The following is a 268,263-nucleotide window of genomic DNA, read 5'->3' as shown; positions in this document are numbered from 1 at the left end:
AGCATGAATTGACATGTTGTTCACCCAATCAAAGAATCAGAGAATTAATCTAGTACTGAAAGCATAATCTAGCTAGCTAGAACTGCAGTGCATATAATGTGGTGAGTAGTTGACTCAAAATGAGAGAAAGACAATAGTTGAACAGTTTTGAAAAACAAATATTTACCCTATTCAAACACCCGGCTCAAACAGAGAGGGATGCTATGTTAGCTAGCTGGCTATAGTTATCCAACACTGGAACTCTTCCAAGTCAAGATACGGTTTTGATTTTTATTCATTTATTGCCACTGGAGCCCACTGGTGTAGCTGCTAAACTGCTTTATGACTGTACACTGTACTGCATGATTGTAGTTGGATACTTCTAGTATGTTGACTATGAAGTGACAACGATGTGGGCTGTGTGTAGTGGTTAGCGGTCATGATATGAAGGTTTGGCTCTGAAAGGTTTTTGCGCCTGGTCACAGAACGCTGATGTGTTTTGCACTGAAATAAATCCACAAGGGAAGGGAATAGGTGAAAGGACGAAACCAGCATAGACATACCTGAATTTGTCCAATAGAAACTCTCATTTGCAACTGTTGGACTAATGATTACACCTAGATCAGCTAGATGCAGGCAAGAGTGTGCAAGGCGGTATTGAATGTGTCACTGTCTGTTACCTTGATTACTCAAAATTCTTTCATTCATAGGCTAGGTTGTAGCAATCGCATGATTTGAGTATGATGTAAATGCCTAAACCTATCGATGTTCCATTGAGCTGGGTGAATGGAATATGAATGACAGTCATCCAATATTCTGTAATAGAAATAAGGCCATGCTCCCTCAAAAAAATAATCCTCCCTCAACGGCACCGAGCACCACTGTCTCCAAATACTCATTGATTAGGCTCCTTAGTTTTGGAGAATAACTCTCAATGGAATTCAAGTGTAATCCATCAGAACACTTGAATGCTACCTGGTAACCTGGGAGTAAAATAAATGGAACTAGTGTACCTTGGATTGGGACTAGGTGGCATACTCAGTCTAAGTGTACACATGATTTCCTCTTTCACACATTACATAGCTGATCTCCACTGGCTTTGATACGGCACGTTTCACAGTACCTTTGGGTTCACTAAATTACAGGTTTGAGCTGGTCAGACAATAATCAGAAAAGAGTAATACCTTCTGTAACCATGACCCCAAAGGGGTACTACTCAGGTAGTTCACCCTTTGACCCAAGTTCTATTGTTGAAAATGTAGGGAAAGATAAATAAAAAACCCAGATATAGCTAGTTAGAGCTGTAAATTTCATAAAAATGGCCTTATACAAATGGCAGACTGTCACAAACCGGCTCAAAGCCCGTAACTAAAGGGAGACAACGTGGAGATAAGGAGTAACAAAACATATATTTATTAAATAAAGCAAACTAAGTACAATATACAATGGTGTGTGTGTAATCAGTAATCAGTAGTGTAAGTGAGTGTTTTGCATGCATGACTGTGATAATGCAGGGTGTTGAAAGGTGCCAAAGCAAACAACCAAAAACCATCAAGATACACAACAAAATCTATAAAGGTGTCTGCATGGAGAGAGTCTCCTTCATGAATGGGGAAGTGGTGTATTTAGCTGACGACCCTCCCAACTCCACCCCCCGGCATCCTAATAAGGAAACAAGAACAAAGAGAGAATACGGCAGACAGAGTGGGAGGGTTGTCACACTGACGAAATGCAAAATGTTTTGAAACCTCAAGCATTCTTTGGCCTATTACTTTCAATGGAGAGGAGGGAGGGATACCTTTTGAAGGCAGTAAATTAAAGGTAGGAAGATAAATGATGTTAAAGGAGGGAGATGAAAGTGAGGGAATGGACCTGCTGGGGACCTTTATGACCTTGATTCTATCTTACAATGTGTTTTTGATCATTTTAGTTGAGTTTTGCCATGGAGGAGATCAGGCATACCGGATGACATACCGGATCAGCAGTTAGGTTCCTTCTCAGTCTCTTTGTTTCTCTTTTTGCTGAGCACACATCCAATCCCTCAGTGAGTGAGTGGGATTTAGCTTCCGTTCAGCTCTCACAGAAGAACTCAGACCCAGCTGTTGATTAGACTTTTTACTCATACGTTCTGGTCCCAGTTGTTGTTTTGAATGTACAGTTTGGTTTGAAAATTCAGACAGGTCACCCGTTATAAAACTCTGTATTTGACGTCCATCCGTGTCTGAGGACACCGAGAGATTACATGGAAATCCGCCAGTAGGGGCAGCAGTGAGCTCTGTTACCTTCAAGAAGGTAAGCATTTGCCTTTGATTCCAAAGGATGCAAGTTCGAATCCAGCGATAGAAAGCTTTTCATATTTTTGTTTTAAGCCTATCCCAAACCTTAAAAATGCTGAGTTAATCCATAAACCTTAAACACTTTGAAATTTGACATTTGGAACAACTTTGAAATGTGATGTTTGAGAAACATGGATGAAACTCTGACGCGAGACTGTGAGAGCTGGTTGCGAAAATGACCACACCAGGAGTTTCAGGCGTAACATGAACCACAGACATCCTGTTGTAGGGAGGATAAACAATTTTAGTAACCCACTCTTGTGCAGGCAGTACTGCACTGAAGATGTTCATATCTGAGTTACAGAAGAGAGGTCAAAGCTGGGGTTATTATAGACAAGCTGTAAGTTATTACTGTCAGCATCTCATAGAATACTGAAAACAATGGGTGGTAATCTGCCCTAACTCAAAAAAGAAAGAAATATATAACACCAAAACAATGTAAGAGAGACTAGACTACTTAACAAACGGCATCAACCCATGTTGTTTCAGCTTGAGCATTTTAATGAGCTGGGATGCCACCTGATAAACATTTATGAATGCCTGCTGCCTGTGGCTGACTGATTCTGTTATTGCTGTCACAGAGCAGCGATAAGAGATCCAGTGCACAGCCATTGTTTTTATATACCTGTGTCTCTCTCTCTCTCTCAGTGTGAGGTCACACTCTCTGAGTACTACTAAACATCCTCGATCTTGGGGGACATTTGTTGTGCCTTAATTTGACTGATGTAGCTCTGTGGGTAGGAACCATATGAATAGCATTAGTAGACTAATTAATCAAAATGCAATATGAAGCAGCCAGACAGGAATGTTGGACCAAAACCATGAGGGAGATGAGGTTTTATGGGAACACACAGCCACCTTGGCTTAGTATTTGACAAAGCAGATGGAGGGATTGGAAAATGTATGATCCTCTTGCCACATGCATACAAACCTAGATACACCGTACCTAGACACAGACATAGACACACGTACTGGTGCACAAAAACATACATCACTGCTTTTGGCCCTTGCCTACTCTCTCTTTGTTTGCTTCATGTCAATTGATGCATACCCAAAGAGGTACATAATTCATTATTAATGCTCAGCTGAATATATTGAAATTAATCATGTATGTGTTTGTCCATGAGAAACCTAGCGGGATTTAGTTCTACACAACATTCATAACATTTTGTATTCAAGAGACCTCTTTCAAGTGCACATATAGTATTTTTTTACCCAGAAACACAGTTTGGCTTCAATTGTTGAAGCTGCAGATAATGTCTACTGTATGAAATTACTGTATATTGAAGCTTAATATCTAAAGACGCATGTTATGAATTCATGTAAGCTATATAGGGCTTGTTAAAAGCTTTGATGTTGTCTTTGGCACAAGGCTTAGCAGTTATGAAAGCACATCATACTGTACATCAACTTCGTTGGAATGCAAAATAAATCTGCTGAAAATGTTTTGCAGTAATTGATGTGCATTTTAATAAAACACTACAAGCATTTTCAGCAACTCCTCAACTCCCTTTGGGACTTTATTTGAATTATTTACCACAACACCTACTATACAGTCCAAGGACAGCTTAAGAAGTTAAACAGTGAGCACAATAGCATACTCTGTAAGACAATATATTGAGTCACTTACATTAAGAAGACACACACCTTAAAATATAAATAATGAGTGTGTTTATTTGTTTTGTATAGCGGATGTGTGTACATCTGTGTGAGTATATCTAATGTTTTCTCAGTACTGTATATAGAACATGTCATTGGCTATGGAATAACCAACCTGGCTACCAAGCTGAAATGCACAAGTTTTCATATGTGTTTACTCTTCCCTGTGTATGTATATGCTAACATAGCGAATACATTTTCAAATGATATATTATCTGAAGAGTGTCTTTGAATTCTTTCAAAGATCAAAATGGTTAAACAAGCTCTTGTTGAAGATTTGATGTTCAGAGTTTTTTCTGGTCACGTCTTTGAAGTTACCGTGTGACCCATCAAGCCATTGCATATGTAACAACATTTCTTGGAATTGCATGTCTAACCTTTTCCAACCCTATACCCTTCGTGACAACATGTGAATGTATTTCCTCTTAGGGAGGAAACATCTTTGCAAATTATATTCCATTTGAGTTGTGTGAATGAGAATAGCACTGCAGTGTGTTTGGCCCGGTAAGAGGAACAATCTAATCCTTTACTATTTCCTATTGAAAACTAAATATGCATATTTAAAAATTATCATAGAAATGATCTACCATCACTAGTAGGTTTGAATCTGCTATGGTGTATTCCCTCATGTTTTGACAAGGGACAGTAATAGCTTGACACATTATTTGCCCTTTAGGTTTCACCATTAAGTGCCACAAATGATCTTAAGTTATACCACTGCTGTTGCCTCAGGTCAGGGCTAACCTATCTGTTTCTTCTTTTCTCTCAAATGACCTGAAGGGATTAGCTGCACTCTCTTAATCAGTTTGACAATACACTTACTAAAGTAAGCTCCAAGCCACGAGTATGTGAAAGAAAAATATGCATTTTTCCATGTAAAAAAAAGAAGATCCAACCTGTCTTTGCACAAAGAACAAGTAAAGTGTAGTACGACACTTACATTATGAAGTCAGTTCATTCCAACCCTCTCACCTGACTAATTTATGGGTTAATTGGGATGCCTTATTGGATTAATATTTCATGGAAGCCTGTTTATATTAATTTCCTCCTCGATGTAAAATAATAATGTATTTCAAATAGAATAGTTTTTAATGTACAGCTTGTTGAATATATATGTAATGGAAGGTTTATTGAATAGCTTTAGGATAATTTTCTATAATGAAATCATCTGAATGAGCATTTGTAATACTGTCAGTCCTCCATAATATAGGGACCAAACCTTTCAGACAGAGCAGGTAGGCCACTTTTGGGGACTAGGAGTGAACAGCTAATATTGTTCTGTATTGATATTGCATCAAGTGTCATCAATGTTTCAGCCTCAGAAAACCCGTTGCACTTAATATATCTGAGTACTGGTACTTAAAATGAATTTGTTGTCATTACTCAAACCGATGGAGTCACTGTGACCCTGTAGGCGGTCCAGCTTTGAATTGTATCAGCTTTAAAGTTTTGAGTAATGCCCCCACTAAGCCACACCTCCAAATATCATTTCCCAGTGTGCCTAGCCTTTGAGTGAATTGTAGCGTTACCACCCATGACTGTATTTGTTGGTGATGGAGACATTGACCAATGAGTTCCTTGGTGATTATTATCATTATAATATCATTTTAAGCTCTTTATGACAATACATTACATATCTCATGAGGCATGATCATTTTGCAACCCTTCCTGAAAGTCATTATGCTGGCTTGCAAAGTGATATGTAATTCCTATTGGAATCCAGACAGAGTGAGGAGATCCAACAGTTTGAATGTTTTATTCACCTGTAACCTGTATTCATAATGACTGCCAGGGTTAGGAACAGTGTGAGGTGACTACCTAAGCCATTTAAACTGAAACAACCATTTCAGTAACAGGTGCATAAAATCTAACAAAATTATTGGATTTGTTTAGAAAAATGTATGTTATTTATCTTTGTGTAGCATAATATTAAATAATCAATCAATCAATCATTTTACATGCAAAAACAGAGATATTAAAAACAACTTTAATTTGTTTTAACCTGCAGTAGAGCATGCTGGGTAAAAAGTTAATTTGTTATCATAACTTAAATTGTTTTAGTTGATGTGACTTCTAATTTAGTTTTGAGTTGGTACCACAAACATGTGAAGTAATAGGGACTTTTCATTGACTTTGAGTTCAACTTACTATATTTTTTTGAGTTAGAAATGCCTTGGGGTTTACGTTTAGGCTAGTCAAGGTAACTTGCATTTCTTTAATTGTGTTTGTTTAGCATGCAACAGTCACTTTCAAACATCCCTTAAGGTCCCCATAAACACTGGGAAAGCTGATAAAAGTCACAATACCTCACTTTATCATACCTCACTCTATCCACAGCAATGGTCACTAGCGAGATGCCGTGAGCTGATCCCCAGAGTAGCAGCTTGTCCCCTGTGTTTAAATAAAAAGTCTATTTATCTGTCCAAAAGACAAATCAGCAGGAATTCAGCAAAAAATGCAATCAATTTAGGAAATCTGTTCCCAATTATTCCCACAAATAAAAGGGTGATCGTGTCTCAAGGTACAGTATGAAATTATTGTTATTTTCAAATACAATTTTTGAACTTTTTTAGTTGTGGTGAATGTACAAATTATTATAATTTTTTCCACCCCCGCAAACATTCGCTCCAACAAAAATTGGCCCATGGCTGAATCTAGTTGCTTTTCCCTGCTATAGATGTTCTGTACACCACATGATGAGAGACCACTTTGGCTGGAGTAGCTGCCATGAAGCATAAGCAGGTCTGTCTGTAACATGTACCTGCCAAAATGCATACACATCCCATCTTCAAGATGGGACGTGGTGGCAGGTAGCCTAGTGGTTAGAGCGTTGGACTGGTAACCGAAAGGTTGCAAGATCAAATCCCTGACCTGACAAGGTAAAAATCTGTTGTTCTGCCCCTGAACAAGGCAGTTAATCCACTGTTCCTAGGCTGTCATTGAAAATAAGAATTTGTTCTTAACTGATTTGCCTAGTTAAAAAAAGAGGTCATAACTGCTTACTGCCACAAATGTGTGCAATGCATGGCAAATTTTACACCATGACATTAAGTTATGACTTTGCATGGAGAGATAGATGCAAAGCAGAATGTCACAGGACATCTATCAAGCATCTTGGAGGTGGATATGACCGGTGAAGCGCCCTTCTCAAGGAAATTGCCTTTTCCTGGTGTTCTTGTAGCTCTGCTTTTGAAGTTTTCAGGGGTTTGTCAATACCACTGAATCAGCAAAATCATAGAGGTTCATAAAAGGATGCAATCATCTAATAACCTTTATCTAATGCTTGTGTGATCACAACTTTTTGTAGTTAGTGTCAAATGTAACTGCTTGCAGTAACTGATGTCAAACTGCTGTGATGATATCAGTGAGAGTAGGTTATCCGCTTTTGGCCTCTGTTAACCTCACATAGACAGTAGAAAATCAAGGTTTCAATCACGAAGCCTCTGGCTCAAACAGCAGAGATTACATGGGTTTGTATGGGAGGGAGGAGAGGATGTACTCAGGCACCTGATGACAAGGGAATGAGGGGGCTGAGGCTCACTCTACTTTTCTCACTAGATTTCCCCATGGACCCCCTCACCTGTTTTTTATTTTTATATTCAGGCATCAGGCCATTTCTTCTTCTTCTCCTTCTTCTTCTTCTTCTTCTTCTTCACACTGCTTTTGTTTCCACACCAGCGAAAGGACAGTTGGAAAATGGAAGCACCACATTAGTAAACTTGAACATTTGATCATTTTAGCCTGCAGCACACACCTGGACTTAATTTACATTTTGCTGCATTAGGAATGACTTTGCAGCAGGGCTAATTAATTGTATTAGCGATAAATACTTTTTAGATTGTGTGCCACAGACAAAACATCGACCTCCAACGAACACATGCAGAGAATCTAGGCACTTAAAAATTAGGCCACCAACTTAGCCAGAGATGGATTTAAAGTTTTTTACTTTTTTGTGGAACCACTAACCTTTGATGACGATGTCTTAATGTACATGTTCACCAAGCAGCACCAACCCCTAAAAGAGAGACTTAAAATAAATTGCAGCACGACAGGGTCATATTTCATATACCTTTTGAAAGCTGCTAAACTGCACTGTTTTATTGATTTATTTATGGGCATTAATGACTCCCCAAAGGCGAGTCCTCCACGCCAGGATATCTGGATACTGGATAGTGTTTGCTACAGTATAATGTGTACCTTTTAGTAATATTTCTTAGTAGTAAGGCAGGGCAGAGGACAGAATTTAGCCTGTAAATAAGACTGCTTTAGAGTCCAGGGGACACATTAACCATTTATCAACAGGCACAGAGGTCACAATGACAGCTGAAGCATAACCTTTGATGTGTTTGGATTGCATCCAATTACACCTCATCGCCACTGGCTTGTCATCCAGCCACATCTGAGTGCTAATGTGATTCATCACAGCAGACCGCCAGTGAGTGTTTTTCTTAGCGACAACGCCAACCCTTGAATGAATTATGGGAAAACCCTGTTGATGATGTTCAGATGAACGGGAGGAGAGAGAGACCAATAATGGGCTTGTGTCAGGATCTTCATCTCATCTGCATGCAAATGTATTCAAGTTGAGCTTCTAATTTATTCATCCAAATGCAACTTCATCTATTTAACCCTCATCTTTTCCTATCAATATAATTCTCAGACGAGGTTGGAGTAACACAAAGGAATGTCCACTTTACCAAGATGATAAGTTTGTGTTGAGGTTCTTCCCCAGAAGAGGAAAACAAGGAAACAACAAGGGGATCTCTCTTTTTTTTTTTTTGCAATGTGAGGATAAGTAGCAGTGTGGTTGAGTATAGGGCTGTGTAATTGCTTCATATTTAATATGATGAACATGAGGCAGGGTTGGTGAGAGCCTCCCACAGATGAGTGGTGCGGATGCATTCCACGTGCTGCTTACTACTCCTGCTTTTATCTTCATTGGGCTGTCTCTGGTATGCACTTCTCCTGTTTTCTGCACTGGTGCATAAAACGAGTTACCAAATGAGTGTGGCCAAGCACTCTCTGCAAACGTACATGAACTAGGCCAAATACAGCACCCCGGAAACAATCCCTGTCACATTTGTGGTCGCCAGGGGGCAAAACCGATGCATGTAAGATTGATCCTACATATTGTCAACTGGGCCAAAAGTTCTCTCAATGTCAATTGAAGTAGTGAAAGTGTTATAACCTTAAAATAAGCAAAAATGTTGAGCTATTTTTGTCTGTTTTATGTTCCTGCCTCATACAGTATTTTGTGTATTCAGTATGTTGTTGGCAGGATTTATGCCTCAAAGTGAAATATTGATTTTGGGTTGTTCTTATCAAGGGGATGCTGGATGGAGCCAGTGATTTGATCAGTGTGTGTGGTCAGTTTTTTGGGGAGCCTAATTTGGTTGGCCAGATAAATGGTAAGTGGTCTCTAAAAGGCTGTCAGTGTTAATTAAAAGATGCGCTCTGAAAAGGTCACCCCCCCCCCCCCCCCCCCTTTCCCCTCCCCACCGCCTCCAGCAACACATGGGGACAGAGGCTGCCTTCCAAATGGCACCATATTCACTATATAGTGTACTACTTTTGACCAGGGCCAATAGGGCTTTGGTCAAAAGAAGTGCACTAAATAGGAAATCTGGTGCCATTTGATATGTATACAGAGACATAGTGAGAGAGAAAACATGGGGGCCAATGCCACCCACTGCAGTAAACCTACTCCGCTATCATGCCATGCACTGACATTTCAAATAATGTTGTGTCTGTAGATGAGATGGACACCCTGCCCTTACAGTACCAGCACTCATGAGAAGAGGAACTTTGTTCAAGTGCTGGTTATTCTTACTGCACAGCACAATGTGGGTATACAGTATCTATTGCATTCTATCAGATTTTATGAAGTGTAATTTAAAAGAGGTAACCTTGTTAATCCAGTGTGTGTTAGCTGCCATAAATTAATCTAGCATTGTGGTGATTTCTCTATAACGTATCAACAAGAATCTTATTATTTTTTTGAGGTCACATTCTAATCAGAGTGAGTCATTCAACTTTTGTTTTCTGATGTGCTTATACTACCTTGTTTTTCTCTCTAGATCCTAGCTGATCGTGCAGTAAACCAAAGCCACAGCCAGAGTCAGAAAATCGGGGAGGTAAGAGACCTGGTATTAAGGTCATGCAATGGGTGCAATTAAAGACAATACATTTTCCATGCGCACAAGGAGAGACAATACATTAGGGTTTTATCCTGGGAAGGTGTCAAATTCTAGGATCCAATTAATGGAATAAATTATCTGCTCCAATTTTGTGAGGAGAGTCAACAGGCTCATTAAAGTGAGTAACTCAGAGGCCTTATTTCATGGTGCTAAAGTCTTGCACCAGCAGGCAGAGTCATGAAGAGGAGGCATTACACAGTCATGCACAGTCACAAACTCTGTACAGAATTGGTCAGGTGGACACAATCAATATTGATGACAGTTATTGTCTGAACAATATTAGACCTTGAATCATTCGATCCATAACACTTCTCACAGTTCATTAATTTTTTTTTTTTTTTTCACTTATTCATGCATGTTGGCGTTCAGAGCCTAAGATTTTCACTGTACGCCGCAATAACATCTGCAACCCTGTACATTTGACTATTAAACACTTTGAATCTCTGATTATATTGGTTTTTATTTTATGTTCTTTTGTTTTTACCCTGTAGCTTCAAGGCAGAACTTTGTATTACCATAGCAAAGTATCCATTGAGCAAGGCACTCCTGTAATTCGCTCTGGATAAGAGCATCTGGTAAATGACTAAAATGTAAATGGTAGTCTTTGATACTGGAGTGGCTAATTACCATGTTGACAGAGCTCTATCTAAATTGCCTGACCTTTACATTGAGTGTACAAAACATTAAGAACACCTTCCTAATATTGTGTTTCACCACACCTTTTTTGCCCTCAGAACAGCCTCAATTCTTCAGGCCTTGGACTCAACAAGGTATCAAGTGTTCCACAGGGATGCTGGCCCATGTTGACTCCAATGCTTCCTACAGTTGTATCAAGTTGCCTGGATGTCCTTTGGGTGGTGGACCATTCTTGATACACACGGGAAACTGTTGAGGGTGGAAAAACTCAGCAGTGTTGCAGTTCTTGACACAAACCTGTGCGCCTGGCACCTACAACCATACCACGTTCAAAGGCACTTAATTATTTTGTCTTGCCCATTCACCCTCTGAATGCCATGTCGTCATGCTAATTAGCCAGTCCAGTCTCTTAAGATGGCGAAGAAGGCTGACGTTTTACGTGTTCCTATCCAATTGAGTTTTTTTGTTTGTTTCTTTGCGTTGTTTGTAACTTGTTTTTTTATGTATTTTATACATAATGTTGGTGCTACCGTCTCTTATGACCGGAAATAACTTCTGGACATCAGAACTGTGATCACTTACCATGAACTGGTGGAATCCCTTTTTTCCTTTAACGAGTCCAATGAGCCTGACGTGAATGATGTACTGCTTTCCCGGGAACAGACTCAGATCCCCATCATTTGCGTGAAGAGAAGAAGGAGAAAAAAGGGCCCGGAGGGTGGACTGCCTTCTGAGAATTCGTAGGCAATCTAATAAACTCCCACTGCTTTCCATTCTGCTAGCAAACGTGCAATCTTTGAGAAATAAATCGATCACCTACACGGAAGATTAAACTACCAACAGGACATTCAAAACTGTAATATCTTATGCTTCATGGAGATGTGGCCGAATGACAACATGATCAACATTCAGCTGGCTGGATATACGCTGTATCGGCAGGATAGAACAGCGGTGTCTGGTAAGACAAGGGGCGGCGGACTATGTATACTTGTAAAAAAAAGCTGGTGCACGATATCTAAGGAAGTTTCAAGGTTTTGCTCGTCTGAGGTAGAGTATCTCATGACAAGCTGTAGACCACACAATCTACCTAGTGAGCTTTCATCTGTATTTTTCGTAGCTGTCTACATACCTCCATAGACTGATGCTGGCACTAAGACCGCACTCAATGAGCTCTATTCTGCCATAAGCAAACAGGAAAACGCTCATCCAGAGGCGGCGCTCCTAGTGGCTGGGGACTTTAATGCAGGGAAACTTAAATCGGTCTTACAAAATTTCTATCAGCCTGTTAAATATACAACCAGAGGGAAACAACTCTGGACCACCTTTACTCCACACACAGAGATGCATAGAAATCTCTCCATCGCATCAATGAGCGGGACTCTAACCTGGACGCTTATAAGAAATCCCGCTATGCCCTCTGATGAAACAGGCAAAGCATCAATACAGGACTAAGATCGAATCGAACTACACCGGCTCTGATGCTCGTCGGACGTGGCAGGGCTTGCAAACCATTACCGACTACAAAGGGAAGCACAGCCGAGAGCTGCCCAGTGACAGAAGCCTACCAGACGAGCTAAACTACATCTATGCTCGCTTCGAGGCAAATAACACTGAAACATGCACGAGAGCACCAGCTGTTCCGGAATACTGTGTGATCACGTTCTCCGCAGCAGATGTGAGCAAGACCTTTAAACAGGTCAACATTCACAAGGCCGCAGGGCCAGACAGATTACCAGGATGTATACTGCGAGCATGCGCTGACCAGCTGGCAAGTGTCTTCACTGACATTTTCAACCTCTCCCTGTCCGAGTCTGTAATAACAACATGATTTAAACAGACCGCCATAGCAGACCGCCATAGTCCCTGTGCCCAAGAACACAAAGGTAACCTGCCTAAATTACTACCGACCCGTAGCACTTTGAAAAACTGGCTCACATCAACACCATTATCCCAGAAGGCCGCAAGGCACTACAGAGGGTAGTGTGTACGGCCCAGTACATCACTGGGGCAAAGCTTCCTGGCATCCAGGACTTCCATACCAGGCGGTGTCAGAGGAAGGCCTTAAAAATAGTCAAAGACTTTAGCCACCCTAGTCATAGACTGTTCTCTCTCCTACCACACGGCAAGCGGTACCGGATCGCCAAGTCTAGGTCCAAGAGGCTTCTTAACAGCTTGTACCCCCAAGCCATAAGACTCCTGAACATCTAATCAAATGGCTACCCAGACTGTTTGCATTGCCTCCCCCCTTATTTTATTCCACTGCTACTCTCTGTTGTTATCATCTATGCATAGTCACTTTAATAACTCTACCTACATGTACATATTACCTCAATTACCTTACTGGTGCCCCCGCACATTGACTCTGTACCTCCCTTTAATTACTTGTTACTTTTATTTGTTATTCTTATTTTAATTATTTTTTTCAATTTAAACTGCATTGTTGGTTAGGGGCTCGTAAGTAAGCATTTCACTGTAAGGTCTACACCTGTTGTATTCGGCGCATGTGTCTAATACAATTTGATTTGATTTGAATGGCACACATACATAATCCATGTCTCAATTATCTCAAGGCTTAAAAATTATTCTTTAACCTGTCTCCTCCCCTTCATCTCTACACTGATTGAAGTGGATTTAACAAGTGACATCAATAAGGGATCATAGCTTTCATCTAGAATCACCTGGTCAGGCTGTCATGGAAAGTGTTCTTAATGTTTTGTACACTGTGTATTCCCTGATTTTCTGTGGGCTGTGACTTCTGGGTAAGTCTCCGGTTCTAAGAATAGTGCCCATGTTGACCCACTTTCTCCCAAGACACAGACTGTACAATCAAACCACTCCAGACAGACAGGCTTGTTAGTTTGGGAATGCACTTCCTTGCAGGGAGAGTATCAGAAATGGAAGTACCTTAGCACGCAATGGGAGATGGAAAACATGGGTTCCCTTTCAGTTGGTCACTCTGTATAACATATTATGGGGAGTCAAGGACCAATCATATTCACCTGAAGAAAACTGAAATTCGCACAACGGGCCAATGGATGCCGAGCCCGCCCCCCGAAGCCCTGCTTTCTGGCTATAATACCATGGCTCACATTCATTTCCTAAATTCTTTGCTCTTCAGCTCGCCTGAAGGAAGAACTTGTCACACAATTTCAAACTTAAGTGTTTGTTAGTGGGGAGAGAGTACTCGTCCCCCTAGATGTCATGAGTTTTGGGTCTTGGTATCAGTTTTTGTGTTTGCTAAAAGGTTTTGCTCTGCTTGTGTAGCTAATGCATACTTGGCCAGTGGTAAGAGTAAGTTCAAAAAGGCTAACCAGCCGAGTTTGAACCTACGACCGTGCCCTATGGCATGTGGTTTCACAATGAAAATTGATGATAATCACAAGTGCTGCCCTGTTTGCCTGGAGTGGAATCACGTTCAGGAGGCTTCGGCTCAGACAAAGTCGTGTGACCATTGTCTCCAGCTGGGTTCAACTTCCATTGGGCGTCGGGTTGACTTTGAGAGAAAGACTGGGTCCGCTGAAGAAGGATCTTCTGGTGAAGCAACCTCGGGAATGGGATTGTCTGAATGGGGTTGTCTGAGGCAGGGAGAGAGCAGCAGCGGTGGTCGGAATTGATAGGGGTGTCATGGCAGCTGAGTGTGGCTCTTTCTGGTTTCTCAGGAAGTGTTCAGAGTCCATATTCTTGGGATGATATACTATTTCTGGTTAGCTCTGGAAGGGTTTCAAAGTGTCAATCGGCTTTGGATTCAGGAGGGGAAGAATGAACAATTGGTGGTCAGTGCGCCTTTGATGGAGCTGTGTCTTAGGGCGGCAGATAACCTGGGAGTGGATTGGCCGTCTTCTCCCCCACAGCGGAGTTACTCCAGGTTTGGGGGAAGGTATTTACCTCCTGTTCCTGCAGCGGTGAAGCATCACATACCCCTGTTTAAGATTGAGCTGATGAGCAGATGAGCTAAAGGCGACATGGGATTCCCCTCATTCAGCCAGGCTGGGGCTAACAGGTTACGGCGAGTTTATGAATGTAGAGGGTATGGAAGAGGCGGGGCTCATTTGCACACCGCCGATGGATGGAAAGCTGGTGAATTACTTAGCTCCCCTTACAATCCCTTACAATCCTAGCACGGTGCTTCCGAATAAACAGTTCTGGTACTCAGCGGATCAGCTGGACATTGAATGTGTTCACAATGCTGCAGATGTGTGTCATATTGATTTGCTGATTTTGTGCTATGTCTGTTCCACTGTAGTATCCTGGCTGTGGGGAAAGGTATGGGGGCGACGGTGGTGGCTCAGTGCCACATCTGGTTGAACCAGTTTCACCAACAAGGTTGTTTGTCTCGGCTATGGAGTCCTTACAGGCCCGTTTCAAAGAGAAACAAAAAAAGGACGTAGCTCTACGGGTCCCACTAAAATCCTTCCGCCGGTGGCGGCTCGGCAGTTCCCCATGGGTGAAAGAAAGGGTCCAGGACAGAGGTGAGTTTCCTTGGGCCAGGGTTTCGGCTTCGAGGTCAGTTTCTGACCATCTTGGTTTTTCTGGGCAGCGGCAGACGTCTTGGCACGGTCGCTGTGCTGGGTCAAAGGAGAGGTGAAGCAGAATCTTCCACGGAGCTGAGGAAGAAGCAGATCTCGCGACCCTAGCTGAAGGCTGGATGAGGGGTGTGTTCTCGGGGCCCTCCTTCCCAAGCATTTACTGTGGCAACAGTGTTCACAAGTTGCTCAGTCAATTGGGGCAAGTTACTGGTTGCCAAAGTCCCTAAACCCGGTATGGGCCGGGTATCAGAATGATGGTATAAAGAAAGCTCATTGTTTCAACCCAAGGTTCCTTGGTGTTCAGGGATATCGAAAGTGCGGTATCGTCCAGGTGTGTAATAAACACAGTTTCTTCCCTACATACAGACACACGGTTGTCAAGTGGGGTGGATTTGAAAACAAGCATAACAAACAAAACAAAAATGACAGTTGGTGCATCCTAGCGAGTGGTTCACATCCATAGATCTGAAGGATGAGTATTTTCATGTGGCTATACATCCTCCCCAAAGAAAGTTTCTGAAGTATAATTTCATGGTGTGGCCTGTACATTTCTGGTCCCGCCTTTTGGGCTTTCCCTATTGCCCCGCACCTTTTCTATGGTGGTGGAGGCGACTTTGGCACCGGTGCGGTGCCAGGGGTTCAGAGTATTGGCCTGTCTGGACGATTGCCTGGTCGTTTTGGAGTCGAGGGAACAGGTGAAACTCCACACTGCCACGCTGGTTTCCTATATTTAGTCTCTGGGGTTCATAGTGAATCACGATAAAAGTTGTTTGACTCCGGCTCAGCGCATTCAATTTCTGAGTCTCATTCTGGACTCGGTTCTAAAACGTTTTTGCCTCAACAGAGGAAACCGTGCCTGTCTGGCACAGTTCCAGCTAGGGCTATCGGTGCCTTGTCGCTTGTGTCTGCTGCTATTGGGTCTAATATCCTCTATGGTAGCTGTGGTGAATGGGACTGCTGTTGATGCGTCTGTTTCAACACTGGGTGATTGCTAGACGTCTGGATGCATTTCGCCACTGCCATCGGTTGCTCAGTGTATCCCCATCATGACTAAGGGTGTTGACTCCTAGAAGGGACAGGCAATTGCTGTTGCAGGAGATTCTGATGTTCCGGGTAGTGTCCCGTAGAGTTATCACGAAAGACGCATCCTAACTCAGCCTGGTCTCATAGACTAGACGTAACATAGTACATGTAAATCCGGGAAACTCAAATTAGTATGATATGTTACGTTGGTAGGGTTACATACATAAGCTAGCTAATATTAGCCACCTAGCTAGAATTAGTTACATAGCACATGTTTTGCAGATTCATAACATATAATACAAATTGTAATTTGTAACATATACAAAATGGGTGATGGACAACCACAAATTAATACATACCATACGAAAGGTAACATATTATACTAAATGGAGTCACCTACAGAAAAATACAAAATGCTCTGAGACCAGGTTGCCTTACTAGGATGGCGAGTGCTGTGTGTGGGCTTTGGTCAACAGTGTGGTGCTGCATATCAATTACCTAGAGCTACTTACTGTTTTGCTAGCACTGAGGCATTTCCTTCCGATGTTGGATGGCCAGTATTTGTTGGTAAGGTCTGACAACAGGGGGTGGTCTCTCTCCTAAACCTGCTCGGTTATCTGCTCAAATGGAGCAGTGCACATTTTCTGTCACTCAGGGCGAAGTATCTTCCCGGATACCCAATGTGGGTGCAGATCTACTTTCCAGTGGGGGTCCTATCTCTATGGAGTGGAGACTGCATCCCTAGGTGGTTGCCCAGATATGGGACTGGTTCGGCAAGACCGGCGTAGATCTCTAGGCAATATGCGGATGACACACAGCTGTAATTGCCCTTGCTAGAAGCATGTGTTTCAGACATAAGGAAGTGGATGGCTGCAAACTTTCTACTTTTAAACTCGGACAAAACAGAGATGCTTGTTCTAGGTCCCAAGAAACAAAGAGATCTTCTGTTGAATCTGACAATTAATCTTAATGGTTGTACAGTCGTCTCAAATAAAACTGTGAAGGACCTCGGCGTTACTCTGGACCCTGATCTCTCTTTTGAAGAACATATCAAGACCATTTCAAGGACAGCTTTTTTCCATCTACGTAACATTGCAAAAATCAGAAACTTTCTGTCCAAAAATGATGCAGAAAAATTCATCCATGCTTTTGGCACTTCTAGATTAGACTACTGCAATGCTCTACTTTCCGGCTACCCGGATAAAGCACTAAATAAACTTCAGTTGGTGCTAAATACGGCTGCTAGAATCCTGACTAGAACCAAACAATTTGATCATATTACTCCAGTGCTAGCCTCTCTACACTGGCTTCCTGTCAAAGCAAGGGCTGATTTCAAGGTTTTACTGCTAACCTACAAAGCATTACATGGGCTTGCTCCTACCTATCTCTCTGATTTGGTCCTGCCGTACATACCTACACGTACGCTACGGTCACAAGACGCAGGCCTCCTAATTGTCCCTAGAATTTCTAAGCAAACAGCTGGAGGCAGGGCTTTCTCCTATAAAGCTCCATTTTTATGGAACGGTCTGCCTACCCATGTCAGAGACGCAAACTTGGTCTCAACCTTTAAGTCTTTACTGAAGACTCATCTCTTCAGTGGGTCATATGATTGAGTGTAGAAAGGCTCTGGAGCAACGAACCGCCCTTGCTGTCTCTGCCTGGCCGGTTCCCCTCTTTCCACTGGGATTCTCTGCCTCTAACCCTATTACAGGGGCTGAGTCACTGGCTTACTGGGGCTCTCTCATGCCGTCCCTGGAAGGGGTGCGTCACCTGAGTGGGTTGATTCACTGATGTGGTCATCCTGTCTGGGTTGGCGCCCCCCCCTTGGGTTGTGCCATGGCGGAGATCTTTGTGGGCTATACTCGGCCCTGTCTCAGGCTGGTAAGTTGGTGGTTGAAGATCTCCCTCTAGTGGTGTGGGGGCTGTGCTTTGGCAAAGTGGGTGGGGTTATATCCTTCCTGTTTGGCCCTGTCCGGGGGTGTCCTCGGATGGGTCCACAGTGTCTCCTGACCCCTCCTGTCTCAGCCTCCAGTATTTATGCTGCAGTAGTTTGTGTCGAGGGGCTAGGGTCAGTTTGTTATATCTGGAGTACTTCTCCTGTCCTATTCGGTGTCCTGTGTGAATTTAAGTGTGCGTTCTCTAATTCTCTCCTTCTCTCTTTCTTTCTCTCTCTCGGAGGACCTGAGCCCTAGGACCATGCCCCAGGATTACCTGACATGATGACTCCTTGCTGTCCCCAGTCCACCTGGCCGTGCTGCTGCTCCAGTTTCAACTGTTCTGCCTTATTATTATACGACCATGCTGGTCATTTATGAACATTTGAACATCTTGGCCATGTTCTGTTATAATCTCCACCCGGCACAGCCAGAAGAGGACTGGCCACCCCACATAGCCTGGTTCCTCTCTAGGTATCTTCCTAGGTTTTGGCCTTTCTAGGGAGTTTTTCCTAGCCACCGTGCTTCTACACCTGCATTGCTTGCTGTTTGGGGTTTTAGGCTGGGTTTCTGTACAGCACTTTGAGATATCAGCTGATGTACGAAGGGCTATATAAATAAATTTGATTTGATTTGAATTGCGAGAAAATGCACATTGTAGTCTGTTCTTCCCAATGAGGTATCTGGGCACTCTGTTGGGAACGGATGCTTTGACGTATCAATGCTCTGCTCTATGTGTTTCCTCCGGTGGACCTTATTCAAGCCAATTCTGGTGGCCCCCCTTTGGCCAAGACAACCCTGGTTTCCAGCGATCATCTGCCTGTTGGGGGGGGTTTGCTCCCAAGGTTATGCCATTCTCTTACAGGTCCCTGGCTTTTGAGCTGTTCCCTTTCTCACCTCCTCCATTTGCTTCCAGTGAACAATGGAGGTTGCATGGCCTGTGTCCGGTGCGTGCTTTACGCACGTATATGGATAGGATCAAGGATATCTGTTTTTGTGACCAGCTTTTGCCTGTTTTGTTAATCCAGCTTGGGGTAGGACGCTTTCTAAGCAGCGTCTTTGTCATTGGATTGTGGAGGCATATCTCCCTGACACATGGGGGCATGGCGGCTACTTGGGCATTGTTCAGGCACCTGGCATCTGATATCTGTGCTGCAGGGAGTTGTGAGATTTGTGAGATCTTATCGCTTGGACATAACTGCTCCATGTGTGGCTCATAGTGTTCTTATGGCTGGGTCCGGGAGTGGGTGTTAGGCAGCGCGCAGGTTGCATATTTATCCAGGTTACCACAATCCCTGTGAGATGTAGCCTTGGGCTGCGGCAGCATGTAAAGTGCACACTATCAGGGTAACCACAATTTCCTTTGGGTTTGAGCCTTGGGCTGTCATGGCAGCGCCTGAGTACCCAGTTTCCAGGTTGCTGCAGGTTTCATGTGGGTTTGAGCCTCGGACTGCAATGGATCATCTCTGGTCGATGTTATTCAGTGCGGTTCCTTGTACGAATTCTGATATTTTTAGGCTCGAAAGGTAAGTATAGTTCTTGGAACCGAGGCGTGGCAGCATGGCAGTGCGCATAGCCAAGTTCCATCAGGTTCAGGTTCCCTATATGGGTCTCTGACAGTTCAGGCCTCATGAGGCTCTGACAGTTTGGGCTTATACCGAGTGACAAACTGAAAGGGAACGTACTGTTTTGAAAATAACTACTGTTCCCTGAAGGAGGGAACGAGGTATAACATATTTTGGTCCCACACCATCACGGGGTTTGGGCTCGCTGAAGAGCGGTACTGAACTGAGGAAATCAATGCAGGCCCTGGTATTATAACCAGGATGGTGGGGTTTCAGAGGGCGGGCTCGGCATCCATTGACCTTGTTGGACGTGATTTCCGTTTTCTCCAGGTGAATAGGATTTGTTGTTGACTCCCCATAGTATGTAATACCTCATTCGCTCCTCCAGGGAACAGTAATTATATTCATAACTGTACGTTTTCCCCACATTGATCTATAGCACATAACTAGTCTCAATACTGAAGTTCAAAATGTGAAATGCTGTTGATAGTGAACATATAGTTTGCAGCATTGTACAATTGTCTGAAAGGAATATAAGTCTCTTAATGTTGAAATAACGTTTGGATAGTGTGAACTGACCTTATTTATAGGCTGACATGTATTTAGATTATTATTATTAGTTATTGGTTATTGTTGTCAGTCAATAAAAAATGTAAACATGTATTACCCTACCATTTGGCATGGTATAACCCTCCCTCACTTTTACTGGTCCTCATAACTACCTATCCATTTAATTTTGTTAGAAAGATCTGCTATTACCTTCAAATCAAATGTTATTGGTCACATACATGTATTTAGCAGATACATGTATGTGTATCTGCTGTGTAGCGAAATGCTTGTGTCAGCAACTGACACATGTTTTGGAGCTTCCATAACACTAGTTTCCAGTGAGAGGGAATAGGGATGGGTGAATACAGTAACAATGATTTATTAATTACACCCTAATTTGATATGGTTTGGTTTGGTATGCTTGATATCACAAATGTGATGTGAAATGTTTGCAAACTTCAAAACCTGAAACGAAAGCTGCTCCAAAACGGACAAAATGGAATGTTCAATGATTCAGCAGTGTTTTATATGCTGTTGAAAACATTGCTAGATAGCTGTGTGTGTGTGTGTGTGTGTGTGTGTGTGTGTACTGCTCTACAGTCATGAAGAGACATATAAGCTATACATTACAGGCGGGAATAGTACAAATGTCCGTTGTGAACACAGTCATTATAGTACACTGATTACATTCTGAATGTTATTCTAAATTTCACACAAATCAGGATGAATCAAAAGGTAAGTGGATAAATTAAGTCATTCATAACAATCCCATCTAAACCCCAAAGCAAAGAGCCAACAGCAGAGGGCAGTGTGCCACACAACACAGCATGCTAACCAACCTCTTTTAGCTCATCTTTCTCTAAAGTATCATCCGTCCGTGGGTTTAGTTGGATCGTTTTGCTCATCCTACCTTTGAAAACAGACTGGTCTGTGGGGCTGTGAAATCATTCTGGCGGCTCAAAGAGAGACATATCGACTGTTCTTTGGCACTCATCCTCCTCTCGCAATGTCTGTTCTGTCAGCATCCCCAACTCCATCCCACATAGCACCCTAAATTATTTGCTACAGTAAAAACAGATTGCCCCCCACCCCCCCACCCCCGCCACGACAGGGGCTGACAGCTGTATAGCCCTGCTGTGCCAGAACCCCCCCACCACGACAGGGGCTGACAGCTGTATAGCCCTGCTGTGACAGAATCCCCCCCCACCACGACAGGGGCTGACAGCTGTATAGCCCTGCTGTGACAGAATCCCCCCCCACCACGACATGGGCTGATAGCTGTATAGCCCTACTGTGACAGGATCCCCCCACCCCCCACCACGATAGGGGCTGACAGCTGTATAGCCCTACTGTGACAGAATCCACCCACCACGACAGGGGCTTACAGCTGTATAGCCCTACTGTGACAGAATCCAACTGTGTTGACAGTGACCCCATTATGACATGGCCCTCAGCCAAACGCCCGGCCTGAGTCGCTGTGGCAACATCTTAATTAACAAGGTTCATTAAGACTTGTGATCCACTCTGAGTGGTGATGACCGATGTTACGGGTCATGATGCTCACTGACCGAGAGTAACTTCTGCTCTCTCCAGTGAACTGTTGACCAGCTGAGGGGAATGACCTTTACTCTCTCACACAATCTCCTCGGGGGAGCACACACACACACACACACACACACACACTACACATTATAATTTAATGGTTTGGTGCAGTTCTTGTTTACATATGTACACAGAGAAGACTGCTTGTAAGCAAGACACTGGACAGGCTGAAGTAGACCTTGTTGATGGCTAGATTTATTTTAACATTCACTGCAATTATGCTTGACAGCAGTTGTGTCTGTGTCCATAACATGCTTCACTGATGGAAATAAAAGCTCCTACTGTATGTCTGTACTGTACATTCAGCAGCTCAAAGACTAATATGCTACCTCAGCGCTCAGTAACACATATTGCAGGCTGATTGATTAAGTGAATTGGAGTGTTTTAGCCTTTGAGGACCACAGTGTCTGCAGCTTTTTCACTGTACCTCAGGTCTACTACTCCTAATTATTTGGCCAGAAAGTCACCTCCTCCCCTCTTCCCAGTGTAAATCAGCCACTGTACTAATCGACTATTAACTGAGAGGTAAGCTTTAAACCTGCAGACCTCATGCATGCAGTTAACAACCATTGATTTACCTGGGAATAAACTCAAACTTACTCTTGCTGAATGTAAAATGTCTTAACAATTACAGTATGCCCTTATTTTCCATGAACAGAATGCGGAGGCTCAATACTGTATTAACCAACCAACATCCTGTCACATTTTCCTGAAATGCAGTCACCTCATTTATTGATGAGTTTGTCCTAGTTTTGTCAGTGTTTGTTTTGTGGGCTGAACTTCAGGGAGAGGCAACAGTGACAGATAGAGTCGAAGCAGTATCAAGGTACAGTCTGAGACAGCACAGCACAGATGTCCCTCATTAAAAAACAACTTGCTGAGATCTGTCCTTTTAATCGCTGTCGTCAGTGTCCTCCAAAACAGTACAAAAAGGCAGTTTGCTGTCTGAATATACAGCTGAAGTCGGAGGTTTACATACACTTAGGTTGGAGTCATTAAAACTTGTTTATCAAGCACTCCACACCTTTCTTGTTATCAAACTATAGTTTTGGCAAGTCGGTTAGGACATCTACTTTCTGCATGACACAAGTCATTGTTTACAGACTTATTTCACTTGTAATTCACTGTATCACAATTCCAGTGGGTCAGAAGTTTACCTACACTAAGTTGATTGTGCTTTTAAACAGCTTTGGAAATTCCAGAAAATGATGTTATGGCTTTAGAAGCTTCTGATAGGCTAATTGACATAATTTGAGTCAATTGGAGGTGTACCTGTGGATGTATTTCAAGGCCTACCTTCAAACTCAGTGCCTCTTTGCTTGACATCATGGGAAAATTAAAAGAAAATCAGCCAAGACCTCAGAAAAAAAATTGTGGCCCTCCACAAGTCTGGTTACAGTTCGTCCTTGGGAGCAATTTCCAAACGCCTGAAGGTAACATGTTCATCTGTACAAACAATAGTACGCAAGTATAAACACCATGGGACCACGCAGCCTTCATACCGCTCAGGAAGGAGACGCGTTCTGTCTCCTAGAGATGTACTTTGGTGCGAAAAGTGCAAATCAATCCCAGAACAGCAGCAAAGGACCTTGTGAAGATGCTGGAGGAAACAGGTACAAAAGTATCTATATCCAGAGTAAAACAAGTCCTATATCGACATAACCTGAAAGGCCGCTCAGTAAGGAAGAAGCCACTGCTCTAAAACTGCCATAAAAAGTCAGACTACAGTTTGCAACTGCACATGGGGACAAAGATCATACTTTTTGGAGAAATGTCCTCTGGTCTGATGAAACACAAATAGAACTGTTTGGCCATAATGGCCATCGTTATATTTGGAGGAAAAAGGGGGAGGCTTGCAAGCCGAAGAACACCATCCCAACAGTGAAGCACGGGGGTGGCAGCATCATGTTGTGGGGGGATGCTTTGCTGCAGGAGGGACTGGTGCACTTCACAAAATAGATGTTATTATGAGTAAGAACAATTATGTGGATATATTGAAGTAACATCTCAAGACATCAGTCAAGAAGTTAAAGCTTGGTCGCAAATGGGTCTTCCAAATGGACAATGACCCCAAGCACACTTCCAAAGTTGTGACAAAATGGCTTAAGGACAACAAAGTCAAGGCATTGGAGTTGCCATCAAAAAGACCTGATCTCAATCCTATAGAAAATGTGTGGGCAGAACTGAAAAAGCGTGTGTGAGCAAGGAGGCCTACAAACCTGACTCGGTTACACCAGCTCTGTCAGGAGGAATGGGCCCAAATTCCACTAACTCATTGTGGGAAGCTTGTGGAAGGCTACTCGAAACGGAATGCGATGAAAGAATTTTAAGCTGAAATAAATAATTCTCTCTACTATTATTCTGACATTCTTAAAATAAAGATGTGATCCTAACTGGCCTAAGACAGGGAAGTAATACTAGGATTCTTTTTCAGGAATTGTGGAAAAACTGAGTTTAAATGTATTTGGCTAAGGTGTATGTAAACTTCCGACTTCAACTGTAAATATAAAGTAAAAAATACCTTTAAAAAATGACAGGTAAATGGCAGATAAATCAATAAAGGACTACACCATAGAGACGTAACTTTGATCCATTCAAGAATATACTTAACGTACAGTGGAGATATGCTGAGATAAAACAATGAAGACATGATGCAAGCAGGCATGGTTGTACTGCAAGCACATGTAGGTGGAGGGCAATGCAGGATCACTCCAAACAAGCGATAGCTGAGGGATTGCTATTTATTCCATGCCGACAAGTAGCCCAAGTGAAAATCTTTCAACTTAAAAAGTTCCACTTGGCAAACACAGCATTTGGGAAGATCTGCTGGGATTAAAGGCAAAACTAGGCTGAAGGATGACAAGAAGGCTATTTAATCATGCTGTTCTGTACCACCAGGCTCTAAGTAAACATTAGTACAATTAGTCATAGTCAGGACATCACTCATGTTAAAAGAGCCTTCCTGAAACTATACAAACAGTTTTCATACAGTGCTTTCAAAATCCTCTTTCAGCCTTATTGCAGGTACAGGATGTCATTTCGTCAAGGTAATGTCTCCTCGTTTTAGCATATACTTCCTGCAGTGGACAAGAAGGCACCACCTTGATGTATCTTGCCAGTTTAGCTGTTCTTAGTTGAATGTCATAACCTGCATTTCTAAAGCATTTTCTTTTTCCAGCTTTACAACAACAATGTGTTTTTTAAGGACGTTCTCTGGCAGCCTTTTATTTGCCTGACGAGTGTTTATGCAGTAAAGCGAAATGTTAACTTCTAAACTTCTGAAATACCAAAATAGGGAGTCAAATGATTATTTATATAATTTACAATTGGTTGAATGACTTTAGAACAAAATACACAAATACCGCTTCTATAAGGGTTTCGCTAAAAACATGCATGTAACTTATAGTGATGACGTACGTTGAACTAAAGATGACCACAAAATGTGTTTGTTCCCTTAACCTCTTAAATGTAAAGTTCCCATATTTAGGGATCCCATTTGATTTTCTTTATTAAATTCAGTCTGGTATGAGAATGGCACCTATCTGCAAAAGCAGGGTGTCTGCGGAAAGCTGAGTATCTTGGCTATTGATCGGTGCCTTCATATCTTTGGTGTGACTTACTACCATATATGGCATACAAATTTATAAGGGCAGGCTGAGCCGATGACCTAATTTGTGCCCACATTCTGGTTAGCATTGTGAAGCATAAACAAAATAAACATGGAATATGTTGATACACACTGAAAGGCAGGACTCCACAGATCATGAGGATATCTTATTTGTTTGCCTGTGATCTACCGTTATTTATCACCAGCCCCGAGAGTCAAAATGTTTATTTTACACTATGTTTTCACCAAACAGCAAACATCTTACAAGGTAAGCTTCGATTCGGTCTGTGTCTGAGCAAGAGCTACAGATCTAGCCTGTTACCAATGTAATCAGATGATGTATGACTTAATGGTAACAGTGAATGTCCATTGGTTGAAAAAACACTTAGAAATCCCCTGTATGTCCCCCGACACCACCACAATGTTTGAGAGAGTTTGGTGTTGTAAAAATGTTGTTTTTATAGTGAACAATAACTTTTAGTTACATCCAGTGTGCAAAAAAAGAAAACAGTGCAATTGACAGATTTGGACACTTTGGAGAGGTTTAAAGGACACTTGGATGTACCCTGGATACTCCATAACACCACCATAATGTTTGAGTGAGGTTGATATGGTAGAAATTGTGTTTTTATACTGAACAAATAGTGTTTAAGGATTGCAAATATGTAATATCACTGGAATTATCTAATTTCTAGACATATGCCACTTTGGAGAGGTTTGGGGACACTTGGAAACGTCCTGTGACCACACCTGACACCCCTTACGAAAACATCTGCCCATTTCTAGTTATTAGGTCTATCAATCACATTTTACTGATATTGTTTGCATGTGTGCAATCCATTTGATATGTGTCCAGCTCTAGCCATCAATAATTCACATAGCTGAAAGATGACTTTCAAAATAAAAAAATATGGTTATTTTGTGTGTGCTTGATCTTGTGGATTCTGAACTATGTAACTCCTATCTATTTTCCTCATAATCTCCCAGATGTCTTCTTTCCAAATATACCAGGTTTTTGCATGTTAGAATCATGTGATTACACATGAACAGCATTTACTTTTGGGTATGTCTATTCAGGCGGAAATCTACATTTCTCCATTACATCTAAAGATGACCACAAAGCATGTTTGTTCCCTTAAGTCAATGGTTTCAAACATACGGCCTGTGGGCCAGATCCGGACAGCGAGGTGATCCAATCCGGCTCATGGGTGGTTTGAGTAAAAAAAAAGAAGAAAAATAATATAATTTATAAAAAATATAATAAAGAAAAATGTATGGGGGGGACTAACAAAATACTTTAAAATGACAAAAAACAAATCTGAACAGTGTTTTTTGTGAAACAAATTTAGCAAATTTGACGGCGAGGAAATAACACACTTTCAGTGCAGCCCTCCAGACCTTGTTGACCGAATGGGGCCCCCAGGGGATTAATGAGATTGACACCCCTGCCTTAAGTTAACATCTTTGGCTTGTATCCTAAACGTGGGACAAGCACTTTGAAGCATCTTTTACTTTTAATGACTTTCTTTCCCTCTTGTCCCGTCTCATGTTAATAAAGGCTGGTGGATATCTTGAGACCGATTTTAATGTCGACATAGTTCAGTCTTAACTCAGCAGGGTGCCTGTGATGAAAAGTCCTCATTACTTTCTCTCTGGTCAACATTTTATGTGTTGAAACTGAAATACCATCACTATTACTGCCGTACTAGAATGGATTGTAGGATTGTATGGCAAATGTTATGATATTTGCTTGTTTGGAAATTATACTTTATCATGTTTACCTGCCTGTACAGGATTTTTTTTACAAAGATGTATGTATTATTTATGTATGTATTTCCTCCTCTTGATCAATTTATTTGAATCACTGGGTTTTCACTTTACAAAGATCAATCTGTAATCTGACACCTTTTTAACTAAACCTGACACATGGACTTTTGCTTCTTGAGTTTTACATTTGTACCAGGATTTGTCATGGCTTTCAGCCTTGCTCCTGTTCTGAAGAAGGGATTTATTTCAATACATGAATAAACGTTAGAGAAGCAGAAGATGGGCTGGTGGCTGGATAGGCTATGTGCACCCTGTGTGACAGCAGATCTACAGACACATCTATTGGGGAAATCCCCTCACATCAATCATTAATTGTGGGATACAGCAAAGCGAGGCTCTAGGGAAGCTCTGTGTGGTGACTCCTAGGTGAACTCTGACCTTGTTGTTACACAATGGGGCCATGATTGTTGATGGCATACAGTATGTATGAGATGGCTCTATCCTCAATGTCAGCAAGACAAAGGAGCTGATCGTGGACTACAGGAAACGGAGGGCCGAGCACGCTCCCATTCACATCAAAGGGGTGTGGTAGAGCGGGTCGAGAGCTTCAAGTTCCTCCTTTCCACATCAGTAAGGATCTATCATGATCCACACACACCAACACAGTCGTGAAGAGGACACAACAACACCTCTTCACCCTCAGGAACCTGAAAAGATTTGGCACGGGCACCTCAGATCCTCAAAAAGTTATACAGCTGCACCATCGAGAATATCTTGACTGGCTGCATCACCGCTTGGTATGGGAACTGCTTGGTATCCAACTACAAGGCACTACAGAGGGTAGTGCGTACGACCCAGTACATCAATGGGGCCAAGCTCCCTGCCATCTAGGACCTCTATACCAGGCGGTGTCAGAGAAATGCCCTAAAAATTGTCAAAGGCTCCAGCCACCCAAGTCATAGACTGTTCTCTCTGCTACCGCACAGCAAGTGGTACCGATGCACCAAGTTTGGAACCAACAGGACCCTGAACAGCTTCTTCCCTGAAGCCATAAGACAGCTAAATAGTTAATTAAATAGTTAAATAGTTAATTAAATAGCTACCCAGACTATCTGCCTTGACCATTTTTGCACTAACTGTTTTTGACCCGTCACATTTGCTGCTGCTTCTGTTTATTATCTGTTTATTATTATTATCTGTTTATTACCCTTTTTTTGTTCCAGGTAGAACCCTTTCAGGTCCATGTAGAATCTTTTCCACAGAGGTTTCTACATGGAAACTGAAAGAGTTCTAACTGGAACCAAAAAGGGTTATCCTTTGGGGATGGCCAAATAACCCTTTTGGATCCCTTTCTTCTAAGAGTGTACAGTCCCTGTGTGTTTGCATACTCAGAATGAGAGAGTCTTGAATACCTGCGACAGCCTGCTTCAGGGAACAAGCCTTCAGAATGAGAGCAGAAGGTGAACTCTGAAGCTGAATCAAGCAAAATGATCTGGGCTGGATTTACCACCCCTTCTTACCTCTGAGATTATGCAACTCAACTCGTTATAGCCTGTCATAATATGGCACGGAATGCAAATGACTTTGAATATGCTCACCATTTGACTTGGAAACATCTGAGCTTGATTTGACAAGGGTATGTGCTTCATAAAAACATGGCAGTATTACTGTATCCTCTTTTCTGTCACCTAAACAGGTGGAATAACGTGATAAATGTGGATCCCAAACAGTGTTTAATGCTGTTGCTGTCTTTGCATTGTTTTTATTGAGGTTCATTGGGGCCGTGCCTTGGGCAGATGACACATTTGACCCTATTTCTTGTTGAGAATAATCATTTGAGAGACAGAGTATATGCTGAAGCTGTCTCAGTGTGATATGTCTTGTTGAAGTATGGATACTGAATTTTTATATGCCTGCATTGTTATGTAGTGTTTACAATTTGGCAGAGAATAACTCAAAATAGTTGACCCCAGCTCACTGTAATTGGAATAATTCATTTTGTAAAGCAGCTCTAAAGTTTGGGTTGAACCTCTAGTGAAAAAGAGATGGTAATAGAATGCATTAATAAATATACTGTAGCTGCTGTACATCGTAATATTAGTTCTGTGCAAATTGACTGTACCTGCATTTTCTTATATAGCTTGTTCTCCAACTTCTTTTTAAATAGGGAACCAATTTGTTTTCAGCACTTTTATTTCCATGACTGATCAAAACTCGCTTTCTCATGGCTCTCTCTTGTCCCTCTACAGCAGACATGTGGTGAGCAACATGTTTGGAACATCGAATCACAATAAAGTCACAGTATCGAATCGCAATACATATACTGTACATAGTGAGAATGGCAATGCATGCAGTATCTTATCGGCACTAAGTATGGTGATAATATTGTATAGTGAGTTCCCTGGCAATTCCCAGCCCTACTCTGCATACAGTATCTTGTTGTTGGTATGTTTGTTTGTATGTTTGTTTGTTGAATATGTTATCCAACCTAACATTTGAACACCCAGATTATAGCATTAAAAAAAAATATTCAGTGCATCCTTTATATAGAGCCTGTATGCTTTCATGGACAATGACCTTGATTGAATCATTTCTCTCTTGTACATTGCAGTCTTCCACCCATTCTTCAGTAAGCATCTCTTGGCTTCAAAGGGAAATAATCTGAGGGTGTGTTGGCTGCTGTATCCAGGTGAAACAATAGCTTAAAGCAGGCTCCTGGGCTTGGTTGAATTTAAGCAGCTGTGCATCTTCAAACAACACTGTTTACTTGGTTCGTTGCTTAATCCAATATATATAATAAATGTGGATTTAAGCAGTCTTTTTTCCGAGTCTGTTTGGAGTTCCAGTGGATTCCAGGGAAATTATTTCAACATATCTATGGTCGTTCAAACAACGAGGAGACGGAATAAAAATAAACTTTTCTGTCTTTCACTTTGATTTGGAATTTGACGGAGAAGAAACACTGTTAACTCCAAATGAAATGTTTCTCCCTCGCTTGAAAGCAGTGTATTTATCTCTGTCTGACTGTCAGTGTAAAACAAGTTATTTCTTCAAAGCTCTCTGTTGAGAGTGATTGTGAGTGCCTTTTCATATTCCGGTGTAAATTATTTCCCAAATTCCCCATCACTAAACTTCGAACAATGTCGGAAACTCATACGACTTATGAGAGTTACTAAATATAAGTTTGACTTAAGACATTTAAGGCAACACTGTGTGTAATTTCATAATATATTTTTGAATAGGTTTTATTTAATTATTTTTTAACAAAACAGCAAGCTTAAAAACTATCTTAGACATGGAAAAAAAATTATAGGAAGATAAGATTTAAGTATTTTTCTTTTTACTTCTAGTATTACCCATCAAACTATGTATAATAGGCTTTGTGGGCCAGTTTCCCAGACCCAGATTAAGACTAATCCTGGACAAAGAAGCACTACATTTGTCATTGAGCTTTTTAGTCCAGGAGTCTGGAAAACTGGCTCTGAGAATTCAAAGATAAGCGTACAACTACATAAAAATAGAATTATCTGATAAAAGCTTAAATCTGGGATTTTATAATATCAGGTCAAAGGTTAATAAAACTATGCTCATGGTTACTGAGACCCATGCAATGCTATGAAACTGCATTTAATAAGATATGGTTTCACTAGGCATTTAAATTACACAAGAATATAAATAGAAACAGAAAGGCAAGGACTTACAATTCAATTACAAATCTGAAATACATTCTCAACACTGTCCATGTACTTACTACACTACTGTACCTCCTCCAAATATCTGCTATGTCTGGAGGAATAGGAACAGGAACCAGTCACTTTTGGGAGTAATTCCGAACCTTTTGAAATGGCTCCTTACAGGGAAATCAAGAGTAGACAAAGTTGGAGGATATCATAATACAACGAGCTAGGATCATCTGTAATTAGTTACCAGTGTTCTGGAGATGTTTTAGATAGCCATTAGATCCAGGTTAATTAGCCAAGCACTTTGGCAGATTCTGTTCTGTGTGGTTTGTCTTGCCACTGGATCCCCTTGCATATTATCTTCTTCTGCTTTGAGATCTGAACGATGGGATTGAGATACTGAACTTGAACTCAGGCACTTTTTTTGAAATCATAAGAGGTTGTAGGCTTCAGCGTATACATTTTTACACACATTTGCCCATTCATTCATACTTACTGTGAATAGTAATTTCCAAATTGTGCTTTTAAATTCACTATACATCTCATCTCAAGGCATTGCAGTTAATATGCAGAAGTTTACATTAGATGACTTTCTTGGCACAGTCCTGAAGGAGAGGGCAACACCAAAAGGGATCTAATTCAGTCAAAGCTCTAAAGCTCAGTAAATGCAATATACATTTCGATAAAGTTTAGAACAATGATATTTTCTCCCATATTACCATTTTAAATGCGTTTTTTAATACTATATCATGACGCATGCAGATCACACATTTGTGATCATATTTGATGCTACCCCCTACTTCACCAAATACCCACCTCCAGAAAACAAAACGAAACATAACTTAAGTTACTTGGATTCTTGATACTCCTGAAAAGATTTCTCTCAGCAACACTAACAAGAAGTCTTAGATTTCCCATTTTGCTAGTGCCAAAAAGCAGATAGACAAAAACCGGTTGCCTCCTTTTCTATCACTGTACGAACAATCAAATAATGATGTAAAGTAACAGGGTCCAAAATACATTTACCTGAAAATAGAAATCAGAACACAACAATAAATAGTATAGAACCATCATAAACTTAGGTTGACTTACACATTGCTACCACCTACCCACTAAACACACTCAGTTCAAAGTATTTTTCTGTAAACATAATTTTTAACAATATGATAGTGCTCGTGTAAATAGAGTTATCATCTATCAACTATCAATTTGATCATAATGTACATGACTTCTCCAGTCTACAGTTTCAATGTAATCTGTCCATTCTGAGGGTATGATTATCATGCTTTTCCATTTTCAATATCAAAATGTTTATCAGGCCTTTTTTTTAAGACTTTCTCCTTGTCTTTGCACCTGTGTAAGAAAGCTGGATCTCGAGAGCTGACTTACCAAGTGGCTCGCGCTAGCCTCATGCATATTTACAGGTTAAAAGGTCAAAGTAGTATCAGAGACTTGGGATGATACTGACGGCCCGGGACAAAGGCCCCATAGGAATGGTCCAGTCTCCCATAGACATAGTCTCAACACCTCTCGGTGACGCTGCCGTAGGTTACAAGCGTCGCGGTAATCACACAGTCTTAGATGCCTTTGAACGTTGGGAATGTCGATCGACAACATGGCACCGCCTCGGCACAGATCCAACTCCCAGCCAAATAACATGGCTGCAGCCGGTAGGCCTGCTGTGCTGTTCAATGCAAACGATAGGAATGTATTTTTATCACAGTCACAGCGTGGTGTAGATGTAGACAAAGATGATGACTACCAGGTTGAGAATGGTGCCGATGATCCCAAGCATGGCCAGAATGGACTCCTCTGTACCTTCCTTGTCTTGCATTCCAGTTTCTTCATCACATATGGCAGTGTTTACCATTTTCCCAGGAAAGGTCTGCAGTTTCCCTCTCAGACCAGTCTGGAAAATAATAGAAACACAAAACCATTAAATACATAAACAATGAGGTCAAATAGGGTATTCTTATATTTGTCCTGTTTCAAAGATGTTTAAGTGTGTAACCTGTACAAGTGTGTGGTGTGAAATGGAAATGCATTTTTTGAATATCCCACTCCCTCTGAGACACCCTCAGAGAGTGGGGTCACAGCCAGGGATTCATCTGTTATACATTGGCAGCTGAGACATAGTAGTAGCAAGCTATAAGGAACATGCACACACAGATCAACTGACTTTTGGAAATTATTTGGAGCAGAGAAACTAATATGTTATTAGAAATCTTTAATAGGCAAGACTTGAAAATAAACTAATTGCTTTATGGGCTTTACAAAAAAAGAAGCCTATCTCAGCGGATTGCCCAAGATGATTGAACTGACACACTGGCTGCCCTATGACATAGTGGAAAACATTGTCAAGGAGCAGCTGAGAGACCATCGTGATTGACACACTGGTCATCGTGCGAATGGCTCACTGGATGAAATTACTCGCCACACTTGCATTTATGTCTCTATATGGCTTATGGGTTATGAAGCGTACATTAAGGGAAAGGGGGATACCTCGTTAGTTGTACAACTGAATGCTTTCAACTGAAATGTTGTCAGCCCACAGTAGGAGCAGCCAGGTTGGCTTCCGGACACGACCCAGAGGACCAAAGCTTGATCCTCTAACGGTTCCGTGGTTTTAAAAGCATCAAAACTCATGTACAGTAGAAATATAAAGACCACCAGCTATAAGTCGTGGTTGGTGTGGCGATTATTATTATCTTTTTGACAACTTCAAAAGTATGATTCAAATGAAATGTTTTGAGCATTTATGCCCCTGCTTTATGTCCCTGCTTGAGCCTAGTTTTCAATTGATCTGTATTATGGTATACTATATATACAACAGTATGTGGACACCCCTTCAAATTAGTGGATTCTAATATTTCAGCCACACCTGTTGCTGACGGGTGTATAAAATTGAGCACAAAGCCATGCAATCTCCATAGGTAAACATTGGCAGTAGAATGCCATTACTAAAGAGCCCAGTGACTTTCAGTGGCACCGTCATAGGATGCCACCTTTCCAACAAGTCAGTTCGTCAAATTTCTGCCCTGCTAGAGCTGCCCCGGTCAACTGTAAGTACTGTTATTGTGAAGTGGTTCACAGAACGGGACCACCGAGTGCTGAAGCGTGTAGGGCAAAACAAATAGCTGTCATTGGTTGCAACACACTCTACTGAGTTCCAAACTTCCTCTGGAAGCAACGTCAGCACAATAACTGTTAGTCGGGAGCTTCATGAAATGGGTTTCCATGGACAAGCAGCTGCTCACAAGCCTACGATTACCATGCGCAATGCCAAGCGTCGGCTGGAGTGGTGGAAAGTTTGCCTCCTTTGGACTCTGGAATAGTGGAAACACGTTCTCTGTAGTGATGAATCACGCTTCACCATCTGGCAGTCCGACGGACGAATCTGGGTTTGGAGGATGCCAGGAGAACACTACCTGCCCCAATGCATAGTGCCAACTGCAAAGTTTGGTGAAGGAGGTCTAGGGCTGATGTTCATGGATTGGGCTAGGCCCCTTAGTTCCAGTGAAGGGAAACTTTAATGCTACAGCATACAATGGAATTCTAGACTATTCTGTGTTTCTAACTTTGTGGCAACAGTTTTGGTAAGGCCCTTTCCTGTTTCAGCATGACAATGCCCCTGTGCCCCATAAGAGGTCTACCTCTAATTGAGATAGGTGCAAAATAACTTGACTGGCTTGCGCAGAGCCCTGACCTCAACCACATCGAACACTTTTGAGATTAATTGGAACGCCGACTGCGAGCCAGGCCTAATCGCCCAACATCAGTGACCGACCTCAATAATGCTTTTGTGGCTGAATGGAAGCAAGTCCCCGCAGCAATGTTCCAACATCCAGTGGAAAGCCTTCCCAGAAGAGTGGAGGTTGTTATAGCAGCAAAGGGGGGGGGACCAACTCCATATTAATGCCCATGATTATGGAATGAGATGTTTGACGAGCAGGTGCCCACATACTTTTAGTCATGTAGTGGATGTCCCATGGAGAGGAGCTAGCATAACCCACTGTCAGTTGGAATCCATTTGTTGGCCATATCATTGCTTCTCTGGCTCACCTCATCAATAATTAAAACAAAATCAAATGGATTGAAGGATAGGTTATTGACAGGACAAACACATTCTCCTTTCAGTTCCCTGGGAGACAATTTCCCAGTGGGGCTTTGAGCAAACGCACCACAGTCTGAGTTGAATCCATATGAGGGCAAACCCCCGTAAGTAAGAGTTTAACATTCAGCTGGTGTCTGCAACCCATCCATCACAATGTCTACAACACAGAAAACAGTTCATCTGCTGTGGCTGATGATGAATCCAATTTCGCACGATTGTTTGCTATAATTAACATCTGCGACATCCAGATTATTAAGGCTCATTTGCAAATCCTCCATTGGTGTAATTGAAATTTGTGTAACCTTTGGAACAGGTCTGCATGAGGAGAGATTTTGTTATGTCCTCGCTCGGCTCCCAGGCCCCTCTATATTTTTCCCTTTACGTTATCTTGCTTCAGTTCTTCCTCAAACAGTTTGGCAGGGAAAATGTCCTGTCAGAATCATGACATTTATTACTCTATTATACAGTCTGGCGAGAGTCTGTGAAGTGAGTAGGGTAAGAGGTGAGTGTGAGAGATTTGACCAGGTATTATAAGGGCACCAACATGAGGAAAAGGGAGCTCCTGAGCCTCTGGTTAATGGACAGTTCAACTTGAAGTGGAACAAGCTATACTGTATGTCAAGTATGGTAATATATTGTGGCATCTGTGATCGATTGGGAAAAGCAAGAGGTACTGTTATGACGATTCACCATTTTCGATTCAAACAATGTAAACCTATTAACCAATCAATACTTCATCAATTACTCATTTCGGAAGCATGTTTTATCCAGCAAATGTCACTTGCGTAAGCATAGGCAAATTAAATTAAGTGATGGACAACAGAAGAAATCCAACTTGAAAGTGTCAGATATGAACATAATTTCTTCTCTTAATGTTTTGTATTCATGCATATTCCTGGAAAGAGCAAGCCAAACGATTCCTTCTAGTGGGCTGAGTGCTTTCTTTACCTGAGATCTCTAACAATGGGCTGTGATTGTTCGCCTCGGGGAGTGCTATAAACAGGGTTTCCCTCAAACTGAATGGCACTCATTGTGTAGTATGCTGCTGGATGGGCCCTCATGCATGAAGACGCCTGCTCGCTGCTGATATAAACTGCACTTGGGAGAGAGAGATATGGAGTCCCTGCCAAAACTGGGAGCAGAGAAACAGCTTTACCACAGGGAGCAGCTGTTCGTCTCTCAAACAAATGCTCTAGAGTACTTCCATACAAACCTCCACTGTGCTAGCTGGCCGGTCCAAACCTCACGCTTTACAACAGGAAAGGTGTGTGGCAAGCTGTGACATTTGGCCTATACAATGCACCCTACTCAATGGCCACATGGGTACCGTATGTCATCTTTACTTTCTTTTACACCTGAGCTCATCACTAAGGTACTTCTCCCTAGGTTTTGTCTTCGTCCTGGGTGTATCCTGATTGTTTGAGTACCAAGTACATAATGGCTCTTGCGTTTGGAATTGGAAGATAAGACACCAGCTCAAAGTGATTTTCAAACAATTAAGGTTCGATTTTTTTTGGTGGTGTACTTTGTGTACTTCAGTAGTCACATTTTTACGCTTATAGTAAGAAAACGACACCAAATTACAGATTTCTGGTTGCACTAAGCACAGTTAATATCTGAAGACTTCCAAAGTAAAATACTTGTGACTAGAGGATAAAAAAAACCATGCAGTCCATTATAGTTAATTATCATTATGCAAAAAAATGATCCAGTTGCAGTCCAAATACTGTATGATATTTCCCAGGAAATATGTGATTTCTAAAGTAGAGACTTTTGTTCAAGCAAGTGTTTGCATTTAAGGTCATATACTTGTTTAAATAGTAATGATTCACACCTGGTTCCTGGATTTCAGAGCAAAAGCCAGAAGCGTGGCCGAGATAAATGGAGCATCGCCATGGAAAGAAGGAAACGTTCATACGGTACCTGGAACAACACATCCAGGCTCTCCAGCTACACCTAATCAAGTTTAGCGTCTGCAGATCAGTGAAGAGTGAAACCTTTTGCCTCTTGAATAATTCTGAGCATATCAAACATTCCCAGATGCTAACTGGGTCTGACAGGCAGAGTTGCTTTTGGCATTGTTTTAAATGTGGAATTAAAGCAAACAACAACCCCCCACTCATTCACACACATACACAAGCACAGCGGCATCATGCCCATAGGGGACAGAGGGACACATGCACCCTCAGATTTGTCCTAAAGAATATAGAAATTTTTCTTAACATTTTGTTGTTGTTATTTCTCTTTAATTCTACTAGCCACCTAGCAATTTTATGAAGTTGGCTTTAGCTAGCTCAGGTAGGTTTCCAATCTCCCAACCTCATAACTATACTGAACAAAAATATAAATGCGACGTAAAGTGTTGGTCCCATGTTTCATGAGCTGAAATAAAATATCCCAAAATGTTCCATACACACAAAAAGCTAATTTCTCTCAAATGTTGTGCACAAATTTGTTTACATCCCTGTTGGTGAGCATTTCTCATTTGCCATGATAATCTATCCACTTGACAGGTGTGGCATATCAAGAAGCTGATTAAACAGCATGATCATTACACAGGTATACCTTGCTCTGGGGACAATAAAAGGACAATCTAAAATGTGAAGTTTTTTCACATGACACAATGCCACAGATGTCTCAAGTTTTGAGCGAGTGTACAATTGGCATGCTGACTGCAGAAATGTCCCCCAGAGCTGTTGCCAAATAATTTAATGTTAATTTCTCTACCATAACCCACCTTCAACATAATTTTTGAGAATTTGGCACTACATCCAACCGACCTCACAACTACGCTCCTGAATGTATTTGAATTGAATGATTTCCTTATATGAACTGTAACTCAGTAAAAAAAAATATATATATTGCATGTTGCGTTTATATTTTGTTCAGTAGTTTCACGCTATCAATTTAGAAGCCATTTCACGCTATCAATCAAGTTAGAGTAGCTAGCTTACCTATCTTAGCTGGCACGCCTGCTGGCATGGTTGGTAGACTTTAGAAAAGCAAGCAAAAACAAAATGTACTGGATAAGATTGACATTCCTTTAGTTATTTACCTAGATTTTAGCAGAGATGCAGAGAAGCATATATATTTAGTTTCTTTAAAAAAAGAACCACCAGTCAGGAGGATACATACAGCATATCTAAGAGGTATGCTTAGATATGCAGAAAAATTTACATATTTTTTACATAGAATTATTAAGCATAATGATTATGGCTATAGATTGCAGTAAACAGTTTTTTCAGATGTTTGAAAAATGCAAAATTCTCCTACCTCCGGATCACCCTCCAGCCACCCTGACGTACTTTGTGACCCCTCAGATTTTTGGACCCACACATACACACACATGCATACAGTACATAAAACTACACAATGTACACGCATTTACGGTCTGCCCAACGCACTACCGGGGGCAAAGTACCCGCCCTCCAGGACATCTACACCACCCGATGTCAAAGGAAGGCCAAAAAGATCATCAAAGACATTAACCACCCGAGCCACGGCCTGTTCACCCCGCTATAATCCAGAAGGTGAGGTCAGTACAGGTGCATCAAAGCTGGGACCGAGAGACTGAAAAACAGCTTCTATCTCAAGGCCATCCGACTGTTAAACAACCATCACTAACACATTAGAGGCTGCTGCCTATAGGCATAGACTAGAAATCACTGGCCACTTTAAGGAATGGAACACTAGTCATTTTAATAATGTTTACATATCTGGCATTACTCATCTCATATGTATATACTGTATTCTATACTTCTATGGTATCTTAGTCACTTAGTCATATGTATATACTGTATTCTATACTATTCTACTGTAACCTAAGTCCGTTCCGCTCTGACATCACTATGTCAATATGTATATAGTCTTTATTCATTCCTACTTAGATTTATGTGTATGGGATATATGTTGTTGTGTAATTTGTTTGTCGGAGCTAGAAGCACAAGCATTTCGCTACACCCGCAATAACATCTGCTAATCACGTGTATGTGACCAATAAAATTTGATTTGATTTGACAACTCCGCACACACACGATCACTATATGAAGCACATTGAATCTTTTTTTAATGAGATTTTCTTGATTGAACCTTTACTCTTTACGATTGACCACCCAGTTATTAAGACTGCTATTACCTTTTTATTTTACAAAAGAAACACCACAGATATCGATCTTGACCAAATTATATAGTATCTGTGCTAATGTAAAACTAGCAACAAAGAAAGATAAAGAGTTTGTGATACATTATCTTCTAATGTATCATGTACAGTACAGTACATCTAGCACTTCATTTCAATAATTAGACAATTCCGTATGGTGAAAGAACAATATCCCAATATCCTCAAGAGGAATAGTTTAAGTATTTCATACTCTAAAGAAGAGGTGCAATTATCATAAAACACTATTGAAAGGGGGGATTCATTCTTTTATGAATCTCAAATCTCAGCTTTGTTCTTTACCTCCAGACATGAATAAGTAGCACCTTGCCTGGTGAAAAAAAAGATTCAAACCCTATTATTTCCATGACATGACTATACTTTTCAACATTTTCCTCTAGTCCAAAAAATTATAACTAATCAATTGCATAGTTAAAATGCTAAATGACAAAACAACCCATGATGATAAATCTAGGCTACTGATAAGTTTCTATAACACTGTATAAAATAGGAAAATCTGTTGCTGTCAACAAGCAGATATATACACCTGTCCCGACTGTCACCTGGACCTATGGTCACCCCAGTTGACTGCATACGATTAAGGGTGAGCATTTTGCAGAGAACTTACCTTGCAGAGCATCAGGAGGAACATAGCATTGGACATGCTGGAGGGGTTGTTTGCCTTTCCGTAGTGCACAGATATCCCTGGCAACTAAGGGAAAAGTCGGCACCTCTCATCCTTTGGCAGTGGAGAGGCACGGGATCCGAGGGAGAGGGCTGTCTCGTCTTCCAGGCTGTCCAATTCAAAGGCTTCTTTTGTCGGATGTCGTACCCCGCGGCAGTTGAGCGTTTCCTCCCCAAGTTGCATCTCAGTAGTGACCAAGTTCGCTTTGTGGTCAGTTTCTCCTCCTCAGCCTTGATGAGCTGGAGCTGGAGCAGTTGTGCTCTCCTCTTCTCCTCTCCACTCCTTTTCTGATGGGGAGATGATGTCAGGTTGAAGTAGGGAGTCAGATGATGAGCAGGTGAGGAGGGAAGCGGTTTCATGTATGTAATTCCATCTCACTTCTTTTTGCTTTGCAAACCCCAGTTGATTCCACCAAAGACTTCAGTCCTCGTTCTCACTTCAGAGTACTGTACACATCAACCTGCAACTTGACTCTCCTTTTTAAAGATTCATTCACACTGTCAAACTTTGGCTCATGCAATTTAGCAATTTAAAACACTTTCAGCTTATGTCCTATCCTGTATTTTCAATTTTAAGGGAAGAAAATAATGAAATCAAGCAACAACTTCTGATTTCAGAAAGTTGATTCCACCCTGGAAATTATTAGCAACCTAACCAGGCTTTTCCTGTTCCTCAGCTCCAGTTGCTGAGTGTTTCCCTTGCTGTCTACTGAACAGTGTGTGTTTGAGCTGGACGGCTATAAGAGCAGCCGCTGTGAGCGAGGGACTCAGTCTCATACTCACGCCGATGTGGTCGGAGCAGTTGCCATGCTCTAGAGGCAAGAGGCTTCCCCTGGTCCTTCTTCCGCTCATACAGTATTAACGCAGCCGGGGTTGCCTGGCAACCAGCTCTGGGGAACCACAGAACACCTGGTGACAAAAAGCGTTCGTGACAGACGGGCTGAGATGAGAGGGTCTCCTCCACACAGTCTTCCCTATTGTTTGGAGGGAGTGAGTGTGTGCGTACGTACATGCATGTATGTGTTTGTGTGCATAATTTACATACTCTGGGATCAGCTGTAAGTCTGACCAAGGCAGGAGCGTGTGTGTGTATGTGTGTGTGTATGTGTATGTGTATGTGTATGTGTATGTGTATGTATGTGTGTGTGTGTGTGTGTGTGTGTGTGTGTGTGTGTGTGTGTGTGTGTGTGTGTGTGTGTGTGTGTGTGTGTGTGTGTGTGTGTGTGTGTGTGTGTGTGTGTGTGTGTGTGTGTGTGTGTGTGTGTGTGCGTGTGTGTGCGTGCGCGCGTGCGCGCGTGTGTGTGTGTGTGCGCCTGCATGTGTGTGTATGTCACAACTACGGCTGCGTCGACAGACAGGAGCATGGTCCCCTCACAGCCTCAGAGACATCACAGTAGAGTACTGAGCCCTCCTGTCCATTCCCCACAACAGGCTCCTCTGTAAAAGACCAGAGCCAGTAATAGATATGCTGATTAAACATGAAATCCATCAGGATGTAATGTTCCAAAACCAACACCAGGACAACCCCAACAACCCCTCCTAAAGTCCACCATCCCCTCCCCTACACTCCCATTGCTCCAGTCGTCCCACTTCGTCTCTAGTTGGAGACAGATACACGTGAGCTCATAATGGGAGCACAGGACCAAGGAGTCTTCGGTCTCCATATCTTATACATAGTGACACTAAATGTGAATCAGCTAGACAGCATCCCCCTTTCCCATAAAATCAGAGGCAGATTCACGCTGTCAATGTATCTGCTCGTTAACTCGTTTATATTACAGTCCCTTCAGTGATGAATATTCAGTGTATCTGTGTTTACAGTTTATGGGAAAAGTAAAGCCTTTGGTTTTGGATGTTCAAGGTCAATCTCTCATGTTTTTGATCACCAGTAAAACATGTCAAATGTATTAACAAATAACATTTATGTTATTTCAACTCTTATTGTACATGTATGAGCAATAAGGAGTGTATGGAGGGTGAGTACCAGAGGGAATTGAAAGTCCCAGCCATCATTCATCACTATACTGTGAAAAACCTGTGCTACACATTCTCACACCTCAACACACAAACAGTACAGGTGGACACTAGAAAATAGGACCAAACCCCCAAACTGCTCAGATCAAAACCCCAAAAGGATGAAGCAGATATATAGCCTACATAAATCTGTCCTCAGGTGAACTTCTTGCAAGCTTTTTTCCCAACCTTGGTAGAGCTTTTCCTGTTGACTGGTATTTTTTTTACGGTAGTGAAATGCTAATACCGTATTTCAAGGTAAATTGACATTTTTGATTAATGTTGTCTCTACATCACTGATCAAACTCTTCTTTCTGCTCCATAAAGTTGATACAAATTAGATAACTTCATAGTCCATGTTTAGTGATCCCTGGCATGATTAGATTTATATTGCGCAAACTGTACATCCACATTTTTTACATGGACAATATTTCATTATGTGGGGGGTGATGGTAATGGAAATGTTTGGAAGGGAAACAAATTGGTTTAAGCTTGATGTTGATTTGTGCATGAAATGGCCTGGAATGGACAGCAATAAAAATGGAAATGTAAAGGAAACATTCCCTTCGACTGAAATCGTTGGTGTGCAAAATGTTATTGCTTACTTTCAATCCCTTCCTGTCTTCGATTAACTTACTTAGAGTATCCCTATCGGAAGGGACATTTATAATGATTAATCAGACAGTACATGTACTTTATTTCTCTCATCTGATCACAGAAGACAGCCTGATAAGACAATAATACCCCCATACTAGATTTATTTGCTCATTCCTCAATGGCATCAAACACATACTGTGCTACATATGGTATCAAATCAAATCAAAGTTTATTTGTCACGTGCGCCGAATACAACATGAGCAGTGAAATGCTTACTTACAGGCCCTAACCAACAGTGCAATTTTTAAGTAAAAATTAGGTATTAGATGAACAATAGATAAGTAAAAGACAGTGAAAATAACAGTAGGGAGGCAATATACAGTAGCGAGGCTATAACAATAGGGAGGCTATATACAGGCACCAGTTTGAGGCAATATGTACTATGTAATATGTAGGTATAGTTAAAGTTACTATGCATATATGATAAACAGAGAGAAGCAGCAGCGTAAAAGAAGGGTTGGCGGGGGGGGGGGACGATGACACACAATGCAAATAGTCCAGGTAGAAGCTGTTGAGAAGCCTTTTGGTCCTAGACTTGGCGCTCCGGTACCGCTTGCCATGCGATAGCAGAGAGAACAGTCTATGACTGGGGTGGCTGGGGTCTTGGATGATTTTTAGTGACTTCCTCTGACACCGCCTGGTGTAGAGGTCCTGGATGGCAGGCAGCTTAGCCGAAGTGATGTACTGGGCCGTACGCACTACCTTCTAGTGCCTTGCGGTCAGAGACCGAGCAGTTGCCGTACCAGGCAGTGATGCAACCAGTCAGGATGCTCTTGATGATGCAGCTGTAGAACCTTTTGGGGATCTGAGGACACATGCCAAATCCTTTTAGTTTCCTGAGGGGGTATAGGCTTTGTTGTGCCCTCTTCACGACTGTCTTGGTGTGTTTGGACCCTTCTAGTTTGTTAGTGATGTGGACACCAATGAACTTGAAGCTCTCAACCTGCTCCACTACAGACCCATCAATGAGAATGAAGGCATGCTCAGTCCTCCTTTTCCCGTAGTCCACAATCATCTCCTTTGTCTTGATTACACTGAGGGAGAGGTTGTTATTCTGGCACCACCAGGCCAGGTCTCTGACCTCCTCTCTATAGGCTGTCTCATCATTGTCGGTGATCAGGCCTACCACTGTTGTGTCGTTTGCAAACTTAATGATGGTGTTGGTGTTGTGCCTGGTCAAGCAGTCATGGGTGAACAGGGAGTACAGGAATGGACTGAGCATGCACCCCTGAGGGGCTCCAGTGTTGAGGATAAGCGTGGCAGATGTGTTTATCAGGCCACAAGGCGAGACCCAGATGCAGACACACAAGGCAGATGGTTGGAGTCTTAGATGTTTATTGATCCAAAAAGGGGTAGGCAAGAGAATGGTCGTGGACAGGCAAAAGGTCAAAACCATTTCAGAGTCCAGGAGGTACAGAGTGAAAGGCAGGCTCGGGATCAAGGCAGACAGAATGGTCAGGCAGGCGGGTACAGAGTCCAGAAACAGGCAAGGGTCAACACAGGGAGGACTAGCAAAAAGAGAATAGAGAAGGCAGGAGCACAGGAAAACACGCTGGTTGACTTGGACATACAAGACGAACTGGCACAGAGAGACAGGAAACACAGGGATAAATACACTGGACAGCAGTGGAACTAAGGACTCTAGAGATGGGGAAAGGACCAATGAAATGGGGGGACAGTTTAAGGGACTCCACCCAAAGGGGCAGGTCCCGAGTGGAAAGCCATATCCTCTGCCCAATGCGGTAGTGGGGAGCTGGGGTCCGACGACGGTCCGCTTGTCGACAATACCTGGAGTTGGTCTTGAGAACATCAGGGCCGAGGGTACGCTGACCTCCTGCTCTTGTTCCGGGAAGAGTGGAGGTTGATACCCCAAAGAGCACTCAAAAGGAGAGATTCCTGTGGCCGAACAGGGAAGGGTGTTCCGGGAATACTCCAACCAGACCAATAGTTGGCTCCAGGTAGTGGTGTTGGTTGACACCAGGCATCTCAGGGTGGTTTCTAGGGTCCTGGTTGGCTCGCTCCGACTGGCCGTTGGGGATGAAATCCGGAGGACAGGCTGTCTGACGACCCAATAATGGTGCAGAACGCGTTCCAGAACTTGACCTATTGGTCAAATCACAGATATCCTGTCCTTTAGTCAGTAATCCTGCCTTCCAAAAACTGCCATTGGGGGCTCTCCAGCTCTTCAGCCAAGATGGATGATCATTGATCTTCAACACAAATCACCAGGGCAGCAGACCACTGTTCTGTTCTGTTTGGTTCTGTTCTGTTCTGTTCAGCACCATCTGTTTTCTCATGGTCGTCACGAACATGAAAAAGCTCATTAGACACGTTCACAATCTTTGCCATCCCCCTTCCTCTCCTCCCCTCCTTTCTCCCTCTACAACCATATACTATGGCCAAGGACAGAAGTGTCTTAGCTAGTTTTGAATGTCTCTGTGCATGCATGGGGGACAGTAGCCATTAAGCCAGTGTAACAGCATAGATGCACTCTAAATTGATATGTTCACCTTGCAGCCCAAATACCAAGTTACCAATTGTTTAAACATTTCTGCCTAAAGAACTCATGCTCTGTAACTAACATGTTTTAAATATTATAAAAATAAAGACAGGATATTCATGTATTGACTCAAATATGAATGCCCATTTTCCCCATAATTTATTCAAACAAAGGGAATAAAATGATATAGAGTATGCTGATTCCACCTGCCAATATCAGGTCTATCTTGTGTACCAGTAACACCTGTAGTGTGAAGGCTACAGTCCTATGTAAATATACAGTAACTGTATCACCTCATTAAGAGATCAAACAGAGAGCCAGCATAATCTTGTTAGGAACATTTCTACAGTCTTCTGTGCTTACTGTATGACCTCCACTGATCAGAAGAGAATTTCAAAACAGAGGGCCATGGGGTCACACCCGATCCGAGGCCAAAATAGCAAATGTTCCTTCTGCCCGAATATTCCTCATGTTAAATCAGATCTTTTCTCTCTTTTCAATTTGTGAATACTGCTAACTATCTGACTTCTGCCCATACACTCTCTTTGATGTTGGTAAAGGCTGGAAATAATCATGATTACCGTTTAAAGGCAGAATCTTTTAATTCTGCCAAAACTGAAGGAAGGTTTTTGTAAGACATTTTCCCACATAAATGATGTGGCCTTATAAAGTGGTCTGATAGAAGATATTGGACAGCTGCATAGCAAATCAATGGTTTGACAAATAGACAGCTTAATGTGCTTTAATGGTGATTCATATATTATGTCCTTATAAGCCACAGATGATTAAGACATCTCAGTGACTTGCTGGGATCAATACCACCAAAGACGTTTGATGTAACCAAGACTGGAAAAGCAGGAAATAAATCTGTAGTTAAATGATCATGATGGGAGCTTGTTAGTCTATTGCTTGTTAATGTCTTTGATCTGTTCACCCACAGTTACAAGAGTTACAAGAGTCTGACTATGATCAAAAGGAAGAACATTTAAATATAATAAAAATACAGAATGGAAAACTAATTTGAATCCATTTGTATGACATGACTAAAAACTGTACAAGAAGAGTAATTACATTACACATATACATGTCAAATAAAGACGTTTCCAAATGTCTTAATTCTACAAAAATCACAACAATGTTGATGAAATACTGGACATAGCATCATGAACTAAGAACATACTAATTGAAAATGAAAATTAGTTTAAACATTTCCACACCATAAAGTGTAACCCTGTGCTGGTGACATCCCTGATCTGGAACCAGTTATACGTTACCCACAATGCCAGAGGAGAGTGCCACATTAGCACCCATCTAATTAAGAAGCCAAACAAGGAAATGCTCTGATGGACAGTAAAGATCAATTGGACTTTAATCAACGAATAACATCTGCTCACAATATACATAGTCAGGAAGAGATATGGGCCATATGCATTCTACTGAGAAAAAAAAACCTGGCCTACTGTTAATGGGAGGATTGTTGAAATACATGTATGTTGCCTAAGTATACCTATTCCCTAGACGTTGGACTTCCTCTGTATATGAATAGTACTGTACATCCTTGATATTACGTTTACATGAACAAGACATCGCTAATCAGACTCATCTTTGCTGCAATGAACATATGGCTTACCTGAACTAAAAGATATGGCTGCCCAATCATCAAGACTATTGAATGCACCGCTACTTACTTATAAAGTGAATACCAATCTGCTTTAGCATAAGGATACCGTGTGTTCCTGTGTGGGGTTCACCTTGTACATATGGGATACAATAATAGACAGGTGCTGTATGAGGATCTTTTTGAATTTCTCTTGAACAACACAACTCTGGCCTTTGATTTTCCAAGCAAGCATTACTCTGAGAAAAATGAGTAAGGTCATATGAAAGAAATCCAATATTTTAATGGACAATTGTTTTTAAATTGTAATGTTTTACTTGAACCCAAGGGAATCACAGAGGTGCGGAAAAGAGAAGTCGTCAGCACATCTTTAAAAGTGTTATGTGTAATATAAATAAGCTGAGTGTAAGGTAAGTTCTTTAACTGGACAATTTTCTGTACCTCTGGGATCTCTCACATCAATTCAATTTATTTCAGTAAATGGACCAATTCATCAGGGAAATGTGGTGAGTCGTCTGTGTTTTTCATCAAGCGACACTTTGCCCTGCTTTCTCATGACCACAAATGGATGGAACACTTGTTAAATTGATGAATTGACGTTGATAAATCCTATGTACAAGAGAGGAAATGGTCAAATAAAAACGACAGATGGACAAGAAACAGACACGTTGTCAAGGCAGCCTCCAATCTAACTAGATTGACTTTCTATTGTCTTATTTCCAAGGGAAGTATGTATATTTTACATAATAGTAATGTAATGTACCGACAAGTTGTGAACTTGTGACACCAATGTGCCACTGATAGATTAATCAGCCACATGATTACCTACGGCAGTTATGGACCTCTGGCCAGACGGGTATCTACAGTATACTGATTTCTATAGATTCTCAGCTGCTCAGCTCATTCTGTAGAAATGAATCACTACGCAGGTTGGCATTTGCCTAAAAAACTAATCATAAAGCTAATAGAAGAGTCATAGAAAAGAAGAGTCATAGAAATAAACTCTAAACAGAAGAAAAATACAGTTGAGACTCTGTGCTTTTGAAAGGCAGCTAGCGGATGGTTTCTTCCAGATGTCTGTGTGTGATATGCACTTCCCTCCCGCCACCCCGCGTTGATGAGCCTGTGTCATCCCGTGACATTTTCAGAGCCATTACATTTCATCAGGACAGTAATTAATCATAGCAGAAACAATGTGGTGGCCTGGAACAGTCAGGCTGCCATACAGTAGCACTGAGGTACACAGAACCCTCCCAGGGACCTCCATGGCAATGACACCCACTGGGGTGCGACAGGAAGTGTTTCCATAGCGATCGCAAGTGTCAATGACATCAGGCCCAATCCCACGTTGACACCTGTCCTTGTGTCTTTATTCAACCTGATGTACAATACCAAAACAACACTAAACATACCTATACAGAATACGCCAACCCAAAATGTGATGCAGTATCTCTTCATACAGTATTATATATCTATCACTATTTATACAACATGTGCGTCTAATCCTGAATGATGATTGGTTAAAACTGCATTCCAGCCGGTGTCTATTCCCCCATTTACCACAGGCTAAATCTATGATGTTAAAATTGATTTATACTCTGTTCCATCTGACTGCGCAATCCACTGTCTCATCAGCCCATCCAATTTGTAAACTTGATCTCCACTATAAAAAGCATCTACTGTAGACATTATCTCACATTTCTTTTAGAACAACATTTAGTTTTCAACAGCGGAGATTTGTATAAACCTTGCTTTCTGTCTCTCCGACATTTGCAACATTGTTTCACTATTCAAATTCCATCTCCAGCTGTCATATAGTAATGAACGTGTCAGGAGTCGGGACGAGAAGGACAGACAGCCATCGTTTCTCAGCCCAGCGAAATCATGAATCAGTTGGCATAGTTTTTATGGATATATGCAAACAAATGTCAATTGAAAAAAGGTCAAATGAAACGAAGTGCAGCTAGTTTGCAGTCTTTCAAGCTTCAGTGTGAAGTGATTGTGTTAGCTGTGTTCTGGGCTAGCTCCTCTGAACAACCGTTTCCTGACGAGTGAGCACACTTTCTCTGCCAGGCGAAATTGCGCCCCATTAGCTCATTGTTATGGATGTGTACAAATAAATGTCACTAGAAAACAGCTTAAACCAATGCAAATGCAGCTACTTTGCTGGTATTTGACGTGACTGTAAGTTAGCCGTAGTTAGCTAGCTAGGAAGCAAGGGATAAGAATGTTGCCAGCCAGTACGGCAATGCAACATTTAGAATGAACGACTGGGTCGCGTCCATAGATACAGAACAAAAAGAATGAACGACCGGGTTGAGTCTCTGACGATAGAACGAATGACCAGCCGGCTTGCGTAGCAACCCTAGATTTGTGTCGAGACTTTATCTTGTGGAAGGATGAAATAGTATGAATAAATTCATAAAAATAAAGTTTTTAAAGAAAATATGTCAATCATTATTTGAATATGTTGGCAACCCGTTGTATAAAAGTGATAATGCTCTCTAAGCCGGCGTTTGGAGGATATATTGGCACGGTGCCAATATATCATCCAAACACTGGTTTCTTTGGCATTATCACTTAAATAATATATGTCCACAATCTGGCCACTGATCTGATAGATATTCCTTATATGATAGAATCACAATTTACCATGGGCTTTTAAGAGAACGTGAACAGCACATTCTCACTCCAAACAAACAGTAGTAAAATGTAATTGCTATATTGACTGGGGTTCATTTCAATACTTCAGCATAACGTGTCCTACAGGTTTCCTCATGGTTCTGATTAAAGTTATGTTCTTAAATTGTTCAGAGAACGTTAATAAACAACATTCTTCAGTGGGAATTTCAGTACTTCAGCATAACATTTCCTACAGGATTCCTCATGGTTCTATTTAATGTCATGTTCTCAAATTGTTCGTAGAATTTAAGAAAACTTTCCAAAACAACACAAGAAAACTTTAATAACATGAATCACACTGATGCCCTTTCACAATAAAAAAATACATGTGTTTGCAATGCATTACTAATACCTAAGAAAATGTATTTCCATGTGTCCTATTTGTGCTTGGAGTTACATAAAAGGTAACTCAAAATAAGATAGCAGTGTTATTCAAAGTAATTTTTAAACATTCAGTGAAAGTTTTAAAGAAATTATTCATTTTTTGTTCTCAGAGCGTTAATAAAACCTCTCAGGAAAACTTTCAAGGAACCAGAGTAAAATGTTCTCAGAACCTCCCTGCAACCTAAAAATAAACATTCCCTGAACGTTAAACGTTGTTTTACCGGTCAGGAAATGTATGGCTTCATTCCTACCAACAATGTGAAACCATAAACATACCCACAATACAAGGAACGAAATATGCTAGCTGGGAATGGACTCCTAGGTTATAGGTAGGTTATATTCTCGTCAACCGAGTTACATAATCCCATTCACATCTTTGTATGTTAAACCATCCTCTCAGCTGGCCAAGAGAGCTGAAACACAAAGCAGAGGTGTGATGAAGTGGCACAACCTTCAGCTACAGGCTGCTCTTAGCTGGGTTACATAAAACACAGATGTGCCAAGGAGTTTCAGGGTACAATACGTGTGTAAAAGATTAGAAAACACATAGGCTCTCCAGCTGTAAAAAATGTTTAAAAATTCTGAAGAACAAAATAAGTTCTAAAGAAGTTTTGAGAGAGAAATATATCAGGACATAACAATCATTACATCATTTCTACGTAGGAGAGGCCATTGAAATGGGTTTGGCTTCAGTTTAATGAAGGTTTGAGGCATGAGAGACGAAAGTGAGAGACTTGAGAGCCAACAGAGATTTCTCTTGACATAATTTAATTTGTTGAATAGGCAAGTACAAGTACATCTGAGTGAAAGCATGTAGTGTTCAACTGGAGGTTCTGGTGAATGGATAATTCCATATAATTCAAAATAAATATAATGGGTAATGTGACCTGGAGGATTACGTTTAAACACTTATACATTGTCTCAAAATATCCATTGTTAGCACACTGACACATTTTCAACGTGATGTTTTTTTGTGTTGTTCTAACGTTGTTGTGAGCAGGGTGGTCTTCATCGGAGGGCATAAGGAATGGAGAGTGCCATCTCATGTCAAGCCAGGCTGCTATTACTGTCAGCTCTTTCTGTTAGCCTGTACTTTTTTTAACCGACCAGGCAAGTCAGGCTAAACCCAGACGACGATGGGCCAATTGTGTGCCGCCCTATGGGACTCCCAATCACGTCCAGTTGTGATACAGCCTGAATTCAAACCAGGGTGTCTGTAGTGACGCCTCTAGCACTGAGATGCAGTGCCTTGGACCGCTGCTCCATGCAGGAGCCCCTATATTGATTAGTGGGAGAAGATGGCTTCAATCCAGGATGTAGCTGGCTCATCGAATGGACACAGTGTGATAAGAAAATACATTCGATGTTAAGATAATTCTTGATGTACTGAGAAAATAACATGCAAAGCTTTTGACTTAAAAAAAAAATGGCCAACGCTTTTTTTTCCAGTGTGAATTTTCAGATGATTGAAAAAGGACTTAAAAAGATGTTTAGTGGTACTTGTATCCTTTGCACATAGTGTAGGCCGACCTGACTGGATATGTGAGGATGATATCTTTCACATGTTAGAGGTAGGTGTGAAAGTTGGGATTTCTGAGTATTCCAGCTGACCAAACCCGATGAGGTCAGATGATTATCAAAGCTGCTGAATCAGAGAGTTGCTACATTGGCGTTTGAAAGGGAAGACACTGACAGTCCAAGGCCTCCGCATCTGCAAGAAAAGTAAGGTGGACGCTATAGAAATGCAGCTGTAAGCACTGGAATTATTAACATTTAGGTGTGCTTACAAGACAGTATTAAATCAAAGTAAGCAAAAAATGAAAAAGGCTGCAGTACTGTGGATGAAAGAAGCCCACACCCTCACTTTTATTCTCTCATTTATTATTCATGTCATAACCCGCCCTCCCTGACCCAATCCCCCTTTTTGTACAGAGACACAAAAAAAAGGCTCCAGGCCATCACTGACCTCTACATGCATCTACATATGTGGTTCATAAGGGGGTTCAACTTTGAGTTTTCAATCATTTGAACTTTCATATGAGTTCACAGCATTTTAGTGGTCATGGTCTTTCAAAACATGGCAAAACCTATATCCTTGGTTGGGATACTCACAGTCATACAGGACAGTAAACCAATATCTTAGTCAATAACGATAATGGAGGACAATATGAAATCTCTATAATGCCTTATTTGGTGTGATGCTGGGAAATCCCCTAATGTTTTCATGCTTCCTTTTGTTTTGGATAAATGTGATATGTGGTTGTCTCACCTAGATACTTTAAGATGGATGTATTAACTGTGAGTCACTGGTTAAGAGCGCCTGCTAAAATGAATCAAATGTTCATGTGATTGAAGTGATTTCAAAATCACTAGCAATGCTTATCATGTTTGATAATGTTTACATTCATATGATGCTTAATTAGTTACAACCTCTTTAGAAGGCTGGCAAACATAGCATCTTAATATTCAGTAAACACACATTTTTGAAGGTCTTTTAGTTTGTCTATCATTAAAACAATCTGGAAAGCTTAAATCTAACACACCAGTTGCATTCTATTGACTGCAGCTTCCCTCTGGCTCCTAGATCTGTCTTGTCCCTACAGGTAACGTTTACTCCCAACATGATATCATAGGAAAAGTTCTCAATACATTGCAGTCAATGGGAAAGGATGAGTGTCACGGGGTTGATGTTTTTCTCTACATTGCAGTCAATGGGAAAAGATTAGTGTCACGGGGATGATGTTTTTTCTCTCTCTCTCTCTTCCTCCTTCACCCCTCAATCTCTTATCTCTCCCTCGCCATTCTTGCACCCCTTCCACCCTCAAGTCAATAACAAAAAGACCAATATCCTCTTCAGAATTCATTCAAGAATTCATAACAAGTCTCTTAGTTTATAGAACTGCAAGACCATTGTGTCAAATGGAGGTAAAAAAATGCTTTTGGGTCGATTTACTTCAAAATGTTATATACTGGGTTCCCCACTAACAAATAGATCAAATTTGGGAATATAAAATATTTTTAACCCTTCGAAAAGTAATGTACGGCCTCCTGGGGTGCCCTTTAACGATGCTCTGAGTTTCAAGTCTTTACGTTAAGAATGTACCATTCTACAGATGATGGAAGACAGTGTTTTGGTGTTACTGCAGGGAGAGAACGAAGGACCGTGTTGAGGATGAATTAAGATTTTCTTTTGCCACAGGAAGCTGAACCTCAACACAGGGCATCCCTATAAGGTCATGATTGGTTGTGTGCAAGGAGGGTTAGCCAGATCGAACACAGTCAACGGGGGCGTCATGGTTATGTGAGGGCTGTACGTAATGAAAGAAAGACCTTGTTCTCTGTGGGACCAAGTTTTCACTGTGAAGAGTGAATTTCACATGGTCAGATGTACAGTAGGCTTGTGTTCATCAGGAGCATCAATCCCATGCATGAATTTTGTTTCTAGCCTCAACCATCCGGTCGATGTCACTCAAAGCACATTAAAGGGATACTTTGCGATTTTGGCAAGGAGGTCCTTCATCTACTTCCCCTAACATTAACCCTCACTTCATCTCCACCTCCTGGTTGAACCGTTCTGCAGATGTCACTCAAAAGCACATTAACTCTAGGTCAGTCTTCAAGTGAGGCCTACCTTACTGCCATGTATTGGGGGCAGGGGCCAATTATGTAGTGGGGGCAATTGTTAATTGTATTAAGGTTAGGGTTATGCCTAGCCAAGATGTGGAGGGCTAGGGTTGAGAGCAGGGATGTGGACATGAAGCTAGGGTTAAGTTTAGGGGTTGAGTTTAAAGGTTGTCTGCCTGCCTGCCTGTCTGCCTCTCTGTCTGTGAGTGGATATGTCTGTCTGTTTGTCTGTCTGAGTCTTTCACCAATTTACCCATTGCAGCTCTATCACCAACTGTTTTGCCTTGAATGCGATGTATTGACTTGAGCGCCAATACCCTTAATGCATAGTTCTGCTTCAACATCTTCTCTGTGGAGGTGGGAAAGTGGAGAGAGAGGTGGAGGTGGGAGAGAGAGAAGAGGGAGAGAAATAAGATTAGATTGAGGGGAGGAGGGAGAGAGAGAGATAGAGAGAGAAAGGGCGAGAGGGAGAGAGAGAATAAAGGAGAGAGGGGGGAAATATATAAAAGAGAGAGAGAGAAAGAGAGGGAGCGAGAGAGAGAGGATTGTGTCATGTTTGTGATGCATCCATATTGTGATGTTAACCTTCTTTTTGGTCATAATTTACTATGCCCATGTTGAGTCTTTAATGTGGATGTAAAGAGAAGCAGTGGATTTTGAAGAACAAAGTACGTGCATGCACCACCTGACACTTGATCTGCTTTAGTTACTCTGATAGACCTATAGGAGCACTGGTTTACAGTACAAACAGTTGTACCTTTATTTGGGGTAACACTAGCCTATTGTTGGTCCACCTATGACAGCCAATGTTAAACTCATTTGACATTTTGACATACTGTACTGACATGTAACTCATGCAGGAGATATTAACATACTAGACGAGAAACTGAGTACACATTTTTGATTATTCCATTGAGAGCAGTAAGAGTCTCATTAACCAAGGAGAAAGTGGTTGAAAATAGATAAACACTCCTAATGGGGTTCCATAAAATTATAAGAGCAGGATATGACAGTCAATGTGACCCAATGACCTTAATGAATTCTTTAAATCTGCTGATGAAAACACTTTTAGTAGATAGAGCGGTGAGTTTCAAGACTCTCAAAAGCTCTGTCTGAGAGGGAGAGAGAGAAGACGTGGAGAGAATTTAAACTCCCCCATTTCTAACGCCGCAGGAGATGTTTTAAAACTTTCAGGACATATTAGAGATTCATTATATAATGATGGTGAATAAAGATATTTGCTCATCAATTAGCTCTGCATTGACATTGTCCTGGGGCAAAACTAACTGTCCAGACAAAAAGTTTAGAATTTTAATGCGGTGAAATTGTGCTCTCAAACTCAACACTGTTTGGGTAGGTACTGGTAAGAATTACAATGAAAAAGTAGTTAAATACCACTATTTAACTGCTATAAGCTATCACAACTTTGACAACTTGTTAAATATAGTCAACAATGCACGTTACAATGAATCTAATATTCAGCATTTTTCATGGTTTTATAACAGTTTATTAACATGTCATTAACATGTTATTAACGTTATCATCAACATGAGCATTGTATTATCTGTTATACCTATCAATCTACCTACCCTATATTACAAAGATAACCTATTAGGAACATATGACAATGATGGTGATATTTTATTGCTGCATTCATCATTTTCAATTGAGGATAATAGCCGACACACTCTTACAGTGTAAGATACCTAGATATGGAAGCCATAGAAGGAGACATTGGTGGGGACAGATTGTGGAAGGCAAGAACAGGTACAGTATCACAGCAAGGAGAGAACCAGGAGCCCCGTACATTTCCAGCTATGAAATATGCAAGCGCTGCACATGATTATGAAATAAGACCTGAAATGTAGCCCTTCAACTTTTGCTACATGCACAGTCAGCACTAGGGGATGCCTGGTAGATTAACATGGAGAACCCCTCTGCTTATTGCGTTAGAGCAGCTCCAACGGGCTATTTTAATCATGCATATTCACTCATGCATATATTCTCAGCACTGTGTCAAGTACAGGGGATTTAAAAAGTTTATCATTTCAAAACTGGCATAACAGGCTTTTTTATTAGCATCCAATAAATGTTGATTCCTTTTTTGCCTTTCATAGAGCACCTAATGACAGTGTTGAAAAAACACATTTACCAGCCATCAGGGAGATGCTGTATTTCATGCCCATACTAATATTCTCAGATCTCAAAAAATGGATTCTGAAGTTAGTGTCTATTAAAATAAAAATGATAATGTATGAGTTCTAAAATGGTTTTATATCAGTGAGGTTTTATTTCATGTCCACTGTTGAACTTTTTTAAAGAACTTGTTGCATTTCAGTGGCTGTGAACTGTAAAGGCAGTCTTTGCTCAATGGTGTCTCAATGCTTTTCTTCACCATGTTTGGAGGTCTGTTTGCCATGATTCCATCTCCCATGAAGCCTCAAACTTTCCAAATATCCCCCGGCTAAACACAGACAGCGAGTCTCTGGTGCTAGAGTCGATACAGAACCTACTTGAGGTATTGATGGGATGGATATCTGGAGAATAGGCTTGAGATCTTGCCAAACCCATGGTCTCTAATCCCTGGGTGAGAAATACAAAAAGAGAGAAAGAAAAGAGAAGAATAGAGAATGTGAAGTACAGTACCATTGTTAAACCACCTAAATCATCTGCCATAAGTGGACCGGAGCAGTCCTCGAACAGACTCTGAAATGTCTTATTTCATTTTTAATACTCCTGGAGCTCCTGAGCAGTCTAGGATTGTGTTGCTGTAATCCCACTGCTAGATGTTTCCTATGCTCAATATGTTAATATCTTCCACCACATGGATCATTTGTCAGGGACTTGGCAGATGGGGTTTGCATCCGTTTGCATCCAAGACAGATGTACCAACATGTTTGTTCCCCTTCTCTGTGTGCATTTCAATGGTTGACTCACCATGCTTTTCCTATGGAAACAATACCTGCCTTTGTTCAATGATAAAACGTGAATAGGTAAATCCAATGAACATACAGGGGAAAGAGATCAACAGACCTGAGGGTTAGCAGCCTGTAACTAAGTAGAGTGTGTAGAGGCAGATGGTGAAATGTGCATTGTTATTACTCAATAGACCAAATATGGAAAAAGGCATGTGTTCCACATCATCTCTAGCTGAATCAATTCTACAATTATCTTTCAAGCCCCCTTCAAAAAACGACGCTATAACCAGTGTCTGACCAAAATCAAATACCTACTTTTTATGGCTTTATTTGGTTTATTTATGCACTGAGTGTTTTTCTCAATTTATCCAGTGCTTGATCTCCATATTAAGTACCAAAAGCTCTTTGATGGTATAGTTTGTATCATAATAATCATCGTAACACTGTACTGCCCTTAATGGTTAGTGCTAGCACATATGTTTCCGTAATCATAAACTGTTTGAAGTGCATCACATTAATCTGTTGAATTTAAATTCAGTCAAGGCAACACTTTGCTGTTGTTGACTACTGTATAACGAAGCATCATCAACAACACAATCATGGAACCAACCTAATTTCAAGGGGAAGGTGGAGTCAAGCATTGAGAAAAATTACACAAAACAACGCCATCCGGTTATCTAGCAGCACTATTGAAAGGGACTTAATCGGATGCTGTCATGCTGACATATAACACTGTAAATATTTTCTAAGTTATGCAATACTGTACTACTTATACATTTGCCCTTCCTACTCTCAGGCAATACGACTCGTTGGTGCTGCCATCCATGCATCCGAAAAAACAAACAAACGGACCAGAACCCATTTCAGCATGCAAGCTATGTTATTAACATCAGTTTTTTCTATTGTTGTTTAGGAATGTATACTGTAAATTTTTAGATGGTACTGAGACTCATGAATGTAATGAGGCATTACTTCCCACGCCATCCATTGAAGGTGGAGAGGTTGTTGTTGTTGTTGTGGTTGATGTGTACAGTAGGGGAACAATTTCAATTATACATGCTTGGGCTTGTAACTATACCACAGGCAATGGAGACAACTTCCTCAACACTCTTTGAAAGTTGGCTACCGCTTGAAGTGCATGACCATCAAAGTTCCATTGCCCAATTCGTTTTATTCCAAGTCTCATCTGATTGATGACGTTGGAGATGAAGTATTGTTTACACCACAGCCGCCCGTCATTATACAGTGTATGCTGCTCACAGTAGAAACCTGCAGTGAGGAGAATACATTTGAATGGATTTCCATGAGATTAAAACATTTTAAGTGTATGTGCTGACCCGAGGACTTTCAGATGGGCCCTGCCCTATTTTTCCCTTAAATGTTTCCAGGATAAAAATGAATGCTGTTGTGAACGTTGCAGTCGGCTGGCGAGGGGGTCTCGGCAAACAGTCTTTCATGTGCTCAGCCTGACAGGCGTTTGAAGTAAGTGGTAGCCTGAGATTAGGCTGGGAGGGTATCAGGTCAGGTCAGCTTTTATAGAGAGACAATCGTTGATGATGATAGGCATCCTCCAACTTTAAGACATCTTCAGAGACAATATCCTGTTTTAGATCTACTGTATACCTGAGTTAACAAATAAAATGGAAAAAAAGCTTCACTCCAGCATCTATTAACATGTGAGATGTTGCATAAATACAGTATATGCTGATGTAAAACACTGTTCACTCAGAGTGGCTTCTGGGCATCATTAGTATCCTTAACAGGTTTCCCCTTTAGTGTTTTAGTTTCTTTAATATGGGGGGAGTATTTCTATTTCTGCTTCGAGTTGGGTTTGATGTTTTGATGTTTTGCCAAAAGGTAGGAGGAGAGCTAGAGCTTGGACACCTCAAAAGATTCACTCCAGGGACAAGCACACTCTAGTGGGTCAAACTAAACATGTCTCTACTTCTCTTCATGTGCATCCAGGCAAAGACCACATTAAAGTGTCACTACACATCTTCATCAATATTTCCAGTCGAAAGATTTTAAAATTCCATAGCACCCACAAAGTGGCTAATGGTAGATACCTAGAACATTCTGATAAGGATTGCAGGATTGAAGTATCATTAGTAACAGAATAAATACAGTAATTCTGACATAATTGTACAGACTTTAAGTATTGCCCTTAACTTTCGAACACAGTTTACGCATAAATTACCAGTGAGCAAGGCCTACAACCACAGATAGAATATCTCTCCAGATTAATTTAAATCTCAGCACTGAAGAGATTAAATACATTGCAAGTACATTAGAATATAGAACAGTATAGAACCCCTGACATTAGATCTGTAGAGTATTGGGCTGATTGAGAAATTGATTGAATTATGCCTGCACTCTGCCACAAACATATACAGTGCATTCGGAAAGTATTCAGACCCCTTGACTTTTTCCACATTTTGTTACGCTACAGCCTTATTCTAAAATTGAGTATTTAAAAAAAAAAAGTGGTCTTAAAACCTGTTTTCGCTTTGTCATTATGGGGTATTGTGTGTAGATTGATGAGGAAAACATTTGTTTTGATCAATTTTAGAATAAGGCTGTAACCAGTGTCGACCCGTCATTCAGGGCAGGTGGGGCAGAGCTAAGGATTGGGAGGAGGGGTTGCCATGGTTACTGTGAGCCGCCAGGGAGGTTTCACAGAGGGGCACAAGTTTCAGTCCAAATGACCTAGTGTTCGGACATTGTGTTCGTGGGCTTCTAGCAGTGCTCCAAGATGACTGGAAGTCTCCTAAGCCACCTCAGTCCTTGTTATTTTATGTGTGTGATTTCGGGCGATGCCTGTACGTCGCTGGTGATCTTCACAGAGGAGGATGAAAGGAATATTTGATCGGTGACCTGAGCCTCGTCACTTTAGTCCAGGTGACCAGGTTCTTGCTCTGCTGCCAATTGTTAATTCTCCTTTTCAATCCATGTTTCAAAGTGCATTTATGGCAAAACTATCTTAGTTGCCACTTCAAGTAACAGACACATCTCAACATCAACTGTTCAGAGGAGACTGCATGAATCAGGCCTTCAAGGTAGAATTGCTGAGAAACCACTACTAAAGGACACAAAGAAGAAGAAGAAACTTGCTTGGGCCAAAAAACACGAGCAATGGACATTAGACAGGTGGAAATCTGTCCTTTGGTCTGAAGCATGGAGGAAGAGGTGTGATGGTGTAGGAGTGCTTTGCTGGTGACACTGTCAGTGATTTATTTATAATTCAAGGCACACTTAACAAGCATGGCTACCACAGTATTCTGCAGCGATACGCCATCCCATATGGTTTGCCCTTAGTAAGACTATCATTTGTTTTTCAACAGGACAATGACCCAACACACTTCCAGGCTGTGTAAGGGCTATTTTAACAAGAAAGAGAGTGATGGAGTACTGCATCAGATGACCTGGCCTCCACAAAAACCTGACCTCAACCCAATTGAGATGGTTTGGATGAGTTGGACTGCAGAGAGAAGGAAAAGCAGCCAACAAGTGCCCAGCATATGTGGGAACTCCTTCAAGACTGTTGGAAAAGCATTCCTGGTGAAGCTGGTTGAGAGAATGCCAAGAGTGTACACAGTTGTCATCAAGGCAAAGGGTGGTTACTATAGGTTAAACAGTGTGTTTTTATGTTTTGCTGGTCACATTATTTTATACTGTGTGTCGCGTGTTTTGTCAATGCCTGTTCTGTCTCTGTGGTTTTCGGCAGCCCAAAGCGCAGCTAAATGCCTGTTTGATTCAGTCATATTGTCATCAAAAAGCATTGCTCCTCCTTCACTAGAAGTAGAATGGTTCGACTACAGAATATATAATTCTGGGCACATTGGTGCTGTTATTTTGATACAATGATTTTTGGTATCTCTGAAGGCTTAGGTCCTATAGTCACGGTTCACCACTGCTGTGATCATAACCCATCCATCTTTCAAGGGGAAAATGCTTGGAATTTCAAATCTTCCTTTTCGTTGCCTTGGCATCTTAATTAGCGACAGGAGCATGCGACTGAGAGCAGCCAGCTGGGCTGGGTCTCTGGAAGGAAGGCTCCTCTCCAGCTTAGGGACACACATATGGTCCTGTCATGTTCCTCCCTAATGAGGATTAATGGCAGCCATGACAGTCTTTTCTTCCAGAGCTAGAGACAACCACACTTAAAGCCCACTTAACTTTGAACTCCATCTGAACTAGATGCCAAGGTTTCTTTTTCGCAATGTGAAAGTTCTGAGGCCTCCTTTTAGACCCATGCTTTTGCTGTTCACTTTCAGGTACTGTATGTCACAAAGATGTCTTATCTCTGGTGTATTTTTCAGTTTTCACATGTGACTCCGCAGGAATTGAGCAAAGGGTTTGTGTTTGAAGTCAGTAAAGCAGATGGTGTGTTAGAGTTTCTAGTGAGTAAGGTCCTGTCATTTCAATATAGATGAGTATGCGTTGCTGAGATGATCGTCTACACTACGTCTATGTTCTCTGAATGATGCATCAGAAGGCAAAAAGTTGGGTCTTAACACAAGTACTGAAAGAAACCAAATGAAAAGGCGACTCATTAGTCCTCCTACCAATGTATTTATAAGTATTTATAAAATGTTTTACTGTTTCTGAAAATGTCATTTGTTTTCTAGCATCTCATGGTGAACACCTAGCATATTCAATATAGCTGTCACATATCTTAACGACAAGGCCATAATGTATTACACTCAGCACAATTAAAAACTAGTGCAGTCATTGTAACACTGTAGCCTCTCCCCATTCAAAGCTGACTGCAATGCCCTTTTCCGCTAAAATGCTCAATGAAGGGAAATACGTACTCACAGCTTTTCAGGCTATTGCAAGGTCCCGTTGTTCTGCAGACACATGCAACTGCTTTGTGTTCTACAGTTCACACAAGGGACAGACAGGTGAGTGAGTCTCAGTGGAAAAGCACAGTAGTGGAAAAAGTACTACATTCTCATACTTGAGTACAAGTAAAGATACCTTAACAGAAAATGACTCAAGTAAAAGTGAGCCAGAAAACATTACTTGAGTAAAAGTCTAAAAGTATTTGGTTTTAAATATACATGAGGATCGAAAGTAAATGTAATTTCTAAAATATACCAATTAAAAATACAAGAATATATCATTTCATGCTTTATCTTGGCCAGGTCGCATTTGTAAATGAGATCTTGTTCTCAACTGGCCTACTTGGTTAAATAAAGGTGAAATTAAAATGTAATTAAAATAAATGTCAAATGTCTTAGATTAAGCAAACCATATAGCACCATTTTCTTGTTTTTTAAAAATTTACCGATAGCCAGGGGCACACTCCAACACCCGGCCATCATTTACAAAGCATATGTGTTTAGCGAGTCCGCCAGATCAGGGCAGTATGGATGACCAGGGATGTTGTCTTGATAAGTGAGTGAATTGGACCATTTTCCTGTCCTGATAAGCATTCAAAATGTAACGAGTACTTTTGGGTGTCAGGGAAAATATATGGAGTAAAAATACATTATTTCTTTAGGAATGTACAGTAGTGAAGTAAAAGTTGTCAGAAATATAAATAGTCAACTACAGATACCCCCCAAAACTGCTTAAGTAGTACTTTAAAGTATTTTTACTTAAGTACTTCACACCACTGGGAAAGTATTGATTACCTACTCACACTATGTGGAAAAACACTGTAAATGTAATGGTCAACATACCGTACAGTGGCTTACATTGCTGGAATAAAATGTTTCTGGCCAGCATACCGGCAGAAATGGAGCCAGTAGAAATGGCAGCAGTTTTACGGGCGCCAAACCAATTGTGCTATTATGTGGGGGGGTTTCGCATTATTTGTAACTTATTTTGTACATAATGTTTCTGTCACCATATCTTATGGCAAAAAAAGAGCTTCTAGAAATCAGGACAGCGATCACTCACCTCGGATTAGACTAGAAGATTAGAAGATTTTTTATTTAACAATAAAAGGCCAAAATTCACATAATTGGCAAGAGAAAGAGATGCAGGTATAGAGGACACAGAGCGTGGGTGCCTCGTAAGGATCCGCGAACGGCGAGTGGGAAATATGCCTTTACCGTCAGTTTTACTTGGCAACGTACAACCATAGGGCAATAAATTAGATAAGGTACGATCACGAATATCCTACCAACAGGACATCAAAAACTGTAACATCTTATGTTTCACAGAATCATGGCTGAATGAAGACATGGATATTCAGCTTGAGGGATATACGCTGCATCGGCTAGATAGCACACTCTGGTAAGGGGGGGGGGGGGGGGGTCTGTGCATATTTGTAAATAACAGCTGGTGCACGAAATCTAAGGAAGTCTCTAGATTTTGTAGATTTTGCTCGCCTGACGTAGAGTATCTCACGATAAGCTGTTGACCACACTATTTGCCAAGGAAGTTTTCATCTATATTTTTCATGGCTGTTTGTTTACCACCACAGATGGATGTTGGCACTACGACCACACTCAGTCAGCTGTGTAAGGAAAGTAGCAAATGGGAAACCGCTCACCTAGAAGCGGCGCTCCAATTGGCCGGGGTCTTTAATGCAGGGAAACTAATTTCTATCAGCATGTTAAATGTGCAAACACAGGAAAATAAATTCTAGATCACCTGTACTCCACACACAGAGACGCATACAAAGCTCTCCCTCATCCTCCATTCGGCAAATCGGATCACAATGCTATCCTTCTGATTCCTGCTTACAAGCTAAAATGAAAGCAGGAAGCCCCAGTGACTCGGTCTTTAAAAAAGTGGTCAGATGAAGCAGATGCTAAGCTACAGGACTGTTTTGCTTCATCAATAAGTGAATCGATGACATCGCCTCTACAGTGACCGCAGTCTACATACCCAAAGCAGAAGCCATGGATTACAGGCAACATTCACACTGAGCTTGTAATGGGGTGCGTAACTGGTGGCAGTGAAGTCAGATGCAGGAGAGCAGAACTAGGTAATAGCCGGAGCAGTTTAATTTCAAAACCAATGGCATTAAGAAAATACCAACATGGGTACAAAACACGACGTGCACCAGTAACCATGTGCACAAGCACTTACAACAAACAAATCCACACAAAGACATGGGGGGAACAGAGGGTTAAATACACAACACTTAATGAGGGAAATGAGAACCAGGTGTGTAGGAAAACAAGACAAAACAAATGAAAATGAAAAGTAGATCGACGATGGCTAGAAGACCGATGATGCCGACCACCGAACGCCGCCCGAACAAGGAGAGGAACCGAATTCAGTGGAAGTCGTGACAGCGCTAAATGGTAGAGCCGCCACCTTCAAGGGGCAGGACTCTAACCCGGAAGCTTATAAGAAATCCTGCTATGCCCTCCGACAAACCATAAAACAGGCAAATAGCCAATACAGGACTAAGATTGAATCGTATTACACCGGCTCCAATGTCCGTCTTATGTGGCAGGGCCTGCAAACTATTACAGACTACAAAGGGAAACACAGCCGCGAGCTGCACAGTGACATGAGCCTACCAGATGAGCTAAATCACTTCTATGCTCGCTTTGAGGCAAGCAACACTGAGGCATGCATGAAGTGATTTGAAAGGCTGGTAATGGCTCATATTAACACCATTATCCCAGAAACCCTAGACCCACTCCAATTTGTATACTGCCCAAACAGATCCACAGATTAAGCAAATTCTATTCGACTCCACACTGCCCTTTCCCACCTGGACAAAAGGAACACCTACATGATAATTCTATTCATTGACTACAGCTCAGCATTCAACACCAGGATCCTGGGAATAAACACCTCCCTTTGCAACTGGATCCTGGACTTCCTGATGGCCGCCCACAGGTGGTGAGGGTAGGTAGCAAAACTGTCACGCCCTGATCTGTTTCACCTGTCCTTGTGATTGTCTCCACCCTCTCTAGGTGTTGCTTGTTTCCCCAGTGTATTTATCCCGTCTTGTATGTCCAAGTCAACCAGTGTGTTTTTCCCGTGCTCCTGCCTTCTCTATTTTCTTTTTGCTTGTCCTCCCTGTTTTGACCCTTGCCTGTTTCTGGACTCTGTACCCACCTGCCTGACCATTCTGCCTGCCTGCCTTGACCTCGAACCTGCCTTCCACTCTGTACCTCCTGGATTTTGAACTGGTTTTGACCTTTTGCCTTTCCACAACCATTCTCTTGTCTACCCCTTTTTGGATCAATAAACATCTAAGACTCCAACCTTCTGCCTCTTGTGTCTGCATCTGGGTCTCGCCTTGTGCCCTGATAGTACGAACTGGACATGACAGACCCCGCAGACTTGGATCAACTCCGTCACGCTGTCTCCCTGCAGGGAGCCATTATTGGGAGGCATGAGGAGCTTCTACAGGACCTGTTGGAAGGGCTTCGTTCCCTGACGGAATGCCACGAACAAGGGTTTAAGGCTACCATGGAGCTAATTCAGGAGTTAACTCATAGGCTGTCTGCCATCCCTGAGAAACCCCAATCTCCCAGTACTTTTTTTCCTTTTAGTGGTGAGTTGGTACAGCCTATACTGGTTCCCCGAGAACCCCACTTACCTCCTCTGGAGAGATATTCTGGGAATCCTGGTACCTGTTGGGATATTCTTTCTCAGTGCTCTCTTATTTTTGAGCTACACCCATCTTCATTCCCTTCGGACTGATGTCGGGAAGGGTGCTCTCCTGGGCCACGGCTGTTTGGAAGAAACAATCCACCCTTTATTGTCATCTGGAGGAATTCATGGCAGAGGTGAGGAAGGTATTTCATTCTCCGGTATCCGAAAGAGAGGTGGCCAGTAAACTTCTTGAATTACGTCAAAACTTGGCCGCCGTGAGTGCCTGGAACTCTGAGTCTCTTTTTGATACCTTTCTTCATGGACTATCTGAGGTGGTTAGAGATGAGATAACTTCTCAGGAATTACCGGTGGACCTCGACTCCCTCATCGCTCTCACCATTAGAATTGATGGACGTCTAAGAGAACGCTGGAGTGAGAAGAGGTCTGGCCTTGGGCACACTTGTTTATTCGATAGGGCTGGCTCACCTTCTAAAGAATTCGGAAGTTTCCGAAGGCAGTTTATCCGAGAGGATCCGAAGCCACCCGAGCCCACTCGTGAATCATCTACGACGGGTGAGTTGGGATACTCCTGAGCCAATGCAACTGGGAAGAGCTCGGTTATTGGTTAGGGAACGCTCACGAAGGTTGAGTTCTAACTGTTGTCTGTACTGTGGTGAGGCATGACATTATATAGCTAACTGCCCTATCTGCTAAATTCCCAGTCTGTTTAGCAATTGTTTGTGAAGGCCGAGAAATGTGTTTCACCGCTCAACAGTCTCCTTTCTGGTATATGTCATTGCTGATGGAAATGTCCAAATGGATCAGGAAAAAGTGAAAGCGGTGGTGGAGTGACATCAGCCTACGTCCAGGGTGCAGTTGCAACGTTTCCTGGGGTTCGCAAATTTCTACCTCCGTTTCATTCAGGGCTACAGCACTCCCCCTCTCAGCAATCACCTCTCCCAAAGTACTTTTCACATGGTCTCCAGCGGTTGACAAAGCCTTTGTGGACCTGAAACATCAGTTCACCACAGCACCCATCCTCGTCCATCCAGATCCATCCCATCAATTTGTGGTAGAGGTTGATGCTTCTGATGTTGGAGTGGGGGCCATCCTGTCCCAGCAATCTACACAGGACCAGAAGCTCCATCCTTGTGCCTTTCTGTCTCATTGTCTCAGTCCGGCAGAGAGGAACTATGACGTTGGTAACAGAGAACTCCTGGCTGTCAAGTTGGCGCGCCCTGGCCTTAGTTATCTTTGTTTTCTTTATTCTTTTGCTTACGTCAGGGTGTGACATGGGGGATTTATGTGCTTTGCCCTGTCTAGGGGGTTTTGTTTGTTTATGGGGCTGTTTCCTTTCTAGATAGTTTTGTATGTTTATGGGGCTGGTTCCTTTCTAGGTAGTTTTGTATGTTTATGGGGCTGTTACCTGTCTAGGTAAATTGTATGTCTATGGTTGCCTAGATTGGTTCTCAATTAGAGGCAGCTGTCTATCGTTGTCTCTGATTGGGGACCATATTTATGCAGCCATATTCTTTGGGTATTTTGTGGGTGGTTGTCTCCTGTGTCAGTGTTTGTGCCACACGGGACTGTTTTCGTTTTTTCCACGTTTATTGTTTTGTACTGTGTTCATGTTCAGTGTTTTCCTTATTAAAAACCATGGACACCTACCACGCTGCATTTTGGTCCTATCCTTCCCAGGAAGAAAGCCGTTACAGGAGGCATTGGCTGGAGGGAGCAGAACATCCCTTTGTGGTCTGGAGTGACCATAAAAATGTAGAATATCTCCATACAGCCAAGTGCCTTAACTCCAGGCAGGCCTGGTGGGATTTATTGTTCACCAGATTCAACTTCACCATTTCCTACCGTCCAGTGTCCAAAAATGTGAAGCCAGAATGCCCTCTCCCGCATATACAGTTCCTCTGCCACATCCTCAGTCTCCGAAACTATTCTCCCTACCTCATGCCTTGCTGCTTCAGTGGATTGGGGTATTGAAACCCTGGTTCGCAAGGTGCAACATACCCAGCATGATCCTGAAGGGGTTTTAACCGGTGATTTGTTCCAAACTCAGTCCGGTCCCAGGCCAAGGAATGGGCTCAATCCTCAAAGCTGACCTGTCATCCAGATTCCCGTCATACCCTATCCTTCATCCGATAACGTTTCTGGTGGCCCACAATGGTTCCTGACGTCTTTGCCTTTGTCACCACGTGCACAGTGTGTGCTCAGAACAAGACTCCATGGCAAGCTCCTTCTGGCCTCCTTCAGCCTCTACTTGTCCCTCATCGTTCCTGGTCCCATATCTCTCTGGACTTTGTCACTGGGCTCCCTCCGTCTGATGGCAACACCGTCATTCTGACAGTAGTGGACCGATTCTCCAAGGCTGCCCATTTCATCCCTATCCCCAAACTACCCTCTGCCAAGGAGACCTCCCAGTTTATGGTGCAGTACGTCTTCTGGATCCATGGACTCCCGGTGGACATGGTCTCCGACCGGGGTCCTCAGTTTTCGACTGGCCGTTGGGGATGAAATCCGGAGGACAGGCTGTCTGATGACCCAATAATGGTGCAGAACGCGTTCCAGAACTGAGGGGCTCTGTGTTTGGGCACCACAGCACTTATTTCCTCTGATTTTGTCTGGATCAGTATGGTATGGCATGAGACTGAGTGTTTGGATACCAGGACTCAACACACACTTGTAACAACTGCAGACAGACAGTCACCATTGTTCTCAATACCTTTTGTTGCTCATCTCAATACCTCAAACCTCATCTCCTTGCCGGAAACATGACACTGGAGCTGAGATAGTGAACCTATCATACTGTCTTCCTCATTTATAAAATGTCTGAGAAACATGAATGCAGAAGTGTATAGAGTCTGTAAAAGTGAGTTTGTAGGGTCACACTACTCTTTCCCTCTCTCCAAGAGAGCTTGAATAAGTTATGTAAATGTCAGACAATATGCAGCAGTTAGCATCCTCCACGAGGCCTCAGTGCCTTGTATTTCAGACAGAGTGTATAACTGTTACCCAGAGTGAGCCACAAACAGGCTCAGGTCTGCTTGACTGGATACAAGGGCACTTAGCAACATGATACTAATTGGGGGCGGCGTTGGGCTATAAAATATACAAACGCATTTAACACAGGAAGCATCACAGACCTAATAGGGCAAAGCAGTAACTCCTCACTTACCCATTTAAACTCACTGCTGAAGAGTAGATTCTAGGGCTATGATTCCAGATGACAGTTTCTTTACATTCAGTTGCAGTAAATCTGTGGTTCTCAGTCCTCTCCTCCACCCTTTCATCCGATATGCTGAAAGATAGAAATAGAAGCAGAAGAAGATATACCATTTGGTAACTATTACAGCCACTATATGTCATCTGTTTTTTTCGAAATCTATAAAAAGAAAGACAGGGAAGGTAATACATCACTTTAATTAGCTTTGGCTTTTTTCCTTCCTCCAAAAAAGAACAGTTATTGTGACGAGGGTGTGAGGGTCCTCTTATGTGTATTTTTTTTTTACCAATGTCAATCAATCCTGAGCAGGTTGTACTTAAATACCCCTTTTCATTTTATTTTGATGCTCAGGCAGATGGTGTGCCATGCTCCAGAACAATGCTGACTTTATTGAAAATTGCTTTATAAAAAGCTGTGTGGAACTCACTAGCTTAATATCCCTGTGGCAAACATGTGAAAGGGAAACAGCTTTGATGTTTAGGGAGAAAAAAGACAGGTGCTTATTATGGAGTCAGCATTTAATAGCATACCCGCTTAAAGCTAAAATCCTTAATTGAAACAATATCAAAGTGTATAGCCCGTCTTTGTTTTGGTAAAAAGCTGAGGGATGGGCCTGGAGAAATGTAACCACTCTCAAATCATAGACAGAGTTATGGATGCAACGATTGACCATACATTATCTCAAAATTATAGTTTTAAATATGTTCTGAGGCTAAACAGTGTTTGTTTACATTTACATTGTTCACAAACATTGTAGTAAAACAAACTTATATTTTGGGTACGACAGTTGAACTAAGCTCATGAGGCATTTATCAGTCATTTACTTCAAGAATCAATGGATATACTGTATATCATTAATTTATAAATCCAACAATGTATGTAGCAATTCAGGATTCTAGCTTTAAGTGTAAAAAATATATGTTTGATTTTCATTGTTGGAAAATGTCAACTCGTGATATACCAAGATGATACCAGTATTAGTCATGATTTTACTCTGGATCACCATTTCCAGAGCCAAATCAATGAATCAGTGTCATGTGTCTTAGACGAATCTGAGCACTTTTTCTAACAGATTGAGAGGCAATCAAATCACCACATGGCTCCACCTAGTGTCCTAAAGGTCTTCACTATATGAGTCGTGCTGTCTCGCCATCAGCATCGACTCAATTTGACGTTCTGCCTGCTACACAGAGCGTGTTGTTTTGAGAGCGGGCAGTAGCAGCAGGGAAGAGGTCTTTATTCTATTTCCCCCTGCTGTACTGTACCATATTCATCGATTATTTGTAAGTACAACAGGCTTTGGTCCAGATTTTCAATAGTACTCATTAAATTGTTGTTAGTGGATGTACTAAATTATCCTCTAATTACACAAGTCGCTTTTGTTTACATTGTGAACATAGTCCATAGTACATACTGTAGCTTCTTGACTTCATAAATCACCTTTGGTGCACAGTCGAGACCAAATGCAACCAAAATCAAATGTATTTCTCATTAGTTTAATTTGCAAGATAGAATGAACGTACTCGTTAGCCATCGAAAATTTAACCTCAGTCATTCTTGAGCTTGAACATGACGCAACGCAGGCGCAACATCAGTATAGCTGCTCGCATTGATTTCAAAGGAAATATTCCCTCAATGGCTGATGGCAATGCTGGACGCCCAATGGCTGTAGCGTAGCAGGGCCTTAACTATACTGAAACAGTTCACCCGTAAGTAACTTTTCCTTTCCTTATGTCTTTGTTTTAATGTTCAATTGATTCATGCAACTGGTCTCAGCTCAGACTGTGTAGAGAAGTTTCGTTGTGTATGATGAAACAAACGCCAGTTCCCTGGTGTGTTCCAGAGTGGTCCTCGGATTCAGGAAGAGAGAGGCGATATTACACTATTTCAATTAGGGGCCCAAACCCTCAGTGGCCCACTTATTTCAGACCTCTAGGAGCAGAAATAATGACACAGAAATTAAACTTTTGTCTAAGACTATAAACTGAGAATATGTAAACAAGATGTTGTTATTGAGTGACGAACATAGCCGTTCCCCATGGCAGCGAGCGGCAGTCCTTAAATATTTATTAGTTCTCTGACACTCACAGGCAGACATGGCTGCAAAAGGCCCAGATCTTTTATTTATCAGGAATGATCCTCTTGGTAACTAAGATGAATACTAGTTAACTACTACGCTATAAGCTACTTATGCTCTTGATAGTTTTGGCATGGGTGAAAGAAGATAACTGTCCTTAGTCATATGGACATCCTCAGCTGGGCTACCTCACTCCTCATTCCATACCATGTGTGTCCATCCATATGTCCCATGTACTGTGGGCCAATGTGAGTGAAAGTTAGACCCAAACTCCAAGGTCAGACCGAGGCCAGCTCAGCCCAGGGAATCACTGTGGTCCTCATCTGGTCCATGCTCTGGATGTAAGGAGGAACCCAGCTGAACCAGCAGGGTGCCAACATCATAATAAGAGTTGCATAAGCTCCATACAACAGGAATGCCCTATACCAACTCCTGTTAATAAAGAAGGAAGTGTTATGGGGAAAGAGACTATGTGTGCGTACTGTGCATGGACAAAGATCGCCAAGCAGATCAGTACATCTGGTCCCACTGGCACAGTCTTAGTGTCTTAGCGGCTGTTTAAGTTTACAGCATAGGGTAAAAGAGAAACTGTTCGCAAATTATTCACGAACGGATCACTTATCTGCATCCTCTCATCCTGGAGGTTGTACGTATGATGACTCAAGTGTTCGCGAAAGAGGTGTGACTCCTATTAAGTTTTTAGGGGACCATTCCTTATGCTAATGCTTGTGTAATACTGCAGGCTTCAGCCCGCTATCTGACAGCCTGTAATTAGGCTGACACAGGCCACCAGTAACGCCCCGCCACAGGAATTCACTGTGACAGTACACTGAGGAATTTAGGCAGAAAAATTAAACTTATTTAGCCGAATTCTAATGAGGAGTAATGGTCCCTTTTAACAGGTAAAACATGTGCTTCATCTTTAGATACAGTACGTGTTAGAACTACTATAAAGTTAGGTAAAAGTTGGAAGAACATGTATCTCTACGATGACTTTCATTACAGTCTGTCATCTACTTTGATAAACTGTTTAGTGCAATATTACAGCATTTTCGTAGGATCAACAGTTCCAAATTAAAAGGTAGACCTACTTAGTTTCTTCAAAACAAGGTAAAATGATGGCTATCAGATCACAAGCTTTGTTACTGGTGTGTACCGGAGGCGAAGTCAGGTGCAGGAGAGCAGATTGTAGTTAACAGGCGCACTTTTTATTCCGGTCCAAACGAAAGCACATAAGTACATAAACGTGCCCAAAACAAGAAACATAGACAAAAGTCTGGCACGTGACAATACCCACATAACATAAAACTATTTCACACAAAGACATGGAGGAGAACAGAGGACTAAATACATTCAGTGTGATTAGGGAATGAAAACCAGGTGTGTATGGAACAAGACAAAACAAATGGAAATAGGAAAAATGGAGCGGCGATGGCTAGAAAGCCGGTGACGTCGATCGCCAAACGCCACCCGAACAAGGAGAGGAGCCGACTTCGGCAGAAGTCGTGACAAGCTTGTGTCTTTTTCTGAGTAGATTGTTAAATATTAGAGAACTTCATAAGAAGGAGGAAAAAGTAAGTAGGTAAAGTAAGTCAAACTTTTCTTTCACCTGCTCTGAAGATGAAAGCACCTGTCTTTTTGTTCGATGCAAGGAAGAGACTCTGACAGACAGTATTTTTTTGTTGTATTGATAACTACAGGCAAGATATAAAAGATTAATGAGAGGTCTCTGTCGAGAATGAAATCAGATACTCTTGCTCTCTCTCCTCTCTCTCTTTCTCTTTCTCTCTATCATTATTACATGTTTATGTGCAGTGTGAGGCACCGACAGAGATGGCTGCCTTGCTTTGCGTTCCTAGGAAACTATGCAGTATTTTGTTTTTTTACATATTATTTCTTACATTGGTACCCCAGGTAATCTTAGGTTTCAATACATACAGTCGGGAGGAACTACTGAATATAAGAGCAATGTCAACTCACCATCATTACGACCAGGAACACAACTTTCCAGAAACGGATCCTGTGTTTTGCCCACCACCCAGGACAATGGATCGGATCCCAGCCGGCGAACCTAAACAACATCGCCTTAAAAGGGGCAGACGAAGCGGTCTTCTGGTCAGGCTCCGGAGACGGGCACTTCGCGCACCACTCCCTAGCATACTATTTGCCAAAGTCCAGTCTCTTGACAACAAGGTTTATGAAATCCGAGCAAGGGTAGCAATCCAGAGAGACATCAGAGACTGTAACGTTCTTCACGGAAACATGGCTCACTCGAGACACGCTATCGGAGTCGGTACAGCCAGCTGCTTTCTTCACGCATCGCGCTGACAGAAAGAAGCATCTTTCTGGTAAGAAAGAGCATATCAATTGTGCAACCAGGGCTGGTAAAACCCTGGATCATTGTTATTCTAACTTCAACGACGCATATAAAGCCCTCCCCCGCCCTCCTTTCGGAAAAGCTGACCACGACTCCATTTTGTTGCTCCCAGCCTATAGACAAAGACTAAAACAGGAAGCTCCCGCGCTCAGGTCTGTTCAACGCTGGTCCGACCAATCTGATTCCACGCTTCAAGACTGCTTCGATCACGTGGATTGGGATATGTTCCGCATTGCGTCCAACAACAACATTGATGAATACGCTGATTCGGTGAGCGAGTTCATTAGAAAGTGCATCGGCGATGTCGTACCCACAGCAACTATTAAAACATTCCCAAACCAGAAACTGTGGATTGATGGCAGCATTCGAGCGAAACTGAAAGTGCGAACCACTGCTTTTAACCAGGGCAAGGTGACCGGAAACATGACCGAATACAAACAGTGTAGCTATTCCCTCCGCAAGACAATCAAACAAGCTAAGCGTCGGTATAGAGACAAAGTAGAGTCGCAATTCAACGGCTCAGACACACAAGGTATGTGGCAGGGTCTACAGTCAATCACGGATTACAAAAAGAAAACCAGCCCCGTCGGGGACCAGGATGTCTTGCTCCCAGACAGACCAAATAACTTCTTTGCTCGCTTTGAGGACAATACAGTGCCACTAACATGGCCCGCTACCAAAACCTGCGGACTCTCCTTCAGTGCAGCCGACGTGACTAAAACATTTAAACGTGTTAACCCTCGCAAAGCTGCAGGCCCAGACGGCATCCCCAGCCATGTCCTCAGAGCATGCGCAGACCAGCTGGCTGGTGTGTTTACGGACATATTCAATAAATCCTTATCCCAGTCTGCTGTCCCCAGATGCTTCAAGAGGGCCACCATTGTTCCTGTTCCCAAGAAAGCTAAGGTAACTGAGCTAAACGACTACCGCACCGTAGCACTCACCTCCGTCATCATGAAGTGCTTTGAGAGACTAGTCAAGGACCATATCACCTCCACCCTACCTGACACCCTAAACCCACTACAATTTGCTTACCGCCGCAATAGGTCCAGAGACGACACAATCGCAACCACACTGCACACTGCCAAATCCCATCTGGACAAGAGGAATACAGCTCAGCATTTAACTACAGCTCAGCATTTAACACCATAGTACCCTCCAAATTCGTCATGAAGCTCGAGACCCTGGGTCTCGACCCCGCCCTGTGCAACTGGGTACTGGACTTCCTGACGGGCCACCCCCAGGTGGTGAGGGTAGGTAACAACATCTCCACCCTGCTGGTCCTCAACACTGGGGCACCACAAGGGTGCATTCTGAGCCCTCTCCTGTACTCCCTGTTCACCCACGACTGCGTGGCCATGCACGCTCCCAACTCAATCATCAAGTTTGCAGACGACACAACATTGGTAGGCTTGATTACCAACAACGACGAGACGGTCTACAGGGAAGAGGTGAGGGCCCTCGGAGTGTGGTGTCAGGAAAATAACCTCACACTCAACGTCAACAAAACAAAGGAGATGTTCCAGCACCATCTACAAAGCACAGCGCAGTGAGATATTATACTCCCTGGACTGACTCCTTTCCCTGCTCCCCTGAGTGCTCTCAACTTCTGGAGCCACCGCAATCTGTATCTCCCATTCCGAACTAGATTCTACACAAGCCCTGGAAAAGAGGAAGTCGTGGCGGGGTAAGAGCTAGGCTAAGGAGGCGTCCACACAGACCACCTCTAACCTCAATAATCTTCTTAAATATGTAATCACTGTGGAATAAGATGGATGAACTTTAAGCAAAAGGACTGTATTCAGGGAAGCCTGTGTTATCGCTCTCTGTGAAACCTGGCTGGATGAGCAGTTCTCCAACCAGGCCATACACCTTACATGGCCCCACATGTCCCTCTAGGGGTACCCTCCCCCACTGCTCAACTGACACAATGGCGCACAGAATGCAAAAATATTCTTAGAAATATTTAACCTCCACACATTAACAAGTCCAATAGCTCAAATGAAAGATAAACACCTTGTTCATCTAGCCACCAAGTCAGATTTCTAAAATGTTTTACGGCGAAAACATAGCACATATTTATGTCAAACCACCACCGAATACACACCGAAGACACAGCTAATTTCCATAGCCAAATTGAACAAAATATGCAATCACCAAACGCAGGATTAAAAGAAAATAATTTCACTAACCTTTTGAAATCTTCATCAGATGACAGTAATAGAACATGTTACACAGTACATTTATGTTTTTTTCAATAATATGCCATAAATATCCATAAATCTCTGTTTACAATGACGCATTGTTAAAAGAATGCTACTCAAATGTCCGGAGAAATGACGATGGCTTCTGCACACGCCGTCAGCTAACATGGAATACACAACATAAACTTTGACTAAATATGCATGTTCTACATATATATAGAAAGATACACTTCTTCTAAATGCAATCGCTGTGTTACATTTATTTTTAACTTTACAGATTTCGTTCACTAGGCTATAATGTGAGTCGGCGCTCAGGAATTAGCATTTTGGCTCCTCTATCTCGGAGTCCACAGAAACCCAAATTTAACACATAAATGTTCCCTTACCTTTGCTGTTCTTCCATCAGAAGACCTGGAAGGGTTTATACTTACCAAAAACAGCTTTAGTTTTGAAGTCTGTGTCTTTCGGTTATCAAACACGACATATTTCGGTTGAAATGCAGCCAAAAAGTAAAGTTAGTTCGCATCAAAACGTCGAAATTACATATTATATGTCGACTAAACTTGTCAAACTTGGTTCAGAACACAGCGTTAGCATGTTATATAGCTTCACAGCAATTCTCAGGACAAAGAGAAACACACTCATCGTTTAATCAATCTTGGAAGAAAGACACCACAGGAGCAGAATGCGCATGAGAGTAACCTGTTTTCTCGCGCGACCGAAAGGTTTCGGCCCGTCATTACTCTCGTGAGCGAGCGATTCACACAATGAGAAGCCCCATTGAAAGTGGACACCGCGCTGAAGGCATAGGAACTGTTCCCAGGACTGTAGGTGCTTGGGAAGGGTGGGGGCGATGACGTCAAAGTTGGGCCAACTTTTTGGATGACAAGAGAGAGTTTGGGAGAATGAGTGCCCTGAGAGTTCTGCTTTACTTACAGACATAATTTAAACGGTTTTAGAAGCTTTAGAGTGTTTTCTATTCAATAATAATTTTTAATTGCTTATATTATCAATTTTTGATAGATTTTTTTTCTGTTTACCATGGGCACGCAATCACCCCAAAGGGGGCAGCAATCAGCCCTATCCCCATTTAATGGCTTCAATGTGTTTCAAGCAGACAGAACTAAGGAGTCAGGAAAAGGGAGAATAGGTGGTGTATGTATGTACATTAATACCCGGTGGTGTAATAACATTACATTCCATGAGCCCAACATCGAGCTGCTCACTCTGTGCACCCATTCTATCTCCTATGCGAGTTTCCAGCTATTTTGTTCATGTGTAAAAGTCCCACCTAGGGGCAATGACAATACAGCTGCAGAGACCATAGCCAATATAACTCACTCCATGATTCCCCTGCTCCAATCTTCAGTCAGGAGGAGGTGTATGGGATCAATATCATTCCAAATGTATTGTGAACACACAGCATGCATTTTGGTAACGTGTATCATGATCTGTACAAATAAGTACCAATCCAAAAATGTAAATCACATTCCACAAATGTGACCCTATTCAGGAAACTAGGCGTATGTCGCAAGTCACGATTTAATAGTAGAGCCGTTTAAACGTAAAAAATATTTTCTTATCAAAATGTATGCCTTAATATCAAACTTGTATGCCATCTGTAAATACAAATACAAATTTAAGGAGCTGGTCAGTATGTTTAGGTAATCGTATTGAACGCGGCTTTAAAAAAAATGTATTGCGTAGTAAAACTGCAGAAACATAATGTCAAGTTAAAGTGTATTGTTAACTAGCTAACGTTAGCTGGTTGGCTCGCTAGCTAACATTATGTGTATGCACTCCACTTTCTGGTGGACCGATTTTTGAAATCAGTGGAATTCGAGTACAATAGCTAAGTAGATGGAGAAAACACCACATCTTCATAAAGGCAACCATGCATGGCATCAGACAGGAGACGCGTCCAACCATGATGTATACGGACGGGTAAGATAGTCTAGCTAGCTACATTTTCAGATATTACACACTTCTAATTTGACATAAATCTGTTTCATTTTAAGAGTAATGTTAGCTGTTTAACGTTAGCTGCCTAGGTCGCTAGCTAATGTTATATGATATAATTCTTTGTATCTCAGATGTATTTGCTTGACTAGTTACAGCCATAGAACATGGTTGGTTAGCTACCTGCAGATTAATGCAGGGTGGTAACGTCATGAGTTGTGATTATGGTCCATTGTTTAGCTAGCTAGCTACATGTCTAACAAAAGACTCCACTATGCATTTCAATAGAAGGTCACTGCAACTGTTGATAGACGAACTCGCTGGTAAATTTGCTCTGGCTATATACTACAATTTCAGACCACAGGTAAGATGGCTAGTTACATTTTCAGATATTACTTATTTCTAATTTTGATAAAGTATTTTCATTTCAAGTTAAAGTGTACTGTTATCTAGCTAGCTAACCTTAACTGTCTGACTTTGTTAACTAATGTTACATCATGCGTTGGGATTAATTGTTTACCTAGCTAGCTATCTAGCTACATGTATTAACAAAAGACTCTCATCTTAGTGTGCCAGAACGCAGAATAACTGATACATTTTTGAACACTCAACATCCGTTGGGTATGTCCGGTGTCAGTAAACGTTGGCAACAAAGCATAATTCAATTGTTGCCAGCAGCACAGTTAGTCACCAACGCTCTGGATAACATGAACACAGCCTAACCATCTCTGCTAGGGTGAGTAAAATGGTCAGAGTGGGGTGTTCTCTCATTATGTGTCTGGAAGTAGCTAGCCAATGTTAGCCAGTTAGCTTGGGTGCTTGACTGCCGTTGAGAGGTCAGAGCTTTCAGATCAACCCTACTTATTGGCCAGAGCATTCAGTGTGCGCTCTGAACGTGAAACGCTCTAAATTTACAAATGGACAATCTTACAGCACAGTTGCAGTCACCAACGCTATGGTTAACTTAACAGCCTAACCAGTTCTGCTAGGGCGGGTAATGTTCAGTGATCTGTTCTCTCTCTTAGATGTTTGGAAGTAGTTGGCAAGTTAGTACAGAATGCTCGGATCAACCCTTAAAGAGATGGGTAGGGCTAAGGCTTAAGAGGGTGTGAACAATGCTAAATGGGTGTAGACAAAGAATGGCTCTCCAATAGTAGTACCAAAACATTGAAAGACGGTTTTCTCAAAAGTGAGTTTACAAGTTGATTAACTTGCAAGGCAGAATTACTTCCCCATTGTTTCCTCAAATGCAGTGCATGATATACCATTTTGTAGCTCTGAGTCTCAACTTTTATCCAGTATAAAAATACAGAAATTAAAAGTTTGCTACATAAGACTAAAACCAGGTTGTGAGTCACAAATGTAAATCACTATCCACAAACAAAACCTTTTGATTTGTATCTGTAAATCGATATATTGTGTTAGAATTTCCATGGGCCTTAAGTAAAATGACTGCCATAAAGATTCTCACATAAGGAGAGATATGCGCAAACATGAAAGATATGGCAAACCTGCAACTCCATATTTGGAACGTTTAGGTCACCTGACTTTTGGTAGGGATTTTGAAAAAAAAAATACAAAAAGTTCTCACACGCGCAGAAAGTGATTTGTATTCATAGAAAAAAGGTTTGTACCCGTAGAAAGCGATTTCTTTAAATCTAAATCTTAAATTTACATTTAAAAAACGGCCTCTCGTTCGGCCATGTTGATGCCTGCCTTTCAAGGCTGCAGAATAGAGTATTCTAATATAGAGTAATCTTGGGCTATGGTTTCGATTGGACATACTATGGTTAAACGTATGGCATGTATGCCATTAGTATGGCCTCTTGGACCTAGACTTGGGGCTCTGGTACCACTTGCCGTGTGGTAGCAGAGAGAACAGTCTATGACTACGGTGGCTGGAGCCTTTGACATTTTTTAGGGCCTTCCTCTGACACCACCTGGTATAGAGTTCCTGGATGGCAGAAAGCTTGGCCCCAGTGATGTACTGGGCCGTACGCACAACCCTCTATAGTGCATTGCGGTCAGAGGCAGAGCAGTTGCAATACCAGGCAGTGATGCAACCAGTCAAAATGCTCTTGATGGTGCTGCCTGCTCCACTACAGCCCCATTGATGAGAGTGGGGGCATGCTCGGTCCTCCTTTTCCTGTAGTCCACAATCACCTCCTTAGGTCAGGGTCACATACAATTGTTATTGTTCTCTGGCCACTAAACCCTATAGGGGTCACTTACTTGGAACAGACACCGTCACAAGATTGATCTCATTCTTTTTGTGTTGTTCACTATTGTAGTAAAAAATATTAGCGGATCACCCTGACAATCTTAACTAATCATATAGTCCTAAATATGGGGCCAGTTTACTGGACCAAGATTAAGCCTCCTGCTGGACTAAAAAGCATGCTCAATTGAGAATCTAGGCATAATCAGGGTCCTGGAAACTGGCCAATGATGTTTATAATGGGATTCAAATGGTATATAAAGGCCCTCATCGTAAACAAAGTGTCTCCATGTAATCCTTTCCATTTACAAATCAAAGGCTGTTTCTGTGGAGGAATAAAACGACAGCGAGGGGAGGCCTGCTCTATTGCCGCTGACACCCAGGGTAATTGCATTACCCCACAGCTGAAATGTCACACATCCTTTTATCCCAGGTGGGTCATCCCATCAGCTAATAAATGTTATTCCCCAGTCTCCCCCTCTTTCTCAGCTCCAAACACTATTAGGTTATACAACAGCTAAAATAAAACTCTTAACTACTGTGTAAGATAATAAAATGTGAGGGGATCAACTGTAGGCTAAACATGGAAGGCTGTTTATATGTTCATTAGCTCTTGTAATAAAACCATATTTTATGTTATGTAAGGACTGACAAGACTGTTAACTTCAACCTTTAGGAGCAAATCTATATTATTATATCACTGTTGCAAAACTGTGGCGGGATCTCCTACAATTTTACGCCGGTCTCCTTCATTTTCATCCTGTTACAAGCCACTCGCCCTTCATATTCCCCAGTATTTTCAGATTTTTTTTCCCCGGTAATTTTCCCAGTACTTTCCCCAGATTTTTTTTTTTTTCAAAAGAAAGCAATAGCCATTATCCCAACATCTGGCAGTTTTTTTACTCTGGGGGTTGAGAATGATAGCGGCATATCCAGATTCCCAAAAGTTAAACAGATACATTTCCTAGGAGGGGGAATTGCATTGAATCAAATTAGTAATTCGATTACTGACTTGATTTATCGCCCTCAAGGGCGAGGTGCTGCTAGTAACTTTATATGTCCATGATGTACATATATTTCAATAGGACATTTATTTGTAATAAAGATACTGTACAGTATTATAAAAATATGGCAACTAATGCCAGTTTTAAAACACCTCATGTGACCTATAGTATAGGCAAGTTGTTTATTATATGTGTATATTCTATTTCATTAGTAGCTCCTTGTCAAGCTGGAAAGCTTAATGTAACAATCCTCAGGGATCTAAAACCTGCTAAACACAAGGGCACAAAGGAATCTTATCCGAGAAAATTCAAGACACCGGCGTCTCTTTCCTGAGGGACAACTTTCTCCAATGCATGGCTATTTGGCTTTAATTTGCACCAGCAATTACAGAAGCCCTTATCTCATTTATATGGTAATAATGCCACTGATATCAGCTCAACTGGTGCAGATCGCAAGCTAATCAGGGTTGGCCTTTTGTGGCAAGGGCTTGCTCATTCTCTTGCCTGAATGCCCCTGACTATGAGGCAGTCAACCTCTGTTCAGTTTAACAGATGAGGGGATATCACTGTCTGTCGATGGCTTGAGATACAATGAAGAGCTGAGGTAAAGTTAAAAACAAGCCTTAACACAACAAAGGTTAGCTAGCTGACAAACCAATTAGCACAGGTAATATACATTTTAGTAATTTAGAAGAAGCTTTTATCCAGAGCGACTTACAGTTAGTGCCTCCATCTTAAGGTAGCTTGGTAAGAAGACCACATATCACAGTTATGGAACGTACAATTTGTCTACAATAAAGCAGCTATCAACAAAGTCAGTGCTAGTAAAATTGAAGACAAGTGCAAGTGTTAGTGCAAGAAAAGCAAGAGTTAATTTTAAAACTATTTTTTATTTTATACAATGTTCCATGACCTCAGTCAGATTGGGTTATGTGACCTTACAGAATTCAACAGACAACAACTAAATTGCTCTGAGAAACAAGCAATTGAAAACACATGGTAAAGGTAAGTATGAACAGTCCTCAAGACATCAAAGCAAACTGATCCTCTGGGTAACAATTACATACCTTACTGTGATTGTTTTCAATCAAAATGGTCAAAAATAAACCAAAATAGCTTCATAGCAAGGGCAATTTCTCAAGCAAGAATTTGGCTAGTAATGTCTGGGAGTGGTCTGCGTGGGGAGGGGAAAACTGAAAACTAGATGTTATTGGTTTGGAAAACTTATTATTCACAGGAAGAAAAAAAGAAAAATATATATACAGTTGAAGTCTGAAATGTACATACACCTTAGCCAAATACATTTAAACTTTCTGACATTTAATCCTAGTAAAAAAAGTATCTGTCTTAGGTCAGTTAGGATCACCACTTTATTTTAAGAATGTGAAATGTCAGAATAATAGTAGAGAGAATGATTTATTCAGCTTTTATTTCTTTCATCACCTTCCCAGTGGGTCAGAAGTTTACATACAGTCAATTAGTATTTGGTAGCAGAGCCTTTAAATTGTTTAACTTGGGTCAAACAATTCAGGGAGCCTTCCACAAGCTTCCCACAATAAATTGGGTAATGGCCACTCCAATACCTTGACTTTGTTGTCCTTAAGCCATTTTTCCACAACTTTGGAAGTATGCTTGGGGTCATTGTCCATTTGGAAGACCCATTTGCGACCAGGCTTTAACTTCCTGACTCATGTCTTGAGATGTTGCTTCAATATATCTACATAATTTTCCTACCTATTTTGTGAAGTGCACCAGTCCTTCCTGCAGCAACGCACCCTAAAAACATGATGCTGCCACACCCATGCTTCACGGTTGGGATGGTGTTCTTCGGCTTGCAAGCCTCCTCAGTTTTCCTCCAAACATAACTCCAGACAGAACTGTTTGATCATTATGGCCAAACAGTTCTATTTTTGTTTCATCAGAACAGAGGACAATTCTCCAAAAAGTACGATTTTGTCCCCATGTGCAGTTGCAAACCGTAGCCTGGCTTTTTTATGGCGGTTTTGGAGCAGTGGCTTCTTCCTTGCTGAGCGGTCTTTCATGTTATGTCGATATAGGACTAGTTTTACTGTGGATATGGATACTTTGGTACCTGTTTCCTCCAGCATCTTCACATGGTCCTTTGCTGTTGTTCTGGCATTGATTTGCACTTTTTGCACCAAAGTACGTTCGTCTCCTTCCTGAGCAGTATGACAGCTGTGTGGTCCCATGGTGTTATAGTTGCGTACTATTGTTTGTACACATGAACGTGGTACCTTCAGGCATTTGGAAATTGCTCCCAAGGATGACCCAGACTTGTGGAGGTCTACAATTTTTTCCTGATGTGTTGGCTGATTTATTTGGAATTTCCCATGATGTCAAGCAAAGAGGCACTGAGTTTGAAGGTAGGCCTTGAAATACATCCACAGCTACACCTCCAATTGACTCAAATTATGTCAATTAGCTTATCAAAAGCTTCTAAAGCCATGACATCATTTTCTGGAATTTTCTAAGCTGTTTACAAGCACAGTCAACTTAGTGTATGTAAACTTCTGACACACTGGAATTGCGATACAGTGAATTATAAGTGAAATAATCTGTATGTAAACATTGTTGGAAAAATTACTTGTGTCATGCACAAAGTAGATGTCCTAACCGACTTGCCAAAACTATAGTTTGTTAACAAGAAATTTGTGGAGTGTTTGAAAAACTAGTTTTAATGACCTAAGTGTATGTAAATATCTGACTTCAACTGTATATAAAACCACAGGAAAATCAGGTTTTTGACCGCACTGGTCCAAATATCTTTGTTGCATAATGTGTTCTTTTTATCACTCAAATCAATTTATAGAGAGACTTGCCAAGGTATACATCGCAAAGCTGAGACGACCTCTTTGGGCTAGATGTGCCCTGAAACGACCCACCTCGACAACATCCGGTGAAATTGCAGAGCGCCAAATTCAAATGACAGAAATCGTAATATTAAACATTCACTAAATACAAGTGTCATACATGATTTAAAAGCCAAAACAAGCAAATGCAGACACACACACACACACACAACCTGGACTAACCCTCCAAGATCCCTCCCACAGTTCCCCAATAGCTGTCCCTCAACCATTCGAGACCCCTCCCACAGTCCCCCCCCCCCCCCCCCCGGAAGAAAAAAAAAAAAAGATACAATTAATTCCATTCCCCACCACCAAGAACCCCCCAATGCACCAACAACCAAGAGAATGAACTAAAGAGAAAAAAGGAAAATACACAAGAAAACAGCAAACAACAATGCACTTTTTTTTTTATAATACATTTAAAACAAAGGACATCAGCTGAAATCATAACAGCATTGCCTAATTTATATGTTTGTGTGTGCATGTCTGGCACTATTACATGTATGTATGTGTTCTTGTATTTCTTGTATTTGAATGAGAGTGTGTGTATATGCATGTGTACAAACACCTTCACGGCATCAGCCTCAGGCAAACCGGCATTAGCTGTAAAAACACTGCCACTTAGTGTCATTCACATGTACTTTCATTATGTTTTATTTTGACTTTTTTCCTTTATCTTTTGACCATCATTCTCTCACACAGCAACTCCACTCCCACTTGTCTCCAATTCCACATACCAACCCTCAGCTTCCCTCAGCCCATCCCATCTATCTCTGCTGGCCACCCACTTCGTTTTTCACATATATTTAACACATATATTTCAACTATGCTATTATGTTTAACGTACAATTTCAATCTATCTAATCGAATAGAATCTACAGATTGCGTGTTGAAGATAAAGACTTTTACTAAGAGTATTAGCATATTAGTAATTGACTGACCCGGTCTCTCCAGATCTCCTAACAGTACTTCTCCTAACAGTATTTCTAGGGTCAATTTTAGATCAATACTATGCATTTTCAGTTATTCCTGAACCTGAGACCAGAAACAGGCTACCTGAGGGCAATACCAAAATAACTGGTCTACTGATTCTGTATCCTCACAACAAAATCTGCAGAGCTTCGATAATTTTATGCCCCAAATATTCAACATTTTGTTGGTGGCAAGAATTCTATATAGTAATTTTAGCTGAAAAGCACGAAGTCTTGAATCTTGCGTTGTTTTATATATCAACTCATACACCCTGTACCATGAAATCAGTACATCAAAAATCTCTTCCCAGCTATTTCGCAATCTGTACGGCACAGTTGTCAACATCCTGGTCCTCAAATGAAACTGGTATACTTTCCTATTTATGCTATTTTTATTCCTCCGCCAGTTTTTATCCTTTATATTGGGCAGACAGACCAGTTCCCTTACCTCCTCCCGCTGCCACCCACCTCCTCCATTTTTGTGGCAATGCTGTAATCAATTGGTTGTACTCTCGTATTGAGCAGACCTTCCCGTACAATTCTGATAACTCCATGAAGGACATAACTCTACCATTACAATTTACAATATAATCTATGAACAAAATAAAATTTTCAAACATCTTTACCATAAATCAGGTATTTTATCAACCAGCACATTTGAGTTCAGCCATAATATTTGTTCTATCTTTTCAGGGGGATGAAATTGAAATTGTAGCCAGCTCTGCAATGCTTGTTTGAAAAAGACAGATACTTTGAAAAAAAGTATAATTTTCAATTAATCGAAAATGAGACATGGCAATCTGGACAAAGGCAAAAGGCAATTTTTAAACAATGGATGAGCTTTTCTTATTAATCTACATGAGAACCATTTAGGGTTCAAATAAAACTTTTGAATGAGTGAAGGTTTTATAGAGATGTTTAGTGCTTTTATATTTAATCATCTCAACCCACCCAATTCATATTCATTCGTTTTTATTTTTTCTGCTTTAGCATCCCAGATAAAGCTAAATATTTTTTGCTCATATGATTTGAAAAACAAATCATCAGGAGTAGGCAGCGCCATAAGTAAGTGAGTAAACGGAGATATGACTAAGGAGTTAATCAGGGCAATTTTTCCATAAATAGACAGGTATTTACCTCTCCATGGTTGCCTCTCCAAGTTTTCTATTGAAATTCATTTATATATTTGTATATATATTTATATATTTGTGGTATGAATACCGAGTATGTCTACTTCACCATCAGCCCATTTTTATAGGTAAGCTGCAAGGTAATGTAAAAGTTGTATTTTTAAGGATCCAATATGTAATATTTTACACTTATCATAAATAGGTTTTAGTCCAGAGAGTACAGAAAAGTTATCTAAATCTTTAATGAGACATTGCAGGGATCTAGCTTGTGGACTTAACATATACCTTGAGTCATCGGCATACATGGACACCTTTGTTTTTAAGTCTTGGATTTCTAATCCTCTGTTGTTATTGGATCTGATTTTAATAGCTAGCATTTCGATGGCCATAACAAATAGATATGGTGACAGCGGACACCCTTGTTTAACTCCTCTTGAAAATTCAAAACTCTGAGAAGTAGCCATTATTTACTATTTTACACTTGGGGTTGCTATACATTATTAAGTCCTTCTTTATATCCCCAAAAAGTATGTTGATTTGGCGCGCTTCATTCAATAATCCACCTGTTTCCTCTCATTCAAAATGTATACGAAATTAATCCCAAACGTTACCAATAAACTTGGTCCAAACATGTCAAACAACGTTCCTAATCAATCCTCAGGTATCCTAATATGTAAATAAAGGAAAAGTCTGTTTATTTGGCGCATTTGATTCAGAAATACACCTGTTCCAACTCACCCAACATGCCTACAAAGGAATGCAAAAAGTAACCTGTAAACCTGGTCCAAACATTTCAAACAACATTTATAATCCAACCTCGGGTACCCTAATATGTAAATAATCAATCAAATTTAAGACGGAATAAACTACTTTCAATACCGGAGAAAAACAACGAGGAGCACGTAGTCATTCACGTGCACCAAAATACTAGAGTCCTTCTGAGTGATACTTAGAAAGAATAAGAATACTTCTTCATAAAAAATATTATAAAACATCAAACAATTTCTAAAGACTGTTGACATCTAGTGGAAGCCATAGGAACAGCAATCTGGGTCCTAATAATTAGGCTTTCCCATAGAAAAGCATTGGAAAGTCGAATGACCTCAAAAAATTATTCCTGGATGGATTGTCCTTGGGGTTTCGCCTGCCAAATCAGTTATGTTATACTCACAGACATTATTTTAACAGTTTTAGAAACTGTAGAGTGTTTTCCATCCAACAGTACCATGCATATGCATATCCTAGCTTCTGGGCCTGAGACACAGGCAGTTTACTTTGGGCCCCTCAGTCATCCAAACTTCCGAAAACTGCCCCCTATCCCTAAAAAGTTAATACAGAGGACTGAAAATGACCTTGTTCTTTTTTAAACCTCCCGTTTTGGACTCAATGTATAGTCACATGCATTATAAACCATAGTTATCTTCTAACATATAAAGCCACAAACTCCTAACATTCAATTCTTAGAAGATTTAGTGTTCCTTCATTTAGAGGTGTGTGCTCTGCTTGGAAACAGCAACAAATATAACCAAAAGCAGACACAAGCCTATGCAACAACCAGCTAAATGAGAGTGAGATTAAATCAAATACAAACATTTTTATGAATGCATCAGAAAATAGAAGCATTACTGTAAGGGATTTCCTCCTCTTCATCCGAAGGTGAGAGGCGAGAAGGATCGGAGGACCAATATGCGGCGTGGTAAGTGTCCATGGTTCTTTTAATAAGAAATACTACACATGAACAACTGAATACAAACAACAATAAACGTGGAACGAACTAAACCCAAAACAGTACCGTGTGGTGAACAACAGAGACACGGAAACAAACACCCACAAACAAACAGTGAAACCCAGGCTACCTAAGTATGATTCTCAATCAGAGACAACTAATGACACCTGCCTCTGATTGAGAACCATACTAGGCCGAAACATACAAATCCCCAAATCATAGAAAAACAAACATAGACTGCCCACCCCAACTCACGCCCTGACCATACTAAATAAATACAAAACAAAGGAAATAAAGGTCAGAACGTGACAATTACAAATTGACAGATATAATATCTACAAGACCTCATTACTTGGTTAGTTTCATTTCTCTCTTTCAATGCATTTCACTGATAGTAATGAAAGAGTAATGAAAATACTTCTGGTGCTGGCAAAAAAATAAACAATCTTTGTCTACAGATGGAATTTCAGCTGAAAATAAATTACTAGATCAACCAGATCAAAACCATCTTGGTCACAATTGTATTTCTTAGCTACGTATCTAAGCTATCTTGTTGAATTTGGAGACTATATTTCACATTACTTTCAAAATACTTTCATAGAAACCCTGTTAGCCACACACACACAACTTTTTATTGTGTGAATGTATTCTACAGCAGCAAACTTTTTTCACCCACTTATACCTAACTGTAATGTTTTTTTTACTCCTTTTTGTCTTGATAAACTCAGGTATTCCAATTATGAAATTATTTTTAGAATGTTTGTGGTCAGAAGTTCTCTGGTGGTTGTGGCATCTAACCTAATAAAATAATACATTTGAATAAATTATTATTATTATTAGGCTATACTGTATGTGTCATCCTATGAAATTAAGATTTTATTTTATTTTGTCATAGTCTGATCCGAACATGCAACAAAGTGTGGTAGCCCAGACAATCAGTAGCCTACAACCGAACATGATGGACAATGTTGATGGGCAAGTGGAATCATGTCCAATGAGATTGCAAGGTTAACATGGGAGGCGGAATCAAGTCGGCCCAGTATTGTCCAATGAGGTAACGGGGTGGTCCCAAGCACATGAACACTGCATGCACACCAGAGTTTTTTTTTACTCTCTTTGTGCACACTGGCTCGTGGACAACAACACGATACACATATGTGACTTTCAAAACTACTAGTGTAAAAGTATACAAAATGTCTTTAGCATCTCTTTAATGCCAGAGTTGTTACCTGCAAGTTGGGTGTCATGAATAGGTCAAAAGAGGCTGATAGACAAAAAAATATGATAATAATGAGGCAAGAGGAAAGCTCTGTGCTCTGGCCTCGACTTGTCAAGTCTGACAACTTTTGGGTGGGAGGATTTCCACCATCTGTAATGGCAATTGCTAGCTTAGCAGGGTCAAAGAACTGGTGGTTGTCCGTCTGTCTGTGAGTGAGTGAGTGAGTGAGTGAGTGAGTGAGTGAGTGAGTGAGTGAGTGAGTGGACACAGCCAGTTAACTATGGAGTCCATTCTCCAGCTAATTCCTAAACGGACATTGACCTTTCACAGGAACCATATCATTCTATGTCATCATCATTACGCAAAATAAGAGGGCTCATATTATTCTCTCTGATGATTTATGTATGCTTTCACCCATGTTTTGAATTAGCAAGTTATCTGACAAAATGTATCGCTCTACTATAGTACAATTACACAAAACATGAATATGTTTTTAGTTCCACAGTTTTTTTAAAAACAATTTCCGTTTCTGTCATGTTGAGAAAACCCTTTCTGTATCTTTTCTGTGAGTCGCCTGTCATCAACACACAGGTATGAGTACATTAATGAGAGGGACAGTATCGATTTCCAATGAAACACAGGTATGAATGACCTGCCATTGCTTTGTTGCATTTCCTTAACCGTGACTACTTTTTCTTCTCAAGGTTGCCGGTGTAACCGAAAAGAAATGGTTAGCTAGTTAGTGGTGTGCACTACAACGTTTCATCTAAGATGTCACGCGCTCTGAGACCTTGAAGTAGTAGTCTAGGAGGATCACGGACAGCTCAGTAGTAAGAAGTAGAGCTCATGGCTGAGATGAACTGGTGTTCTGTTTAACAAGGTGGAACGCTTCTCCTCTCCTCTCGCCATGGAGGCTGTATAAACAAACACACCTTCCAAAGGGGAAGACACGGAGCCTGGTTTGATATCTGGAGATCTGCCACAATGACAGTAAGTAGTAAGTCTGTTTGTGCTTTTGAAACAGTCAGTAGCCAAGCAGGGCAAGATTAAGTTTATTACAGCACCGCAAGAATAATAAACATTAAAACTACCATTGAACATGTGCCAAACCTGTAGTTGATTAATGTGATAATGTGATAGATGCATGATCTTACTGTTTTTCAAAGGATATTAATTACGTTTTAACCTCTGCTATCGCAGCCAGAGGTCTGAACAAGGCTAGAGTGTTGCAGCAGTAGCCCCGCCTCTCTGGCTGTGAACTGGGCCCATGTAGAGGAGAGATGCTGCTGGCAACCTGAATAATTCAAATGCTCCACTGAGCTCTGGCTGACAAGTATAACAACAGGGGTGCAGAACCTGCTGTAAGACGGTAAGAGAAGAGTGAAAATCACTCCACAGTAGCAGAGAGGATGATATCATGGATGGATAGAAAGGGTATTTTTTGTTTCTGAAATTCAGTGATAGCATGAAAAAAGAGAGCATTAACACACTGCTCATAGGTGACAGTCAGGATTGTTCATTTTGGATTTAACTACTGGCTCAGTGTCCACAATGTTGTTGATCATACACTACTTCTCATACCACAAAGTTTGTAATACAAACACAATCTACAGTTTTACCCATTGTTTACTGTTTTACCCATTGTTTACTGTTTTACCCATTATTTACTGTTTTACCCATTGTTTACTGTTTTACCCATTATTTACTGTTTTACCCATTGTTTACTGTTTTACCCATTTTTTACTGTTTTACCCATTGTTTACTCTCTTACCCATTGTTTTTTGTTTTACCCTTTTTTTACTGTTTTACCCATTGTTTACTGTTTTACCCATTTTTTACTGTTTTAACCATTGTTTACTGTCTTACCCATTGTTTACTGTTTTACCCTTTTTTTACTGTTTTACCGATTGTTTACTGTTTTACCCATTGTTTACTGTTTTAACAATTTTTTACTGTTTTACCCATTTTTTACTGTTTTACCCATTGTTTACTGTTTTACCCATTGTTTACTGTTTTACCCGACCCGCTTTCCGTGTACAGTGTCTTCAGAAAGTATTTACTTTCCCCACATTTTATTGTGTTACAAGGTGGTATTCAAATTGATTTACTTGTCATTGTTTTGCCAACGATCTACACAAAATACTCTGTAATGTCAAAGTGAAAGAAATGTTCTATCATTTTTCAAATGAAAATGTGAAAGATTAAGCACTAATATATCTTGATTACATAAGCATTCAACCCCGAGTCAATACATGTTAGAATCCCCTTTGGCAGTGATTTCAGCTGTGAGTCTGTCTGGGTAAGTCTCTGTGAGCTTTGCACACCTGGATTGTAAAATATTTGCACATTATTATTATTTTTTTAACATTCAAGCTCTGTCAAATTGGTTGTTGACAATAGCTAGACAGTCATTTTCAAGTCTTGCAATTTCCAAGCCAATTTAATAAAAACTGTAACTAGGCCACTCAGAAACAATCAATGTTGTCTTGGTAAGCACCTCCAGTGTATATTTGGCCTTGTGTTTTAGGTTATCGTTATTGTGAATTTGTCTCACAGTGACTGTTGGAAAGAAGACTGAACCAGATTTTCCTCTAGGATTTTGCCTGTGTTTAGCTCTATTCCATTTCTTTTCATCAAAAAAATGCTTGCCGATGACAAGCATACCCACAAAATGATGCAGCTTGTAAATATGATGGTACTCAGTGATGTGTTGTGTTGGATTTGACCCAAACGTAACACTTTGTATTCAGAACATAAAATTAATAGGTCAAATCAAATCAAATTGTATTGGTCAAATACACATATTTAGAAGATGTTATGCGGTTGTAGCAAAATGCTTGTGTTCCTAGTTCCTACAGTGCAGTGATATCTAACAATTCACAACAATACACACAAATCTAAAGTAAAATAATGGAGTTAAGAAATACAGTTGAAGTCGGAAGTTTACATACAATTAGGTTTAAGTCATTAAAACTAGTTTTTCAACCACTCCACAAATTTCTTGTTAACAAACTATAGATTTGGCAAGTCGGTTAGGACATCTACTTTGTGCATGACACAAGTAATTTTTCCAACAATTGTTTACAGACAGATTATTTCACTTATAATTCACTGTATCACAATTCCAGTGAGTCCAAGTCATGTAACTCGAGTCCACACCTCTGGCTTCTAGCGTCATAGCCAAGAAGACTCAAGGCTGTAATCGCTGCCAAAGGTGCTTCAACAAAGTACTGAGTATAGGGTCTGAAAAGTTATGTAAATGTGATAATTCCATTTTTAATTTTGATCAAATTTGTATAACTTTAAAAAAACAGTTTTTCCTTTGTTATTATGGGGTATTGTGTGTAGATTGATGAGGGGGAAAAATATTTGATCAATTTTAGAATAAGGCTGTAACCTAACAAAATGTGGAAAAAGAATTACACAGGGATGCTGGCCCATGTTGACTCCAATTCTTCCCACAGTTGTGTCAAGTTGGCTATTATAATTCACATAATAATTCAAATGTCCTGTTTCTGCAGGGTTATTTTCCTGCTGTAGCAAACTGACTAAAATTAAGATGCTACACCTGTACATCCTCTACATTTTTTCAGAGATAATATTGTAAAATGTATTCATGATTAGGAATTAGCAATTCAATTATAAACAAAAACCTATTGAAAATGCATGCTTGCATTTTGCTTATCGCAAAAAAATACCACCTTACATATCACCTGAACAATGTCATAAAGTCACGTAAAGAAAATGCTGAAGTTACATAACCCGTAACATATGTTAGATTACCATGTAACACATATGCTACAGATATGTAGTCACACACAGGTTATTGACTTTTACAATCGTTCTGAACGACAGGAGAAGTGCACACATCCTCACAATTTTGACGGGGGGGGGGGGGGTGTCTATTGAGGGTTTCTTTCTGTCGTGGACTTTCTGCCTTGTCTGCCAGATCCAGCCAAATTAGGTATGTGTGCAGACGTGCACATAAATCTCACAAACACTGTGCTAACACATTTTCAAGTTGCTTACCTTGTGTGGTTTGTCAGAAAAGTCACAGTTACATAGGGTTCTCTTTCTTCACACCCGTCCTCCAAGGATAAAGCTCAAGTTTATGTGTCATTATGTAATACATACATTCCTAATCTTACTTACTTTGGGGCTCATCTTGGCTGACGGATGCCCTCAGGATTAGCGTTATGTGCTGCTAATTTTAAATGGCTGCATTTAAACTGTCGGTAAGCACTTCATTATTAAAAACAGCAAGTGTGAGTGTGAGGTAATCAAATAAGCATCACACTTGACACACCTCTGTCCACATGGCCCATTATCTAGCCATGCATATGGTGGAAAACATTTGATTCGTCCCTGATGACTTTGGTTCAGGGGTGATTCGGAATCGGTCATTAGTTCCCCTGTTGGCTGCTGGGAAAGCGTAGTACACTTCCTTGTAAAGGGATCAACAAGGTTCAAATGTACAGTACCATTTAGGGCTTTTTCTGAAACAGAGAAATGCATGCACACACGCACACACACGCACACACACACACGCACACACACCAACACACACACACACACACACACACACACACACACACACACACACACACACACACACACACACACACACACACACACACACACACACACACACACACACACACACACACACACACACACACACACACACACACACACACACACACAGCTGGGTGCCGCTGCCAAGCTCTCATTAGGATGCTGGAACAGTGACAGAAACATTGACCAGGAAAAGCCTTATGGAAGTGACACATTTAAACTGAGTTCTAGGAGTAGACTGTAACTGCATGTTAATAAAGGAAAACATTTAGTCAATATCACTGCTGTAATTACAGTGGAGTTGATTTAGTCTCTGGAGCATCAGCAGTATAACCACACCACAGAACAAAACAGCATGTTGATTGCTAACTAATTACCTGAACACAGAGACGATGCAATTACCTATAAGAGTCATTAGAGGATATTGAAGAATGTGGTTTGAAGAAATGTAACATATTGCTTTTCATACCGTGTAGCAAGAACAGGTGAGACTCGAGTGTAACAAACTTGCATAAACCACAAACTTGCCAGATATAAAAGACTTGGGAACTAGCATGCATACACCCACAGTCACTTCTCTTGTTTCTCAGAGCAGAGAAACAGCTAGTGATCCAATACCCTGTCCTTTCGTCAGTTACATAAATGCCACATTCTGTTGGAGTTTTCAAACTGTATTTTTAGACTGGCAGGAACAGATAAGGATGCTTGCCAATTACTGCTCCATTACATAACAGGGGGCAATGTATGGCATAATCCCCTATGCTTCAATGAGGTAAAGTATCCCTTTAGTGTTCTCCTCTCTCTTCCACATTCTCAGAAACATCACAGAGAGAGAGAGAGGGTTGCCTTACTAGCACACAAATGTTACATTTGATTAGGATTACTTAGGGTTCTCCACAAGGTCCTTGGTAAACTGATGTGTATACTACTACAGTACTGTGCTCATAGCGTTATCTTAGTCAAATGTTTTTATGACCTCTCTGCCTTTAGCCAACTGACTGAAAAGAAAAGCAATTTTTAAAAAAATCTTTATTTAACTAGGCAAGTCAGTTAAGAACAAATTCTTATTTTCAATGACGGCCTAGGAACAGTGGGTTAACTGCCTGTTCAGGGGCAGAACGACAGATTTGTACCTTGTCAGCTCAGGGACTTGAACTTGAAACCTTCCGGTTACTAACCCAACGCTCTAACCACTGCGGCTACCCTGCCGCACCCAATGCTGTTGGGTTCCTGGTACTCTATCAGACAAGATTCCTCACACAAAGTGAAAGAGCAAAACATTTCTAAACCCACTTCATTTAATGGTCCATAATAGAGGTTGACCGATTATGATTTTTTTTTAAACCGATACCGATTATTTGGAGGACTTAAAAAAAAGCCGATATCAATTAATCGGCCGATTTAAAAAATTAACAAAAGAATTTGCAATAACGAGAAGAAAAACAATACTGAATGAACACTTATTTTATTTTATGTTCAATTTGGTTTAAATAATGCAAAAGCAAAGTGTTGGAAAAGAAACTAAAAGTGCAATATGTGCCATGTAAAAAAGCTAACGTTTAAGTTCCTTGCTCAGAACATGAAAGCATAGGAAAGCTGGTGGTTCCTTTTAACATGAGTCTTCAAAATTCCCAGGTAAGAAGTTTTAGGTTGTAGTTATTATAGGAATTACAGGACTATTTCTCTCTATAGGATTTGTGTTTCATATACCTTTGACTATTGGATGATCTTATAGGCACATTAGTATTGCCAGTGTAACAGTATAGCTTCCGTCCCTCTCCTCGCCGCTACCTGGGCTCAAACCAGGAACACATCGACAACAGTCACCCTCGAAGCAGCGTTACCCATCGCGCCACAAAAAAAACACGGGGAACAACTACTCCAAGTCTCAGAGCGAGTGACGTTTGAAACGCTATTAGCGTGCACCCCACTAACTAGCTAGCAATTTCACATTGGTTACACCAGCCTAATCTCGGGAGTTGATAGGCTTGAAGTCATAAACAGCGCAATGCTTGAAGCATTGCGAAGAGCTGCTGGCAAAACGCACTAAAGTGCTGTTTGAATGAATGCTTACGAGCCTGCTGGTGCCTACCTTCGCTCAGTCAGACTGCTCTATCAAATCATAGACTTAATTATAACATAATAACACACAGAAATACGAGCCTTAGGTCATTAATATGGTCGAATCCGGAAACTATCAGCTCGAAAACAAGACGTTTATTCTTTCAGTGAAATACGGAAGCGTTCCGTATTTTATCTAACGGAAGGCATCCCTAAGTCTAAATATTGCTGTTACATTGCACAACCTTCATGTTATGTCATAATTATGTAAAATTCTGGAAAATTAGTTCGCAATGAGCCAGGCGGCCCAAACTGTTGCATATACCCTGACTCTACATGCAATGAACGCAAGAGAAGTGACACAATTTCACCTGGTTAATATTGCCTGCTAACCTGGATTTCTTTTAGCTAAATATGCAGGTTTAAAAATATAGTTCTGTGTATTAATTTTAAGAAAGTCATTGATGTTTATGGCTAGGTACACATTGGAGCAACGACAGTCCTTTTTCGCAAATGCGCACCACATCGATTATATGCAAGGCAGGACACGCTAGATAAACTAGTAATATCATCAACCATGTGTAGTTATAACTAGTGATTATGATTGATTGATTGTTTTTAATAAGATAAGTTTAATGCTAGCTAGCAACTTACCTTGGCTTCTTACTGCATTCGCGTAACAGGCAGGCTCCTCGTGAGGCAGGTGGTTAGAGCGTTGGACTAGTTAACCGAAAGGTTGCAAGATTGAATCCCTGAGCTGGCAAGGTAAAAATCTGTCGTTCTGCTCCTGAACAAGGCAATTAACCCACCGTTCCTAGGCTGTCATTGAAAATAAGAATGTGTTCTTTAACTGACTTGCCTAGTTAAATAAAGGTGTTAAAAAAAAAATTGGCTTCCAAAAATACCGAATTCCGATTGTTATGAAAACTTGAAATCGGCCCTAATTAATCGGCCATTCCGATTAATTGGTCGACCTCTAGTCCATAATACTGTATGTACACTGCTCAAAAAAATAAAGGGAACAATAAAATAACACATCCTAGATCTGAATGAATGAAATATTCTTATTAAATACTTTATTCTTTACATAGTTCAATGTGCTGACAACAAAACCACACAAAAATGATCAATGGAAATCAAATTTATCAACCCATGGAGGTCTGGATTTGGAGTCACACTCAAAATTAAAGTGGAAAACCACACTACAGGCTGATCCAACTTTGATGTAATGTAATTAAAACAAGTCAAAATGAGGCTCAGTAGTGTGTGTGGCCTCCACGTGCCTGTATGACCTCCCTACAACGCCTGGGCATGCTCCTGATGAGGTGGTGGATGGTCTCCTGAGGGATCTCCTCCCAGACCTGGACTAAAGCATCTGCCAACTCCTGGACAGTCTGTGGTGCAACGTGGCGTTGGTGGATGGAGCGAGACATGATGTCCCAGATGTGCTCAATTGGATTCAGGTCTGGGGAACGGGCGGGCCAGTCCATAGCATCAATGCCTTCCTCTTGCAGGAACTGCTGACACACTCCAGCCACATGAGGTCTAGCATTGTCTTGCATTAGGAGGAACCCAGGGCCAACCGCACCAGCTTATGGTCTCACAAGGGGTCTGAGGATCTCATCTCGGTACCTAATGGCAGTCAGGCTACCTCTGGCGAGCACATGGAGGGCTGTGCGGCCCCCCAAAGAAATGCCATCCCACACCATGACTGACCCACCGCCAAACCAGTCATGCTGGAGGATGTTGCAGGCAGCAGAACGTTCTCCACGGCGTCTCCAGACTCTTTCACGTCTGTCACATGTGCTCAGTGTGAACCTGCTTTCATCTGTGAAGAGCACAGGGCACCAGTGGCGAATTGGCCAATCTTGGTGTTCTCTGGCAAATGCCAAACGTCCTGCACGGTGTTGGGCTGTAAGCACAACCCCCACCTGTGGACGTCGGGCCCTCATACCACCCTCATGGAGTCTGTTTCTGACCGTTTGAGCAGACACATGCACATTTGTGGCCTGCTGGAGGTCATTTTGCAGGGCTCTGGCAGTGCTCCTCCTGCTCCTCCTTGCACAAAGGCAGAGGTAGCGGTCCTGCTGCTGGGTTGTTGCCCTCCTACGGCCTCCTCCACGTCTCCTGATGTACTTGCCTGTCTCCTGGTAGCGCCTCCATGCTCTGGACACTACGCTGACAGACACACCAAACCTTCTTGCCACAGCTCGCATTGATGTGCCATCCTGGATGAGCTGCACTACCTGAGCCACTTGTGTGGGTTGTAGACTCCGTCTCATGCTACCACTAGAATGAAAGCACCGCCAGCATTCAAAAGTGACCAAAACATCAGCCAGGAAGCATAGGAACTGAGAAGTGGTCTGTGGCTACCACGTGCAGAACCACTCCTTTATTGGGGGTGTCTTGCTAATTGCCTATAATTTCCACCTGTTGTCTATTCCACTTGCACAACAGCATGTGAAATTTATTTTCAATCAGTGTTGCTTCCTAAGTGGACAGTTTGATTTCACAGAAGTGTGATTGACTTGGAGTTACATTGTGTTGTTTAAGTGTTCCCTTTATTTTTTTGAGCCGTGTATTTACAGCCTCAAAAGTTTGTTTTTGTAAAATATTTGTGATTCTGCATTACTAATTGGGACAGAAAAGGCAGTTTACACCTTCTGTTACCAGCTTTTGAAAAGAAAGTTAGCTGCACACAATACGGTCAAGATCGACTCATATAAAGTGGACAACAATATCAAACTCTTCTTTCATCCTTGTTCTTTGAGAGGCTATATTCTCTCTGCATGCTAGCCCCACCTGCTGGTTGTGAATATCAAAGGCATGTCTGTCTAACTGGGTGAGTTGTGTGAAATAAATATAGATCTTGAAGTAATGCTTTGTTTTTGCCTCAGAAGGACACTATTTGAATGTTGAGGGGTTTAAGCAGCACAGCAATTTCACAAAATGTAGAGTCTTAAAAAGGTCTGTATGTCTGCAATAAACATCATCCCAGGTCAAGATCAAGATGAAAAACATGGACAACAATGTCAAACTCTTCTTTCCTCCTTGTTCTTTGAGAGGCTATAGTCTGTCTGCATGTTAGCTCCATCTGGTGGTTGTGAATATCAAAGGGCTTTTCAGCAGCACAGCTGTTTCACAAAAAGTGGAGTCTGCAATAAAAATTAACCCAACATCATATATACTTTTTGTGTTCAGTTTCCCTCACAAGGACAGCAAAGCCAACTTCCTCTTGGGACCCCTGTAGAGCCCTTAATGTCCCAATGACATGAGTACCAACATTAGAATGACATCAATCGGGCCTCCTGAGTGGCGCAGCTGTCTAAGGCACTAAGGCACTGCATCACAGTGCTTGAGGCATCACTACAGACCCGGGTTCGATTCCAGGCTGTGACCGGGAGACCCATGAGTCGGTGCACAGCATTGTCCGGGTTAGGGGAGGGTTTGCCGCCCATGATGTCCTTGTTCCATCGCGCTCTAGCGACTCCTTGTGGCGGGCCGGGTGCCTGCCAGTTGTACTGTGTTACCTCTGACACATGTTGCGGCTGGCTTCAGGAATAAGCGAGGCTCTTGACCTTCGCCTCTCCCGAGTCTGTACGGGAGTTGTATTACCAATTGTGGTTAAAAATGGGTGAAAGTACTACAATAAAAATGTATTATGTCAATCGCCCTCTAATTCACATAGCTGTAATGTAGGAAACTGGGGGAAAGGCCAGTGATGAATAGGCTGACACTGTCTCTCTTTCACCAACGCTGCACTCTTCAACAGTGAAAGGGTTACCATAGCAACCTTACATCATATGTCAAGGGGATACAATATGTTTGCGCTGCTCATCCATTCAGCCGATTATGTGGTAAATCTATTGGAGGACATTCTCTTTCACTGGAACTAAAACATTTTTTCCCAACATACTGTCCAAGCCATCAAGTTTGGCAGTGATGGTGAGACAGTGTCCTACTTTTGTGTGCGCCATGAAGGGATTACAGATACAGTGCCTTCAGAGAGTATTCATACCCCTTGACTTATTCCACATTTTGTTATGTTACATTATGAATACAAAATTGATTAAATAGATGCTTTTCCTCACCCATCTACACACAATACCCCATAATGACAAAGTGAAAACTTGTTTTAGAAATTATTGCAAATTTATTGAGGTGTGAATACTTTCTGAAGGCACTGTATGTCTGTTATATAGGGTAGATCAACAGAACACGGAACACACAGCAAAATTACAAACAAGAATACTGTAATTGATTATCAATGAACAACAGATCACATAGCTAGCAAATCTGATCACAGTAAACAGATCGCTAACAGGCTGTTACCCAGTATCAACAGCATGGCAGGTCTGCAGGCTGTTGCAGTTTCTTGTTTATCCTTCCTGTGTAATGAACTGTGAAGGGATGGCATTCACACATAAACATACCAAGGGAGAGACGTATGGAGACTACAGTTCAGGCAGGATGGGATAGAGATGCCATGGGTAACATTGAATGGGTTTGTGTACCTGAGGAGCTTATGGTGAGCGAACAGGCCCTGTCACAGTTTTGATGGAATGCCTATCAGTGGGCAGCTGCCTTGTTAAAAATGGCCTCAGCAGTTTTGGTTCCATGTGTGAAACAGAAAGCATAAATCATTTCTAGATCCATCACAATTCCATTGTAATAACATCCTTGTTTGAGGATGATATACCACAAAAATGGAAAGTAAACATTTGTTTCAACATTTGAGGACAATAATTCTCATTTTGGGGGACTCTTATTCATATGAACTTGGAGGAGGAATGGGATACAGCATCAAACAAACCATAGAAGGGGCCTCCGAGTGGCGCATTGCAGGCACAAAATTGGTGAGAAAAAGGGGTACAACAAAATGATAATAAAAAACTAAAGGTAGAAGAAAACGAGTAGTTATTCAGAGTTGATTTAAAAAACTGCTTGTCTGCTCCAACCCCTAATACCCCTATAGCTAGTGTCTTCATGTAAGGGTTTATTTCTAGTATGGCCATAGTGGAGTAGAGTAGGGAAAAACACATTCTGTAGCTGGTCTGTTTGTTCTGTGGACTCCACAGCTGCAGCAGTGCCTCTCTCTCTCTCTTGTCTGGAAGCTGTTGAGCTGAGATTCAGATGTTCTCAACCCTTCTGGGACACATAAATGTAACAGTCAATAGCAGAGAGGGGTCTGCTCAAGAACACAAACACGGCTAGAACAGAACATTTAAGGATATAGGAGGAATGTAAAAAAATCCCAATATGTAAAACATTTCCACTCAACATTCAATGGGCTTTTCATCCATATGAATCCTCTCTGAAAATGTTGGGCCAGGTGAAGGTCTGAAAAGGATACTGTTTTGTCTCTCTTGTGATAATGCATCAATGTTATTTAACTTTCTCATGTAAAAAAAAGTGGGGAAAAGGCCAACACATTTTCTTTGTTTTTATTCCAAGCAGATGAGAAGCCAGCAAAAAAGCCTCTAGGCCAGGTGTCTTTGACTTGGTAACTCTCCAGCAAGCTGCGGACCAAACAAAGGCTTATTGGGGAATCTCCGGGAAGCCTGTGTTGTTGGAATGGAATGCCCCTCTATTGTATAGGTCAGCACTGGACATTGAATCACTCACCATAGGATCTCTGAGTCTGTTATTCACACTACTGCTCTGTGACAGGGTCTCACATCCTTCTTGTACTGTCCTCACTTGCCTCAATAGAATCTGTTAGTGGAACACAGACATGACAATGACCCGGCCATTGTTGCTGTCTTGACATGGCCAAGATATATCAAACTAATTGCTTAATTCTTTTTTGTCACTAATCATCCTCATGTTCGAGTCAGGAAAAGAGTCAGGCCAACTGGTGGGTACAGTAGCATGATCTGTTTGCACAGTAAAATAAGTTGTGTACATTTAACTCGGAAAGTTTTAAATGTACACTATTTTCAGTGAACATATACAGCCCACTGAACTGGTATTAAAATAACACTTTTAAAAGTGTTAAAGATTTAACTCTGTGGCAGTGTTTACCATTCAATTCTTACAGTGTTCAAGTTAACTTGATTGTGGTGTTTGCATAGCTCTACTGTAGAGTAATAGGCAACACCTACAGGGTAAAACATAACACTTGATTTAGAGTTAATTGAACAGTGGCTGATGCTGCTACACTTTCTCAGTGTACGGAATGAACACCTGTAGTGTTACAGTAAATCGTTTTGGGGTTTTGTTTTAACACTGTATGGTGTAAAGCCGCATTTGCATTTTCCCAGGGAGCCTTTTCTTGTTGAGTGAATTGTAGGGTTACCACCAATGACTGTTTGTTAGTGACAGAGGCATGGTTATTGAATTCTTTCATTTAAAAGCCGATGGCTTTCACAAAGTGAGTACCTAGGTGAATGCTATCATAAAAAATTTACTCCATGAAAATACAATACTTATATCATTAGGCCTTACTTTGATGGCTTAGTTTTTAAACTCATGGTTTAAAGGCCACATCAGCCTGCAAGTAACAATTACTGAAATTACATAACAATAACAAGGCTATTTACGGGGCACCGGTACCAAGTCAATGTGCGGAGGTACAGCTTAGTCGAGGTACAGCTTGACTTTGGTGACGGGAGTCCTTGACAATTTTTTGGGACTTCCTCTGACACCGCCTGGTATAGATCTCCTGGATGGCAGGAAGATTGGCAACAGTGATGCACTGGGCCGTATGCACTACCCTCTGTAGTGCCTTGTGGTCAGAGGCCAAGCAGCTGCCATACCAGGCGATGATGTAACCAGTGATGGTGCAGCTGTATTACTTTTTGAGGATCTGAGGACTGCCAAATCTTTTCAGCCTCCTGTCTTGGTGTTTTTGTTCCATGATAGTTTGTTGGTGATGTGGACACCAAGGAACTTGAAGCTTTCAATCTGCTCCACTACAGCCCTGTCGATGAGAAAGGTCTCCTCCTTTTCCTGTAGTCCACAATCATCTCCTTTGTCTTGATCACTTTGAGGGAGAGGTTGTTATCCTGGCACCACATTGACAGGTCTCTGACCTCATCCCTATAGGCTGTCTCATCGTTGTCGGTGATCAGGCCTACCACTGTTGTGTCGTCAGCAAACTTCATGATGGTGTTGGAGTCGTGCCTGGCCGTGCAGTCATGGGTGAACAGGGAGTACATGAGGGTACTGAGCACGCAACCCTGAGGGGCCCTCATGTTGAGGATCAGCATGGCAGATGTGTTATTACCTACACTTACCACCTGGGGATGGCCCGTCAGGAAGTCCAGGATCCAGTTGCAGAGGGAGATGTTTAGTCCCAGGGTCCTTAGCTTAGTGATGAGCTTTGAGGGCACTATGGTGTTGAACGCTGAGCTGTAGTCAATGAACAGCATTCTCACGTAGGTGTTCCTTTGTCCAGCTGGGCAAGGGCAGTGTGGAGTGCAATAGAGATTGCATCATCTGCGGATCTGTTGGGGTGGTATGCAAATTGGATTGGGTCTAGGGTTTCTGGGATAATGGTGTTGATGTGAGCCATGACCAGCCTTTCAAAGCACTTCATGGCTACAGATGTGAGTGCTGCGGGTCTGTAGTCATTTAGACAGGTTACCTTGATGTTTTTGGGCACAGGGACTATGGTGGTCTGCTTGAAACATTTTGGTATTACAGACTCGGTCAGAGACAGGTTGAAAATGTCAGTGAAGACACTTGCCAGTTGGACAGTGCATGCTCCTGGTTATCCATCTGGCCCCATGGCCTTGTGAATGATGACCTGTTTAAAGGTCTTATTCACATCTGTTATGGAGAGTGTGATCACACAGTCGTCCTGAATAGATAATGCTCTCACGCATGCTTTAGTGTTGCTTGCCTCGAAGCAAGTGTTGAAGTTATTTAGCTCGTCTGGTAGGCTCGTGTCACTGGGTAGCTTGCGGCTGTTCTTCTCTTTGTAGTCCGTCATAGTTTGCAAGCCCTGCCACATCTGACGAGCATCGGAGCCAGTGTAGTATGATTCAATCTTAGTCCTATATTGACGCTTTGCCTGTTTGATGGTTTGTCGGAAGGCAGCTGCAGGATTTCTTATATGAGTCCAGGTTAGAGTCTCGCTCCTTGAAAGCGGCAGCTCTACTCTTTAGCTCAGTGCGGATGTTGCCTGTAATCCATGGCTTCTGGTTTGGGTATGTACATACGGTCACTGTGGGGACTATGTCATCGATCCACTTATTGATGAAGCCAGTGACTGATGTGGTGTACTACTCAATGCCGTCGGAATAATACTGGAACATATTCCAGTCTGTGCGAGCAAAACAGTCCTGTAGTTTATCATCTGCGTCATCTGACCACTTCCCAGGAATCAGGAGGATAGAGTTATGGTCAGATTTGCCAAATGGTGAGTGATGTAGAGCATTGTATGCATCTCTGTGTGTGGAGTAAAGGTGGTCCATAGTTATTTTTTCTCTGGTTGCACATTTAACATGCTGGTAGAAATGAGGTAAAACAGATTTAATTTTCCCTGCATTAAAGTCCCCGGCCACTAGGAGCGCCGTCTCTGGATGAGCATTTTGTTGTTTGCTTATGGCCTTATACAGCTCTTTGAGAGCCATCTTAATGCCTGCATCAGTTTGTGGTGGTAAATAGACAGCTACAAAAAATATAGATGACATCTCTCTTGATAAATAGTGTGGTCTACAGCTTATCATGAGATACTCCACCTCAGGTGTGCAAAACCTTGAGACTTCCTTATAATATTAGATTTTGTGCACTAGCTGTTATTTACAAATAGACACAGACCACCACCCCTTGTCGTTCAGCCACGACTCGGTGAAACATAAGATATTACAGTTTTTAATGTCCCGTTGGTAGGATAGTCTTGATCAGAGTTCATCCATTTTGTAATCCAATGATTGCACGTTGGCTAATAAGACTGAAGGTAGAGGGGGATTACTCACTCACCGTCGAGTCCTTACAAGGCACCCCATCCTACGTCCCAGATATCTCCTTCTCTTCTTTATGCGAATGACAGGGATTTGGGCCTTTGTCAGGTGTCTGAGGTAAATCCTTCGTGTCTGACTCATTAAAGAAAAAATCTTTGTCCAGTACAAGGTGAGTAATCCCTGTCCTGATATCCAGATGCTCTTTTTGGTCATAAGAGAAGCTGTTTTCGATCATAAGAGACTGTGGCAGAACAAAATAAGTTATAAGTAACGTGAAAAAACATACACAATAGCACAATTGGTTAGGAGCCTATAAAATGACAGCCATCTCCTCCGGCTCCATCTAAAATTCTGTTGAATGTCATTCGGTTTTTTTCTGTAGACATAAGTCAGATCAAGTCCAAATGCTGTGATGTAGTAGGGAGTTGTAGTCTCCAACAAGTCACTATTCTAAATAGTTTAGCCCAGAAAATGTAGTAATTAACTACAATGGCCATAATCCATTGCACAACTACTTATCCGGTCAGTGTGGTGCAGACCATAAAGAATTATAGAGGCCTCTAGTGGGCAAAAGGCTAGTTTAGCATGGGCAGCACCATTAAGAGCTTCCACCATGCTAGTCATCTGGGTGGGGATTCCTATGGGTTGTAGTCTCAATGGTCCTGCACATGATTATACAGACACTATAATGGCACAGATATAAAGATGAGTCCTAATTATATCTCTATGGTGCAGACACGGATACGGCGAGAAGAGACAGTAGAACACATGATCGAGAGGGATAGAGATCGGCTGCTTCGTGAAGTATCTCTACCTGAAAATGCATATATACTTCTCCTTAATGCCACCGCTGTGTCAGATTTCAAAAAAGCTTTATGGAAAAAGCACACCATGCAATAATCTGAGTACAGCGCTAAGCCACAAAAACAAGCCATACAGATACCCGCCATGTTGTGGAGTCAGTAAAAGTCAAAAATAGCGTTATAAATATTCACTTACCTTTGATCTTCATCAGAATGCACTCCCAGGAATCCCAGTTCCACAATAAATGTTTGTTTTGTTCGATAAAGTTAATCTTTATGTCCAAATACCTCCTTTTTGTTAGCGTGTTTAGTTCACCAATCGATATTCACAAGGCGCAGGCAAGTCCAGACGAAAGTCCAGACGAAAAGTCAAAAAAGTTATATTACAGTTCGTAGAAACATGTCAAACGATGTATAGAATCAATCTTTAGGATGTTTTTAATCATAAATGTTCAATAATGTTTCAACCGGACAATTCCTTTGTCTTTAGAAATGAAAAGAAACAGAGCTCGCTCTCACAACCACGCGCCTGACTTAGCTCATGGCATTCTGCCAGACCCCCTAGTCAAACTTAGTCAAACAGCTCTTATTCATAGTAGAAGCATGAAACAAGGTTTTAAAGACTGTTGACATCTAGTGGAAGCCTTAGGAAGTGCAATATGACCCCATAGACACTGTATATTCGAAAGGCAATGGCTTGAAAAACTACAAACCTCAGATTTCCCACTTCCTGGTTGGATTTTTCTCAGGTTTTCGCCTGCCATATGAGTTATGTTATACTCAAAGACATCATTCAAACAGTTTTAGAAACGTCAGAGTGTTTTCTATCCAAATCAACTAATAATATGCATATATTAGCTTCTGGGTCAGAGTAGCAGGCAGTTTACTCTGGGCACGCTTTTCATCCGAACGTGAAAATGCTGCCCCTTATCAGACAGCATAGGCAGCAGCTCTATAGAGATGAGATGATGACTTGGAATAAAATAATAAAGTCATCAAATAGGCCTAAAACAAATGTAAGATATATATATATACACAGCAACCGAAATATTTTACTAAAGCAAATAAATTATGATTAATAAGTGATAAGCAGTAATGGGCAGTTACTACCATCATGGGACTTTTAATAATTATTTTATTCTGTGTTGTTACAGCATTCAACCCACATAATGCATGGTGCATTTAATGTCTAAAAAAAACTAGCGAAAACCGTTATTATTTTTTAGTAATTGTATTTTGTATTTATTTTTGTTTAACCATTATTTATCAAGTCAGTTATTAAGAAGAAATTCTTATTTACAATGACAGCCTATAAAAATGAAAAAGGCCTCCTGTGGGGGCGGGGGCTGGGATTCAAATAAAAATAAATGAATATAGGACAAAAAAACACATCATGAAGTGATCAGAAAGAAACGTTTTATGTCATCTTAAAAGATGGGGGATAATAGTTGGTAATTCTATATATTACAGTGAATTCTAAAGGCATATAACTCCATTTCTGAGAGCATATAAGTTTGAGGGCGTAGAACTCAAGTTTTCCACAGACAAAATGTCTGGTAAACATATTTTGAGATATGTCACTATTAGATCATTAATCCAGTGTCATTAACATTGCAAACCATAAGATGTCCATTTTATGCCAGTTCCAAGATGGTCAAAATACTTCTTTACCCTATATTACTGTAACGATCGTCGTTGGAATGAGACCAAAGCGTGGAAATGTTTCATATTTAATGTTCACAAAAAACACTCAAACAAAATGACAAACGGAGAAAACGAAAGTGCACAGTTCTGTCAGGGAAACAACCTAAACAGAAAACAGTCAACCACAAAACACAGGTGGGAAAAGGTTACCTAAGTATTATTCTCAATCAGAGACAACGAACGACACCTGCCTCTGATTGAGAACCATACTAGGCCAAACACATAGAAAGAAGACCAGACTACCCAGCCCAACTCACGCCCTGACCAACCTAAAACAAAGACATAACAAAGGAACTAAGGTCAGAACGTGACAATTACAGTGAACTTTGAGGAAACATAATTCAATTCTAAAACATAAAAAATGGATGGTAAACATTTTGTGACAGGTGTGCCACTAGTAGATCAATAATCTATTTTCATTAACATTGCAAAGGACAACATGTCCATATGCCAGCTACAACATGGGAAAAATACTTGTTTTGTCCTATTACAGTGAACTTTTAGGGAGCCTAATTCAATCTTAACACAGTAAAAATGGATGGTAAACATTTTGTCACGTGCCACTATTGGATCAATAATCCATTGTGAGCTAAATGCACTATGCATTATGTGGGTTGAATGCTGTAACAACACAGAATAAAACAATGAATACAAGTCCCATGATGGTAGTAACTGCCCATTACTGCTTATCACTTATTTAACCATCATTTATTCACATTACTTTAGTAAAATATGTCAGTTGTTGTGTATATATCTTACATTTGTTTTAGGCCTATTTGATGACTTTATTATTTCATTCCAAGTCATAATCTCATCTCTATAGAGCTGCTGCCTACAGTGTCTGACAAAATCACTATTTTAGTAGTTCTTCAAAGTAAATAAGGCCTACTTTTATGACTGCTGAATACCAACTATCAATAACTTATTTTCAGGTAGAGATACCTCACAAAGCAGCTGATCTCTATCACTCTAGATTGGCTTTCTTCTGTCTCTTCTCTCCGGCTATGATTGCACCATAGAGATATATAGAGGACTCATCTTAATATCTGTGCTGTTATAGCATCTCTGACAGCATGGGCATCGCCATTGTGGCTACAACCCATAGGAATCTGAACCCAGTTGACTACTTTAAAATGGCAGAAGCATGGAGGAAGCCCTTAATGGGGCTACGAATGCTTAAATGGCCTTTTGGCCACCAGAGGCCTCTCTCATTTCTATTGTCTGCACCACACAGACCAGACAAGTAGGCACGCAACGGATTATGGTCATTGTAACTATATTAATTACCAGGCTCTGGGCGCTAAACTATGTTGAATATTGGCCTGTTGGAAACTACAACTCTCTACTACACTGCACAGTTCCAGCTTGAGCTGATTTATCTCTAGAGAAACTGTGCATTGTGCTCACTAAAAAAAATGTATGCAACGGGATTCAAATCATTTCACTTAGTTGCTTAGCACTAGGCCTCTTATGTGATGCAATAGTCATCACACCGGATTAATGATCAACTAGTCGCACACATCTCAAAAAAAGTATACCAGACATTTTTACTGTGATTTTTGGGGACATAGGGGTCAATCAAAGCCTAGTGCGTGAGTGTGTGTGTCTACTGTATTTGTGTGTCATGACTGTAAAGACATTTTTCTTTCACAATTTAACATTTGGTAAACAGCACCCTGGTAGGCTTCTGCAGCCTCACTCTACCCATAATATCAAAGTTATTTTTGATAAGGCCGAAAATGAATGAAACGAATATTGAATGAATGTGTTTCAAACTGTTTGCTTGGAATGATTTGTACAGTACCTACTGAATCTCTCTATCTGACTGCGCATGAGAGCGCATCCGAATCAGTCAGAAAATACATAATACCGTAAAGTGTTGTGTACTGGCACGTACAAATTCAGGAGGAGGCTGAAGCACGGATGGCTTGACTGCGTTTTGCAAGCTACGGGTAGACGTCTAGATTGGATCAAATTATTCCACACTTTTTCTTTGTGTTTGTATGATTCCATTGCGCCACAGACAGAAGGACCGCTTTCCCCCCAGTGCGTAAGTGAACCACATTTTTTGGTGATCTATTGAGTGGAGGCAAGTTAATTTTTGACCTAACTTCTGAGTTCTTGGATTACTTGGTGGGGGGCCAAGGGAACTGGCAATGGGAGCGTTTGCTGTGCCTCGTACATTTTTACAGCCTGATGCCAAGGGACAACAACAACATGGGAAGCGGTAGTAGTCGTGGAAAGAAGGTTGCACCTGGGAGTGTCAACGAGATAAACGCATTCAAAGGAGATGACAACACAGTCCATGTTTCGAAAGAGGAAAATCACTTGTTCAAACCATTGAATATACACAAATTGACGAACTTCAATCAGTCACGAAACATAACGCAACAACTAGACTGCCACAGTGAAGGACACGACTCGGAATGTTCAGCAGAAGATGATGACGTTGATGTGGAACTGGACCGGGTTCTAGAGGAATATGACAATCGGGAATTGCGTTCCAAAAGGAAAACTTTTGAAAAGACGCTTTTAATCGGGTCAGACACGTATGGATTCTGTAATTCCAGACGGGTCCACAATGAAAGCGATTTCAATTCAACCCCTCACTTGCAGAGTTCTGAGTTGTCGGAAGGGACGGGGGCACATTGTCCATATAACGGTTCTGTAGGAGTCATCAACAAGGACAAGCATGTCTTTCACCACATTTCCAAAGATACACAGATTCAGTTCCCAAGCGCCACTCAGGAAAATGTAAGAATATTATTTTAGCTCATTCTGATCAGTGGTGATGGACGAGCATAATCAAATTGACAGCATTTGATTTATTATTTCCTGTTATATAAAATGTTAAAATTACTTAACCAATGGCATTGGTAACTGATTACATTTTTGTATTGTAAAGTTTTCTGCAAACCATATACAGTGCTTTCAGAAAGAATTCACACCCCTAGACAAATGTCGTGTTACTAAACGGGATTAAAATGGATTGAACTGTCATTTTCTGTGTGAATGATCTACAGACAATTCACTGCAATGTCAAAGTGGAAGAAATGTTTTTATTAGATTTTTTATTAATAGAAAATATAATCTAATATATTTTGATTAGATAAGTATTCAACCCCCTGAGTCAATACGTGTTACAATCATATCTGGCAGCGATTACAGCTGTGAGTCCTGGGAAAATCTCAAAGAACTTTGCACACCTAGATTGAACAACATTGACAAATATTTGTCAAGCTCTGTCAAGTTGGTTGTTGATCATTGCTAGACAGAATTTGTTTCTAATTTACTTCGCCACTATGGCCTATTTATTGCCTTACCTCCTTACTTCATTTGCACACACTGTATACAGATTTTCTATTGTGTTATTGAATGTACGTTTGTTTATTCCATGTGTTGTTGTTTTTGTTGCACTGCTTTGATTTGTCTTGGCCAGGTCACAGTTGTAAATGAGAACTTTTTCTCAACTGGCCTACCTGGTTAAATAAATGTGAAATAAATAAAAAAATATATAGATATATTATTTTCAAGTATTGCCATAGATTTCCAAGACGATTTAATTAAGTCAAAACTGTAACTAGGCCATTCAGGAACATTCAATGACGTCTTGGTAAACAACTCTAGTGTATATTTGGCCTTGTGTTTTAGGTTATTGTCCTGCTGAACAGCGAATTTGTCTCCCAGTGTCTGTTGGAAAGCAGACTGAACCAGGTCTTCCTCTGACTTTGCCTGTGCTTTGCTCTATTCCGTTTCTTTTTATCCTAGAAACTCCGTAGTTCTTGCCGATGACAAGCATACTCATAACATGATGCAGGCACCACAATTCATGAAAATATGAAGAGTGGTACTCAGTGATGTGTTGGATTGGATTTGCCCCAAATATAACACTTTGTATTCAGGACAAAAAGTACATTTCTTAGCCATTTTTTTTGCAGTATGACTTTAGTGCCTTATTGCAAACAGGATGCAATGTTTGGATAATTTGTATTATGTACAGGCATCCTTCTTTTCATTCTGTAATTTATGTTAGTATTGTGGATGAACTACAATGCTGTTGATCCATCCTCAGTTATCTCCTATCACAGCCATTAAACTCTGACATTGGCCTCATGGTGAAATCCCTGAGGGGTTTCCTTTCTCTTTAGGAAAGGTGCCTGTATCTTTGTTGTGACTGGGTGCATGGATACACCATCATGCTGAAAGGGATATTCAAAGTCTGCTTTTTTTTACCCATCTACTAAAAAGGTGCCCTTTGCGAACCATAGGAAAACCTCCTTGGTCTTTGTGGTTGAATCTGTGCTTGAAATTCACCAGTCGACTTAGGGACATTACATATAATTGTATGTGTGTGGTACAGAGATGAGGTAGTCATTTAAAAATCATGTTAAACACTATTTTTGCACACAGAGTGAGTCAATACAACTTATTATGTGACTTGTTAAATCTGAAATCTGTAACTTTTTGGGCGACCCGACCAAATTCACATGGAAAGTGTGTTATGGATCTGTCATTCTCATTGAAAATAAGTTTATGAAACGGTAGATCTGTTCTGTGTGTGCTATTTCTATTCTTCCCATTCTTAAGTTTAGTTTTTGCATCTTTTACTTGCAGTTTTGTACACTAGCTGTAAATACAATATTTTTGATTATTGGAAATATATTTCACAGCAGTTTAGATGGCACAATGATTCTCTACACTACACATGCTTGTTTTGTCACATAGACTGAAATTAGGCAAACTATTAGAATTTTAGCAACCAGGATATGGCAGAAAAATTTCAGCATATTGCACCTTTAAGCACATTTTTACTCCTGAACTCATCTAGCCTTGCTGTAACAAAAGGATTGAATACTTATAGACTCAAGACATTTCAGCTATTCATTTTTTATTCATTTGTAAACATTTCTAAAACATAATTCCACTTCGACATTATGGGGTATTGTTTGTAGATCAGTGAAACAAAATCTAAATGTTATCCATTTTAATTTGAGGCTGTAACACAACAAAATGTGGAAAAAGTCAAGGGGTGTGAATACTTTCTGAAGGGACTGTATGGTGTTCTCTGACAACTCTATTGTCAAAACTCTCAACAGGACTTCTTGACAAAGGGAACTTGGGTGGAATCAGTGCCTCGCTCAGAATCAGACTCGTAAGTAACTGCTGATCGGGCAAGATCAAATTCACCTTGAGCATAACAAAATACCAAACCTTTGGGCAGATCAGATTAGTTACATGTCAGCAAACCACTTGCAAACAACTGCTTTATTGTGGCAAATTTATGTAGATACTTTTCAACATGAGAATATGCTATAAAAAAGATGATGATTAAATATTGAATTACACTTTGAAATTATTGTGGAATAGGCCTAGGCTATATTGCCTCTATGGTGCACATTACACACTGACTGTATCCATTACGCATCACAATTTGGTCCAAAGTTTCATCTATAAAACTATTGCTTTAATCTAGGCCTATTTCTGAAACTGTCTCTTGTGAGTCAATTTCTTGTTATAACAATTTCTGACATATCTCTCTGTTCCTTCCCAGAGTCCCTGATGATAGCCATGGCCCCTCTCTTTCCACTCCCGTTATCCTGTATGATGGATCAGAAGTGGACCTGATGGAGACCATAGAGAGAGAGTTTAGTTGACCCCACAGGAGAGACTGGTGGCAACCTGCTCACATTTCCTGCATTCACTTTTGGAGAAGCACATTGCTCATTTTAAAGATGTACTATATTGCTCAAATTCGAATAGTTCTCCTCATTTCAGTTTATGTGTCAAAACAAGCAAGTTTAGTGTAAGGAATCATTGTACCATCTAAATCGCTGTGAAATATATTTACGATAACCAAAAATATAGTATTTTCAGCTGTTTGAAGCTGGTGTACAAAACCGCAAGAAAAAGACGCAAAAACTGGGAAGCATAGAAGCATAGAAGCATAGAATTGGAGCACATAGAACAGATCTACCACTCCATAGACTTGCTTCTGATGACAATAACAGATCTATGACACAAATTTCTATGTGAATTTGGTCGGGTCCACCCAAAATGCAGGACAACTTTTGAACCAAAGAGTTGTTGTTTTTTTGTTATGAATCGATGATAGGTGCTGTAGCAGTCAGTTGAAAATACTGCATTTGCAGCACCATGCAGGGCACCCACCACCAACTAATTTACTAAACTATGAATTTTCTCCATGGTTTTGTCTCTCAATGGCTAATAGACAGAACCATCAATTTCCATGTGGAATTCAACATCAAATCGGACCACAAAAATGCTGAAGGAACAATTCTTTCCACGGTCTTATAAATATTTGTCATTGAGCAATGTACTTGTGGTTTTGTATTCTTACTGTTGCATAACGTTAGAGTAAAAGAGCTGAAGGACGTTGCACTCATTTCCACAAGGCTTATGGGCATGCTATACTAGTAGAAGAAAAGTCATATTTGTTCTCTCCATGCCTACTTTTGAAAGGTATGTGCTAGGTTTGTGTATTTATGTTTCATTTCCTGACCACAGATCCTGCGGTCTTTCCACCCTTCCTCAGAAGGAATATACAGCAGCAGTGGTGATTTTAAAGTTCAAATATTGACTGGCCAAACTCAATCAACAAAGCTCATATGCATCAAAACCAGTACACTACACTGGCAACACATTGAATGCACTTATAACCAATCCCAGAAATTAGTTTTGAGCCACATACACAAACTTTATAACTTTTGGGTTACGATCAGTGTATGGCTACTTCCCATATCTTTAGCTCTTTGCACAGAAGGCCGCTGTAGTCGAGTATACTGTTATGGAATAAACTAGCTAGTCATCGCTCTGCAATATAACAACACGTTGCATGTCTGCCTGCCTGTTACAAAATAACCCAGTTAACAATATGCAACATTTATAACGATATTGCTTCGCTTCATCTATTGCACAGTTAGTTCGGATATGATATATTGTTGTGACAGGAAATAACAGATTTGCATGCAAATCACTTGGATATTGGTGGCGCTCCGCCCCACCTGCCTCACGTGATGCATCGGCAGCAGGATTTTAGAGGAGCTCGATGTGGCCCCTTTTTTGGCAACTCACTTTCCACTGAAAGAGAGAAATCCAGTCACAGATCTTCAGTTCTACTACCCCACTGTGGTGAGATACAGGAATTGCATCTGCACACATATCCATTTACACGCAATATATTGAATTGGAACAGTGATATATGTGTTGAATTTAGCTATGTCCCATTCACAATGTGATATTTCAATAGTGGCTTCATTTCAGATTGTGAAATTCACTCCCTCAATGGTTGAGGTTTGCAATGTAATATTTCGTAGTAAATGATGGCCAACAGGATGTACTAAATACTGTTTATTACATCTGTCCTCTTGTATTTCAATCTGCTTATATGTTCTAATAATGAAAATGAACATTTTACAACACAGATTTACATAGTCCATAAATCCCAAGTAGGATGAACTTCAGAGTGGTGCAGCTGTCTAAGGCACTGCATCTCAGTGCTAGAAGCATCACTACAGTCCCTGGTTTGATTTCAGGCTGTTTCACAACCAGCTGTGATTGGGAGCCCCATAGGGCAGTGCACAATTGGCCCAGCATCGTTAGGGTTTAGCCGGGGTAGGCCGTCATTGTAAATAAGAATTTGTTCTTAACTGACTTGCCTAGTTAAACAAAACATTTAAATGATTTATTATACCTCACATGGAAAGATTTGAATAAATAAATAAACTAGCTATGGCTATTATATTGTATTGATGTCAATTTAATTTATTAATATACATGCATGATTTATTAAGAGAGAGAGTCTTAGTTGACCCAGTTGAATGAATCTCAAAGAAACAAAAACTCCTAGATTTATAATAGTGTAATTGCCATGTCACGCTGTAATGTGTTAGTACATACAGACATAATGGGTGCATTCCTCTGCCTAGGTGTTGCTGATGCCTGCCAGATCTTAGAATGCCTGGATAGGTATTTAACGTATTAGCTAACCACATCGTATGTTATAACAATCTGTTAGTCGATGACACAGTCGTTGACGTGGCACTCAACCATTGGTTGATGCATGCAACATCTGAGCAGGGGAACAGCCTACTCTGGCACATGTTAAGGGACCCAGTTCTATTCTGGCTCGGAGTTCGTTATGGAATGCATAGCATGGCATTGAGTTGGAACAGCGTTTGCAAAACCAATGAAATTACTTGGTAGGAGGATAGGATACTGAGATACCTGTCTCATATAAGAGTATATTAGATAGGGAAGTGTTACTTTCTATTTGGACTGGTTACAACCCTTACCCTCATCATCAGATATATTATAAGTCTAGAAATAAGGCACAGATAGTTTGAGTATACAGTGCATTTGGAAAGTACTCCTTGATTATTTCCACATTTTGTTACGTTAGCCTTTTTTTTAAAATTATCCTTAGCAATCTACACACAATACCACATAAAGACAAAGCGAAAGAGGTTTTTAGACATTTTTGCAAATGTAAAAAAACACAAAAAATACCTTATTTACATAAATATATAGACCATTTAACATGAGATTCAAAATTGAGCTCAGGTGCATCCTGTTTCCATTGATCATCCTTGTTTCTGCAAATTAATTGTAGTCCACCTGTGGTAAATTCAATTGACTGGATATCATTTGGAAAGGCACACATCTGTCTATATAAGGTCCCACAGTTGACAGTGCATGTCAGGAAAAGAAACCAAGCCATGAGGTCAAAGGAATTGTCCATAGAGCTCCAAGACAGGATTGTGTCGAGGCAGATCTGGAGAAGGGTACCAAAACATTTCTGAAGCATTGAATGTCCCTAAGAACACAGTGGCCTACAACATTCTTAAATGGAAGAAGTTTGGAACCACCAAGACTCTCCCTAGAGCTGGCCGCCCAGCCAAACTGAACAATCGGGGAGAAGGGCCTTGGTCAGAGAGGTGACCAAGAACCCGATGGTCACTGACAGAGTTCCACAGTTCTCTCTGTGAAGAAGGGAGAACCTTCCAGAAGGACAACAATCTCTGCAGCACATCACCAATGAGGCCATTAAGGTAGAGTGGCCAGACGGAAGCCACTCCTCAGTAAAAGGCACATGACAGCCCACTTGGAGTTTGGCACCTAAGTTTGGCACCTAAAGCACCTAAAGGACTCTGACTATGAGAAACAAGATTCTCTGGTCTGATGAAACCAAGATCGAACTCTTTGGCCTGAAGGCCAAGCATCACATCTGGAGGAAACCCGGCACCATCCCTACGGTGAAGCATGGTGCTGGCAGCATCTTACCTTGGGGATGTTTTTCAGATGCAGGGACTGGGAGACTGGTCAGGATCGAGGGAAAGATGAACGGAGAAAAGTGTGATCCTTGATTTTTAAAAACCTGCTCCAGAGTGCTCAGGTCCTCAGACTGGGGCGAAGGTTCCCCTTCCAACAGGACAATGACCCTAAGCACACAGCCAAGCCAGTGGCTCCGGGACAAGTCTCTGAATGTCCTCGAGTGGCCCAGCCAGAGCCCGGACTTGAACCCTGCAGCGATGCTCTCAATCTAACCTAACCGATGCTCCCAATCTAACCTGACAGAGCTTGAGAGGATCTGCAGAAAATAATCGGAGGAACTTCCCAAATACAGGTGTGCCAAGCTTGTAGCTTCATACCCAAGAAGACTCGAGGCTGTAATCCATGCCAAAGGTGCTTCAACAAAGTACTGAGTGAAGGGTCTGAATACTTATGAAACTGTGATATCTCCCTTTTTTATTTTTAATACATGTACAAACATTTCTACAAACCTGATTTTGCTTTGTCATTATGGGGTAATGTGTGTAGATTGAGGAGGGGAAAAAACTATTTAATCAATTTTAGAATAAAGCTGTAATGTAACAAATGTTGAAAAAGTCAAAAAGTCAATGGGTCTGAATACTTTCCGAATGCACTGCATATACATTCAAATAGCATTGAGTACATAAAACACATTTGCGGTGCTTTTTAAAAGTCTGAAGGGATATTCTACAATGATCATTCCTCCATCTCTCCTCTTCTTTCCGGTATTGGAGGTAAATATTCCTCCTCTTCCTCTGGCGGAGGCACAGGGGGTGGGGTGGGGCACTTACTAAGCTTCCTGCTCACCCTGGCATACATTGGATTCCAGCCCCTGTCACTCAAACCATCCTCTACCTCCTCCACAAATGAGAGAGGGCTTGTCAGGTCAAGCCCCTCCCCCGGGTCTGTGCCTGTAGTTTTTATTGGCTCATTGTCAGGCAGTGTGGTTGCGCTCAATTGCTGGACCAGTTCATCTATGATCTCATAGTCTGGGCTTGCCAGGTCCGATGGCATTGTTACCATGGTTGTGTCATCGTCAGGCTGTGTGGTTGATTTGTGGACCAGTTCAGCTATGGTTTGATAGCCTGGGGTTGTCAGGTCCACTTCCACAGAGGGATCATCAGGTGTGAGCTCCCCAAAGATCTCATAGGTGTGCTCGGGTCGGACCCCCAGGGAAGGCCCCTGGTCCTCACCCTCCACCTGACCATCTTCTTCAAGCTGAGCGATAAAGTTAGAGCTGAATTCTGCAGGGGCCTCCAGGAAGTCAAGGTTGTTCACGATGGGGATATTGAGGGCGTCAGTGTCATTCACAATGTGGATGTCGACAGGTTCAAGGCTGTTCACAATGGGGGCATCCACAGATGCAAGGGTGTCTATGATGAGGGGATCCACGATGGGGGCATCCAGCACCAGGGTGTGAAGAACATTCATGACGGGTGTTTCCAGGGTGTCCCCTGAATAGACAGGTGGGGGTGCGGACTCGAGGGGGCTGTCATCTTCCACCACGGATATCGGGGCTGGTATAGAGTGGAGCTCGGGTGTGAAGTTCAGGACGTCCCTCAGGTCACCTACAAGGTGAGAAAATAAGAAAATAATAGAGGAGAGTCACTTAACCTGAAGCTTAGCCAAAGAGAGATTGAGCCCCATTATTTTCTGCCTGTGGCTATGGAACCCTGACCTGTTCACCGGATGTGTTATCTTGTCCGGACCTGCTGTTTTCGACTCTCTCGCTACCGCACCTGCTGTCTCTAACTCTGAATGACCGGCTATGAAAAGCCAACTGACATTTACTCCTGAGGTGCTGACCTGTTGCACACTCTACAAGCCATGTGATTATTATTATTCGACCCTGCTGGTCATCTATGAACGTTTGAACATCTTGGCCATGTACTGTTATAATCTCCACCCGGCACAGGCAGAAGAGGACTGGCCACCCCTCAGAGCCTGGTTCCTCTCTGGGTGTCTTCTCAGGTTCCTGCCTTTTTTGCTAGCCACCGTGCTTCTACACCTGCATTGCTTGCTGTTTGGGGGTTTAGGATGGATTCCTGTATAGCACTTTGTGACATCTGCTGATGTAAAAAGGGCTTTATAAATATATTTGATTTGATTGATTGGTTGATAGTTTGAGAAGTGCACATGGGTGATTTGAGGTAGCCTACCGATGTCGACGGTGGTGGGGGGGGAAGGAGATATTGTCATCATGGCCACAGAGGTTCCGTTGGCCATCTGCAAGACACCTAGAGAATCACCTGCAGGACATCAAAACACACCTGTAATACTCACCAACTACTCACCAAACGTGTGTGAAAGACACATGGGAGAAATGCGTAGGGAGATACAGAGAGAGTGATGAAGGCAGTACCTTGCTGATCTGGCGCCACCCTGCGGCTCCTCCCGGGTTTGAACCTGATGCCATCCTGCTCAGCAGGAAGCTGCTCTGAGACACGTTCTTCAGGTATGTGACTGAAATCTAACCAGGGAGGAGATGAAAACAGAACACACACTGTAAGACAACCCTTCTAGCAGATCTAGAGGAAGCCTCGCTTACGGCTGAAATTATAAACACAGAGGTGTAACAGTTTGATTTCCCACCTCTCTCGTTTTTTCTGATGTCATTGATCATGGGGTTCACCCTGGCGGCCAGGGCGTCCTCCAACTTTACCTGTCAATCAAAAACACTCAGGTAATGACATCACAGTGTACTGGGTTCATCATTTCGCTGTCATTGGTCTCAAGCCAAAGTACTCTCAAAAGGATTCCATCCACCGCATCCCTCCCTCCCTTCTCTCTTCAACCCTTTGATCCATTCTACAACTTCCTTGCTTCCTCCCTTCCTCCGTATCTCACTACCTCCTCTCTTACTGACTTCTGTGTAACCCTGGTCAGGACATAGCTGCCGTCATTGTTGTTGCTTGTCTTGTCTCTCACCACTCTCATCAGCTGTGACTGGGTTCTCCCCACCTCCCCACCACCGTCCTGAAGCTCAAAGGATTGCCTGTGGAACACAACACAAACTAGAGAATCCGAACAAGTACAACAGATATCTACTGATGCTACTGATTCAAAGAATGTGGTACACTCCCCAATATTCAACAATGCATGAAAAAGCATTTACTTTTAGAGTCAAGTGCAGAAACAATAAATGGTTCACCATTAGCTAATGCATATCAGCAACAGTATCTATAAACAGTATATAAAGTGATTATTTGCTGGTAACAGACCTGTATTTATAGGTGTGTTCATGATATACTAGCACTCACACTTTGGTGCTATCAAATCACTGTTTGAAGGTGTTGGATTCTGGCATGAAATATACTTATTCATGTTACCAAACTAGAACCTATTGATTACTTTACACATATAAGAAATGTACATGTCAAAACAAATCCCAGTTTATTGGTCACATACACATGATTAGCAGATGTTACGGTGGGTAAAGCGAAATATTTGCTCTTCTTGCTCTGACAGTGCTGTAATATCTAACAAGTAATATCTAACCAATTAAACAATATATACCCAATACACACAAATGAATTCATTAAGACTATATACATATATGGATGAGCGATGTCAGAGCATAATGGACTAAGATACAGTAGAATAGTATAGAAAACAGTATATACATGTGACTAAGATACCATAGAAGTATAGAATACAGTATATACATATGAGATGAGTAATGCCAGATATGTAAACATTATTAAAGTGACTAGTGTTCCATTCCTTAAAGTGGCCAGGGATTTCTAGTCTATGCCTATAGGCAGCAGCCTCTAATGTGTTAGTGATGGCTGTTTAACAGTCTGATGGCCTTGATATAGAAGCTGTTTTTCAGTCTCTCGGTCCCAGCTTTGATGCACCTGTACTGACCTCGCCTTCTGGATGATATCGTGGCTCGGGTGGTTGATGTCCTTGATTATCTTTTTGGCCTTCCTGTGACATCGGGTGGTGTAGGTGTCCTGGAGTGCAGGTAGTTTGTCATCTGGAGAGCCTTGCGGTTGCGGGTGGTGCAGTTGCCGTACCAGGTGGTGATACAGCACGACAGGATGCTTTCAATTGTACATCTGTAAAAGTTTGTGAGGGTTTTAGGTGACAAGCCAAATTTCTTTATCCTCCTGAGGTTGAAGAGGCTCTGTTGCACCTTCACCACACTGTCTGCGTGGGTGGTCCATTTCAGTTTGTCAGTGATGTGTACGCCAAGGAACTTGAAGCTTTCCACCTTCTCCACTGCAGTCCCGTCGATGTAGATAAGAGAGTACCCTCTGCTGTTTCCTGAAGTCCAAGATCATCTCCTTTGTTATGTTGACGTTGAGTGAGAGGCTGTTTTCCAGGCACCACAGAGCCCTCACCTCCTCCCTGTAGACTGTCTTGTCATCGTTGGTAATCAAGCCCACTACTGTTGTGTCGTTGGCAAACTTGATGACTGAGTTGGAGGCGTCCTTGGCCACACAGTCATGGGTGAACAGGGAGTACAGGAGGGGGCTGAGTACGCACCCCTGTGGGGCCCCAGTGTTGAGGATTAGCAGAGTGGAGGTGATGTTTCCTGCCTCCCCCACCTGGGGGGCGGCGGGTCAGGAAGTCCAGGACCCAGTTGCTCAGGGCGGTGTTCAGACCCAGGGCCTCAAGCTTAATGATGCACTTGGAGGGTACTATGGTGTTGAATGCTGAGCTATAGTCAATAATTCTTACAATAATAATTATTGCATTCTTACATAGGTATTCCTCGTGTCCAGGTGGGATAGGGCAGTGTGTAGAGTGATGGCGATTGCATCATCTGTGGGTCAATTGGGGCGGTAAGCAAATTAAAGTGTGTCTAGGGTGGCAGGTAAGGGAGAGGTGATATGATCCTTGTCTAGTCTCTGAAAGCACTTCATGATGACAGAGGTGAGTGCTACGGGCGATAGTCATTAATTTCAGTGCAAAGAATTTGTTTAGCCTGTCCGGAAGCAAGACATTGGTCTCTGGTTAGGGTAGGTTTTAATAGTCACAGTGGGTACTACATCTCCTACACACTTCCTTATAAACTCAGTCACCGTGTATGCGTCTAGATTATTTTCGCAAGCTACCCAGAACATATCCCAGTCCACGTGATCAAAACAATCCTGAAGCGTGGATTCCAATTGGTCAGACCAGCGTTGAATAGTTCTTAGCATGGGTACTTCCTGTTTGAGTTCCTGCCTATAGGAAGGGAGGAGCAAGATGGAGTCGTGGTTCAGATTTGCCCGAAAGGAGGGCGGGGGAGGAATTCCGGAAGTTTGAATAGCTATGGTCGAGAGTCTTAGCAGGGCAAGTAGTACAGTCGATATGTTGATAGAACTTCGGCAGCCTAGTCCTCAAAGTTGCTTTGTTAAAATTCCCAGCTACAATAAATGCAGCCTCAGGATATGTGGCTTCATAAAGTCCAGTGAAGCTCTCTGACGGCTGTCATGGTATCGGCTTCAGGAGGGAGGTAAACGTCCGTGGTAATGACGGAGCAGAATTATCTTGGGAGATAATATGGTCGGCATTTGATTGTGAGGTATTCAAGGTTGGGTGAACAAAATTACTTGAGATCCTGTATGTTCCTTTAATTACACCATGAGTCGTTAATCATGAAACACACCCCTCTGCCCATCTGCTTCCCAGAGAGATATTTATTCCTGTCTGCGTAATGTACGGAGAATCCTGTCGGCTTTACCGTCTCCGACAGAGTATCCCGAGAGAGCCATGTTTCCACGAAACAAAGTATGTTACAGGCCCCAATGTCCCTCTGGAAAAAAATCCTGGCATTAGCGAGTAATATACTAGGAAGCGGTGGGTGGTGTGCGTGCCTCCTAAATCGAACCAGCAGGCTCACTTAAGTGCCTCTCCTCCGCAGGCAATGTTTTTTAATTGGCCTCTGGAATAAGTTCAATTGCTCTGGGGAGAGTGAACAAAGTATCTGCTCCAGGGAAGTCGTATTCCTGGTCGTAATGCTGCTAGTTCTAGTGAGTTACCGCCACTCAAATATCCAATAGTCTGGGATTGAATCCCAGAACAACAGCAAAAGTATCTATATCCGCAGTAAAACAAGTCCTATGTCGATATAACCTGAAAGGCCGCTCAGCAAGGAAGAAGCCACTGCTCCAAAACTGCCATAAAAAACGACAGACTACGGTTTTCAACTGCACATGGGGACAAAGTTCGTACTTTTTGGAGAATTGTCCTCTGGTCTGATGAATCAAAAATAGAACTGTTTGGCCATAATGACCATTATTATGTTTGGAGGAAAAAGGGGGAGGCTTGCAAGCCAAAGAACACCATCCCAACCATGAAGCACGGGGTGGCAGCATCATGTTGTGGGGGTGCTTTGCTGCAGGAGGTAGGAAAAGTATGTGGATATATTGAAGCAACATCTCAAGACATCAGTCAGGAAGTCGCAAATTGGTCTTCCAAATGGATAATGACCCCAAGCATACTTCCAAAGTTGTGGCAAACTGGCTCAAGGACAACAAAGTCAAGGTATTGGAGTGGTCATCACAAAGCCCTGACCTAAATCCTATAGAAAATGTGTAGGCAGAACTGAAAAAGTGTGTGCGAGCAAGGAGGCTTACAAACCTGACACCAGCTCTGTCAGGAGGAATGGGCCAAAATTCACCCAACTTATTGTGGGAAGCTTGTGGAAGGCTACCCAAAACATTTGACCCAAGTTAAACAATTTAAAGGCAATGCTACCAAATACTAATTGAGTGTATGTAAACTTCTGACCCACTGGGAATGTGATGAAAGAAATAATAGCTGAAATAAATCTGCCACGCCCTGGTCTTAGTATTTTGTGTTTTCTTTCTTTATTTGGTCAGGCCAGGGTGTGACATGGGTTTATTTTGTGGTGTGTTTTTGTATTGGGGTTTTTCGTAGGTTTTAGGATTGTGGCTTAGTGGGGTTTTCTAGCATAGTCTATAGCTGTCTGAATTGGTTCTCAATCAGAGGCAGGTGATTATCGTTGTCTCTGATTGGGAACCATATTTAGGCAGCCATATTCTTTGAGTGTTTGGGGGGTGATTGTTCCTGTCTCTGTGTTAGTTTGCACCAGTTTAGGCTGTATAGGTTTTCACTGTCCGTTTTTTGTATTGTTCGCTTTTCATCATCATCATCATCATCATCATCATCATCATCATCATCGTCATTATTAAACATGTATGAAAATGACCACGCTGCATTTTGGTCCGACTCTCCTTTGACGGAAGAAAACCGTAACAAAATCTCTACTATTATTCTGAAATGTCACATTCTTAAAATAAAGTGGTGATCCCAACTGACCTAAAACGGGGAATTTTTACTAGGATTAAATGTCAGGAATTGTGAAAAACTGAGTTTAAATGTATTTGGCTAAGGTGTACGCAAAATTTCAACTTCAACTGTATATATTCTCATATGTGTGTTCTGCTGTAGCCTACATTGATTTATTTTACTTGAACTCGGACTCGGGAGAGACGAACATTCAAGGAGGGGACACCTAGTCATAAGTACTGTATATGCTTGTGTGTCTTGTGTCTGCAGATGAAGCACCCAGTGGGTGAATAAACTTGGTTTAAGCTTTTTCTAGTCATCTGTTTGAGTTTTTACTCTGTTTGTTCAGAACCTTACAAAAGTATGTATATTCTCTCTTGCTCGGAAAAGAAAGATTGAGAGTGAAGCAGAGTGGAGTTTTTCACCGGTGGGGTCGGTCTGTACATTATGTACGGTATTTGAAGTGTGTCGTTTCGTAATGTAGAGAGAAGAGAAGAGAGAGTCATATGCCTCATACCACAGGAATTCCCGAAGCCACCAAACCTGAACGTTCTGTCTGTCTGGAATGTCTGTGTGTGTGTGTGTGTGTGTGTGTGCGCGCGCGTGTGTGTGCATGCGTGCGTTTGAGATAGACAGACATATTTTGGTTTATGATTATCTACAAGACAAAAGACAATACGGCATTCAAAGACAATGTCTCAGGTGTAGAGTATCATGACATTGATCAAGCATACATTGATAATGATCCATAAGTACACTCAAATCAAAATCAAATCAAACTTCATTTGTCACATGCGCCGAATACAGAAAGTGTAGACTTTATGTGAATTGCTTACTTACAAGCCCTTAACCAACAGTGCAGTTCAAGAAGAAGAAAATATTTACCAAGTAGACTAAAATAAAAAGTAATACAATAAGAGTAACAATAACGAGGCTATATACATGGGGCACCGGTACCGAGTCAGTGTGCGGGGGTACAGACTAGTTAAGGTAATCTGTACATGCAGGTAGGAGCGAAGTGAGTAACAATGCATAGGTAACAAACAAACAGTGAGTAGCAGCAGTATACACAGGGAGGGGGGATCAATGTAAATTGTCCGCTGACGATTTTATGAATTGTTCAGCAGTCTTATGGCTTGGGGGTAGAAACTGTTGAGAAGCCTTTTGGTCCTAGACTTGGTCCTAGACTTGGCCCTCCTCTTGCCTTAACCATGTACCAGAAAAAACGGTCAGTAACTTTGGTGACTGGAGTCTCTGACAATTTTATGGGCTTTCCTCTGACACCGCCTATCATATAGCTCCTTAGATGGCAGGAAGTTTGGCCCCAGTGATGTACTGGGCCATTTGCACTACCCTCTGTAGCGCCTTATGGTCAGATGCCAAGCAGTTGCCATACCAGGCGGTGATGCAACTGGTCAGGATGCTGTCGATGGTGCAGCTGTAGATCCTTTTGAGGATCTGGGGACCCATTCCTAATCTTTTCAGTCTCCTGAGGGAAAAAGGTTTTGTCGTGACCTCTTCACGACTGTCTTGGTGTGTTTGGACCATGATAGTTTGTTGGTGATGTGGACACCAAGGAACTTGAAACTCTTGACCCGCTCCACTACAGCCTCGTCAATGTTAATGGGAGCCTGTTCGGCCCGCCTTTTCCCGTAGTCCACGATCAGCTCCTTAGTCTTGCTCACATTGAGGGAGGGGTTGTTGTCCTGGCACCACACTGCCAGTTCTCTGACCTCCTCCCTAGAGGCTGTCTCATTGTTGTCGGTGATCAGGCATACCACTGTTGTGTTGTCAGCAAACTTAATGATGGGGTTGGAGTCGTGTTTGGCCACGCAGTCGTGGGTGAACAGGGAATACAGGTGGGGCTAAGTACACACCCCTGAGGGGCCACGTGTTAAGGATGGCAGACATGTTGTTGCCTACTCTTACCACCTGGGGGCGGCCCGTCAGGAAGTCCAGTTGCAGAGGGAGGTATTTAGTCCCAGAGTCCTTAGCTTAGTGATGAGCTTCGTTGGCATTATGGTGTTGAACGCTGAGCTGTAGTCAATGAACAGCATTCTCACATAGGTGTTCCCTTTGTCCAGGTGAGAAAGGGCAGTGTGGAGTGCGATAGAGATTGCATCATCTGTGGATCTGTTGGGGGCGGTATGCGAATTGGAGTGGGTCTAGGGTGTCCGGGAGGATGCTGTTGATGTGAGCCATGATCAGCCTTTCAAAGCACTTCATGGCTACCGACGTGAGTGCCACGGGGCGGTAATAATTTAAGCAGGTTACCTTTGCTTCCTTGGGCACAGGGACTATGGTGGTCTGCTTGAAACATGTAGGTATTACAGACTCGGTCAGGAAGAGGTTGAAAATGGCAGTGAAGACACTTGACAATTGGTCCGCGCATGCTTTAAGTACACGTCCTGGTAATCATTCTGGCGCAGCGGCTTTGTGATTTTTTATCTGTTTAAAGGTTTTGTTCACATTGGCTACCGAGAGCATCACACAATCATCCAGAACAGCTAGTGCTCTCGTGCATGCTTCAGTGTTGCTTGCCCAGAAGCCAGCATAAAAGGAAATTGCTCATCTGGTAGGCTTGCGTCACTGGGCAGCTCGTGTCTGGGTTTCCCTTTGTAGTCCGTAATAGTTTTCAAGCCCTGCCACATCCGACGAGAGTCAGAGCTGGTGTAGTAGGATTCAATCTTAATCCTGTATTGACGCTTTGCTTGTTTGATGGTTCGTCTGAGGGCATAGTGGGATTTCTTATAAGCGTCCGGATTAGTCTCACGCTCTTTGAAAGTGGCAGCTCTAGCCTTTAGCTCGATGCGGATGTTGCCTGTAATCCATGGCCACTGTGAGTATTCCTACATATACAACAGGTACATTACTTTTCTAGTCATGGTTTAGATGTAAAATTACTCTCTCCTTAGCCACAGTTGTTGGGACAAAGTCTTCTAGAATCTCAGAAAGAGTTGGAATTTTAACCTGAGGCCGTGGTGTACTGTATGGAGGGATGAACTAGTTGTAGTCTGGAGAACTGAGCTCCATGCACGTTTCAAAATGTTTCAAAATGTTTCATACATTTACCTACACCTCATTCCTGTAAGCATGCCATATAGGTTCTTGTACAGTTATCATACATACTGTATGTAGCTTCTTAATTTGAGCCAGTTTGCTACAGCAGGAAAAAAATCCTGCTGCTATAGGAATTGTGAATTATTAAGTGGATTATAATTCATTTACATGTTTGTAGGAGTATATATATATATTTCGTAAGGGAAAAACAAGTCTGAAATTTCAAAGTGAATATTTTTAAAGCTCAAATACACTACACATTTTACATTTCATGCATTGCAGTAAAGTTATCCTGCTACAGGGTGATCAAATTAAGATCCTACATCTGTAGGCGTCAAATACTTTCTATAATGGAACAAAATAAGAATGTTATAAAATGAATCTATCACTGACCTTCCACAGATAGTGCAGAGGGCCAGGAGGATGATGGAGAGGAGGAGGAAGAGCAGAGAGAAAACAACGACCTCTATAGAGAATGATTTCGACACTGACACTGCCCATGACTCCATGAACTCTCCCACCGGCGCCATGGCAACTGCTGCTGTAAGGGGAAACAGTGAGTGAGAGAGGTGGAGAGAAAGAGAGAGAGTTTGTGGGTGCATACATGCTTTCAGAGTGTGCTTGGGTGAAATAAAAGCGTTGGCTCATCTACTGAAAGGAGTGTTTAGTTTGTGCATAGTTGTGAATGATGGTGTCAATTTGTACTTTTATGGTTACATGATCAAAGAGAAGTTGACAAAACAAAGCATAGCACACATTTGTGCACCGAGAGGATTAATCTACTTACTCATTGAAAGATAATTCAAGAGAGTTCATGTATGCACTTATTATTACAGTATAGGATTGAACTCTTTGTATATTCCCAGCCCTGCCTGCACCCATGTCTGCTTAAGGAAGTGTAGGCTGCTTGCTTATTAACCACTTGAGGGTGAGGGGATCTGGTTATGCCCTTACAGTAGATGGTAAGTTAGTAAAAATGTTGCTCCTATCTTATGCAAAACAGTGAGGGATTTCTATTGCTGGCAGTATTGATCACCGATATTTATCAAAAAATATTAGAACATTAGAATAATGCACACATGCAGACAGACAGTCAGACAGACAGACAGACAGACAGACAGACAGACAGACAGACAGACAGACAGACAGACAGACAGACAGACAGACAGACAGACAGACAGACAGACAGACAGACAGACAGACAGACAGACAGACAGACAGACAGACAGACAGACAGACAGACAGACAGACAGACAGACAGACATCACTTACTGTACTTAAAAACCGAATTATCAACAAGTGTGCAAAACATTCTACGAAAAGTAAAACATTGAAATAGAAACAGTGAAACAAAAGAAAACGGACATACACTGTGTACAAAACATTAGGAACACCTGCTCTTTCCATGACGTAGACAGACTGACCAGGTGAATCCAGAGGAAAGCTATATGATCCCTTATTGATATCACTTTTTAAATCCACTTCAATCAGTGTAGATGAAGGGAAGGTGACAGGTTAAAGAAGGATTTTTAAGCCTTGAGGCCATTGAGACATGGATTGTGTATGTCTGCCATTCAGAGGGTGAATAGGCAAGACTACAGATTTAAGTGCTTTTGAACAGGGTATGGTAGTAGGTGCAGGCACACCGGTTTGAGTGTGTCAAGAACCGTAACGCAGCTGTTTTTTTTTACACTCAACAGTTTCCCGTCTGTATCAAGAATGGTCCATCACCCAAAGGACATCATGATATGACATGTTCATTCAGTATATGGCTTCTACAGATAGCTTGTTACATATTGAATAGGAAACAGTATTTCATATAAAAAAGGATTTACCTTCCATTCTGTGTTCTCTGAAACACTTTCACCTGTTTGGAGAGGTCTCACTGCCACTGCCAATCAATGACCCGTTGATTTGAGCCAATCAAAATGGGCTGGTGTTGATTGAAAAGCATTTAGATACAAACCTGTGCTCATAAAAATGCATGTGCTAATTCTACTGCTCACTCTGTACTTGATGCGGCCTACACGTTGTTCAAACAATTCAAATTATATTTTGAAATGTAACTTTTTCTTTCAGGTAACCCATGAGCAAATACTGTAGTCCTAATGTACAAACACACATTCACACACACACACACACACTGTATGCTTGCACAAAGGAGCAGGTTGTTTTGACCACACCTGAAAACACACTCTAAGAACAGTGTCAATGAACAGGCTTCTCCTGCTGCCTAAGACTTAGACTGTAGCCTATGGCAAATTGGGTTGTTAATATAAGTGGAAATGGAAGTTTCTACATTCTGCAGTTTATTCATTGACAGCCTTGAACACACAGGACAGAGGGCAAGTACTGAACAGTGATCCTATGTTTGTGTTATATGGTCATTAATGACTTTCACTGTACAGGTGTTGAAGGCTTTAATACTGAAATACACACTATCTTTCTCCTTTGAAAGGCTCTTGTGTTGTTTTTTGTGTGTATTGTGGTCTGGGAATTGGGATCAAGCCATTTTTGTTGTTCTTGTACAATACTGTGACAAGGGATTAGTATACAATGATATCAAACTGGCAGCTATTTTAGCAGTGCACAGCAGCCCCCAACTGATGGTTAACCCTTGATCAGCGATGCATAGTGTGTTGTGACCCCAGCTGTGTGTGTCACTGAGATGAAAGCGAGAAAAGAGATGAGAAAGACCACTTAATACATTGAAGGAGAGAAAGGAGAAGATAAACACTTAGCAGATGGTAGATATTGTGTATGACAGTGTGAGGAGTTTAAAAATGAAAACAAGCATATACAGTATTCATGGAGTATATACAGTATTCGGGCAAAGGCCCACAAGCACACACACACACAGGTGGAAATAAACAAGTACTCACAAAGTAAAGAATTTTGCAGGGTCGGACAGCTGACCTTGTCACAGACGGTCAACAGACAGCAACACCTTCTCACCCAAATGTACCATGTCAATATGGCACACCACAGCCACCACCTCTCTCCCTCTGTCGCTGTCTCTGTCTCTCTCTCTGTCTGTCTCTGTCACTGTCTCTGTCTGTCTCTGTCTCTCTCTCTGTCTGTCTCTCTCTGTCTGTCTCTGTCTCTCTCTGTTATCTTGTCACTGATCTCGGTTAGCATTAAGCAGCAAGTAACTTTGGAACTTTACTTCCTCATTCTCTCTCTCCCCACCTCTTTCTTTCTCTCTCTTTCTCGCTTGATGTGACACACATCACAGCAAAACGGAAACATTCGCGGAATAATAGCTAAGATTCCCATTCAGTTCCAGTCACGGTTTTATCTAACATTAGGATGATGACATCCTCATTAGGATGATGACATTCAAAGAATGTTTTTGAGAACAAAATGTTGTTGTTTTTTCTTCAGAAAATGTTTTCAATTAAATATCTTCGGAATGTTCTCCTTACATTCACTTACATTCACTAAAATGTTTTGCACAACATTTGGAGCGACTGCCTCAGAACATTCCTCGTACTTTCTCAGTAGGTTTTCAGGTAATGTAATAGCACAATGTACTAGTAATGTTTTTAGGTCATACTGCCGCAACAAAATGTCAGAACAATGGAAATGGAAAACACTAAATCTGTCCAGTTGTGATGACGTTCTTACAATGTTTGAATCAGGGTGCACAAAACATTACCTCAATGTTCCCAGAATGATAAAATTACATTTTGAACAGTCCATGGTGGTTTCTTTTTCCGTGTGTTACCTTACTGTTGAGGAAGTTAGTTGTACAACACTCCATGTAGAAACACATATGGCACTTATTTGGAATCACATGACAATGTACAAACATACAGTAGTTTCACTGTATTTTGTTGTTAGCCGCAAGCAGAGATCAAACCTGGGAGCTTTTGAGTGTTATCCTTGGAATGAAACCACTGGTCCACTGGGACTTTTACTCTGACTTCTAGAATGTGGTTATCCAAAAGAGAGGATAACTAAATCTAGAAAAAGAAGTGTCTTTTATTATTTCTTACTCTACCAAGTTTGTAGGTAAAATACAAGTCAGTACATCCCAAGTTTACAGTATATAAAGAAGATTGGTAGAGTACAAAATAATAGAGATAACGTATTTTTCTAACGTATTTTCCGGGTTTGGCTGACAGGGATGTCCTTGTCCCATTGTGCTGTAGTGACTCCTGTGGTGTGGTGGACCGGGCACATGCACGCTGACATGGTTACCAGGTGTACAGTGTTTCCTCTGACACATTGGTGTGGCTGGCTTCTGGGTTAAGCGGGCAGTGTGACTTGGTTGGGTCGTGTTTCAGAAGACGCATGGCTCTAGGCCTTCACCTCTCCCGAGTCTGTACGGGAGTTGCAGCGATGAGACGACTGTAAATTCCAATTGGATATCACTAAATTGGGGAGAAAAAGGGGTCAAATTAAAATTTAAAAAGTAGGTTCAAACTATGTTTGTAAATAATTGCCATATGTGTTTCTACATGGATTGTTGTACAACTAACTTCCTTAACAGTAAGATAACACTAACACATGAAAGAAACATAGGAACATCGGAATAACATGCTAGGAATATTGAGGTATTATTTTGTGCACCCTGATACAAACACTATAAGAATGTCATCACAACTGAACAGATTTTGTGTTTTGGGAACATATCTCTTGTAATGTACCCACAGTGTTCCCACAACCTAATTAAATATTCTGGGATCCTTTAAAGAACTCAGAATGGCTCTTCTGTCAACATTCAATGGAGTGTGTTGTTCACCCTGATGCAAACATTATCTGAATGTCAGCATAACTGGACAGTTTTAGTATTTTGGGAACTCCACAATGTTCCCACAACCTAAAGAAATGTCTATGAACTTTTAAAGAACATTAAAAAAAATTCTGGGAACATTGTTGTAACGTCAGGTGAATGTTTTTGCCCCTAAAAGAAACATTGTGTAATCATCAGCACAACTGGACTGTTTTTGTGTTTTGTTCACATATTTTTTGTGATAACCCCACAATGTTCCCACCAGACTGTTCCCACAACCTTTTAAAACATTCTGGGAAACTTTACAGAACAGGCTAAATGTGATCATGGAACATTCTTGCAACATCAGGCAAATGTTTAATACAAACATTCAATAATCTCTTGACAAATCATCAGCACGACTGGACAGTTTTTGTGTTATGAGAACATTTTCCGCAACCTAACAAATGTTCTTGGAACTTTCTGGGAACAGAACCAACTTTGGTTTGCTGGGTTGTCATATTCTGACATGCTTAATCTCGCTCTCCCACCCTGATAAGTGTAAACATGTATGCCTAGCTTTCAGAATCACAACTATCACAGTTCAAGTTATTAGGTTAAGTGTATGTTTTATTTATAAAGACCAGCACAGATATTGTAATTTTAGGTAACACTTTACATTCAACCCTTACATTAGTGTGTCCTTAATACTGGGTCATTTTTACTCTGAATACAGTGCAACAAGCTCTTTAAGTATTATTGCACTGTACTTACAGCAGTGAAAAGTAAGTACTAGTTTAAAAGCAGTAAAAGTCTAGTGTCATTATGTGAGTGGTTCAGTGTCATTATGTGAGTGGTTCAGTGTCATTATATGAGTGGTTCAGTGTCATTATGTGAGCCAAAAAGATAATCAAGGACCTCAGCCACTCAAGCCACGGCCTGTTCACCCTACTACCATCCAGAAGGCGAGGTCAGTACAGGTGCATCAAAGCTGGGACCGAGAGACTGAAAAACAGCTTCTATCTCAAGGCCATCAGACTGTTAAAAGTTACGACTAGCCGGCTTCCGCCCAGTACCCTGTCCTGAACTTTAGTCGCTGTCACTAGCCGTTTACAACCCGGTTACTCAACCCTGCACCTTAGAGGCTGCTGCCTATGTACATAAACATCTAACACGGGCCACTTTAATAATGGAACGCTGGTCACTTTAATAATGGAACACTGGTCACTTTAATAATGGAACACTGGTCACTTTAATAATGGAACACGGGCCACTTTAATAATGGAACACTGGTCACTTTAATAATGGAACGCTGGTCACTTTAATAATGGAACGCTGGTCACTTTAATAATGGAACGCTGGTCACTTTAATAATGGAACACTGGTCACTTTAATAATGGAACGCTGGTCACTTTAATAATGGAACGCTGGTCACTTTAATAATGGAACGCGGGTCACTTTAATAATGGAACGCTGGTCACTTTAATAATGGAACGCTGGTCACTTTAAAAATGGAACGCTGGTCACTTTAATAATGGAACGCTGGTCACTTTAATAATGGAACACTGGTCACTTTAATAATGGAACACTGGTCACTTTAATAATGGAACACGGGTAACTTTAATAATGGAACACGGGTAACTTTAATAATGGAACACTGGTCACTTTAATAATGTTTACATAATGTTTTACCCACTTCATATGTATATACTGTATTCTAGTCAAGGCCATCCTATTAAACTATTGCTGTACATATACTATTCTGTCCTACATATTCTACAGATATACAATACACAACAATAGACACAAATCAAAACAAAAAAAAAGTAAATGAATGGAATTAAGAAATATAGAAAAGTTAGGATGAGCAATCTCGAGGTCAGTTCCGGAGTATATATATATATATATATATATATATATATATATATATATATATTTTAGATTTGTGTCTATTGTTGTGTATTGTTAAATACTACTGCACTGAGCTAGGAACACACGCATTTCACTACACACACATTATATGCTAAATATGTGTACGTGACTAATACAATTTGATTTGATCGGATTTATTTGGTGAATACAGGGCTGGGTTTGAGGCGGATTGAGAATGTTGTAGAGGAGTTTTAGCATGACATCACCCCAGGGTGCTGATTGAGAAATACTGTAGCAACAGGGTCTAACTTAAAAATAGCCTTATCTTCACCGACACACAGTCACTCATGCACCCATGCATGAATGTCCTTTGTGTTCGCAGTGGCCATGGCTCACTAAACCTGTATATGTGTCTGTATTAGTGTGAGTAGGATCACATTGTTGAAAGATGCATGTGTCAGAAAGTTTAGTTTATTGTTTGAAAAATTATGTTTGAAACAGAGTGAACCTAAACAGTGTGAACCTAAACAGCGTGAACCTAAACAGTGTGAACCTAAACAGTGTGAACCTAAACAACGTGAACCTAAACAGAGTGAACCTAAACAGAGTGAACCTAAACAGAGTGAACCTAAACAGAGTGAACCTAAACAGAGTGAACCTAAACAGTGTGAACCTAAACAACGTGAACCTAAACAGAGTGAACCTAAACAGTGTGAACCTAAACAACGTGAACCTAAACAGAGTGAACCTAAACAGTGTGAACCTAAACAACGTGAACCTAAACAGAGTGAACCTAAACAGTGTGAACCTAAACAACGTGAACCTAAACAGAGTGAACCTAAACAGTGTGAACCTAAACAACATGAACCTAAACAGAGTGAACCTAAACAACATGAACCTAAACAGTGTGAACCTAAACAACGTGAACCTAAACAGAGTGAACCTAAACAACGTGAACCTAAACAGTGTGAACCTAAACAACGTGAACCTAAACAGAGTGAACCTAAACAACGTGAACCTAAACAGTGTGAACCTAAACAACGTGAACCTAAACAGAGTGAACCTAAACAACGTGAACCTAAACAGTGTGAACCTAAACAACGTGAACCTAAACAGAGTGAACCTAAACAGTGTGAACCTAAACAACATGAACCTAAACAGAGTGAACCTAAACAACGTGAACCTAAACAGCGTGAACCTAAACAACATGAACCTAAACAGAGTGAACCTAAACAACGTGAACCTAAACAACATGAACCTAAACAGCGTGAACCTAAACAGCGTGAACCTAAACAGAGTGAACCTAAACAACATGAACCTAAACAGTGTGAACCTAAACAGTGTGAACCTAAACAGTGTGAACCTAAACAGCGTGAACCTAAACAGCGTGAACCTAAACAGCGTGAACCTAAACAACATGAACCTAAACAGCGTGAAATTGTTAAATGCTTCTCAATAGGAACATAATCACAGCATGAATGTGCTTGGAGTAAAAGTGTTCATTTTTGCTTCACAAATCACAACTCTCCGTGCAGTAGATAGTAATTACAGTAGACACTGCCTCCCTATGGCCAAAGATGCACACTACAAATGAGACAACAACATACATAAGCCTATGATCACCAGTGAATTATGTTCAAAACAAATAAGTGACCATAAAAGCTAGATATCAAGTCATCGGATGAAGGCCTTATAATGTATAAGAATTCATCTTACAATCCCCAAATCTCTCTCTCCTTCCCCTTTTACCCTCTCTTCCCCTTTGTTCTACCTCACACCAGATCTCTCTTTCTCCCACTCTCTATCCTCTCTCTACCTCCTCCCCCCAACTGTCCTCCTTCCTCAGCCTCCTCTCCACCAATCTCCTCATGAGCACAGCTGTCAGCACGCTACAGAACACCAGGGCAGGAAATGACACGGCTGCCACCAGTAGGCGGCACTCCCCATACTCCCTCGTCAGGGACGCCCGCCGGGACATGAAGTCCTCAAACACAGCTTCCTGTTGGGTCAGCGTGCAGAGGGAGAGCAGGAAGTGGAAGAGCTGGTGCCCGTGGCCGATTATGTCACAGTGCCCAGGAAAGAAACGCTCAGGCATGGGACAGGAGAAGAAGAACGCTGCCAGGAGGAACAGCAACACCTGTGTGTGACATCAGAGTGTCAGATTGTGCAGAAACCTCTCCCCAACCTCAATCTTCTCTATCTCTTTCTCCATCATTCTCCTTCTCTTTCTCCCTCTCGCTCACCTGTATTGCGTGTAGGGTCATAGCAGGGTCGTCTCCCCAGGTCCTGCTGACCAGTCTATGTGCCACAGGACTGCTGTCTAGCAGGTACGCCAGACCGGTTGGCACGACCTGGCACAGCTTACGATGGAGTGGGTATGGGTGGAGGTAACTGAGTTTGGCAAAGCAGCAGCAGGCACAGGACAACCAAGCCAGGAGAGCTGCTGCAGGGAGGAACACCTAACAGAGGAGAGGTTTGTTCGTAACTTTGTTCCTTTGTCCACTCATTCATTCACTCATTCACTCATTTCCCACCTCTCCTACTCGACTGCGTCTCCATGCGGGATCAGAGCTGTAGAAGTATAGAGCCAGGGCACAGCCATACTGGTACACAGCCACTCCCACATAGTCCAGGAAGAATAGGGCATAGTGGGCCAGCTCGGAGTGGGACTGGAGCAGGTGGGCTGTTGCGCTGCAGCACAAGTAGGTCAGAAGAGACAGGACGTAGTAGACCAGCGGTAGACAGGCCAGGTCCAGGTAAAGACCCAGCCCGTCTGGTCCATTCAGGGTCAGGCCCACGAGACCCTTAGGAAGGGTGATGAGGTTTAAATACAAGGTTTAAATCTGCAGTAATCGTGTGGCATTATTTTGGACACAAATACGCACACATACAAAATGAATCTAAATCTAACCCTAACACACACTGAATTACACAAAAAAGTATTGAAGTACCCCTCCACACATCACAGCAAACACAGAGAACCTCAGCGCAACGCAGACTCCGGCCAGCAAGTGGCTCCACACGTTGATTGTCTCATTGTGTATCTGGAAGAGGCTGAGGAAGTAGAAGCTCCAAGAATGGCCCACGGGCCGGTAGCCAGACAGGATGTAGGGCTCACGGAAGAGAAGGGGGACCTCAGTGTCTCTGACGGTGTGGGGAAGAGAAGACAGAGAGGAGAGGAAGGAGGAGAGGGAACTCATGGGTTTTAGGGAGAGGGAGACAGATATACTGGGCATGGTGGAATTGGGGACAGAGGGAATGAGGGGGTAAGGAGAATGGGGCACCTGTGAGGAGGTTTGAGGTGAGGTGAGGGTGTCTGTCTGTAGAGGGAAGGACGGTAACAGGTTGGTAGCAGGTTGGTAACTGTGTTGTCATACTGAGTTTGGTCGAATTTGATGAGATGCATGCTTTGCCCAAAAAATTGGATAACACAATAAGAGGTGTACATGATTGTACATTTACAGACAGAACTGTCATTGGACAAACATGTTACTAGACTTCTCATGCCTCTGGTGTATCCTCTGCCATGTAATGCTCCTCTTTCAAATCAACATCAACATCAACATGCTCCTGACTAATCTGGTTACATATGCTCACAGTGACCATCACAAAGACAAACCAGGAACTCAACCTTGTGAATAACAGTTAGCAGAAGACATACATGTAGATGTCTACTATAAACTAAACCAGAAAGCCCTGAAGAAATACGTTAAAAGTGGATGTAGGAGAAACAAACCTAATAAAACAGAACTTTGAATTCCCCCTTTTAACACGTATATAACAAGTATAGGCTGCTGTTCCACAGAGGTGAGAGAAGGAAAAAGGAACTAACCTGAAACTCTCCCTTTCTGGACTCTTCCACCTCTGACTACTGACTGCAACTTTATGTGGATCAACGTTTCACTCCCACCGATCCCAGACATCATTCCCTCATTATAGGGATCTATTTTGCTTGGCCATCTCTCTCTCTCTCTCTCACACACACAGACACACACACACAGACACAGACACACACACACACACACACACACACACACACACACACACACACACACACACACACACACACACACACACACACACACACACACACACACACACACACACACACACACACACACACACACACACACAGGGTAACAGACGGTATGTTCTACCTCATAGCTCTTAGTCAGCTTAATAAAACAACGAGTCTCCTTTTCTTAATGAATGTACGAATTTGTTTCCAATTATGCTTATTTTCCTCCCAAACACAAACTGCAGACCACGAGGATAATCAGTCATGAGACATTCTTTAAATTGTAGTGAGATTTCCCTAGTAACTTCTACTGCAGATTTTTCAATTCTGATGAATGGACTGGACATTCTATTCTACTTCAAAAAATAATATATTTCAAAAAGTTTAAGACAATTGGGTTTTAAAAATGTTTTTATTGCTCAAATAGAACATATGTCAATGGGGATCTTTTTCTTGAATTCTACTCAACTATTCACAGTCAATTCTTCTGCTTAGTGGGATTAACAAATGTTGGACCTCCCTAGTTACTTTAAATTAAAATACATTACATTTATATTGAATTAAATGAATAACCAAACAAAGTAGGGCCATAGATGTAGTGTACTGCAGGCTACATCAAGTAGTCCTTGCCCAGGCACAGGTGCACCCCACGGCCACAGACAGGAAGGAGGCGCTGTAGCACTTCCTGGTGGCTGAAGTGTAGAGTACCACGACCTGCTGGTAGATAGGTACAGAGTTCTGCCTGTAGCGCATGTACTGGCTGCTGTTGGTGGGGTAGACACAGTACATAGAGCTGCACTTGGCCTCCCACATGGTCTGAGGAATACGGTTCTCCACTGTAGTGCTTCTAGAGATTAAACAGAGAGCGAAGAAAATAAATCAACAACAAACATTTAAACCTACGGATAGTATTCACAGGCTTTACATAGAGCTTGTATTAAGATTGTAAGACAGTCACATAACTCAGATCGAGGTCAATTTTTTTGAAAATGATTTCTTTAGGTACAGTATCAAATACTGTAGTGTGTGTGTTAATGTAAATTTGCGATAGGTAGCCTAGCGGTTACGAGCATTGGTCCAGTAACTGAAAAGTCGCTGGTTCAAAACCCTGAGCCGACTAGGTGAATCTGTCAATTGTCCTTGAGCAAGACTATTAACCCTAATTGCTCCTGTAAGTCACTCTGGATAAGAGTGTCTACTATAGTATGTAAATGTAACTCACTTCCAGGTCCAGGGTGACAGAGAGCGTGTGTGAATGTTCCCATTTCCCTCGGATTCCTCTGTGGGAATCTTGTAGAAGTCTGAAGGGATGATCAGTGTTTCGTTACACCTCTCCTTTGTCACCTTCATTCCTTTCGCCATGGTCAGGCCCAGCAGCATAGACACACAGCACACAACCTGAGGATGGGAAGAGATGGAAATACAAGTAAATATGTTAGAAGTTATCTAACAAATGAACAGTGCTGAAACTTAAGCACAAAAACAGGCTAAACAAAAACCATTGGACAGAAACGGTTCTATTTTTTTTATTTTTTTAGATCAATTAAATGAATCAAATTGTCCAGATCGGGTGTGACTCTGCACTGTAATAATAAATACATTAGAGATGATGCAACCAAAGAGTTTTTCGTTTATGAGATAAATTAATTTGTACATCACAAGTACATAGCAAAGAAAGTATGGCAAATAAGTACATGTATGGTCATCCTTATTAGGCAGCTAGTAGCCTAGTGGTTAGTGTTGGCCCAAAAAGGTTGACCGAAAGGTTGCCATTTTGAATCCTTGAGCCGAGTAGGTGAAACATCTTTGGATGTGCCTTTGAATGAACCTTAAATGCTCTCGATAAGAGTTTCAAATATTACATACAATTTTCAGTATAACAAAAAAACATTAGTAGTAGCTTTATCACACTCTGACTGTCATACTCACCAGGTACTTCGACACGTTGCTGTTGAGCTCCATCTCTGATCTCTGTCTGTCTATCCGTCACGTTTTTATGTCCAACTTCTTTCTCCGGGTGTGAGGTATTTATCTGAATGCCTTGAGTGGAAAATCTGCACGTAATATGGAAAACGGATCAAAAATGAGATAATATCTCTGACCTGACCTGTTTGTAGACCATTTGAAACAAAGGGGGATTCTACAGATCTGAAATAGTTTGCCTTATCACTAAATCTACTTCCAGGCGCCTTCGGTGTGGAAACACCACGCAAAAAGGTGTTCAAGTTCACCCAAATTACAAAATTACATATGGGTTTCCTTACCCTGTAAGCAGTCAATAGACAGAGTATGACAGCAATTCATACTTAGGTTTAGTTTCCCTGCACTGTTTCGATATGGTAATTTTTTTTGCATTTGTGGCACAAATCCCGTTCAAGACCTAGTACAAATATCAGCATTAGTCACTTATACAATTGAAGTCAGAAGTTTACATGCACTTAGGTTGGAGTCATTAAAACTCATTTTTCAACCACTCCACAAATGTATTGTTAACAAACTATAGTTTTGGCAAGTCATTTAGGACATCTACTTTGGGCACAAGTAATTATTCCATCAATTGTTTACAGACAGATTATTTCACTTATAATTCACAGTCTCACAATTCAGAAGTCTACACTAAGTTAACTGTAAATTTAAACAGCTTGGAAAATTCCAGAAAATGATGTCATGGCTTTAGAAGCGTCTGATAATTGACATAATTTGAGTAAATTGGAGGACACATAAACTACTGCAGCATAAATACTGGAGGCTGAGACAGGAGGGGACAGGAGACACTGTGGCCCCATCCGATGATACCCCTGGACAGGGCCAAACAGGAAGGATATAACCCCACCCACTTTGCCAAAGCACAGCTTTGAAGAAAGAAAGAGGGGAACCGGCCAGGCAGAGACAGCAAGGGCGGTTCATTGCTCCAGAGCCTTTCCGTTCACCTTCACACTCCTGGGCCAGACTACACTCAATCATATGACCCACTGAAGAGATGAGTCTTCAGTAAAGACTTAAAGGTTGAGACCGAGTTTGCGTCTCTCACATGGGTAGGCAGACCATTCCATAAAAATGGAGCTCTATAGGAGAAAGCCCTGCCTCCAGCTGTTTGCTTAGAAATTCTAGGGACAATTAGGAGGCCTGCGTCTTGTGACCGTAGCGTATGTGTAGGTATGTATGGCAGGACCAAATCAAGCCCATGTAATGCTTTGTAGGTTAGCAGTAAAACCTTGAAATCAGCCCTTGCCTTGACAGGAAGCCAGTGTAGGGAGGCTAGCACTGGAGTAATATGATTAAATTCTTTGGTTCTAGTCAGGATTCTAGCAGCCGTATTTAGCACAAACTGAAAAGTGTATTTAGTGCTTTATCCAGGTAGCCGGAAAGTAGAACATTGCAGTAGTCTAACCTAGCAGTAACAAAAGCATGAATTCATTTTCCTGCATCATTTTTGGACAGAAAGTTTCAGATTTTTGCAATGTTACGTAGATGTAAAAAAAAGCTGTCCTTGAAACAGTCTTGATATGTTCGTCAAAAGAGAGATCAGGGTCCAGAGTAACGCCGAGGTCCTTTACAGTTTTATTTGAGACGACTATACAACCATTAAGATTAATTGTCAATTCAAAGAACAAGCATCTCTGTTTTGTCTGTTTAAAAGTAGAAAGTTTGCAGCCATCCACTTCCTTATGTCTGAAACACAGGCTTCTAGTGATGGCAATTTTGGGGCTTCACCATGTTTCATTGAAATGTACAGCTGTGTGTCATCCGCATAGCAGTGACAGTTAACATTATGTCTTTGAATGACATCTCCAAGAGGTAAAATACACTGCTCAAAAAAATAAAGGGAACACTAAAATAACACGTCCTAGATATGAATGAATTAAATATTCTTATTAAATACTTTTTTCTTTACATAGTTGAATGTGCTGACAACAAAATCACACAAATATTATCAATGGAAATCAAATTTATCAACCCATGGAGGTCTGGATTTGGAGTCACACTCAAAATTAAAGTGGAAAACCACACTACAGGCTGATCCAACTTTGATGTAATGTCCTTAAAACAAGTCAAAATGAGGCTCAGTAGTGTGTGTGGCCTCCACCTGCCTGTATGACCTCCCTACAATGCCTGGGCATGCTCCTGATGAGGTGCCGGATGGTCTCCTGAGGGATCTCCTCCCAGACCTGGACTAAAGCATCCGGCAACTTCTGGACAGTCTGTGGGGCAACTTGGCGTTTGTGGATGGAGCGAGACATGATGTCCCAGATGTGCTCAATTGGATTCAGGTCTGGGGAATGGGCGGGCCAGTCCATAGCATCAATTCCTTCCTCTTGCAGGAACTGCGGAAACACTCCAGCCACATGATGTCTAGCATTGTCTTGCATTAGGAGGAACCCAGGGCCAACCGCACCAGCATATGGTCTCACAAGGGGTCTGAGGATCTCATCTCGGTACCTAATGGCAGTCAGGCTACCTCTGGCGAGCACATGGAGGGCTGTGCGGTCCCCCAAAGAAATGCCACCCCACCCCACACCATGACTGACCCACCGCCAAACCGGTCATGCTGGAGGATGTTGCAGGCAGCAGAACGTGGACAGTTTTATTTCACAGAAGTGTGATTGACTTGGAGTTACATTGTGTTGTTTAACCCTTTATTCTTTGAGCAGTGTATATAGTGAAAACAATAGTGGTCCTAAAACGGAACCTTGAGGAACACCGAAATGTATGGTTGATTTGTCAGAGGACAAACCATTCACAGAGACAAACTGATATCTTTCCGACAGATAAGATCTAAACCAGGCCAGAACTTGTCCGTGTAAACCAATTTGGGTTTCCAATCTCTCCAAAAGAATGTGGTGATCGATGGTATCAAAAGCAGCACTACGGTCTAGGAGCACGAGGACAGATGCAGAGCCTCGGTCTGATGCCATTAAAAGGTCATTTACCACCTTCACAAGTGCAGTCTCAGTGCTATGATGGGGTCTAAAACCAGACTGAAGCATTTCGTATACATTGTTTGTCTTCAGGAAGGCAGTGAGTTGCTGCGCAACAGCCTTTTCTAAAAATGTTGAGAGGATTGGAAGATTCGATATAGGCCGATGTTTTTTTATATTTTCTGGGTCAAGGTTTAGCTTTTTCAAGAGAGGCTTTATTACTGCCACTTTTAGTGAGTGTAGTGAGTTTGGCACACATAGAGAGCCGTTTATTATGTTCAACATAGGAGGGCCAAGCACAGGAAGCAGCTCTTTCAGTAGTTTAGTTGGAATAGGGTCCAGTATGCAGCTTGAAGGTTTAGAATGCATGATTATTTTCATCAAAACACTTGAGTGTCTCTCTTGATCCTAGGCCCTGACAGAGTTGTACAGACTCAGGACAACTGAGCTTTGAAGGAATACCTAGATTTAAAGAGGAGTCTGTCTTTTGCTTTCTAATAATCATGATCTTTTCCTCAAAGAAGTTCATAAATTTATTACTGCTGAAGTGAAAGCCATCCTCACTTGTGGAATGCTGATTTTTAGTTAGCTTTGCGACAGTATCAAATAGAAATTTCGGATTGTTCTTATTTTCCTCAATTAAGTTGGAAAATTAGGACGATCGAGCAGCAGTAAGGGCTCTTCGATACTGCACGGTACTGTCTTTCCAAGCTAGTCGGAAGACTTCCAGTTTGGTGTGGCGCCATTTCCGTTCCAATTTTCTGGAAGCTTGCATCAGAGCTTGGGTATTTTCTGTATACCAGGGAGCTAGTTTCGTATGAGAAATGTTTTTAGGGGTGCAACTGCATCTAGGGTATTGCGCAAGATTAAATTGAGTTCCTCAGTTAGGTGGTTAACTGATTTTTGTCCTCTGATGTCCTTGGGTAGATGGAGGGAGTCTGGAAGGGCATCAAGGAATCTTTGTGTTGTCTGTGAATTTATAGCATGACTTTTGATGCTCCTTGGTTGGGGTCTGAGCAGATTATTTGTTTCAATTGCAAACGTAATAAAATGGTGGTCCGATAGTCCAGGATTATGAGGAAAAACATTAAGATCCACAACATTTATTCCATGGGACTAAACTAGGTCCAGAGTATGACTGTAACAGTGAGTAGGTCCAGAGACATGTTGGACAAAATCCACTGAGTCGATGATGGCTCCGAATGCCTTTTGGAGTGGGTCTGTGGACTTTTCCATGTGAATATTAAAGTCACCAAAATTAGAATATTATCTGCTATGACTACTAGGTCCGATAGGAATTCAGGGAACTCAATGAGGAACGCTGTATATGGCCCAGGAGACCTGTAAACAGTAGCTATAAAAAGTGATTGAGTAGGCGGCATAGATTTCATGACTAGAAGCTCAAAAGATGAAAACATTGTTTTTTTGGTGTAAATTTAAATTTGCTATCGTAAATGTTAGCATCACCTCCGCCTTTGTGGGATGCACGGGGGATATGGTCACTAGTGTAACCAGGAGGTGAGGCCTCATTTAACACAGTAAATGCATCAGGCTTAAGCCATGTTTCAGTCAGGCCAATCACATCACAAGGTTATGATCAGTGATTATTGACTATAACCGCCTTTGAAGTGAGGGATCTAACATTAAGTAGCCCTATTTTGAGATGTGAGGTATCCCAATCTCTTTCAATAATGGCAGGAATGGAGGAGGTCTTTATCCTAGTGAGATTGCTAAGGCGAACACCGCCATGTTTAGTTTTGCCCAACCCAGGTCGAGGCACAGACACTGTCTCAATGGGGATAGCTGAGCAGACTACACTGACTGTGCTAGTGGCAGACTCCACTAAGCTGGCAGGCTAGCTAACAGCCTGCTGCCTGGCCTGCACCCTATTTCATTGTGGAGCTAGAGGAGTTAGAGCCCTGTCTATGTTGGTAGATAAGATGAGAGCACCCCTCCAGCTAGGATAGAGTTCGTCACTCCTCAGCAGGCCAGGCTTGGTCCTGTTTGTGGGTGAATCCCAGAAAGAGGGCCAATTATCTACAAATTCTATCTTTTGGGAGGGGCAGAAAACAGTTTTCAACCAGCGATTGAGTTGTGAGACTGCTGTAGAGCTCATCACTCCCCCTAACTGGGAGGGGGCCAGAGACAATTACTCGATGCCGACACATCTTTCTAGCTGATTTACACACTGAAGCTATGTTGCACTTGGTGACCTCTGACTGTTTCATCCTAACATCGTTGGTGCCGATGTGGATAACAATATCTCTATACTCTCTACACTCGCCAGTTTTAGCTTTGCCAGCACCATCTTCAGATTAGCCTTAACGTCGGTAGCCCTGCCCCCTGGTAAACAGTGTATGATCGCTGGATGATTCGTTTTAAGTCTAATACTGCGGGTAATGGAGTCGCCAATGACTAGGGTTTTCAATTTGTCAGAGCTAATGGTGGGAAGCTTTGGTGTCTCTACTCCTCCCGTTACGGGGTCTGAGACAAGAGAAGGCTCGGCCTCAGACTCCGACTCGCTGCTTAATGGGGAAAACCGGTTGAAAGTTTCTGTCGGCTGAATGAGCGACACCGATTGAGCATTCCTACAGCATTTCCCTCCAGAAACCATGAGAAAGTTGTCCGGCTGCGGGGACCGTGCGAGGGGATTTATACTAACGTTACTATCTGTACTTATTGGTGGCACAGACGCTGTTTCATCCTTTCCTACACTGAAATGACCCTTGCATAGCGATTGCGTCTGAAGCTGGGCTTGCAACACAGCTATCTGTAATGTTACTACTTAGCTTCGGCTGTTGGAGGTCCTGACGAACCATGTCCAGATAAAGCGTCCGGAGTGAAAAAGTTGAATGGGAAAAAACAAAAATACAAGTGGTAATTAAAAAGTAAAAACTGTAAAGTTGTCAGGTAGCAAAGTAAGGTTGGCAACAAAACGCACTAAACGCACAGCAACACGTAAACAAGTCTGCAAGTTGTGACCGGAAATGGCGACAGTAGTCAATGAGTTACTGTCTTGTGATGCAAGAATGCAGTATGTATGTGATGCAGTACCAGTCAAAAGTTTGATGATATGATACTAACTTCAATCTATTAGCCCTATAATGAATTATATTCTGAAATTTCATCTGAAGGTTTCTTTGAATCAGTACACCACACACACGATTTCTAGCCTGTGACAGCCACGCCCTGACCTTAGAAAGCAGTTTTCTGTCTCTATTTGGCTAGGTCAGGGTGTGATGTGGGGTGGGCATTCTATATTTTGTTTTCTAGGTTCCTATATTTATATGTTTTGGCCGGGTAAGGTTCTCAATCAGGGACAGCTGTCTATCATTGTCTCTGATTGGGAATCATACTTGGGTAGCCCTTTTTCCCTCCTTCAGTGTGGGTAGGTAACTTTGTTTGTGGCACTTAGCCCTGTAAGCTTCACGGTTGTTTCCTTCGTTTGTTGTTTTGTTGGTGACATTTTAAAAGAAAAGAAAATGTACGCTCACAACGCTGCACTTTGGTCCACTTCTTTTGATGGCCGTGACACTCATTAATAATATATCTAGTCACATGTCCAGGGTTTCTGGTTTACTTTTATCTTCCAGTATTGAGTGACTGTCCTGGTCAGGAAAGTTCAAATCCAAAATTGTATCCATCACCTTTGTTGGTGGTGTATGTTTTTAGCACAACAAGCTTTGGCATGCCAAACGTGTGCTCAATGTGTCTGCTTCGGTGCCATCATTACTTGAATGAGGGAAGAAACTGTTTTGCGAAAATGACTTCCACCAACCCCTATGGCCTAGATGATTATAGTATCTATGGGGATCAAAGTTGCTATGTGAGGGTGCGTTGGGACTGCTTTTCACATGTATTACTATAACAAGACATGGGATACTTGTTAAACATAGTATGTAATGTGACTGACAAAAACCTACATCTCCATATAAATGCAACTGGTATCTTAGTGGAAGACACACAAAGGATGCAGTTTGAACTCTGTTACACTGTCAGTAACTCCACTGCTCTTTTATTAATAAATGAGCATAAATGAGAAGTATAATATACCAACAAATGAAAATGGCAGATGCTGCTTTTTGCTTTGGTATTAACCTGCAATTTGTAACATATCATGCCAAGAAAAAAGGCAGTAACTGCCGTTTAAGCGTCAAAGGTAATTTTAGAGGTCAGGGACAATTAATAAAACTGAAGCCATTTTTCTCAGTTCAACGCTATGAACAGTTACTGCCTTTTTGCTTGGTAGGGCAGTATAGCACAACCCATTACACCCCTTTGTTGATCGTTGTTGTAGCCTGTTGCATGCATTTACTCTCTTATCTCAGCGATCAACCACATCGGCTGAACAGATAACAGAAGCAGTTGTGAGATACTCCTACCTCCTCCTACCCAGTTGTAGTCTAGTCATTCCGTACACTCTAGACTACACAACTACACAACAGTTTTATTATCTATCTCTCCATCGAGATGAAACTCTGTTCTAGATAGATGCCTCGAATGATAGGGCATCGTCATGTGCTCTCGACTACCCAACCACTGCACAGATGAGTGAAAGGCTGACTGCATCCAGACACTGTCCCATTTTGAAACAGGTTACATCTACCACCTTAACAAGTCCTCTCAACCTGGGAAACGTTCACATGCACACAGTCAGATGCTGTCCCAGGGAGGGAGGGAGGGAGGGAGGGAGGGAGGGAGGGAGGGAGGGAGGGAGGGAGGGGGAGAGCGAGAGGGAGGGGGAGAGAGGGGGAGAGATTGAGGGAGGGAGGGAGGGAGGGAGGGAGGGAGGGAGGGGGAGAGAGAGAGAGAGAGAGAGAGAGAGAGAGAGAGAGAGAGAGAGAGAGAGAGGGAGGGAGGGAGGGAGGGAGGGAGGGAGAGGGGAGGGGGGGAGGGAGGGAGAGAGAGGGAGAGAGAGATAGAGAGGGAGAGAGAGAGAGAGAGAGAGAGAGAGAGAGAGAGAGAGAGAGAGAGAGAGGGGGGGAGAGAGAGAGAGAGAGAGAGAGAGGCTATACACAGGTTTTCTCCCACTCACTTATTTTTCAGTGGGCATTGCGTATTCTCACTTCTTAATCTCCATGATCCTATCAATTAAATAAGGAGGATGAATGCTTAATGATGAATCATAATGCTTAGCTTAAAATATATTTCTATAAAGCATTATTTCACATTTTAGTCCCAGAAATGTGCACACGGCGGGAGGCCTATGAGAGAATGTTCTAAAATGCAATTAGCAGGTGTTAGGTTCCAATTCTCAGAGTAAAAAGCTCTACGGACACTATGAAAGGTTAAACCAAGTTTATTCTTCCCAGAGGATCAATACAGCTGCATTAGACAAAACAGATTTCCACCAACACAAGTATATATAATCCAATTTAGATGCACTCCTCCTTCTCTCCAACCCTGACATTTGTTATGGTTCAACAGGATGACGAAGTGATGGGGTAATAAACCGTTCCTCCTCCCTTAAGGTGACCTGACCTCAACCCCCTTGATGCCTAATCCAAAGCTCTCCACCCGTATCACCCTCCCCTCTACCCAGCACATTCCAAAGCCATCTGGCTCCTACAGATAACCATTTAACTTCTGATGTAAAAACCAGTCTCTATCACTCCTCAGATACTATAGTATTACTCCTGATGTATCATGTCTCTAGTATAACAATGTTATAAAGTTTAACCCAGAATCTAACACAGGAAAACACAGTTCTAAAATGTGTTCCACACATGCAAGCGGACAGAGATGGGAATATCGGTTAGAAATGTAGAAAGAGGAGAGATAAAGATGCAACAACTGTCATGGGTTGCTCATATGATTAGGATAATGCCTTTCGCTGCAAGACATTTAAATACATTTGAAAGAATAGAACAGGAGAATGCATATGAGGATGTCTTCATAACATAATTGGCTCCACGTTTCTATGGTGGGATTTTGGCTATAGACTACTTTGAGCAAGATAACACATGCTTCATAATATGAAGTAAAATGTCCAGGTTTCAAACAATTTAAGGACATAAAAAATATAGAAATGCTAATGATAGGTCTAACCTTCAGGTAAAACCTTCCCAATTAAATGTTAACTGGCTACAAAGTAACCTATGCCTACATGGCAAAATGATTTTGTCTACCTGGCATTTGCATCAATCCAAGTGGTCATTTGTTTTTCAAACTTCTGTGCTACAGAAACGCTAACCAAACAGTGCTACTGTAGGTGCCTGCACACCTGAATTAAAGGGTAACTACACAAAAAAAAAAAATCTTAGATTTTTCCCAGCCGTCAAAACTGGTCTCCTGATGTGGTTCAAACATTGGATTTAGACCATCTCATTGTGTTGTGTTTCTATATAAACAAGTGTAACTGGGAGTAAAAACCTTCTGACACAGTTGATAACTTCATTTTTCTCTTTCAATAGTATTACCCTACTTGCACAGTACAGCATGGGTTGGCCTGACTGTGAAAAACCAATATGGGATTCATCATTTTAAATAACTTAGAGTGTATGTGTCAGCATGGTGTATTGGAGGTGAAGTCAAGTGCAGGAGGGCAGATACAATGAACAGGCGCACTTTTATTATAGTTCCAAAAACGAGAGCACTACATGAAACAAACACGCTCAGAAAACGGAACATAAAAGTGGAGCGCGTAAACTAACACCACCTAACATGAAAACAATTACACACAAAGCATGATGGGAAACAGAGGGTTAAACACAAGTAGCTTAATTGGGGAAATGTAAACCAGGGATGTGTATGGAAACAAGACAAGACAAATGGACACACGAAAAATGGAGCGGTGATGGCTAGAAAGCCGGTGACGTCGATCGCCGCACGCCGCCCGAACAAGGAGAAGGGGTGACTTCGGCAGAAGTCGTGACAGTATGCCACTGTTTCTCATATCATTTTTCACCCAGGGCGCCTTTCCTTTGCCCGGGCAGCCCATTTAGGACATTTTGGGAAAAATGTGAGTATACCCACTTCTCCAGGCCCACTACACCACTGACTACAACCTTTTAAAACAGACAAAGCAGCATATTACTGTTCATTATCCTTGGATTTTTGAAGCTGACGGGTATTGTACTGTACAGTACATTACTTTCCTTTTATGGACCTACCAACTTCCTGTGTCTTTCCTGCTGGCCCCGCCTCTTACTGTTATGTCACAATCTGTGTGATGTGGTTCCTAGCGTCCTCTGATGTGGTCTGGTCAGACTGTGTAGAGGTTTCATTCTTAGTCTGCTGCTGTGACTCAAGAGATACTTACTTGTGGGAAGTGTATCAGCACTTCTGTGACCCCATTTTATCTAGAGAAAAGAGGTGTGTATGTAGACAAATGCAATGCTTCTAATATAACTGCTACCCATGATACAATAAAATACAACATAGAAAAATAATATGATATACGTGACCTTTCAAAAGTTTGGGGTCACTTAGACATGTCCTTGTTTTTGAAAGAATTAATTAATTAAAATAACATTGAATTGATCAGAAATACAGTGTAGACATGAATGTTGTAAATGACTATTGTAGCTGAAAATGGCAGATTTTTTATGGAATATCTACATAGGCATATGGATGCCCATTATCAGCAACCTTCACTCCTGTGATCCAATGGCACGTTGTGTTAGCTAATCTAAATGGATCATTTTAAAAGGCTAATTGATCATCAGAAAACCCTTTTGCAATTATGTTAGCACAGCTGAAAACTGTTATTCTGATTAAATAAGCAATAAAACGAGCCTTCTTTAGACTAGTTGAGTATCTGGAGCATCAGCATAACAGTGGGGTCGATTACAGGCTCAAAATGGCCATAAACAAAGACTTTCTTCTGAAACTCGTCAGTCTATTCTTGTTCTGAGAAATGAAGGCTATTCCACGCGAGAAATGTCCAAGAATCTGGAGATCTTGAACAACGCTGTGTACTACTCCCTTAGTACCTGCAAAACACCAGGCTCAACGTCAGTGAAGAGGCGACCTTGGGATGCTGGCCTTCTAGGCAGAGTTGCAAAGAAAAAGCCCTATCTCAGACTGGTCAATAAAAATAAAAGATTATGTGCAGAAGAACACAGACACTGGACAGAGGAACTCTGCCTAGAAGGCCAGCATCCCAGAGTCGCCTCTCCACTGTTGACATGGAGACTGGTGTTTTTCAGGTACTATTTAATGAAGTTGCCAGTTGAGGACTTGTGAGGCGTCTGTTTCTCAAACTAGACACTAATGTACTTGTCCTCTTGCTCAGTTGTGCACCGGGGCCTCCCACTCCTCTTTCTATTCTGGTTAGAGTCAGTTTGCGCTGTTCTGTGAAGGGAGTAGTACGAGATCTTCAGTTTCTTGGCAATTTCTCACATGGAATAGCCTTCATTTCTCAGAACAAGAATATACTGACAAGTTTCAGAAGAAAGTGCTTTGTTTCTGGCCATTTTGAGCCTGTAATTGAACGCACTGTTATGCGGAGCAGCACAGGGGAAACCAAGAGCAGACAAGGAAACAGGGATGAATGGTATTCCAAGGTATTTATTGTAACACAGGGAGAGTTGAAGTGCAGATCCGGGGAAGCTCGAATGAGTTGTAGGAAACCAGATGTGGAGGCTGAGGTTGGAGTGAGCTGGGTTTGGACAGGGTGAACAGGTCCGGAGGGGAATCCAAGGGAGTGATGGTGAGCCGAATCCAGAACAGGGTAGCGAGATGTGAAACAGGAGACAGGAATAGGAGTCAGAGCGGCAAAACAGGAGTCAGAGCGGCAAAACTGAACAGGGTCGGCAAAACTGAGTCAGAGCGGCAAAACTGAACAGGATCGGCAAAACAGGAGTCAGAGCGGCAAAACTGAACAGGATCGGCAAAACAGGAGTCAGAGCGGCAAAACTGAACAGGATCGGCAAAACAGGAGTCAGTGCGGCAAAACTGAACAGGATCGGCAAAACAGGAGTCAGAGCGGCAAAACTGAACAGGATCGGCAAAACAGGAGTCAGAGCGGCAAAACTGAACAGGATCGGCAAAACAGGAGTCAGAGCGGCAAAACTGCAGTGAGAGGATAAACAGCTTCAGGCAAGGAAACACAGCAGGATACAGGATCTTAAATAACACATAGCTAGACGCATGACTGACTGAACGGAGATTGCGATCTGGCAGAGTGGAAGTAGCAGGACTGAGTATTTGTAGAGTTCTTGATTATGGAACGGGTTGCAGCTGGTGGGGATCTGCTCTGACTCCAGCACACCTGTCTCCAACCACACAATCACACACACAGAGAGGGAGAGGGAGAGGGAGAGGGAGAGGGAGAGGGAGAGGGAGAGGGAGAGGGAGAGGGAGAGGGAGAGGGAGAGGGAGAGTGTACTGCGGGAATGGCTGCAGGTCAAGGAGACAACGGATGTCCACTAGGGCTGGAGCAGATGTGACACCCACAAACGCTGATGCTCCAGATACTCAACTAGTCTAAAAAAAGTCCAGTTTTATTGCTTATTTAATCAGAATAACAGTTTTCAGCTTGCTAACATAATTGCAAAAGGGTTTTCTAATGACCAATTAGCCTTTTAAAATGATAAACTTGGATTAGCTAACACAACGTGCCATTGGAACACAGCAGTGATTGTTGCTGATAATGGGCCTCTGTACGCCTATGTAGATATTCCATTTAAAATCTGCCATTTCCAGCTACAATAGTCATTTACAACATTAACAATGTCTACACCGTATTTCTGATCAATTTGATGTTATTTTAATGAACAAAAAATGTGCTTTTCTTTCAAAAACAAGGACATTTCTAAGTACCCCAAACCTTTGAACGGTAGTGTGTATAAAGTGACTAACCAAAAGTCAGGAAAGTGCAAATATATTTGTGCCCTGTTCTAAGCTCTTGATTGACCGCCACAGATACACACGTGTAGCCTTTTCCTGCAGTCAAATGACCTAGTAGCCTCATGGGTGGAATGTTATTCATGTTTTTTTTTAAACTGTGTTTATATGTCAAACGGTTTAGTTAAATTTCAGTCTTCTGTGATGTACATAAAGTGTAAAATTGGGATGCAAACTCAAAATTATGGTATAGGTGTCTTCTTCTTTTAAGCCCATAACCATGTGTGTGAAGTGTATACTTTCGTTTCAAAGTAGGTTTGTTTATGACTACCAATAAACACTCTGTGTGATCCTGATTTAGCCCAGTACAGTAAAAGGTTAATCGATAAAATGTTTTTGGGTCTCCCCCCGTGGTTCCTGGATATTACTTAGCCCACGCTGGTTGGCTGTTAGCGGAAGAGGAGGAAGCAGCAACTTCAGAGATTCCTGGATGTTTAGAAACCCCCATGTAGGTTAACCCTGGCCCTGACATCCACATTTCGACTGACAGTGGTGTCCTAGATTGTGATGACGGAACAAATCGGGGAAACTAAGTCCTAGAAGACCTGAGCCACATCAAAGTCAGTCAAGCCTTAATGAAGAACCTGAACTCGCTCCAAGATCCCTCACTTACCATTGCTTCAGCTCTGAGATAGCGTAGTATAGCTTTTTATGTATCACGAACTGGATATCAAATTGTTTTGCAACTAAGAGAATATGACGCTTTGTTTCAGGAAGGGCTGTAAATGACCCACCGAAAGATTTTTCTTGTCTCTTAAAATGAATCAAACCAATGTGTTTGGCCTGAACTCAGTTCTTTGCTGTGACCCTAGTGGAACTAGTCATGTCCAGGCCCGCTATTTGGGACGTATTGTGTTAGGGTTCAACCTTGTACTGTGAAATTAATCATTCAAGACACATCTACCGATGTAGGATCTAAATTTGAGCCAATTCTTCTACAGCAGGAAAATAATCCTGCAGCAACAGGAAATGTGAATTATAATGTGGATTATAATAAATGAGGGAAAATCAAGTCTGACATTTTAAACCTCAAATATACGACAAGTGTGCATTTCCTGCTGTCCAGGAAAATTCTCAGCAACAAAAGAGTGATCAAACTAGGATCCTACACCTGTAGTAGATATGATATACCATGAATAGTTGGGAATCTACCCTTGCTGTCATTGTGTAAATGCCAATAATACAAAATATAACCGCATTGTCTCGATATCATGTTCATCATCTCATCATGTTCATCATCTCAAGAGGGAAAAAACTAAACCATGACAAGGCAAGAAATGTGAGGATGGAAACTCACAGTGCTGTCTATCTGAACCCATGGTTACATAATGATCGGCATGACAATCCTGGCCAGTTGCTGGTTCTATTGTGTTCTGAGTATTGAAGTGTGGGAGTATCAAGAGTAAGGAAGTGTGCAGTGTCTATATACATATAGTTGTATTATTACTAGGATACGATTTTAACTTTGTGTGTGTTACTTTCCCAGGACAGTGAAAATCTCACAAAGATTTTGATATCAAATTGCAGGAAAAACATTTACACACATCATCATTTGAATCACATTGTTTAAGCACACAGTTTTGCCACGCACATAATTTTAAGCACATTACCAAATGAATTGAGTTGATCTAATATAATATAATCAACAACAACAAAAAGTCAGTAGCCTCCTATGGCCATGACAATCACACGGCTTGACAATGGCTGTTTAAACTGACGTACTGTCGCTGTGACATAGACATACATCGTCCTACCTATCAGAACTATTGACACGATCTGGCCCATAACCATACAGCTGGCTGGTTGGCTAATGTCAGTATCAAATGATTTGGCAAACGCATTGTTGAGGCCTCCATAACACTAATGATATTAATGACAATACTTGTCATTAACAGTCTTTTGCAAATGACTTTCTCATGGAACAAAGTTATCTGGCCTATTATGGACCCCAAAAAGGACTTGAAATCCCCAAAATATGACAATAAGATTTCAGTAACACTTTACTTGACACTCAGTATTCTAACACATTATGACACAGTCGTAACCATGTCCTATGTCATAACAGCTGACATAACTTGTCATAAACGATCATAATAATTGCGTTATTATATGTCTGGTTATGACATATAATGTGTCAAAACCCACATTTATTCAAATAATATGTTTCCCTACCAAGAAGTTCCCTTTTGTTTGCAAGTTTGTTTCTTAAATCCTTTCTTGTTGTTGTAATGAATTATTTACAGTCATGTTTTCTTTCATCATATGTTAAATCATTTGTAGGAAATACACTTTATGACACTGTCATGAATCATTATGTGTCACTTTACTTGGACTAAGTATTATGACCATCATATAATCATATAAGCCAGATAGGTCTATCATGTACATGCCCTTATGTCAATCATCAGTCAAAAAGGAGGGTGTCTGGTCCTGCTCCTGATTCCTACTCCTGCAGTCATCAGCCACAGAGCATTGGGGTATGTGCAATTACAATGATAATTGAATATGGTCAATTAATATTTTTAGTATATGACATAAGCATATTGTTGACACGTAGGCTATGGTGTAAAGCAATGTTTTGCCCTGTGTGGTAGGTTTTGTGGGTTTTGACACTCTTATGTAGGTGTGTGTCATAACCAGTCACAATATAACACAATATACAGTATTTCACAATAGGTCTAAAGATCTGTGTCATGACAGTATTATGAACATATTATAACAGGTTATAGCAGGTTATGTCAGCTGTTATGACACATTATGACATGGTTACGACAGTGCCATAACGTTTTATGACGCTGGGTGTCAAGTAAAGTGTTACCAAGATTTCCGTAGATGACAGCAGTAACTACGTGCACTACTTTTGACACTGTGTGGTTAGCTAGTAAGCATTAAGCAGAGGATGAAAGGCAATCGCAGCATCACAGGAAGTGAAACTTCTGAGTAGACACACAGCCACTACAGTATAAAACCTACAGCATCACCTCAGACAACCTGAACAGAATCAGAACACGGCAGCAGTGAGACAACCAGTGAGACAACCAGACCAAGACTACAACACAGCAGCGACCTTTCACTAAGGACGACAAGACTAACAAACAAATCATGGGTTCTACTTCAAACGCACACTTTTTGATGGTAAGTGATTACTTGAGTGTCTTCAAGATATCAGCGGAGTTTGCCACTGGTGTCTGTATCTACTGAGCAAGAAGTTGAAATTGTTTTAAATAGTTTTTTTCAGTTCTGTCGTTTTGATGATCCGTTTTACCTTATTGGGTTCATAGTAGAGTAAAGATTATGTTTTATGTTTTGCTGTTGAATTTGCCTGGCTCATAGTGTAAATCAGCAAACATATTTAGCAACAAATTTAGCAAAACTGTCCTATATATGCCTTCATTCAGAGGTGATACCAGGCCACCAACAGTCCCTCTGTTCCTCAGGTGCTGTGTTTAATGGGGTTGTTGGTGATGATGATGATGATGGGTGCAGAGGCTGTCCCCCACGTCCATCCAGGATTGACAGGGAGACGCTCACAGAACAACCTTCAGGGACACAAGAAGCCTGTAGAGCCTTCAGCTCCAAACACAATAACTGTCCCCCTGCACCTGGACCCGAGCGACTTGATTCCTTCCCGCCCCGTCAGATCCATTGGGAATCATTCCATCTCCCCATGGACTACCAAGTGAGGACCTGCAACGAGCTTACATAGACACCATAGAAATACCACAATACACACAGACAAACATTTTTATTATTATATATATTTTTATATGCCTTTCAAAATAATAACAATACATTTTATTTGAGCCTTTCAAAATACCTAAGAACACTTATAAATAAAATATGAAAATGCTATATGCTTATATGAAATATGCCTTTCATACCATTAGGAAGCTTGCTTGAAAAAACGCCTGAATTCTCAGCTGTGCTCTGTTGAATACATTGTGATCTCTAATATTGTCCTCTCCCCTTCTCTTTCTATCTCCTCTCTCTCTGTCTCTCCAGCATCACCTATGATGAGTCCCGCTTTCCCCAAACCATCTCGGAGGTCAGGTGCTCTCTGGAGGGCTGTCTGAACGTCGCGGGTAAGGAGGACAGGAGCCTGGAGTCCAAACCCATTTACCACCAGATCCTGGTCCTGAGGAAGGTGATGGGGAGCGAGAACAGATACTACTACCGGCTGGAGGCAAAGATCATCGCGGTGGGCTGCACCTGTGTCAGGCCTAGCATTGAATACCAACAGTAATGATATCAGTGCTGTTGGTTGGGCCGTGAGTGTTGGCAATACCAAGGTTGCAGGTTCGATCCCCACATTCATTGAAAGTATTTGTGTGTTAGTTTTATGGAGCTTTGGCTCTATGTCATTGAAAGATCGATTTGAATAATCAAATATGGATATATTTTCTATTGAGCTTTAAATCACAAAATTAATTATGTATTTATTCAGTATATGGTTCTATTTATTTTTGGGTTATTTAATGTATTGGATGATATTTTGGTATTTATTGAATAAAGAAATTCACATGTTCAATTCAAAACAGAACTCCTTTAATTCTCTTTTGGCATCTAAAATAGAGCATCATTTCTGTACATCAACATGCAGCCACATCATTCCCTGACCTCCATTCGCTTCAGTAGATTTACAATGATTTTGGCTCCAACAGACTCAAGTTTACAAACCAAACTCATAAGGACATTTAAGTTAAAACCTTGCCTGCAAGTGTGAGCTCAAAGCAAAATGTGTGATATCAAAGTATTTTTACTGAAGCATACACACTCATGCTCACGCTCATCCTTACGGAAACGCTCACACTCACACTCAGACCCACCGTTGGCACTGTTGGCATGTCAGCAAAGCACAGAGAGAATCCTGAGCAGAACACTGAAGAAGGTAGCAATGACGTCATCCTTTGTCATGTGTTTCAGCTCGATCTTTTAATATCTTTTTTTGTTGTACTGATCAGTTCCTAAAGCAGGGCACACTGACCAATCCGCTTCAGTCGTTGACATAACCACCTCTCTCATGTGTCATCATTAGAATCTCATAGTCTCAGTCTTTTCTCCAAACGACTGAACCCAGAGGGCTACAGTCTGAACAGGCTGGCGAACGCCCTTCAAAATGGCTTCCAAAATAAGTTCAGCTCGTGTTGTGATCAGGCCGTCATGAAACCTACAACACAGAGTTCAGAGATAGGACAGTTAGAAAAGACACGAGCGCACACACGTGACTAGTGCACATGTAAGTAAGCATACAAACAACAAGGGTCTCTTATACAGATGTTGTACTTTTTTAAATTGATATTGAGTGACACATCACATACATCTGTAACTGGTACATATTAGTACAAACAGCCTATTCCCCTAATAATCAAATCTACTATATCTGAAAAAACACCAAAGAAACTAGCCATGCACAATCAACACTACACTACTCACCACAGTGAAACACAACACCCATTGACTACAGAATAAATACAGAGATAATTAACGCAAATAGGAGCTTTCCTATTTGAGATAGATATAAATTGCGAAGTCGGTAGCATCAGTATCCCATTCAATGACTATTTATGTACTGTACACAAGCTAACATGCCAAAAAGTGGTGAAAAGTGTAACAAACATTATGTGTAGAATGCTTTAAATTGAAGTATATGTGTCAGTGATTTTATTGACCAGAACTTTAAAAAAGTAAGCTATGTTTAGATTTCTTGCAAATAAGAATGTGTTCAAGGTCTATTATAAATACCCAGCCTACAGAAGGTATAATTAGCTACTAAATGATGCATAGTGCTCTTATACTCTGCTACACTCAAGAGCAATACAAAACTACATCTTGATTTTCTGTCTCTCCAGGAAACCGCCTTGTGTGCACTTCTCCTACTTCAACTTCATCATTGTGGATTCTCGTCTGTCAAACAAATCCCACGTCCATTTTAAGAACCTGTCATGCTAGTCTCTTTATCTTGTCTCTTCTCTTCCCTCCTATTCTCACGCAACAAAACAGAGGCACCACGGGCTCTCTTTCTTTGTCTCCATCTCTCTCTCTACCCGCTCTCCTCCTTGTGCTCTCTGTTTTTCCTCACCTCCACAGCGTGCTTGTCCTGAAAGAGAGAAACACAGACACCACTCTTTAGACTTCCCGTCTGTATTATATCAACAAAATAATGGTTAGAGGTAATGATATTCTATGGATGGACTAGTCAGTAGAGTGTATCTCAAATGTGTCTTGATTGTTTCTCAAACCAGCTACATTACATAGAGGTAATACACAGCACTCTGAACTTTAACATCACAAAAAATTAAATATCTTAACCAAATAGAACTATTCTGACAGAATATTGATGATATTATCCATCACAGAAGAAAAAAAAAAAAAGAAAACAACGGAGATAGAGTTAGGGTTGGGGTTAATTCCATTTCAATGTTCATCAATGCACTTCCTGTATTGAGTGAATTGAAATGGAATGGACCCCAATCCTGCCTTGGGTATCAGCTGAGTGTAACTCTACCTTCTCCTGCAGGCGTTCCAGCATAGCGGCCAGGTGTGCCTCCCGTTTCTCCTTGTTGTGCTCCATGCGCAGCTCCATGCGCTCCTTGGCCAGCCGAATGAAGTTGTTGTGTTCCTCCAGGGCCTTCTGGGCCACCTCACGCTCGTGTTCCCGCTTCTCAGCCAGGTGCTTCAGCAACTCAGCCTCCTGGCACTAGGGTGTGATAGAGAAGGGTAGAGGGAGGGGTGAGTGGATGATCAAAGACCAGAGTCCCTATCTCTTCAATGATGCAAAGCAGTCTTGCTTAACTCTGCACACCTGACTCTAAGAATTCCATGTCCCCACCAAACTGGAAAATTTAATTCTGAATTTGGTTAACATTCCCATATCCGCCTTTCCCTCTTGACCCCTGACCTCTGACCCCTCACCTTTCTCCTCTCCTCAGCGGCGTCCAGCTTTCTCTGGATCTCTTCCAGGGAAGGCTCCCTGCGTGGTGGTGTGGTGGCGAGAGGGTTCGGACCCCCGTCAAACGAGGGGGGCTTCAGGATGACCTCGAAGGCCTGGCCGGATCTCCTTTTGTTCAGCTCAATCACCTCCATGTCCCTGATGATGCACAGATTCAGGTCCACCACATCTGCAGAGGGTAGAGATTAAGAAAAGTGTGACATTGTATAAAGGAAGGACCCAAAGGAAATAGAATACCAATGAGGGGGCGGGGTGCCATTTGTGTAGCTGCATCAAAAAACAATAATTATAGTAAGCTGATTGCTGGCTCATTGAATGAAATGGCTTCTATGGTGTGTTGTGGGACTTGCAGGTGGATTGTGGTAAAATTGTGTAAAGCTATTTGCCTTTCTTGGTGGGCTTTTCTTTGGCTTCAGGTAGGATGCAGGAACAGAAGATGGACACTAGAGGGAGCTCCCGTATCTTGTCTCTGTAGGCTGCAGGGGAGAGAAGACCATTAGCATGAATCTCCCTCTCCCTCTCCCTCTCCCTCTCCCTCTCCCTCTCCCTCTCCCTCTCCCTCTCCCTCTCCCTCTCCCTCTCCCTCTCCCTCTCCCTCTCCCTCTCACACACATGCAAACACACATACATTACCTGCGAGAGTCATTCTGCCTCTTGTTTATCTTCTAAAGACACTGTGGTGAATCAGATAGTCCTAGAAGGGGAGACAATAAAAGTTGATTAACATCAGACCCTGCAATCTGCAAACACATGTTAAATCCCTGTACAGCAACAGAAATCCACTACCATTACAATAAAACGGACCATTGTGAACTACTGTAAAGCCTTTATTCAAACCCACTCATAGAGAGCATTTGAGCCCTTACGCTTGTCACAAAAAGAGAGAGGGAGGGGTGAGGAAGAGATAGAGAGGAGGATGGGGTTTGGGTGAGAGCACCATCTGCATTCTGCTGCAGAAGTGACCTAACCACTAAGCTCTCTCTCTCTCTCCTCGTGATAATAAGGTGGACAGATCACACATGATCAGAGCATGATGGTACACTTTTGTTATATAATTAAACAACATACAGGCCTTATTGTCTACAGCAAAAAAGGAGAAAGTGATGGATGGAGAGAAAAAGAGATACTTGATAATAACATCATAATAATCTTTCCATTTGTGTTATCTCCTGCTCTTCAAGCTATCGCTGTGACTCAATTGTGGTCTATTCATTTCACCACAAAGACAACAAAAGAATCCACCCACAGAGAATCTGAATATTCTCTCTCGCACTTTCTTTGCTTTTCTCTCCTCTCTCTTTCTCTCCATCCACTCCTTTCTCACTGGCCCCTAATCTTACACACTTACACAAAGCTACCTCGCAACAGTAGCTAGGCCACTAGGCCACATGATACATTCCCCTTACATACTCAAAACCTTCAGTCATGACTAACTGCAGGACTACTGTTCCACATTGAACATTGCTGTTGTTGAACCTGCCTACTGTGAGGCTTGACTGTAGAAAGAGTCTGCAATATACTCAATCCTACACCTACTTGAATTCAACATGCTTTTATGACTTAGCTTCCTTTTTCAATGAAGTGTCTTGTTGCCTGTTATATTGTTTCCTCGATATTTCTGAGTGAGTATTCATGCCGTGTTGAAAGAACAGGAAGGCACCACACAGGGAGAGAGTAGGAGGAGTAGGAGGGAACCAAAGGCCCATACACAACCCTGCACACACACACGCACGCACTATGAACGCACGCACAAGCACACTTCTTCCCACAGTGTAGATGAATACACACATCGTACAGATTTCATTATCACCAGTCAATCACAATAAAAAAGGAATCCCATAGTTATCACTGATATCTCAATCCTAATCTTAGACTCACAATCTCCTCATTGCATAACCAAAGTCATCTCATAGTCATCTTGTACTGATCATCAACATCTTCTTTCTCACTTTAAGCTATTTCTTCAACAAGTAAAGCATTTTGTAATAAATGCATAATAAGTAACGCACACTGTATGAATTGCATAAACTGCATGTCTGAGAACCAAAGTCACTTTACAAAATCAGCTGGGACAGACTGTTTCTTGTTGTTTCACTACATTTCAACCCATCTGTGGATAATCTGTGCAGCCAGACACTGTGCACATGCACACACTCGAACAACTGAGGTGAGGTAAACTCCCTGTGCAACTCGGGTGATGTCATAGCCAATGCTGCACAGAGAATGTCCATCATCTGTGTCAGAGAGGCATCCCATGCATACACTCTGTTTTCTGTGGCTAAAGCCTTTTCAGATATAAAACAGAACAATCTTTAGAGAATGCACAACATACACACTTAAATTAGAAAAATATACAAGAAAACAGCTTTGAAATTAATATAATAGGACTATATACAGGATGCAACATCTCATATTTTTGTTTGTTGTTTCAGTAGTTTTGATGGACTCACCCTGTGCTGAGCAATGTTGGTGGTACTCTCCTTTTATTTCTTTATCTCTCTTTCTTTCTTTCTTTCCCTCTCTCTCTGTCGTTCTGCTGCTGTTTGGGCTGCTCTCTCAGCAGCATCAGCACCACAACCAGCTATTACTGCATGACATCACCTCCCAGCCATCCCATTGGCCCAGAGGAATCAAGGCCCCTGATTGGCTGGAGAGATGGTGGAGGGAAGGGGATGGGGGTAATGTGGAGGAGGAAAGAGCTGGGGGTGAGGTTGTGTTCTTTAGCGTTTACTGAGTGGAGGCCAGCTGCAAGGATGGATACATCCTAAATGGCGAGAGGAACAAGATAATAGCAAATAGGTGGATAATAGTACAGTGACCAGGCACAAAGGATATGTAAGGACAGATGTTTGTCACAGCAGTTCAATGCATGTAAAGATGGGAGACATGAAAAGACAGAGAAATTAGGGGGGGGGGTTGCAGGAAATTAGGTTTAATAATGCAACATTTTTTCTCAGCCTCATGGCTAAATGTGTAGAAAATCAGGAAATTTGCTTTAAAACGCCAATATTTTCTCTTAGCTACATGGCAAAATGTGAACAAAAGCATGTGATGAGCTATAAAACAGCTAAAGAAAATGTCTCTGTCTCTGTCCCATAACAAAAAGTGGAATATTGCAGGAAATTTGCATTTATCTCTCTGCACCATGGCAAAATGTGTTGAAGTGTAGTAAGTTCGCTTATTTTCCCAGAACAAACAAAAACCTCTGAGGTCGGTCCCTCAAAAGCACTAGTTCCAGCCCTGATCCATGAGTTCATAATTTCTTGATAATTGAGTGAATGAAAACACTGGTCATGTCTACTCATGTTGTATGACACTGAGCTGAAGTACTGAAAACAGAAACCATGAATGGAGTACAAAATGTAAGTCGCTCTTTCTGATGAAACAAACGTGTGGTTGAATTTATTCAGCTACTGTGACTGTTGTCTTTTTGTTGTCTTGGCCATATTATATATCACGGCGTGTGAACTAATGGGTTATAGAGCAACCAACTCAATTATCTCAACACAGGTTGTAATATGGCTTTTTTCCTGGCTTGGCTTCCCCAGTGATTTTACCCACGCACCGCTACTGGTCAGAGATAACTTTTACAGTGCTTTGGGAGTCTGATGGCGGTCACTGACTGAAACGTCTCAGTGATTTTGCATGAGCATTGCATAGTGCTTTTCCTTAACTAGGCATACATAGCACTCTGAACAAAAAGTTAGTTGCAAAATCAGATGGGAATAATGTTGAATTAAGTGGCTGGTTGTGACTGGTTTGAGTCAGTCAGATTTTAGCAGTAAATGTCAGATCTATTACTGTCAGAACCGAGGGATCTGTCTCATCATTTTCAGTTCCAGAGCTCTGGATGACTAAACAACACTCACCTCGCAAACAGCCCTGTGTGGATCAGCCACTACCCACCCCCACACACACACACACACACACACACACACAAAAACACACAAATACACACACACACACTCACTCACTCATGTGTGCACACAAACTGTGTCTGGCTCAACTGCCTGCATGCTTCCTGTGTAAGCAGCCTGTTGACGGCTCTTCAAAACGGTCCACCTGTTCTTCTGGTTCTCCTACAAGTGTCTCAGTTTTAACGTTATTTCAATAACAGGACCTGAAATGAAGTTGAGATATAAAGGGTCTTTTTAAATAGCGATCAATAAATATTTCCGTAATATAATGGAAACAATTACTTAACATGCAGAGTGTGCAGGTTTTAATCCACCCCAGCACCATTACTATTAATCAGATGTGTTAGTAAGTGCTGGGATGGAGCAAAAAACCTGCAGACCCTGCAGCACCGTGGGACCAGGACTGTCAACCTCGTACTGACAATCTTTAGGCTTGTGTGAGACTCCACAGAGCTAGATCCCCTTAATAAACTACATGTCCCATGATGCCATGCATGGAAGTGGTACCTGGAACAGAACACGGAGTGCTCGAAGAACATCAGGAACACAGACTCCCAGCACGGCCATGGCATCAATCAGTGTTCGCAGAATAAACAGGAAGAGACTAGTAGCTGAAGAAAAAAGGGATAAAGGAAAATGTGATACTATAGGATGAAAGGAACCTGAGCCATCCACCAATTTACTTCAAAGACATTCTCTAGACATAAAAAGCTGCATTTCTGTGTGAAGACTCACAAGCATTAATAGCGGGAAACATTCATATTAATGATCGTGCCCTCAAGGCGAGAAGTCAGGTGCATTCGAATGATGTCGTAATACATTAGCGTTGCAAGGCAGGGGGATAAGGCCAGGGACTGTGGAGTGCAGCAGTTCAGGGAGGCAAATAAAACACATTAACAATAGAGTGCAGTAGAGAGAGGTGGTTTTATTAGCACAGGGTGCATTGTTATTAGACACAGAGGGGGGAGGGATCTCACCAGCCCAAATGATGTCATGCAGCTGCATGCCAGCAGGAGAGTCGTGTGCAGAGAGAGAGAAAGTGAGAGGAGGAGAAGGGGGGTGCGAGTGGGTGCTGATGAGAGAAATGTGTGGGCTATGAGTAGAGGAGAAAGGTACAGTACAGGATGCAGATAGAAAGAAGAAAAGGAAAGAGAGAAGGAAGGAAGGAAAAAGAGGGGGTGGAAGAGAGTGGTAGAGGTTATCAGTGGAGGAACCGAGCCACAGCATTGGAGGCATTAAAGAGAATGAGGGAGAGAAGAGGGAGGACGTTGCTTGTATAACACCTTTCCATTGTCTATCACTGCATTGGACTGTGTAGTCTTACCCCTGCAAAATCCAAAGAGCAACCCCATATACCTTGAGTCAGTGTAAAACAATGACATAAACATTCCTAGGAGAGGATGCAGTGGGGGATGGGAGGACGAGCAGAGGAGAGTAGACGATGTGTTTGCAAGGAAAGCCTCATCACCAGTATCCCTTCAGTGATGTCATTTCCAGCCAATCACGGGAGCTCCCTTTCCTCTCTCTGCAGATGCAGTACATGCATCAGTCTCATCGTCCACATAGATCACATAACTAGACACAACAAACAATAAGAGGACAATGTCACGAGGAAGGCAAGGCGTTACGTCACTAAGATGTAATAATCATTAATAACAGACGATGCAGCAACAGTCATGTTTGCACGAGGTGGGGTGGGGACGCACATGGTTTTACAGTATATCTATAGGTGTTGTGAGGGGGAGGGGGGACGCACATGGTTTTACAGTATATCTATAGGTGTTATAAGGGGGAGGGCGGACGCACATGGTTTTACAGTATATCTATAGGGGTTGTGCGGGGGAGGGGGGACGCACATGGTTTTACAGTATATCTATAGGTGTTGTGAGGGGGAGGGGGGACGCACATGGTTTTACAGTATATCTATAGGTGTTATAAGGGGGAGGGCGGACGCACATGGTTTTACAGTATATCTATAGGGGTTGTGCGGGGGAGGGGGGACGCACATGGTTTTACAGTATATCTATAGGTGTTGTGAGGGGGAGGGGGGACGCACATGGTTTTACAGTATATCTATAGGTGTTGTGAGGGGGAGGGGGGACGCACATGGTTTTACAGTATATCTATAGGTGTTGTGAGGGGGAGGGGGGACGCACATGGTTTTACAGTATATCTATAGGGGTTGTGCGGGGGAGGGGGGACGCACATGGTTTTACAGTATATCGATAGGGGTTGTGAGGGGGAGGGGGGACGCACATGGTTTTACAGTATATCTATAGGTGTTGTGAGGGGGAGGGGGGACGCACATGGTTTTACAGTATATCTATAGGGGTTGTGCGGGGGAGGGAGGACGCACATGGTTTTACAGTATATCTATAGGGGTTGTGAGGGGGAGGGGGGACGCACATGGTTTTACAGTATATCTATAGGTGTTGTGAGGGGGAGGGGGGGACGCACATGGTTTTACAGTATATCTATAGGTGTTGTGAGGGGGAGGGGGGACGCACATGGTTTTACAGTATATCTATAGGTGTTGTGAGGGGGAGGGGGGACGCACATGGTTTTACAGTATATCTATAGGTGTTGTGAGGGGGAGGGGGGACGCACATGGTTTTACAGTATATCTATAGGGGTTGTGCGGGGGAGGGGGGACGCACATGGTTTTACAGTATATCGATAGGGGTTGTGAGGGGGAGGGGGGACGCACATGGTTTTACAGTATATCTATAGGTGTTGTGAGGGGGAGGGGGGACGCACATGGTTTTACAGTATATCTATAGGTGTTGTGAGGGGGAGGGGGGACGCACATGGTTTTACAGTATATCTATAGGTGTTGTGAGGGGGAGGGCGGACGCACATGGTTTTACAGTATATCTATAGGTGTTGTGAGGGGGAGGGGGGATACAGGTTTGCAGTGCTACAATCTGTTTGTAAGGGGTTGGCACATAGTGACATTGGTTTATGGTAAAGCTATTCATTTGCCTTAGTATGGTGGGACATAGACTCTTGTGACAGACTTAATCATAAAAATGTTTAATTGTGTGTGTGTGCAGGTAGGGGCTTGCAGGTCTGCAGCAAATCTCTAGGTGCAGTTTGGGGAGTTGGGGTGGGGAGCTTGCAGACCTGCAGCAAATCTCTAGGTGCAGTTTGGGGAGTTGGGGTCGGGGGCTTGCAGACCTGCAGCAAATCTCTAGGTGCAGTTTGGGGAGTTGGGGTGGTGGGCTTGTAGGTCTGCATTGAGCCTCTGTGCAGTGGGATGAGCTCACTGCGTCAGTCCTGTGCTGTTGACCACTCACCCATACCAAACAGCACTATCCATTATTCATTAGACTCGGTCGTCATTCCTCTCTCTTGCTCATTATACAGCCTCTGTAGTGATATTAGAATTCAGGGTTTCAATCAATCAATCAAATGACCATTTGAAAGACCTTAGGGCAGGAAGGAGTTGAAGAGAATGGAACACAGTGAGACCAAGCAGAATGTATGCCAATGTTTATGTCATTGCCAGTAATTCCTAGCATTTATTTTATGTCCATCAGATACAGTAGGAATGACATCATGCTGTATTCCAAAGGGGCAACACACATCCTGAATCCACTTTACCCTCCTCACATCAAGCCCAGAGGATGACGCCATAAGAACAAGACTCAATGTTGTAATGGGGGCATGAGTCATCCTGCTAAGCGAGACTGCTGGACCAAAGTTACCCTAACAATAAATCAGATGAAATCAGTTTCTGATTTCATCTTTTCTAATTTGCCTGCACGCCCATATGATGTCATCTTGAAGAATGCATGTCGTCATTGGACACCACAGATCCTCTTCAATGAAAACGTTTTATTAACGTTAGGTCTTTGTTATGATGTGAGAAAGGAAACGTGAAGGTAAGTAAATGTATCAAATAGGAACCCCAAAGGGTGTATCACAGCTAATGATAAGCAGCAGGTAGCCTAGCGGCTAAGAGCATTGGGCCAGTAACCGAAAGGTTGCTGGTTTGAATCCTCAAGCCGACTAGGTGAAAAATCTGTCGACGAGCCCTGGAGCAGGACACTTAACCCTAATTGCTCCAGTAAGTCGCTCTGGATAAGAGCCTTTACTAAAACGTCCGATGTGATATTGCATGAAAAAGATAAGTCAGCCATGATTTGCACAGACAAAAGATCATGACATTTGACCTTATTCACTACCTCCCAAAGAGTTCACTTGCATGCAAATGTGATTTCTCAATTGTAGTTACAACATTCTTCTCATACTTGTGTTCAACTTTGACACATTCTGCTTTTTACTGTAGATATGTAACGACTAGTAGGCGTTTTGACACTTTCCCACTGAGCTGTGAATTCCTCTCAAGAGATCCTATTTGTTCCCTGTGTGTGTGGCGACATTTCTAGCCCACGGGCTGAGAGGAGGGGCGCGGAGGGTGTGTGAATGTTCTTGCAAATGCCATCGCGGAAGTGAGTCATCATCACTGGAAGAACACAGCGACACAGGAGGCGTCTGGCTGCTGCTATTGTTTGTGTTGCCGCGACAACACTTTCATCTCATCAGAGAGACGGTTTGTGTTTATGTGAATCTGTGTGGTAAGACCCACTCATCTTGAACAAATGGAGGGAAACGTTGGCCATTAAGACTGAGGTCTGTGATAAAATACTCCCCTGTATCTGTTGGGCTTTCTGTGCTGCTGCAAACACGACTCAGCAGGCATGACTCATGCATTTGCATTACACATATAGCAGGAATATACAATAAGCAGCCACAGCAGCAGCTATCAGAGCAGATGAAATCTGCATCTACCTTACAGATCTGTAAAGATTGAATGGTTAGGGCCGAATGAAGGGTAAGTTATTTGGGACAAGAGGACTCAGCGATGCAAAGCATTGAAGGGAAAGTTCACCCATTTTTACGTGTCCTTATTTTCACTCTTTCTGTGCTTGTAGTTGACCCCCCCCCCCAAACTGTTTTAGGATATTTTGTTTGTTTTGAGAAGAGAAAATTGGTTGACACATTTTGCTGAGTCTTCACTTGCCATGTACTACAATGCATTAAGAAAATGTGTGTAAAGCATGTTATAAAACAACTCATAATACATCAGAATCTCATTCTGCATGTCTCAGCACATCCGTGTTTGAATTATGTCGTTTAAAACAACTAAAATATGCAAATAAGGATTTATGGGACAGTGGAACATACCAAAAAAAATCTAAATGTAGCGCAGAAACAAAATCCACAATGACATTCTGATGTAATAACATACGGTTTGGAGTGTTTCAGCATTTTATATAACATGCCTAGACACATTTTCATAATGCATTGTAGTCTATGGCAAGTGATGACTCTGTAAAGAGAGAAAATATGGAGAGAAAAACAAAAAAACATTTGGGATATCACCTTGAAGCACAGAAAGAGTTCAAATAAGGCCACGTAAAAATGAGTGAATTTAATAAGGCCACGTAAAAATGAGTGAATTTAATAAGGCCACGTAAAAATGAGTGAATTTAATAAGGCCACATAAAAATGAGTGAATTTCCTCTAACAAATGTGTTTTAATCTGTAAACTCATATGCAGTCATTCTGTAGGCAAATGATGCCATACCCATTTGCAGCAAGGTAAAAGACAGACTGTATTTTCAGTCTTCACAGAATACCATTCTGCTGTATTTGTGAATGCCAGTTTGATTCTTAGGCCAGATGGTGAGAAGGCGTAGAATCCAGAATATTCTGGCTATCCACCCCCTCACCCCATAGTTTCATTCACATAAGGCGGTGTGCATCTCACGAAGCCACACATGACTAGGCTGAACACATTCATAACCAATTTATTTAGCTTTTAAAATTATCGAGAAAAACAACACTACAGGACTTTAACAAACATGAGCACATTTGCACTAAAACAGAAAACAAAACTGTTACAAAAATATACACTTCAAGGACTATGTGACTGTTAAAGAGCATTACCCAGATAGGAATGACTTACAGGTGTGTGTTCTTCCACTGAAGAAAAAGCTTCATAGAATGAACATACAATATGCAATAAAACAACTTAGGATAAAAATAATAGGATACAAGTACATTATTCCATCAGCCATTACCTCAATAACCCTCCCTTATAAACAAAATGAGTCTCGAGCTTCTGACAAAGAAATAGGAAACACTTTTCCCAACCCGTATGCAAAAATATTGTCCTTAACTTGATAAGTTGCAGTTAGTAAGATAAACAAAAAACCTACATAACACTTGCATTCACAAGGAAGAATATTAATTTAAGTCCGAGTTGAACTGCAACACTGCTTCAGTCCAATGAAGTTCAGCACTTGTGAAGAGGGGACCAGTAGGCATGCAGGTGGGGATAGAGGTCCCAGTAGCCACCACACCTAGGTGTATCTTAGTAATCTAAAGTGGCATCCTTACAGGGTCCTCCAGACATCATTGAGACTTCCTATTTCGTACCTGCACCACTTCTTTCCTCTCCTTCAGGAAGTTCCCAAAGGCTGTGCCCTCCTTGCTCTCCTCAGTCACTGAAAGGGATGATATGTTAAGTAAACAAGGGAACTTCCACTGCTCAAAAAAATAAAGGGAACACTAAAATAACACATCCTAGATCTGAATGAATGAAATATTCTTATTAAACACTTTTTTCTTTACATAGTTGAATGTGCTGACAACAAAATCACACAAAAATTTGATTTCCATTGATAATTTATCAACCCATGGAAGTCTGGTTTTCAGAAAATCTCAAAATTAGTGGAAAACCACACTACAGGCTGATCCAACTTTGATGTAACAAGTCAAAATGAGGCCCAGTAGTGGGTGTGGCCTCCACGTGCCTATATGACCTCCCTACAACGCCTGGGCATGCTCCTGATGAGGTGCCGGATGGTCTCCTGAGGGATCTCCTCCCAGACCTGGACTAAAGCATCCGCCAACTCCTGGACAGTCTGTGGTGCAATGTTGGTGGATGGAGCGAGACATGATGTCCCAGATGTGCTCAATTGGATTCAGGTCTGGGGAACGGGCGGGTCAGTCCATAGCATCAATGCCTTCCTCTTGCAGGAACTGCTGACACACTCCAGCCACATGAGGTCTAGCATTGTCTTGCATTAGGAGGAACCCAGGGACAACCTCACCAGCATATGGTCTCACAAGGAGTCTGAGGATCTCATCTCGGTACCTAATGGCAGTCAGGCTACCTCTGGAGGGCACATGGAGGACTGTGCAGGCCTCCTAAAGAAATGCCACCCCACACCATGACTGAACCACCGCCAAACCGGTCATGCTGGAGGATGTTGCAGGCAGCAGAACGTTCTCCACGGCATCTCCAGACTATGTCACGTCTGTCACATGTGCTCAGTGTGAACCTGCTTTCATCTGAAGAGCACAGGGCGCCAGTGGCGAATTTGCCAATCTTGGTGTTCTCTGGCAAATGCCAAACGTCCTGCACGGTGTTGGGCTGTAAGCACAACCCCCACCTGTGGACGTCGGGCCCTCATACCACCCTCATGGAGTCTGTTTCTGACCGTTTGAGCAGACACATGCACATTTGTGGCCTGCTGGAGGTCATTTTGCAGGGCTCCTCCTGCTCCTCCTTGCACAAAGGCAGAGGTAGCGGTCCTGCTGCTAGGTTGTTGCCCTCCTACGGCCTCCTCCACGTCTCCTGATGTACTGGCCTGTCTCCTGGTAGCGCCTCCATGCTCTGGACACTACGCTGACAGACACACCAAACCTTCTTGCCACAGCTCGCATTGATGTCCCATCCCGGATGAGCTGCACTACCTGAGCCACTTGTGTGGGTTGTAGACTCCATCTCATGCTACCACTAGAGTGAAAGCACCGCCAGCATTCAAAAGTGACCAAAACATCAGCCAGGAAGCATAGGAACTGAGAAGTGGTCTGTGGTCACCACCTGCAGAACCACTCCTTTATTGGGGGTGTCTTGCTAATTGCCTATAATTTCCACCTGTTGTCTATTCCATTTGCACAACAGCATGTGAAATTTGTCAATCAGTGTTGCTTCCTAAGTGGACAGTTTTATTTCACAGAAGTGTGATTGACTTAGAGTTACATTGTGTTGTTTAAGTGTTCCCTTTATTTTCTTGAGAGGTGTATATTGCCAGTATTTTTGTGTTTGATCATATTTTTTGTAACAAATCTTCACTTTCCACGCAAGAATCATTCACGAATCATGATTAGGCTTGTTTTTAGGAATGCATGGATGTTATTGGTTAAATCAATGATAGAACCTTGAGGCCAGTTTCTCCCCTTACCGTTGTGATCTATGTCATCCGTGTCGCTGTCCTCCCCCTCCTCTTCCTCATCCTCATCAGGGTTACCACGGTTGAAGATGAGATCACTTCGGCCCGCCACATCAGCTTCCTCTGGAGGACAGGAAGCAACATTTTATTATTTCTTTCACAGAACACCGGTCTCATGTACCTGAGCCAAGCATATAATACACAACATGGGATCTCTTACACAATCAAGCACGTAATGCATTGGGGGGGGGGGGCCACTCTCTCGCTCACAGGCACACACACACACACCTGTCCGTGAGGTCGTCTCCATGGCAACAGCTCCCATGTCCTTCCGTAAATGCTCCATCTGCTCCTGCTGCTTCCTGCTCTGAGCATCAGCCTGGAGGGCATACCAAGGACCGTCAGAGAATGATAGATGCAACGTGTGTGCACGGGACATTTGGTTATTTAAACACTCACCAGTTCTTTATGAAGTCTTTCATATTCAGGACGATAATCCCTGAATAACACAAAACAATTAATTGTCATACAAATATTACAGACAGTGGTGTGTTTGCAGAGCAGCCCCCTCACTCACGTCTCGTACTCCTTTGCGGCCTCTGCCACCTGAACAAAGAACTCGTCCAATCCGCTGCCTGTGACTGCAGACACACCCACAACCTGCACATAAAACAGACGTGACCAAGCAGAGGGAAAACTCGATAAACCCTCTCAAAAATGCACAGAAACACTTCCCCTTAAACTGATGTAAAAGTCCAACACAAAACTCATGGAATAGTGTCTCAAATACGCACACGCAGATCACACACACAAATGATACTAGTTCTCAGAAGTGTGCACTGAAGTAGCATACGGTATTGAAAGACAGACACATACCCGTAAGTTGGAGTAGAACTCGTCCAGCACAAGGCTCATGGAGCGTGTCAGGTTGCTGACGTAGGACGTCTCCTGGTTCAGAGCGTCCTGGAACACCTCAAAGTCCTGCATCCACTCCACCGCAAAGCTGTGGTCGATTATGTCTGTCTGAAACCACACAACACAGACATGTACCAAAATCTGTGGTTTGTTATCTCTGTATTATTACCCCCCCAAAAAAAAACATATTTCCTTTGAGCATGTCAACACTTACAGACCTATAGTTTTTTTCCCCCTCATTCAGTAATTCACTGTTACCAAGTTAGTGGTTTGATGAAAGTGTTCCAATCATTTCCTACCTTGTTCATGATGACAATGAAGGGCAGCTTTGTCTTGTACAGGATGCTGGGGGTAGGGGGGACACAGTCACAAAGTGAACAAGCAAAAGCACCACACTAGTTCTTTAATTGCCTATATGTAAAATAGTAAATTTGTTCAAACCAATTTGTGGTTTTATTTGACCATCAGAAAGTAGCTAGTGCTCCCTTCAGTGTCAGACCTGCAGGCGTAGAGCATGTTGGACATGAAGGTGACTGGGTTGACGCTGCGAGACGTGTCCATCACGTAGACCACCACACAGGGGAAGGAAGAGGCCTGGAAACACATTCACACCAAACAGATCACAATTATGTTGCAGCTAGTTATATCTTTAGGCCTAAATGTTATAACACATTACTACTACACACCAGAGTTTCAGTGATGATGGTTCCAGACGCTGACCAGGTGAACACTTCTATCTGTCCAGGAGTGTCAATCAATACATATCTGTAGACATAGGTCAAAGGTTAGGGCAGGTAGGTACGCACCAGAAGAGAGGATGGCAAAACAACAGTACAATGCTGTACTAACTATGCTTACCTGGAGTACATCTACTAACTTTCAAAAATACTTACTGGTGATTGTACTGTTTCTTCTCAATGAATTTCATGACCTGAGAAGGCAAAATGGGAGATTTTGATTCATAATATCCAAATTGTGCAAGCAATAATAGTGACATCTATTGGACAGTCGAGGTGTCAACTACACGTCCTGTTATAACAGAAAGAGAGTTGGGCCTACCTGATCAAACCTCGTAGCAAAGAGATTCAACGAGGTGACGATTCCTCCATTAGGACCTAGGCCATATTGCTTCATCACTTCTTTGTAATTCACTGTGTCACGGATATCTACAAGGGGACAATAAGCAGCTATCAGTTACTTATTAGCCATGGTTGGTAGCTAATTCAATAATAGTGTCGTGGGATATCAACATATTTACAATTCTTGAATTCTATCAATAGAATACCAAGGGAAAAAAACATACCTTTCTGAACATTCAACACATTAATGATTGGCAAGAAGTATTACAGTATCAACATGATGCCAGACACATGCATGGTTATGCATGGTGGTCTGAATGATTTCTTACCGATGTTGGCTGGGAAAGGAACTTCATGCACCGCAGGGTCTAGGTTGATAACATATGGAGGAGACTTCTTGGTATGAAGATGAGCATTGAGTCGCTGTGAAGAAACAACAACGTCAGCTCTAGCTAGGTAACATGAGCATAGGTAGCTAAGTTAGAACCCAGATGTCCGTGACTTAGCTAAAATATACCGTTTCCAAACTGCTTGACTAAATTGAAAAGAAGAAAAATACTCAAATCCAGAATACAATTGTGCTTAGTTTGGTGGAGCTAACATAGCTATGTCTCATACATCGTACTGGTAACGTTACCTAGCTAACTTACCCAGCCACTGTAGTGCTAACAGTTAGTTAGCCAACATTAGCTTGTTTTAGCTTACCTGCACAAAAGTTGTTTTTCCAGACCCTGCCATGCCAAGCACTATGAGACAAACGGGTTTCTTCTGCGAAGCATTTCCCGAAGTAGTCTCTTGTGCTGAGTCGCGATTGTCGTCGCCTCCTCCATCGTCGCATTCACCCCTTTCTCCTTCTTGACAAGTGCTCCCAGACGCAGTAGCCATGCTGGTTGTTGGTAGAGACTTTTGCTGTGAAGTAGTCGAGTCTGTCGCAAAGGGCCAGCCTGTCTTTCTTATTTCCACCACTAAGTGATGCTCTTATCCGATCTTTTTGTTTCCGTTTTTCTCCTTCAGCGTAAAAAAAAGGAAAATGGTATTCAATGGCTTACAGTAAAATACTTTAAAGTACTGCTTAGGGAGTTTTTTTGGGTATCTCTACTTTACTATTTATATTTTTGACAACTTTTATTTCACTACATTCCTAAGGAAAATAATGTTCTTCTTTCTCCATACATTTCCCCTGACACCCAGAAGTATTCGTTACATTTTGAATGCTTAGCAGGACATGAAAATGGTCTAATTCACACACTTATCAAGACAACATCCCTGCTCACCCCTACTGCCTCTGATCTGGCGGACTCTCTAAACACATGCTTCGTTTGTAAATAAATGCGTTGGAGTTTGCTCCTGGCTAGCCATACCATTTTTTTTAAACAAGAAAATGGTGCCATCTGGTTTGCTTAATATAAGGAATGTGAAATTATTTACTTTTACTTTTGATACTTAAGTATATTTTAGCAATTCCATTTACTTTTGATACTTAAGTATATTAAAAACCAAATACTTTTAGACTTAAAAAAATAATATTTATACTTTTCTCAAGTAGGATGTTACTGGGTGACTTTCATTTTAATAATTGCTATTAAGGTATCTTTACTTTTACTCAAGTACGACGACAATTGGGTAGTTTTTCCACCACTGTTACTATGGGACATCTGGGGATATAATTTGAATATTGAAACAATGTTGCAAATGTCAGAGACAAACAACAAAGTTTATTCAAATCTCTGCAGTTGAAATGTTAGTCTAAAATAAATGTGAGATAATGTCTAGATGTTTTTTATAGTGGAGATCAAGTTTATAAAGTTGTCACGTCCTGATCTGTTTCACCTGTTCCTCACCTGTTCCTCACCTGTTCCTCACAGTTCCTCACAGTTCCTCACCTGTTCACCTGTTCCTGTGATTGTTGTTGTTGTTGTTGTTTTCTGTATGTCTTCACAAGGTTTTCACACACTGTTGCTGGTATTTTGGCCCATTCCTCCATGCAGATCTCCTCTAGAGCAGTGATGTTTGGGGGCTGTTGCTGGGCAACACGGACTTTCAACTCCCTCCAAAGATTTTCTATGGGGTTGAGATCTGGAGACTGGCTAGGCCACTCCAGGACCTTGAAATGCTTCTTACGAAGCCACTCCTTCGTTGCCCGGGTGGTGTGTTTGGGATCATTGTCATCCTGGTCCCTTTGCAGAAAAACAGCCCCAAAGCATGATGTTTCCACCCCCATGCTTCACAGTAGGTATGGTGTTCTTTGGATGCAACTCAGCATTCTTTGTCCTCTAAACACGGCGAATTGAGTTTTTACCAAAAAGTTATATTTTGGTTTCATCTGACCATATGACATTCTCCCAATCTTCTTCTGGATCATCCAAATGCTCTCTAGCAAACTTCAGACGGGCCTGGACATGTACTGGCTTAAGCAGTGGGACACATCTGGCACAACAGGATTTGAGTCCCTGGCGGTGTAGTGTGTTACTGATGGTAGGCTTTGTTACTTTGGTCCCAGCTCTCTGCAGGTCATTCACTAGGTCCCCCCGTATGGTTCTGGGATTTTTGCTCACCGTTCTTGTGATCATTTTGACCCCACGGGGTGAGATCGTGCTTCTACACCTGCATTGCTTGCTGTTTGAGGTTTTAGGCTGGGTTTCTGTACAGCACTTTGAGATATCAGCTGATGTACGAAGGGCTATATAAATAAATTTGATTTGATTTGATCTTGCGTGGAGCCCCAGATCGAGGGAGATTAGTGGTCTTGTATGTCTTCCATTTCCTAATAATTGCTCCCACAGTTGATTTCTTCAAACCAAGCTGCTTACCTATTGCAGATTCAGTCTTCCCAGCCTGGTGCAGGTCTACAATTTTGTTTCTGTGGTCCTTTGACAGCTCTTTGGTCTTGTCCATAGTGGAGTTTGGAGTGTGACTGTTTGAGGTTGTGGACAGGTGTCTTTTATACTGATAACAAGTTCAAACAGGTGCCATTAATACAGGTAATGAGTGGAGGACAGAGGAGCCTCTTAAAGAAGAAGTTACAGGTCTGTGAGAGGCAGAAATCTTGCTTGTTTGTAGGTGACCAAATACTTATTTTCCACCATAATTTGCAAATAAATTCATAAAAAATCCTACAATGTGATTTTCTGGATTTTTTTTCTTCTCATTTTGTCTGTCATAGTTGAAGTGTACCTATGATGAAAATTACAGGCCTCTCTCATCTTTTTAAGTGGGAGAACTTGCACAATTGGTGGCTGACTAAATACGGATTTGGGGTTGTACCTGGTAGGTTCCATGATAATTTGGGGGAGATGGAGGGCATCTATCTTAGATGGAAGGACGGCCCAGGTGTTATGCATATCCCAGTTTAGGTCACCTAACAGTACAAACTCTGAAGATAAATGGGGGGCAATTAATTCACATATGGTGTCCAGGGCGCAGCTGGGGGCTGAGGAGGGTCTGTAACAAGCGGCAATAGTGAGAGACTTATTTCTGGAAAGATGGATTTTTAAAAGTAGAACTGTTTGGGCACAGACCTGGATAGTATAACAGAACTCTTCAGGCTGTCTCTGGAGTAGAAATTTGAAATCTTGAAAAATTAATGTAAAAATGTGTGAGATGAAAATTGACAAACTAAATGGTGTGTAATATAGAAGGGTAGCCAGTGGACATTCTGAACATTGTCTGAAGTTACTAGGTCATATGATCAAGGAGCTATTGAAATTCAAAATTTTGACAAATGCATGTAAAATCATCTGAGATGAAAGTCGACAAAAAAAGTGTGTCGAATGTGTGTCTATGCGGGTTAGCTACAACCAGTTTGGAAAGTTTCATGAGTAATGGTTAAAGAGCTATTGAAATTTGAACAATTTGATTTGTCACTATGTTGACGGTCCCTAACTGCTGTTGGTGGACTTATATAATATAATATCCGTTGAATATCCAACCTGAAACTGTTTTTACCTCGGTGAAACACGTTGACACAGATTTCCACGAAGTTCCCACTTCAGAATTCCCACTTCAAGCCCCAAATATACTTTGAAATAAATGACAACTTATTGATTTAAATTGTTGTGCAACATCATTGGTGTTACTTTAACAATGCTCCTACGAAGTTTCTAACTTACCCTTTAATTAAGATGCTTTTGAGTTGTGCCAATTGATTATACACCAGGGCCGACGTTATGAGCTGGCCTTAGGGGGCCTGGCCCACCCTACCGCCGCTCCATTCCACTGTCCAAATAAAATATTGAAATATTGATCATTTATTTGACCGAGATGCGCGCCTACAGAAAGATGCACTAACCTCAGATAAAGCATCCGAGCGAGCGAAACAGTGTCCCTCTATCTGCATATGTGTAGAGAATGCATCTGATTCTGTCTGGACAAAAGAGTATGGCATGTCAAGCTTTTTCTGTCCAGAAAGCATCCGATACATGGGCTACATATAGTAATACAGAGCGGCGCTGTTTCACACGCTAGTTTCAGCAGAGATGAAGAGGCGAAGCGAGAGGGCTCACTCTAGCCGAAATATGTCCTTAATAAGCCCAATGCATTTCGATTGGCATTATATGCATACCTAAGCTTGTCGCCTGCATTCCCGCTTTTGGTTCCCCTACATGCATTGCAGCCTGCCTCAGCCTCAACACTGAGCACCACATCACTGTCTGGCTCAGTAGTCTACTCTGTGTAAAGCAAAGTTATTATGAAAACTTAGTCGCACATTTTATTTGCTCTTGCTGAGGTAGGCTCTGTTTAACGTTAGCTTGTTACTTCATTCATCCTTCTAGCTGGCTAAGTAATGCTAGCTCTTAACTTCTTTTTAACTAGGCAAGTCAGATAAGAACAAATTCTTATTTACAACGACGGCCTACCACGGCCAAACCGTAACGACGCTGAGGCAATTGTGTGCCGCCCTGTGGGACTCCCAATCACAGCAGGTTGTGATACAGCCTGGAATCGAACCAGGGTTTGTAGTGACACCTCTAGCACTGAGATGCAGTGCCTTAGAGCGCTGCGCCACTCAGGAGCCCAAAGTCAACACAAGTTTAGTATTTGGTCCCATATACCTAGCACGCAATGACTACATCAAGCGTGTGACTACAAACTTGTTGGATGCATTTTGACTTCAAAACATGCTAACCTCTCACCATTACCAATAAGGGGAGGTGATAATTTTTTGGGGGGGAGGGTGATAATTATGCTTCTGTAACCTTCTCACTCATCATTGTTCAAGATTAATTCATAATCATGGTAGCATCCACATTAATGTAGAGGTGTTCAAAAACATTATATTCTGATTTACAATAAACGTAACTCCAAAATGACACAATACAATATTTTCCGTTCACTTCTATTGGGCACAACATAATCCGAAGACCAAAACACAACCATAGCAAACTGCAAATGCATCCAACAAGTTGGTAGAGTCACAAGCTTGATGTAGTTACTGCATGCTAGGAATATGGGACCAAATACAAAACTTTTGACTACTTTACTACACTATAATTGAATTTGTCCAAATACTTATGATACCTTCAAATGAGGGGACTAAATACACAGTGCTTTCATTTCTAAACGGTCAAACAGATATGTATGAAAATACCCTCAAGTAAAATGTGACATTCTGTACTGCCAACTCATATCAAACATTTGACCTCAAATCCAAAATGCTGGAGTATAGAACCAAATTAAAAGTTTGCGCGTCACTGTCCAAATAAATATGCCTGACGACTCCAGCTGAATTCTTCCACTACTCTATGTTCGCTACGTACTTCAGTCTAAGATTGCCATCATTGAAGTGGTTTGTGGTGATGTCAAAATTAGGGTTTTTGTATTGAACAAAGTCATCAGTGATTGGCTCATCTCTAAACAATCAGTGTCATTGTGAATTTCCAAAACGGCGCTTTACCCATTTGTGTTCTGGCTTTGGCCCAACCCATGGTTTCTGGGACTAATCAGATTGGTTAGAATGTGTTTATGTTCTAGATATCGTAGGGGAGGTAACCAGACTTACTGCGGAGAATAAACAAATGTCCGTTGGCGTGGCGTAGCTTTTGGTTGGAGCAAGGAGTTTGGTTAGCCAGGCAACAAATACAGTGCCTTTGGAAAGTATTCAGACCCCTTGACTTTTTCCACATTTTGTTATGTTACAGCCTTATTCTAAAATGGATTACAACATTTTTACTCATAAATCTACACACAATACCCCACACAATACACACAATGACAAAGCGAAAAACAGGGTTTTAGAAATAAAAACAGAAATACCTATTTACATAAGTATTCAGACCCTTTGCTATGAGACTCAAAATTCAGCTCAGGTGCATCCTGTTTCCATTGATCACCCTTGACATCTTTCTCAAATTTGATTGGAGTCCACCTCTGGTAAATTCAATTGATTGGACATGATTTGAAAAGCACACACCTGTCTATATAAGGCCCCACAGTTGACAGTACATGTCAGAGCAAATACCAAGCCATGAGGTTGAAGGAATTGTCCGTAGAGCTCCAAGACAGGATTGTGTCCAGGCACAGATCTGGGGAAGAGTACCAAAAAATGTCTGCAGCATTGAAGATCCCCAAGAACACAGTGGCCTCCATCATTCTTAAATGGAAGACCTTTGGAACCACCAAGACTCTTACTAGAACTGGCCCCCCGGCCAGAAGGAACAATCGGGGGAGAAGGACCTGAGTAAGGAAGGTGACCAAGAACCATATGGTCACTCTGACAGATCTCCATAGTTCCTCTTTAGGGATGGGAGAACCTTCCAGAAGGATAACCATCTCTGCAGCACTCCACCAATCAGACCTTTACAGTAGGGTGGCCAGACGGAAGCCAGTCCTCTGTAAAAGGCACATGACAGCCCGCTTAGTTTGCCAAAAGGCACATAAAGACTCTCAGACCATGAGAAACAAGATTCTCTGGTCTGATGAAACCAAGACTGAACTCTTTGGCCTGAATGCCAAGTGTCACGTCTGTAGGAAACCTGGAACCATCCCTATGGTGAAGCATGGTGGCGGCAGCATCATGCTGTGGGGATTTCTTTCACCGGGAGGGATTGGGAGACTAGTAAGGATCAAGGAAAAGATGAACGGAGCAAAGTACAGAGAGATCCTTGATGAAAACCTGCTCCAGAGGGCTCAGGACCTCAGCCTGGTGTGAAGGTTCACCTTGCAACAGGACAGCGACCCTAAACACACATCCAAGACAACGCACCAAAGCACCAAATACAGGTGTGCCAAGCTTGTAGCATCAACTAAGTACTGAGTAAAGGGTCTGAATACTTATGTATATGTAATAAATCCGATTTTTTTTACATACATTTGCAAATAATCTAAAAAACCATTTTCGCTTTGTGACTATGGGGTATTGTAATCAATTTTAGAATAAGGCTGTAACGTAACTAAATGTGGAACAATTCATAGGGTCTGAAAACTTTCCGAGGGCACTGTATATACGAAAGGGTAGTGTATGGGTTGACACCCAAGAATCCTGTTCATGAATGCTGGTTAAGAGACAGAGTACAGGGAAGTTACATAGGGTTAAGACACACGGGATTGTAAAACAGTAGGGAGTGCAGTAGTGCAGAAGTGATAGTGAGTCCATTTATAGCCAGGTGTAAGGTGGATGGATCGCAGGTTAGCACAGCCAGGGTGGATGAAGAATGGATGGAGTATGGTGGCTTGATGAAAGGGGAAGCAGCCGGTCAGGTGGGCAGGTCTGTGGGTGGACAGGTATCTGGATCCGGGCCAGGATGGGTGGCATCACGGGCCGCCAAGAGGGGGAAAGGGAGAGAAGCAGGGAGTTAGAAAAGAAGACGAAGGCATAAAGGATCCAGACATAAACATATTTGGAAAGTAAAAAAATCAACTAAATGTAACAAAGGTTAAAAAGGTGTGTTTTCTGCATATTCTTAAAAACTTAGACTGAATCTGCTGCCCAGACAGAGGGATATCACACTGTAGGAGAAGGCCTGCACCTAGCTGTGTTTTCTGATATATGTGGAATAATGAGAAGGCCGGCTCCCTGTGATCTGAGGGATCTGATGGCTTAGTATTGTATTAATATGTCCTTAAGGTAGGTGGTAGCGTGTCTATTTAAGGCTTTATACTTATGTTAAGAGTTAGACTGTAGGTTGTACCGAACTGGGGAGCCAGTGCAGTTAGGCAAGAATTGGGGTGATGTATTCAGATTTGTTGGTTCCTGTTAGGACTCTGGCAGCAACATTCTGTATGAGATGTTTTTATTTCATTTATTTGTGTCGGTACAGTCTGATAAAAAGGTGTTACAGTAATCTAGATGGTATGTAATGAAGGCATCAGTAAATGAACGTTTCTACTCATGTTAAGAGTCTTACTGTCTGTGTTATGTATTGTGTTACATAAAAAAATATACTTGCTTTGTTGTATGATATAATATTATGTAAAAGTAAAATTGTTCAAAAAGAAAAATTCACACATTATTACATTGAAGACATGAGTGTAATAGGAGTTCAACTCTTCTCCTTGTTTTCTATTTTATCGCCAATTGATAACACTGACTGCTTACCAAGTGGCATACCTTTTGCTGTCGGGTTGTTTTATATGATTTTAATCACTTTCTGACAGCACCCCTTTTGATTTGAATGAAACCTTCCATACATGTTTGCCCAACATAGAAGTGGTCAGAAAGTGACTTTCCGGACTTGAATTTCATTCAGGAGATAGAGGTGCTCAAAGTTCTGCATTCCCATACTGCCATGAGATTTCCATGTCTTCATCACTGACAAATATGAACTATTGAGTTTTATATCATGTGAGGCTTGCAAACAGGTTTGTCAAACTGTTTATGATTTATTGAGAAAACAAAAAAATATATGTCGTTTTTCAAGCTTGAAGGTCAATTATCTAAAACATACAGTTCATTATCTGTATGTTGTACCTTAGACATTATTCTACATCATCTGAATTGTTTGTGTTGTGCCTGCCATAGATTGAGACACAGCTTACTCTTGAATGCAGGGTGGATATTAGAATAGCCATTCCAATTAAAGTTGGCATTCGACAGTGGGTGGACCGGCGGCCATCTTACTGGTAGTAATTGGAAGTTAAAGTTTCAATTAAATTTAAATGTCTATTGTGTACGAGATAAATTGCAGGGGTCTGAAGGGATAGGTCCATTCTATGAATTATATTTCTATGGTTGAAATGACACCCACCCTGTATTCACGAGTATGCTGTGTCAATTGATGATGCGCACAACACAAATTATTCAGATTATGAAAAATAGGTTCTAAGATACAACAGTTGTGAAAATGAAACAAATCTGAGTTTACCCGTTTTTAGATATTTTACTTCAATAAATCATACAACAGTTTGACAACCCTGCTTGTAAGCTTTCAAATGATATCAAACTCAACTGTTATCTTTTTTCAGTGATGAAAACATGGACGTCTTATGTGGGTTATACGAAATGGGTCAACTTTGGTCACCTCTATATCCTGAATTTTTTGCCTTTCAGGTCCAAAAAGTCACTTTCTGACCACTTCCACAATGTGCAAGCAAGCATGTATGAAAGGTTTCGTTCAAATCATAAGGGGTGTAGTCAGAAATGGATTGAAATATTATGGAACGACCCTGTGTTCAAACTAGGTGACATTTTAACCTCTGGGCAGTAGGTGGTACAGTGAGCTGCATATTAGCACCACAGACAGTTTTGGACACCACAATAAAAGTACAGCAACGCTTCCTATTGGACTATAGTAGGGAGACTGTACTGAACTATGGTTTTATAGACACACAATATCTTTATTTTTCTCCTAAAATATTATCTATTTGGAAAAGATCGAAAGATTTCAAAATGTGTTTTTTTGGAGACTGTTATGTAACTGAAATAATTGTGTCTCCTTAATTTGTGATCAGTGGTAAAAATATTTTGAAGTATTATATACTATTATATATAGTTTTGGGGGGTATCTGTACTTTATATTTTTGACATATTTTACTTTTACTCCACTACATTGAAAATAAAATACTCCCATACATTTTTTCCCTGACACCTAAAAGTACTGGTAATGTTTTGACTGCTTAGCAGGACAGGAAAATGATCTAATTCACATACCTATCAAGAGAACACGTTTGCCATCCCTACTGCTTCTGATCTGGTGGACTCACTAAACCCAAATGCTTCTTCTGAACATGATATCTGAATGTTTCAGTATAACCATGGCAACCCATTAATAAATTATTTTTTATGGTGTTGTCTTGTTTGCTTAAAGAATATGAAATTATTTATATATTTTACTTTTGATGCTTAAGTACACTACATGACCAAAAGTATGTGGACACCTGCTCGAACATCTCATTCCAGAATCATGGGCATTAATGTGGAGTTGGTCCTACCTTTGCTGCTATAACAGCCTCCACACTTCCACTAGACGTTGGAACATTGCTGCGGGAACTTGCTTCCATTTAGCCACAAGATCTTTAGTGAGGTCAGGCACTGATGTTGGGCGATAAGTCTTGGCTCACAGTCAGTGTTCCAATTCATCCCAAAGGTATTTGATGGGGTTGAGTTAAGGGCTCTGTGCAGACCAGTCAAGTTCTTCCACACCGATCTCAACAAATATACTGTTGCCACAAATTTGGAAGCACAGAATAATCTAGAATGACATTGTATGCTGTAGCGTTAAGATTTCCCTTCAATGGAACTAAGGGACCTAGTCCGAACCATGAAAAACAGCCCCAGACCATTATTGCTCCTCTCCCAAACTGTACAGTTGGCACAATGCATTCGGGCAGATAGCGTTCTCCTGGTATCGTCCAAACACAGATTTGTCCGTCGGACTGCCAGATGGTGAGGCGTGATTCATCACTCCAGGGAACGTGTTTCCAATTCTCCGGAGTCCAATGGTGGTGAGCTTTACACCAATCCAGACATTACGCATGGTGATCTTAGGCTTGTGTGCGGCTGCTCAGCCATGGAAACTAATTTCATGAAGCTCCCTATGAACAGACTGGGCAGATCTATCAGGTAAGACATTTGACAAACTGACTTGTGGCACCGTCATAGGTGGCATCCTATGACGGTGCCACGTTGAAAGTCATTCTACTGCCAATGTTTGTCTATGGAGGTTGCATGGCTGTGTGTTGATTGTATACACCTGTCAGCAACGGGTATGGCTGAAATAGCCAAAACCAGTAATTTCAAAGGATGTCCACATACTTTTATATATAGTGTATATTTAATAAAACCAGATACTTTTAGACTTTTACTCAAGTGGTATTTTACTGGGTGTTTTTCACTTTGACATTAGTCATTTTCTATTAAAGTATGACAATTGGGTACTTTCCACCACTACTTGTGATGGTTGATGACACACCTACATTTTGGGTAAATGTGTGACCAATTGCCATAGGCAACAACTGCAGCTATTGGTTCTAGACAGTGGATGGTGTGTAATTTAAATATTTAATTTGTATTTCATATTTTTTTTCTCTAATTACGTAATCTTGATTTAAACTCAGTTTTCTGGGGTCGTGCATTGGCTGTTCTTTGTTAGGTTTGAGGTCTGATACCAGATTTGATAGGCTATCCACGCTGTCACTCAGGGGCGCTATTCAAGAGGTTACAGGTTGTATGATGCTGTGTGTGAAATAAATAATGTGCGGCAGAGGCAGGCCATGGAGGTGTACAGAACTTGTCGTCGCCGGAAGCATCTGTAACTTTTCTCTTCATGGTCGCGGCAACAATGTTTCTATTTTGATTACGCTTATTTTTCGATGTTCTTCCAGTCAGTTTACATGGGCAATGTAGATTGAACATGTGAACGCGTTTACTTTGTTCTGCTCTTATGGAAGTTTTAGATTAATTTAGTCTAAAACTGCAGTCTGAACGCTATAATTACCCCCAAAAAATTGAATCCCTGTGACCTGAACTGGATTTAAATTTGGTAAAATATAAAAGGCACTTTTTTTTGCGTCTTCGGAATCTATTTCGACGTGAAGATTTGTTTTCGCTAGATCCCCAACAACGTGCGGTTTTATGTTCGATGCCTCACGGCATTGTTCTGTCTCGACCAGGCATGTAAGGTCCCTCGAGCTGAGGAATGAGTGGCCGCGAGCAATCGGGCGGTGAACACTATTTTCGGATTTAAGAACTGGGTGGAATATCTGAAGTTTCTGAACATGGATATTACAGTGTCAGAGTTGATGGGAAACTTCATGGATACGCCGCTGGTGGTGTGGGTAAGTGAATGTGCACTCAGCAAGTGCCATGGCGGATAATAATGTAACTTGGTGTCCTGCTAACCTGCTCTTGGCCACTTTCATTTTTTAAATATCCTTGTCCATCTCCTACTCCTAATGACATTTAAAAAATAACGTTTTTTTTCTTTCAAACATACAGTAGCAGACTGGTAGACCTGTTCGTTTACATGATTTATTTACTGTTTGGTGTTAATCTTTGCTGTAAAGCCAGGATGTCTGACATTTTCCCAACAAGCCAACATCTTTTATTGTGTTTTTTTCCCATGGTCTATGGGTTTTATTGGCATGACCTACTATTATTCCCTGAAACTTGGAACGGACCTTTCATGAAACTGAGCAAGAGCCATGCCAGCTATTAACACAACCTCTAGCCTGAATTTTGTATCTAGTCCATGAGTGTCAATATTGGTCAATATTGGTCTATCACAGAGCCATGCCTAGGTCATTGTACTTTGGCTCCATTTTTATCATCACATAAGTCAAGGGAATCATAATGTTGTTGGTTGAACTCGATGTCGCTAGAGTAGAAAGACGAGGACTGTATGTAAGCTATGCCACAGGGTTTCAGAAGACTAGCCTGATGGTATAACTTTTGACAACTCTCTATGTTTATTGCCATACCATGAATGCAATGCATGGCTACATGGATATATGGCATGACAATGGTAGAAGTTGGCTACAGCACACAGCCTGGTGACACTGTATGAAGGCCTATGACTAAAGCTTATACAGTATGGCATGAGGCAATGGCTACAACATTGCACAGTGTGTCACCAGTCTATGGATACACTACACACCATGGTACCAGGCTATGCCTTAAGCACATACAGTATGGCACCAGGCTATGGTGTGGGGGCTGATCCCCTCATCCTGCCCTGATGTCCTGTTTGGCCAGTCGGCTGGACCTCAGCTGCTGGCTGCTTGTTCCGCTCTAACAACTCTCTACCCTCTGGTCTTTGTTTCTGTCACTGGGATTCGTCCTCTCTGCTCGCCCTGACTCACCTCTAGGAGGACCTCCTGGTTCCTCGATCTAGAGCCTAAATATCTTGACATGCTCACAAAGTCATAGACAGTATTAATTGAGTGTGTAAAACTTGCATTGACATCTGTCCGAGCAGGAAACGTCTGTGTATTCTTGGAAACCGAAAGCACTAACACCCAGGTGTGGCCAATCTCTTCATAGGTGAGCTGAGCTCTTTAGAGTAATCCAATCCTGTCTGCCCATTTCTCCTCCCTTTTCTCCCTCTTCCCCTCTCTCTTCAGGTGAAGACCTTTGGACCCCTGGGCTCTGGCTCAGAGGACAAACTCTCCATGTTCATGGATCTGGTGGATGGTGTCTTCCTGCACAAGATCATGACACACATGTGAGTGGACAAACGTGTGTGTGTGTGTGTGTGTGTGCGTGCATGTTAATCTGGCAGCTGTTTTGTGGCCTCAATCTATCTCCTTTCGTAACCACATCCTGGCATGGTTTCCCCTACTGGTATCCAACTGTGTTCAGACATCCTCCCCATGCCTTCATGGCTCACTGATTTGGACTCTCACTCACTCTTTCAGCTCATTTTCTGGCCCTCATGAGTCAATGTGATCTGACACAGAAAGTCTCTCTTACTCCTTCCCTCTCACTCGCTTTTTCTCGCGCTCTTGCCTGCCTTTCATGAGTCAATGTGATCCTAAGGCTGCGATTATATCTGCACAATGTGGCTGTCTGTTTGGTTAGTACTGGGAGGCCTCTCAGAGCTCTTGAGCTCAGAGATGCATTCAGTCTGTCTACTGAAAACAGTGAACACAGCCATTATCTCACTGCTGAAAATTATGTATGTGAAAATATTAAAGAAGTGTATATATAATTTTTTTCTCCATAATGATTGTGATAGTTTGCTCTGACACAAAGGGCTGCTCGTCTCACAAAATTACTGCTCAGAAATCTGACATGGCTCAGGCTAGGTCTTTCTCTAAACCGTCTCAAGTTTCTGAACCATTTCCTGTGCTCTCACTTCAAAGGAAAGTTATGTGCCCTGAATGGCAGGCAATGCAGTCGCAGTCAGTGACTTAGTTTAAGAAACTCCCTGTAATGCTGTGACTTGTTTCTGAAATCAGCTACCGGTTTTCTCTCTCATCTCTTGCACTCCTTCAATTACACTCTTCTCTCCCTCACTCTCTAACTGTGCCTAGCGTCTGTCCCTTTGTGTTGCCCCCAGCTGTGCTAACCATACAGTCCCCTCCCGCTCCCTCCTCCTGCCCCCTCCCTCTCCCAACCCCCTCCTAAGTCCTGTATTTTAACCTACTTCCCCCTGACTAGCTGCTCCTGCTTCCCCTGGCCTATGTGTCTTAATGAGGGGCTTTAAATGCTGTATGCTCCTCCTCAAACAAAGACAATATTATTATGCACACAACAAGGGGACAGAAGACAACCCCCACCAGGACAATGAGGGGTGTAACTCTGCCATGCAGGATTTAGCCATGTAAATAAGTCCATGTGACATCACTGGTATGTCTAGTAATTATCATACGCAATCTATAATAAAGTATGTAGACACCTCTTCACGTTAGTGGATTTGGCTATTTCTGCCACACCCGTTGCTGACAGGTGTATAAAATGGAGCACACAGCCATGCAATCTCAACAGACACACATTGGCATTAGAATGGCCTTACTGAAGAGCTCCGGTACTTTCAATGTCTCACCGTCATAGAATGCGGCGTTTCCAATAAGTCAGTTTGTCAAATTTCTGCCCTGCTAGAGCTTCCCCTGTCAAGTGCTGTTATTATGAAGTGGAAAGGAGCAACAACGGAAGTGGTAGGTCACACAAGCTCACAGAACTGGACTGCCGTGTGCTGAAGTGTGTAAAGAATCTTCTGTCCTCGGTTGCAACGTCAGCACAAGAACTGTTCGTCGGGAACTTCATGAAATGGTTTTCCATGACTGAGCAGCCGCACACAAGCCTAAGATCACCATGCGCAATGTCAAGCGTCGGCTGGAGGGGTGTAAAGCTCGTCGCCATTGGACTCTGGAGCAGTGGAAACACGTTCTCTGGAATGATGAATCCCACTTTACCATCTGGCAGTACGACGGAAGAATCTGGGTTTGGTGAATGCCAGGAGAACGCTACCTGCCCGACTGCTTAGTGCCAAATGTAAAGTTAGGGAGAGGAGGAATAATGTCCTGGGGCTGTTTTTCATGGTATGGACCAGGCCCCTTAGTTCTATTGAAGGGAAATCTTAACGCTACAGCATACAATGGCATTCTAGACAATTCTGTGCTTCCAACTTTGTGGCAACAGTTTGTGGAATGCCCTTTCCTGTTTCTGCATGACAATGCCCACGCAACGTCCATACAGAAATGGTTTGTTCCGACATCCAATGGAAAGCTTTCCCAGAAGAGTGGAGGCTGTTATAGCTGCAAAGGTTTGACCAACTCCATGTTAATCTCCATGATTTTTGGAATGAAATGTTCGAGCAGTTGTCCACATACTTTTGGTCATGTAGTGACACAATGACATGGCATACATGTAGACTGGTGTCATTGTTTTGGCCTTTCATATTGCATAGTTTAAAGGTTATTAACTTTGTATTTTTCTTGTTGAGAAAATACACAGATGTATTTGGATCTTTTTGGTTACAATCATATAGCCTAGGTCGACTTCTGGCACCCTTAGATAGGCACACATGCGTACGCACAGGTGTCTGCGCTGTTTATGTTAAACCTCTGCCACAGATGAGTGGATGGCTGAAATCCTCCAGGCCATTAGTGCCAGCAGCAGAAGTCTTTCTCTCTCTCTGTGTGTCTCTCTCTTTGAGGGTACACACTGTGGTTAGAGCCCCCCCCCCCCCACCGCTGTTCTAGATACCCTTTATTATTTTCATGGAAATGTTTCTCTAATACTCAAGCCTGGGCCTGCTTTAGGCATGTATTCTAGTAGTTCTGATATAGGATCAGGCTTTACCTTTTTAGATAAAGTACTCAAACTCCTTGACTTTTTCCACATTTGGTTATGTTACAAATCAAATCAAATCAAATTTATTTATATAGCCCTTCGTACATCAGCTGATATCTCAAAGTGCTGTACAGAAACCCAGCCTAAAACCCCAAACAGCAAGCAATGCAGGTGGAGAAGCACGGTGGCTAGGAAAAACTCCCTAGAAAGGCCAATACCTAGGAAGAAACCTAGAGAGGAACCAGGCTATGTGGGGTGGCCAGTCCTCTTCTGGCTGTGCCGGGTGGAGATTATAACAGAACATGGTCAAGATGTTCAATGTTCATAAATGACCAGCATGGTCGAATAATAATAAGGCAGAACAGTTGAAACTAGAGCAGCAGCACAGTCAGGTGGAAGTTGAAACTGGAGCAGCAGCATGGCCAGGTAGACTGGGGACAGCAAGGAGTCATCATGTCAGGTAGTCCTGGGGCATGGTCCTAGGGCTCAGGTCAGTTGAAACTGGAACAGCAGCATGGCCAGGTGGACTGGGGACAGCAAGGAGTCATCATGTCAGGTAGTCCTGGGGCATGGTCCTAGGGCTCAGGTCCTCCGAGAGAGAGAAAGAAAGAGAGAAGGAGAGAATTAGAGAACGCACACTTAGATTCACACAGGACACCGAATAGGACAGGAGAAGTACTCCAGATATAACAAACTGACCCCAGCCCCCCGACACATAAACTACTGCAGCATAAATACTGGAGGCTGAGACAGGAGGGGTCAGGAGACACTGTGGCCCCATCCGAGGACACCCCCGGACAGGGCCAAACAGGAAGGATATAACCCCACCCACTTTGCCAAAGCACAGCCCCCACACCACTAGAGGGATATCTTCAACCACCAACTTACCATCCTGAGACAAGGCTGAGTATAGCCCACAAAGATCTCCGCCACGGCACAACCCAAGGGGGGGGGGGGGCGCCAACCCAGACAGGATGACCACAACAGTGAATCAACCCACTCAGGTGACGCACCCCCTCCAGGGACAGCATGAGAGAGCCCCAGCAAGCCAGTGACTCAGCCCCTGTAATAGGGTTAGAGGCAGAGAATCCCAGTGGAAAGAGGGGAACCGGCCAGGCAGAGACAGCAAGGGCGGTTCGTTGCTCCAGAGCCTTTCCGTTCACCTTCCCACTCCTGGGCCAGACTACACTCAATCATATGACCCACTGAAGAGATGAGTCTTCAGTAAAGACTTAAAGGTTGAGACCGAGTTTGCGTCTCTGACATGGGTAGGCAGACCGTTCCATAAAAATGGAGCTCTATAGGAGAAAGCCCTGCCTCCAGCTGTTTGCTTTGAAATTCTAGGGACAATTAGGAGGCCTGCGTCTTGTGACCGTAGCGTACGTATAGGTATGTACGGCAGGACCAAATCAGAGAGATATGTAGGAGCAAGCTCATGTAATGCTTTGTAGGTTAGCAGTAAAACCTTGAAATCAGCCCTTGCTTTGACAGGAAGCCAGTGTAGAGAGGCTAGCACTGGAGTAATATGATCAAATTTTTTGGTTCTAGTCAGGATTCTAGCAGCCGTATTTAGCACTAACTGAAGTTTTTTTAGTGCTGTATCCGGGTAGCCGGAAAATAGAGCATTGCAGTAGTCTAACCTAGAAGTGACAAAAGCATGGATTAATTTTTCTGCATCATTTTTGGACAAAGTTTCTGATTTTTGCAATGTTACGTAGATGGAAAAAAGCTGTCCTCGAAATGGTCTTGATATGTTCTTCAAAAGAGAGATCAGGGTCCAGAGTAACGCCGAGGTCCTTCACAGTTTTATTTGAGACGACTGTACAACCATTAAGATTAATTGTCAGATTCAACAGAAGATCTCTTTGTTTCTTGGGACCTAGAACAAGCATCTCTGTTTTGTCCGAGTTTAATAGTAGAACGTTTGCAGCCATCCACTTCCTTATGTCTGAAACACATGCTTCTAGCGAGGGCAATTTTGGGGCTTCACCATGTTTCATTGAAATGTACAGCTGTGTGTCATCCGCATAGCAGTGAAAGTTTACATTATGTTTTCGAATAACATCCCCAAGAGGTAAAATATATAGTGAAAACAATAGTGGTCCTAAAACGGAACCTTGAGGAACACCGAAATTTACAGTTGATTTGTCAGAGGACAAACCATTCACAGAGACAAACTGATATCTTTCCGACAGATAAGATCTAAACCAGGCCAGAACATGTCCGTGTAGACCAATTTGGGTTTCCAATCTCTCCAAAAGAATGTGGTGATCGATGGTATCAAAAGCAGCACTAAGGTCTAGGAGCACGAGGACAGATGCAGAGCCTCGGTCCGATGCCATTAAAATGTCATTTACCACCTTCACAAGTGCCGTCTCAGTGCTATGATGGGGTCTAAAACCAGACTGAAGCATTTCGTATACATTGTTTGTCTTCAGGAAGGCAGTGAGTTGCTGCGCAACAGCCTTCTCTAAAATTTTTGAGAGGAATGGAAGATTCGATATAGGCCGATAGTTTTTTATATTTTCTGGGTCAAGGTTTGGCTTTTTCAAGAGAGGCTTTATTACTGCCACTTTTAGTGAGTTTGGTACACATCCAGTGGATAGAGAGCCGTTTATTATGTTCAACATAGGAGGGCCAAGCACAGGAAGCAGCTCTTTCAGTAGTTTAGTTGGAATAGGGTCCAGTATGCAGCTTGAAGGTTTAGAGGCCATGATTATTTTCATCATTGTGTCAAGAGATATAGTACTAAAACACTTGAGCGTCTCTCTTGATCCTAGGTCCTGGCAGAGTTGTGCAGACTCAGGACAACTGAGGTTTGGAGGAATACGCAGGTTTAAAGAGGAGTCCGTAATTTGCTTTCTAATAATCATAATCTTTTCCTCAAAGAAGTTCATGAATTTATCACTGCTAAAGTGAAAGTCATCCTCTCTTGGGGAATGCTGCTTTTTAGTTAGCTTTGCGACAGTATTAAAAAGGAATTTCGGATTGTTCTTATTTTCCTCAATTAAGTTAGAAAAATAGGATGATCGAGCAGCAGTAAGGGCTCTACGGTACTGCACGGTACCGTCCTTCCAAGCTAGTCGGAAGACTTCCAGTTTGGTGTGGCGCCATTTCCGTTCCAATTTTCTGGAAGCTTGCTTCAGAGCTCGGGTATTTTCTGTGTACCAGGGAGCTAGTTTCTTATGAGACATTTTTTTGGTTTTTAGGGGTGCAACTGCATCTAGGGTATTGCGCAAGGTTAGATTGAGATCCTCAGTTAGGTGGTTAACTGATTTTTGTCCTCTGGCGTCCTTGGGTAGGCAGAGGGAGTCTGGAAGGGCATCAAGGAATCTTTGTGTTGTCTGTGAATTTATAGCACGACTTTTGATGTTCCTTGGTTGGGGTCTAAGCAGATTATTTGTTGCAATTGCAAACGTAATAAAATGGTGGTCCGATAGTCCAGGATTATGAGGAAAAACATTAAGATCCACCACATTTATTCCATGGGACAAAACTAGGTCCAGCGTATGACTGTGACAGTGAGTGGGTCCAGAGACATGTTGGACAAAACCCACTGAGTCGATGATGGCTCTGAAAGCCTTTTGGAGTGGGTCTGTGGACTTTTCCATGTGAATATTAAAGTCACCAAAGATTAGAATATTATCTGCTATGACTACAAGGTCCGATAGGAATTCAGGGAACTCAGTGAGAAACGCTGTATATGGCCCAGGAGGCCTGTAAACAGTAGCTATAAAAAGTGATTGAGTAGGCTGCATAGATTTCATAGAGATTTACAGATAGAGGTCGACCGATTTAATAGGAATGGACGATTAATTAAGGTCGATTTTGGAATTTTTGGTCACCGATTTGGTGACAGTTAAGAACACATTCTTATTTTCAATGACTGCCTAGGAATGGTGGGTTAACTGCCTCATTCAGGGCCAGAACGACAGATTTTTACCTTGTCTGCTCGGGGGGGATTCAATCTTGCAATCTTACTGTTAACTAGTCCAACGCTCTAACCACCTGGTTACATTGCACTCCAGTCTGGAGACTGCCTGTTTTACCCAAATGTTAGCATTAAACTTATCTTATTAAAAAAAACAATCAATCATAATCACTAGTTAACTACACATGGTTGATGATATTACTAGTTTATCTAGCGTGTCCTGCGTTGCATATAATCGATGCGGTGCGTATCGTTGCTCCAATGTGTACCTAACCACAAACATCAATGCCTTTCTTAAAATCAATACACAGCAGTGTATATATTTTTAAACCTGCATATTTAACCTGGATTTATTTTAGCTATCAGGCAATATTAACCATGTGACATTGTCACTTCTCTTGCGTTCATTGCACGCAGAGTCGGTGTATATGCAACAGTTTGGGCTGCCTAATTTGCCAGCATTTTAAGTAATTATGACATAACATTGAAGGTTATGCAATGTAACAGTAATATTGAGACTTATGGATGCCACCCGTTAGATAAAATACGTAACGGTTCCGTGTTTCACTGAAAGAATAAACGTCTTGTTTTTGAGATGATAGTTTCCGGATTCGGCCATATTAATGACCCAAGGCTCGTATTTCTGTGTGTTATCATGTTATAACTAAGTATGATTTGATAGAGCAGTCTGACTGAGTGACGGTAGGCAGCAGCAGGCTCGTAAGCATTCATTCAAACAGCACTTCCGTGCATTTGCCAGCAGCTGTTTATGACTTGAAGCCTATCAACTCCCAAGATTAGGCTGGTGTAACCCATGTGATATGGCTAGCTAGTTAGCGCTTCAAACGTCACTCGCTCTGAGACTTGGAGTGGTTGTTTCCCTTGCTCTGCTAGGGCTGCGGCTTTTGTGGAGCGATGGGTAACGCTGCTTCGAGGGTGGCTGTTGTCGTTGTGTTCCTGGTTCGAGCCCAGGTAGGAGCGAGGAGAGGGACGGAAGCCAGACTGTTACACTGGCAATACTAAAGTGCCTATAAGAACATCCAATAGTCAAAAGGTATATGAAATACAAATGGTATAGAGAGAAATAGTCCTATAATAACTACAACCTAAAACTTCTTACCTGGGAATATTGAAGATTCATGTTAAAAGGAACCACCAGCTTTCATATGTACTCATGTTCTGAGCAAGGAACTTAAACGTTAGCTTTCTTACATGGCACAAATTGCACTTTTACTTTCTTCTCCAACACTTTGTTTTTGCATTATTTAAACCAAATTGAAAATTTTTCATTATTTATTTGAGGCTAAATTGATTTTATTGATATATTATATTAAGTTAAAATAAGTGTTCATTCAGTATTGTTGTAATTGTCATTATTACAAAAACAAAAAAATGACAGATTTAATCGGAATCTGCTTTTTTTGGTTCTACAATAATCGGTATCAGCGTTGAAAAATCATAATAGGTCAACCTCTAGTTACAGCCTTATTCTAAAATGGATTAAATAAATAATGTTCCTCATCAATCTACACACAATACCCCATAATGACAAAGTCGAGGTACAGATCTGGGGAAGTGTACCAAAAAAAATTCTGCAGCATTGATGGTCCCCAAGAACACAGTGGCCTTCATCATTCTTAAATGGAAGACGTTTGGAACCATCAAGACTCTTCCTAAAGCTGGCCGCCCGGCCAAACTGAGCAATTCGGGGAGAAGGGCCTTGGTCAGGGAGGTGACCAACAACCCGATGGTCACTCAGACAGAGCTCCAGAGTTCCTCTAGAGATGGGAGAAACTTCTAGAATGGCAACCATCTTTGCAGCACTCCACCAATCAGGCCTTTGTTAGTGGCCAGACTGAAGCCACTCCTTTGTAAAAGGTACATGACAGCCTGCTTGGAGTTTGCCAAAAGGCACTTAAAGAACTCTCAGACCATGAGAAACAAGATTCTCTAGTCTGAATAAACCAAGAATGAACTCTTTGGCCTGAATGCCAAGTGTCACATCTGAAGGAAACCAGGCACCATCCCTAAGTTGAAGCATGGTGGTGGCATCATCATGCTGTGGGGATGTTTTTCAGCGGGAGGGACTGGGGGACTAGTCAGGATCAAAGGAAAGATGAACGGAGCAAAGTACAGAGAGAGGTACTTGATGAAAACCTGGTCCATAGCGTTCAGGAGTGGTCCAGCCAGAGCTTGGACTTGAACCCGATCAAACATTTCTGTAGAGATCTGACATTAGATGTGCAGCGACTCTCCCCATACAACCTGACAAAGCTTGAGAGGATCTACATAGAAGAATGGGAGAAATGCCCCAAATACATGTGTGCCAAGCTAAGAGTGTTATACTCAAGAAGACTCAATGCTGTAATTGCTGCCAAAGGTGCTTCAACAAAGTACTGAGTGAAGGGTCTGAATACTGGGTTATTGTGTCTAGATTGAGGGGGAATAAAATATATATATAAAATATATATTTTTACATTTTAGAATAAGGCTGTAATGTAACAAAATGTGATAAAGTCAAGGAGTCTGAATAGATTCTGAATGCACTGTAATAATGGACAGGGTGAGCGGTGAACCTAGATCAGCCCTCCTACTCTGAAAGGCTTTTTGGGTGCACTCTGCTTTATCAGCCAGCCAGTGAGAACTGGGAATGGCCATGTCAGAAAGCTGTACATTTAGAACTAAAGGCAGCTAGTACACAAGTTTACCTGAATTTAAAAAAACTATTCCTTGTTTCTAAACTAAAGCCCTTTCACAGACTTACTGAAATACTGGCCCAAGCTTGGCAGCATTTGCATGGTATGCCCACAAAACATATGTAAATGAGGTTAGCACAAACAACACTTATCCAGACCAGGCCCTCAAAACAGCCAAGGTCTATTTTGAATTCTGGCTGTAATCCACATTTTCTTGTGTTAAGTCAAGAGTATGGATACTTTCAGAAGGCAAATAGGGTGTCATTTCAGACGAAAACCCGGTCTCAATGCTAACACTCTCGACTCAAGTCAGACTATTCCTAGTCCAATGTCCACTGACTGTTTACCTAACAAGTACAGCAGTTCTGTGACCAGCATATTTAAATGTCGTCCTGTTGATCAGCTCTATGTATTTCAAGCGTGTTTTCACATTTCTGGTTGGCTTTGTAGCTTGAAACCTCTCCTGTGGAGACCTGTGTGTGTGTGTGTGCTTCCAGCTTGTGTAGGGGGACAATGCTGTTCCTGAAAGCCATGCGCATCCATAATATATCTGTCAACCAAACCAATTGGGTTCTTGGCCTACTTGTTTGGAGAAAAGAAGGACATCACGTCTGTGTGTTCTGAATAAGCACCATATTATATATGCCGTTCCCCTCTAAAGTTTAGGCTAATCCCCAACAGTAATCTGTTTTCCTTTTTTTGTGTGTGGATATTTGGGAAAAGCAACTCTTTCACTAGAGTTGGTGTACAGTACATACAAATGTAGCCTAAAATAGTAATTTACAGGATTATGTACATTACAGTTGTATTTCTTGCATGCCAGACTAAACGCTTCCCAACTGAAACCGTTCCTTAGAGTTCATGCATATTTTGTGGTGTTTTGGACTTCGTTTATTTTTTTTTTCTGGCTGTATTAGATTAATTATTAGATGAATTCTGACTTTTGAGGAATAGGCTACAAAGTCTCAAAATGGACAAACAGTACTATTGCTCCTTTTTTTTCCCTCATTTTTCAAGCGACGGTCTTGTAAGGGAGTATACAAGCACGCTCCTTCGGTCCGGCTAGCAGAGATTGGCTAGGCTCCAGCCGAACTGAAGCATGCTGACACCTTAAGCAGCTGTTCAAAGAAAATATAGTCAATATAATACTCAGTAAAGGAAAAGGCTGCTGTTTCTTCTTTTTTTTGTAGTTTAGTACTTTACTACAAAAATATTTTTTCATGTTATGTCTTTTCTTATCCAGAGACCCCAGCCCCACAAATCAGAGAGTGAATAAGAATGTGAACAATGATGTGAACCTACGAATCCAGAACCTCAACATTGTGATCAGGCACATCAAGAACTACTACCAGGTGAGCTCAGTTCTGTCTATCCACTTCCTGCTCATTCACCTCACGCACTTTTTATTTTAAAAATTTCCTAACCACTTTTAATGCTGCTCACCATATCAAATTATAGCTACTTACTAATGCACACCTCGTACTCATTTACACCTCCTTCACGTGTAGAGCCAGGAGATGTGTGTAGTCTCTGATCTTGGTGATCAGACAGCAGCTGGTGTGTGTGAGCATCCAGAGCATCCTGGGGATTAGACCTGGCTGCTTGGGTGTGGTGGTTATCCCTGGAGGAATGTCTCATTGTTTTGTCTGCTGTCCTTACACTGACATCTCGATTATCAAACAATTACTAATGCATGATGTCCTCTGTTTTAATGAGAAATGTTGTGGTGATAATTCTGTCACGATATTTTTGGTAGAGGTAGGTCAGTCATGAATGACAATTAGCCTATATCAGAAACCAACAGTAGTCTTATCTTTTCTAGGTTGATGTAGGTTTCATCTCACAACCTGTAGTTATAGTAATCTGTGAAAATGAATGCTTCCCCACAAAAACACTATCTTTAGATGGAGTAGGCTAGTAGTCTTTCATTATGAATCATGATCGCTAGTCCTCACGTGGAAAGCTTTAGGAGAAACTATGCCGACCTTGTTATTCCACTGTAATTGAGTTGGTGAAATCCACTACACACACGGTGAGACAGTGGAGAGCGACCCAACTGTTCTGGCTGACCTCTCTCAACACATTCCTTCTCTGTTTCCTCGGTTTCCCAACTACAGACGTCACACACTCCATTCAAATACCGCCCTTGGCTGTAACACACACACACACACACACACTCCATTCAAACACTTCCTGACCCTGCCACTGGTTGCCCCGCCAGGTCCAAAGTTTAAAATATGTGCCCGCTTTGTATGTTTATGGTGTCGCCCGCTTCAGTTGATCACACCGAACTAAGCAGTGTTATCACCCCAAATGCTCTATGGAAGTTAGCCTAGTCTCCCTCTTTACAGTTTTACTTTCACACTCTGAATGTAAGAGGCTTTTCCCATTGAAGAGCGTTCAATTCACATTAGCAATGGGAATGTCTTCGAGCTGAGAGACGGTCTGGGACGTTCTTGCTTCGCTGTTAAAATGTACCGTAAATGTCACAGTAGCCACTAGCCAGTAGGCTAGCTAAGCATGCAAACTATTAAACTAGCTAACGTTATGTAAACAACCTTTCCTGCATCTACTGTATTCAACTCTTGATTAATGGGACAAAGCCATATTACACTCTTCAATAATGCAACAATTCACAAGCATGTGCCAACATTTCAATGGATTATTTTCTCATCCATGCACATTTAATTTAGCTGCAGGGCAAATAGCCAATGGCACAGCTGCTAGCTAGCTAACGTTAGCTAACATCAAGTAGGCTTAACTTCAGCATAGCAAGAATGTACGTTTACATCTCTGATACGAATATAAAAGTACAGTAACTGTATCGGTGTCATTCATATTATACAGAGCTAGGTAGCAAGATTAACAAAATGTCTACATTCTCCTCACACATAGCTGCACTGTGTTATGCAAGACAGTTTAAGTTTCCATACTCAATGTTACAGGGTAGCTTATACAAAACGCTGCCATAGTTGAAAAATCCACCCTGCTCTTGGCTATACTTTCTTTTGTTCTCGATTTGTGTAAAAAGGTTATAAATGTATGTGTTCAGTTGCAAGTGATGCAACAAATTTGAGGTGGCGTTTTAAACTAAGTTGATTTGAAAAGAGCCTCATTCTCTAATTCTTCTGTTTGAAAGTAGATTTTGTTAGCTTAGTGGTTGGTTATAGTTGATAAAGCAATGGGGAAACAGATGATGCCTCTGCAGTGTTTTTAATTTGTGTGTGTTGTGTGACTGAAGAAATTCTAGCCCTCGAAGTGCACACACCCATGGCACTGGCAGGGAGGACCCTTTCATTAGGTAGATAGGCTAGGTCTGAGCCTTGGATACACACAGGGCCGGGAGACGATGCCAGTATCGCATTATTCATTAGTACTGTGGCAAGGAAACAAAACACAAAGTGGATTTAACTTCTTTAGGAAAACTACCTTAATGTTGGAAACAAACATGTTTCCATCCAGAGTCTTATTCATTTTCCAAGCGAAAGCATGCACTGTTTGACATACAGCAGGTTTGTAAATAACCAAAGAGTTTGGTCTGCTTCGTGTTTAAATTTTTACACACACACACACACACTAGGCTAATGAGTAACAGATCTGTGTCTGTTCAGACCAGGGACTCGCCTTCAATGTGAGTAGACTCACCAAGCCACATGGCAACTCAAAGGTTTCCTGTGTAAAGTTTTGCCATTTTCAGTGAACTTTTTTGCTTTGTATTGAATGTTTAGAGCCAAATTCACTTGGTTGAGTCAACACTATAGGGCTTGATGGAGTAGGGTTCATATCTCTCTCCCCTGCTTTCTAGAAACCTCTATCTGATCTAATGCCCAGTGGAGGGGTAGAGAGATGTCTTGCCAGGTCCTGCTCCAGCCCTGCTGTGGGAGTCGACAGAGATGGGAGAAAGAGGGAGGCGGGTGGGGAGTTTCACTCTTCACCCCTCCTCTCCCTTTCCTCCTGATCAAGAACAGATGTGTTGTCTTTGCCTGGCCTGCCCTGTGGTCATCTGCCTCCCCTGTAGCCTACATATGTATAGTGGGGGAGGTGGCTGGTGGTGTGTCATACTATAAAGCCCCTCCAGGCGCCTGCTCCCTGAAGGCCTGTTTTAAGATTTCCGGCCCGTGCTAACAGAAACGGTTAGCTTTGGTAATGCATTAGGCCTCTCACTTTAGATTAGCCTCGTCTGGTGTTTTGTTTTCTAACTAAGTCACTCCAGTCCTGTCCTGGTTCACTAACCCCTCTGCCCTCTGACCGCTAATGTCTAATTTCCCCACAATCAGGCAGTTCTTGTTTAACACAGATATCACTGTCTGTGTGTGTGTGCTCGTAATGAATCTACTCTCCATTTGTTTCAGACGACTGATCGTATTAGTCCCAGTTGTGTTCTGTCCTTAACTCTGTGTGAAAGCAGTTAGCTAAAGAGTAAACTCACTTTGTCAAGCTGGATGGATGGTTGTGTTCTGTTCCTGCCCCCAGGCCTGTAGTGTTGTTTGGTTGTCTTCTGATGCGTTATTATAGTTTGGTTGATTTGCTATGCAGTATGCGGATTACCGTTTATATTAATGTAGATCAATGTCGTTGACATTTAACCTCAGGTTCCCATCAACCATTGCACAGATCGGTTTGTACTTTACCATGATTCAATTTTGGCCCTGACGTTTGATCTAGATTAATCCATGGCAATCCTTATACTGCATAGCAAACCAACCAAACACCCTTTAGCTACCATTGAATGATCACGCAGCTCTCTGGTTGTAGGTCTCTCCCTCCTTCCCTACCAACCGTTTACCCCCTCAGGGTGCGCATGTTAGTACAGTAAGGGCTGGACGATGTGATATGATCACACAATTGACCATTGAAAATAAGTTATGATCACACAAACATGCTCAGAAGGCCTGGCTAGATAAGATATGGTGAGCGTTGCAGACTGGCCTGTTGTATGTGTGAGCCACCATCTGAGAGAAACACTATGTAGGGAATAGTGTGCCATTGAGGCAATGAAGTTGTAGTTAGATCAATCCTCAGCAGGATGTTGCTGTAGGAGGGCAGTATAGAGCACCCCACAGCTTGGAAACCACTAATCTAAGGTACCAATCGTGTGTGTGTTCGTCACACAGGAAATTAATTTGATATGGAGTTAAACTGAAAACAGTTTCACAGCTTTGCTAAACACAGCTCAAAACTGACATGCTTACAGAAAGCATGTCCTAGAAGGCAGTGTTACAGTCCCCCACACCAACCCCCAACTATACAGTACAACCTGGCAACTGGACCAAAAAGTCTTCTTTCCTTACCTTTCATCTGGACCCTATGCTGTTATAAAATATTTGAGTTTTGTACCTTAAGGATGGATAATACGTTTAAAACACCAGTTTACAAGTGAAAAGACCAGCCATTTTGTGTGTGTGTTTGTAGAACGAATGTGGTGAGACTATTTCTGCGTGTCACAAGGGATGGGGTACTCCTGGTGGCATCCCAACCAGGATTAACAATAACTGCCAAATCTAATACTGGTTTAATACATATACCAGCTTAGCCTGGTTTTCGGTCTAAACCTAAAGCATGTCTCATATTTGCTTGCTTAAGCCACCCAGACTGTTCTGGCGGTGCCCCAATTTCATCCAGGAATGGGAGACGGACGTGACGATATTATGATGACTCGCACCCATCCATCCCATTGAGCCCCAAACACAGTACTACACACTGTAGATCAGAGACAGCAGGCAGGGCCCCTATTCACTCACAGGGATCATCTGTGTCTGCATCCCCCGACTCCCCCCTTATATACTCTCCCCAAATTAGATTAGCTCCCAAATAACAATCTCTGTACGCTGCACCATAAAGAGCCCCACCAAAATGTGGACAATGGGGACATGGGGGGGGGGGGGGGGGGGGGGGGGTTGACATTTTTTTTGGTTCCGTCCTCCTCACCCCGGCTATTGTCTGGAGAGTCAGGGCATTCCACCCCACCCCCACCTCACTGTAACATGACTCCTTCAGTCTCCGATGTGTTGTCAGTCAGGACTCAGCTCTCAGGTCCTGCTGTATTATGCCTCAAGTACCTTAAATCCAGAACCTGTGCTTCGTGTAGTTTGGTGTATGTGTGATGCTCCTATCACCCTGCAATTGGACCTATATATGGCACAGGCATACATCTTTTGAATGCAGCCTAGTCTAGCTTGCAAAGGCATTAAGCAGATGGTTTTTGACTTGGGTCTGTCTGTAGTTTGGGCAGTGTGGAGTCTCTTGCACGGCATTGCGGCTGAGGCTGGGGTACTCTGATTTGGCCTCCTGGCTCTCCTCTTTTCTCAGAGGTGTTCAGTTTCTTCAATGTTCACTGTTGGCTATGGTATTCAGCTGTAAAGCTCTAGAGACCAGCACAAGAGCCACAGGCATTCCCATTGTCCTTTCTTTTATGTTCTCTCATCTCTCCTTTCGTCCTATTCCTTTTCCTACCTAGCACACTCTTGCTCGCTCTCACTCTCCCTGTCCTCAAGTATTTTCCTCTTTTGTTGTTACCTCTGAAGCCTGGATGTGTGTGGCCCCCCCCCCCCAGTGCAGGAAACCCCCTCCCGAGACCGCTGCAACAAAAACAAGGCCTCTGACTTATTTAATTTTGAACTCTTGACATTCTCTCTCTGATGCCTGTGCCCTAGATGAGGAGCACCATTCCCAGTCCTAGTGTTTTGGCCATTCTGACCTTTGGCTGGCATGTCGTTTACCTGTATGTGGTGGTTCAGTGGCTTATGAGCAGAGGAAAGGCTGACCATTGTATACGCTGACCCTCAACACAGAGGCCCCTCAGGGATGTGTGCTTAGTTCCCTCCTGTACTCCCTGTTTACCCACGACTACGTGGCTGCGCACGACTCCAACACCAACTTTGCTGATGACACGACACTGTTGGGCCTGATCACCAACTAGACCTGGCAGTGTGGTGCCAGGACAACATCTCCCTCAATGTGGGCAAGACAAATGAGCTTATCGCAGGCCACAGGAAACTGAGGGCCATTCACATCAACAGTGCTGTAGTGGAGCGGGTCGAGAGCTTCACGTTCCTCGGTGTCCACATCGCTAAGGACCAATAATGGTCCAAACACACCAAGACAGTCGTGAAGAGAGCACAATAGTGGAGAGTCGGGGCACTCCACCTCACTGTAACATGACTCCTTCAGTCTCAGATGTGTTACAGGAGAACTGTGTTGTCTGTCAGGACTCAGCTCTCATGTCCTGCTGTATTATGCCTCAAGTACATTCTATCCAGGACCTGTGCTTTGTGTAGTTTGGTGTATGTGTGATGCTCCTATCTATCACCCTGCAAATAGACCCATATGGCACAGGCATATATCTTTTGAATGCAGCCTTGTCTAGCTTGCAAAGGCATTAAGCAGATGGTTTTTGACTTGGGTCTGTCTGTAGATTGGGCAGACCCCCCCCCCCCCCCCCCCCTCAGGAGGCTGGAAAGATTTGGCATGGGCCCTCAGATCCTCAAAGTTCTACAGCTGCCCCATTGCGAGCATCCTTTACTGGCTGCATCACTGCTTGGTTTGGCAACTGCTCGGTGTCCAACCGTGAGGCGCTACAGAGGGTAGTGCGTATAGGTCGACCGATTTAATCGGAATGCCAGATTAATTAGGGCCGATTTTTCGAGTTTTCATAACAATCGGTAATCTGCATTTTTGGACACCGATTATGGCCGATTAAATTGCACTCCACAAGGAGACTGCGTGGCAGGCTGACTACCTGTTATGAAAGTGCAGCAAGGAGCCAAGGTAAGGTGCTAGCTAGCATTAAATTTATCTTATAAAAACAATCAATCTTAACATAGTCACTAGTTAACTACACATGGTTGATGATAAACTAGTAATCTCTTTGGGATAGGGGGCAGTATTTTCACATCCAGATGAAAAGCGTTCCCAAAGTAAACTACCTGCTACTCAGGTCCAGAAGCTAGGATATGCATATATTTTGGTAGATAGAAACTTGAGTGATTTCTAAAACTGTTAAAATTATGTCTGTGAGTATAACATATCTTATTGGGGCGGCAGGGTAGCCTAGTGGTTAGAGCGTTGGACTAGTAACCGGAAGGTTGCAATTTCAAACCCCAGAGCTGACAAGGTATAAATCTGTTCTGCCCCTGAACAGGCAGTTAACCCACTGTTCCTAGGCCGTCATTGAAAATAAGAATTTGTTCTTAACTGACTTGCCTAGTTAAATAATGTGGCATGCGAAACCCAGAGGGCAAACCATCCAGGTTCTTTTTTTTTTGTTGAAGTGACTGTTCTATTGGTTTATTATAGGAATCTGCACCTGGTTGCAGTTCCTATGACTTCCACTGTTCACATCTAGTCTTTAGAAATTGGTTGATGTTTCTCCTTTGAGAAATTAAGAAGTACGGCTGTTCAGAATGAGTGTCCAAGTGTACTCTTTTATTTGGTGCGCGCTCCAGGTCATGCGAGCCACGTTGATTTTTATCAGCTATTGAACACAGAATATACGGTCTTAAATTGTATCGATTTAAAAAATGTTTTATACCTAAGGATGGATTAGGAAAGTTGTTTGAAATGTTTGGACCAAGTTTACAGGTAACTTATTAGATCATTTGTAGTCAAGTTGGGCGAGCTGGAACCGGTGTTTTTCTGATTCAAATACGCCAAATAAATGGACACTTTGGGGCTATAAAAAGGAGTTTATCAAACAAAAGGACCATTTGTGATATTTCTGGGACATTGGAGTGCCAACAAAAGATCTTCAAAGTAAGTCATTAATTATATCTGTTATTTCTGACTTTCATGTCACACCTGCTTGGTTGAAATAGGAGTTTCATGTTTGCATGGTGGGGTGCTATCCTCAGATAATCGCATGGTTTGCTTTCGCCGTAAAGCCTATTTGAAATCTGACTGGATTAACAAGAAGTTTAGCTTTAATTTGGTGTATTGCACTTGTGATTTTTATGAAAGTTAAATATTTATAATAATTTAATCTGAATTTCGCGCTCTGCAATTCACCGGATGTTGCGGAACGTCTACCCGTAACACGATCTTGCTTGTCCTGCATTGCATATAATCGATGTGGTGCCTGTTCATTTGTCACAGCCTACTTCGCCAAACAGGTGATTTAACAAGCGCATTCGCGAACAAAGCACTGTCGTTGCACCAATGTCTACCTAACCATAAACATCAAGGCCTTTCTTAAAATCAATAGATAAGTATATATTTTTAAACCTGCATATTTAGTTAATATTGCCTGCTAACATGAATTTCTTTTAAAAAGGGAAATTGTGTCGTCACTTGCATTCACGTGTAACAACACCGGCACAGGATCCGTACATCCGAACATCACCTGCGGTACAGGATGGCGGCACCAACAACTGCCCGAGTTAGCCCAGGAATGCACAATCCCAACATCAGTGCTCAGACTGTCCGCAATAGGCTGAGAGAGGCTGGACTGAAGGCTTGTAGGCCTGTTGTAAGGCAGATCCTCACCAGATATCACCCGCAACAACGTTGCCTATGGGCACAAACCCACCGTCGCTGGACCAGACAGGACTGGCAAAAAGGGCTCTTCACTGACGAGTCACGGTTTTGTCTCGCCAGGAGTGATGGTCGGATTCGCGTTTGTTGTCGAACGGATGAGCATTACACCGAGGCCTGTACACTGGAGGGGGATCAATTTGGAGGTGGAGGGTCTGTCATGGTCTGGGGCGGTGTGTCACAGCATCTGGCAATGACAACAACTGTGTGCGTTACAGGGAAGACATCCTCATCCCTCATGTGGTACCCTTTCTGATGGCTCATCCTGACATGACCCTCCAGCATAACAATGCCACCAGCCATTCTGTTCGTTCTGTGCGTGATTTCCTGCAAGACAGGAATGTCAGTTCTCTGCCATGGCCAGCGAAGAGCCCCGATCGCAATCCCATTGAGCACATCTGGGACCTGTTGGATTGGCGGGTGAGTGCTAGGGCCATTCTCCGTTCAGCTGGTGGCTAGCCAAACCGAACGCGTGTGCTCACACACAACCTTGAAAGACCTTCGCTTGAAAAAATTGAAACGCTGTAGACAGTGCTTCAAATCAAATTTTATTTGTCACATACACGGTTAACAGATGTTAATGCGAGTGTAGCGAAATGCTTGTGCTTCTAGTTCCAACACTGCAGTAATAACCAACGAGTAATCTAACCTAACAATTCCACAACTACTACCTTATACACACAAGTGTAAAGGGATAAAGAATATGTACATAAAGATATATATGAGTGATGGTACAGAACGGCATAGGCAAGATGCAGTAGATGGTATAGAGTACAGTATATACAGATGAGTAATGTAGGGTATATAAACATAAAGTGGCATAGTTTAAAGTGGCTAGTGATGCATGTATTAGATAAAGATAACAAGATGCAGTAGATATAGAGTACAGGAAATACATATACATATGAGATGTGTAATGTAGGGTAAGTAAACATTATATTAAGTGGCATTGTTTAAAGTGGCTAGTTATACATTTTTACATCAATTTCAATTATTAAAGTGGCTGGAGTTGAGTCAGTATGTTGGCAGCAGCCACTCAATGTTAGTGGTGGCTGTTTAACAGTCTGATGGCCTTGAGATAGAAGCTGTTTTTCAGTCTCTCGGTCCCTGCTTTGATGCACCTGTACTGACCTCACCTTCTGGATGATAGCGGGGTGAACAGGCAGTGGCTCGGGTGGTTGTTGTCCTTGATGATCTTTATGACCTTCCTGTAACATCGGGTGGTGTAGGTGTCCTGGAGGGCAGGTAGTTTGCCCCCGGTGATGCGCTGTGCAGACCTCACTACCCTCTGGAGAGCCTTACGGTTGTGGGCGGAGCAGTTGCCGTACCAGGCGGTGATACAGCCCGACAGGATGCTCTCGATTGTGCATCTGTAGAAGTTTGTGTGTTTTTGGGGACAAGCCACATTTCTTCAGCCTCCTGAGGTTAAAGAGGCGCTGCTGCGCCTTCTTCACAACGCTGAATTGGTCCACCACGTGTGGGTGGACCAATTAAGTTTGTCCGTGATGTGTACGCCGAGGAACATAACTTACTACCCTCTCCACTACTGTCCCGTCGATGTGGATAGGGGGGTGCTCCCTCTGCTGTTTCCTGAAGTCCACAATCATCTCCTTTGTTTTGTTGACCTTGAGTGTGAGATTATTTTCCTGACACCACACACAGAGGGCCCTCACCTCCTCCCTGTAGGCCGTTGTTGGTAATCAAGCCTACCACTGTAGTGTCGTCCGAACTTGTTGATTGAGTTGGAGGCATGCATGGCCACGCATGCATGCATGGCCTCAGAACGCACCCTTGTGGGTACCCAGTGTTGAGGATCAGCGGGATGGAGATGTTTTTTTACCTACCCTCACCACCTGGGGGTGGCCCGTCAGGAAGTCCAGTACCCAGTTGCACAGGGCGGGGTCGAGACCCAGGGTCTCGAGCTTGATGACGAGTTTGGAGGGTACTATGGTGTTAAATGCTGAGCTGTAGTTGAACAGCATTCTCACGTAGGTATTCCTCTTGTCCAGATGGGTTAGGGCAGTGTGCAGTGTGGTAGCGATTGCGTCGTCTGTGGGATGGTAAGCAAATTGGAGTGGGTCTAGGGTGCCAGGTAGGGTGGAGGTGATATGGTCCTTGACTAGTCTCTCAAAGCACTTCATGATGACGGAAGTGAGTGCTACCGGTAGTCGTTCAGCTCAGTTACCTTAGCTTTCTTGGGAACAGGAACAATGGTGGCCCTCTTGAAGCATGTGGGAATAGCAGACTGGCATAAGGATTGATTGAATATGTCCGTAAACACACCAGCCAGCTGGTCTGCGCATGCTCTGAGGACGCGTCTGGGGATGCCGTCTGGGCCTGCAGCCCTGCGAGGGTTAACACGTTTAAATGTTTTACTCACGTCGGCTGCAGTGAAGGAGAGCCCGCAGGTTCTGGTAGCGGGCCGTGTCAGTGGCACTGTATTGTCCTCAAAGCAAGAAAAAAAGTTTAGTCATCTGGGATCATACTTTCTCAAAGTAGTCTCAATGTATCTGAACTCGAGTTCTGTCATTAATTTTGATGTTTTGTCGGAGATCTTAGTTGCGCAATTTTTCATCTAAGATGTTTGATGCAGTATTTCTCCAAAGAATGTGCATGATAATGAGTCGAAGAATCCATACTGCTGACCAATCACCGATGAAGGGGTGTGAACTTTGGCTACTGATTTCGGCTTGCCTTAAGAAAAAATGTTGTTTGCCCGAAGAGCTGAGAGAACCCTTACCAAAGTCCAAAATGTCACAAAATGACGTCATAATATATGCACGAACTGTTTCGGCTGAAAAGCATGTGGGCAATGTCTGTCTGCATTTAATTGCCATATGGGCCATTTCTGCCATGCCTATCAAAATACAGTTAACAAACAGTCATCTGTTTTACTTTAACACAACATTTGCTGCCAACCTGTCCTCTGTGGCACTGGGCCCAAACATTAGAGCAACAAAATCAGGGTCATACACCCCATGGATGGGTGACTTGGCTTCCTCTGTTCATAGCTTCAGGGGTCTGCTGCCACTGGGCTATAGAAGCAACGATGCAGGCACTGACTGGTTGCCAGCAGCCAGGTTGCCCTAGGCTGTAGAGACGAGTGTACTGTACTCTGTAAAGGCACTAGACTAGCATCAGCTCCAGCCCTGCTTGTACCCCATAGGGACTTGGTCATCAAGTCATCCCATCCCAGTCAACCCATGCCTTATCACACCGACATCCAGACCTCTACACTCTCCACTCATAGGGACAGGATCATGTCAACCAGCTCTGGCCCTCAGACCTTCACAGCACACTCAGCAGAGGAGAATGGAACAGCTGGGGAGGGTTCCACAAGACTGCGTCCCCTCAATGGATGCTGGGGGAGGGGGTAGGGGAGTTCAGGGGAGGTGTCATTGTACTCGGTCAATAAAGGAGAGCAGGAGTGGGGGGCAGGGTTATCATGGTGGCAGAAATGCCTCTTTCTAGCCTGCTGTTGCATTCACACTGAATGAGGAGTTAGTAGGTGGGTGTATTGGCTCTGAGAGAGAGACGCACACAGTGGGATTTATCATGTGTGGGGTCTCGGACATTGCTTCAGTATTATTCTTTGTGTCTTTCTTTTCAACTGGGGTGTCCTTGTCACAGGTCTTTTGGCAAGAAGCCTTAATGCAGTCTGGGCTATGAAATATGGCAGACAGCCCAAAATAATATTTGTATGTTTATGAATGATTTCTCATTCATTTGTTACAGAGAAAAGTCTTTGAAATGTGAACAGCGGTGAACCTCCCAGTCAGCCTAGTGTTTGTTGCTGTCATGTGTCTGGGAGGCTGGGAAGACTAGGTACCCTATTTACTCACTCTGTCAAGTTTGAGTGTTTCTTTCATCCAGTGTTGAATAAGTTCTATACCAGCTCTGTTCCTTCTTATTTTAGCCCCTTTATCTTTTCAACGAATCACTCTGTCGTCTGTTTTCTGTACAGTATATTTGTATCTGCACGGACAGTTATTTCCCATCTCTCCGCCTGTATGGTTTTACAAAGTGTATGTGATTCTCTGTGGTTAGTGACTTAACTGTAGACTAGACGCCCAGGTGAGAAATAATTCACCACCCTGTGATTAGAATTCTGAAGCTCTGATTGCAGCCACTGAAGCTCGGCTGATGCAATCATCAGTGCAGAGAGAAGCTTTCTGTATTATTTCAGAAGCATTCACAGAATGACAATGTTAAAATGTATAGATATGAGTGCTTACAGACAGCCTTCCTCACAGCACTGACGTCTTCCCCACAGGGAATATGGTGCAGTGGGTCAATTAGCAAGGGAGATGGGCTGCGTACATTGTGGGAATTTAATTGACAAGTTGTTTCTCTCTCATGTGTGCGTACACACACACACACACACACACACGGGAGTGTGCTTAGCTGTGTTATTGATCATAGCCTGGGTCAGTGGTCAGACCAAGGGGGGCATAGGGTGTGTACTTTTTAAATGGGTTGCTGGTACATGATAATTCTCACTCACCAGGCTGTAATATTCAACAATGGCTATTGATCCACTCTGGGATTTTTACTGCACATCCACTCAACCAAATTTGAGATGGAAAAAAAGATTGACATAACATTCTTTATTTGGTATGGAAATGGTATACACATTACTGCACCTTTTTTATACACTTACACATCCTTTAAAAGTACATCTGAATGATATTGAAGGACCTGGACCTTGTAAATTTTTTTTATATATATATATTCACTGTAATGTGACAACTAACCAAGATAGCCCGTGTGTACCCTGTGACGGAGGCAGGTCTTAATCTGTTTCCGGTGCCGCCTGGTAATATCTTCAGTTATTTTACTGTTTGTTTAGGTAGGTATGGTGCCAGGTGGCAGCAGTTGGGTGCAGGGTGTTTTGTCACACTGCCAGACTGTTCCTAGTTGTGACACCCTCGAGGGTCTCCGGCTAGTTGATTGTGTCCCTAGGCTATTGCAGAGTTCTGGTGCACAACATTACCAGTTAGCTGCTAGCATACACCTAAAAGAAACGTCCCCTTTTCAGGACCCTGTATCAAAGATAATTTGTAAAAATCCAAAACTTCACAGATCTTCACTGTAAAGTGTTTAAATACGGTTTCCCATGCCTTTTCAATGAACCCTAAACAATTAATGAACATGCACCTGTGGAACGGTCATTAAGACACTAACAGATTAGCCGGTAGGCAATTAAGGTCACAGTTATGAAAACTTAGGACACTAAAGAGGCCTTTCAACTGACTGGAAAAATGCCAAAAGAAAGATGCCCAGGGTCCATGCTCATCTGCGTGAATGTGCCTTAGGCATGCTGCAAGGAGGCATGAGGACTGCAGATGTGGCCTGGGCAATAAATTGCAATGTCCGTACTGTGAGACGCTTAAGACAGCGAGACAGGACGGACAGCTGATCATCCTCGCTGTGGCAGACCACATGTAATACATGCACAGGATCTGTACATCCGAACATCACCTGTGGGACAGGTACAGGAAGGCAACAACAACTGCCCGAGTTAGCCCAGGAATGCACAATCCCTCCATCAGTGCTCAGATTGTCCGCAATAGGCTGAGAGAGGCTGGACTGAGGGCTTGTAGGCCTGTTGTAAGGCAGATCCTCACCAGACATCACCGGCAACAATGTTCACAAACCCACCTTTTGCTGGACCAGACAGGACTGGCAAAAAGTGCTCTTCACTGACGAGTCGCGGTTTTGTCTCACCAGGGGTGATGGTCAGTCGCGTTTATCATCAAAGAAACGAGCGTTACACGGAGGCCTGTACACTGGAGCGAGATCGATTTGGAGATGGGCTGTCATGGTCTGGGGTGGTGTGTCACAGCATCATCGGACTGAGCTTATTGTCATTGCAGGCAATCTCAACGCTGTGCGTTACAGGGAAGACCTCCTCCCTCATGTGGTACCCTTCCTGCAGGCTCATCCTGACATGACCTTCCAGCATGGCAATGCCACCAGCCATACTGCTCGTTCTGTGCGTGTTTTCTGCCATGGCCAGCGACGAGGCCGGATCTCAATCCCATTGAGCACGTCTGGGACCTTTTGGATCGGAGGGTGAGGGCTAGGGCCAGATACTGACTGTTACTTTTGACCTCCCCCCTAATGTTCAGGGGAGTGTGGAATTTGTTCAGTTTGTCTGAATCTTATGTTCATACAAATATTTACACATGTTAAGTTTGCTGAAAATAAATGCAGTTGACAGTTAGAGGATGTTTATTTTTTTGCTGAGTTTATAATGTGCTTGTGCGGCCTCACCATAGTACAAGAGCTTCATACTTACTGTAGGGCTTCCCTAACGCAGCAGCAGCACTGTTTATAGACTATGGTGTCGTCTTCTCCTCAGGAAAACTGTTTTGGGTGTGGTCCCTTCCTCTTATAGTAACCTGGTCATGGAGCTCTGTCTATACAGCCCATTGTTTACGGTGTACAACTAAAATACAGTACATTGGAATAGAATAGAAGCCAGCCTACGGTTTGCAACTGCACATGGGGACAAAGATCATACTTTTTGGAGAAATGTTGTCTGATTAAAACAAAAATAGAACTGTTTGGCCATAGTGACCATCGTTATATTTTGAAGTAAAATGGGGAGGCTTGCAAGCCGAAGAACACCATCCCAACCATGAAGCACGGGGGTGGCAGCATCATGTTGTGGGGGTGCTTTGCTGCAGGAGGGACTGGTGTACTTCCTAAAATAGATGGTGTCATGGGGTAGGAAAATGATGTGGATATATTGAAGCAACATCTCAAGACATCTGCCAGGAAGCTAAAGCTTGTTCGTAAATTGTTCTTCCAAATGGACAATGCCCCCAAGCATACTACCAACGTTGTGGTAAAATGGCTGAAGGACAACAAAGTCAAGGGATTGGAGTGGCCATCACAAAGCCCTGACCTCAATCCTATAGAAAATGTGCTGGCAGAACTGAAAAATCGTGTGCGAGCAAGGAGGCCTACAAACCTGACTCAGTTACACCAGCTCTGTCAGGAGGAATGGGCCAAAATTCACCCAACTTCTTGTGGAAGGCTACCCTAAACATTTGGCCCAAGTTAAACTATTTAAAGGCAATACTACCAAATACTAATTGAGTGTATGTAAACTTCTGACCCACTGGGAATGTGATGAAAGAAATAAAAGCTGAAATAAATCACTCGACTATTATTCTGACATTTCACATTCTTAAAATAGTGGTGATCCTAAGACAGGGAATGTTTACTAGGATTTTAATGTCAGGAATTGTGAAACTGAGTTAAAATGTATTTGGCTAAGGTGTATGTAAACTTCCAACTTCAACTGTATGTGGTGCTTTGAAGCAGCCCTGGCAAAGTGGATGGATGCAGTAGTCCTGCTGTTCTCATGGGCTGTCTGTGCTGAGGGGGAGAGTCTTTGTGATTAGGAGAGAGCGTGGCCTGGGGGAACATTGTCTGACTGACGTTACTGTGTTGAGCCCAGCACTGGTGCGGAGCTACCTAGCCTGCCTCTGCTGTCTCCTTGATCTTGGTTGGTTGGGGAGGAGGAGAGGAGGCTGAAGCTCTCCTCTCTGCTTTTGTCTCAACCTTTCACTTGTGCTTGCTTTCACTTGCTGACTCGTCTCACTCCTAATGACGTACATGTAGAATTTGAAACTTGGTTTACAGCTCCTTCATCAGCTTTATGTGAACAGGCTAATCGGTCTCCAATTAACCATCTCATTTATGTATAAAGCCCTTCTTACATCAGCTGATATCTCAAAGTGCTGTACAGAAACCCAGCCTAAAACCCTAAACAGCAAGCAATGCAAGTGTAGAAGCACCAAGCCAAAGGTCCAGAAAAACAAACAAAAACACGTGGCCAATGGATATCCTAGATTGCAGAGCTCTGCGTTGTTCTGCATAGCAACAGAGGAACAGGAAATGGGGCCCAGGCATTGATTTTTATTTTAATATATATTTTTAATTTTTTTTACCCAACATTTCTTGCCGTTGATCTTTCTTTGACCCTCCCAACACATCTTCAAAGCCATTCCTCCCAATGATGGTTCCATAATGTTACTGAGCTGTAGATGGTCATGAAGTCCTTTTCTTTCTCCTCCCCACTTCCCTGTTTAAACAAAGGTAGATTTTACAGTGGAGGAGAGAGGGCTGTTGTCAAGGGACACGTCTACCTATTGCACAATACACACTTGCGCACACGAAGGGATGAGGTCAGCCAAAAACTATTTTCGTTATTGTACTGAAGGAGTTATCATTGTTGGGTGGGTAATGGAGAGAGGGTAGGAGAGGAGAGATTTGACTCCAGTACCTGAACATGACCTCACCTGTTCCCGCAGGCTGAAATCGATCTGCACTTATCAATAATGTAAACCAGACCTTTTTGTTAGTGTCCCAGCCTGTTTTCCACTAACATGGCTGATAAACCAGCTTTGTGTTCAGTTGGGCCTACCATAGCATCTCCATCACCTTTTTAAACGGTAAACCTGAAAATATAAGTCCAGGTAGTCCCTCTCTCCCTATTTGTCATTTTAATTATACACTTTTTATTTGTGCCTAATGATTATGACCCAGTACTGGAAAAAAAAGGCAAATATCTCCAATAAGGTTTAGTTAGAGCCTTGAAGGCACCATCTGCCTGGCTGTTGTCATGTTTAATTTACACTGGTTTGGTTTCTCTTATGCTGATTGAGATGATTTGGACTAGCTGACAGCAGGAGTTGACCAGGCAAAGAGAATATGCTTTCTAAATGACCCTCTTTATAGTGTGCTACATTTGACCAGAGCCTCGTCTAAAGTAGTGCACTATAAAGGGAATATGGTGCCATTTGGGTCGTAGACAGAGATAGCTAGGGAACTCTATTTAGCTATGCATCATAGCCAACACCTGCAGCTACTGTTAGTGTTCTCACTGGCCCATCCTCCAGAGGGTAAACCGGTAGGCAGCCGGTCTCAGAGCTGCCGTTCTCCCTCAGGTTCCTCTCGGATCACCTGCCTGCTGAAACATGATGGCTTGAGCCTGTAACACCTCTTCAAAGCCCCAGTGCTAGTCATATTATACTAATCTTGTAATGGGACATTGTTTAATGGTGTTGCTTCCCTAAATTGATCTATTTTAAGTAGCCATTCAATTAAGAGGTTTTCTAAAAAAGGCCTGAGGGTGTGTGACGGATAGAACGTAAGCCTGTGTTTGAATATTGATGAGGTGTAACAGAATAACAGCCATATGGGGCCCTCTTGTCAGACAGTCTTGTGTTTTTATGGCCATAAGAGGCTCCAGTCCAGATGCACCATGCTTATTTACTAATGTTGCCCCCAAACCCAAGCATCTGTTAATAAGAGGTAGTAAAGTCTTATTTAATCAACATCTTTATTGAGCAAGGTAGAGTTCCCACAGTTACGAAACATGCTAGAGTGATCCCTATCCACAAGAAGGGCAGAAACACCAACAAGGGCAACTATAGATGTGTCTATTTTGAGTGTGCTGTCTAAAGTTCTGGAAAAAGTCATTTATGAATAGAGCAAGACTAATATTCTTTGTCTTGGTCCGGTTTCAGAAAGTCCCACTCCACTGACGCATCTATTGTTTTTAACATACTTTATTAGGGGAGGCGCAAGAGAGAGAGAGAGAGTGCAAGTGAGGGGGTCAGAACAGCAGGTCCTGGACAAGATGGCACAACCTGTGAACAGGTTAATGTTCCATAGCCGCAGGCAAAACATCAGAAACTGGATCAGCAGCATGAGAAAGTAGCACGACTGATGAACAGGTTAGGGTTCCATAGCTGCAGGCAAAACCGCGGAAACTGGATCCGCAGCATGACAAGGTAGCACGATCGGTGAACAGTTCAGGGTTCCATAGCTGCAGGCAAAACAGCAGAAACTGGATCAGCAGCACAACCAGATGGACTGGGGACAGGAACAGCCAGGAGTCATCAGGCCATGTTCTGAGGCATGGTCCTAGGACTCAGATCCTCTGGCAGGGGGGAGAGGGAAAGTGAGAGATGGGAGAGTACCTAAGATTACACAGGACAGACAAGACATGAGAATTGCACCAGATATGACAGACTGATTCTAGCCCCCTGGCATATAGACTATTGCAGCATAGATACTGGAGACTGAGATCGGGGAACACTGTGGCCCTGTCCAATGTTAGCCCCGGACAGGGCCAACCAGGCAAGATAAAAACGCAACCACTTTGCCAAATCACTTTCTCCACACCACTAAAGGGATATCAACAGACCACTAACTTACTACCCTGAGATGAGGCTGAGTATAGCCCACGTAGATCTCCCCCACTACATGAGCCTGAGGACAGGAAAGGCAGGCCAATGTCTGAGCCCCCGTAATAGGGTCAGAGGCAGAGAATCCCAGTAGGGAGAGGGGAGCTGGCCAGGCAGAGACGGCAAAGGTGGTTCGTCACTCCAGTGCCTTGCCATTCACCTTCACACCCCTGGGCCAGACTACACTCAAACATAGGACCTATTGAAGAGATGTCTTCAGTAAAGACTTAAAGGTTGAGACTGAGTCTGCGTCTCTCACGTGGATCGGCAGACCATTCCATAAAAATGTACCTCTAGTCAAAATCCCTGCCTCCAGCTGTTTGCTTAGAAATTCTAGGAACAATAACGAGGCCTGTGTCCTGTGACCGTAACGTACGTGTAGCTATGTACTGCAGAACCAAATTGGTGAGATGGGTAGGAGCAAGTCCATAATATATACTTTAGCAGTAAAACCTTAATCAGCCCTAGCCTTGTTAACAGGAAGCCAGTGTAGTGGCTAGCACTGGAGTAATATGATAGCAGCCATATTGAGCACTAGCTGAAGTTTGAGTGCCTTGTCTGGGTAGGCAGTTATCTAATCTTGATGTCACAAAATAATGGATTAGCTTTAAAAAAAATAAGTTAGATTTTTGAAATGTTAAAGATTTAAATATGTTTTGTTTGTCAAAAGGGAGATCAGGGTCCAGAGTAATGCCCAAGTCCTTCAGTTTTATTAGAGATGACTGTACAACCATTGCGATTCATTGTCAGGTCTGACAGCAGGTCTTTGTTTCTCGGGACCTAGAACTAGCGTCACTTTTGTTTGAGTTTTACTTTTAAACATTTGCTGCCATCCACTTCCTTATGTCTGGAACACAGGGTAGGCAATTTTGGGGCTTCACCATGTTTGATCGAAATGCACTGCTTGTGTGTCATCTGCATAGCAGTGAATGTTGACGTGTTTCTGAATGACATTACCAAGTGGTAAGATGGAGAACAGTAGTGGTCTTAGAAGGGAACCTTGAGGAACACCGAATCATCCACAGAGACTAACTGATATATTTCTGACAGATCAGATCTGAACTTGTCTGCGTAAATCAAATGTGGTTTCCAATCCCCCCCAAAAGAATATTGGTGTCGAATGCAGGACTAAGGTCAAGGAGCATGAAGATACACACGTTAACGATATGAAATCAGCCTGCTCTCGTAATTGATTTTGTATGCAGATTACTCTGCTCTACTGGTATCCCATAAGAACAAAGCCTCAGTGGAAAATATCCTTAGTGCAGAGTTATCCAATATCAGTAAATTACTTTCAGAAAACCTTTCTCTGCATATTGGAAAAAACAGAATCCAGAGAAAAGCTTGAAGGTCCCCTGGTTTTAGTGTCCGCGTGGGCAACTCAGTGGGTTACACAAAAAGCCTTGGTCAGCTACCTTGGGTGTGAATTGAATGGGTACTTGACTGGTGACACTGGCATTTCTATCTCGAACCTCAAAATATCTTGATGGTGACATCCTAAAGACTCTGGCAAGTGCGCTAGTGCACGCATAATCAGTGATACTGAACATCATGGTTCACCAGTATCCCTAAACGGCTAAAAAATAAGCTACAGACCAGCCAAAACAAGCTGGTGGAAACTGTACTTAACTCCCTCGTACTCATCGAAGGTCGAGCATTTTAAACAGCTAGTCTGGCTATCTGTAGAGTATCTGGTAAGATCACCTTTTTTATATACTGGCAAGGTTGAGTGGAACAAACTACCACAGCAACTCAAAGCCATGCCGAGCATAACTTAATTTTAAAATAATGTAAAAATCTGGCTGATCAAGGAATAGAACAATTGTTTCATGTCTGGATCTATGTTATGTATTTGCGCCATGGAATTTATGGACTACCAAGGGAACTAAGGACAAGCAACACCTGGTGACATTTTCACTGAGCTGCTGCTAGTGTAAGATGAGGAGCCCAGCAGGCAGTTAGACTCTGCTCTGTTCTGCTGTTTCTTAACCGATCTTGTGCTCTGACTTTCTAGTTCAGTGCATTTGAAACAGAGGTGGGGGGGGGGGTTTGTTGTGTTCGAGGTTTCTCAGGATGACATGGGTAACAAATAGAATGCCCAACGGTTTTTACCTGACAATAGAGCTGTAGCTAGGCTGGGGCCTTTGCCAAGGGTCTGCTGCAATATAAGGGAGGGAGAGTGAAAGTGGTCATTACCCCACACCACCACCATCCAGCCCCTCTATACAGAAGGCCCCTCCCTTGTAGTGGTGGCAGGCCCTTTGATTCTCCCCCAGGCCGGTCTAATCTAATGCCTCCAGAGTTCAGTGAAACCTCTATGGGAAGGAAAAGGAGTAAAGATGTCATAGTAACTTCTGTGCCAATGCTCTCTTGCTATCGCTCTCACTCTTTTTCTCTCACACTCTCTCTCACAATGAGGCTAACCTGACCCTAATCTTTCAGTTTTCCATTTTTACATATCCTGCAGTATTACCTGAAGACTGTTTAATTCAAGCAGACTTCAGTTAAATTCTCCAACAAGAGTCAAGTTGTTAATTTTACTACAATGAGTTGTTTTGAAGCACGTGCCTGGGGTTTACAGCTATAACCATTACAGGTGACCTACCAGTGTCAAGTTGTGTGGGTGTAATGTTTTCTATGTAGGTGTGTGTTTGAACGAGGAGCTAAGGTCATTTGGACGTGTTGGGTCTGGTTTACTGTGTCTGTGTGATGTGTTATAGCTTGTTACCAAGGTGTCCATTGTTCTTCTGGTCCATTCTCACACAGACCGACATTGAGCATTTCATTTGTTATCCATGTGAGTGTGACAAACGAAAGAACAAACAGTACGTATATGCAAGCACATGTATGTATACGATTGTGTTCCTTCCTGATTCCCGACATGTACCGTTCTCTTTTATTAATTTTTTTATTTATTTTTGTGTGTTATTACAACCCTGCCCATATTCTTTCTCACTAGGAGATTGTTACTGCATTGGTTACTGTATGAACTCCCCTCCTCCCCAAACGTGTTCTCTACAAACTGAAAATGGTCCTTCTTTCCATCAATATTTCCTGTCTGTGTTTAATACGTTTCCCTTTCCCACCTTGCTGTGGTTCCCTGTTCAAGCTCTGTTAGCGACTTCACCCTTCAAATTCATGCCGGTGGAAGCTTCCTGTTCTGTTCTAGCTGGAGTCTGGCTTTATTAGTTAGCCTAGTTAACCCCTGCACTGCGTTACAAGTCAATACAGGACTTCTGCTGCAATGTTTTCCTTCCTCTGGTCCTGCTCTTACTTAATCTGGTATGTTCTCCTCTGTTTTCAGGACAGTCTCCAGCAGCTCATCCTGATGACCCTGCCTAATGTGCTGACCATCGCGAAGGACCCCCTCTCAGGTACTGTGGTGCTCATTCTCTTGTTCTCAAACTCACAACAATCCTCAGGTAGCTATGCCTCTAAATCCAGTTAGCCAGCTGGCTAGTGCAATATTTAAGGTAGGGGTCCCCATCTCTTGTTCACACTCACAATAAGTGCTTACAAATGCCTTTAAGTATTCCCTTGTAATCTCGGTCCAGATACTGTACTGTATGAGGGCGTGTTGGGGTGGAAAGGATGCACATGTTGTGGCCTTTTACTGGGGTCAGTCAGGAAGTGGGAAAGGCAGGAAAAGTCCGTTGGAGCCCTTCTATCTGTAGGAGGCTAATCAGGCCATGGAGAGTGCTGAGTGTGTGGGCTCTCCGGGCTGGTGTCGACAACCTCGCCAGGATAGACCTGATGTGGCTATGGAGACAGTCAGACCTTATATAGTGGTGTGGAAAGGTCAGATAGAGGCCTGCTGTCTGCAAGATACAGGTATAGCTGGGGATAGTTCACCTAAGGCTACTATGGTATATTGAGCCTTGATGGGACCAACTAATCTTTTATGAGAAGGAAGAGTTTTTGTTTCCTCATCTAATTTTAATCTCTGAACCCAGAACCGTATATTGTGTACACTACTGTCATGAGAGTTTAAATCTAGCTAGTGTGGTTCATGCCGTCTCTGTCCCGTATGACTTTTTTGAAACTCTACCTCGCTAGATGACTCCATAAAGCTAGTTAACACATACTGTATGTAGTTCACACACATACTCTATGTAGTTCATGCATGTACTTGCAGTGCGCTACTGTATGCATGAATGACTAAAAGGAACACCAGACCAGTTATTTCTATGGCTTTTGTAACGGCTGGCGTGAGAGTAGAGTATCTTCAGGATAATGACGTAATGTTTGAAGTGTTCAGCTTCACCGCCAGACATTGTTGTTCCTTCTCCTCCCGGTGGCTAGGCCTTTCATGGGTTGGGCCACTACCATGCCGCTCGCACGCTTGTTTTGCATGTTGGTTCCTGCAACTGTCTGTCAGACACACAAATAACTTATCAGGACCCATGTGGCTTGTTTTTTTATTTATTTTCCTGCCGGGAGCAAAGTTATCTAGATCTAGGCCTCTTGATTGGTTCTGTATGAAAACGTGTTTAGCAATCAAGGACAATAGTGATCTAACATTGAGTGGTGGAGTTGTTGGGAGGCTAGCTGTAAGCCAGCCTTGGTATGTGAACTGAATCTCAATATTGGTTAATGTGGTATGTGTTAATATTATTGTGTGGATTGATGTGGACTATCTTTGTATGGAATGGCCTCAGGAAGTCACGGAAAAGCTATGTTAAGTGTAGATTAGAAACAGTGAAAAGCTCCTCTCAGGGTTACACCACTGCCTGCCCTGTGTACCTCTTTTGTCTTTTTAGTTGGTCTCAATGGAATAAGGGCAGAGCTGGGTCGCAGACAGGGTCTCCATGGCAACAGTGTTGCCCTTTCCCCAGAGTGTTGATCAAGCTTTTTTGAAGTCCCTTCCAGGCCCAAGGGGACACACACACACACACACACACACACACAGCTGATCCCAGACAAACCCTGCACAAAACGACATGGTAAATAGTTTTTTTACAATCCTATGAGTCTTTTAAAAAGGAAGGGCTTGCTACATCCACAAAAACACCCAAACCTAATCCTGAGCTGTGGCAGATTTTAATGATTGACCCACTAACTGATGGCTCCTAACCATCAGGGATGGGAGAGATCTTCCAGCCCACTGGTATAAGAACTGGGGGGATGGGAGAGGTCCACAAAACTGTCACTTGGGATTTTCTGCCTGCCTGGCAGGTTGACATTTATTGGGATGACGCTTGTGTCATTTCCCTTATGATTGATGAGGACCTTCATATCGCAAATGGACGGTCCCTTACTGGACGTCTGCGAGTGTTATTAAAATAGGCTGAAGGCCTCAGGTCGTCCCCCTGGGCCCGGTGTTCCGGGAAGTAAAAAAGAAAATAAGTTTCCTGGACAATTGGTTTCAGCAATATCAAATTGTAATAAAAAATAATAATTCTGCCCTTCTGGAAAATTCCACCAGCTGGCTGTATATGGCAAATGGACATTACCTCACCAAATGGACATGGCCGTTTCTCGTAAACAGAAAAGACTTCAAACGAAACTCTGAGCACAGAGGTGGCCAAATGTACTTTTAGCCCAGAAACAATATGGCATCGAGGCCACAACACTGAGTTAATGGACATTTTGTAGGATTAAATATTGAAGACAGTGCAAATTTGACCGCTTCACGTCAAAGTATATAAACCTATGGTTTGAAAAATACAGTTGAAGTCGGAAGTTTACATACACCTTAGCCAAATATATTTAAACTCAGTTTTTCAAAATGCTGACATTTAATCCTTGTAAAAAATCCCTGTCTTAGGTCAGATAGGATCACTACTTTATTTTAAGAATGTGAAATATCAGAATAATAGTGGAGTGATGTATTTCAGCTTTTATTTCTTTCATCACATTCCCAGTGGGTCAGAAGTTGACATACACTCAATTAGTATTTGGTAGGATTGCCTTTAAATTGTTTAACTTGGGTCAAATGTTTTGGGTAGCCTTCCACAAGCTTCCCACAAGAAGTTGGGTGAATTTTGGCCCATTCCTCCTGACAGAGCTGGTGTAACTGAGTCAGGTTTGTAGGCCTTGGTCGCACAAGAAACATGTTGGTATTACAGACTCCATCAGGGACAGGTTGAAAATGTCAGTGAAGACATTTGCCAGTTGGTCAGCGCATGCTCGGAGCACACGTCCTGGTAATCCATCTGGTTGGGGATTGTACGTACGGTGACATCTTTGCACTTATTGATGAAGTCAGTGACTGATGTGGTGTACTTCTCAATGCCATCAGAAGAATCCCGGAACATTTTCCAGTCTGTGCTAGCAAAACAGTTCTGTAGCTTAGCATCTGCTTCATCTGACCACTTTCTTATTGACTGAGTCGATGGTGCTTCTTGCTTTAGTTTTTGCTTGTAAGCAGGAATCGGGAGGATATAATTGTGGTCAGATTTGCCAAATGGAGGGCGAGGGAGAGCTTTGCATGAGTCTCTGTGTGTGGAGTAAAGGTGGTCTAGAGTTTTATTTTTTTAAATAAAAAATCCTTTCCGTCCGACTCGTTAAAGAAAAAGTATTCCTCCAGTACGGGGTGAGTAATCGCTGTCTTGTTATCTAGAAGCTATTTTAGGTCATACGATATTGTACAAAATAAGTTACAAATAACGTGAAAAAACGCACACAATAGCATTTGATGAGGGGATCGTAAAATGCCAGCCATCTCCTCCGGCTCCATCGTAGTGTTAAATTAGATAAATTAGTCTGGGGTGCCACTAAGGTTAGGGAAAGGGTTAGATTTAAAATGATATTTTATGGCTGTGTCAAATAGTGACTGCCCTGCAGAGTTGTGGGATTTAAACCAAAATCGAATCTGAGCTCAAAATCAATTGGCCATAAGGAAGGGTGTTTTAAAACCTGTTGCGACGAGCAATCCCGTATCCGGGATCCTATTTATAGCCTCAAGCCCATTACCATAACGCAACGTTAACTATTCATGAAAATCGCAAATGAAATGAAATAAATATATTAGCTCTCAAGCTTAGCCTTTTGTTAACAACACTGTTTTCTCAGATTTTCAAAATATACTTTTGAACCATAGCTAAACAAGCATTTGTGTAAGAGTATTGATAGCCTAGCATAGCATTTAACCTTAGCATTCAGCATTGTCATCATTGTTACTCTAACTTCCGCGACGCATATAAGGCCCTGCCCCGCCCCCCTTTCGGAAAAGCTGACCACGACTCCATTTTGTTGATCCCTGCCTACAGACAGAAACTAAAACAAGAGGCTCCCACGCTGAGGTCTGTCCAACGCTGGTCCGACCAAGCTGACTCCACACTCCAAGACTGCTTCCATCACGTGGACTGGGAGATGTTTCGTATTGCGTCAGATAACAACATTGACGAATACGCTGATTCGGTGTGCGAGTTCATTAGAACGTGTGTTGAAGATGTCGTTCCCATAGCAACGATTAAAACATTCCCTAACCAGAAACCGTGGATTGATGGCAGCATTCGTGTGAAACTGAAAGCGCGAACCACTGCTTTTAATCAGGGCAAGGTGTCTGGTAACATGACCGAATACAAACAGTGCAGCTATTCCCTCCGCAAGGCTATCAAACAAGCTAAGCGCCAGTACAGAGACAAAGTAGAATCTCAATTCAACGGCTCAGACACAAGAGGCATGTGGCAGGGTCTACAGTCAATCACGGACTACAGGAAGAAATCCAGCCCAGTCACGGACCAGGATGTCTTGCTCCCAGGCAGACTAAATAACTTTTTTGCCCGCTTTGAGGACAATACAGTGCCACTGACACGGCCTGCAACGAAAACATGCGGTCTCTCCGTCACTGCAGCCGAGGTGAGTAAGACATTTAAACGTGTTAACCCTCGCAAGGCTGCAGGCCCAGACGGCATCCCCAGCCGCGCCCTCAGAGCATGCGCAGACCAGCTGGCCGGTGTGTTTACGGACATAATCAATCAATCCCTATACCAGTCTGCTGTTCCCACATGCTTCAAGAGGGCCACCATTGTTCCTGTTCCCAAGAAAGCTAAGGTAACTGAGCTAAACGACTACTGCCCCGTAGCACTCACATCTGTCATCATGAAGTGCTTTGAGAGACTAGTCAAGGACCATATCACCTCCACCCTACCTGACACCCTAGACCCACTCCAATTTGCTTACCGCCCAAATAGGTCCACAGACGATGCAATCTCAACCACACTGCACACTGCCCTAACCCATCTGGACAAGAGGAATACCTATGTGAGAATGCTGTTCATCGACTACAGCTCGGCATTCAACGCCATAGTACCCTCCAAGCTCGTCATCAAGCTCGAGACCCTGGGTCTCGACCCCGCCCTGTGCAACTGGGTACTGGACTTCCTGACGGGCCGCCCCCAGGTGGTGAGGGTAGGCAACAACATCTCCTCCCCGCTGATCCTCAACACTGGGGCCCCACAAGGGTGCGTTCTGAGCCCTCTCCTGTACTCCCTGTTCACCCACGACTGCTTGGCCACGCACGCCTCCAACGCAATCAAGTTTGCGGACGACACAACAGTGGTAGGCTTGATTACCAACAACGACGAGACGGCCTACAGGGAGGAGGTGAGGGCCCTCGGAGTGTGGTGTCAGGAAAATAACCTCACACTCAACGTCAACAAAACTAAGGAGATGATTGTGGACTTCAGGAAACAGCAGAGGGAACCCCCCCCTATCCACATCGATGGAACAGTAGTGGAGAGGGTAGCAAGTTTTAAGTTCCTCGGCATACACATCACAGACAAACTGAATTGGCCACTCACACAGACAGCATCGTGAAGAAGGCGCAGCAGCGCCTCTTCAACCTCAGGAGGCTGAAGAAATTCGGCTTGTCACCAAAAGCACTCACAAACTTCTACAGATGCACAATCGAGAGCATCCTGGCGGGCTGTATCACTGCCTGGTATGGCAACTGCACCGCCCTCAACCGTAAGGCTTTCCAGAGGGTAGTGAGGTCTGCACAACGCATCACCGGGGGCAAACTACCTGCCCTCCAGGACACCTACACCACCCGATGCTACAGGAAGGCCATAAAGATTATCAAGGACATCAACCACCCGAGCCACTGCCTGTTCACCCCGCTGTCATCCAGAAGGCGAGGTCAGTACAGGTGCATCAAAGCTGGGACCGAGAAGCTGTTTTTCAGTCTCTATCTCAAGGCCATCAGACTGTTAAACAGCCACCACTAACATTGAGTGGCTGCTGCCAACACACTGACAATGACACTGACTCAACTCCAGCCACTTTAATAATGGGAATTGATGGGAAATGATGTAAATATATCACTAGCCACTTTAAACAATGCTACCTTATATGATGTTACTTACCCTACATTATTCATCTCATATGCATACGTATATACTGTACTCTATATCATCGACTGCATCCTTATGTAATACATGTATCAATAGCCACTTTAACTATGCCACTTTGTTTACATACTCATCTCATGTTATACTGTACTCGATATCATCTACTGTATCTTGCCTATGCTGCTCTGTACCATCACTCATTCATATATCCTTATGTACATATTCTATATCCCCTTACACTGTGTATAAGACAGTCGTTTTTTTGGAATTGTTAGTTAGATTACTTGTTCGTTATTACTGCATTGTCGGAACTAGAAGCACAAGCATTTCGCTACACTCGCATTAACATCTGCTAACCATGTGTATGTGACAAATACAATTTGATTTGATTTGATTTTGATTTGATAAGGAGACATTGGAACACAGGGCATTCAAACTCTGGACCATTTCCTGTATGAAATGTAATCTTGGTTTCGCCTGTAGCATTAGTTCTGGGGCACTCACAGATAATATCTTTGCAGTTTTGGAAACGTCAGTTTTTTCTTTCCAAAGCTGTCAATTACATGCATAGTCGAGCATCTTTTCGTGACAAAATATCTTGTTTAAAACGGGAACGTTTTTAATCCAAAAATTTAAAGAGCGCCCCCTATCTCGAAGAAGTTAATCGGTTATATCTTCATCTTTCATCTTCAACAGGCAAGGGCATGGAGGAGGTGAAGAGACTGCTGCTGTTGATCCTAGGCTGTGCTGTACAGGTAACATAGCCTTTTCTAACATATTAAACAGATTTTAAACAGATTTTCTTTCTTGCAAAATTGATTTGATCTCAATGATAATCTGAATGAATAAAGTTAAAATTACAAAACATTAACAAACTATTTTTAATTGACCCAATCCGGTAGGCCTTCTTTAGAATTAGATTCCCATTTGAAGACTGAGTCGGTGTAGAAGCAGTCAGTCATATCCTTTTATTAGACTGTAAACTATCGGCTTTGGCTAACTTTATACATATTGTGTGTGTTCAGTACCAGTCAAAAGTTTGGACACAACTACTCATTCAAGGGTTTTTCTTTATTTTTACTATTTTCTACATTGTAGAATAATAGTGAAGACATCAAAACTACACATATGGAATCATTGTTGTAACCAAAAAATGTGTTCAACAAATCTAAATATATTTGAGATTTTTCAAAGTAGCCACCCTTTGCCACGATGACCGCTTTGCACACTCTTGGTATTCTCTCAACCAGCTTCATGAGGAATGCTTTTCTAATGGTCTTGAAGGAATTATCACATATGCTGAGCACTTGTTGGCTGATTTTCCTTCACTCTGTGGTCTAACTCATCACAAACCATCTAATTTGGGTTGAGGTCGGGGGTTTGTGGCCAGGTCATCTGATGCAGCACTCATCACTCTCCTTTTTGGTCAAATTGCCCTTACATAACCTGGAGATGTGTTTTGGGTGATTGTTCTGTTGAAAAATAAATGATTGTCCCACTAAGCGCAAACCAGATGGGATGGCGTATATCTGCAGAATGCTGTGGTAGCCAAGCTGGTTAAGTGTGCCTTGAATTCTAAATAAATCAGTGTCAACAGCAAAGAACCATCACACCACTTCCTCCATGCTTCAGACCAAAGGACATATTTCCACCGGTCTAATGTGTTTCTTGGCTCGTGTTTCTTGACCCAAGCAAGTCTTCTTATTGGTGTCCTTTTTAGTGTTTTCTTTGCAGCAATTCGACCATGAAGGCCTGAATCACAGTCTCATCTGAACAGTTGATGTTGAATTGTGTCTGTTACTTGAACTCTGATGCATTTATTTGGGTTACAATTTATGAGGCTGGTAACTCTAATGAACTTATCCTCTGCAGCAGAGGTAACTCTTGGTCTTTCTTTCCTTTGGTGTTCCTCATGAGAGCCAGTTTAATAATAGCGCTTGATGATTTTTGCAAATGCACTTGAAGAAACTGTCAAAGTTCTTGAAATGTTCCAGATTGACTGACCTTAATGTCTTAAAGTAATGATCGACTGTTGTTTCTCTTTGCTTTTTTTTGTGCTGTTCCTTCCATAATATGGACTTGGTCTTTTACCAAATAGAGGTAGTAGTGTAGGAAGATAGAGCTATCTTGTCACAACACAACTCATTGTCTCAAACGCATTAAGAAAGAAAATCCACAATTTAACTTTTAACACTGCACAGCTGTTATTTGAAATGCATTCCAGGTAACTACCCCATGCAGCTGGTTGAGAGAATGCCAAGAGTGTGCAAAGGGTGGCTACTTTGAAGAATTTCAAATTTCAAATACATTTTGATTTGCTGAACACTTTTTTTGTTGTTGGTTACTACATGATTCCATGTGTTATTTCATAGTTTTGATGTCTTCACTATTATTATACAATGTAGAAAATAGTAAAAATAAAGAAACCCTGGAATGAGCAGGTGTCCAAACTTTTGACTGCTACTGAATGTGTATAAATGTATACGTTTTGTCACATATACCAGATGTGAAATGTGCTGTTTTACAGGGTCAGCCATAGTAGTATGGTGCTCCATCAGGCAAATTAGGATTAAGTGCCTATTTCTTTTCACGTTGTTGACTCAGGTATTTGAACCAGCTACATTTCGGTTGGCCCAGCGCTCTAACTGCTAGTCTACCTGGCGCCCCACCTTGCACCTGATCACACCAGGAAGTAAAGCTGCATTGGCATAACTTTACATGTTAGAACGCATCCCTGTATTAACTGAAACGGATAACATTAGTGCAACAGCAATGGCCTGTTATCTTATCAGCATTTTAGAAATCAATTCAAAATGGCCCTCAAAAGTTTTGAGATCAAAAGAGAAATTAAAGTCAACATGTCCAATGTAGCATCAGTATAACAGAGCATGTAAGAGGCTCATAGAGATAAAGGGTTAAATAGTGCAGGGCCCACCCACCTGTACCTATACCAGAGGCTGTACTGTTCCATTCCCTTGGCTCTATCTCTCTAGCTTCAGCTCTGTACACTATTGTTTTCATTCCCTCCAATCACCTGGCCTCTCCCCCTCTTTTTTTCTCTCTTTGTTACACTGCCCTGGTTTTTCTTGTTCCTGGGGAAAAAGCAGGATAGAGATGAAGTGTTGAATAGTTGTTGACTTTTCCTCAGTTATTTTTCCGATACCTAACAAAAAAAATAGATGTAATACATTTTCAAAGTTGATGCATCATCTATACCTCTTAATTGTTTTCTCCCCTTTGAATGGTAATTACTCAAGTCTGTGCTTCCTCAAGTCCTCCACATTACCCTTAACTGTATTTCTATAAGATTTAGAACATTCTTTTCAAATGGCTTATTCATATTTATGACCATTCAAACACCCAGTCCTTTGTGTTCAATAGAGAATGTGAAAACCTGATTTAGTTTATAGTCGCGACCTATAGGTATCTAATAGAAATGCCTGCCATTGTTACTTCTTCTGCAGTGTGAGAGGAAAGAAGAGATCATTGAGAAAATCAAACTGCTCGACATCGAGAAGCAGGCAGCCATCGTCTCCCACATTCAGGAGGTGAGTAGTGCAGGTGTTCACGTCAAAGCAGGCACACATGTTCATGCGCATCAGCCCTTCCTTTTTTTGTAGTGAATTTTTTTTCTCATGTTATCTTCAGGTACGCATCTGGCTAAATCTGGCACATTTACAGAAACCTTGATTGATGTGCACGGTCCCTGTCAAATAAATCTAATGATGTAAAGACATATTCAGGTTTTACTCCTAGGCCTACACTTTAACAGTATGGCATTTCCATTGACATTTAGGCGATCATGTTCATGCGTGCCTGTCAATTTGTTTATTGAGAATATTTTATCACATGTACTTTGCATCTTCACATAGACACATTAAAGTCTTATTCCCAGGCCTACAGTAATATATTTCTTTTGACAATATTGTTATTTTTTGCTTCACAGACACAGAAATACAAGGGAGGGGGCACTGTTACTACACATGTATTGGGTTTCAATGTAGAACTTATGGCATTCCTGTTGACATTGTTATATTGTCTGTCTACCCCTTCAGGTGACTCATAACCAGGAGAATGTGTTGGACATGCAGTGGCTGGAGCTGCCAGACATGCCCCCTGAGGAGCTCAACCCCCTGTCCCGTAACATGGCCCTGCACCTCCGCAAACTCATAGATGAACGAGATGAATGTGCAGAGGTTGGTATCTAAGACAGGACAAGTCTGAAACGCGTCCAAATCAACTGTATTTCCCACAATAAATGTACTGTCATTCAGACTTGATTTGTGCCCTTTCTATACACAGTCAATAGACTGACAGAATTCTTCTCCACCATCCTCCAGGTGATCGTGGAGCTGACCCAGGAGAAGGACTACCTCCAGTCCCAGCAGCCCTCCAATCACATGGGTTACCCCTGTCCTGAGAGGAATGTGTTGGGCCTGGACGGACCCGTCTCACTGCTGTCCAAAGAGGACCGCCAGCACCTGGCTGTGGAGCTGGCCGACACTAAAGCCAAACTGAGACGCTCACGGCAGGAACTGTGAGTCAGAATAGGGGAGAGGTTAGAGTCGGGGTAACATTTTAGCATTTAGTACATTTTATTAAGACAAATATTCCCTAAGATGTTAACTTCAGAAACACTGCAAGCCCTCAGAAAATATATTGACTCTAAATAAACTACACTTAACATGATTACAAAAATGTATATATGTCTGAATAAATGTATTTGCCAACCTAATGTGTACTGTCCCTCTCCCAGGGAGGAGAAGACTGAGCATCTGATGGATACCAAACATGAGGTGGAGAGGCTGGACCTGGAGATGCAGAAACTCAAGCAAGAGGTGTGGATTTCCTTTCATTTAGACCCCCCCCCCCCCCTTTTCTCTCCCTATTTCTCAGTTTCCTCCAAATCTGGACCACAAATGACATGTTAGAAAAGTTTTGAAATTCCATCTTCAGAAGTTTCACAGTAGTGAACATTTTAGCTGATGTCACATTCTCAAAGCCATTACAATTTTTGGATATTCATATGAGACTAGGAAATTCTGAAATGGAAAGATCTGTTATTTTGCCGTAACCTCCAGTCCATCTAGTTTGTTGTATAATTCATGTGCCTTTACTTTGCAACAACCAAACAGAGGCAGTATACAATTTCTGCAATTATAACCTCCAGACCAGATCCATAGTGTGCTTTTATGCCCTGTGCAGAACATGCAGGTGCTGGCGGAGGCACGGTCGGTACGTGCCTACAGGGATGAGGTGGATGCTCTGAGGGAGAAGGCAGCCAAGGTGGACAGACTGGACACAGAGCTGTCACGCTGCAAGGAGAGGCTACACGACGTCCACTTCTACAAGACACGAGTCGAGGTGAGAGACACTGAGCATTGAATTGAATTGATTTAAACTCGCCAACATCAATTTCATGAAAGCTAGAATAAAATACAATACTGTACATTAACAACACATGTAAAAGGAAAATACCTTTGTTTGCTCCACTGTTCACGCACCTTTGTTTGAAAGTGAGGTAGGGACAGCATTTTTCTCATTATCAACACACATCCGCATGTATAGCCTATCTCATCTGTCAAGAAGAATTAATATTGGTTGTGCATATTAAGACCCATAATCCTTAGCAGCACGTCTTTCATGTCTCTGGGTCAAATCAGTTCTACTTCATTGACTAGAACCCCTGCTGTCTCTGTCACAGGGGAACAATGGCACCTCCTGATCAGCAGAATTGAGTTTGTCCAGGAAGGGAGCTCCACAGCTGTTAGTGGCAGGCCTTTGAATCACTATATTTCCTATTGTCTCCATCTATGCCTCATTTATATTTCACTGTCTCCTTACTGAGATTAAAAAATCTATGGATATATTCGCTACATTGCAGTCCTACTGAACGGAATTACAAATCACCTTGATTCCCAAATAACTACTCATTATGTGATCATGATTAGAAAACCTGCACAGCGTCTCAGGCCAATCCCCTTCAACACGCTGTATATGTCCTTCTGTTTTAGGGCTGTCCCTAAAATCTCCATCAACCAATCAATTGGTAAAAAATTGTAAACATGTATTTTCCATATATAGACATATATAGATATATATATGTGTTTTTAATAAAATCAACTATATCTACTGAACTTGTCTGATGCTTTAAGCATGCTGTTTGGTTAAATCATTAAGACACACACATGACTTGAGGGAGCCAGAGATAAAGATGGCCTAACTGGAAGAAGAAAAAAAAACTGTTCCCGACTCTCTTCCTCCCACTGCTGCTGGCCTTTGCAAATTCTGCCATTAACCTCTCTGGGATATGTGGGACGGTAGCGTCCCACCTCAACAACAGCCAGTGAAATTGCAGGGCGCCAAATTAAAATCGACAGAAATTCCATAATTAAAATTCCTCAAACACAAAGTATTTTACACCATTTTAAAGATACACTTGTTGTAAATCCAGCCACAGTGTCCGATTTCAAAAAGGCTTTACGATGAAAGCACACCAAATGATTTAGGTCAGTACCTTGTCACAGAAAAACACAGGCACAAAAAGCAGAAATGGAGATAAAATGAATCACTAACCTTTGATCTTCATCAGATGACACTCAAAGGGCTTCATGTTACACAATACATGTATGTTTCGTTCGATAAAGTTCATATTTATATCCAAAAATCTCAGTTTACATTGGCGTGTTATGTTCAGTAGTTCCAAAACATCCTGTGATTTTTGCAGAGAGCCACATCAATTTACACAGATACTCATAATAAACATTGATAAAAGATACAACTGTTATGCATGGAATTTTAGATCCACTTCTCCTTAATGCAACCGTTGTCAGATTTCAAAATAACTATTGCACACCATGCAATAATCTGAGTACAGCGCTCAGACAACAACAAAACAAGCATACAGATATCCGCGATGTTGTGGAGTCAACAGAAGTAAGAAATAGCATTATAAATATTCACTGATGATCTTCATCAGAATGCACTCCCAGGAATCCCAGTTCCACAATAAATGTTTGTTTTGTTCGATAAAGTCCATAATTCATGTCTAAATACCTCCTTTTTGTTCGCGTACACAATCCAAACTCACGAGGCGCGGGCAAGGCTAGGCGAAAGTTCAGACAAAGTCATATTACAGTTCGTAGAAACATGTCAAACGAAGTATAGAATCAATCTTTAGGATGTTTTTATCAATAATGTTACTGGTAATAGGGTACGTTAGCGGTCGGCAACCTTTTCAATTTGGAGTACCAATTTACTCTTACCATTTCTACCGATTTTTCGTATGCACATTTTTGTGTAACGGTTTCATTTTATTTATAATAGTCTCAATCATTGTCATGTGTTTAATCTGAATTATACTAAAATTATACAAATCTAAAAGCAGGTAGAAAATATTCAGATAAAAATGTATATAAATCACATTGACTATCATGGCCTGTCTGCAATGAACTTGTATCAACTATCGACTGTGTCCGGCCCGACGCTCACGCTAGCAAACATCCAACATTGTATCAAATATTCTGGGCCCTCAGTTTCCTGCGCAAGTGAGCTCAGGACAGACAGCTGTAGGCTATTTGTGCAAGGAATAAGAAGTAATTGGGTGTTTTTATGTTTTCACTGGATCTGAGCATTACATCTTTCCCATTCATGCTGAGTGGTTATCGATAGGGAGAGAGCTGGAAAATGTTTCAAATAGTTTGAAGAACTCATTCTCATTGGATAATAAAAATACTTTGTTTACTAGCTGTTTTAGGTGAAGAAAAAATGCTTTATATGCCTAATTCTATGTGTAATCAGGTGTGCGTACTTACTCAACGTTGACAGGAGGGCTCCAAACGAGGCGATTTAATAAATTGGCAAAACTCGTAAATGGAATGAAATAAACCAAAACTTGTTTCTAACAGGTGTTGTGAGCATTGCAAACATGTCCATGCTGATATAAGTAATGGGGAATTGATAGACACTAACAATCAAAGGGCAAACAATTCACACAATTAAGTTATGAAACCATGAATTCGCAGGAGAGAGCACATTCTGGAGAGATACTGTAAGTGCCTTTTGCATCTTAGCCACACACCCCTTTTTCTTGGACCGTGGCATCTCCGCGACCTCAATGGATTAGTCCACTGAGATGGCCGTGAATCAGACAGGTTTCGTGTGCCATTAAGGGAAAAAACACTTAAAAATGTAGATATTAAACAAAAAAAATCTTGGTCAACCAACAGCCTATCGACCAAACAATCGACCAGTTGACTAAATGGGGTTAACCCTACTTTGTTTCCATCTGACAGTTTGTCTGTGTTTCTTCTGTGTGTGTATTTCCAGGAGCTGAGAGAGGACAACGTGACTCTGATTGATACCAAAGCCATGCTGGAAGAGCAGCTGGGGGCAGCCAGGGGGCGCTGTGACAAACTACATGAGTTGGAGAAGGAGAACCTGCAGCTGCGCTCCAAACTCCACGACATGGAGATGGTAAGAAATGCAGTAGGGATTGGTCCATCTCTGTTTGCCTGTCCATCTGTGTGTGCTATATGTCAGTGTATGTCAGTGTATGTTATGTCAATGCAGTGTTTGTGTATACAGTGCATCCAGAAAGTATTCAGACCCCTTAACTTTTTCCACATTTTATGTTAGCCTTTTTCTATTTATTTTTTTATTCCCTCAATCTACACACAATGCCCAATAATGACAAAGCAAAAACAGGTTTTTAGACATTTCTGCAAATATATTTGGAGTTTCTCCCATTTTTCTCTGCAGATCCTCTCAAGCTCTGTCAGGTTGGATGGGAAGTGTCGTTGCACAGCTGTTTTCAGGTCTCTCCAGTTCAAGTCCAGGCTCTGGCTGGGCCACTCGAGGATATTCAGAGACTTGTCCCAAGCCTCTCCTGCATTGTCTTGGCTGTGTGCTTAAGGTCATTGTCCTGTTGGAAGGTGAACCTTCGCCCCTTGTCTGAGGTCTTGAAAACCTGCTCCAGAGATCTCATCAAGCATCAGGTTTCCTCCAGATATGACGCTTGGCATTCAGGCCAAAGATATCAGTCTTGGTTTCATCAGACCAGAGAATCTTGTTTCTCATTGGCTGAAGTGTCCTTTAGGTGCCTTTTGGCAAACTCCAAGCGGGCTGTCATGTGCATTTTATTGAGGATACGCTTTCGTCTGGCCACTCTACAATAAAGGCCTGATTGGTGGAGTGCTGTAGAGACTGTTGTCCTTCTGGAAGGTTCTTCTATCTCCACAGAGGAACTCTGGAGCTCTCTGAGTGACCATATGGTTGTTGGTCACCTCCCTGACCAAGGCCCTTCTCCCACAATTGCTCCGTTTGGCTAGACGGCCAGCTCTAGGAATAGTCTTGGTGGTTCCAAACTTCTTCCATTTAAGAATGATGGAGGCCAATATGTTCTTGGGGACATTCAATGCTGCAGACATTTTTTGGTACCCTACTCCAGATCTGTGCCTCGGAGCTCTACAGACATTCCTTTGACCTCATTGCTTGGTTTTAGCTCTTACATGCAATGTCAACTGTGGAACCTTATATAGACAAGTGTGTGCCTTTCCAAATCATGTCAATCAATTGAATTTACCACAGGTGGACTATAATCAAGTTGTGGAAACATCTCAAGGATGATCAATGGAAACAGGATGCACATGAGCTACATTTTGAGTCTCATAGCAAATAAATGTGATACAATTTCTAAACCTGTTTTAGCTTTGTTATTATGGGGGAGATTGATTAATTGAATCCGTTTTAGAATAAGGCTGTAACGTAAGAAAATGTGGGAAAAAAATCAAGGGGTCTGAATACTTTCCGAATGCACTGTTAACTGTGTATATGTTGGTGTGTGTCTGACTCACCCTGCTGTCCCTCTCAGGACCGGGTCACAGATAAGAAGCGCCTGGAGGAGTTGATAGAGGAGAACATGCTGCTGGAGATCTCTCAGAAACAGAGCATGAACGAGTCTACCCACCTTGGCTGGGAGCTGGAGCAGCTTGCTAAGAACAATGACAACAGCGACAGTAAAGGCGCACACACATGCATATTCTCTCTCTCTCTCACTCTCTCACACACACACTAAACATGTCGCTGGGGAAAAACCTACACATCACTTTGAGTAGTGGGCCTGTACTGTTCAGTTCATAGGTTTGTTTTCCGGGGCCACCCATACGTAACATGTCTGCACGCATGTAGTCACTGTAGGGTCTGTTAAATGGCACATATATTATTCTGCTGACAACCAACATGTATAAATCATCTTTTATTAGTGGCTGATGGAGATTTTGGTTGGAAAATGCTGAAAATCAAACATTCTCAGTGAATCCTGCCAGAGCTTGTGGCGCAACCTAAAATAAAAAATTAAGTTCAGACACTATGCTGTTGATACTTGTATTAGACAATTTAATTGTATCATAATTTCAGTTTTTTTTATTAGAGAGGTTGAACATCACTGTAGATTTACACAACATGTCTTTGCAGTGGTGTGTGAGGGGTTATATTTTGGCCTCTGTGTTGAAGTTAATATTTAACTCTGTATTGTCAGAAAGGTAATATAGTAACTCAGCAGCTGGCTCAGCTGTTTCCCTCGGCCCCACATGTATCACTGTGCCTGGTCCTCTAACTGTCAACACATACAGATGTGCTCATATTTGTTGGTACCCCTCCACAAAAAGCAAAGAATGCACACTTTTCTCTGAAATAACTTGAAACTGACAAGCAATTGGCATCCACCATTGTTTATTCCATATTTAATAGAAATCAGTCTTTGCTTTAGATTTTTATTCAACATAATATTGTGAATAAGAAACAAATTAAAATGGCATGGAAAAAAATTATGGGACCCGTAACCTAATATTTTGTTGCACAACCTTTAGAGGCAATCAAATGTTTTCTGTAGTTCTCAATGAAACTTCTGCACCTGTTAACAGGTAGCTTGGCCCACACTTCCTTAGAGAACGGCTCCAGCTGTCTCAGGTTTGATGGGTGCCTTCTCCAGACTGCAAGTTTCATCTCTTTCCATAGATGTTCGATAGGATTCAGATCAGGACTCATAGAAGGCCACTTCAGAATTGTCCTATGTTTTGTTCTTATCCGTTCTTGGGTGCTTTTAGCTGTGTGTTTTGGGTCATTATCCTGTTGGAGGACCCATGACCTGTGATTGAGACCGAGCTTTCTGACACTGGGCAGAACATTCTGCTCCAGAATGCCTTGATAGTCTTGATTTCATTGTGCCCTACACAGATTCAAGGCACCCTGTGTCAGCCGCAGCAAAGCAGCCCCAAAACAGAACCGAGCCTCCATGTTTCACTGTCGGTATGGTGTTCTTTTCTTAAAAAGATTAATTTTTTCATCTGTGAACAGAGAGCTGATGTGACTTGCCAAAAAGCTCCAGTTTTGACTCATCTGACCGAAAGGCATACTCCCAGAAGGATTGTGGCTTGTCAATGTGCATTTTAGCAAATTCCTTTCTGGCTTTTATGTTTTTCTTTCAAAAGTGGAGTCCTCTTGGGTCTTCTTCCATGGAGCCCGCTTTCGCTCAAAACGCGACAGATGGTGCGATCAGAAACTGACGTACCTTCACCTTGGAGTTCAGCTCGTATCTCTTTGGCAGTTATCCTTGGTTCTTTTTCTACCATTTGCACTCTCCTTCTGTTCAATCTGGGGTCGATTTTCCTCTTGCGGCCGCACCCAGGGAGGTTGGCTACAGTTCCATGGACCTTAAACTTCTTAATATTTGCAACTGTTGTCACAGCAACATCAAGCTGCTAGGAGATGGTCTTGTAGCCTTTACTGTTACCATGCTTGTCTATTATTGTCTTTCTGATCTCCTCAGACAAATCTCTCCTTTGCTTTCTCTGGTCCATGTTCAGTGTGGTGCACACAATGATCCCAAACAGCTCAGTGATTACTTTACTCTGGTCCATGTTCAGTGTGGTGCACACAATGATCCCAAACAGCTCAGGGATTACTTTACTCTGGTCCATGTTCAGTGTGGTGCACACAATGATCCCAAACAGCCCAGGGATTACTTTACTCTATTTAAATAGGCTGAATGACTGATTGCAAGATTGGAGACGTGTGATACTAATTAAAGAAACAAATTAGGTTGAAATATCACTATAATCCAATGATTTATTATCTTTTCTAGGGGGTACCAACAAATGTGTCCAGGACATTTTAGAATAAGCAATAAATCATATTTTCACAGCTTCTTTGCTTTATTCTATGACATACCTAAGGCATGCAAGTATACATGATAAAATAGCTTTTAATTTCAGGAGGAATGAAGCATTATTTCAATGAGCTGTGAGGGTACCAACAAATTTGAGCACAACTATGTATTATGTAAATCTACACACAATACTTATAATCTAGAAATCTACAGTGTGCTACAATAAATGTGGCTGACTCTAACTTTCCACACAGATTCAGTCAAAATGAAAAATATCCATTATGCAAGCAACCAAAGCTGCTCTCTCAATCACTTCCACACACTATTCTAAAGAAATAGACCTACTTATGATCCCAATGTCATACTGTACAGTACACAAATGCATTGGATTAATCAAGCCCCCCCCCCCCCCCCCCTCTTGTGCAGCGCGCAAGTCGTTTGTGTTTGAACTGAACGAGTCTACGTCGAGCCGTCTGCTGAAGCTGGAGAAAGAGAACCAGGTTCTGCAGACCACCATACAGGAGCTCAGAGAGGCTTCCCTAAGTCTAGAGGAGGGCCAGTTACATACCTTGGAGCTGGAGAGTGAGAACCAGGGCCTCTGCAAGAAGGTACTGTACAGACACACACTGATTGCGCAAAGACACACATACTAGAGACAGACTTGTGTACATGCACGTTCAGCCACTCTGATGCACAGGGATGGGGGCCACACACCTTGAATACAGAAAATAAGCATGCAGAAGGTACTGTATGCGGGTCCCACATTCTTTTATAGATTGACAGTCTGTGTGTTGTGGGATACTATATGCTGGTCCCACATGTCCTATAAAGTTGGTCTGCAGTATGCATTGCAGTATGTTTTGTGGTGCAGTTAAAGCATGCGGGTGGGAGCAGAGCAGCATGTACCGGATTAATGCAATATTTCTCTTATTTGGCATTGGCCCAGCACCGGTGTGGATGTTTTTAATGTACAGTGCATTCGAGAAAGTATTCGGACCCCTTGACTTTTTCCAGGTGTTGTCACTGTCACGTTAGACTTATTTTCTAAAATGGATTCAATTGTTTTTTTCCCACTCATCAATCTACACCCAATACCCCACATAATAACATAATAACGAAGTGAAATATCACAATTGCACAAGTATTCAGATCCTTTTACTCAGTACTTTGTTGAAGCTTATTTGGCAGATATTACAGCCTCGAGTCTTCTTGGGTATGACGCTACTAGCTTGGAACACCTGTATTTGGCGAGTTTCTCCCATTCTTCTCTGCAGCTCCTCTCAATCTCTGTCAGGTTGGATGGGGATTGTTGCTGCACAGCTATTTTCAGGTCTCTCAGTAGATATTAGATTCAAGGGTTCAAGTCCAGGCTCTGGCTGGGCCACTCAAGGACATTGAGACTTATCCCGAAGCCACTCCTGCGTGGTCTTGGCTGTGTGCTTAGGGTCATTGTCCTGTTGGAAGGTGAACATTCGCCACAGTCTGAGGTCCTGAGCACTCTGGAGCATGTTTTCATCAAGGATTTCTCTGTACTTTTCTCTGTTCATCTTTCCCTCAGTCCTGACTGGTCTCCCAGTCCCTGCCGCTGAAAAACATCCCCAAAATATGATGCTACCACCACCATGCTTCACCATAGGGATGGTGCCAGGTTTCCTCCAGACGTGTGACACTTGGCATTCAGGCCAAAGAGTTCAATCTTGGTTTCATCAGACCAGAGAATCTTGTTTCTCATGGTCTGAGTGTCCTTTAGGTGCCATTTGGCAAACTCCAAGCGGGCTGTCATGTGCCTTTTACTACCATTAAGGCCTGATTCATGAGGTGCTGAAGAGATGGTTGTCCTTCTGGAAGGTTCTTCCATCTCCACAGACAACTATGGAGCTCTGTCAGAGTGACCATTGGGTTCTTGGTCACATCTCAGACCAAGACCCTTCTCCCACGATAGCTCATTTTGGCTGGCCGGCCAGCTCTAGGAAGAGTCTTGGTGGTTCCAAACTTCTTCCATTTAAGAATGGAGTTGACTGTGTTCTTGGGCATCTTCAATAGATAGATTTTGGTACCCTTCCCCAGATCTGTGCCTCGAAACAATCCTGTCTCGGATCTCTACAGACAATTGCTTTGACCTCATTGCTATGACCTCTTTGCTCTGGCTTGATGAATTTGTTTGTGCTTTCTATCATGATTGTCATCCATCATCCATTCCTTCCCTAGCTGGAGCATCTGCAGACCCTGCTGGACCAGGAGAAGCAGACAACCCAGGACATGGAGGGTCTCGGGGAAGATCTACTCAAAGACAAGCAGAAACTGGATAAGGCTCTGGAGACACTGCAGGAAGACAAGGACAGACAGGTACACACTACTTCTAACCTTGCGCATGCTAAATGCACCACTGATTGTGTATGTCATCTGGTCCCGCTTATGTCACTGTTGTCCCACCTGACTGTCTTTGTGTGTTCTCCAGATCTCTGAGCTGGAGCAGGAGAAGGAGCACCTGAGCCAGGCGGTGAGCTCCCTGCGTCAGCGCGCCCAAGCCAACAGTGAGGCTCGGGTCAGGGAGGTGGAGACAGAGAACCGCGTCCTCCACCAGACCATCACGGACACCGGGTCCAAGCTGGCCCGGCTAGAGGCCCAGGGCAAGCAGTCGACTAAGGAGCTGGAGACACTGAGGGAGAGGGGGGAGCGCTGTGAGGAGCTGGAGAGGGAGACTGCACATCTTGGGAGGAGCAAAGAGCAGCTTCAGAGGGAGGTGAGGGAGGTCATTCTTGTGCTCACAATTGTTTTGCCATATCTGCAGAGGTCTTTGAAGAATGCGATCCACAATCACTGCAAGTAAAACAATCAGTGTATTCAACTTAGGTAAAACAATCGCATATCACAATGATCACTGTAAACATAGGTGGCGTCGCTGATGATTATGTGTGACCGGGCCGAGGCCCTGGAGAGAGACAACGCCAGCCTGGAGCAGGACAACCGGAGGCTGAAGAAGCAGGCGGACACGGCCCAGAACACCAGCCTGCGCCTGACTACTCTGGAGAAGGACCACAGCCTCCTGGACCAGGAGAACCTGGAGCTCCGCCGCACTGTGGAATCTCTTCGGCCGGCCGCCGTGCGCCTGGCCCAGCTCCAGCAGGAGAATGGGGAGCTAGAGCGGGACAGGGAGGAGCTGGCCCGGTCTGTGGAGGAGCTGAGGTCCCAGGGGAAAAGGGCAGAGAGGCTGGAGATGAGCATCAGCAGCCTGGGTCAGGAGAACCAGAGGCTCCAGCAGAGCCTGGACAACAGCTCCACAAAGATCCAGGGGCTGGAAAGGGAGCTAAGGCAGGCCGAGGCCGAGACAGGGGGGCTAAGAAGGGAGCTGGAGGAGGTGTGCCTGGTGGCGAAACGCCTGGAGGCAGTGGAGAAGGAGAAGAGGGGGCTGGAGCAAGAACTGGGCCAGTCAGAGAAGGTATGTCTGTGTGTTATGTGTAAACTGTAGTTGCTTTGTCTTAAGTACTCCTGATTTCAATTAAATTCAATTGCAGGAGAGTAAGCAGCTGGAGAAGGAGGCACGAAGGCTGTGGCAGCAGCTGGAGGTGAAGGAGAGGGTGCTGGAGGAGAGTGCTCTGAGGCTGGCCTCCCTGGAGAAGGAGGGCATCACTAAGGATAAAGAGCTGGAGAGGTTAAAGGAGGCGACTGGGAAGGTCAAAGAGCTAGAGAGGGAGAACAAGGAGCTGCAGAAACAGGCCACGATTGACAAGAGGACCCTGGCCACACTCCGAGAGGTATGTATGGGAAAGGTCTGAGGATAATATAGGCTACAGTAGATTGTAGAGAAGTACGTGTACTATGCAGTATATACAGTGCCTTCGGAAAGTATTCAGACCCCTTGACTTTTTCCACATTCTGTTACGTTACAGCCTTATTATAAAATTGATTAAAAAAAGTTTTTCAGCAATCTGGAAATATCCCATAATGACAAAGCGAAAACATGTTTTAGAAATCTTTGCAAATGTATTAAAAATAAAAAACAGATACTGTTTCCATTAATCATCCTTGATGTTACTACAACTTGATTGGAGTCCACCTGTGGTCAATTCAATTGATTGGACATGATTTGGAAAGGCACACACCTGTCTATGTAAGGTCTCACAGTTGACAGTGCCAGAGCAAAAACCATGCTATGAGGTCTAAGGAATTGTCCGTAGAGCTCCGAGACAGGATTGTGTCGAATCACAGATCTGGGAAGGGTAGCAAAAAAATTCTGCAGCATTGAATGTCCCCAAGAACACGGTGGCCTCATCATTCTTAAATGGAAGAAGTTTAGGACCACCAAGACTCTTCCTAGAGCTGGTCAAACGGCGCAATCGTGGGAGAAGGGCATTGGTCAGGGAGGTGACCAGGAACCCGATGGTCACTCTGACAGAGCTCCAGAGTTCCTCTGTGTAGATAGGAGAACCTTCCAGAAAGACAACCATCTCTGTAGCACTCCACCAATCAGGCCTTTATGGTAGAGTGGCTAGACTGAAGCCACTCCTCAGCAAAAGGCATATAACAGCCCGCTTGGAGTTTGCCAAAAGGCACCTAAAGACACTCAGCCTGAATGCATCCTGGCACCATCCCTACGGTGAAGTATAGTGGTGGCATTATCATGCTGTTGGGATGTTTTTCGGCTGCAGGGACTAGGAGACCAGTCGGGATCGAGGCAAAGATCAACGGTGCAATGTACATAGAAATCCTTGATGAAAACCTGCTCCCGAGGGTTCAGGACCTGACTGGGGTGAAGGTACACCTTCCAACAGTACAACGACCCTAAAAACACAGCCAAGACAATGCAGGAGTGGCTTTGGGACATATCTCTGAATGTCCTTGAGTAGCCCAGCCAGAGCCCCGACTGGAACCTGATCGAACATCTCTGGAGAAAAATAATAGCTGTGTAGCTCCCCATCCAATGTGACAGAGCTTGAGAGGATCTGCAGAGAAGAATGTGAGAAACTCTCCAAATACAGGTGTGCCAAGCTTGTAGCGTCATACACAAGAAGACTCGAGACTGTAATCGCTGCCAAAGGTGCTTCAGCAAAGTACAGAGTAAAGGGTCTGAATACTTATGTAAATGTAATATTTCAGTTTTTTTAAATTTTATAAATTATCAAAAATGTCTAAACCAGTTTTTGCTTTGTCATTATGGGGTACTGTGGTGTAAATTGATGATAGGGGAAAAAAAGAATATTATCAATTTTAGAATAAGGCTGTAACGTAACAAAAGGTGGAAAAAGTCAAAGGGTCTACTGTATACTGAACACAAATCTAAATGCAACATGTAAAGTTTTGGTCCCATGTTTCATGAGCTGAAATAACAGATCCCAGAAATGGTCAATCTGCACAAAATGCTTATTTCTCTCAAATCCTGTTCGCAAATTTGTTTACATCCCTGTTAGCGATAATTTTTCCTTTGTCAAGATAATCCATCCACCTGACGTGTGGCAAATTAAGAAGCTGATTAAACGGCATAATCATTAGAGGTGCACCTACTCAGGGCAATAAAAGGCCACTCTAAAATGTGCAGTCTTCACACAACACAACAGATGTCTGAAGTGATGAGGGAGCGTTAAATTGCTGACTGCAAGAATGTCCACTAAAGGTGTTTCCAGATAATTGAATGTTAGTTTCTCTACTATAAGCCGCATCCAATGTCGTTTTAGAAAATGTGGCAGTACGTCCAACTGGCCTCACATGAGGCAAATGGTGGTCACACCAGATATTGACTGGCTTTCTGATCCTCGCCCCTAAATTTTCTTGTAAGGTATTCGTGACCAACCGATGCATATCTGTTTTCCAAGCCATGTGAAATCCATAGATTAGGGCCTAATGAATTCATTTCAATTGACTGAATTTCTTATGAACTGTAACTCAGTAAAATCTTTGAAATTGTTAAATGTTGCGTTTCATATTTTTGTTCGGTGTAGATGTACCATACAGCACATAGAGTTCAAGTAGAAAAAGAAATGCAGGGTGCCGATGAATGGATAAAGATTTAGTTTTTTATATATAAATTATGGATCACACCATGAGAGATTAGTATTCTGTGCATACTCTGCTTATGTCAATGCGCCTCTAAAACTGCAGTAAGGGTTACAGTAGCCTATCCGTATACTGCATGTGCAGCGTGTTTCAAGTCTGTTTCTAGATCTGCATTTCTGCTACAACTGCCTCTCTCTAAAACTGTTTGGACAGCTCAGTAGAATCAGCGTTATATTATGTGTGTTCTGTCCAGGACCTGGTGAATGAGAAGCTAAAGGTGCAGCAGCAATGGAACGAGTTGGAGACACTGAGCCATGAGCTGGAGAAGATCGGCCTGAACAGAGAGAAACTACTGCAGGAGGAGCACAGCTGTGAAGACAAGTAAGAGGCTTTTCACTGTCTACCAGCATGCATCACACTAACTACATCTACACTGTACCAGCATGCCATCACACTACCGGTGTCTCAGACCCATGTCTCAGACTCAATACTTTACCCTCATAATACTGCAGCCATTTTTTGTATTAAAAAAAGGGAGTGAACTAATATTTTGTAACGGGTATTTATAGTGTGTGTGTGTGCTGAAGTGCTTGTGAAAATGTGTGCCCAATGTCCACTTTGGATGAGGTACAGGGGACATGTTGGTTTTGAGTTGTAAAGGGGCTTTTCATGTTTAACAAGTTATTTGCTTTAATGGATTCTGCCCTACCTCCTGTGCCAGGTATAGTGGGTGAGTCCTGGTTTCTGTTCAAACCTGCGTTGAAAGCGTTTAATCTTTTTCTCTCTAGATTTAATGTGACATTTTGTTTAGGCTCTTTTTTTTTTATTGTTTGGTGCAGTTGGTGGCATGAACACGTGTTTCACTCAAAAGTGTATGTGTTTGAGTGATCTCCAGCAGCAGGTGTGCAATGTTCTATTACAACCCATTTCAAAAGACTGTATGGGAAAATTACAGGGGAAAGATCATTTCCTTTCCTCTGTCTTGCAACAGTTTAATTTTCTCTGGAATTTTCCCTGGAGAGCGAAGGTGTTCTAGAATCTAGTTCTGCTGGGTGAGGTAATGTACAGTGACCGGAGCACCTTACGTGGGTTCAAATATTTTAAAATATTTCCTTCAAATATTTTGAGTATTTGAGCCTGCCTGCCTGGGGTGCCAGATGAGTGAGGTTTTGGGACAATTCCATTGGTTCAATTGTATCAGACAAGTTTAAAAAAAACTAAAGTATTTGAAAGAAAAAAACAAATACTATTTGAACCCCAGGTCCGGTGAGGCAAGCAGCAGGACAGCGCTGTGGGAATAGCTGAACTGTACACTCCTGAACTCCAGCCTTTCTGAAGGGAAAATATATGAAATAAGACACTTTGGAAAAACTTGTATTGCCTGAAAGGGGAGGGCCTCTACTTGAGGTTTTTTTAAATTATTATTTTTTACTTGAGAGGCACCTCTCAAGGTAAGATTTAGAGACCCAGCTGGGTGTCACCCAGGGTGATTGGATTAAAAACAAAGACATTCCTTCTCCAGCTATTTGTGCTCAACGAAACCCAAGCTGCCACTAATCAGTTAATGTCAAATAAATTCACCACCCCGAGTTACATTTCTACAGCACTTAGTAATCTCGTGTGCTCTGCACTCTTATGATATTTATTTTTATTTAACTATTAGGTTCAACTGCTTGTGGCTAGGGTTTTTCATATGTTTCCGTCATAGTTGTCTTAGTGCAAAGCTAATACAGTGACTCCTTAGTACAGATGAAAGTCATATGGTTGGAAAACTTTTCAGATTACCTCAGCAAGCAAACCTCTGTCTCAAACTTGATATCCCGTAGTATTACTCTAGTCTGTCCTATGTGAAGGCTTGATATCTGCCACACATGCGGTCTCCCTCTTGGTATTACAAATAAGGTACAATAAATAGCACATTCAGCCTCAAACATAGATAAGTAAATGCACATCGTTCTACAGGAATTTCCATTATGTTTGCTCATCATCGGACTTAAATAAAAGCCCCCACGTTGCTGATTTTAAATTTGAATCACAATGAATTCATTCGTCTGGGACTTTCTATTGGCCTTCATGACATTTAGACATACTGTTTGCCTGTCTCTTTGCCCCCTCAGTAAGTTCAAGATCTTGGAGAGTAAGATAGAGTCAACACTGAAGAAGACTCTGGAGATCCGTGAGGAGAAGATTCAGGGGCTGGAGTCCCGACTGGAGGAGTCTAGTAGTCTCAACCAGCAGCTGCGCACTGAACTCAGCACTGTACGTACCTATACGCCTCTCTCATTCACTCACACACACAGACGTGTACACACACGGTCTACTAATCATACTCTTGCACGTACTCAATCTTTCTCACACAAACACTTTCACTCTTATTTCTACTCTCTTATGTAACTTATTCACTTACAATCCTTTTTACTCACACTGTTGCCCTCTTGTGTTGCGGTGATTAGGTGAAGAAGACTCTAGAGGCTCTGCGACAGAGGCAGGAGGAAGAGGAGGCCCACTCCCAGACCCAGAGCTCCACACTGCAGGCTGTAGGTCAGGGCCAGGGCAGGCCTGGCCAGAAGGAGAAGTGGGAGACTGAGACTAGAGAGGCCACCGCGGAGCTCCTCAAACTCAAGGACCGCCTCATCGACATAGAGAAGAATGTGAGTGGGGATGGAATTTTAAAAGGGTTGAAAGTTTAGTTGACCATTGACAAGGACTTCTTCCTGTAGAGCCCTCAACCCTTGCTTAGAACATACGTAGCAAAATAGCTACTACAGTAACGGTCACAACATACTGGCCAATACAAGCATCAAGCAATTGTTATACAAATGGTATATTGTGCATGTTTAATCTTACCTGGATGCCTTTCCCTTCAGAATGCAACCCTGCAGACAGAGAAGCACCTTTTGAAGGAGCAGCTGAGACAGCTGGACACCCAGAACAGTCAGCTGAATGCCCAGACTGTGGCCGTACAGAGGCAGTCTGCTGTACTGCAAGAGCACAACACGGCCCTGCACACACAGACAGCCAAGCTACAGGTACGACAATACATACTACAGGGGCTCTGCTCTACCATGTTCACACAGCTACTGTACTTCTCTCTCTCTGAGCTTGGTTGTGTGTCGGTCTGGCAGTTGTTCCTCACCCCCTTGTTTCCTTTTTAGTTCCTCACCCCCTTGTTTGCATTCCTAGTAGGGCTGTCCCTGACTAAAAAAGATCTTGTTCAACCGACAGTCCTCTGTTCTTTTTGTCCAATCGATCGGTCCAAAATTTTAAACATGTATTTTTCCATATATAGGCACACCCTATGTATATAGCCCCCCCTCCCCCGCTGCTGGCCTTTAATAGGCTACACCAGGGGTGGGACATTTTCATGTTGAGTGCCAATTTACTATTTATCTTACCATTTCTACCGATCCAGTTAGGATTTTCACATGCACATTTTTGTGGAACAGTGTTATTTAATTATAGTATCTCAAAATCATTGTCATGTGGTTAATCTCAATTCTATCTGTATTGAAAATTATACACATCTAAAAGTTACTTCTATAGAAGTAAGCAAATAGCCTACATAAAACCAACAAATAAAAACATTGCAGGTAGAAAATATCCCGATTTTTTTAAAAATAAATATCTTATACATCATATTGGCTACGCATGGCCTGTCTGCAATGAAGTTGAAACATTCAATCAACTGGGTCTGGTCCAAAGCTCACGCTACTAACTTACAAAAAAGCTAGAAAGAATTTGAATATATTGAGAAACTATTGTCATTCTCAGTGGATGTAAAAACATACTTTGTGGAGGCTGTGGGGATGGCACTGTACATCAGTCTAAGACGTGCTACTGAAATTGTATATGGTTATATTACATAAGAGCAACGGTGCAACACTAATAAAAATGATATTTTATAACAAATACGCTTTCTCCCTCTTTCGATAGTGATCGCTGTCCACTGTTCTGAAACACATCGGTGTGCTGTTGAATTGGCGCCTTTTCCTGGACCATGTTGCTATGTGCATAATATCAAAGTTAACCAGTTGAGAACAATGCAGCAGCAGAATGAGGAGATGCGAAAACACCCCTTGCCTCATTGTCTAAGAAAAGTCAGGGGAGAGGGGAAATCCAAACTTAATTAGGTCTATAATCAATAGTTTAACTGTTAAATGTGCCTGACTTTATAAGTCATCAATATATCTACAGAAATAAGATACTTCAGTTGCCTGTTTGAGTGTTTGTTTAATAGCCTACTGATTCCTCGAGCACCAAGCCAAATTCAGCTGTTTTTAATCTTTGCTGTAAAGGCTTTACACTTTTTTCATTAGAACAGCCTCTCTGGTATTAGAATTTATTTAGTGTTTACACTGTTCTAAATTGTCCGACATTATATTTAGAATAACAAATCAAATTTATTTATATAGCCCTTACATCAGCTGATATCTTAAAGTGCTGTATAGAAGCCCAGTCTAAAACCCCAAACAGCAAGCAATGCAGGTGTAGACGCACAGTGGCTAGGAAGAACTGCCTAGAAAGGTCAGAACCTAGGAAGAAACCAGGCTATGAGGGGTGGCCAGTCCTCTGGCTGTGCCGGGTGGAGATTATAACAGAACATGGCCTAGATGTTCAAATGTTAATAAATGACCAGCATGGTCTCATAATAATCACAGTAGTTGTCGAGGGTGCAACAAGTCAGCACCTCAGGAGTAAATGTCAGTTGGCTTTTCATAGCCGATCATAAAGAGTATCTCTACCGCTCCTGCTGTCTCTAGAGAGTTGAAAACAGCAGGTCAGGGACAGGTAGCACGTCTGGTGAACAGGTCAGGGTTCCATAGCCACAGGCAGAACAGTTGAAACTGGAGTAGCAGCAAGGCCAGGTGGACTGGGGACAGCAAGGAGTCATCATGCCAGGTCCTCCGAGAGAGAGAGAGAATTAGAGAGAGCGTACTTAAATTCACACAGGACACCGGATAAGACAGGAGAAGTACTCCAGATATAACAGACTGACCCTAGCCCCCCGACACAAACTACTGCAGCATAAATACTGGAGGCTGAGACAGGAGGGGTCAGGATAATGCTCCTTTTTATTGATCTCCTTCTTATTGGTATTGTTATTATTATGATCATAAGTAATGTCATTATCATTAGTAGGCTTAGTATAGCAGCCTTGTATAACCACCATTTTGAGATTCAGGCATAAAAGCACATCTGTTTAACTTTGGCCTATATTTCAATACTTTTTTAGGCTACTGTATCAATCAATTGTTCATGTCATCACACAGCATTCATGATTTGAAATGCAGTCAAGCATTTTAGTTGTAAAAAAATATATAAAATTAAGCAAGCCTTGAATAATTACCTTAAACAATAAATAAACCGGTGTAATTTTTGGTCTCACCTGTGCCGGCAGAAAGGCGAAGACCGACACTGTCTATAGGTCAGGCCCTATTCGGACAGTATTAGTTTTACTGGGGAAATGTGGCGTTTTGTGCTCAGGCACATAATTACATCTGTAATATTAGTCCTGGCCATGTCAGTCATTTTTACATTGCAGGAGAGTAACAATTCCAGCCAGAATAACATACTGTTTTTTGGCAAACTCCAAGGTCCTCTGATAATTCTAGTCCCGTGCAAAATCGACATCCCTGTGTTTTGAGGGAAATGTCTGCGTTTGACCTTCATAACTGTGTAAATGTATATAAAATAAAATTACAGGGGGCAGTTTGGGGAAAAAATGATCCCATCCAAATCGTCCTCTGGAATAACGGGCATTCTGGAGTAATAATTACATTACATAACCAACGTTCTCCAGTAATACTTGTCCTGTGCGAACAGGTCTTTGCTCATGTGTATGCGATGCATACATGTGTCACGTAAAGAGAGCAAAGGTTGAGGGAATAGGAGGTTTTTCCTAAACAAATGATGGATTCCGGTAACAGATCTTTTCAGTCAGAAATGGCTGTAATTATGTTGCAGCTTCAGCAACACAGACCGCTCGATAAACACTTTGATGTTCTGTGGTAGACGATGCAGCCGGGAGGAGACACAGACAACGGGTGCTAGTCAGTCACTCGCTGTCTTTTTTGTTGTTGTTAACACAGAGCAGCAAGTCTGAGTCGGCCCCGGCACAATCAAATCAATTGCTGGTCAGACTCCCTCTAGTCATTTCTGTGTCCTAATTATTTCATCAGACTGTGTGCTTAAAGCATCAGACAAGCTAATATAGTTGATTTGATTAAAACACATAAGATGTGTCAATATATGGAAAAATACACATTTAAAAATGTCTACTAATTGATTGGTTTAAAGAACAGACAACTCTTTTTTTTGTCTCAGCCCTACACGTGTCATGGAAAAGATATATGTATATTTGTGACCTCTCAACAACAAAAAATCTCTGTCGACCAACAGCCTATCGACCAAACAATCGACCAATCGATTAAATGGGGTCAGCCCTAATTCCTAGTTAGACTAGCTGTGTCAGTTGTTGCCAACATATAGATGTTGTAAAATGAAAGAAATGTCTCCCTCTTTTAGGTGGAGAACTCCACCCTCAACTCCCAGAGTGCATCTCTCATGGCCCAGAATGCTGTGCTGCAGGGCCAGGTGGGGGCGCTGGAGAGTGAGTCAGAGGCGTGGCAGCGGCAGCGGGAGGAGGCGCGGGTGGGGAGGGAGAGCGTGCTGCAGGATCACGAGCGCCTGCTGAGTGTGCATGAGAGACAGGCAGCGGAGTACGAGCAGCTCATCGCCCAACACGCCACCCTGAAGGGCAACCAGAGAGCTCTGGAGCAAGAGCACCGCACACTGGAGAACAAGTGGGTCACACACATGGGGTACACTCACAGGGGTTACACAAACCACCTGGCACACACACCAAGTGGTAAAACCCTAAGGCAGGGCTATTCAACTATATTTTTACTGGGGACATATGTAAAAAATATATATATAAAAAAAATAAATCTAAAAGGTTCATTGCAGGGGTGCTGGATATTTTCCACATTGTTCTTCAGAAGAACTGACTCTCTCTCCAGCACAACTGCCAATAAATCACTTTTCTTAAAATGGAATGTTGCTTAAAGTAATTATGAAAGAAGTGGAGTGCACTCAACTTGTGTGAGTCAAAGTGCAACCAAAAAATGTTAGCATCGTTGAAAAGGCTCAACGCTATTAAAATCACACCACCATTTCCTGGTTGCTAAAATTAGAATAGTTTGCCTAATTTCAGTTTGACAAAACAAGCAAGTATAGTGTAGTCATTGTAATCAAATCACATTTTATTTGTCACATGACAAATACAACAGGTGCCGAATACAACATGCTTACTTACAAGCCCTTAACCAACAATGCAGTTTTAAGAAAATATTTACTATGTCAACAAAAGTTTAAAAAATAAATAAAGAGCAACAATAAAATAACAATAAGGCTATTTCTATGTGAATTTGGTCGGGTTGCACAAAAAGTTACATATTGCATCTTTAAAAGAAATTAGATATTTTTTAAATCGTCTGAAAACTAGGCATCTCAATAAATGACAATCAGCTAATGCCAAATTCCAGTCTGAAGTAGGTATGCTTTGAATTAATTTCCCTCAGTCATTAGGTGTGTTTTTTTGTCACACACAATGAGTCCTTGTGAGAATCAGAGAGGGAAACAGGAGGCATGTACTTGTTCCTTGGTCTTAACTTTCAGGAATGGGGTCATAATATTTTGTGGCTTAAACGCTAGAGCCAAATTCATAGGAAGAAAAAAAAAATCAACATGGCGCTAGAAGTCACACTATAGACAACCACCATAGTACTTGTCATTTTAACTGGGATTTTTTTACAGACCTTGTATTAATGTTCAGAAATCATCAAAGGGCGCGGGATAAATAAAGTGACTATGGTCACACATACATGTCATAATCCACAGGTTCACACCTCTCTCTCTCACACACACACCAAGTGATTGAACACACATGGAAGAGTCCGCAATGGGTCATACACACCAAGCGGTCAACTACCATGGTCACAAATACACTCACCAAGATGTTACACTGAGAAGGTGTAATATAAAAAGGTCAGATTAGTTTAAAATAAATGTATATCATATTACATGGTTGTCCATGTCATGTGTATTGACCTCGGTGAGTCTGCGTAAAATATCAATTGGTTACATGTCATCAAGAGAACTGTTAATATATTTCTCTGAAGTTAATTTTCCAATAACAGACTTCCTCATTTGATAAGACACATATAAACAGCCATAGGCTAGTGAAAGTATGTCCTTCCAGACTGGCTTGGCACTGGGACATTGAGAGACCGCCCTAAGGAAGTGACCTAGGGGATGTGTTGCGTACCCTTCCTGCCTCTCCCCTGCTCTCTCCTGACCACTCCATGCCACGGGGCTGGAACAGTACAGCAGTAACAGACTGGGTGTGATTTCACTCAGACACCCTGGCTGGAGCTGGGAGAAACTGCTGACACCGAAACGGTCGGGTTGGGTGGAGACAGGTAGCCTATCACTAGGGCTAGGGAGGGACTGGACAACAGAAGTTAACATCAGGCCAGAACTGTGACTGGTCAATAACTCTGGGAGACTAATTTCATTCAGTTGGTGTTCAGATAGGGTTTTTGGATGTCAGTGGAGCTCTTCTAGTCTGCTGCATTTATTGTTTTACAGTGGAACCTTATAACCTGTACTGCTTCAGGCAGGTCATTCCTGAGGGGAGGGCTGGAGGGCGACACGTGTCACAAGTACATCACTCCTCTACCTATGGCGACTGTGTTCTCGTTTGTTTGCTGTGGTTATATTTGTACTTTGTTAGATTATGTACGTATATCTCATAGTGCTGAGCGGTATACCTTATTTTATGACATACAGGTATTGATGCAGGGACCGTTTTGTTTTTTACTTCTATACCAGTATTTTAATGTTAGTTTTGTTTTAAATGTGATATGCCATCTGTAATGTTAGTTTACTTTACTTCGCTACTTGAGTCATCTCTGTCCACCCTCTCTCTCCGTGCCACTTTTCACACAGACCTAGCCACGCCCCGTCACTCATTGGATGTTCCTCAACCACGAGACACTTTCGTTCAGTCTATGGTCAATGCAGCACACGCAACAATGTTGATGACACCGATGCTGTTTTCACTTTGCTTCTTAATATAAACCCACCAGCGTTCTATAATCACACTATTAGTTTGTTTGTTACATCAGCAAACAGTTTGTCTTTTCTTAGCAAGTTGCTCTAAATCTTGAGATGCTAATTGTTAGCCGCTAATGTTAATAGCTAGCTAATAAATGTACTGAGTAAGAGAACGTACCTAGCTAATACAGCCTGATAATACCAGTGATGGTGTAGACTTAAATCAGCATGTTGTTTGTGCAACATTATCTTCTAAATCAAAGAGGAATATGCCAAGCAAAAATATGTTAACTACATGAAGTAGCTAAGAGATGCAATGTAGCCAAAGCTTATAGGGTCCCCTAGGAAACACATATCAACACTTTAGTTCCTACCCTGTCACAATAACTCTTTCCTAACATTTTAATTCGTTGTCATCGCAAACACTGTTCTATTCTAACTATTGAATTAGAATAGTCATTCCTATTCCCATGATTCCAACAGTTTTGCTCTAATTCGCAAGTCAAATCACAATTGCAACATTTGGTTAAAAATAAGTCCTAGATTATTTGCCTGTAGTGTGCATCCCTACGCGACAGTGTGCAGCTCTACGCAGTGTGGAAATTCTCAATTGAGCAGTGGTGTAAAGTACTTAAGTAAAAATACTTTTGGTTACTACTTAAGTCAATTTTTTGGTATCTGTACTTGACTTTTTATTTTATTTTTGAAAACTTTTGCTTCACTACATTCCTAAAGAAAAATACTGTACTTTTTACTCCATAGATTTTCCCTGACACCTAAAAGTACTCGTTACATTTTGAATGCTTAGCAGGACAGGAAAATGGTCCAATTCACGCACTTGCCAAGAGAACATCTCTGGTTATCTATTGCCTCTGATCTGGAGGACTCACGAAACATAAATGCTTTGTTTGTAAATTGTGTTGGAGTGTGCCCCTGGCTATCCGTTAATATATATTTTTTTAAATGGTGCCATCTGGTTTGCGAAATATAAGTAATTTGAAATTATTTTTACTTCTATACTTAAATTTATACTTAATACTGTGATATAATATTTTGGACATATCGCCCAGCCCTAATATCGCATACACACAGAGACATGATGAGAACCCACACACTGTCCTGTACTGGAAAAATGGTCCTATTGGGAAGCTTACTATCACATCAGTCTAAATGGAGTAATGTGAGATGTGACGTGGCTGAGCTGGCTAACTAAAAATCTCTCCTTATCTACTTTTTTGATTAATGGAGCAGGGTCCCTTGGGGCCCGGGTTGAGGCCCAGGGATTAGAAGAGTCTGCCTGCTGTGCCGTCAAGGACCTAATCAGCCTGAATATCAGATGGTCCATATATGCCTCAAAGGCCTGGGTTGTGTTCATTAGGGTACACCGTAGAAAAACATTTTGAAAATGTTTTTCAACACAACTAAAATGAGAGGTTCTTATTGGACAGGCTGAGGTAGTCCCTCCCTTTTCCAGTCAGTTTCTTAAATTTTTTGGAAATGATGAAAGAATCAAGACAAACCTGATGGGATTGCTTTGATCTGTGATCTTAGCAGCTCTTTGAACACACCACCACATATATCATGGATGCTCAATACTTCATGACTTTTCCATCCAGCTCTTGTCGGACCCAGTATCGATATTGTTCTTTCGGTGGTAATAGGAATCTATATGGGATGGGATTGCCATGGCCTATTTTTAGATGGAACACAATACAAAACCTGGGGACAGTTAATTAGGCACCATACAGTGCCTTGCAAAAGTATTCAGACCCCTTGGATTTTCCCCCACATTTCGTTAAAGTGGGATTAAAATGTATGTCATTTAACTGCCTCCTTATTTTCAAGCATGGTGGTGGCTGCATCATGGTACGAGTGTGCTTGACATAAGCAAATACTGAGGAGTTTTTCAGAATTAAAAGAAAAGGGATAGTGCTAAGCACAGAAATCCTGGAGCAAAACCTGCTTTACACCAGACACTGGGAGAGGACACCTTTCAGGACACCTTTCACCTTTCAATAACCTTCAATACATGGCCACATCAACACTTGAGTTGCTTACCAAGAAGACTGAATGTTCCTAAATGGCCAAGTTACACTTTTGACTTAAATTTGCTTGAAATACTATAGAAATTACTGTCATGATCCAACATCTTGAAGAATTTTGAAAAGAATAATGGCCAAATATTTCACAATCCAGGTGAGCAAAGCTCTAGAGACTTACCCAAGAAGACTCACTGCTGGAATAGCTGCCAAAGGTGTTTCTAACATGTATGGACTCAGGGAGCTGAATATTTATGCAATGACTATTTTATTTATGCAAATGTTCTTTCACTGTGACAATAGCGTATAGATTGTTGACAAAAAATGACAATTAAATCCATTTTAATCCCACAATATAAATGAAATCCAAGGGGTCGGAAAACTTTGACCTCCGAGGAGAAATTGTCTTTTAACCTAGTCTTTGTTTCTGTTTTTCTGTCTGGGTCTCTGTGTGCAGGTACATAGTGCTCCTGAAGCAGAAAGATGCCATGGAGGCACTGGAGTCCACCCTCCAGAAGGAGAGGGAGAGTCTAGGAGAGGAGATCCACAAAAATGCCCTGATCCTGGGGGAGAACCAGAGCCTGAGGGGGGAAGTGGACAGGTGAACTCAGTCATCACAGCAGCACCTGAATACAGCACCAACAACCTACTCCAGCTTTTCAAAGCACCACATAGAGAACAGCCCAAGAACAGCCTGACCCTGGCACCCTCTGGTGGTTACATACTGTAAAAGCTGTTTCTAACTTTCTTTCTCCAGCTACACACACTTGGCCATGTTTTTTTAACACTACAGTTAGATTAAACTGGCTTTTGTTGCCAAGTTGGCAGAAAAAATAAGTATGGCTAAACTCACCTCAACAAAAATCTAACAAAATTAACTAACTACAACACTGACTAGCTGACCCTAAAATTGGTATTTTGAAGATGAATTTGTTTTGCAAAGCACCAGGAACTCATGTCTCTCCACACCCCCTGAAGGTTGACCCAGACACATACCCAGCTACGTGCGGAGTATGATGGGCTGCAGGTGCAGACCAAGGAGCTGAAGACTAGTCTGAATGGAGCGCAGCTGGAGGTGAACCGCTGGCAGGCCAGATACGACTCAATGAAGGAGCAGCACCAGGGCCTGGACATCTCCATGACCAAGCTGGACAACCACTGTGAGGTACAGAGATGACTGAAAGACCACACCGGGACCTCAATGAGCTACTGCACAAGAGACTGTCTATGTCTAAGATAAAACAGCTCATCTCTATTGTGTGTTCTGTCCCAGTTGCTGACGCGTCTGAAGGGGAACCTGGAGGAGGAGAACCACCACCTGCTGAGTCAGATCCAGATGTTGAGCCAACAGAACCAGACCCTTCTGGAGAGAACTATGGAGAGCAAGGAGCTCTACCACGAAGAGCAAAAACAGTACATGTGAGTAGCGTGTGTGTGTGTGCACGTGCGGGTATATAGAGGGAGATATTTTCTACTGGAATTTGATTTATTTAATGCCGTAAATAAATCGAACAAATCCTGTGTTTCCAGTGACAAGTTGAACTCACTCCGGAGGCAGAAAGAGAAGCTGGAGGAGAAGATCATGGACCAGTACAAGTTTTATGATCCAACCCCTAAAAAGTAAGTTTTGTTACAGTTTGACTTGCTAATCTAAGTCAATGCAATAGGATGACAAATGGATGCATTTAGCAAGCCCTAGGTCCCTGAGTTGTTCCTGGTCAGGTCACATGGTCCGTAAACCCTCCTGACCCTAGCTATGCCACTTGTGGAGAGCTTACTTTGTGGGCCCTAGAGCATACATAGACAGGAAAGAAATATTACGCAAGTGAAGATGACCTATGGCCTGAGGATAGATGGTTGTCTGAGTGAAACTGTGATTTCCTGTCTGTCAGGAAGAACCACTGGGCCGGGGCAAAGGCCTTGGCCAAACTCATCAAGCCCAAGAACAGACAGGACAGCTCGAGGGAGAGGGTGCGGAGCGCCCCAGACATCCCCCTGCCTGAACCTCCCACCCTGGACTTCCCTGACATACCTCCCCCCCTGCCTCCCCCCCCTCTACCCCCCCGCCAGTCCCGCCTCAGCCTGGACTCTATGGGGAACCACTCTCAGGAGGAGAACCACCACGGACAGGGGCACTCTCCTACCCTCACCCCCACCCACTCCAGCAGAGGTAAGACTGACACGGGGGGTGGGTTGGGGAACTAAAGGAAAATGCAGTGTATTTTCGTCTACTCATCCAGGATTGTTCTTAACTGAATAAGGAAAGGTGTCAAGGCCATACAGTTCTATTTACCACAAGAGGGAGCTCTAGCTACACACAATCTCACATTTCCTCCCCCTCCAATTCATCTTGCATGTTCTTCATTATCTACTACTTCATTGAGGATCTATTGCATGCCTAAACATTTTAATACTTTAACTCTTCATCTTCTCTGTTGGACTATTTTGGACTCTGTTCATTAATATAATGCATGTAGTTAACTACTTTCTTTCACTCACTCATCTCTCTTTCTCCCCCTTCTCTTTGTCATTGTGTGTATAACATAATCCCCTATCATTCAGCACCCCCAGCCCTGCCAGCGGTACTCCCCGTCACAGCAGCCAAGCGCTTTGGTTTTCTGAGGAGTAAGAGCCAGGAGAAAATGAAGGTTCCCAAGACGCCTCTCTCACGGCATTCTCTCTCTAGACAACTTCGCTTCTGGTCCTCCTCTGACATCTCCACCTGTACCACCGAGCCTCTCTTGCCCATCATTGGACAGTTCTAATACCACCACCACCATCTTCGTCATCTTCATGTTTACCCCCCCCCCCTTTTTTTTTAATCTACAACATCTTAACTTTTTGGCCCACTGTCATAATTTACTTACAGAAAACTGATCTCTTAATGCACACGTTCCTCCCATCACAACATACACTATCACACATACCAACACACACAAACTGAACTCTGAACTGAACCTTTTGAGGCCTCTAGCCTCATACCCTGCACACTCCACTGTGGACTCTGGCTTGACCCTGCAGTAAGTAGCCCTGTTTTGGATTAGAGCCCGCCCCTTCTGCAGCCAGCCCTTACTGCAGCCAGCAGCTTTGCCTCTCTCTGTGAAAATTAGATCTGTGTGTCTGTCAACTGATGTTTAATCATGTAAAGTGGGCAACTGAAGAGCGATGACACCAGCCCAATGAAGGCAATTACTCTGTCTGCTGTGTCTCTTAGTCTGGCAGCTGGTATAAATCTCATGTTGCACATGGCTGGAGGGGTGATGAGAGGAGAACTTGTTACAGGGGCAATCTGCAATATTTACTGCTGTTTAAAGGGTTGTGCTTTTAATCCCAGTGCAAAGAAAATGCGACATTGGGGAGTGATGTGTGCACATGCTGTCTGTGCTGCGTTGTGTTAGCCTGTGTCACGTTGCTGATAATACGAATGCCTCCAGCTAGCATCACACTCTGACTCTCCTTGTCAAACGTGCACCACAGTCTAACATTATCCTATCCTTTATTCCATATCCTCTACTCGTATCTGTCACTCTCTGCCATGTGTTTTAGCCTCACTCTCTCTCCACCTCGTTTCCCTCCACACCATTCGTGTTATCCCTTTGCACAAAAAAAAGAATAGCTGTTCTATTGGATCTATTGATGTCTGAGACTACTAACACAGTGATGTTTGCATGAATGACTAATCCAATGCTGGACTGAGGGAGCAGGGAACGCAATAAGACTAAGGTTTAGAACCAGACCCTCCCATAGCCAGTAGCCTACCAGACACCCTGCTGTCTGAGACACCACTGTCTTGTAGGCTACCCACACACTCTTTCTCTCTCACTTTCTTCCTTTCTTGAGAGTTAGAATCAGACTGGAAACTGCCAAAGCCTTCACTTCCTATAGAATAGTACAATGCCAGTGTTCTATTCTGTCTCAGCATTCCAGGGTTCAGTCTGACTTACTATAAAGGGATTTAGCTTTTTATTCTTTGGTAAAAAAAAAAAAGACTGATAGAAACATTTGTAGGTCCAAAATGCATCTAAAAAACATTTATGTGCGTACAGTATCTTGCCATTTGGAAAGTGGTCTGACTGAAGAAATGCTAGTTGAGACTATTGTATATCATTGTGTACTGTAGCAAATGTGCAAATGGAGTCAACTTGTGTCCTTTGAAAGCTTTTGCTGACACTTACGCTTCACTGCTCTAGCACGCACTTGTCTACCTGCCCTAACTGTCCACTGTCCAGCAGCCTCCAGCTCACCTGCCTCTGCTGTGTGGAGAATGGGGTTGTTTGTTTGGACGGATGTGGTACCATCTTATATACTAACTGCTGTTATTGTTCCCCTAGCACTAAACGACAGTGGAGTGTCCCGAGGCAGGGAGCTGTACCGAATTCCAGGGGGTAGCAGTGAGAGTGTCAATGGCACAGAAGAGCTCTACGCCAGAAGAAGAGGTGTGGAGCTAGGGGGTGCTGCTCACTCCACCCTCGCCAACCACACCTCCACTTCAGGCCTGATACCAAACTCAAGCTCCAGGCCTGGACGCAGACCCAAAGGTACGGTAGGCCCCAATGCCCATTTACTGACTAGCTTCCATCTTCAATGTTAAGATGTCATGATGTAGTGTAGATCTGCAGTATGTTCTTTCTATGAAACTACACGTTTGCTTATGTCTCTTCTTAAAGTCAGTAATTAAGTTTCCATTCACAGTTAAGTCATTCCGTTAAATAAATCAAGACGGGTGTGATGGAAACACGATGTCTGTACAATTTCATAAATGTTGACAGACAATTTGTTTGTTTGACATGGTGTGATTTTTTTTTTTCACCGTATTATGCGGTGGAAAGTCCTTTATGCCCACGATATGGAGTCACGTGGTGATATTCTATGTTGTACTACCACAACCATGTGGAAAAGCGTTGCGTTTGTAGGCAGATTAAATAAGTTAAACTTCATGGTGGTTAACTAATGGATGGTGATGAGCTTGATGCAAATTTACAATAAATATCAAGGGTATTATTTGAATGCTGGTGACATGATGATTGACGCTTGGCTGCAAATGATCAAATACATTATATTGCTCTTATCCATATCTCTTCATAACCTATCCCGTCCACTTTATTAGCGACCTGTTGTCTAGAGAGAATGCTCCAAAACCAGATTGGGCAAGCTTGCAATTTATAGCAACCGTTTTTGTGACACAGCCATCGGTAGAGTTTAAAATGTGATGGAACCCCATTCAATCAAATGTGTTTAAAGCCCTTTTTACGTCACCAAGTTGTCACAACGTGCTTATACAGAAACCCAGCCTAATACACCAAAAAGTGAGCTATGCAGATGTAGAAGCATGGTGGCTAGGAGAAAACTAATTAAAAAGGCAGGAACCTAGGAAGAAACCTAGAGGAACTAGGCTCTGAGGGGTGGCCAGTCCTCTTCTGGCTGTGCCTGGTGGAGATTATAAGAGTACATGGCCATTAAGGCCAGATCATTCTTCAAGATGTTCATAGATGACCAGCAGGGTCAAATAATGATCAGTGGTTGTAGAGGTTGCAACAGGTCAGAAGTTAATGTCAGTTGGCTTTTCATAGCCAAGCATTCATTCAGAGTTTGAGACAGCAAGTGCGGTAGAGAGGGTCGAAACGGCATTGAACTTCTGCTTTAAATCCGGTGCATGGAAACTTCAGCGCCAAAGTGATTTTTATGTGCACTGCATTATCACACACAGCATTTTATCCACAAGAAATCAGTTTGATGGACTCGTACCTCCAGTGAGAGAACATGCATTTTTTTTATGCAGGTTTTAGAATATTTGCATGAAAATCTGTCACCAATTGGATGGAAACCTATCTAGTGTTCCAGAATAACACCAAACGGGTGACTTAAATCCCTAATCTCCCAGAGCGCAGTGCTGAAAATTGACACGTCACTTAGTCTACCAAGAGGTCAGTTATCAGTGTTTTGGAATAATTCTGCCATCCTTAGTCAATCAGTCGGAACATTTGTTTACTTTCCTTGAAACCTTGTGGTCCAATCTCAGAACTTTGTCCCATCAACTGGAGAATAGTTACACAAACACTTACAGGAAGGAGCCTTGTGGCTCAAGGCGACATCATCGTACAGAGCCAGTTGTTACATTATGTTAATCAGTAGCAACATTTTAATTCAGTATGTAGAAGTGAAGTGGATTATCTATAGTTGATCTACTGTGTATAAATATGGGGTTTTCATACAGCTTAGAAATATCCCCTTAATCATCCTTAAACACTACTGCCCTTTTAGTGTGCACAGTTTTAATTGTAAAGTGGGACAGTATCAGCATGTGTGGTTACCCGTCTGTTGGGACAAATGACTCGTAACACACATACCTTCATCTCTCGTATCAATATGTGATGACGTGGCGGAGTAACTCACTTCCCTCTGTGCTCTGCAGGTTTTATCCACGAGGACGACCCTCGGGTTCACTCCCCCGATGCCCTGTTTGGGAGCAGTATCCATGGAAACGCAGGTAAAAGACCAGGCTGATCAATACAAGTTCAGACGGCTGCTGGACCCTTGGGCTCCCTTTCACTCTCTGTCCCGCTCTCTGTTTCATTCTTTCTTGCTCTCTTTCCCGCCTCTGTCTCTTTCTCTGCAGGTTATCGACCAGGCTCTGCTGAGCTCAGCCGCAACACCTCCAGCAGCAACTCCCCTGTTAACTGCAAAGGTACAACCAACATTATGCCTATCTGCAAACCCTGCAAATTACTTCAATAGATGCCATTTTATATTTAACTGATTTCTATACCAGATTTGTCATTATATTGGGCATGTCTCAGGCCATTGTTTTAGCCTGCTTTCTAGTACTATTCCCCCACTGTGGATTTGTCGTTTTCAGCGTTTAGTTGACTAAAAAGCAATACTGTATCTCTTATCCTGATTGTTTATCTTTACCTCCCTCTGTCCATCTAGATTCCCTGGAGCGCCTGCAGGGCCGTTCTGCCAGCCTGTCCAGTGATGACGTAGTGGGCGTTAGTCACGACGTCTCCCACTCCCTGTCTCTCCCCCGGAGCTCCACGGTTCCCTACGACACCCATACACACACCCCGACCAAGAGGAGTGCACCCCGGCCGGGCCGCCACCGAACCTCCTCCCCTGGCAGCGATATGGTCACCTTGGAAGAGTTCCTAGAGGAGAGCAACACCCTCTCACCACCGACTGTAAGAATAGAGGGATAATGTGTCATAGGGAGATGGATGAATGGTTTGGGATGTGGATGTTTTCTCTATATACACACAATACCCCATAATGATGAAGTAAAACAGTTTTTAAATTTTTTTTTATGTATAAAAAATAAACTGATTACATGTAGGTATTCAGACCCTTTTCTCAGTACTTTGTTGATTCCGTAATTGCTGCCAAAGGTGCTTCGAGTCTTCTTGGGTGTGACGCTACAAGTTTGGCACACCTGTATTTGGGGAGTTTCTCCCATTCTTCTCTGCAGATCCCCTCAAGCACTGTCAGGTTGGATGAGGAGTGTTGCTGCACAGCTATTTTCAGGTCTCTCCAGAGATTGTAGTCCGGGCTGTGGCTGGGCCACTCAAGGACGTGGAGACTTGTCCCGAAGTCACTCCTGCATTGTCTTGGTTGTGTTCTTAGGGTCGTTGTCTGTTGGAAGATGAACCGTCACCCCAGTCTGAGGTCCTGAATGCTCTGGAGCAGGTTTTCATCAAGGATCTCTCTGTACATTGCTCCATTCATCTTTCCCTCGATCCTGACTGGTCTCCCAGTCCCTGCTGCTGAAAAACATCCCTACAGCATGATGCTGTTACCACCGTGCTTCACTGTAGGGATGGTGCCAGGTTTCCTCCAGACATGATGCTTGGCATTCAGGCTAAAGATTTCATTCAAACCAGAGAATCTTGTTTCTCACGGTCTGAGAGTCATTTAGGTGCCTTTTGGCAAACTCCAAGCGGGCGGTCATGTGCCTTTACGGAGGAGTGGCTTCCACCTGGCCACTCTACTATAAAGGCCTGATTGGTGGAGTGCTGAAGAGATGGTTGTCCTTCTGGAAAGTTATTTTATCTCTACAGAGGAACTCTGGAGCACTGTCAGATTAACCATTGGGTTCTTGGTCACCTCCCTGACCAAGGCCCTTCTCCCCCAATTGCTCCATTTGGCTGGGCGGCCAGCTCTAGGGAGAGTCTTGGTGGTTCCAAACTTCTTCCATTTAATAATGATAATGTGTTCCTTTGACCTCATTGCTTGGTTTTTGCTCTGACATGCACTGTCAACTGTGGAACCTTATATAGACTGGTGTGTGCCTTTCCAAATCATGTCCAATCAATTGAATTGACCACAGGTGGACTCCAATCAAGTTGTAGAAACATCTCAAGAATGATCAATGGAAACAGGATACACCTGAGGTCAGTTTCGAGTCTCATAAGCAAAGGGTCTACATTTGCAAAGATAATCTAAAACCGGTCTTCGCTTTCATTATGGGGGGTTGTGTGTAGATTGATGAAACAAATACAGATATTTAATTGATTGTAGAAGAAGGCTGTAATGTTACAAAATGTGGAAAAAGTCAAGGGGCATGAATAATTTCTGAATGCACTGTACATCAACCACTGTACGAACTTGCACGTTCTATGCCATAAAGTGATGTATGGTGGTTTGGCATGGATGGAATTGTGGATATAGCTTCTAGTTTAATATGACACATTCTGAGTTAATTTTCCCAACCAGCTATAAGCATATAGTGTCATAGAGAAATGGATGAAAGGTTTGGGAAGGCGTTGTGGCTTCAATTGAAGTGATGCTACATAAAGCACAGCTCCCTCTCTCCAGCCCCTCTACAGGAGAACTCCTCTCCACCAACAGCTCCTCTGACTGAGGCTCTGTATTGGTACCACCAGGCCAGGGTGATGGATGGGTGGCACTATTAGTTTTTGGTCATTCACCTCACTTGACAGGCTTTTGTAGATGAAATGTTAGGACGTGCACATCTACACACTCTCCATTCACCTCACTTCCTAACTCACACAGTAAATAAAATGGTCATCACTTAGCGGGCATACTGTGGCAACAGGGGGGGGTTCAACATCACACAATGTACATTTTTCTTTCTCGCTCTTTTTCGCTTCTCTTGTTCTCTTCCATCCTCTGTTTTAAAGAATGTAGAGATCAATCTGATTTCTCGTTTCCCTGACTAACCACCTAAATCAGTGTAAAATGGGTTAACACGCCTGAAGTTTTTGCCTACAAACCTGACTAAATGTGATTGAGATGTGTTCATGCCTAAACACACTCACATTTACCTGCATCCCAAAGTGCTGTATCAATCAACATCTGAGCAGTGGTGTTACCTCCCATAGTCCCTCTATTTTTAATGGTGCAGGTAGATGAGACCAAATCAATACTTCTCTTTGTTTATAAAGGCATTTCTTCTTCCTCATTAGATTAGCTTTGTTTTCTCATGTCGTTGGCTGTTAGCCTTGCGAGCAGCGGGCCGCTCTGCTTGTCTTTCCATTAATGTAATATCATTTATATAGTGCTGCAGTCATGTGTATGGTCCCTGGTGTTGTAAACACATTCCCTCTGCATCATAGAGGCATAGGCAGACAGACCCATGGGCCATATTTCCAGGAATCTTTATACTGTTTAACAATAGACAATCTAAACAAGCACTTCACTGATTGGATCAGTCCTGAGTCCCATGTTGTGTCTGTACAGTAATCCAGGTAGTTGAACATGGACAATAATAGCTTTGGATGGATTCCCTCTGTGTGATAAGGGTTTGGTGTTGAAGTCTACTTCCTTGATTCATCTAAGTGCTGTCTGTCTGTCTCCCTCATCCCTCCCCTCAGGTGCAGACAGGCAGTCAGGAGGACCTGATGGAGGACTACTTCAGCAGAACAGGAGAGCGGGAGAGATCCACCTCCGGCCGGCCCGCTCTGAGAGATGGAGCCAAGACCCCAACCAGCTATGTCACGCCCACCGTGAAGAGAGACACAGACCTCCAACGGGCCGGCGAGGTGCCAGGCAGGAACTCTAAACCAGGCCAGAGCGTCAGGCCCATCGTCCGGCTCCCTGAGGGATCCACCTCCACACCCCAGTCCCAGACCCTACCCAACCGGGCCAGCAACGGGTTAGGGACAGGGGGGCGGCCCTCACCCCTGGGACCTCCTGCACCCCGTGGAGGTGGTCTGGGCAGCAGCAGTCTGTCTCGGACCTTCAGCCTGGCCTCTGCTGACCTGCTGCGCTCAAACGGTCCAGATAGCTACCGGACAGACAGGGAGGCAGGTGGCTCACCCAGCCAGAGTGGAGGTGGTGGAAGTGTGGACGGGGTGGTCAGGAGGCCTGGGGCTGGAGCCATGGCCAGGGAGCGCCCCCACTCTGCCAGGCTAGCAGGACCCTCGGACATAGACCCCCGCAGGCTGCCTCTGGCTCCACCCAAAGAGGAACCACTCAGCCTGACCCTTCCCCAGCACCACTCCTCCTCCCTATCCTTGCAGCCCGAGCGATACGGAGGAAGAACAACACCAGGCTCCACCCCCAGGAACAACGGACCCAGCACCGGACAACAACAGGGACGACCCAACCCCCAGCAGAATCAGCAGAACCATCGTGGGGAGGTTGCCATGGTGACGCCAGTTAGGGCAGTGCCGGCTCTGAGACTGGAGGAGGCACAGGAGGAAGAGGTGCAGCGCAGAGAGGCGCGGCTACAGGCGAACTCCCCGTTACTGAAGAAACCGGAGGTGGGAGGAGGAGGGGGGCTAAGCTGTGGCACAGGGGAGCCCCCCACGAGCACCCCTGCCTCCCCAGACCCCAATAACGACCCCCAGACTGTGTGGTATGAATATGGCTGTGTCTAGGACCCGTTAGTGTAGTTACAGACCACAGCCCCAGTACTGTACAAACACTGCTCTTCCTGCTAAACCACAGGATGGCTGGCCTGGTCTGGTCTGGTCTGGCCTGGTCTGGCACTCCTAGGCTGGTCCTTACTGTACTGGATATATCCTTTATGATTCGGACTGTTTGAAACTTCCTAACTGTAATCTTTAATGGTGAAACCGCCAACAACAAAGAAGTTACTGCACACAACGAACACTGTTTTTCCCCTCCGACATCATTACACGCACGACAGGAGAGCAAAATATGTACTGCTTGTTTTTTTGTTTTTTTACCATGCTGTGCAACGTCTTCTCAGCTCGGCATCAAAAACAATAACGGCGTTGGTGTGGCGACCAGTGGCGCTGTTTCCCCCTACTGCGGATTCTATCTTTAAAGCTTCATAAAGGAGATGCTGCCACACAGAGACCACTTCAATCAACACACAACAGGGGCCTGTACCCAGCTGGCAAAACATATGGTTGATTTGATTTGCATGACCAAGGGACCACCAGTATCGCAGTTACATTAGCACATGAATGCTTTGAGGAAGACAAGGCACTAGGGAGCGACGAATGTATTTTAATATTTTTCTATTGGACACCACTGATTCCCCTCAGCTCTCTGTGCACTGTATATACAACCTTGGCCTTGTCCAAGAAGTTATATTCTGAATCTGAAAAACAAACATTTTGGGGAAGGAGAAAAGAACCACTCCCAGAGTAATTGCATGGTAATTTCTGTCCTCCATCTTTAGGAGCTTAAGGACAGACAGTGTTTGATTGTCTCAACACAGCCTCGGAGTAACACATTACTGGAAAAAGGTCTGCTCCAACTTCGAACATACTGTTTTCTGTTGTGGCCTGTGGGTGACCAAACTATGGGCTTTGTGAAACTGGCTTGTGGGGAGCATGTAATTCATCCCATATCTGTCCTTGTGCACGCGAGGCAGAACGAGAAAGTAGAGGGAGAGAGCACCGCACTGACCAACTTCCGAAAAGAGAAAAAGCAGGGATTTTGTAGCAAAAGAGGGGATACTTTTTAAATGAAAGGAGTGAAGGAGGATTGAGATGGAGATGGAGCGAAAGTGAGTTTAAAAAAAATATATGGACAAAGATGGAAATGGTGACATGATGATTAAAACAGATGAAGATGAGAGTTAGAGATTGGTCAGGTTGAGAAATAAAACGGTGAAATATTTCATACTGTCCATGACTGACCACCGTGAATGCCCCCAGAAACTAGTGTCTATACCAGATCTCTACAACCTTGTTCCCGGAGAGATACCCTCATGTAGGTTTTCACTCCAACCCCAGTTGTAACTAACCTGATTCAGCTAATTATTAGAATCTGGTGCACTAGATTGGGGTTGAAGTGAAAACGTACAAGATGGTTGGAGAGCCCTGCTATATAGTAGAACACTTGTCAGTTTTGATGTTTTCTATATGCATATGATGAATATTATTTTCCAAAATCATTCCAAAAAGCACTATACAATGAAGTAGATAATGAGTCTGAACACTGGATACATTTTTTACTACAGAAAACGAGTACATTGTCGACCAAGGGTTAAGGCTTTGTCTTTTTCATTTTGAGTTCTTGATAGTGTTAAATGTAATTTTTTTTTAGATACTGTCTGCTACCCAGCTATACAATGGCAATAAGACTCAATGTATTTATGATCCCCTCGATGATAAAACTACAGTTTGTCTGCATGTTTTTTCTTTTCTTTTTTCTCACCTAAATGTGTTTGTTGTGAAGTGAACAGTGTGTGTTTCATTGTAAGGGTGGTGGTGTTTGAATTGTGCACAACCTCATTAATTCAAAGTATCGATGCGTTTTCTGTATTCGTAAAAAGTCAGTGGATAAAATTCTAATTAGACTCCTGTATTAGGTGGATGATTAGTCTGCCTGTTACAGTGTAACAATGCATCAGATGACTATATAGAGCATGAAAATTGACCAGATTTGGCACTTTTCTCTACTAAATCAAATTTCCCTTCCACAGCTGTTCTCTTCAGATTGATGAAAGGTTGGCATTCCCAAGAGAAATATCATCTGTTTTGCATTGAATCTCACGTGTGTGTGTGTGTGTGTGTGTGTGTGTGTGTGTGTGTGTGTGTGTGTGTTTGTTTGTGTGCGCACACACACACCTATGCACAATATGTGTGCCATCACCATGTGTACAGGTGTCTAAGGTCTTGTCTAACTGGTGCACAGTTCCTGTGTGTAATGTACAGTAGGTTAGAGATTTGATTTTGATAATCATGACCAAACACTACTAAAAAATGACTGGAGTTCTAAAAGACACACCTACCAACATGCACAGATACTGAAATGAAAATATTGCAAATGTTTTCATTGCTTAATGTAGATACATAGACCTTTTCTGTCCAAGAACAATGGAAACCTTTTTAAATAAAGATTTGTAAAATGATGTTTCTCCTGACTCACTTTTGTATATGTAGTGTAGCCCTACAAAGAATGTGGACACCCCTTGAAATTAGTGTATTTGCCTATTTTAGCCACACCTGTTTCTGACAGATGTAAAAATTTAGCACACATGCATTCTCCATAGACAAACATTGGCAGTAGAATGGCCTTACTGAAGAGCTCAGTGACTTTCAACATGGCACTGTCATAGGATACAACCTTTCCAAGTCAGTTAGTCAAACTTCTTCCCTGCTAGAGCTGCCCTGGTCAACTGTAAGAGCTGTTACTTTGAAGTGGAAAAGCCTAGGAGCAACAGCAGCTCCGTCGCAAAGTGGTAGGTTGCACAATCTCACATAACGGACCGGCGAGTACAGAAGAACGTAAAAATCACCGGCCCTCGGTTGCAACACTCACTACAGAGTTCCAAACTGCCTTTGGAAGCAACGTTAGCACAATAACTGTTTGTTGGGAACTTCATGAAATGGGTTTCCATGGCCAAGCAGCCGCACACAAGCCTAAGATCATCATGCACCATGTCAAGCATCTGCTGGAAAGCTCGCCGCCATTGGACTCTGGAGCAGTGGAAACGCGTTCTCTGGAGTGATGAATCACGCTTCACCATCTGGCAGTCCGACAGACAAATCTGGGATTGGCGGATGCCAGGAGAACACTACCTGCCTGAATGCATAGTGCCAACATTAGGTGGAGGAGGAATAATGGTCTGGGGCTGTTTTTTCATGGTTCGGGCTAGTTAGTAGTTCTTAGTTCTAGTGAAGGGAAATCTTAATTCTACAGCATACAATGACATTCTAGACGCTTCTGTGCTTCCAACTTTGTGGCAACAGTTTGGGGAAAGCCCTTTCCTGTTTCAGCATGACAATGCCCCTGTGCATAAAGCGAGATCCATACATAAATGGCTTGTTGAGATTGATGTGGAAGAACTTGACAGGCCTGCACAGAGCCTTGACCTCAACCCCATCAAACACCATTGGGATGAATTGGAATGTCGACTGCGAGCAAGGCCTAATCGCCCAACATCAGTGCCCAACCTCATTAATGGTCTTGTGGCTAAATGGAAGCAAGTCCCCTCAGCAATGTTCATTCATCTAGTGGAAAGCCTTCCAAGAAGAGTGGAGGCTGTCATAGCAGCAAACGCGGAGACCGACTCCATATTAATGCCCATGCTTTTGGAATGAGATGTTCGACGAGCAGGTGTCCACATACTTCTGGTCATGTAGTTGCATTTCTGTTACTGTGTTACTATGGTTTGACCATTGTCAAGGTAATATGTCACCATCAGGTTGTTAAGAGATGACTGTCATGTCATTGTATTATGGGCAGTTACACTTTGCATTCAAATGGCTCTTGCTTGGCATACATTCTAAAGTGATTATTACCGTGTATCAAACTACACACTATATGCAGAAGTCTAACACTTGTCACTGAAAATGTTACTAAAACATATTTTACTTGAGTAACTGCAGATGCAACGTTTCATAACAGAATGACAGTAAAACCTGGTAACGGGACATCATGGGTCGTTGATCTGTACTCTATAGAAATGAATAATTATGAATGTCCCTCCCTTCGTTATATTTAAATGTTTGGGTATTATTCTACACACAAGCTATTATTATAATGAGCTCGATCTCCAAACAAGACCAAATTTGGTTGGTCCAAGCCAGACTAAATCT

At 42.4% G+C, this 268,263-nt stretch overlaps 8 protein-coding genes and 1 long non-coding RNA gene across 12 annotated transcripts; 3 read left to right on the top strand and 6 right to left on the bottom strand.

The window, feature by feature from the left end:
* Positions 1 to 30,533: 30,533 nt before the first annotated feature.
* Positions 30,534 to 40,847, bottom strand: LOC116374636 (uncharacterized). Its single transcript, XR_004210529.1, has 2 exons — positions 39,959 to 40,847; positions 30,534 to 32,969 (listed from the first exon to the last, which is right to left on the bottom strand). It is a non-coding gene; the product is annotated as an uncharacterized LOC116374636 (long non-coding RNA).
* A 67,022-nt stretch (positions 40,848 to 107,869) lies between these two features.
* LOC109894377 (uncharacterized) lies at positions 107,870 to 113,725 on the top strand. The gene is made up of 3 exons (XM_020487825.2): positions 107,870 to 108,720; positions 111,063 to 111,118; positions 111,518 to 113,725. Exons 1-3 carry the CDS (start codon positions 108,163 to 108,165, stop codon positions 111,618 to 111,620), a joined length of 717 nt encoding a protein of 238 aa, XP_020343414.1. The 5' UTR covers positions 107,870 to 108,162; the 3' UTR covers positions 111,621 to 113,725.
* On the bottom strand, positions 113,320 to 128,764 carry LOC109894378 (uncharacterized). Of its 2 annotated transcripts, none has more exons than XM_020487827.2 (7): positions 128,484 to 128,764; positions 125,995 to 126,139; positions 118,225 to 118,291; positions 117,889 to 117,958; positions 117,659 to 117,766; positions 117,456 to 117,545; positions 113,320 to 116,864 (listed from the first exon to the last, which is right to left on the bottom strand). In XM_020487827.2, the coding sequence occupies exons 2-7, from the start codon at positions 126,129 to 126,131 to the stop codon at positions 115,993 to 115,995; spliced, it is 1,344 nt and encodes a 447-aa protein (XP_020343416.1). In that variant the 5' UTR covers positions 126,132 to 126,139; positions 128,484 to 128,764; the 3' UTR covers positions 113,320 to 115,992. The 2 variants fall into 2 exon arrangements, with proteins under 2 accessions (XP_020343416.1, XP_031684632.1); XM_031828772.1 differs by having other exon boundaries at positions 125,995 to 126,142; positions 128,484 to 128,762.
* A 3,883-nt stretch (positions 128,765 to 132,647) lies between these two features.
* LOC109893689 (membrane progestin receptor beta-like) lies at positions 132,648 to 135,692 on the bottom strand. The gene is made up of 4 exons (XM_031828218.1): positions 135,150 to 135,692; positions 134,725 to 134,963; positions 134,434 to 134,649; positions 132,648 to 134,327 (listed from the first exon to the last, which is right to left on the bottom strand). Exons 1-4 carry the CDS (start codon positions 135,424 to 135,426, stop codon positions 133,992 to 133,994), a joined length of 1,068 nt encoding a protein of 355 aa, XP_031684078.1. The 5' UTR covers positions 135,427 to 135,692; the 3' UTR covers positions 132,648 to 133,991.
* Positions 135,693 to 136,601: 909 nt separating this feature from the next.
* On the bottom strand, positions 136,602 to 138,218 carry LOC109893898 (interleukin-17A). Its single transcript, XM_020487105.2, has 3 exons — positions 138,138 to 138,218; positions 137,431 to 137,606; positions 136,602 to 137,055 (listed from the first exon to the last, which is right to left on the bottom strand). The coding sequence occupies exons 1-3, from the start codon at positions 138,168 to 138,170 to the stop codon at positions 136,824 to 136,826; spliced, it is 441 nt and encodes a 146-aa protein (XP_020342694.1). The 5' UTR covers positions 138,171 to 138,218; the 3' UTR covers positions 136,602 to 136,823.
* A 15,734-nt stretch (positions 138,219 to 153,952) lies between these two features.
* On the top strand, positions 153,953 to 155,513 carry il17a/f1 (interleukin 17a/f1). Its single transcript, XM_020487103.2, has 3 exons — positions 153,953 to 154,111; positions 154,414 to 154,655; positions 154,979 to 155,513. The coding sequence occupies exons 1-3, from the start codon at positions 154,079 to 154,081 to the stop codon at positions 155,217 to 155,219; spliced, it is 516 nt and encodes a 171-aa protein (XP_020342692.1). The 5' UTR covers positions 153,953 to 154,078; the 3' UTR covers positions 155,220 to 155,513.
* On the bottom strand, positions 155,505 to 160,936 carry stmn4l (stathmin-like 4, like). 2 transcript variants are annotated; one of them, XM_031828770.1, is made up of 7 exons: positions 160,376 to 160,931; positions 158,559 to 158,619; positions 158,312 to 158,401; positions 157,889 to 158,094; positions 157,482 to 157,673; positions 157,056 to 157,073; positions 155,505 to 156,143 (listed from the first exon to the last, which is right to left on the bottom strand). In XM_031828770.1, exons 2-7 carry the CDS (start codon positions 158,569 to 158,571, stop codon positions 156,135 to 156,137), a joined length of 528 nt encoding a protein of 175 aa, XP_031684630.1. In that variant the 5' UTR covers positions 158,572 to 158,619; positions 160,376 to 160,931; the 3' UTR covers positions 155,505 to 156,134. The 2 variants fall into 2 exon arrangements, with proteins under 2 accessions (XP_031684630.1, XP_020343412.1); XM_020487823.2 differs by having other exon boundaries at positions 155,505 to 157,073; positions 160,376 to 160,936.
* Positions 160,937 to 167,640: 6,704 nt separating this feature from the next.
* gpn1 (GPN-loop GTPase 1) lies at positions 167,641 to 173,047 on the bottom strand. Its single transcript, XM_031828769.1, has 13 exons — positions 172,791 to 173,047; positions 172,415 to 172,508; positions 172,066 to 172,172; positions 171,900 to 171,937; positions 171,693 to 171,771; positions 171,506 to 171,600; positions 171,306 to 171,351; positions 170,968 to 171,114; positions 170,669 to 170,751; positions 170,551 to 170,590; positions 170,380 to 170,470; positions 170,104 to 170,214; positions 167,641 to 168,357 (listed from the first exon to the last, which is right to left on the bottom strand). The coding sequence occupies exons 1-13, from the start codon at positions 172,968 to 172,970 to the stop codon at positions 168,266 to 168,268; spliced, it is 1,203 nt and encodes a 400-aa protein (XP_031684629.1). The 5' UTR covers positions 172,971 to 173,047; the 3' UTR covers positions 167,641 to 168,265.
* A 10,629-nt stretch (positions 173,048 to 183,676) lies between these two features.
* Positions 183,677 to 266,573, top strand: LOC109893687 (protein Daple). Of its 2 annotated transcripts, XR_004210597.1 has the most exons (33): positions 183,681 to 184,295; positions 185,580 to 185,680; positions 196,124 to 196,232; positions 217,981 to 218,050; positions 224,669 to 224,727; positions 227,437 to 227,520; positions 228,028 to 228,168; positions 228,313 to 228,509; positions 228,729 to 228,810; positions 229,178 to 229,336; positions 232,301 to 232,447; positions 233,844 to 233,988; positions 236,565 to 236,746; positions 238,347 to 238,484; positions 238,597 to 238,881; positions 239,032 to 239,577; positions 239,654 to 239,893; positions 242,383 to 242,510; positions 244,247 to 244,388; positions 244,583 to 244,780; positions 244,997 to 245,158; positions 248,655 to 248,932; positions 253,743 to 253,886; positions 254,264 to 254,450; positions 254,559 to 254,704; positions 254,816 to 254,905; positions 255,178 to 255,455; positions 255,848 to 256,305; positions 257,617 to 257,823; positions 259,698 to 259,772; positions 259,902 to 259,970; positions 260,216 to 260,463; positions 263,113 to 266,573. XR_004210597.1 is itself a non-coding variant. In XM_031828768.1 (32 exons), the coding sequence occupies exons 1-32, from the start codon at positions 184,236 to 184,238 to the stop codon at positions 264,118 to 264,120; spliced, it is 6,105 nt and encodes a 2,034-aa protein (XP_031684628.1). In that variant the 5' UTR covers positions 183,677 to 184,235; the 3' UTR covers positions 264,121 to 266,573. The 2 variants fall into 2 exon arrangements, 1 of the variants encoding a protein (XP_031684628.1); XM_031828768.1 differs by lacking the exon at positions 255,848 to 256,305 and having other exon boundaries at positions 183,677 to 184,295.
* Positions 266,574 to 268,263: the final 1,690 nt, after the last annotated feature.

The sequence above is a fragment of the Oncorhynchus kisutch genome, linkage group LG7 (genome assembly GCF_002021735.2).
Source record: "Oncorhynchus kisutch isolate 150728-3 linkage group LG7, Okis_V2, whole genome shotgun sequence".
Taxonomy (NCBI): domain Eukaryota; kingdom Metazoa; phylum Chordata; class Actinopteri; order Salmoniformes; family Salmonidae; genus Oncorhynchus; species Oncorhynchus kisutch.
The sequence above is the reverse complement of the archived record's forward strand: the minus strand, read 5'-3'. Positions and strand labels throughout refer to the sequence as shown.

What these genes read in the sequence shown, in the direction of transcription:
- LOC109894377 (XM_020487825.2), top strand. Translation starts at nt 108,163, where the DNA reads ATGCCAAGGGACAACAACAACATGGGAAGCGGTAGTAGTCGTGGAAAG. An exon ending in CAAGCGCCACTCAGGAAAAT is followed by an intron (nt 108,721 to 111,062) that starts GTAAGAATATTA and finishes AACTCTCAACAG; the next exon opens with GACTTCTTGACAAAGGGAAC. An exon ending in CCTCGCTCAGAATCAGACTC is followed by an intron (nt 111,119 to 111,517) that starts GTAAGTAACTGC and finishes GTTCCTTCCCAG; the next exon opens with AGTCCCTGATGATAGCCATG.
- LOC109894378 (XM_020487827.2), bottom strand. Translation starts at nt 126,131, where the DNA reads ATGGCGCCGGTGGGAGAGTTCATGGAGTCATGGGCAGTGTCAGTGTCG. An exon ending in CATCAGAAAAAACGAGAGAG is followed by an intron (nt 117,767 to 117,888) that starts GTGGGAAATCAA and finishes CTCCCTGGTTAG; the next exon opens with ATTTCAGTCACATACCTGAA. An exon ending in GGTGGCGCCAGATCAGCAAG is followed by an intron (nt 117,546 to 117,658) that starts GTACTGCCTTCA and finishes GATGTCCTGCAG; the next exon opens with GTGATTCTCTAGGTGTCTTG.
- LOC109893689 (XM_031828218.1), bottom strand. Translation starts at nt 135,426, where the DNA reads ATGCCCAGTATATCTGTCTCCCTCTCCCTAAAACCCATGAGTTCCCTC. An exon ending in GACGCAGTCGAGTAGGAGAG is followed by an intron (nt 134,650 to 134,724) that starts GTGGGAAATGAG and finishes CTCCTCTGTTAG; the next exon opens with GTGTTCCTCCCTGCAGCAGC. An exon ending in TGACCCTACACGCAATACAG is followed by an intron (nt 134,328 to 134,433) that starts GTGAGCGAGAGG and finishes TGTCACACACAG; the next exon opens with GTGTTGCTGTTCCTCCTGGC.
- LOC109893898 (XM_020487105.2), bottom strand. Translation starts at nt 138,170, where the DNA reads ATGGAGCTCAACAGCAACGTGTCGAAGTACCTG. An exon ending in GCAACGTGTCGAAGTACCTG is followed by an intron (nt 137,607 to 138,137) that starts GTGAGTATGACA and finishes TCCCATCCTCAG; the next exon opens with GTTGTGTGCTGTGTGTCTAT. An exon ending in CTGTCACCCTGGACCTGGAA is followed by an intron (nt 137,056 to 137,430) that starts GTGAGTTACATT and finishes TTTAATCTCTAG; the next exon opens with AAGCACTACAGTGGAGAACC.
- il17a/f1 (XM_020487103.2), top strand. Translation starts at nt 154,079, where the DNA reads ATGGGTTCTACTTCAAACGCACACTTTTTGATG. An exon ending in CAAACGCACACTTTTTGATG is followed by an intron (nt 154,112 to 154,413) that starts GTAAGTGATTAC and finishes TCTGTTCCTCAG; the next exon opens with GTGCTGTGTTTAATGGGGTT. An exon ending in ATCTCCCCATGGACTACCAA is followed by an intron (nt 154,656 to 154,978) that starts GTGAGGACCTGC and finishes CTGTCTCTCCAG; the next exon opens with CATCACCTATGATGAGTCCC.
- stmn4l (XM_020487823.2), bottom strand. An exon ending in CCGCTGAGGAGAGGAGAAAG is followed by an intron (nt 157,674 to 157,888) that starts GTGAGGGGTCAG and finishes ATCACACCCTAG; the next exon opens with TGCCAGGAGGCTGAGTTGCT. An exon ending in TGGAACGCCTGCAGGAGAAG is followed by an intron (nt 157,074 to 157,481) that starts GTAGAGTTACAC and finishes TCTCTCTTTCAG; the next exon opens with GACAAGCACGCTGTGGAGGT.
- gpn1 (XM_031828769.1), bottom strand. Translation starts at nt 172,970, where the DNA reads ATGGCTACTGCGTCTGGGAGCACTTGTCAAGAAGGAGAAAGGGGTGAA. An exon ending in AGTTCTACTCCAACTTACGG is followed by an intron (nt 170,752 to 170,967) that starts GTATGTGTCTGT and finishes TTTTATGTGCAG; the next exon opens with GTTGTGGGTGTGTCTGCAGT. An exon ending in GCCGCAAAGGAGTACGAGAC is followed by an intron (nt 170,591 to 170,668) that starts GTGAGTGAGGGG and finishes TGTGTTATTCAG; the next exon opens with GGATTATCGTCCTGAATATG.
- LOC109893687 (XM_031828768.1), top strand. Translation starts at nt 184,236, where the DNA reads ATGGATATTACAGTGTCAGAGTTGATGGGAAACTTCATGGATACGCCG. An exon ending in TGCAGAAACTCAAGCAAGAG is followed by an intron (nt 228,811 to 229,177) that starts GTGTGGATTTCC and finishes TGCCCTGTGCAG; the next exon opens with AACATGCAGGTGCTGGCGGA. An exon ending in CCCCACCCACTCCAGCAGAG is followed by an intron (nt 255,456 to 257,616) that starts GTAAGACTGACA and finishes TTGTTCCCCTAG; the next exon opens with CACTAAACGACAGTGGAGTG.